General features: G+C 40.8%; 1 protein-coding gene across 1 annotated transcript; it reads left to right on the forward strand.

The window, feature by feature from the left end:
- The first annotated feature begins 211,675 nt into the window (after positions 1-211,675).
- Positions 211,676-211,801, forward strand: LOC122796844 (thymosin beta-11-like). The gene has a single exon (XM_044065587.1). It carries the CDS (start codon positions 211,676-211,678, stop codon positions 211,799-211,801), a length of 126 nt encoding a protein of 41 aa, XP_043921522.1.
- Positions 211,802-288,358: the final 76,557 nt, after the last annotated feature.

Here is a 288,358-nt window from a genome sequence, read left to right on the forward strand (position 1 = left end):
CATATATGTGTGTGAATGTGTGTGTGTATATACATATATACATACATATATATATATATATATATATATATATATATATATATATATATATATACACACACACACACACACACACACACACATATGTTTGTATACACATATATAAAATTAAATAGATACCTTTAATGCAGCACCATATAAGACATGAATTTGGCTTGGTCAACACAATAAAAACTGCATTATTTAGGACCAGTATTTGCATTTGGAGGAAGGTGTGAAGATTGTAGGAAGATGGGCGAAGGCTGCCAGCCTACTCAATTAGAATTGATACATAATTCTATCCACTGTATATATAAATGTAAAATACAGGCTTGTGTTTTTAAATGAAAGAAAACACTGTAAAATGTGAACTTCAAGATTGTTGCAACATTGCCATCTGCTGTAAGGAAAACCAAGCCAAGCATTTCAAATGTGTCTTTTGAAGCTGAAAAGATCTTATGAATCTCTTTGATGTTTACAAGTCAGCTCCAGAGGGTCTGGATAAAGGTTTCATGCCTATTGTTTTAAGGTTAAAGTTAAGGGCCAGAATGTACATGTGGAAGCTGCTTTGTTGTTCTAGTTTCAACTAGAGTGTATATGTGAAATGCCTTGTATTGTTGTAGTTTCCTGAGCAGGTGTTAGCTTGCTAAATAATGCAGTTTGTGGCCTGAGAAAACCTAAGTGTCAAAATGATGTAATTTGGGAGGGCCTCAGCAGAGCTGTAGGTTAGTGTTTCAAAATTATTGTTCAGTGAGAGACTGCAAGCATTTTTGATCTTGGACATCTAACCCAGCACTGCTTGCTCTTTATGTATGCAAGTAAGATAATAGCACTGTAATTTGTCTCAGGAATAGTTAAACTTAGAAGAAGGACAGACTAAGTATTTTTCTTGGACATCAGACCTGTCCTATTATATTATTTTAGGTTTCTGTGTGATCTCTGAACTTGTGTAGCATTGTACTGTAGTAATTTTGTCTTGTGTTTTAAATATGTATTATTAAATATTTTAAAACCTTTACCTGTGGCTGGTTTATGTAGAGATAATTTAACCTCTAAAGTGCATTACATATTTACAGATTTTGCTGTCTAAGTCACTCCAAATTAAGCCTAGACTGAACAGACACATTACCAACTGGATAATAATATTGCACAGTAGTAACTGGACACCCTTTTAAGGGCCTTTTAGTAGCTGATATTATTAGATGGGAGGTGGCAGGAATTACTACCATATGGTCTGGGTAATAGGAGCACAGCTGGAGAACCTGTACCAGCCTTTTTCCAGGAGGGTCTGTGTGGTTGTAGAACCTCTTCTCAAAGTGTGTGTGTGTGTGTTGTGTCAGCTACTTGGGCAGGGACATGAAGAACTGGTTGGACAGAGAGGGTACTGGAGGTTTTAGCTTGCCCAGCTGGGCTGAGACCTGGACCCTTTAGCTGTGCCAGTGGGGCATCTTATTGGGGACCTGGTGAGCAAGGGTGCAACCAGCCCCAGACTGACTGTGATCTCTGTGTGCACTTAAGAGAAATTGTACTTTACTGTGTGTATTAGTTATCCTTTCCTCTTCTAGGAGTTACCCTCTCTGGTGTCAGTGGGGAGGATTGAGCCTCTTGATTGCTGGGCCAGGGCATGAGCATCACAGAAGGCATTATCTAGTGCTTGCTTTTATTTACCTTACTTCCTGTCAACAAGACCATAGCAATTGTCACTTGGTGGGAACTAAAATTACTTTATCTGGAATCTATAGGATGTTGTCTACACAGTGGTGTACAAGTTGTCTTATATAATGATATAATACTTTTGAGACTATTTTTTAGTTGTGATAAGCAAAAAGGTTGTATAATGCTATAAATTTCATCAACAAATGATAGAACAGCAACATGAGCTGAAGTGTTTTCATAGGTTCAAAGGTAAGTACTAGGCTATCGGCCATGAGGCCTATATAAGCCTAGTCAAAAAAGTTTCCTGGCTTTCACCACCCAAGAAAATTATTTTCTTGCACATCTGTTGAGCAGAGCCACAGAAGTGATCCCTGGGCTGAATTTCCTATTTCCCATCCAATTGTCAGGATTCCTTTTAAAGAGGGCTGGTGAGGAGCCTTGCTTGACATGAATGGGCAGTCTGTTCCAGAGTATGGGAAGTCTCTGGGACAGGAATTTATCCCTCCAGCATGTTCTGTTAATATTGGTGACAAGGTTTAGATCCCTGGAGTGTGTGGCTCAGACAGATTGGGGTTTCTTTAAGTGTAGCATGTCCAACAGATCTGGGTTTGACATGGCTTTGTCTGATAGGCAGAGGTTGCCTCTGAGTAGGCAATAAGCGATGGCGTAGCGCTGGAGTTTTTTAAGACAGTCTGCGTATGGCATCTGTTTGAGGCTGGTAATCATCTTAGTGAGGTATTTCTGTGGCCTTTCTAGTTGTTGTAGATGTCTTGCAATGTACATGCCAAATGGGGCATTGTACTCTATGATGGATCTGATGAGGGATGAGTAGAGAGGAACTATGACCTCCTTTTTTCTGGAGGAGAATCCCTTTGTGATGAGGTGTGTCATGTAGAAGGATTTCCTGACTACCGTGGTGATGTGACTATCAAAGGTCCCAAGGTCTCTTATAACATTTTCAGTGTTTAGTAGGCTACCACCTATGTGGCAGCTCTTGAGTACAGTATTGTTTCCATAGGGGATGACAATGCACTTCTTGGCATTGAGCTTGAGGCCCTGACTTTGACACCAAGCATCAGTCTCAGTGAGGCCGCTTTGTAGAATGTCCACATCATTAGGGGATTCTATTATGGCTCCTAGTCTGCAGTCATCTGCGAACTTTGTTAGGCAAAGGCATGCAGCATTAGCCTAGACTTCTGAGAAATAGATACCAAACAGGAGAGGACCCAGGACAGAACCCTGTGGTACTCCACATGTCACTGGTCTGAAGTCAGATTTGGAGTCGGCTACTTTCACTGTGTCAGTTCTGTCAGTGAGCCAGTTGGCCACCCATCTTGTGACATAGGGATTGATGCCTAGTCTAGTGAGTTTATCTATAATTCCAGAGTGGGGGATGGTGTCGAAAGCCATAGTGAGGTCAAGGTAGGCTGTGTGCACCACCTTACCCTCATCCACAGCTCTGGTAACTGCTTCAAAGAAGTCAATCAGGTTTAGGAGACATGATCTACCTTTTACAAACCCAAACTGAGGGGGAGCCAGAGTCTGGAGGTTTCCTCTGTCTTTGTTTATAAGCCCCAAGATGATACATTCCATGGCTTTGCAGACCAGGCTCATCAGGCTAATGGGGCAGTAGTTCCCGGGGTCTGTGGTGGCACCCCCTTTGTGGAATGGGATAACCGTCGCTGTGTGCCATTCAGTGGGCACAAAGCCTGAAGCGAGGCTATGATTAAACATGGTACTTAGGTGGGGTGCCAGTTTATTCTGTAGTTCATGCAGAACACATCCTAGTATGTTGTCTGGTCCCAAGGATGCTATGTTCTTGGCTTTGGAGAGTGTGGTCTTAACTTGTGCATCAGTGATTACAGGGGCTTTGCATTCTTCCGGTATAGAGATGGGCCCTTTGGGGGTGGGGGGGGGTAAAGTTTGTACTGAACCCATCTGCCAGGATTTTGGCAATATCAGATGGTTCTGTGTATCTAGTGCCATTGTGATGTAGCTCAGAGCAGATCTGAGTATTGCCATTGAGATTCTTTACATAGGTAATTACCAGGTCCAGGATATTGTTGCACCTGGTGGGGGTGTGGACAAACTGATCCAGGGCACTGGAGTTTATGAATTCCAGAAAGCGTTGAGAAAATGAGTTAGTACATGAGTATTTTTCCCGGCTGATGGTGGGGTAGTTGATATTTCCCATTATTAGAGTACTGGAATGTACCTTAATATTATCCAGTGTATTAAGAAACATGGAGTGGGCATCCTGGGGCATGGTGGGGGATCTGTAACATGCAACAACCTGGATTGCAGTCTTGTCCAGTGTTAGTTGCACTTGGATAATTTCTGATACATTATGTTGAGCAACTAGCCTGGAGGTGTGTATATCATTAATGAATATGGACATGCCTCCTCCTTTAGTGTTTCGGTCCAGGTTAGGTGGCCAAAAGGTGTGGTATGAATAACAGCCTGGTAATGCAGGGGAGCCTTGAACCAGGTATGTTTGTGCGCAGATGTTGATGTTCTCCATTTTAAGGAGTGCCTCGAGTGAGTGCATTTTCAAGTTTAGACTTCTAGCATTGATTAGCAGTACCCTCTGAATTTAATTGCTTGTACCTGCTACAGTGGTGGGTTTGTAATTTGAACCTTGCCTAAAAAGGCACTATAGGGGTGGCAAGATGCTTAGCCAGTATCTGGAATCCCAGGGGCAACAGATGCAGGTCATCTCTGCCAAAGCATCGTAGTCTGTTGATCATGTCGTCCCAGGCAGATAGATACCGAATCCCCTTAGAATGACACCAGAAACATAGCCAGTTGTTGAAGTCAGTCATTTTCTCCTTGAACTATGGTATAATTCTGGGTAATGGGAGGGTGCTACTCAGGGCTAGGGTCATACCTGCCTGGGCTACATGATCCAAGAGCTCCTCCATGTCTCTTTTCATGTAGTCCAGGGAGGTACATCCCAGGTCATTCTCACCAACATGGACAATGACAGAGTCATATTTGTACTTGTTGTGGAGTGACCTGAGTGCTTGCATTATGTGGTGGATCCTGGCACCTGACAGGCAGCTGACAGTAACGTTCTCCTTGTTTAGCCTGGTGAGTGGGACATCAGTGTCTGACTCTAGAGTCACCTATGACTAGTGTGTTGGGTACGTTGTTTTGCCTTATGGGCTGAGGTTGAGTTTTAAGGGATTGCTGCCAGTTTTATGAAATAGTTAAGCCAAGGTCTACATTTAGGGGATCTGGGGAAAGCTGCAATAATTTGTATGCACAAATAATATAGTTTACACACAGACAGTAGGTCATATATGCACTTCTTTACTACATTTCAAAGTGAAGATCAGGCTTTACTCTCATCATGAGGCTGTAAATAAAAGAGTACACAGAGGAAACTGTTAGCATTTCCTGAAGTGTTAAATTACCCTTTCCCCAAGGTACTGAAGCCAGAGCCCTCAGACTAAAAGCTGCCTAAATGTAAACAATAGGATCACATGACCTACCAGTTTAATTAAAACAATGAGAGCTGCAAGGAATCTTGACATGCTCCTTTTAAGACTATTTACTAAGAAATTTTACCTGGCTCTAAAATATGGGAATCAAGCTGAGTGTCAGGCAAATTGCCTGACTAATTAAACCACAAAAAAAGAAGCCAAACATGTAGCAAACCACAAACTAGTGCCAAATATAGTGCAAAACAGCATTTATTGTTCATCTGACGTCTCGGCTTATGCCTTCACAGGAAAATACTAAATATCCATCACTCTCCATATTTATAATGCATTCATTAATCCTATTAACCAATATTCTCATTATTCAATTGCATACAAAAAAGTTAAAATCTACATTCATTCCTTGTGGTGCCAAAGTATCAAATTTTAAAATATAAATTGCTTCCTTATACAATAAAACATTTTTAATATTCTTATACAAATAATTATCTACCACGTTTTCTAAAATTGTACCTACTAATCCTCTTGACTGATTCTGATGTGCATAATAAAAATGCTCTGCCACTGAACTAGACATCTTGACATTTTCAATATCCCTAATGTGTTCCAATAATCTAACTTTAAAAGGTTTTTTTTGTTTCACCAATGTAAAATTTATTACAGGGGCATTTAAGTACATATGTAATGCCCTCTGTATCACATCTAAACGTTCATTTATTATCAAATTTTCTCCCATTTATATTACCAAAGCCTGTAACTCTATGCTTACAGGCTTTACATTTACCACAGACTTCAGTTCCATATTACTTAGATGTATCATAAAGTTTAGATTCTAATTTAACTAGCCTACCTTTAATTATAAAACTTTTAATACTTCTACCTACTTTATATGAATTTGTATTAATTTTTTGGTAGCCAATTTTTTTTCTTCCTTAGACTTTTTTTTAGGAAATTCTAACAATATTTAACAATTTCAGACACCTTTTCACTAAAAACACTATATAGCATGATAAAATAAATTTCTGAATTATTTATTATCATATTACTACCATAATTTCTCATTTCTCTATTTCCTTTATATACCCGTATATCAATTTGATTTATTTTATAAAGCTTTATCTATTACTTGCTGGCTATACCCTCTAGAGTAGAATATATTATACACTTTTTGTGCCTCATGTTGTAATTCTTGTATATCATTACATAATCTTCTGTAACCTTATAAACTCCCCAGCTGGAAGAACTTCTATACTATGAGGGGGTGGCAGCTAGTAGCCTTGAGATACTTGACGTGATCCTCAAATTTTCTATGTATCCTAGTATGTAAGTATCCTTTTGATAAATCTACTTCCACATCTAAAAATTATACCTTTTTACCAATTTGTATACCCTCAAATTTGAGATTAAATCTATTCATTTGCAACTCAGATATAAAGTCATCAATTTTTGTTTCCCCTCCTTCACACAGAAAAATTGTCATCTATAAATCTACTATAACGTTTAACATGTCGATGGAAAAATAAAGTTTTGTAAATATATTCTTGTTCAAACAAACCCATACTTAGATTTGCATATGAGGGGGCAAATGCCATCCCCATAGCTGTACCCTGTTTCTGTCTAAATAGTTCACCTCTAAATTCAAAAAAGTTCTTTATGAGACAAAAATGTAACATTTCTACTTTAGTTTCTGTTGCTTGACCTTGTGCCAAGAAAAACCTCACTACCTCCAAACCAAACTCATGGTAAATATTTGTGTACAGGCTTATTACATCAAGGGTAATCCAGTACATTTTGTCATTCCAGCCTATATTTTGTATTTTCTGCAAAAAGTTTGATACATCCTTCACATAAGCTGGCAACAACAATACCTTGAGTAACGTTAATTCATGTAAAAGACATCCCATATTATGCAGAATATAGCTGCTTCCAGAAACAATAGGGTGACCTGGTGGGTTAATAAGACTTTTATGAATTTTTGGTACACAATAAAATATGCCATACTAGCATTATTATGACTAAACTTTTTTTAACATCTTCATCAGTCAAATATCCTAACCTAATTCCTTTGTGTAAAAGTTGTTCACACTCAGAGATAGCCAGCTCATACATATCACCAGAAACCTTCTCATACAATGTCTCATCATTAAGATGATTATAACACATTTCCAAATATTGTGAAATATGTAAAATGACTAACTTATTATCTTTATCTGCAGGCTTAAAAATCAAATCTACATTTCTACCTAATGTCTACAATGCTTGTCATTCATTTTTAGTCAAATTATACTTGACATTCATATATTTTTTTAAATTAACAAATTCTTGTTCAATAGAATAGTTAAGCATGTCTTGAAACTGTATAATATCCATACAATTAAATGCAGGTATACATTTTATTTTACATCTATTTTACTGTTATCAAATAGATAGTATGCATTTATAACATCATCAGATTCACAAGAGAAAAAACTGTCATCACTGACTGTAGTCAAATTGCCTAAGACTGTCTAGGATATTCAACCCAGCCCTGCATCCACTTTTGAACATCTAAAAGAGAATGTTTCAACTTAGCCTAAGACATAGCCTGGGTTACAGAAGACAAAGAGGTCCCCATAACATCAAAGGGGAGGAGTTTCAGGCCATTAGGAGTCTAAAATCTCAAGACATCTGGTTCATGAAACCAGATAAAGGGGGAGAGGTAGTTTTGATGGGCGATGCTATTTACACCAGTAAAATGTATGACATCTTGTTCCAGGATTCATATTCTCAGGTGTCATAAAATGAGGTGCACATGGCCTATAGTAGAATTTACTCTACCCTGTTTGACATGTTTATGCAGAGTCAAATTTAGAAGAAAGGATATAAATATTTGTGTATAAAAGAGGCTGTTATCCCCACAATATTTGGAGTTCCTAAGCTCCACAAGGATATAGTTAATCCACCATTTCATCCAATTTTGGATGGCAGGAATTCCATCACATCAGCTATTGCAAAGTACTTGGACATTAAGGTGAAAGCATATATTCACGCAGTGAAGCCCTTGGTAAAAGACTCTTGGCAATTTTTACAGATGTGTAATGATGTGGGGACAGTTAATCATGGCCTGCTTTTTACCATTGATGTAAAAGATCTGTATTCAGTGATCCCACATGATGTGGGACTGGAATGGTTTGCAGAATTATTACATTTTCATTCAGATTTGGGTCAAGATAAAATTAATTTGCTTTACGATCTTATGGAATTGGTTTTGTATAATAACTATATATTTTCTGAAAACAATTTTTTTCTGCAAACAAAAGGTGTGGCCAAGGGTGCAACGTGTGAGGTCATCTATGCCAAAGCAGTTATGACTAATTGGGAGAAGAAGTTTTTGTTTAACAGTAGCTTCAAAGAATCCTGGACCACGTACACTGGGTACGAGGATGACATTTTTCTCATATGGACAGGGCACCAGTAGACAATTTCAAAGTTCAAGGAATACATTAACAGCTGTACTGGTTTTCTGAAATTTTCATTTGAGATGAATGACCAAGCCATAGCATATCTGAAGGTGAGACTTAGAAAGCACACCAATGGGTATTTGCTGTCTAAAATATATAGGAAGCTCACATATTCAAATATTTTTACATTGTGAAAGTTATTACCCTCTCCAGCCAAAAAGGGAAGTTTTAAAAGGACAGTTGATTTGGGTAGCATGAATGACATCATCATATGAAGACTTTGTGGAAGAATGTTTTTTCTTAAAATCCATGTTTTTTTGGGACGTGGATATCCTGAAGTCTTTAATGATCCATCCGTAGATGAAGTCATGACTAAAAGACAGAACAATGTATACGTGCCTATTTTAAAGCCACAGTTGAGACCCCCAAGTAGGCTGGGGAAGTCATCATTTAAAGGGGGACCTGAAATAATGACTTGAATAAGTGGAACTGTTTCGGCTCTGGTTGATAAGTACAAGAGTTCCTTTATCACCACTTTTTCTTTAGACCAAGCAGAGGTTAAAAGAATAATTATGAAAAATTGGGTAATTATTAGGGAAGATCATGAGTTGGCTAGCAAGTTAGGAGACAACCTAACAATAATTTTCAGGAGAGGTAAAAATGTAAAAGATTTCTTGGAAATGCCTGTTAATTTTTCCTCAGGCAGTCAAGATTTTACCATGAAAAGATGTGGGTTTTGTAGCGCTTGCCCCTATATAAAATATACCTAGGCATTTGTTATCAATGGAAAAATGTATCAAATGCAAGGTAATTATAACTGTAATACAGAAAGAGTGTTGTATGCAGCCCTATGTGAGTCTTGCTCAGTTTTTTATGAGGGCAGGATGGAAAGGGCATTAAAAGATAGGATAATGGAACATGTGTATGCCATTTCTAAAGCACAAAAAACAAATGCTTTGGCTAGGCATACCTAATTCCATCCCATGCATTGTTTTAAATTCATTGTTTTGGAGAAGTTGATTGAAAATCCAAGGGGTGGTCCTTTGGGGGTGCATTTGGACAAAATGAAACTGCTGTGGCAATTGAAATGTAATGCAATTGTGAGTCCAGGCTTAAATTAGTTGATATCTGTATATATATATATATATATATATATATATATATATATATATATATATTTGTTAATAATTATTTTAATAGCTGTTTAGTCATTTTTTATCTTATTTAAGCATGTTTTTAAGTGCTTTTGTTAGTATTATGTAATGTAATTTGCAATGCTTATAATTGTATGTGGGCTCCTGGAAGTGACATGATGATGGTTTGTGTTTTATTTATGGTAGACTATTCAAGTGAATCTCATCTGGTGAAGTTTGTTTATTACAGATGAAAGTGCTAGTCGTGGTTGTTTTAATGATTTAATGAATAAAGTTGGACTAGTTACCATTTCTGGGACCTGCTGCTTTTTATTGTGGATTTTACAGTTTGTTCATAGTGACACATTTGGCATGTGGAGGAGGTGGAGGAACTCAAACCTTGTACCTCAGCCCATGAGAAGTAGCTGACTAACTGCTCTGAGACATAATCATTTTTACTAACTACCAGAGTTCAAGAAAAACATCTTTTTTCATTGTGACTTGTGGTGACTTTTAAACTGAGGTTTGTGTTTTTGACATTGACATTTACATCCTGTCATTGTTTTACTTATGGTGAAGATATGCCATACACACACACACATACACACGCACACACACACACACAAACACACATGTGTGTGTGTGTGTGTGTGTGTGTGTGTGTGTGTGTGTGTGTGTGTATGTGTGTATGGCATATATATTTCAAAAAACTATGAAGTGAAGAAGTTTGAACAGATTGCTAAAATGGAGCTGTACAGAGAACATTTTGAAATATTTTAATTCAATAGCAGAATGAATCAATCAGAACAAGAGATTACATTACATTTGCTTAACTGAAAATGGATAAATAAGCTTGTCTATTAACCCTTTTAAGTGCCTCAACATTTTGTCTCCCTGTTTGACATTTTACCCATGCCATGTCCTCCTGAGTGTCTCTTGATTCATTCTCTACCATACATTCCTATAGTCTGTTCAGTGTGTTCATAACCCTTGCTGTGAAAAAATTTTCTGGGATGTTCATGGCACATACAGTCCCTATAATCTGCTGCCTTCACCCCTTTTGGCCTCTGTATCCTTCCTGCTTAAAATTACTCCTTGCCCCCTTCCTGATATGATCTTGTGCATCAATATCATGTTTCTTCTATCTCTTCTGGTTCTTTTTCTAGCCTCTGGTTGGATTCTCTCCTACCACCTTGTATAATTTAGATAGCTATCCTCTGCATTCCATCTAGTAGCTTGAAGTCTTTTTCTTTATTTGGTCATCAGAACAGCATGCACTACTTTTCACTTGTGTGCTTTAAACATCATTTTCCATTTTACTCCCATTAATTCAAACTTTCCTAATCCTTTGTTAGACTTTTACCTACATCCTTCAGTGTATTTCTTCAGCAGAGATTTTTTCCCTATTCTGTATTCCTTCAGATATGTCTACAACAACCACACTGAAATGTAGTATCCGCAAAACAGAACCCTGTAGCACTCCATACTCACTTTTCTAATTTTTGGTATTGTGCTTGTTCGCACATCCTTCATGCTACCATTCAAACATGCAGCTATCCGCTTCCACAGTCTTCATTTTACAGCCTATCCATTCACATTTTCTATTGGCCTTCTGTATGGGATTGAGTCAGAGATCTTGTTGAAGTTCAGGCAGACCTCCTGTAATTTTTATATATGATTTTCGATCATTGCCTGTTAAACTGCAGCTATCCTATTCCTTGACCCATCTATTCATTCTTCTTTGTGTGAGAGCTGGCCACAGGACTTGTCATCCATTAAACCATAAGACCTTTATATAATAACATCCTTATACATGTTCACATAAATCATGAAATAAATAAGAGTAAATGAACAGCAAATTGCTAAAAAGACAAATAGTTTTCACTAGTGTGGTCTCTTGCTTCAACAACAACTTGCCTTCAAGGACTTAAACTCCTCACCAAATGAACAAGCTTTTCCAGAACCAAAATTTAAATTAATAAGTGCACTCATTGGACATTATTTCAGAATTAAGCAATTAAAAATCTCTAAATTACATCATTCTTAACCACCAGAGACACATAGTTTGAAACTTAAGAAGTGATTTTGCCTCTTACCTAAGCAAAGCATTTTCTATAAAACATCCACTTCTACCCTCCTTGAATTTGTTCAAAAATACAATCTTTATTACATTCATATTGCCTTCATGTTTTTGTAGCTACTTATGTAGAATATGTTGTCTCACATCTCCTGTGTCTGATATCATTTACATTTTCTTGTATTATAAATTTAGTTTCCTTTTGTCTTCTGAATCAAATCTCATTCCTTTTATTAGCTGAGGCTTCTCAGGAATAAATTTTAAAATTTTACATGCTCCACAGGGGTAGGTTCACTGAGGAACAGATACATATTTTGTATTGGACCTATATAATGTAATGGCTGTACAAAATTCTTAATCATTTTCTTCTCATATAAGAATTAAACATCTTACTGCGTCATTATGCAATTTATGGTCCTCCAACTAAATATTCATTGACTATATCACTATATAATTTTTGGTTCTCCCACTAAAAGTTCAATTTTTTTAACTACAAAAACTGTAACATCAGTGAATGTATTATAGTCTATGTTAAAATAAAAATTTTTCTCATATAACCTGTATTACATTTTTATAGCCAATAGACTGGATTTTGTAAACTTCACAGAAGCTATTTGTGGAGAGGGCAGCACACCAAAGGTACACTTCAGCGTACCTATTGTGAACACGATTTCAGAAGACAAGCTGAAAGCAGTCTGAGTACTTAACTCTTCATTGTAGGATAAGTACATATTCCACTCACACCATCTGATTCCAAAAACACATTATGGACACACAATGCAAATTAAATGTGACAAACTGCCTTGATGACTTTGTAACATGTAACACTGCACTGTGCAGGCTACAGGCAGATTGGTTCAACACTGTCATACATCTCATATGGGGGAATGCACATGTACCTGCATATATAGCAGGCTCTACAGGCATGTCACAGCACAGGGTATGATACACCTGTGTGAATGTGCATAACCACAACCAATGTGAACACAGCCACAGTCACATATGGTAAGCTAGAATAATAGTACAGTATATGGGCTATCTGTTCTACACCATCCTCATATGTGCCACTCACAGAATGACCCTACATATACTGGGCTGCTACACAGTTTGGTATGATGGCTGTCTGTGGTATGGGACATGTGTGTTTATGGCCCTACAAACATGTATGGCAAAACGGTACCATACAGTGGGGCAGCATGTAACATCTGATAGAAGTGGAGCTAGAACAATGACATCTACCACAGTCTGTACACAGGCCGAAGTACATATTAATGATACACACACTGCCAACATTCACTATCTCTAAACAGACCTCAGTAGTGTACAGACCTCCACAGAATGTCCAGCTTATGTCATGAAATATAACCACTACTGTACATGATATGTGTAGCAATCTGATATATCACTGGCTTGTTATCAGATATGATGATAGTATTTATGGTGTACAGCACATATGCACCACTTCATGCACGCCATATGTACAAAGGTTGACACAGGTGTGGCTGACAGCACATACACAGGGCCAGTATAGACATGCTGCTGTGATAACCTCATATATTTTCTATTGTAACGGGATTTGTTGCAATGTATGTCCTATGAGGGATATGAAGTCAGTAACTGTCATGGCCTTCACCATCTACAAACTCCAATCCTCGCACTACCTTCTGCATTCCACAGATTGATGCCCTGTGGCTAACATATGAATCCATAGGCACAACACTGCCCAGTCTGCAGATGACACTGCAGATGGGGATTCCTCATATACATGGAACTGACATGGGAGGTATTGTGACATGTACGACAGGCATAGCCAGACAAACACTGTTAAACCAACATTACTCCAAATGCAGTATAGCAGCACTTACAGTCTGTAGTCAGGTCAGGCACATCCCCTCCTGTTTGTTGCCCTCTTTGCACAGTGTATGTTGTTAGAGGCAAATACCCAATCCATCTGGGATGCTGTTTGCCAAACATCAGATCCAGTTCCTGCTCACAGTGACTGCAAAGGCCCAACACCACCATGATGTTCCTAGGTATTGGAGTGTGTTTCCATGCAATTGGCTATGGGATTGTTACCACAGCTGTTCCACATGCAATCAGCTAGGGGAGGGCTGCAATTCATGCAGAGGCCATCAGCTGATCATGAGCATCACGTAGAATACACATGCTGATGCCTAAGCAAGGCAGGTGTGGGTCTCCACATCCAACAGAGAGGATGTGGGGGAGTCGACAGAGGCAGATACATGTCAGCAAGGGGTAGGAGAGTAAAACTGAAGCATGTTTGTGTCACACACCTACCAGCACAGGGTATCAAACCCCAACAACTATGTAGTGCTATCACAGTTTGATGCAGTTATTGGATGCACCACATGGGTTACCTGATGTGGAGCACTCAGAGCATATATGTGAGGGTGAGTGACATCTGCAACAGGGATACAGTAGATATACAGTAGGTGTCATACACGTGCCTGTCTGCATGAACGGGTGCCAGCACCAACACAGTCACACTCACACAGGGACACACACTCATTGACACACTTAGCAGGGCGAGGAGTGCAACTCATCACTAGTGGGATTGCCACAACACATGAATGTGCAGGTATCACATGCACCACACAGGTCATACGGAGTCCATATGGGCAAGGAGTATGAGGAGATGTCAGACATCAGACAGTATGCTTCAGTATGCCCTGGGGGTTGTAATTAATGTGGATGTGGACATACGCACCATACAACACACACACGTACACACAGGGTGCCAGTTCTGACATGCATGGGTACATATCTACACTGGTGTGTGATGGTCAACTGTGCCAACAGGCTGTACAGGGGTAGGCAATGAGTATACCTTGGCATCAGGCCACATGACAATGGTCTGCATTGTGGTTCAGGACTGTAGTTACCACATTTGCCCACACAGGTGGGTATTGCATCCCCCATCCAGTCAGCTGGGTGACTATTGTGTGTAGCCAATTCTGTACACCACATGCCATGTATGTGTTCCTTAGTCCATGACATGAATGGGGTCTGGGATGTGCACACCTCCCACATGCATATACAGTGAAATGTGAAACTGTACCTGGGGTGTCTGGCCCATGTTGTGAACACAGATTATCATCAGATGTTCCAGTCTTGTCCACCTGTGGCAGGAACTGGTAATGGGCAGCGGGTTTACCCTTCACCTACATTGATAGCATGCCAACAGCATTCCCTGATGTCAGTGTCATCTGTCTATACATGGCATGTTGTCAGGCATGGTATGTCCATTGTGAGTCACATGTGAAGGCACCACAGGTGGTGTAGGTGTCCATTGGGGAGCATGGTGGAGGTGCACTGTCTGCATGTACATGCATATTAGACAGATAGGCAGGGTGACATGCTCTCTGTAGCCCACTGCTATTACTACATAGTTATTATCAGTGGCCAATGTGCAGTGTACTACCCACATATTGGCTGTTGCATAAGCATGTGTGTGCATATGACACATGGGTTGAGTGTGTGCTCTGGGTAATAGTGGGGTTGCTAATGTTGATTGGCTGGTCTTGATGTCGCATGTATGGGCATGGCTTTGCACCTCAACCTCCCAGCTCATTTACATCTGTTATCCCTGTATGGTTGACATTGTGATATATAGTAGGGCCACCATAAAAGTAATCAGCAAAATGCCCTCCACAGTGGCCACACACACACACACACACACACACACACACACACACACACACACACACACACACACACACACACACACACACACACACACACCTGTTATGTCTGGGAGTTGAACCCCTACCTAAATAGTTTATTATACTACAACACTACGCAGTAATAGTACGCACCACGGATGTTACTGGAGTACTTCTTCCCCTTCTTCCCCAAAGGTGTATTTCACAGTGACTGGCATCGGCAGGGTTACCAGAGTAGGGCATTTCACCTGTACTGCGAGTGACTAGCCTAAAATACATTGCTCCCTACTCAGACAGTGAGACACGCACAAAACCCCTGACTAAGGCCTATATCTCACTACAGCATGGAGCAATTATAGGTCGCACCACAGGGATTAGAGGGAATGTTCTCCCTAAAGTTATATTTCACAATGAATGACATCAGCAGGATTGGCAAAGTAGGGAATTTGAAATGTATTGCGAGTGAGTAGCCTATTATACATTGCTCCATACACAGACATTGAAACACACGCAAAATATCCAGAACTGCCATAGGTGTATTTCTGTGTTTGTCTCTCTGTCTCTGACTGTGTGGAGAGAAATGCTTTTTATGCTACTCACACTCTGTACAGTTGATATACACAACTTTGGCAAGGCTGCTGATGTCACTCACCTAGAAATACACTGCTGTGGAGATCATAGCCTAGTAATCTCTGTAGCACATCCTGTAACTGTGTACTGCTGTAGTGTGATAAAGTAGTTAGGCACCCTACCACAGTTTTAAATCACACTACAGCAGTACACAGTTACAGGATGTGCTACAGACATTACTGGGCTATGACTTTTCCAGAGGTGTATTTGTAGGTGAGTGACATCAGTAGCCTTGCCAACATTGGGTATATGAATTCTATGGAGTGTGTGTGTGACCTAAAAAGCATTGCTCGTAACTCAGAGACAGACAGAGACACAAAGATTCACACAAACAGTTACCAAGTCCAGGGTTAGAGCACCTACCTAATTACTTTATCACACTACAGCAGTACGCAATTACAGGACATGCTACAGAGATTATTGGGCTATGCTTTCCCCAGAGGTGTATTTCTAGGTGAGTGACATCAGAAGCCTTGACAAAGTTGGTTTATGAATTGTATTGGGGTGTGAGTGGCCTAAAAAACATTGCTTTTTACTCAGTCAGACACACACAGATTCACACACAAGCCAGGTCTGGCATTAGAACACCTACCTAACTACTTTATCACACTACAGCAGTACACAGTTACAAGGCCTGCTACAGAGATTACTGGGATATGCTTTCCCCAGAGGTGTATTTCTAGGTGAGTGACATCAGCAGCCTTGCCAAAGTTGAGTATATGAATTGTACGGGGTGTGAGTGGCCTAAAAAGCATTGCTCTCTACTCAATCAGACATACACACAAATTCACACACAAGCCAGGTCTGGGGTTAGAACACCTACCTAACTACTTTTTCACACAGCAGTATGCAGTTAGAGGACATGCTACAAAAATTACTGGGCTATGATTTCCCCAGAGGTATATTTCTAGATGAGTGATATCAGCAGCCTTGCCAAAGCTGAGTATATGTATTGTACGGGGTGTAAGTGGCCTGAAAAGCATTGCTTTCTACTCAGTCAGACACACACACAGATTCAAACACAAACACACAGTTGCCAGGTCTGGGGTTAGAACACCTGCCTAACTACTTTATCACACTACAGCAGTACACAGTTACAGGATGTGCTACAGAGATTACTAGGCTATGATCTCCACAGCAGTGTATTTCTAGGTGAGTGACATCAGCAGCCTTGCCAAAGTTGTGTATATCAACTGTACGGAGTGTGAGTAGCATAAAAAGCATTTCTCTCCACACAGTCAGAGACAGAGAGACAAACACAGAAATACACACTCAACACAGTTGTCAAGTCTGGGGTTAGGACTACTACCTAACTAGTTTATCACTACAGCAGTACGCAATTATGGGAAGCGCCATGGGGATTACTGAGCTACAGCTCTCCCAAAGGTGTATTTCACATTGGATGACCTCAGCAGGCTTGTCATAATACTGCTATGGGGAGAGTGGTGTGTGCATGGGCCATAACCCATTCATGTAGGGGTTGACATGCCACATGCGGGCACACATGGGGTCATATGCCACAGGTACGTGCATACAGCTATTAGGTGACTATTTCCTTGTACAGTCATGTTGCACAGCTGGCATGTGCAACACGCCGTCATGCTGACAGATACTGGTGGCTAGTATCTGCAGTGAGTGACACCTGCACCTCATGTGTTTGGGGCCCTTTGGCTGTGTGCTGGGTGGGACAGGCCCAGATGACTCCTTGTCATGGTCACTCTCTTCCACACATCTATGTCTGTCTACCTTTGGCTTATTATAGTGTGTTGTCTTTACATATATGTCTGTATTCCTATCCACTGTGTGTGCAAAGCAGGAGTGGTGCATACTGGCATGTGTCTGCACTAAGAACTGCAACTGCCAGATATGTCTGGTCCACTGGTGTTTGCTGACATGGCCTTCATGTGTTTAAGTGTGTGAGCATGCCCAGTATGGCCATCTATATTGCATGTGTGGATCAAGTCCAGGTAGTTTGTACTGTGGTGCTGACCTTTGTGTTGTACACCCACAGGTAGCATGCTGTGTCTGCAGGGTATACATCGGTCATTTGGCATTGACTGTTGCTACATTTCTGCATAGCGGGGGGGACACCTGACTGTTTCTACATTTCTACACGGGGGGGCACACCTGACTGTTACTATAAGTGTCGTTAGAATGGTGGGGCACACCTTACACTTTTACACATTTGCTAGGACTGTAATGGTATGTCAGGTACACCATTTCAGTCTGTAGTCTTACCTATCGTGCTGGCTAGAGGCATACCAGTGTACTACAGATCTTAGCTTTAACTACCTACATATTAGTTTCTGACTTCCTAGCCTTCACAACTTACATCCAACTGGCTGGCCTGCTGTAGTCTGTCTGTGTAGGCCTGGGGGAGGGGTTACCCATACGGCCCATTCAGAGGCCATAGTACAGCATTTGTTTGTGTTTGTCTACACCTATCCTGCTGGCTGTGACTGTTGTTGGGTATGTGCCCCCCCTGCAACTGGCATGTGTGAGTCACTTACCTTGTGGTGGTCCCAGTACTGAGGGTGATGTTGCAGGGCTGCGTATGTCAGATGCACATAGTACACTCCCTATACAGGGTTGAGCACAGGTAGTGTCATGTTTGGCATACCTTTTACTGTATATGCGAGTCGGAGAGAGGTGTAATTTCCTGGGTCCCTACTGTGTCAGTGCATGTGGTATACGTTGCTTCTTTGCCAAGGCCAGGGCATACTGGGCACGCCTCCTTCTGCCTACTGGGGCAGGCTCAGGTTGTTCCTCCTCCGAGTCACTCTGCACCTGTGCTAGCCTTGGCACTGGTGGAGGGCTGTTTGACCCTGCCCCATGCTGTTCCTGCTGCAGCTGTTTCTGCAGGATCATATTGTGTAGCATGGCACATACAAGGACAATTTGGGTACAAGTAGTTGGTGAGTACTGCAAGGCTCCAACAGATGTGTCCAGGCACCGGAACCATGACTTGAGCATCCCAAACACACACTCTATTGTGATTTGTGTTTGTGCGTGTGCCTCATTATGGAGTTCTTGTTCGGGTGTGTGTGCATTTCTGATGGGTGTCATCAGCCATGGCTCCAGTGTATATCCAGAATCCCCTACTAGGTGACCGTGTGGGATGTCCTCATTGGCAAATGTCTGGTACAGCTGCGGCAGATGCCAGATGTGGGAATTGTGGTAGCTTCCAAGGCAGCCAGCACACACATTCATTATTATGCCCTGGGCATCGCACATGACATGGCAGTTGAAGGGGAAGCCCTTACAGTTGATGTAGACCCTACCCTGCTCACCTGGTGGTGCTTTCATGCATATGTGCGTGCAGTCTATTGCACCCACTATCTCAGGGTATTCTGCTATTTGGTGGAAGAGAGACACATATTGCTGGTCAATGCCTCACGAGTGATGGGAAGATATACGTGCTCACCAACATGTGCTGATATGGCATCCAGGAACTGGTGGAGTACCTGGATACTGATGCCTGTGAAATCCCCATCATATCCACATTTGGCCTTTGGAAGGTACCTGTAGTTAGTATTCTTAGGCCTACGCATACCTTGGTATCCACTGTGATGGGTTCCCCCTCTGTTAGTTCTGTGTGTCAGGCGTGGCCAGCACAGCTCAACAATTTGCTGTAGGAGGTCCCTGTCCACCCTATAGTGCTCCACTATCTCCAGCTCATGTAGCCCTTGGTAGGTTACCCTGGGTCTGTACACTCTTCTCCATCTCCTCACTGTGGGTTGCTCATCAACATTCACATCCTCACCACCCTCAGCCTCTTGCACATGCTGGTTTATTATAGCAAAAGCAGCCCCTAACATTTTTTCTCTTGCTTTCGTTTTGTAAAATTTCCCCATCTGTATATACCGGTGGTGCAGAGTTTTTGGGAAAAACAAGGAGGGAAGGTGTTTGCATAGTTTATAGTAGTGTGCTGGGCTGGGCTGGTCTGCTGCCTGTGCAATTGGCTGATTCTGATACATTTCACCTGTCAGCTAAGGTAGTTCTCCTTGATTACCTGCCTACTGCTGTTTTTCTTTCCCATTGCCTCCCTGTTTAAGCCCATGTGCGCGCTGCACAAATGGAGTTCTCAAATGTGCACAGAGCTACTTTTTCCTGGTTTAACTTCCTTTTTCTTCCTGTAAAACCTGGTGTATGGTGCGCACACCCACTTACACTTTGTAAAGATGGCTAGGCAGGTTTAGACACACCCCCTGAGCCACAGGTCTCCAATTCCCTTACAGTATGCCTGACACCCCCCACCATGATGTCACCTCTATCCTAGTCTTGCATTCAGCTATTTATACACTTACACTCTTGTGACCTGTCTCACACCCTGGGAATATCTGGGATTCACTAATCTTTCCCTCATTTGCATAGGATTGCCTGCTAATGCATAGTTACATGTCCCACACTGAGCCTCCCACCTTAGCAACCATTACTCACTGGCCAGGTTGTCTTCTGCCTGCCATTGACTTGCATGGCAGACTACTGATTTTAGTTAGAATGCATATTTTAGATTTATTTTATGATGTTCCCCCAATCCCGTTTGCTCGCTGCCGCCCTATGCTTAAACAGGCGAGATCGGCGAAAAAAAAAAAGTTGTTTATTTTATTTTTTAAACAGTTTGCAATGCCAATGGCCTTCTACTTGGCCATTGGCATGCTTCCTCAATGATATGCAGCCTTTATTTTGAGCTGTCATAGCTTCATTTTGTCATTTGCAGAAATGTACTCGGTTACTAACCGAGTACATATCTGCAGACTGCACTTGCCCTGCACTGACAGCTGCCAGCTTCCTGGATCACAAATTACACTCATTTACATGGTTTTCACCTGCAAATGAGGGTAATTTGCATACAGAGCACGTCCCAGGAGCTCGTTTCTGGATAGCAAGTTGGCCATATTGCTGAAAATAGCTCTTAGACTAATCCTGCCCACTATAAAGGGCTTCGTAAATCCGGGGGAATGTGAACTTGTAACTGTTTTATGTATTTTTAATTAATTCCAACTATTATTAATAGCCCTTGTACAGTGTAATATACATGTACTATGGCAGTAAATGTTTCTGTCTCTCACGATGATATTCCACACCAAGCCACTTAATAAAATGCAGTTCCCTCAATTAAGAAATAAGAATGTAAACATGACAATATGAATAACACATTACAATTAGTGATTAATATCTATACTTCAAGACATCCTAGAGTAAATATATTAGTACTGGGTTTGCTACTTACCGCATGCCCCTTCTTTTCTGCCTACTATTAATTATTTAGTCACTTAGTTAAGGAAGCCAATACCCAAAAATGTCAAGGCAGCACTTGAGCTATATGTGTTAAATGGAAGTATACAGAAAATGTGCTATATCCATGAATGACTTAAGGGATGGAGTTCTCTGAGCTGTATAAATGCTACTAGCCGATTGAATTATTAAGCATATAATAAATAAAACATAGTGTAGTAGTAAATAAGTATAGTTAGTGAATAATTAAGTATTATTAAGTATAAAAATGCATCAGACACATGGGGGAGTGGTTTCTGGCCTGGAAATTGTAGTTTATTGAACATTTGGGCAGTTTTTCCATCCTTTCAACTTTCTGGTTTAAAAGCTTGTGTTTGCACGAGTTTGCACTTGTTTAAGCTCTGCTACGTAGTGCCAAGCTGAGGTAAATTATTACTGGTGTCAGAAAGTCTGCTCTTCAGTATTTCCCTTAGATCTTGCTAGTTCTTTCTCTTTTACACTTCAAATAGTGTAATCACTTTGCACTTCAACAGGGTTTGTAGCAATTATTATAGCACACCTAAGTGCCATCAGCACTAGTCATTCTTCATGGAAATAGCTCCAGTACTTAGTAGTTATGACCACCCCTCCTGGCATGATTAAAGAGCAGTTCCCTATGCTTTTTCCTATTAACCTGGTGCAGTTGGGCATTCTGAGGCAGTGTAACAACTGCCTCATGTACACAGACAACCCTCTCCTCTTACCTCCCAACACTCAGACTTGTGAGAGATGCACTTATATCGCCAAAATGGACGCTATGCACTCTCCAGCCAAGACCGGACTAGCTGGTCAAGAGGAGAAGGTCAACACCTGCACCATACCACATGGAACACATAGCCCTCCAGAACACCCACTATCACAGCTGTCACATAAAATCATAAACCACACACCCACCTTCGTGGAACCACTCAATAGAAATTTACCCAGACAGCAGAGACCTCCAAGACAGAAATGCACTCCACCACCACAACACAGCACAAACCACAGGACACATAGCTCACCTCCACAGTGTGCCCCTCAACCTATGCCATTAAGGCTAAACACCTTGCCTAATACACTAATCAGTGGTGACTCAATAGTGAGGCACACAGATGTCGCAATCACTAGGCTGAATAAGAAGAAGGTAACAGTTAGCTGTCTATCTGGTGCCAGAAACAAACACATAACACATGCACTCAGGTCACTCCACAACAAGTACAAGTATGACTCTGTCATTGTCCATGTGGGTGTGAATGACCTGAGATACACCTCCCTGGACTACATGAAAAGAGACATGGTGGAGCTCTTGGATTATGTGGCCAAGGCAGGTATGACACTAGTCCTGAGCAGTATCTTACTGTCACCCAGAATGATACCACAGTACAAACAAAAAATGATTGACTTCAATGATTGGCTAGGTTTCTGGTGTCATTCTAAGGGGATCAAGTATCTGCTTGGGATGACATGATTGACAGACCTTGATGCTTTGCCAGAGATGGCCTGCATCTGTCACCCCTGGGTTTCTGGATACTAGCAAGGCTCTTGCCACCCCCTATTTTAGGCGGTGTTCCAAATACCAAATTACCACTGTAACAGCTATAAATAAATGCAATCTGAGGGTCATGCTGCTCAATGCTAAGAGTCTAAATCTCAAGATGCATTTATTCAAAGCATTCCTCAAAATGGAGAACATCGACATTTGTGCTGTAACGGAGACCTGGTTTAAAGAGGCAGAAAGCACACCTGCACTACCAGGCTATAACTCATTCCACACCTTTCAGCCCCGAAACATGGACCAAAGCTCCAAAGGTGATGGTGTCTCCATATTCATAAAGGACATGAATATCTCCAGACTAGCAGCCCAGCATAATGCATCCAAGATACTTCAGGTACAACTAACATTGGGTAAGACTGCCATCCAGGTCATAGCCTGCTATAGGTCCCCAACCATGTCCCTAGACTCTCACTCCATGTTCATAAGCACCCTGGAATCTATCAAGGTCCAACCCAACACTCTCATACTGGGAAACTTCAACTACCCCTCCAACTGGGAAAACTAATCAAGCACCTACACATGGGCCCAATGCTTCCTGGAATTCATCAATTCCAATACCCTGGACCAGCTCATTCTGACCCCCGCTAGAGGAAGCAACATCCTTGATCTGGCTATTACTAACATGGGTGACCATTGCTGTACACCAGTACTCAATCCCTCCCTGGTCAGATCCGACCATAAACTAATCTCCATTGAAATCCACATCTCATGCTCATCCCCCCCGCAAAGGTAACCACCTTGAAAAACTTCTACAAAGCTGATCTTGAACTCCTAAAAACAGAGGTGGCTAACTTTACAGCACCCATGCCAATAGAAAATAGCTGCATGACTGCTGAATCATACACAACTGCACTGTACAAGTATGTACATAAATGCATGGAACTAGTCATATTCAACAGAACCAAGACTCTCTCCTCCAAAAAAAGAAGCCAATTTGGTAATGCCCTACTATTAATAAACTCTACAAAGGAAGGAAGAAACTGTTGCAGAAAAAGGTGAAGTCCAAAGACTGGAAAAAACTCCCTTATTAGCCTAAACAAAAAGTTGAGATCCCTCATCAAATCTTCCAAAGCCAGCCATGAAGGCAGAATTGTGACAGACATTAAAAACAATCACAAAGCATTTTAGTTACATCAGGAACCTCCATGGCAATACCCAAATTTGTTCTGAGTTACTGCACAATGGTACCTCCTATACTGAGCCAACAGATATTGCCAACATACTGGCCAACAGGTTTAGTGCCAACTTTACCCATCTCTCCTCCCAAAGGACCAATCACAATATTGGAAGAATGCCAGGCACCCAGCATTACTGCAGCCCAGGTTAAAGCTGCATTGTCCAAGGCCAAGAATACAGCTTCCATGGTACCCAGTAATATCCCTGGCTGTGTTCTACAACTACAAAGTGAACTGGCACCACATCTGTGTGCCCTGTTCATTCACAGCCTCACTTCAGGCTTTGCCCCTACTGAATGACACACTGCTACAGTCATTCCTCTCCATAATGGGGGAACGACTACAGACCCTGGGAATTATCGCCCCATTAGCCTGATGAGTCTGATATGTAAAGCTATGGAGTGCATCATCATGGACCTGATTAACAAAGATAAAGGAAATCTCCAAAGTCTGGACCCCATGCAGTTTGGCTTCATGAAAAAGAGATCATGCCTGCTTAACCTGGTTGACTTCTTTGAGTCAGTCACCAGGGTTGTGGATGAAGGTAAGTCAGTGCATGCAGCCGACCTCGATCTGGCCAAGGCCTTTGATACCATTCCTTACTCAGTTATTATTGATAAACTCACCAAAGTAGGCATCAACCCCTATATCACTAGGTGGGTTGCAAACTGGCTCACAGACAGAACACAGTGTGAAAGTAAAAAACTCCAAGTCAGACTGCTGACCAGTCACGATTCGAGTCCCACAGGAATTGGTCCTGGGTCCTCTTCTTTTTGGCATCTACTTCTCAGAAGTCTAGGCCAACACAAAGGGACTCTGGCTGACCAAGTTTGCAGATGACTTCAAGCTGGGAGCCATTATTAACTCCCCACGTGATGCAGCCATCCTACAGAAAGGCCTCACTGAGACCAATGACTGGTGCTTGAAACCATGGCCTTAAGCTTAATGCCAAAAAATGCGTCATCATCCCCTTTGGTAAAAACTCAGTTCCCACTAACTACCACATTGATGGGAGTCCACTGAACACTGAAGGTGTTATAAGAGATCTGAGGACAAAGGTTAATAGCAACCTTTCCTTCAACCACCACATTGCCACTGTGGTCAGAAAGGCCTTCTAAGTGGCACATCTCATTACCAAGGGTTTTGCATCCAGGAAGAAAGAGGTCATCATCTCTCTCTCTACTCTTTCCTCATTAGGCCAGTCATAGAGTATAATGCCCCATTTGGCATGTACCTCACTAGACACCTCTGCAACAGCTGGAGAGGCCACAAAAGTACCTCAACAAGAGGATCCTGGACATTAAACGCATGTCCTATACGGACAGACTCAAAAGACTCCAGCTATTTTCTGTCTCATATTGCCTACTTAGAGGCAGTCTCTGCTTGACTTACAAAGCCATATCTGACCCAGCTCTGTTAGAAATGGTATATATAAAGAAATCCCAATTCCTCCGCACCACACACTCCAGAGATCTCACCTCATTATCACAATCAACAGAACATGCTGGAGGGACAGGTTCCTCACCCAGAGACTGCCCATGCTCTGGAATAGACTGCCCATACATGCCAAGCAGAGCACCTTGCTGTCCCTCTTCAAGAGAAATCTTGATGAGTGAATGGGTAATAGATAGTTCACCCCAGGGATCACTCCAGTGGCTCTACTTGTTAGAGGCACTGGGAACTAATGTCGGGCAGCACAATGCCAAGGCACTTCTATGGGCTAGGCTTGTAAAGGCTCCAGAGCAATTAGCCTAGTACACACCTATGAACCTCTGAACATATACATGGACATGTGTGCATTCATATATGCACAGTCATGAATCACATAGACCTGAAGAGGTTAAGGAACAAATTTAAGTCTATCAGAAACTCAAAATTCATATGGTCAAGACCGTATGATCAAGGTTTTGAAAACTTGAATCTTTTGAATGGAGATTGCGGTACAGTGCAGATTGGGAAATATACCCTTTTCCTCACTGTATAGCAATCTCAGAGTTGGTATGTATAATTTGCAGGGGGTATGAGGGAAGCAGGGAGAAACAAATGGAGACCATCTACAGTCATTCCCTGCATAATGAAGGACCTCCCACAGACCCTGACAATTACACACCCATAAGTCTGACCAGTCTCATACTGACAGAGTTATCATGGAGGTAATTAACTAGTACATAGTGAACCTCCAAACACTAGATTCATCTCAGTTTGGGTTTGTCAAGGGCAAGCCATCCTTACTCAACCTGGTGGATTTTTTTAAAAAGGTCATCAAAGCAATGGAAGACGGTAAAATGGTAGAGCCCCCATACCTTGACCTGGCTTAATTCCCCACTCAGGCATATTAAAATAAACTAAATAAACTGGGAATAAACTCCATATATCATTCAGGCATGAGTGTTTAAAAAGGCAGGAGAGTGATTTTGAATTGAGAGAGATGATGGCAGTGGACACGACACCCTGACCAAAAGCAGAAAATGGGAAACAGAGGATTGATGATGATGATGATTAGATCTATGGATGGGAAACAGAATTTACCACAAGACTGTCTCTGTACTACTAATGAACAGATGCAGTTCCTAAATGCTTTATACCATGCATGGTTCCCCTCAAATTATCTATGGGATGATCTCATTTCTTCTCATTAGGGGTAATATATAATTATCTGCTACAGGATGGGTAAGGCCATTCTTCAACCAAATGGGATAGGTTATTTCGAACACAAAAAAGGAAACTGGCTATGTTTGAAACAGCCCATAAAGGCATCTAGCATAATGCTTATTTATGAACCTTTGAACCTATGAACAATGCAAGTTTTAGACATTGAAAGCAATATATTTTAATTTTATTCACTATCAGCAAGTCGTTCTTCAAGTGAATTTATAAATTTTTGCTGTGTCATTAGAAGAGATTTATTTTTCTCTCCATGCCTCTTTCGTTGTTTACACCAAGGGGAATCATTCTTTTGGAGCAAGTCTAGAGCAAAATTTTCTAAAACAAAATATATTCATCCTGCAAAAGCATGATGTAGGCATCTATGTTTTGAGCTCACATATTTTTATATAAAGTGAATCTTCACCTGGTATTCAAAGCATTTATTAGTGATGTAGCATGTAGTGACCTTGGTTTTGACATCTAGAAAAGTGTAAAATATACCATTGTGAAAATGCATTATATAATAATTCTGTCAATAAAGCAGGGTAAAGGGAAGCTTCCCCACAAGCAGGGAAAAGGAGAAATTTCCTCACAAAAATGCTTACATTATCATGGAACAAGGTACCAGCTATTGCAAGGAAATCTCACCAAAAATTTAGAAAGCTGGATAGCTAGTTAAATATATATATATATATATATATATATATATATATATATATATATATATATATGTATATTCATATATGGATTCACTTCATAATCTCGAAATACTGAAATATCAAATTTCAGTATCTCGAGACCATGAAGTCAAAAATCCATAAACAAAACCAGGCAAACACGAAACCCAAAACCGCAAAATCACAAAACTATGAAAACATACAGCACAAACAACATAACATATACACACATACCTTCCAACACTTTCAAAAAAGCAATACAACACACACGCACACAACTAAACAAACACACACACCGACCCTTACTATATGTAGGGGGTCAGGCCCCCCTGCACCCCCCATGTGGTGGGCTGCACCACCCACACCCCCTACTTAAATATACTAACTCCAAGGTCTCACTACATGCACACACATGAAACACCACCACACAAGCAACATTCCCCTCGCACACACACATCACTGTAACAAAACACACTAACACACACCACAGCCCTTGCCCGAAACCATTAAACAAAAACACTTACCTCAATCCATGAACACAGTGCAACACCAGAACTGCTAATTCAACATCTCCTACAGGTGAGATTTTGCATTTCATGCTTCTGGTCTTTCGCGGTTTTCGGCTTTCCACTTTATGAGCTCGAGATTCTGAAGTTCGATATTTCAGTATTTCGAGTTTATAACATGAATCCATATATATATATATATATATATATATATATATATATATATATATACGCACACACACACACACATATATATATATATATATATATATATATATATATATATATATATATATATATATATATATATATATATATATACTCCAACAACTCTTGTAGTAGTACAGGACCACTCCAAACCCTCAGCTTCACAAAGAACTGCTCAAAATATATAATGTAATGTAATATAATGTATATATAATATAACAAACATGCACCTTGCAGGATCCCACTTTTATTGACTTCGCGGAAATGTGAGACAATATACCGCACAAAATTATATTAGGCATGTGGCAACACTAATTGAATGCAAGAAAGGCAAATTGCTTAGGGACATTAAACAATATGAGGAAGGAAAAGCGTACTCAATCAGGCCCACACGCTCCTTAGGCACAAGAAGAAGGCCAGACAGATATCCCACAACCAACCCGTTGTCCACAACTGACCTAAGGCCTACAATAGAATTACAAGAACCCACAAATGGACCCAACACACTCGAGGTGGTTAGACTCCTCATCACATCCAGCCAACTAGCAGGGAGTAGTTCCCAAATGAGGGTACATACTCCTCCTAGGTGACAGCCAAGACCACAAATGCCTCTCCAGAATCAGCCAACACAAGGAGATCCAGACACCAGTGAACGTGACCACCACAACAACAATGAGGACAACAACACAAACCACAGGACACCGGACAGTGTGATCAATCAAGGAGGGGTTTATCAGACCCCACCAATGAATGACCAGTCTTCCAACAACAACACAAGTGGCAACAACAATGCTTTTTATCTTAAGCAGGACTCACAACCAGAACCAGGACTTATACCAGGTTCAGACCTGGGGGTAATGAACAAAACTGGAACCACAACACCAACAATACTGAGTGAAGGAGGGGGAACAACAATTGCAGGGGAAGGAGGAGAGGGAACGGGATACAGTAGTAATATTACTGGGATGGACCACCCTGATCACCCTCTCCATTCACTGATACCAGCACCTGATAGCACCGACTTGAGGTATCCAGCAGGGGTAAGTGACATCTTTAACTTCACCACACGAGTTTTCTTGGAAAGCCATCATGAGGTACTGAAGAAAGGCTTTTCTTTCATCCCAGTGCAGAGAGCCAACACGGCATATGTTATCCTGGACCTCAAGTGCTACCTGAGAAAGTTACAACTAAAATTAGATATACAACATAAAGAGGAAGAAGATGAGGAAAGCTTGGAGGATAACGACAGACCCCTTACCATGAAGAGCCTGTACAGTCCTGCACTCTGCAACACACTGAGCTTCTTTGCAAGTACCTGCGAAAGGAATATCAGAAAACTCCTTTCTGATAAGCCCTCAGCAAAGTGGCACAACCTGAACAGGGAAGAAAGACAGGCTTGGAAGTACCTGAGTCTGGACAAATCCCTATGAATCATGAAGGCTGACAAGGGATCCGGGATAGTAGTGATGGAGCAGGAGAGATATATATCCAAACACTTGAAGCATCCCTCATGGATAACCAGTTCTACAAAAAGGCCAACATCAGCCAGGTACAACAAAACTTTAAACAAATTGGCAACCTACTATTGGAAATGTACCAAAGGGATGAGATCTCTCAAGACGAAAAAGACTTCATGCAGGAAAAATTTTTAGAATCCCCAAGGTTCACAAAAACCCTGAAAATCCACCTTTCTGCCATGTGGTATCGAACAGAAGGACAAAAACTGAAAGGATTTCTCAATACGTGGACCACATCCTCAACCCCATTCTACAGACGAAAGCGCTAAAGTAGTACAAGAGTTGTTGGTGTGATTTATTTTCTTTGAAGGCTGTTATTGCCACGAAGTTCATTTCTTAGTTAAAATTTCTTCTCTTCATTCATTTTTTGAGTGCGGTTAATTTATATATATATATATATATATATATATATATATATATATATATTTATATATGGTTTACTATTAAAATGTCGAGGTGACTTACCTCGACCATTCACATCCCTGACCCAGAACAATGAAAAAGGATCACGCTGATTGCTTAGAATGTCGATTCTTTCGACCACTCACCATCCTGAAAAAAAACATCCGCTATGAGGCAGAAAATGTTCTACTGTTTTGTAGGGGGCAAGCTCCCATGCACCCCTGCTAGTTATATATTCTAACTCCAAGATTGCGCTACAGTGAGGAAAAGGGGAATTTTCCCCATCCCCACTGTAGTGTGATGACTTTCAAAACACTAAGCCACCTCGACATTTTGATTGTAAGCCTATATATATATATATATATAGGTCTTTGTCAGATGATCGAGTTTTCAGAAACTCGAAAATTCATACTGCTAAGACCATATGATCAAGTTTCCGAAAACTCAAACATCAAAAAAAAAACCCCATAAAAATCTACCTTTTTTTTACATTTTTGCAGGAGGTCAAGCAGGACAGCTGCACCCTTGACACCTCCTGCAAATTATATATAACAACTCTGAGATCATACTACAGTGAGGAAAAGAGTAAATTTTTCCGATCTGCACTGTCGTGCAATCTTCGTTCAAAAGCTATCAGTTTTCAAAACTTCAGTGATATGTCTCAATCATATGAATTTCAAGTTTCTGATAACTCGATCAACTGGTAGAGATGCATATATATCTGTGTGTGTGTGTGTGTGTGTGTGTGTGTGTGTGTGTGTGTGTGTGTGTGTGTGTGTGTGTGTGTGTGTATGTATGTGAGTGTGTGTAAATAAATAAATTGGGAACTAATGAGCTTATGCATGCTCAAGATGGCAAATATATTCAAAGAGGTAAGTAAGATTGTCTTCTGAATCCACTTTCAGAAAAATAACAATTCCTATGTGGTATGAATGCTTTCATAGTTAAACAAAATATGTACATGTATTTTGTTTCCTGAGGTATTTGCTTATGCATCTAAAAGTAAGAGTAAACACTGAAAGAAAACAAGGAAGGCTTAAAGAAAAAGTTGTTTTTAATGCTGAGTTACTGCACTGAAAGCCACTTTAAATAGCCTTCTCTTACTTCTATGAGTAGTTAGTAAGAAACGTGCAGGAAAATAAAATAGGTATGATAGCCATATATGATAAGTGCCATGGAAGTGGTATAAAAGTTGTGAAGCCACCAGGATCCTATTTTGTAATTTCTGCATTGAGTTAAGAAAAATAAAAACTAAAACATCTGAGTTCCAATATTTCTACTTATTTTGTCATTATTAAGCCAGACTCCTGCCAATAGTATAAAAGGCACTATAATATTATGCAGACTCAGCTCAGTTACATCAGTTTTGTCCAATGCTCTAATACAGCATCTGTAAACAAGCTTGAACATGCCTTTAGGGATCAAGCTTATAATAATAATAATAACAATAATAATATCTTTTGGTAGTCAGGAAGATCTGAGCACATGTTTTGTTATAAAAGTTCTGGATCTGATAGTTGTTTCCACTAGATATTATTTTTCAGTTGTACTATTCAAAGCAAAGATTTAATTTATGACTTATTTCCCCTACCATGCATGCCTTTTTGTTGCACAGGTCTGTGTCTACTCTATGTGCATTTATGAGGGAAAACAAGTATTAAGCCTTGGTTTAAGTGCCAAGTTGTCCCATTTAGTGGTGTTTAAAAAGATTCACATTCTACTGCATACCGTTTTAATGCACAGCTGCTTGTTTTTCATATTGATGCTTTGTGCTTGGGTAGACTAGTCCTTGCTTCAAACCTGAGAACAACTTAACGTTAAGTATTGCGATCTAAAATGAGCCTATGCTTTTCAAATATTGTAGTCGTAGAAGCCTTTATAGTGATTATCTAAACTGGATGAATCAGTTTTGGTAGAGTTGAAGTTGAGAAAGAGCTAGCTTATACATATAGAAACTATTTTAGATTAGGCACATTTAAATAATGAAAGGATTTTGCCTATCAAATGCTTGACTTTTCCTTCTTTTTGCAAAAATGCACCTAATGCATTCTATCATAGTGCCAGCTGACTGTGTAATGCTGTTTTGGTTTTCATTCATCTAAAGTAAAACAAACAAACAAACAAACAAAAGCAAAATAAAACAAAACAAAACAATACCAGAGGAAATATTTAATAAACGTATCTCTTGAATTTAGGTATAACCTGGGTAAATTCTTAAAGTTACTAAAAACAGGTCAAGAACTACAATGCTTTGTTCTAAGTGTTTTTTGTACCCATTTAATGAGATATGCTAATGAACTACAGTTGTTAGATTCTGAGCAATTTTAATAGAACTGAATAATGGCTATAGTACAGGCACAAAATTTAACTTGTTTAAAGGTATTTAGACTTCTTAAAAAGTAATCCCTGAGGTTTTACTGTCCATACATTACACAATCCCCCAGATTCTGCAAGCCTTTCACTGCGTGCAGGATTAGTGCAGGAGCTCTAGCAGGCAATATGTCTGCCGTGTGATCCAGAAATAACCTGTAGGGCCGTGCACGAGTGCTCCTGCACTAGTCCTGCACAGACTCAGCCCCTGTATGCAAATTACCCCATTTGAAGGTGCAATCCATGCAATTGAGGTGAATTTGCAATCCAGAAAGCTGCAAAATGGCCGTGCAGGACTAGTGTAATCTGCAGTAATGTACTCCACCAGTAACGGAGTACATTTCTGCAAATTCCAAAACAGAGCCATGACAGCTCCAAATAAAGGGTGGATATCATTTAGAAAGCATGCAAATGGCCAAGTATAAAGCCATTGGCATGGAAGACAGTTGAATAAAAAAACAACTTTTATTTTTTTTTTAGCTGATCTCGGCTGTTTAAGTGTAGGGCAGTGGCGCGCAAACGGGATTGAGGAGAAAATAAGAAAATAAACCTAATATAAGCATTCTAACTAAAATCACTATTCTGCCATTGTAGTCAATGGCAGGCAGAAGACAACATGGCCAGTGAATAGTGGTTGCTAAGGGGGGAGGCTCAGTGTGAGACATGTAACTATGCATTAGTAGGCAATCCTATGCAAATGAGGGAAATGATAGTGAATCCCAGATTTCCCCTGCATGCTAGTCAGCTCCCAACAGTGTAAGAGCAAAAATAGCTTGGTGGAAGCCTAGGAGTTTGCTAACATCATGGGGGGGGTGGGTGTCAGGCATACTGTAAGCAGATTGGAGCCCTGTACCTCAGGTTTGCTCCTAGCTTAGCACCGCTAGGCAAGGGGGTGTGTCTGAGGCTGCCTAGCAATCTTTTCATTGCCTAAGCAGGTGTGCGCGCCACGCACCAGTTTAAAAAAAAAAAGTAAACCAGGAAATAGCAGCATTTGAGCAGTGTTTTTGCATGGTGTGCCCCCGGGCTTAAACGTGAAGGCAATGGGAAGGGAAAACAGCTGTGGGAAGGTAATCTAGGAGATCTAGCATAGCTGGCAGGTGAAATGTATAAGAATCAGCCAATTACACAGGCAGCAGACCAGCCCAGCCCAGAACACTACTATAAACTATGCAGACACCTTCACCTCTGGTTTCTCCCATACTCTACACCACCAGTGTATACAAGCAGGGAAGTTTTAACAAACAAAACAACAAAATGATAGGGGCTGCAATAGCTATCATACAAGAACTTGTGGAAGAGGCTGAGGGTGGTGATGATGTGAATGCTGTTGACCAACCCACAGTGAGGAGACAGAGAAGAATGTACAGACCCAGGGTAACCTACCAGGGGCTACATGAGATGGAGATAGTGGAGTGCTATAAGGTGGACAGGGACCTCTTACAGCAAATTGTTAAGCTGTGCCGGCCATGCCTGACACACAGAACGAACAGAGGAGAACCCATCCCAGTGGATACAAAGGTATGTATAGGCCTAAAAATACTAGCTACAGGTGACTTCCAAAGACCAACTGGGGATATGATGGGGATCTCACAGGCATCAGCATCCAGGGTACTCCACCAGTTCCTGGTTGTCATGTCAGCACATGCTGGTAAGCACATATATTTCTTCAACACCCATGAGGTGTTGGCCAGTAATATGCAACTGTTCCACCAAATAGCAGAATATCCTGAGGTAGTGGGTGCTATAGACTGCACGTACATATGCATCAAAGCAAGACCCAGTGAGTGGGGTAGGGTCTACATCAACCACAAAGGCTTCCCCTCCATCACCTGCCATGTCATGTGCGATGCCCAGGGCATAATAATGAATGTGAGTGCTGGCTGTGCTGGACTCTATCACTATTCCCACATCTGGCATCTGACACAGCTAGGGTCACATAGTGGGGGATGCTGGATATGCACTGGAGCCTTGGCTGATGACACCCATCAGAAATGCACACACACACGAACAAGAACTCCATAATGAGATGCATGCACAGACCAGAATTATAACAGAGTGTGTGTTTGGGATGCTCAAGTCATGGTTCGGTGCCTGGACACATCCAGTGGAACCTTGCAGTACTCACCAGCTGCATATACCCAAATTGTCATTGTATGTGCCATGCTACACAATATGATCCTGTGGAAACAGCTGTAGCAGGAACAGCACGGGGCAGACCCACACAGCCCCCCACCATTGCCAAGGCCTGCACAGGCACAGAGTGACTCAGAGGAGGAACAACCTGAGCCTGCCCCAGTAGGCAGAAGGAGGCATGCCCAGTATGCCCTGGCCTTGACAAAGAGGCAACACATAGCACACACACTGACACAGGAGGAATCCAGGGAATAACACCTCTCTCTGACTCTCACATGCAGTAAAAGGGATGACAAACATGACACTACCTGTGCTCAGCCATGTGTAGGGAGTGTACTATGTGCATCCGACATAGGCAGCCCTGCAGCACCACCCTCAATACTGGGACACCCACAAGGTAACTCACTCAACCTACCAATTGCCGAATGGAGTAGAATGTGCTGTTACCTGTATCTATGGTATGGATGTGAGCATGCAAGGGAATCAGGTGGCTGAATGGCAAGCCAACAGATAGTAGACACCTATAGTGGCAACATGAGATCTGTAACAAATACTGGTGTAACCACAATAGGCAGTACTACACAGGGTGACAAAACCCACTGCAGGAAATGTGCTGGGCCACATGTGTGTCCATATGACTCACACATGCCAGTCAGGGAGATTCACATACCCAACAACAGTCTCAACCAGCAGGACAGGTGCAGACAAACACAAACAAAGGTTGTGCTATAGCCTCTCAATGATGCCTATGGGTAACCTCCCTCCCCAGGCCTACACAGGCAGACTAGAGCAGGTCAGGCAGTGGGATTTTAGTTCTGATAGGTAGGAAGTCAGAAACTAATATACAGGTCAATCAAAGCTAAGACTTGTAGTACACTTATATGCCTCTAGTCAGCATGATAGGTTAGAATACACAATGAAATGGAGTACCTGACATACCAGTATAGTCATAGCAAATGTGTACAAGTGTCAGGTGTGCCCCCCCAATCCTATGTAGAAATTTAGAAACAGTCAGGTGTGCCCCCCAATCCTGTGTAGAAATGTAGAAACAGTCAGGTGTGCCCCCCACTCCTGTGAAGAAATGTAGAAATAATCAGGTGTGCTCCCCCCAACCCTACTTAGAAATGTAGTAACAGTCATGTGTGCCCCGCAAACCTATTTAGAAATATAGTAACAGCCTGTTGTGCCCCCCAATCCCATGTACACACATCGTAACAGTCAGGTGTGCCCCCCCTACAACCCTATGTAGAAATGTAGAAACATGTATGTGTAGGTATAATACCAGTGGAGCACAGATGCACAGAGGTGGCCAAAGTAGCAGGATAGGTTGTAGCACCTGCACAATATCCAGGTATGTGTGTGTTAAGTTGGTGCATGTTTCATATTGTGTGAGAGTGGTCAGTATGTATGCATGTTGAGGTTAGACCTGGTGGCCATTGCCCACTACTGCTGATGACAGGGACAAGTCCTCACAATTGCTGTATCAAAGACAATACCCACCAGTATAGCATATGCTAGCAGTAAGCCATTGTAAAAGCATTGTGGTAATATGTGTCACCATCTGAAAGACTGACATGGCATGGTTGTTGGGCTAGATATACAAGCAGTACACAGGGGAAAGTCCCACAGACATATAGTATATATTGTGTCACTGTAAAATGGACACACCCTTGGTATTGTACATACAGGTATGCATTACATTATCTGGTCCTGTAGTAGGGGATACCGGTGCTGTCTGCAAAAACACTCGCAGATCACAAAGGAGGTAGGACTGATGTATTGGGAAACAGCTGATGTACCTACACATGCAAGCATAACTGGAATGCCCAATGCATATCTGTATGTCAGATGCAACTAGTGTCCATAGCACACATACACCCAGCTCACACAAACACCACCCACAGATACCTCTCTGGTTGCACCCCTGCTGTGGGGAAATGGGTACAATATGACCCCACCTGTATATGACAATAACAAAAGACTGCAGCATGCAGTGCAGGTGTCCCATGCAGGTGTGTCGATAGCTGAAGGTAGCACCCGGCCAGTATCCATACCACCTGATCAAGGCTGATAGAAGGTAGTGGCAGAAACACCTAGCACACCTACCCTGTCATCCCAGGGGAATATACTGTATGGGGTTCTGAGACTGTAGGACTGACAGAATGCAACAGCCTGCCAGATCTGGCCTGCATCAACACCTAATGACACACAGGCCTCTGTCAAGTGCATGTGGCTCACACGTACTGTCAATGCATGTTATGTCATGGACAACAAAATAACACAACACACTCCACATAAGCCATATGCAAGGCCATGTGGACAAACCACAGTAACATGTCCACCATGTCCCACTGCGTGAACTGTTGACCAACACCAACACACAGCTGTGATGGAGTGATAACCTTAGGGAAAGCATCAGAGAATGTATGCACAATGCAAGGAGGAGGATATAATAACGGGGAGCATGGGCAGCATGGAATGTGCAATGTCCGACATAAATCTGTGAGCACACACTATCCCTGGATGTAAATACATAAATGGGTAGCTACATACCTGCCCATTCACCACAATAGGGGTAATGTCCTGACTCATGGCCTCTGCCTCTGGGTAACCTGTGCAAATCTGTACAGGTGTGAGGTATTGCCATAGCAATATAAGGCCATACTGTCATGTTGATGGATGCACAAGTATGGGATCCTCTGCCAGCACTGTACCATGATGCTGAACTGGATACACAGACCCAGCAGCAAGTGTCTGCAGCTCCCCCTCCAGGATGAAATAACCTACCATGAATATATAGGCTTCTGCCCAGAATACTGCACACAGATGCAGTCACCCCTGTCCCCCAAGACATCATTGTGAGCAGGAATTTACACCTGACAGTACATGAGGACAGAAAACATCACAGTGTATAACAGTACACATGTCTGAATATCTCTGTTAACAGCAGTACCATTTAGCTGATGCAGCACAGACACAATCACCTACAGTACACACTATCCCCTGCACACTTTGTCCCCATATTGCCAAATGATCGACGGATGCCCTGCAGAAATAGTTTGCTACGTGTAGATGTACACACATGTCTCCACTGGAGTACAAACTACCTGGAATCGATCCACACATTCAGTACAGAAGGGCATACTTGGCATGCTTACACACTTAGAGAAATGAAGACAATGTCAGACAACAACATACTGAAAGGTCATATTGGGCATGGTCACACACTTAAATGAAGCCCATGTCTGCAAACAACAGTAGACCAGACATATCTGGCAGTTGCAGATGTTATTGCAGACACTCCTCAGTATGCACCACTCATGCTTTGCACACACACTGGATAGGAATACATACATATATCCAAGGACAACACACTATAATAAGCCAAAAGTAGACATACATAGATGTGTGGAAGAGAGTTACTGTGACAAGAAGCCATCCATTATGAGGCCTTTCCCACCCAGCACACAGCCAAATGGCTACAACGACTCACTGTCGATATTAGTCACCAGTATCTGTCAGTATTACAGACTATGGTGTAAGTGCTAGCTGTGCAACATGACTGTACAAGGAAGTAGTCATCTAGCAGCTGTATACACGTACCAGTGGAATATAACCCTGTGTGTACCCGCATGTGGTGTGTCAGCCTCTACATGAATGGGTTATAGCCCATGCACACACTGCCCTCCCCATAGCCCTATTATGACAAGTCTGCGGAGGCCATCCACTTTGAAATAAACCTTTGGGAAAATTATAGCCCAGTAATCTCTGTGGTGTGTCCTATAACTGTGTACTGCTGAAGTGTGATAAACTAGTTAGGTAGGAGTTCTAATCCCAGACATGGCAACTGTGTGTGTGTGTGTGTGTGTGTGTGTGTGTGTGTGTGTGTGTGTGTGTGTGTGTGTGTGTGTGTGTGTGTGTGTCTGTGTGTCTCTGTCTGTGTAGAGAGCAATGCTTTTTACGCTAGTCACGTACTACAAATCCAATGCCCTACTTTGGCAAGGCTACTGATGTCATCCACATTGAGAAACACCTTTTGGAAAGCTGTAGCCCAGTAATCTCTGTAGTGCGTCCTATAACTGCATGCTGCTGTAGTATGCTAAAATAGTTAGGTGGGAGTTCTAGTTCCAGACATTGGCAACTGTGTGTGTCTGTGTAGAGAACAATGCATTTTAGGCTAGTCATACTCAGAACAATTCAAATGCCCTACTTTAGCAAGGCTGCTGATGTCATTCACTGTGAAGTATACCTTTTGGAAAACTGTAGCACAGTAATCTCCATGGTGCATCCAATAACTGTGTACTGTTGTAATATGATAAATAAGTTAGGTAGGATTTTTTATCCCAGACATGGCAACTGTGTGTGTGTGTGTGTGTGTGTGTGTGTGTGTGTGTGTGTGTCTTTGTCTGTGTAGAGAGCAATGCTTTTTAGGCTAGTCACAATCATTATAATTTAAATGTCCTACTTTGGCAAGGCTGCTGATGTCATTCACTGAGAAATATACCTTTCAGAAAGCAGGGATAACAGATGTGAAATTAGAGGCTGGGGTGCAAATCTATATTCCTACATGTAACATCAAGGCCAAGTGAACAAAGTGAGCAACCCTAGTATTACCCAGAGAACACTTTCAAACCATGTCTCATATACACACACACACACACACACACACACACACACACACACACACACACACACACACACACACACACACACACACACACACACTCACACACGCACACTTGCCTAGGCAACAGCCACTATGTTGGTAGTACCCTGCATATTGCCCACTGGTAGTAACCATGGTGTGATTGCATTGGGCTACAGAGGGCATGGCACCCCATCCATCAGTCCAATAGGCACGTACATGCTGACAGTGCACCTTCCCCATGTTCCCCACTAGCACCTGCAGCACCTGTGGTGCCATCACATCTGACCCACAAAGGACATACCATGCCTGACAAACATGCCCTGTATGGAGAGATGCCACTGACTCCAGAGAATACCAGTATTATGCTATCAATGTAGTTGCAGGCTCAACAGTTCCTGCCACATGAGACCAGGACTGGCACATCTGATGATAACAATCTGTGTATACACCATGGGCCAGACACCCCAGGTACAGTTCCACATGTCACTGTACATGCATGTGGGACATGTGCACATCCCAGACACTGTCCATGTCATGGACTAAAGAACACATACATGGCAAGCAATGCACAGCATTGGCCAGACGCAATAGTCACCCAAGTGACTGAATACAATACCTACCTGTGTGGGCAAATCCAGACACTACACCCCTGAGCCACAATGCAGACTGTTGTCATGTGGCCTGAAGCCAAAGTATAGCCATCACCTAGCCTTGTATACCCATCTGGCACAGTCAACCACTACACACCCATGAAGAAATGCACCCATGCATATCAGTACTAGCACCCTGTGTCTGTGTGTGTGTTGTATGATGTGTATGACCACATTCACACTCACTACAACCCCCATTGGCATACTGAAGCATCCTGTCTGATGTCAGACACCTCCACATATCCTTTGCCCATATAACCTCCGTATGACCCCTTTGGTGCATGTGATACTTGCACAGTAATGTGTTGTGTCAATGTGTGTGCGTCCTTGAGAGAGTGTGTCTGTGTTGACACTGGCACCTGTTCATGCGGACAGACACGTGTACTACACCTACTGTATAGCTAGCATATCCCTGTTGCAGATGTCATTCACCATCACATATACATTTTGAGGGCTCCTCAACATGTAACCTATGTGGTGCATCCAATAACTGCATAGACATGTGCTAGCACTACATAGTTGTCAGGGGTTTGATACCATATACTGGTAGGTGTGTGACACAAACGTGGTTAAGTTTTTCTCTCCCATCGCTCCTTGACTTTCTTTGCCTCTGTCTGCCTCTCTCACCCCCTCTCTGGTGGATGTGGAGACTTACACCTGCTTTGATTAGGCAGCAGCATGTGTATTTTAAGTGATGCTCATGATCAGCTGATGGCCTCTGCATGAATTGCAGCCTTCCTCTAGCTGACTGCATATGGAACAGCTATGGTAACATTCCCATAGCCAATTGCATGGAAACACACTCCAATATCTAGGAACATCATGTTGGTGTTGGGCTTTTCCATTCACTGTGAGCAGGAACTCGATCTGTTGTTTGGCAAACAGCATCTCAGATGGATTGGGGATTTACCTCTAACAACATACACTGTGGAAACAGGGCAACACACAGGAGGGTGACGTGCCTGACCTGACTACAGGCTGTAAGTGCTGCTATACTGCATTTGGAGTAATGGTGGTTTAACAGTGTGTGTGTGGCTAATGCTGTCCTACATGTTTTAATACCTACCATGTCAGTTCTATGTTAATGAGGAACGCTCATCTGTAGGGTCACCTGCAGACTGGACAGTGTGTGATGCCTTTTGTTTCATGTGTTACCCACAGAGCAGCTATCTGTGAACTGCAGAAGGTAGTGTGAGGACTGCAGTCTGCAGATGGTGACAGCTGTGAGAGTTATGGCTTCATATCCCTCATAGGATATGTGTTGCAACATACCCTGTTACAAAAGTAAATGTATGAGGTTCAAACAAAGTAAATCCACCAGGAAAGGAAACAATAAAATCCATACTCAAGACTGTTTTTAGCACTTTCACTCACTTTATTAAAACTGAGCTTCTTCAGAAAAAATACCTCACTCACTACAATCACTTAAATACTGTTATGTCACTGAGTCACATGACCCATAATTTAAATCAATTAAGCAAATAGAATAATTACTTAATATAAATAAATAAATAAATAATATAAATACATATCAATAGATGTGTCTATATAATATATTGTGATGTCTATACACATTTAAACATAATTAATATATATATATATATATATATATATATATATATATATATATATATATATATATATATATATATATATATATATATATACACACACACACATATATAACCAACTTTTTAAACCATTTTAAACTTGAAAACCATGGTAACTTTGTCTCAAAGGAAACTATCTAAGCCTTGCTAGTTGTAAAAAGCATTTGATATTGATAGTACCGTTGAGACCTACTATTTGGTCAGCAATTAAAGATATCTGCCATTAACTTTCACGGCATTCAAGCAAAGTCTTGTAATCACCAGTGAAAAGTTCAGAACTGACCTTTTCTAACACAGAAAAAGAAAACTTTTTAAAATAAGGGCAAGTGCAAGCATTAACAGCCAGAGCATTGGCAATGTCCTTCTTTTTTATGGCCAAACAGTGTTCATAAATCTTTTTATTGAGTGCTCTGATAGTCTTGCCATTATAAAAACTGTCACATGAATCACACTTGGTGCAATAAAAAGCATTAGTAGTATTACATGTGTAACGTTCTTTGGCTCAAAAAGTCCTACCAATGTGTTTAAATTCAATATTCAAGACATTACTTATAAACCTACAATGTTTGCAATGTCCACATGAAAAACTACCCAGAATAATGGAAGATCTTACAAATGGAACTACCTTCTTGTGTTTCTCTAATATAGACTTGATGTTAATATTCCTCTTTTAGGTAAAAAAAGGCCTGTCCCCTGCACATTTAACACATTCTATATTTCCCATCATAACCTTCCAATAGTCTAAAATAACGTTCCTAATACTTAGCATCTCATTGCAAATAGGAATAGGAAAGGCAAGAGAAAAATGGTTAGAGTTCATGTTGGAATCAACTAAAGAAATATCTCCATCTCTGTCTTTAATTTTCAAAACTGGACAAGCTGAGGTATCTCTTAGCTTTAAAACTTCTTTTAAATATTTGATCAAGCCAACTTAAATCATAACTCCTTTGTACAAAAAACTGCTTGAGTTTTTGAACCTCAACAATAAAGACAGACTGTTCACTGGTCAGCCTACTAAGGCATATAAATTGACCCTTAACAACCCCACTTTTCATGTGACAGGGATGTAAACTTTCTTTATGTAAATATTGATTTACAAATGTAGTCTTCCTAAATATTTGACTTATAAAACTTTTGGAAGAAACATCAAATGTTAGGTGTATATCCAAAAAATCTATGGAATTACCAAATCCACCAACTGTAAATCTGAGAAAGTCAGTAGTGTGATTTAAATGTTCAAGAAATGCTAAAAAGCTAACCCGGTCACCTTTCCAAAGAAGGATCAAGTCATTGATGTAATGCCTATAAAACAAAATTTTGTCTAAATAAGGGGGAATATAAAGATGTTCTAATTCCCACTGGGCAATGACCAAATTGGCAAAAGAAGGAGTTATTCTTGACCCCATTGCAACCCCAGATGTCTGTTGAAAAAAACAGTTACCAAACTCGAAAAATTGTTGGTTAAAATTAGTTCCATCAAAGTACAAACAGTGTTAATTTTGTTATTCTCAAAAACTGTGTGTTGCGCCAATTATTGCCTTAGATATTCTAGTCCAATTTCTTGATCAAAACTGGTGTACGATGAAGTAACATCAAGACTTGCAAATGCAAAATTACCAGATGTTTCAATATGACTTAACAGTTCTAATATTTGCCAAAATTTGGACTGTTGTACAATTGGATTTAACAAGCTATCTAGCTAAATGGAAATAGGTTCTGTCTTAGAATAAGCAGCAGACACAATAGGTCTAAAAGGGGGGTTGGTTCTGTTTTTATGTACCTTTGGTGTACCAAAAAGCACAGCCATCTTAGGATATTCAACTTGTAGATATTCATACGTATCAAAATCAAAACTTTCTTCACAAAATAAATCAAATAACGTATCAAGCTTCAAAAAACAATGTTTGATGTAGACATTATCAACCACCTTATAACATTTGTCTTTATCTAATAAAGCAAACATGGCTTGCTCATAGTCGACAGTTTTCATGACAACTATTGAACCCCCCTTGTCTGCTTTCATAACTCTAAGCTCCTTATTGTTACTCAAATCCCTTAAAGCTCTTCTCTCACCTTGAGAAAGGTTGGGAACATAAACTTCTGACCTCAAATTTCTAAATTGGTGTTCACAAAGGTTACCAAAAACTGTATAGTAGAGTTTAAAGTTGGATTATAAGTGCTTTTTTTCTTAAAATATGTTGATACATTACTGACTGCTGGAATATTATCAAAAATAAATTTTAAATTAAGTTTCCTCAAATACAACTTAAAATCTACAGTAGTAGTAGTAGTAGCAGTCTCTCCTTTGATAGTGACATTGCCACAGTAGTCAGAAAGTCCTTCTACGTGGCACACCTCATCATAAAAGGGTTCTCATCCTGGAAAAAAGAGGTCATTGTTCCCCTCTACTTGTCACTCATTAGACCCATTATAGAGTACAACGCCCCTTTTTGAATGTACCTCACAAGACATCTGCAGCAGCTGGAAAGGCCACAGAAGTACCTCACAAAGAGGATTACTGGCCTCAAACAAATGCCCTACACTGACCACCTAAAAAACTCCAGCTTTACTCCATAGCATATCGCCTACTCCGAGGTGATCTCTGCCTAACATATAAAGCTATATCAAACCCAGAGATGTTAGTCATGCTACACCTAAATAAATCCCAATCCCTCCAAGCTACACGCTCTAGGAACCTAAATCTTGTCACCACAATAAACAGGACACACTGGAGGGATAGATTCCTGTCCCAGAGGCTTCCTATACTCTGGAACAAGCTACCCATCTATGTCAAGCAAAGTTCTTCATTAGCACTCTTCAAGAAAAGTCTTGATGAGTGGATGGGAAATAGGAAATACACCCCGGGGATCATTTCTGTGTCTCTGCTGGACATTGGCACATGGAAATAACTTTTTTGGGTGGCATAAGCTTTGGTACTTTGCTAGCTAGGCTTATGTAGGCCCTTGGGCTGATAGCCTAGTACCTACCTATGAATCTATAATCTTGCAATATTAACAGTATTAGATGGAATAAAAGAAAAAACACATTTTAAAATGGAAACAGTGTCCTCATGTAAGTCATCACCACTAAAATTCAATACATTAATATTGAATGCTAATTCTTTTTCTGACTCTTCTCTTTCCCCATATTCTTGGTCTGTGCCTCTTGTGACCACTTTGGAGTCTTTTTGGTGCCAAAGGAATCCATCAGAAAAGGGCCTGCCATATTAGTTGTACCCAATGGACCAGCTACATTTTGACCTGGTTGACTCACAGTGTCGCCTTTGTCAATATCACATGGGCGAGAATTTGCCAAAGTTCCTGAACCACTAGGTGTGTTGTTGTTATTCACACTGTTCATGTTCACACCCAAACTGGTTACAGTAGCAGAAGACTGTTTTTTACCCTGACTCAAAGTTTTAAAGTTAAGTGGGTACGCTGAACCATTAGAATAAGACAATAAGTCTCTTTTAAGTTTGCCTCATTTTCTTACAATTGTAGATGCCCTGTGTTTACCCACTTTGGCTGTAATGCCAGAATATAATGTGTGGAAAGAAGAAAAACAAAGCGACTGCTTAATGCAACAGTCTAATGCTTCTAATTCACTTTTAATCAACTTGATGTCTTCCTTATAATGTGTAACCAAAGCTTTCATTAAAGAAATGCCAGTGCTGTTAAATAATTCAACAAGTTCTTTGTAAAACACATCACCATGTGTAACACAATTCGGGAATTTGAAAACTCTTAATCCCTGTGGAACACAATTGAGTCTAATATTTTCTTAAAAATACTGAATTTCCACTTGCAAAGACACTACTTTGATAACTAATTTCTCTAACTTGAAAATGTTGTCCTTTAAAAACTCAAAATCACAGTCAGCGTTGTTTACCCCTGCCACACTTACTTGTGTAGGGTTGGCATTGTCTTTAACATCAGAAAATGGATTATTATTCAGTTGGAAAATACTTCCAGTAAGATTTTCATTAAATGAGCGAGAAGAAACAGAGGAAACACCCTTGTCAACCACATTAGGGGTCAACCCACCTCCATTCCTCTGAGCATGCACACTGGAAGCCTCACTATTCACGCTACGTACTTCGCTGCCTTGATTGCAATTGCCACGGTAACTAGAAGAACCGGAAAGGTTCAAAAAGCCTTAATGAATGGCTCCCGTGATAATAGAAGTTAACTCGTCTGTAAAACCAGCTGAGTCTCTAGAAGTAGAGTGCATTGTGAGGTTTAAATTACTGTCTTGTGTCGATTCGCCTCCAGACATGGTGTAAACAGCAAGCACACCAAATAGTCAAATAAAACTCAAACAAAGTAAATCCACCAGGAAAGGAAGCAATAGAATCCAAACTCATCTGTTTTTAGCGCTTTCACTCCCTTTATTAAAACTGAGCTTCTTCAGAAAAAAATATCTCACTCTTTACAATCACTTAAATACTGTTATGTCACTGAGTCACATGACCCATAATTTAAATCAATTAAGCAAATAGAATAATTAGTTAATATAAATAAATAAATAAATAAATAATATAAATACATATCAATATATGTGTCTATATAATGTATTGTGATGTCTATACACATTTAAACATAATTAAAATGTGTATATATATATATATATATATATATATATATATATATATATATATATATACACACACACACACACACACACACACACACACACACACACACACACACACACACACACACACATATAACCAACTTTTTAAGCCATTTTAAACTTGAAAACCATGGCAACTTTGTCTCAAAGGAAACTATCTAAGCTTTGCTAGTTGTAAAAAGCATTTGATATTGACAGTACCATTGAGACCTGGTGTTTGGTCAGCAATTAAAGATATCTGCCATAAACTTTCGCAGCATTCAAGCAAAGTCTTGTAATCACCAGTGAAAAGTTCAGAATTGACCTTTTCTAACACAGAAAAAGAAAACTTTTTTTAAAATAAGGGCAAGTGCAAGCATGAACTGCCAGAGCATTGGAAATGTCCTTTTTTATGGCCAAACAGTGTTCATAAATCCTTTTATTGATTGCTCTGATTGTCTTACCAATATAAAAACTGTCACATGAATCATACTTGGCGCAATAAACAACATTAGTAGTATTACATGTGTAACGTTCTTTGGCCCCAAAAGTCCTACCAATGTGTTTAAATTTAATACTCGAGGCATTATTTATTGTATTTTATTTCACATTTGTTGACCGGATTAGTCTAACTGGATATATGTCCATTTTCAGTAGAGGCCCGGGGAGATAAGCTCCAAGACAGGATAAAATACAAATAGAATTGCAAACAACAAAAAGCAAAATTTGTAATAAAAAATAGCAAATATAATAAAAATATAATAAAAATAATCAAGCAATGGTAACGTGTTGTAAAGCATAGAGGTTAGCACAGGGTGTGTAAAGAGGACAAGAGTCATAAACAGTGCAAATTGAAAGGTACAGGGACATCGTACAGGTAAAGTCAATAGTAGAGAAAGGAGGTTAGTTGTGTAGTGATGTTACTAAGAATTTACTTGAAAAAAATTTATGTAAAGAGGAGCGAAATAGTGTAAATAGGGAGACATGAAAAAATATAATAAGAATGAAGATGTAACAGTGGACAGTAAGCACAGGATAGGCAAGGTCAAGTTTAACAAGATAGATGACTAGTCTGGTTTGGTACAGGGGCATAGCCAGTATGATTTGAGGTAAAGTTTAAGTCTGTTTTTGAAGAGTGATAAAGAAGTAAGTGAGGAGAGGTCATTAGGGAGAATATTCCGGTAGTTACCTGCAGTATTAGAGAAGAGAGAACCCCCAGCCCTGTTATTAGATTTAGAGGTGTGCACAAGAATTTGTGTGATGAGCATAAAGCCTTCAGATTATTATAGGGGGTGATAAGGCTAGATAAACTAGGAGTATTACAAGGTTTGTAAAGAATGTTGTGGGCAATGGCTAGTTGGTGAAATTTAATCAGGTGTTGTAATTCTAACCATCCTAGCTGATTTAGATTTATACAATGGTGGGTTCTAAATGGGTTTCCTGTTGCAAATCTTGCAATGTTATTATAGGACAATTCCAATTTGCTGAAGATAGTCTTGGATAGATTAGTAAAAAATGGAGAAGCATAAAGGAGTGTAGAGATCAAATGATTGTGAGCTATAGTAGTTTTGGCAGTAGGAGAAAGGAAGTGTTTAATCCTATAGAGAGTGCCAGTTTTTTGTTAACAGTCTTTATAGTATTGTTGATATGGATGTCGAAGTTCAGATTGTTGTCGATGGTGACACCTAGACGTTTGGTGGTAGAGTCTGGAAATATTATAGTACCATTGGTGGATGTCACAGAGAAATGAAGAGGAGAGGACTTTTGAGTAGGAGTGAAGAGGAGGAGTTTGGTTTTCTTTGGGTTCAAAGGAAGGCAATGCTGAGTGAACAAATGTTCATCTATGTTGAATACCTTCTGGGTGAGAGAGTGAAGGTCTTGGGAGGATGTAGCTGAACATAGTAGTGTGGAGTCATCAGCATATTGTATGCAAGTGGCTTGGGGTATAGCTAGATGAAGGTCATTTATAAATATGGAGAAGAGGAAAGGTCCTAGTATGGACCCCTGAGGGACACCTAAGGTAACAGGTAGATGGGTGGATAGAGTGTTATGCCATAGTACTGCTCGCTGTCATTTGTCAAGGTAGGATTGGAACCATTTTATAGAAAGTGGGTCTAATGACAGAGATTTTAGTATGCTTATGAGAATCTGGTGGTTTACCATGTCAAATGCTTTAGACAGGTTGATAAATAGAGCAGAAGAAAGATTATTTAGGTTTTGTTGTTTGTTAATGTAATCAGTAAAGGAAAGGAGGGCAGTGGTAGTGCTGTGTGAGGGTCTGAAACCATGTTGACAGTTGGAAAGTAAATTGTTTTCAATTAAGTGGTGGAGTAATTGCCTGTGGATACATTTTTCCATAATCTTAGCTAAAGGAGAGAGTAGGGCAATAGGGCGATAGTTTGATAGCTCAGTGGAGTGTCCCTCTTTATGCAGGGGGATAACATGGGAGAATTTCCATAAGGTAGCAATGTGACCTTCACTTATAGTTCTAGTGATCAGTATGGAAATAGGGTACGCAGTAGCCTTGGATGATAACTGTAGAAATTTAGAAGGTAGTTAGTCTGCAGGAGAGCATGATTTCAGTTTATTCAAAAGGTTTTGAATAAGTGTGGTTGGGGCAAGTTTGAACTGAAAAGGAGGGGGTGGGGTTGAGGTGTAAGAAGGTAGTGTGAAGGTATTAGGTGATAGTTGACTAGCTAGTGTTTGGATAGCATCTGTAAAGAAGGTATTGAAGGTATTAGCTGTATGGATGGGGTTTTTCTGGTCTGTATTTTGAGGGTTTGGTGTAGTGGATTGACCTGGGTGGAGTAACTGCTTAATGCTAGCCCAGAATGTTTGTGGGTTGTTGTGATTAGGTTGTTGAAATTGTAAGTAGTAGTTTTTTATCAGAAAGTATGGCCTTCTTAGTGTCATTTCTAAGTTGTCTAAAGGTTTGTTGGTCAACAGGGTTTTTAGTCATTCTCCATTTGGCCCAATATTTATTTCTGAGAATAATTTTGTGTTTGGTTTCATAGGAAAGCCATGGGGCAGAATTGGCCTTAATTCTAAAAGATCTGGTTGGAGCGTGGTGATTAAGATTGGCAAGGAAGGTAGAATTAAAGAAATTAATGGCTTCATCTAAGGGGAGGTGTTTTATGGGAACCCAATTGCATGCTCTTAGTTCCATTTGGAATAAATCAGGGTTAAATTTCTTTTTGCATCTAATACTTCTGATAGAGGTTAGAATGGGAGTGTTGGCTTTATGCCTGATGAAGTAGGTAAGTGTGTGGTCACTTATATCATCAGGGAGGGTTCCAGAATTATAGTAGTGAGTATGATTGTTTATAAGAATCCAGTCTAGTATGCTTGCTTTCTTGTTAGCATTACTTATAAACCTACACTGTTTGCAATGTCTACATTAAAAACTACCCAAAATAATGGAAGATCTTACAAATGGAACTACCTTCTTGTGGTTCTCTGTTATAGACTTGATGTTAATATTCCTCTTATAGGTAAAATAAGGCCTGTCCCCTATCCATTTATCAACTCAATATTGGCCATGTGTATGTGCCTCCAGCCACAACTCTTTCAACCTTTGTACATATGTCATGCAGTAAAAGGTGCATATGCGCTGTACACCATAATTAGTGACATCATATTTGATAACAAGCCAGTGAGATATCAGACTGCTACACATGTTATGTATAGTAGTGGTTATATTTTATGACATAACCTGGACATTCTGTGGTTGTGTGCACAGTACTGAGGTCTTTGTACTTATGGTGATTGTCAACAGTGTGTATATTGTTAATATGCACTTGTTTTTAGTCATTTTAAATTTAATTGCGTTTTTAAACTGTGTTTAGTCTAATATTGCTACATACTCAAGTGTGCTACCTTGCACTGCATTTGAATTGTTTTTACTGCTGTTTTAGCTACTGTTCTGTAAAAACCTTTCCTGTAACTAGTGTAGTCCAGATACAGGTTTGCTGTATCCAGGCTTGCATGTAAGCTTCTGAGCCCCCCCAAGCCTTTCTGTGTTGGGGGGAAGCCTTCTACCCTGTCAGTGGGAGTGGTAAGCACTAGGTAACCTGTCTACCACATAAGGAGTGGTTCTGACCCAGAAATTGTAGTTACTGGCCGTCTACGCAATCATTTCCATCTCTCTCAACTTTCTGATTTGAAAGCCTGCATTTGCACTTGTTTCTTTCTGTAACTAGTCTAGTGTAGATACAGATTCTTAGTTTTAGAACTTGAATTCTAAATGCTCAGCACTTGTTCAGATCTTGTAAGCACTAAATAAGCTACTAATTACTATAGCACTCAACATTCCTCGTTACCTAGAGGAAAACGGTGTTTGTACTTACTTTCCTCACTTGCTTAGATAAAAACAGCCCTTGTACTCACTTTTCTCACTAATTTAGAGGAAACTAGTTTTTTTTATTCAGGCATGTCCAAGGGTCAGCTCCCAGTGTTCTCTCCTGTCTATCTGATGAATCTGGGCATCTTGGGGCAATGTAGAAATTGCCTCATGTACACATACAACCCTCTCCTCCTACCACCCAACACTACAACCTGTGAGAGATGCACTTATCTAGCCAAACTGGAGGTAAAGCTCTCTCCAACCAAGACTGAACTTGACATTCAAGAGGAGAAGGTAAACACTTGCACCACACCACACTTATCACATAGTCTCATTAAATCTACACTACCAAAATCCACACATAGAAACACAAAAACATTCAAGGAGGCTCTCAATAATAATCTGCCCAAGCAACAGAGACCTCCTAAGCAGAAATGAAAGCAACTATCACCCCCCCCCGACACAACCCAAATGATGCATAGCCCACAGACTCAGTGTGCCACTCAACCACAGCCAATAAGGCAAAACAACGTATTCAACACACTAGTCATAGGTGACTCTATAGTCAGGCACACTGATGTCCCATTCATCAGGCTAAACAAGGAGAAGGTTACTGTCAGCTGCCTGTTGGGTGCTAGGATCCGCCACATAACCCACACACTCAGGTCACTCCACAACAAGTACAAATATGACTCTGTCATTGTCCATGTTGTGAACGACCTGAGATGTACCTCCCTGGACTACATGAAAAGAGACATGGAAGAGCTCTCTGATCTTGTAGCCCAGGGAGGTATGACTCTAGTCCTGAGTAGCATTCTTCCATCACCCAGAATGATACCGCAGTACAAGGACAAAATTATTGACTTCAACAATTGGCTAAGTTTCTGATGTCATTCTAAGGGGATCCAGCATCTGTTTGCTTGGGATGACATGGTTGACAGACCACGATGCTTTGCCAGAGATGGCTGCACCTGTCACCCTTGGAATTCTGGATACTGGCTAAGGATCTTGCCACCCCTATAGTGCCATTTTTAGGCAAGGTTAAATGGCAAATTCACCACCGTAACAGGAACAGGCAAGTAAAAACTGAGGCTAATGCTACTCAATGCTAGAAGTCTAAATCTCAAAATGCACTTGCTCGAGGCACTCCTTAAAATAGAGATCATTGATATCTGTGCAGTGAGAACGGCAAAACTGTCAGGATACACCACGAGAATGGTTCGTATAATCTTCTTTATTCAAACAAACAGATATCTGTGCAGTGACTGAGACCTGGTTCAAGGCTCCAGAGAGCACCCCTGCACTACCAGGCTATAACTCATACCACACTTTTCAGCCACATAACCTGGATTGGAACACCAAAGGTGGAGGTGTGTCCATATTCATTAAGGATATCCACACCTCCAGGCTAATTGCTCAGCATAATGCATCCGAGGTTACCAAGTGCAACTAACTCTGGGAAAAACTGCAATCCAAACTGTAGCTTACTACAGATCCCCCACCATGCCCCAGGATTCCCACTCCTCTTTTCTTGATGTACTGGAAAATATTAGGGTTCAACCAAACACCCTAATAATGGGCGATTTCAACTACCCCACCATTAACTGGGAAAACTACTTGTGTACCAACTCCTTCACACAACTCTTTCTGGAATTCATAAACTCCAATGCCCTGGATCAACTTATCCACACCCCACCAAGGGCACCAATATCCAAGACCTAGTAATTACCAACATGAGTGACTGGTGTTCCACACCTGAAGTCAACTCCTCATTGGTCTGATCTGACCATAAGCTAATCACCCTTGATATCCACATCCCGCCCCCATTAAGTAAACCACAGTAAAACATTTCTCCAAAGGCAACTTCATGCTTCTTAAGACAGAAGTGGTGAACTTCATGACACCCATGCAAATGGACAATACAGTTATGACTGCTGAATCCTACACAAATGCAAACTATAAGCACTTATGCGAGTGCATGGATCGTGCTATCCCAAACAGAACCAAGATGCTATCCTCCAAAAAAACGAAGCAAATCTGGTGGTCCCCTGCCATAAACCAACTGCACAACTGAAGGAAGAAATTGTTGCAAAAGAGAGTAAAATCCAATGAGTGGAGGACCTCCCTGGTCAGCCTCAGTAAGAAGCTGAGATCCGTTATAAGATCCTCCAAAGCTAGCTATGAAAACAAAATCACCACTGATTCTAAAGACAACCACAAAGAAGTATATAGTTATGTCAAGAATCTCAATGACAACACCCAGATCTGCTCTGAGTTACAGCAAAATGGCACAAAAATTACAGAACCAACTGATATTGCCAACATCCTGGCAGATAGGTTCAGTGCTAACTTTAGCCCCCCCACAACCCCAAAAGGGCCCATATCTATACAGGAAGAATGCAGAGTCTCTGCAATCACAACTATGCAGGTAAAAGCTGGAGTCTCTAAAGCCAAAAACACAGCATCTATGGGACTGGACAACATCCCAGGCTACATTTTACATGAACTTCAGAACGAACTGGCTCCCCACCTAAGCACTATGTTCAATCATAGCCTCACATCAGGCTTTGTGCCCACTGAATGGTGTACAGCAACAGTTATTCCACTCCAGAAAGGGGGAGCCACCACTGATCCTGGAAACTATTGCCCTATTAGCCTGACAAGCCTGGTCTGCAAGGCCATGGAATGTATCATCATGGAACTCAAAAACAAAGACATTGGTAACCTCCAAACTCTGGATCCCACCCAGTTCAGGTTTGTAAAATGCAGATAATGCCTCCTGAACCTAATCGACTTCTTTGAGGCAGTCACCAAAGCTGTAGATGAGGGTAAGGTGGTTCACACACCTATCTTGACCTTGCCAAAGCTTTCAACGCCATCCCCCATTCTGGAATTATAGCTATACTCATTAAACTAGGTATAAATCCCTACGTCACAAGATGGGTTGCCAACTGGTTCACTGACAGAACCCACACTGTAAAAGTTGCACACTCCAAATCTGACCTCAAACCAGTGACAAGCGGAGTACCACAGGGTTCACTCATGGGACCTCTCCTGTTTGGTATCTACTTTTCTAAAGTACAGGCTAACACAGAAGGCCTCTGACTAACAAAGTTCACAGATGACTGCAAACTAGGGGCCATAGTCGAGTCCCCAAATGATGTGGAAATCCTACAAAAGGGCCTCACTGAGACAGACGCCTGGTGTCAGAGCCATGGCCTCAAGCTCAATGCCAAAAAGTGCATTGTCATCCCCTTTGGTAAAAACTCTGTACCCATGAACTACCACATAGACAGCAGTCTACTTAACACCGAATGTGTAATAAGAGACTTTGGGACCCAGGTGGACAGTAGTCTCTCCTTTGATAGTCACATCGCCACAGTAGTCAGGAAGTCCTTCTACATGGCACACCTCATCATAAAAGGGTTCTCATCCAGGAAAATAGAGGTCATTGTTCCCCTCTACTTGACACTCATTAGACCCATTATAGAGTACAACGCCCCCTTTGGAATATACCTCGCAAGGCATCTGCAGCAGCTGGAAAGGCCACAGAAGTACCGCACAAAGAGGATTACTGGCCTCAAACAGATGCCTTACACTGACTGTCTCAAAAAACTACAGCTTTACTCCATAGCACATTGCCTACTCTGAGGTGATCTCTGCCTAACATATAAAGATATGTCAAACTCAGAGCTGTTGGACATGCTACACCTAAATAAATTCCAATCCCTCCTAGCTACATGCTCTAGGGACCTAAACCTTGTCACCACAATAAACAGGACATGCTGGAGGGATAGATTCTTGTCCCAGAGACTTCCCATACTATGGAACAGGCTACCCATCTATGTCAAGCAAAGTTCTTTATTAGCACTCTTCAAGAAAAATCTTAATGAGTGGATGGGAAATAGGAAATACACCCTGGGGATCACTTCTGTGTCTCTGCTTGACAGTGGCACATGAAAAAAACTTTCTTTGGTGGTGTAAGTCAGGCCGATAGCCTATTACCTACCTATGAAACTATGTACTTTGGCCTGTGTACAGACTGTGGTAGATGTCATTGTTCTGGGTCCTGTTTTATCTGATGTTACATGCTGCTCCACTGTATGTTACTCTATCGGCTTGCATGTTTGTAGGGCCATACACACACATGTCCCATACCACAGACAGCCATCAGACCACACTGTGTAGCGGCCCAGTATATGTAGGGTTAGTGTGTGAGTGGCATATATGAGAATGGTGTTGAACTGATAGTCCATATACTGTAATATTACGCTAGCTTACCATATGTGGCTGTGTTCACAATGGTTGTGGTTATGCACTTTCACACAGGTGTATCATACTCTGTGCTGTGACATGCCTGTAGAGCCTGCTATATATGCTGGTAAACATGCATTCCCTCATAGGAAATGTAGGCCAGTGTTTAGCCAGTCTGCCTGTAGCCTGCACAGTGCTTTGGTAAATGCCTAGCAGCTTAGTGTATTTGCCCAGTGAGATGTCATGTCCAGATACTTGCCAGATGTACTGCTGCTGGGCCACCATAACAGCCATGTATGTCAGACAGAGCAGTGGAATGTTGTACAGATGTATGTCAATATATAGTGGGTAGTACGTGGCCATGGCACCTCTGTACCAGTAGTTATTATGTGTTGGGACAGACAGGGGTGTGTGATTGCATAACCTATGTGGGAAAATGCATACCAGTAGTTACGTGTTATACCCATCTACATGGCTGTTAACATACACATTGTCAGGCTTGGTCCACATGTCTTGAACTAAGGGGTTCTGTGTATAGCCCTGGACTGTCCAGGGTGTGTCAGACTGTCCACATATATTGGGCAATATCTCTGCTGTAGTCTACAGGAGCATTACTGTGCTAGCAGTGGTACTGTACTATGATGTCCTTAGGATGTCTGTCAGTAGCCAATGGTGCACATGTTAAAAGCAGATGTGACCTCCCACACACACTATGTCTGTGAAGACAATCCCTATTACAGTAGCAATAGTCTACAAATATATCCGCAATACATACCTGACATCCCCTTGCACTATGAAGTTGGGACTATAGGGGCTGAGGTAGGGCTCCACTCCATGTTCAGGACATATGGTGAGCATATATGTATATATAATTCTCCAGATATCTATATAGTATATACACATATACATATTGACATACATAGATGGATATGTATATGTACATAGATATACATATAAACACTCAGATATATACATATACAGAGCAATATATGTCTTCACATATATAGATAGAGATACATATAAACATATATGCATGGATATCTACATATATATTGACAGTAGTAGGTATATCAGAATAGATATGTATACACATATATTTATAGATATCTACATATATACCAACATAACTAGGCATATTGTTCAATACTACTCAATATGTGTACTGACAGCTATATTTGTGAAACAACAGCTGTCTTCACAGTGGTCATGGCATAGTGGTTAAATGTCATGACTTCAATGCACAGAGTCCTTGGTTCAAGACCTGCAAGGGCTGTTCATTTTGTTGCTGGGCAGAACAAGGGCTGTCGGATACACAGTGGTTAAGGCAGTTTTGAGCAGCTTTAAGCACGTTTGCGCAGGTTTGCATGAAGCTAAGCAGTGCTGAGCTATGGGTAAATGTGCAGGTGCTTACACAGTGTAGGCCTCGCTTACTAGTGTGCAAATCAGCTCAGCTGTTATATTGCAACAATGTTGATACCTGCTAAGCATGGCTTAGCCCTGGTAACCAGGTCACACCACCCAGCCTGATAATCTGTAATAAGTGTTTGTAATGCCATGTACAATACATGCACCTATGTGCTGTCATTACAGTAGCAAGGGGTGTGAGTGTCATGTGTGGGACACAGACATTTATGAGGCCTGTACAGCACTGTTATCGATGTGAATGTGTTACATACAAGTGTAGTAGTCCAGGGTATGTGCTGTCTCACTGGCATGTAGTGTATCATGGCAGTACTACTTTTGACAGTGCTAACCCAGGCAAGAGCAGAGTGCTAAATGTAGGACTGACAGCAGGCACAGCTGCGAGCATAGCTGGACACTGAGGCCTCCCTGTTGCATCCCTGGTGTTTGAGCTGTGTCACAGTATATACCCCTTACTGGGTAATGATCCGTCATGTGGAATGTAACTGCAGACTACAGTCTGTACAGCACATGTTAGTGAGAGTGTCCGACATGTAGTTATGGCATACATATTGTTGTCAGACATCTATCTGTCAACACACTCATGCTACTGCATAGCTACTTGCCAAGCTGATGACTGTCAGTCCCTCTACAGATGTGCAGATGGCAGGTATCCAGCTGGGATATGTACAGGCAACCTAAGCTTGAGTGGACACTGACATTTCTGCCCAGCTGTGTAAGAACTGGCACATATAGGAGATGTCACCCTGTATGCACCACATGCCATGGGTACCTCCACTACACTAACACAGTCAACAGAACATGCTTGGGTACAGGTCTCCATCACAGACACTAACCATGTGTTGTAATGCATGTTGCATACATGTCAACTTGATCACCTCAGTGGCCATGTGCAGGAGGCACCTGGAGGATTGGCTGATGCATGTCATTCTCACCCTGAGGGTCACCACAGTAGTGTCAGTTGATACATTGCCTGCTGCCACCTGGCAGGTGGCAGGATACCACTGTACACCCCCCCTGCACAACCCATCTCCCCTTGGACAATAGCTAGGTATACAGCTATGACCACCTGCAGCGATGCACCCCTGTACTGACACATGTGTACATGTGCCTGACTGAGTATAGCAGTGTCTGTGTGTTAGCACACCTGTACTTGAGATAGATATTTATGTTTAAATTACCATTTAGTCCAGGGGGTGACTGAATGGTAAGTTAAACATAAAATGTTTACTTTTGAATTTCCACTCATTCATATTTGAATACTGAAAGATTTTTATGAAGTTCGATAGGTAAAGAATGAAAGATATAGGGATCTACTTCACAACACCAAAAACTTACAATACTGATATACATATTACCGAAAACAGCATGCCAAAAACCCAAAACACGGAAAAATCAAAATGTCGATGTTCAAAATCCCGTAACCAGCTGCACAAATGTTATGATAAAATCCCTTAGCCACACCATAACTGCAATGACATCTACACATTACACCTCCTAAACTAAACACTGTTCATAAAGAAGTAAACTACAAACTCTGCAAAGTAAACCACAACCACTAATCTAACAAATCATGTGCACATTACTATAGTACTATAGTACTCACTGCATAAAAACACATCCTATACAGTACACAAAATTAATAACTGTAAACTAACCTCTGATCTACAAACCATACTAAGTAAACCTCATCTAGGCAGGGGCTACCTACCATGTGCGGAGGGTTTGTGCCCCCCACACCCACTGAAACTAAATATATCAACTCTGGGATTGCACTACAGTCGGAAAACATGCCTTTTTGGGACCATATTGGAGTATAAATTTCCCAGTACTGCCTGGAGTGTTGTAAGGAATGTTCACCATTTTTTTTAACAGTAAAAAAATTTAAATACACATGCCTCTAATAAGACACACTTATATACTACTACCTGCATTATAGTCGGTATTCTAGATATCGCCATTTCCAGTTTCAGTAAAATTAAATTTGACATTTTCAACTTTTAGTGTTTTGAATTTTCAGCATTCTGTGGTAGATAATGTGGATTTTGGTATTGTAATTTTTTTGGTGTTTTGAAGTAGAGCCATAGATAGATAGATAGATATATAGATAGATAGATATAGATATATTGTACCTCTGAGACTGAAGAACAGTATATATTGTACCTCTGAGATTGAACAACAATGTGATAAGGCAAATTCCCTTAACCTGCTGCAATGCAATCCAGTGAAAAAGGCTGCTGACAGAAATTCCATTTAACAGAATGTTCCCTTACATCAGCATTCATTTTTTTTAAAGTAGTAAAAAGAGTTTGCTCGTGTGATCAGCCACCCTTGTCAAGTTCAACCATCTACACATACATATATATAAATATATACACACCAGCTCCATGGTTGCACCAATTTGAACAAGGGAAGTATTACCCCATAAAGGGCATCACTGAGAAAGTGATTTTCTAAGGAGGCACTCTGATCTTCAGCATCTTGAATCTTATGCAATTGAGGCCTGTAAAATCAGACTTCGGCCACCAGTTGGGTAGCCCTTAAAAACATAAGCAGTTCAATGAGGATCTTTTTATCAATAAAATTTTAAAAGTTTCTTCTTGAATTATGTTATTCCATAGTGGATTGTATTGTCTTGATAAGGAAAATGGAGAGGCTATATTGCAATAAGGAAACAATGAAGTAAATAAATAAATTAAATTAATAAATAAACAAAAGAAACACAGCCATCTGTCTCATGTGAATGCTTTACATTTTATATAATGAGTAAATGACAATAGGTGATACTCATAGTCATTGTCTGAATGCATTACGAGTATCTGCGCTGTCCTTGAATGAATGTAGATGGTGATCAATTCATAGTGGCCATTTACATTACACATGATGGTCTCGGATAAGTGTAAGCAAATTAACTACAATGAGATGTAAATGAGAAATTATGTAAAGTGGTATATGTTGATGAAATATTTTTTTACCCATTTGTAATTCATAGTCAAACCCCTGGATTTACTATTCTTCCGCAAAGGACTAGCTTAAGAGCAAAACGGCAGCGCTCCATGCATATTAAATAAGGCGCACTGCCTGAGCTCCTAATCTTACATGGAGCATGTAATAGTGCAGGGGACGTGTCTGAGAGTTGAGCTCTCAGAATATACATGCCCCCGCAATGAAGAACAGCAGAAAGGCTAAAGAAATTAGCGAGACCACTCATAGGTGTCCGCATAACCCCAGCAACATTCCTCCATGTGTACAACAGCAAAAAATACAAATACAATGAACAAACTTTTTTTTTTATTAAAAATCTGATTAAAGCTAACTGTAGGTGCATGGGTGTGCCCATCACTTAGCTACGGTTAATGGCTGAAGAGAATAACAAGGAAGATAGATGCAGTATAGCAATAGTGTAGTGGGCAGAGCATTTGCCTTATAAGCAGGCATTCCCGATTTGAGTCCCACTGCAGCACATTCCATTTTCCATGGCAACTAACATTATGACCAATATTTTTGTTGCATAACCCATTAAATAACATATATTTGTGAACTGGAGTACTGTATTAAATGCACATGTGAGGTGTCAGTGTCATAATGTTGCAAGGTCCCCAGATAAGCACATGTGCCCCATATAATATATGTACACAGGAATCATGGATACAAATGGAAGGTAAAATGTGTAATGAATGACAACTCCATACAGCTTCCAAACCCCCCACCTTCCCAAGAACCATGCGATATAACTGTCCAAATCAGTGTAATTGTAAGTGGGAGTAAGCACTAGTAAGCAAGTGTAAACACCAATAAGCAGTAATAAGCATATTTAAGCACTAGTAAGCGAGTTTAAGCCCATTTGCGCAGGGGTAAACAATGAACACACACACAGGTTAAACAATTTTGAAGCTAACTCTCTGTAAGCATATGCAGCCAGAGTTTAGCATTGCTTTCCCTTACGCAAACCCGTGCAAACCCACTTACAACTGCTCAAAAGTGCCTTAATCACTCTATATCCAATGGCCCTTGTTCTGCCCAGCAACAAAATACAAAGCCTTGAACCCAGGACCCTATACACTATAATCAAAGTAGTTAACTACCAAACCATCACAGCAGCACAGAAGAATGAGGTATCATCAAACAAGTCCTCACTATAGTAAAATCAAACTGAACCTGTGAAAGGAATCAGTATACAGTCATATGTTTCATAGCCCACTACATAACATAAATATGTGAACAGGAGTACAGCTGTAAGCCCAGAAGAAAGCTGTAATTGTAATAGGTTCATAGGTGCATAGGTTCATACTAGGCTATCTGCCCTAGGGCATTTATAAGCCTAGCCAGAGTGTGTTTGGCTTTCGCCACCCATTTTAAATGAATTTTGCTATGCCCTTTTTCGAGGTTAGTATACTGTGCCTCTGTCTAACAGTGACACAGAAGTGATACCCGGGGTAAACCTACGATCTCCCATCCACTCATCAAGATTCCTCTTGAAGAGAGTCAATGAGGGACTCTGCCTAACCTGGACTGGGATTTTATTCCAGAGTGAAGGGAGCCTCTGGGTTATGAATCTGTCCCTCCAGCATATCCTATTTATTTCAGTGCTGAGGTTCAAGTCTCTCGAGTGTGTAGCTTGATGGGATTTGGATTTTCTGAGGTGCAGCATGTCCATTAATTCTGGGTTGGACATGGCTTTATACGTCAGGCACAGATCGCCTCTGAGCAGTCGGTATGCCACTGAGTAGAGCTGGAGTTTCTTTAACCGGGCAGCATATGGCATCTGTTTGAGCCCTTTGATCCTCTTGGTGAGGTACTTTTGGGGTCTTTCCAGTTGCTGCAGGTGTCTGGTAAGGTACATCCCAAAAGGGGCATTGTACTCAATTATGGACCTGATGAAGGATGAGTAAAGAGGCACGATGACCTCCCCTGATCTAGATGTGAATCCCTTCATGATTAGGTGGGCTATATAAAATGTTTTTCTAACCACTTTGGCCACGTGGTTGTCAAATGAGAGATTGCTATCAACTTGGGTCCCCAGGTCCCTAATTACTTCTTCTGTACTTAATGGATTACCACCTATGTGGTAATTTGTGGGCACTTTGTTTTGCCAAAGGGGATGACTATACACTTTTGGCATTTAGCTTGAGGCCATGGCTCTGGCACCAGTTGTCTGTTTCTATGAGGCCCTTTTGGAGGATGCTTGTGTCAGCTGGAGAGTCGATTATGGTACCCAGTTTGCAGTCATCTATGAACTTGGTCAGCCACAGTCCTTCCTTGTTGGCCTGTACCTTCGAGAAATATATACCAAACAAGAGAGGTCCCAGGACTGAGCCTTGTGGGACGCCACTTGTAACTGGTTTGGAGTCTGACATGGCTCCAGCAATTCTAACCATGTGGGTTCTGTCCTTGAGCCAGTTTGCAACCCATCTAGTGACATAGGGGTATATATTTAAGCTGGTGAGCTTATCTATAATGCCTGAGTGGGGTATTGTATCAAAGGCTTTTGCGAGGTCCAGGTAGGCTGTGTGGACTACCTTCCCCTTGTCAATGGCCTTGGTGACTGTTTCAAAGAAATCAACCAGGATTAAGAGGCAGGATCTGCCCTTAACAAAGCCAAACTGGGTAGGATCCAGTGTCTGTAGGTCCCCAATATCTTTATTTATGAGGTCCATGATGATCCTTTCCATAGCTTTGCAGACCAAGCTAGTCAGGCTTATGGGCCGATAGTTTCCAGGATCTGTTGAGGCACCATCTTTGTGGAGAGGGACCACTGTTGCTGTACACCACTCTTTGGGTACATATCCTGTAGTAAGGCTGAGATTGAACAGTAGTTTAATGTTTGGGTTCTTGGAGTTCATGTAGGACACAGCCTGGGACACCGTCTGGTCCCATTGATGCTGTGTTTTTTGCTTTTGAGAGGGCAGCTCTTACCTGAGCATCAGAGATGTCAGAGGGGCAGCACTCTGCTGTGATAGATATTTGCTCTTTTGTTGAGGAGGGGGGGGGGTTTGTGCTGAACCTGTCAGCTAGGATGTTGGCAATGTCTGTGGGTTCGGTGTATTTTTTGTCATTTTGGACTAATTCTGAGAATATCTGTGAATTCCCACCCAGGTTCCTAACATAACTAAAGAAAGCCTTGTGATTATCCTTAGTGTCCTATGCAATTTTTCTCTCGAAGCTGGCCTTAGACGATTTTATGAGTGCCCGTAGTTTTTTGCTAATACTGATCAGAGATGCCTTCCCTTTTTGGGATTTTGCTCTATCATGTAGTAGCTTCCTCCTTCTATTGTATAGTTTGTTTATGGCTGGGGTCCACCAGACAGGATGTCTGCCTTTGGAGGATTGGGTCTTGGTTTTATTTGGGATCGCATGATCCATGCATTCCTGAAGGTGTTCATAGAATGCATTTATAAAGGATTCTGCGGTCTGGGCCGTATTTTCCACAGGCCAGGGGGCTTGGAAGGATTCCACCTCGGTTTTGAGAAGTGTGAAATTTTCTTTTGAGAAGTTTTTCACTGTGATTTTCAGGGCAGGGGATGGAGTCAGGATGTGAATATCCAGTGAGATTAGTTTATGGTCTGATCTTACCAGTGAGGGATATACTTTTGGTCTGGAGCATAGAGTCCCCATGTTGGTGATGATCAGGTCTAGTACGTTTTACCCTCTTGTGGGAGTGGTAACAAGTTGTTCCATAGCATTTGAGTTTATAAATTCTAGGAACCTTTGGGCTAGGGTGTTGGAGCTAGAGTAATGCTCCCAGTCTATGTTTGGGTAGTTGAAGTTGTGCAATATAATGGTGTTTGGAGAGACCTTCATATTTTCCAGTGTTCTCAGGAAGGCCGATTGGGGTTCCTGGGTTTGAGAGGGTGGTCTGTAGCAGGCTATAAACTGGAAGGCAGTTTTACCCACTGTTAGTTGCACATGGATAGTCTCTGATGCTTCGTGCTGTGCCACCAACCTGGAGGTGTGGGTATCTTTGACGAATATTGATACTCCCCCTCCTTTTGTGGTACTGTCCAAGTTTGGGGGCTGAAAAGCATGGTATGAGGTATAACCTGGTAGGGCTGTGGTTCTCTCAGGAGCATTGAACCAGGTTTCTGTTACTGCACAGATATCGATGTTCTCCATGCTAAGGAGAGTTTTGAGTGCGTGCATCTTGAGGTTTAGACTTCTGGCATTGAGTAGCATTACTCTTAGTTTCTTATCCCTTGTGATACCTATGGAGGTGGATTTGTCTTTTGAGCCTTGCCTAAAAAAAGCACTATGGGGGTAGTAAGTGCCTTTGCCAATATCCGAAAGCCCAGGGGTGACAGGTGCAAGCCGTCCCTAGTGAAGCATCATGGCTTGTCGAGCATGTCATCCCAGGCTGACAGGCTTTGGATCCCCTTTGAATGACACCAATACTTAAGCTAATTGTTAAAATTGATCATCCTGTCTTCATATTGTGGCATCATTCTTGGTGAGGGTAAGATGCTACTCAAGGTCAGGGTCATACCGGCCTGGGCTACATGCTCAGAGAGCTCCTCTATGTCTCTTTTCATGTAGTCCAGGGAGGTACGTCTCAGGTCATTTACACCAGCATGGACAATGGCTGAGTCATATTTGTACTTGCCTTGGAGTGACCTGAGTGCTTGTGTTATGTGGCGGATCCTAGCGCCCGACAGGCAGCTCACCATGACCTTCTGCTTGTTCAGCCTGGTGAGCAGGATGTCAATGTGCCTGACGATAGAGTCATCTATTACAAGTGTATCAGGTGTGTTGTTTAGCCTTAAGGGCTGTGACTGTACGGCACACTGGCTTTGTGAGCTATGTGTTGCATGTGTTTTGTTTTGGGGTAATAGTTGCTTGGGTGTCTGCTTTGAAGGTCTCTGCTGCTTAGGCAGATTTTTATTTAGAGCCTCTGATTATGTTTTTGTGTGTTTATGTGTTTGGTTTGCTGTCGTGGTAGGTCTATGTGAGACTGGAATTGTAGTTAGTGTGGTTTCCTTCTCCTCCTCACTGGTTTCGCCATTACTGAGTTGAGAGCGCTTAGCCTCCAGTATGGCTATATGGTTGCATCTCTCACATGTGTTGGAATTTGTTGGGAGGGGGAGAGGGTTGTCTGTGTACATGAGGCAGTTGTAACATTGCCTCAAGATTCCCAGATTCACCAGCTGGACCGGAGAGGAGATTGACAACTGACCTTTGGACATGCTAGAATAGTATTGGGAATTCCTTTATAATTGAAAAAAAAGGGCCAATGGGAAACGAGGTACTCAAGGGGAGTTTGTGAGGGTGTAGTGCTTTTAATATTTTAGTGCTGACTTATATAATTGCTTTAGTGAGCAAGTGCCAGGTAACTTAAATGCAATGTGTTACAGGTAACTTAAATGCAAAACAACAAACAGTAACTTTCTTTCAAGTGAAACAAGGAAATAAGTACAGTAAGCAATGCAGATATCACTAGGGATCCACAGAAGCACTGAAAAGCCACATTTTAGGTGGAATTAGCCTTTCAGGGAAATAACAAGCAAACAAACAACAAGCATACAAATAAAGCTAGATTCAGCAGGCCTGGATCTAGTCTATGCTACAGCAAACAAGGTGTACCAATTTCAGTAAGAAACAGTTCAAATATGCAGGCACTATAAGCCTTTAACCAGAAATTCCCAGCTTAGAAGGGCAGAGTCCAGCCTCTCCTCCCACAAGAGTGCAGACCACGAACCTTCTTAATGTAAAATAACTGGCCTGAAGCCCAAGTGCTTAAACCAGAACTAATACACTTTTAGAATAACAGACACTGAGCCCTCAATCAGTGGTTCACAACTTAGAAGGATGTAAGCTACCTGTCCTGCCACCACAGTGCAGGCCACAAACCTTCCTAATGTAAAACAACTGGTCTGAAGCCCAAGTGCTTAATCCAAAAGACTTAGAATGATAGCTACACGTTAATCAAGTTACTACCAAGCAGTAATAAATACAATTGAATACTTTAAAGAATGCCTGGATTAGTGCTCAAGTTATACAAACAAAGCTAGATTCAGCAGGCCTGGATCTAGTCTATGCTACAGCAAACAAGGTGTACCAATTTCAGTAAGAAGCAGTTCAAATATGCAGGCACTATAAGCCTTTAACCAGAAATTCCCAGCTCAGAAGGGCAGAGTCCAGCCTCTCCTCCCACAAGAGTGCAGACCACGAACCCTTTTAATGTAAAATAAATGGCCTGAAGCCCAAGTGCTTAAATCAGAATTAATACACTTTTAGAATAACAGACACTGAGCCCTCAATCAGCAGTTCCCAACTTAGAAGGATGTAAGCTACCTGTTCTGCCACTACAGTGCAGACCACAAACCTTCTTAATGTAAAACAACTGGTGTGAAGCCCAAGTGCTTAAACCAGAATTAATACACTTTTAGAATAACAGACACTGAGCACTCAATCAGCAGTTCCCAACTTAGAAGGATGTAAGCTACCTGTCCTGCCACCACAGTGCAGGCCACAAACCTTCCTAATGTAAAACAACTGGTCTGAAACCCAAGTGCTTAATCCAAAAGACTTAGAATGATAGCTACACTTTAATCAAGTTACTACCAAGCAGTAATAAATACAATTGAATACTTTAAAGAATTGCCCAAGTTATACAAACAAAGCTAGATTCAGCAGGCCTGGATCTAGTCTATGCTACAGCAAACAAGGTGTACCAATTTCAGTAAGAAGCAGTTTAGATATGCAGGCACTATAAGCCTTTAACCAGAAATTCCCAGCTAGAAGGGCAGAGTCCAGCTTCTCCTCCCACAAGAGTGCAGACCACGAACCCATTTAATGTAAAATAACTGGCCTGAAGCCCAAGTGCTTAAAACAGAATTAATACACTTTTAGAATAACAGACACTGAGCCCTCAATCAGCAGTTCCCAACTTAGAAGGATGTAAGCTACCTGTCCTGCCACCACAGTGCAGACCACAAACCTTCCTAATGTAAAACAACTGGTCTGAAGCCCAAGTGCTTAAACTAAAAGGCTTAGAATGAGTTACACCAAGCAGTAATAAATACAATTGAGTACTTTTAAGATGACACAAAAGCAAAACAAAGTAGGAAGAAACACAAATACAGTAAAAGCAGATATTTTTTTTTTTTTTGAGTGAGCAAATGAGATGGGCCCAGGAGTTACAGGACAGAAACAAGTGCAAATGCAGGCCTTCAAATCAGAAAGTTGAGAGAGATGGAAGACCGCCTAAACGGCCAATAACTACAAATTCTGGGCCAGAACCACTCCTTATGTGGTAGACAGGTTACATAGTGATTACCACTCCCACTGATAAGCTAGAAGGCTTCCCTCCAACACAAAAAGGCTTGGGGGCTCAGAAGCTTACAAATAGTCCAGGATACAGCAAATCTGTATCTGGAACATTAGAGTGTTGAAGTCCCCAATAAATCACAAGGACCCCATACAGTTTACGTACACATGAATCATGGATAACAGGCATACCTCCCAACTATACTGAATTACTCCGTTTTTACCGAGTTTTGGGGTCCAAATGAAGGGCTGCCAAGATTCCTGAGTGGCACCCCTTCAGTTCCGATTTTTTTTTTGCTTTTTTTTTTATTTTTTAAATTTTCACGCTGTCGGAGCTGACATCATCACATGTGAGATGACGTCAACTCCGTCAGGGCTACCAGCCAGTCGGAATTGAGCTCAAGAAGCTCACATCATCATTTCTGGCTGGCTGCAAGCAGGCAGGATTTGGAAATTAGTTTCTGTGCTTTGCTGCTGAGAAGGCTTTGCTTAAACACCAATCACAACCAAAGTGTCACATAGTTCACAACACTAGTGTGCCACCCAGCAACAGCCCCTAAGGCAAGACAATGTACCTAACACTTTAGTCATAGGTGACTCTATAGTCTGGCACACTGATGTCCCTCTCACCAGGTTGAACAAGGAGAAAATTACAGTCAGCTGCCTGTTGGGTGCCAGGATCCGCCACATAACGCATGCACTCAGGCCACTCCACAACAAGTACAGATATGACTCTGTCATTGTCAATGTTGGAGTGAATGACTTGAGATGTACCTCCCTGGACTACATGAAAAGAGACATGGAAGAGCTCTCGGATCATGTGGCCCAGGCAGGTATGACCCTAGCCCTGAGTAGCATCCTGCCTTCACCCAGAATGATACCACAATATAAGGACAAAATGACTGACTTCAACAATTGGCTAAGCTTCTGGTGTCATTCAAAGGGGATCCAGTATCTGTCTGCCTGGGATGACATGATTGACAGACCACAATGCTTTACCAGAGATGGTCTGCACCTGTCACCCCTGGGATTCAGGTTACTGGCTAAGACTCTTGCACCCCTATAGTGCCTTTTTTAGGCAAAGTTCAAAGGACAAAACCACCACCGTAACAAGTACAAGCACGCAAAACCTGAAGATAATGTTACTCAATGCTAGAAGTCTAAACCTGAAAATGCACTCTCTTGAGGCACTCCTAAAAATGGAGAACATCTCTATCTGTGCAGTAACTGAGACCTGGTTCAAGGCTCCAGAGAGCACCCCTGCAATACCAGGCTACAACTCTTACCACACTTTTCGGCCACCAAATCAGGACCAAAACACTAAAGGTGAAGGAGTGTCAATATTCACCAAGGATATTCACACCACCAGACTAGTTGCCCAACACAATGCGTCTGAAATTCTCCAGGTGCAACTAACACTAGGTAAGACTACAATCTAAATTGTAGCTTGCTAGAGATCCCCACCATACCCCAAGACTCTCACTACACCTTTCTAAACATACTGGAAAATATTAAAGATAGAACAAAACACCCTAATATTGGATGATTTTAACTACCCTGCTGGGAAAACTACTCATGTACCAACACCTTTGCCCAACAGTTCTTGAAATTAATAAATTCCAATGCCCTGGATCAACTAATCCATACTCCCACCAGGGGCTCCAATATCCTAGACCTGGTCATTACCAACATGGGAAATCGATGCTCCACACCTATGGTCACCCCCTCGTTAGTCAGGTCTGACCATAAGCTAATCACCCTTAACATCCACATCCCACAGTAAGGAAACCTCCATAAAAAACTTCTCCAAAGCCAACTTCATGCTACTCAAGTCATAAGTGACAAACTTCATGACACCCATGCAGACGGGAACTGAAAGTTCAACTGCTGACTCCTACACTAAGGCACTGTACGAGCACATCCACTCATGCATGAATCGTGCCATCCCAAATAGAACCAAGATGCTCTCATCCAAAAAAAGGAAGCAATCTGGTGGTCCCCTGCCATAAACAAACTTTACAACAAAAGGAAGAAACTGTTGCAGAAAAGAGGAAAATCCCAGGATGCAAAAAACTCCCTTACCAGCCTCAGTAAGAAACTAAGATCCCTCATAAAATCCTCCAAAGCTAGTTACAAAAATAAAATTGCCAAAGGTTCCAAAGACAATCATAAGGCATTCTATAACTATGACAAGAATCTAAATGGCAATACTCTGATCTTCTCTGTGCTAAAACAGAATGGCATTAAATATACTGATCCTAAGGATATTGCCAATATCCTGGCAGATCGATTCAGTGCCATTGTCACCCCCCCCTCACCCCCTAAATGGCCCATCTCAATACCAGAAGATTGCCAAATTCCGGTAATAACAGCCACACAGGTAAAAAAATGCACTCTCCAAAGCTAAGAATACAGCATCCATGGGACCAGATGACATCCTGGGCTGTGTACTACATGAACTACAATATGAACTGGCACCTCACCTAAGTGTCATGTTTAATCATAGCCTCACCTCAGGTTTCATGCCTACTGAGTGGCGCAGAGCTACAGTTATCCCACACCACAAGGGGGGATCCACCCTGGATCCCAGAAACTACCGTCCAATCAGTCTAACAAGCCTTATCTGCAAGGCCATGGAGCATATTATCATGAAACTTATAAACAAAGACATTGGCAAACTTCAAACACTGGACTGCACCCAGTTTGGGTTCGTGAAGGGCTGATCTTGTCTCCTGAACCTGATTGATTTCTTCAAATCAGTCTCCAGAGCCATGGACAGGGGTAAGGTGGTCCACACAGCCTATCTAGACCTTGTCAATGCCTTTGACACCATCCCCCACTCTTGAATCATAGATAAACTTACTAAGCTGGGCATTAATCCCTACGTCAGCCAATGGGTTGCTAACTGGCTTACTGATAGAACCCACGCTGTAAAAGTAGCCGGCTCCAAATCCAGCTCCAGACAAGTGACAAGTGGAGTACCTCAGGGTTCAATCCTGGGACCACTCTTGTTTGGTATCTACTTCTCTGAAGTACAGACCAACACTAAGGGACTCTGGCTAACAAAGTTCGCAGATGACTGCAAACTGGGAGCCATTATTGAGTCCCCAAATTATGTGGATACTCTACAAAAGGGCCTTACAGAAACAGATGCTTGGTGCCAGAGCCATGGGCTCAAGCTCAATGCAAAAAAATGTATAGTTATCCCCTTTGGGAAAAAACATGCATCCGTGAATTACCATATAGGTGGTAGCACACTTAACACCGAAAGTGTGATAAGAGACTTAGGGACACAAGTGGACAGTGGTCTCACCTTCGATAACCACATCACCACAACAGTCAGGAAATCCTTCTATGTGGCACACCTCATCACTAAGGGCTTTTCATCCAGAAAAAAGGAGGTCATTGTCCCACTGTACTCATCCCTCATTAGACCCATTATAGAACACAACGCACCATTTGGTATGTACCTCTCAAGACATCTGCAACAACTGGAAAGGCTGCAGAAATACCTCACTAAAAGAATCACAGGCCTAAAGCAGATGCCCTATGCTGACCGCCTTAAAAAACTCCAGCTATACTCTGTTGCATATCATCTACTCAGAGGCGATCTCTGCTTAACATATAAGGCCATGTCAAACCCAGAGCTGTTGGACATGCTACACTTAAAGAAATCTCAATCCCTCAGAGCCACATGCTCCAGGGATCTAAACCTTGTCATCACAATAAACAAAACATGCTGGAGGGATAGGTTCCTGACCCAGAGACTCTCCAGACTCTGGAATAGATTGCCCATACATGTCAAGCAGAGTGCCTCTTTGGCCCTCTTCAAAAGGGACCTTGACAAGTGGATGGGAGAAAGGAAATTCATCCCGGAGATCACGTCAGTTGCCCTGTTAGACAGGGGTCCAGGGAAGTAAATAGTGTGGGAAGAAATAGCCAGGGAATTGTTATGGCTAGGCTTGTATAGGCCCTAGGGCTGATAGCCTAGTACCAACCTATGAACCTATGAACTTATAAACATTTGAGAACTGCTGACAGGCTGGCTTTGCTTATATTGAATTAGTTTCTGTGCTTTGCCGAGAACAGGCTGGCTTTGCATATTTAAATGTCTTACTGCTGACGGTTGCTTTGCTTTGGACTTTGCTGGCTGAGATGAAGGCACTTGGGGACTTAAACGGACTGTCTTGGTTGCAGGATGGATGGTTGGGGAATTAGATAAGGAGCAAAGGGTGTGTGTGTGCAGGCTGGCTTTGCTTATATTGAATTAGTTTCTGATTCTGTGCTTTACTGAATTGGCTAGCATTGCATATTTAAACGTCTTGCTGCCGACGGTTGCTTTGCTTGAGATGAAGGCACTCAGGGAACTTGGTTGCAGGATGGATGGTTGGGGAACAAGTTTGTTAAAAGTGCTACTCTTTTGTTTGCTCTGGGTGCATTCTGTAACAGTAAACATAATTTCTCAGGGAGAAAGCATTGCTGTAGTGAAAGTGGCTTGTAGACATTTACAATTTAATTTGAAAAGAGTAAATGATTGCAATTGATCATGCAGTTGCTGTGAATTTGGATGCAAAGTGGCATAAATGATTAGGGATTAAGACATTGCAGGCACACTTGGCTGGCAGTAAAGTAGAAGGCTGACTGTGGAGAGCTTAACATTTTTTTCTGAATTTTGTTGAGAATTAATGTAAAAGGATTTTTATCCTCCAAGAAATCATTTTGCTTATGTATGAATAAAGTAAGTAAATATTACATAAATCATCCATAGTTATCAGTGAAAAAATAATGTTAAAGACTCAAGGGTATTGAGATGTGTATGTGTTAGTGTGTGTGTGTGTGTGTGTGTGTGTGTGTGTGTGTGTGTGTGTGTGTGTGTGTGTGTGTGTGTGTGTGTCAAAATGCCCCCACTGTAATACACCTGGTGGCTAGAGGTATTTAGACTCAAACCCTGTACCTTTGGTATAGGGTAAAAAAGAGCCTTAAGTCCCATTTTTCAGCTTTGCCCAGATTTTTTTGTGCTAAGAGTTGAGAGCTATGGTGACAACAGAATTTGTATTCCCCCATTATTGGCTTTGTTTTTTGTCCAGGTTTTTTGTGATGAGGTTGAGAGCTATGGTGAGAAGTGAGACTTGAATTGGTATTCCCAATTATTGGCTTTGTTTGTCCAGTTATTTTGTGCTAAGAGGTTGAGAGCTATGGTGAGAAGTGAGAACTGAATTCACTAAATGATAGCCATTAATTTTCAGGCTTCCTATTTTTCAAATTGCTAATTTAGCATAGTGGTATGTTGCGATGACTATAGTGTTCTGGGTTCAAGACTTGCCAGTAACATGCATGGTGGTAACACCACATTTTATTCTAGCCAGATAATGGGACATTGGAATGGCTGCAGAGGTACTTTGGTGCCATATTTTGGTTTTCTGTGTTCGGAAGTTGGTATCTCACAATTCCATTGGAGTGGGTGGGGGTTAAGTGATTATGTATGCAAATTAGATGTTAATCAGAGTACAGATTTGCACCTATTTTTCATGGGCCTTGTCCAGATTTTTGATGTTTCCAGGTTGAGAGGTATGATACCAGGCAGATATATAAGATGTAATGAATAAGAAAGCAATGCCAAAAAGAAAATATAATGCAAAGTCTAATGTAAGCAATGCTAAGCATTGCACAGGCCAGCTTAGGAGGTATAAGCAATGTGTAGGCCAGCTAACTCATTGTGCCCAGTGGTATACCCCTTTTAAACAATGCCATCCTTAGATAAGCAGGTTTGCCCACAGCCTAGCTTTTTCAAAAATGGCTAATCATGGTAAAGTGTGGGAAATTGGCCCTACTTAAACCCAACAGGCAGGAATATATCTCATAACTGGTTGTAGCTTCCTCTTGCAGGCACCATGTCAGGAAGGGAAGAGGGAGTGCGCTTTTGGGTGCAGCACTGTTGCATCCAGGAGTCCAGAGTCATGGCAGGACTCCTTGTCAAAGACCATGAGCAGAGACTGCTGCAGGGCCAGTACCAGGGCTCCCAATATAAGGCAGAAGCTTGGGACCATCTCACCCATGACCTCACCAGTGCCACTGGCATACCCCGAACTAGTGAGCAGGTCAGGCATCACTATGCTGAGCTGAAGTGGCATAAGGGGGACCTCTTGGAGCAGTGGATCCAAGAGGCTAGAATGGCAGGGGATTTCCCAGCTGTGTGCAAGTATCACTCCGGTATGTCTGTAATAATAGCCAGCTCATGTATATCATGGATAGGTATGGCTAAATATTCCTCTTATGTCCTCCACAGCTGCAAGTGAGCAGGCCATGAACCAGGAGGCCCATGGAAGTTGCATAGAGAGGCTGTGATGTGAGGCAGGTCAGTAATACTCTTGCATGTACTGTCATAGGAAATAAATCTAAAAGTATTAGTACATTAATTGCCTGTATAAAACCTGTATTGTTTAAGGCAAGTACTGCATACACCGGAGAATATGGCAGAAAGTGTCTCATATAGTTTGTATGTAAATAAATGTGTAATAGCCTGACAATAAAGGTCTAACTGCTGGACAGCATGTGTATACTCTGGTATCATATGGTAATGTAGATTTTCAATCATGTAATAGTACTGTTGTATTAACCACTGTTACTCACACTGTGCACCATAAATAGAATGTGTAGGAATGCCTGTATATGACTACTGTAATCCCCAGAGGCCATTTAGTACAACTGAGAGATACATAGATGGAAAACAGGGAAAAGACAGACAACAAAACCTGAATAGCACATGCAACTGAGACATGAACTGTTGTATTTTTAGCACACACAGCCATGGTTCAAATTCTGGCAGTGGTAGCAGTCTGCATACAGAATCATACCCCACAACTGTACAGATATGTCCAGAATGTCCAGTAAAGTGGACCATATCTGTTGCCTGTCAACCTGATCCCCTGGGAAATCAGTGGGATGATCCCAGATGTATAGGCAGCAAACAGGAAATACAACTGATTGACACACATCTATGAGAACAAAGCTAGCACACTAGCAACTCCCCAAAACCGTATGAGAGTAAAAAGCCATCTATGTGCCAGTTACACTCCCATGTCGCCAAACTGTGGCCAGAGTGTGTACAGTAACAGAGTGAGAGGTATGTGCATATACTAATGTGTAATCTGGAACTTTGTGTGGTAACATTCAGGTAGTGCTAACAAACATTGCTCCCACAGGTACGTCAGATATGAACACTCTGTACTGGTACTGTTTACTCTGGTATTGTATGGAATTGTGAGTGTTGCAATTGCTATGAATAATAAAGTATCACTGATCATTGTCACCCACACTGTGCTACAAAATATAACTGTTTAGGAAAGCATGTATATGTGAGTGGTAAGTCACTAAAGGTTGAAGAGGGCAATAGTTTTGATATGACCCGCTACACCTGCCTATGGTCAAGACATGGCCAGAGTCTGTGCAAAAAGAGTTGGATAGCTATGTGTACAACATCAATCTGGAATCTGGGAGTATGTGTAGAAACAGTTAGTGTTAACAAACATTCCCTCTACAGGTATATCAGGTAAGAGATGTATACTGCAGGTAAAACCAGTTCATGTATAATGATGATGACAGCCATATCACTGTTCAAACTAAGGCTATAGGGTAGTGTAGTAATACATGTAAGGTACAGATAACAGCACTGACTAGGAAAGTAATGTGGACTACAAGAATATACTAGTTGTTAATTGACATCTTTCTCCCCCCCACCTCCATATCTTCAACATTAAACTACATAACCGCCTCAACCAGTAAGTAATGACTCCACTCTTCTGATTATGTCCTATTGTTGATATATATTTAAATTTGTTTTCATGCATGTGCTATATTGAATTATTCCAACATTGGTGGCATGGTGCCATCAATGTATCTGCATGCTGTTGTTATTACCACTGTGGTCCCATATATGCATGTGTTCCATTTGCTATGCAACTGTTCCATATCTGGTGTCTGGGTAAATGGGAATATCTATGCATGCTGTTATACCTAACCCTGGAATGTGTTGACTATTACTAACCCACATATGATGATAAAATCTAAACACTATAACACGTTTAGGAAAGCCGGTCACAGCGGACCCACCTGTCCCACCTCAGCTGGCCATGGCACCGGGCACCAGCATTTCTGGGACCTCCGCGTCTGTTGGTCCAGCATCACCTTCGGTGGAATGACCTCAGAGGATGGGACTCATCCCCCTCCCCAGGAGTGGATGTAGACAGTAACCTGTTACCCATCGTCAATTCGGGTCATGGTACATAGCGAGCTTCCCAGGGAGGTTGGAGATCTGCTACACCAGCTCAAGGGCCGTCTGTCACAACTAGAGGGTCGGTCTGGCTCTGTGACTCAGCCCCCAGCACAGCCACCTTTGGGGCTGTGAAGGTGCAGTGGTGACTGCCTATGGGTGAGGATCTCAGTCACACTGTTTCCACTAGGGGGCTCATGGGCTTGCAATTTACCAACACCCCTCCCCATCAAGGTGCTTACCCCCCACATGTGTCATATACTGCCCCAGTATGTGTCTTGTTTGTCTTGTCTGTTAACCTACCCAACCTACCTTCCCAAATATATCTACTATCTCTCCCCAACATCCCACTCTCACCTGAAAACAAAAACGGGCAGTCTGTTCCGAAAAAACAATCTCGCCCCATACATAGCTGTCCATTTTGCACATGTGTCCATTGGACACATGTAATTTGGTCTAATTGGCATCACAACATATTATTGTTGTCCTTACCCCTCTCTCAGGGGTTTGAGTGTCCAAATCTACCTCCAAAGTCAGTGTATATGCACAGCTGTTGCTATAGAAGAAATGGGCAGCTATGGACCTTCCCTACACCCTTCCTGCACATCCCTAGCTATTCTCCCCTACTGTCTTTCCCTCTTTGTGCCCCTTTTTCACTACTTTCCTATCAACCCTTTTTTTCTTTTCTTTTAAAGAAATTAGAGCAGGGGTAAGCAGGAGTAAGTACTTTTAAGCAGCAGTAAGTGGTTTTAAGCCTGTTTGTGTGGGGGCAAGCAATGTCTTCACAGGTTAAGCAATTTAGAAGTTGAGTATAAGAAACTTTAACCGGAAGTTAGCAGTGCTTACCTCTGCGCAAACACGTGCAAACCCACATACAACTGCTTAAAAGTGCCTTAATCACTCTGTATCCAATGGCCCTTGTTCTGCCCAGCAACAAAATAAACAGCCTCTGCAAGGCATTGAACCATGGACCCTGCCCACAATAGCCAAAGTGATTCACCACTTAGCCATGTCAGATATACACAACCCTGATGATTATATATGTTGATATATATATATATATATATATATATATATATATATATATATATATATATATATATATATATATAAATATATATCCACATACATATATATATATATATAAATATAAACATATATACATACATATGCATACATCTATAGATATATATGTCTACATCTATATGTCTATTATATACAGCAATTTATATATATGCAAGCAGATATATATATATATATATATATATATATATATATATATAGCTATGTAGGTATATACGGACATACATCTGTAGATAAAAATGGAAACATAACAAAAACATATATATCCACATGCACCGTTAATGGGGTTGAGAGGCCCCAAACAACATACATCTTGTATGAATAGGTATTAACCCCCACAGCCAAACACGTCTGCCCTGCAATACACTACCAACTGTTGCAGATCCCATAACCAGGACCTGACACGACATAGGCACAGGATGTTAACAGTACTCCATCCCACCTGTATGATGTCAGGCTAGTATCAGTAAGATATCATGCAATACAGTCCAGCTCCCATTGGGAATGTACAATGTAGAAGCAATCAACACCCCTAGGGAGGTCACATCTGCTTTTAACATGTGCATCATTGGCTACTGACAGACATCTTAAGGACATCATAGTACAGTACCACTGCTTGCACGTAATGCTGCTGTGGACTACAACAGAGATATTGGCCAATATATGTGGAAAGTCTGACACACTCTGGACAGTCCAGAGGTACACACAGAACCCCTTAGTGTAAGACAGGCGGACCAAGCCTGACAATGTGGATGTTAACAGCCATGTAGATGGGTATAACACGTAACTACTGGTATGCATTTTCCCACATAGGTTATGCAATCACACACCCCTGTCTGTCCTGACACATGGTACAGAGGTGCCATGGCCATGTACTACCTGCTATATATTGACATACATCTGTGCAACATCCCACTGCTCTGTCTGACATACATGATTATTATGTTGTCCTAGCAGCAATACATCTGGCAAGTATCAGGACATGACATCTCACTAGGTAAGTACACTAAGCTGTTAGGCATGTAACAAAGCACTGTGCAGGCTACAGGCAGGCTGGATCAACACTGGCCTATATTTCCTATGGGGGAATGCACATGTATCAGCATATATAGCAGGCTCTACAGGCATGTTACAGCACAGAGTATGATACACCTGTGTGAAAGTTCATAACCACAACCAATGTGAACACAGCGACATATGGTAAGCTAGCATAATATTACAGGATATGGACTATCTGTTCAACACCATCCTTATATGTGCCACTCACACACTAACCCTATATATACTGGGCCACTACACAGTGTGGTCTGTTGGCTGTCTGTGGTATGGGACATGTGTGTGTATGGCCATACAAGCATGTAAGCCGATAGGGTAACATACAGTGGAGCAGCATGTAACATCAGATAGAACAGGACCAAGAACAATGATATCTACCACAGACTGAACACAGGCCAAAGTACATATTAACAATGCACACACTGTCAACAATCACCATAAGCGCACAGACCTCAGTGCTGTGCACACAACCACAGAATGCCCAGGTTATGTCATAAAATATAACCCCTACTATACATAACATGTGCAGCAGTCTGATATCTCACTGGCTTGTTATCAGATATGATGTCACTAATTGTGGTGTACAGCACATATGCACTCTTACTGCATGACATATGTACAAAGGCTGACAAAGTTGTGGCTGGAGGCACATACACAAAACTAATATTGACATGTTGCTGTGATGACCTCATACATTTACTGTTGTAACAGGGTTTTTTGCAGCATATGTCCTATGAGGGATATGACATCAGTAACTCTCAAGGCTGTTAGCATCTACAGGCTGCAATCCCCACATTACCTTCTGCAGTTCACAGATAGGTGCTCTGTGTGTAACACATGAAAAAAAAATGCACCAGACACTGCCCACTCTGAAGATGACCCTACAGATGGGGTTTTCCTCATAAACATAGCACTGACATGGCAGGTATTAAAACATGTAGGACAGTCATATCCACACACACCCTGTTAAACCAACATTACTCCAAATGCAGTATAGCAGCACTTACAGTCTGTAGTCAGGTCAGTCACATCTCCCTCCTGTGTGTTGCCCGGTTTCCACAGTGTATGTTGTTAGAGGTAAATCCCCAGTCCATCTGAGATGCTGTTTGCCAAACAAAAGATCGAGTTCCTGCTCACAGTGAATGTAAAGGCCCAACAGCAACATGATGTTTCTAGATATTGGAGTGTGTAGATATTGGAGTGTGTTTCCATGCAATTGGTTATGGGAATGTTACCACAGCTGTTCCGCATGCAATCAGCTAGAGGTGGGCTGCAATGCATGCAGAGGCCATCAGCTGATCATGAGCATCACTTAACATACACATGCTGCTGCCTAAGCAAAGCAGATGTAAGTCTCCACATCCACCAGAGAGGGAGTGAGAGAGGCAGACAGAGGCAAAGAAAAGTCAGATAGGGGTGGGAGAGCAAAACCTAAGTCTGTTTGTGTCACACACCTACCAGTACAGGGTATCAAACCCCTAATGATTATGTAGTGCTGTCACATGTCTATGCAGGTATTGGATGCACCACATAGGTAACATGTTGATGAGCCCTCAAAATGTATATGTGATGGTGAGTGATATCTGCAACAAGGATAAGGTAGCTATATGGTAGGTGTAGTACATGTGCCTGTCCGCATGAACAGGTGCTAGTGTCAACACAGCCACACTCTCACAGGGACGCACACACATTGACACACTTGGCAGGGCTACTGAGATTGCCACAACACATTACTGTGCAGGTATCACATGCACCACAGAGGTCATACAGAGGTTATATGGGCAAAGGGTATGTGGAAGCAGCATTCTTCAGTATGCCAATGGGGTTTGTAGTGAGTGTGAATGTGGTCATACGCATCATACAACACACACACAGACATAGGGTGCCAGTAATGACATGCATGGGCGCATTGCTTCATGAGTGTGTAGTGGTCGACTGTGCCAGATGGCTGTACAAGGCTATGTGATGGCTATACCTTGGCATCAGGTCACATGACAACTGCCTGCATTGTGACTCAGGGGTGTAGTGTCTGGATTTGCCCACCAAGGTGCATATTGTATTCACCATCCAGTCACTTGGGTGACTATTGCACCTGGCCGATGCTGTGCATTGCTTGCCATGTATGTGTTCCTTAGTCTGTGACATGGACAGGGTCTGGGATGTGCACACCTCCCACATGCATGTACAGTGACATGTGGAACTGTACCTGGGGTGTCTGGCCCATGTTGTGTACACAAATTGTTATCATCAGATGTGCCAGTCCTGGCCTTATGTGGCAGGAGCTGTTAATGGATGGCATGTTGACCCTGCACCTACATTGATAGCATGATGCTGGTATTCCCTGGTGTCAGTGACATCTGTCCATACAGGGCATGTTTTTCAGGCATGGTATGTCCTTTGTGGGTCACATTTGATGGCACAACAGGTGTTGCAGGTCTCCAGTGGGGAACATGAGGAAGGTGCACTGTTGGCATGTATGTGCCTATTGGAATGATGGATGGGGTGCCATGCCCTCTGTATCCCACTGCAATCACACCATGGTTACTATCAGTGGGCAATATGCAGGGTACTACCAACATAGAGGTTGTTGCCTAGGCAAGTGTGTGTGTGTGTGTGTGTGTGTGTGTGTGTGTGTGTGTGTGTGTGTGTGTGTGTGTGTGTGTGTGTGTGTGTGTGTGTGTGTGTGTGTGTGTGTGTGTGTGTGTGTGTTGTCCCAGTTGCTCTTTCTGGGATTTGAACTCCTACCTAACTATTTTATCACTCTACAGAGTATGCAGTTATAGGATGTGCCATGGAGATTACAGGGCTACAGTTTTCTGAAAAGTGTATTTCACAGTGAATGACATCAGCATCCTTGCCAAAGTAGGACATTTGAATTGTAGTGAGTGTGACTAGCCTAAAAAGCATTGCTCTCTACAAAGACACACACACACACACACACACGCACACACGCACACACACTCACACACACAGCTGCCATGTCTGGGAATAGAACTCCTACTTAATAATTTTATTACACTACAGCAGTACACAGTTATATGATGTGCCCCAGAGATTACTGGGCTACAGCTTTTCAAAAGATGTATTTCACAGTGAATGACATCAGCAGCCTTACCAAAGTAGGGCATTTTAATTGTAGTGAATGTGACTAGCCTAAAATTCACTGCTCTCTACACAGAGACAGGCACACACACTCACACACACACACACACACACACACACACACACACACACACACACACACACACGCACACAAGCACACACACACACACACACACACACACACACACACACACACACACACACACACACACACACACACACACACACACACACACACACACACACACACTTGCCATGTCTAGGATTAGAACTCCTACCTAACTATTTTATCACACTACAGCAGTACGCAGTTACAGGGTGCGCCACAGAGATTACTGGTGTACAGCTTTCCAAAAGGTGTTTTTCACAGTGAATGACATTAGCAGCCTTGCCAAAGTAGGGCATTTGAATTGCAGTGAGTGTGACTAAACTGAAAACTGGGCCTCCACTGAAAACAGGATCTGTGGAACCTAGTCGGACTTTCCCGGTCAACAAATGTTAAATAAATAAATAAAAATAAATAAAAAATAATAAATAAATAAATTTCTCTCTACACAGACAGAGACAAACACACAGGTGCCATGTTTGAGATTAGAACTCCTACCCAACTAGTTTATCACACTACAGGAGTACGAAGTTATTGCATGCACCACAGAGAGTACTGGGCTACAGTTGTCCAAAAGGTGTATTTCACAGTGAATGACATCAGCAGCCTTGGTAAAGTAGGGCATTTGAATTGTACTGAGTGTGACTGGCCTAAAATGTATTGCTCTCTACACCCCCCCCCACACACACACACACACACACACACACACACACACACACACACACACACACAACACACACACAGTTGCTGTGTCTGGGATTAGAATTCCTACCTGACTAGTTTATCACACTACAGTAGTGTGCAGTTATAGGACACGCCACAGAAATTACTGGGCTACAATTTTCTCAAAGGTGTATTTCAAAGTGGATGACATCAGCAGCCTTACCAAAGTAGGACATTTGTAGTGAGTGTGACTAGCTTAAAAAGCATTGCTCTCTTCACAGTCAGAGACACACACACACACACACACACACACACAGAGTTGTCATGTCTGGGAATAGGACTCCTACCTAACTATTGTATCACACTACAGCAGCACACAGTTATAGGACATGCCTTGGAGATTACTGGGTTACAGCTTTTCGAAAGGTGTATTCCACAGTGAATGACATCAGAGCCTTGCCAAAATAGGGCATTTGATTTTTTAGTGCATGTGACTAGCCTAAAGAGCATTGCTCTCTACACAGATACACACACACACACACACACACACACACACACACACACACACACACAGTTGCCATATCTGGGATTAGAACTCCTAACTTGCTAGTTTATCACACTACAACAGTACACAGTTATAGGATGCACCACGGAGATTGCTGGGCTACAACTTTCACAAAGTTATATTTCAAAGTGTATGACCTCAGCAGGCTTGTCATAGTAGGGCTATGGGGAGGGCAGTATGTGTGAATGGGCCATAACCCATGCATCTAGAGGTTGACACACCACATGTGGGCACACACAGGGTTAAATTCCACAGGTATGTGTATACAGCTGCTAGATGACTACTTCTTTGTAGAATCATGTTGCACAGCTAACACTTGCACTGTGGAATACACCTTTCAGAAAGCTATAGCCCAGTAATCTCCATGGCATGTCCTATAACTGTGAACTACTGTAGTGTGATAAAATAGTTAGGTAGGAGCTCTATTCCCAGACATGGCAACTGCGCGTGTGTATCTGTCTCTGTCTGTGTAGAGAGCAATGCTTTTTAGGCTAGTCACACTCACTACAATTCAAATGTCCTACTTTGGCAAGGCTGCTGATGTCATTCACTGTGAAATCTGTATCTGTAATGCTGACAGATACTAATGGCTAATATCTACAGTGAGTGACATCTGAACCTCATGTGGTTGTAGCCATTTGGCTGTGTGCTGGGTGGGACAGGCCTCATAATGGATGTATTTGGCTTATTATAGTGTGTTGTCCTTGGATATATGTCTATATTTCTATCCAGTGTGTGTGCAAAGCATGAGTGGTGCATACTGAGGAGTGTCTGCACGAAAATCTGCAAATGCCAGATATGTCTGGTCCACTATTGTTTGCAGACATGGGCTACATTTGTTTAAGTGTGTGAGCATGCCCAGAATGCCCTTCTGTATTGAATGTGTGGATCGATTCCAGGTAGTTTGTACTCCAGTGCAGACCTTTGTGTTGTACACCTACAGGTAGCAAACGGTTTCTGCAGGGTAGCCATCAATCATTTAGCAATATGGGGACAAAGTGTGCAGGGGATTGTGCGTACTGTAGGTGATTGTGTCTGTGCTGCTTCAGCTACATTGTACTGCTGTTAGCAGAAATATTCAGACATGTGTATTGTTATACACTGTGATGTTTTCTGTCCTCATGTACTGTCAGGTGGACATTCCTGCTCACAGTGATGTCTTGGGGGACAGGGGTGACTGGAGCTGTGTGCGGTATTGTGGGCAGATGCCTACATATTCATAATAGGTTATGCCATCCTGGAGGGGGAGCTGCAGACACTTGCTGCTGGGTCTGTGTATCCAGTTCAGCACCTTGGTACAGTACTGGCAGAGGATCCCATACTTGTACATCCATTAACATGACAGTATGGCCTTGTAATGCTATGGCAATACCTCACAGCTGTACAGATTCACACAGGTTACCCAGATACAGGGGCCATGAGTCAGGACATTACCCCTATTGCGGTTTACAGGCAGGTATGTAGCCACCCATTTATGTGTTTACATCCAGGAATAGTGTGTGCACACAACTATGTGTCGGACCTTGCACATTCCATACTGCCCACACTCCCACCCCCACCCCCGTTATTCTATCCTTTTCCTTACATTGTGCATACATTCTCTGATACTTTTCCTAAGGTTATCACCCCATCACAACTGTGTGTTGGTGTTGGTCCACAGTTTATGCAGTGGGACATGGTGGACATGTTACTGTGGTTTGTCCACATGGCCTTGCATATGGCTTATGTGGAGTCTGTTGTGTTGTTATTTGGGTGTCCATGCCATGCATGCATTGGCAGTACATGTGAGACACAGGCTATTGGCAGAGTTCTGTGGGCCATTAGGTGTTGATTCAGGCCACATGTGGCAGGCTGTTACATTCTGTCAGTCCTATATTCTCAGACTGCCATACAGTATATTCCCCTGTGGTGATAGAGTAGGTGTGCTAGGTGTTCATGCCAATACCTTTTATCAGTCTTGATCAGCTGGTGTGGATGCTGGCAGGGTGCTACCTTCAGCTAGCAACACACCTGCATGGGACACTTGCACTGCATGCTGCATTCTTTTGCTATTGCCATATACAGGTGGGGTCATATTGTACCCATTCCCCACAGGAGGAGTACAACCAGAGAGGTACCTGAGAATGGTGTTTGTGTGAGCTAGGTGCATGTGTGCTATGGACACTACATGCATCTGACACATAGATATGCATTGGGCATTCCAGTTATGCTTGCATGTGCAGGTACATCAGCTGTTTCCCAATACATTAGTCCTACCTCCTTTGTGATCTGCAAGTGTTTGGGCAGACAACACCAGTATTCCCTACTACAGGACCATATAATGTGATGCATATCTGTATGTACAATTCCAAGGGTGTGTCCATTTCACAGTGACACAATATATACTGTATGTCTGGGGTACTTTCCCCTATGTACTGCTTGTATATCTAGCCCAACAGCCATGCCATGTCAGTTTTTCAAATGGTGACACATATTACCACAAAACATTTACAATGGCTTACTGCTAGCATGTGTTATGTTTTTGGGTATTGTCTTTGGCACTGCAGTTGTGAAGACTTGTCCCTGTCATCAGCAGTAGTAGGCAAAGGCCACCAGGTCTTACCTCAACATGCATACATACTGACCACTCTCACACAATATGAAACACACACCAACCTAACACACACATACCTGCATATTGTGCAGATGGTACAACCTATCCTGCTACCTTGGCCACCTCTGTGCATCTGTGTTCCACTGGTATTATACCTACTACATTTCTACATAGTGTTGTGAGGGGGAACACCTGACTGTTATGATGTGTGCACATCGGATTGGGGGGCACAGCAGACCATTACTACATTTATAAGTAGGTTTGGGAGCACACCTGACTGCTACTATATTTCTAAGTAGGGTTGGGGGGAGCACATCTGACTGTTTCTACATTCTTACATAGGATTGTGGGAGGGGGGGCACACCTGACTATTACTACATTCCAACGCTGGGTTGTGGGAAGGGGCATACCTGACCGTTTCTACATTTCTACATAGGATTGTGGGGGGACAGACCTAACTGTTTCTACATTTCCACACAGGTTTGGTGGGACACACCTGACTATTTCTACATTTCTTCACAGGATTTGGGGGCACACCTGACTGTTTCTACATTTCTACACAGGATTGGGGGGGCACACCTGACACTTGTACACATTTGCTATGACTGTACTGGTATGTCAGGTACTCCATTTCATTCTGTATTCTAACCTATCATGCTGACTTGAGGCATATCAGTGTACTACAGGTCTTAGCTTTGATTGACCTACATATTAGTTTCTGACTTCCTGCCCTTCAGAACTAACATCTCACTGCCTGACCTGCTGTAGTCTGTTTGTGTAGGCCTGGGGGATTTACCCATAGGCATCATTCAGAGGCCATATCACAGCCTATGTTTGTGTTTGTCTAAACCTATCCTGCTGGCTGAAACTGTTCTTGGGTATGTGAACCTCCCTGACTGGCATGTGTGAGTCATATGGGCACACATGTGGCCCAACACATTTCCTGCAGTGGGTTTTGTCACCCTGTGCAGTACTGGCTACTATGGTGACACCAGTATTTGTTACAGATCTCATGGTGCCACTATAGGTGTCTACTATCTGCTGGCATACTATTCAGCCACCTGATTACCTTGCACGCTCACATGTATACCACAGATACAGGTAACAACACATTCTACTCCATTCAGCAATTGGTAGGTATAGTGACTTACCTTGTGGGTGTCCCAGTATTGAGGGTGGTGCTGCAGGGCTGCCTATGTCGGATGCACATAGTACACTCCATAAACATGGTTGAGCACAGGTAGTGTCATATTTGGCATCCCTTTTACTGTATGTGAGAGTCAGAGAGAGAGAGTGTTATTCCCTGGGTCCCTCCTGTGTCAGTGTATGTGCTATGTGTTGCCTCTTTGTCAAGGCCAGGGCATACTGGGCCATGCCTCCTTCTGCCTGCTGGGGCAGGCTCAGGTTCTTCCTCCTCTGAGTTACTCTGTGCCTGTGTAGGCCTTGGCAATGGTGGGGGGCTGTGTGGGCCTGCCCCATGCTGTTCCTGCTGCAGCTGTTTCCACAGGATCATATTGAGTAGCATGGCACATATGATGACAATTTGGGTACATGTAGCTGGTGAGTACTACAAGGCTCCACCAGATGTGTCCAGGTACTAGAACCATGACTTGAGTATGCCAAACACATGCTCTATTATAATTCAGGTCTGTGCGTGTGCCTCATTATGGAGTTCTTGTTCGGGTGTATTTGCATTTCTGATGGGTGTTATCAGCCACGGCTCCAGTGCGTATCCAGCATCCTCCACTAGATGACTGTAAGGGATGTCCCCAATAGCAAATCTGTGGTACAGCTGCATCATATGCCAGATGTGGGAATTGTGATAGTGTCCAGGGCAGCCAGCACTCGCATTCATTATTATCCCCTGGGTATTGCAAATGACCTGGCAGTTGATGGATGGGAAGCCCTTGCGGTTGATGTTCATAGGTTCATAGGTTCATAGGTTGGTACTAGGCTATCAGCCCTAGGGCCTATACAAACCATAAACAAACAACAATTCCCTCTTTTCTTCCTTATTATTACTTTCCTGGATGTAGATCCTACCCCACTCAACGGGTAGTGTTTTGATGCATATGTGTGTGCAGTCTATAGCACCCACTACCTCAGGGTATTCTGCTACTTGGTGGAACAGTTGCATATTGCTGGCGAACACCTCATGGGTGTTGGGGAAATATACGTGCTCACCGGCATGTGCTGACATGGTATCCAGGAACTGGTGGAATACCCTGGATGCTGATGCCTGTGAGATCCCCATCATATCCCCAGGTACCTGTAGCTAGTATTCTTAAGCCTACACATACCTTGGTATCCACTGGGGTGGGTTCTCCTCTGTTAGTTCTGTGTGTCAGGCATGGCCAGCACAGCTCAACAACTTGCTGAAGGAGGTCCGTGTCCTCCCTATAGTGCTTCACTATCTCCAGCTATGTAGCTCCTGGTAGATTACCCTGGGTCTGGGCACTCTTCTCCATCTCTTCACTGTGGGTTGGTCGACAGCATTCGCATTGTCACCACCCTCAGCCTCTTCCACAAGTTGTTGTATGATAGCTATTGCAGTGCCTATCATTTTGCTGTTTTGTTTGTTAAATCTTCCCCACTTGTATCCACCGGTGGTGTAGAGTATGGGAGAAACCAGAGGGGAAGGTGTCTGCTTAGTTTATAGTAGTGTTCTGGGCTGGGCTGGTCTGCTGCCTGTGTAAATGGCTGATTCATAGGTTCATAGGTTAATAGGTAGGTACTAGGCTATCGGCGTAAGGGCCTATGTATGCCTAGCCAACAAGGTTCCCTGGCTTATGCCACCCAAGAAAGTTATTTTCCTGTGCTGCTGTCTAGCAGAGACACAGAAGTGATCCCCAGGGTGTATTTTCTATTTCCCATCCACTCATCAAGATTTTTCTTGAAGAGTGCTAATGAAGAACTTTGCTTGACGTAGATGGGTAGCCTGTTCCAGATTATGGGAAGTCTCTGGGACAGGAATATATCCCTCCAGCATGTCCTGTTTATTGTGGTGAAAAGGTTTAGGTCCCTAGAGCATGTAGCTCAGAGGGATTGGGATTTCTTTAGGTGTAGCATGTCCAACAGCTCTGGGCTTGACATAGCTTTATATGTTAGGCAGAGATCATCTCGGAGTAGGCGATATGCTACAGAGTAAAGCTGGAGTTGTTTGAGACGGTCAGTGTAGGGCATTTGTTTGAGGCCAGTAATACTCTTTGTGAGGTACTTTTGTGGCCATTCCAGCTGCTGCAGATGTCTTGTGAGGTACATTCCAATAGCAGCGTTGTACTCTGTAATGGTTCTAATGAGTATTTAGTAGAGAGGAACAATTACCTCTTTTTTCCTGGATAAGCCATGGTCTCAAGCTAAATGCAAAAAATTGCATAGTAATCCCCTTTGGAAAAAACAGAGTCCCCGCAAACTACAACATAGGAGGTAATCCCCTGAAATCTGAAGAAGAAATAAGGGATCTAGGGACCCAAGTAGATAGTCAGCTTTTCTTTGATAACCATGTTGCCAAAGTGGTTAGAAAATCCTTCTATGTGACCCATCTGATCACGAAAGGGTTTGCATCAAGATCTAAGGATGTAATGGTGCTCCTCTACTCTTCCCTCATCAGACCCATTATTGAGTACAATGCACCAATTGGAATGCACCTGGCTAGACATCTCCAGCAGCTGGAGATACCACAAAGATACCTAACCAAGAGGATTACTGGCCTCAAACAGTTGCCCTATGCAGCATGATTAAAAAAGCTAAGACTGTTCTCTGTTGCATACCGCTTTCTCAGAGGCGATCTTTGTCTAACGTACAGAGCCATGTCAAACCCAGAATTGTTGAACATGCTCCATCTTAGCAAAACCAAATCTACTTGAGCTACACGCTCTAGGGATATAAACCTCAACACAACAATGAACAGAACATGCTGGAGGGATAGATTCCCTTCGCAGAGACTTCCCTTACTATGGAACAGGGTCCTGATCTACATAAGACAGAGCCCCTCACTATCACTCTTCAAGAGGAACCTTGATGAGTGGATGAGTAACAGAAAGTTCACACCGGGGATCACACCAACAGCACTACTAGATAGGAGCCAAGGGTACTAGCTGCTAGTACAAGGGTCTAGGGAACTGCTAAAGGGCCGGTGAATACTGCACAATGTGGCTGGCCTAATATATGCCTTCGGGCAGATAGCCCAGTACCAACCTATGAACCTATGAACCTATAAGAACCCTTTTATGATGAGGTGTGCCACGTAGAAGGACTTCCTGACTACTGTGGCAATGTGACTATCAAAGAAGAGACTACTGTCCACCTGGGTCCCAAGGTCTCTTATCACACATTCAGCGTTAATTAGATTGCTGTCTAAGTGGTAGTTCATGGGTACAGAGTTTTTACCCAAGAGTATGACACTGCACTTTTTGGCATTGAGCTTGAGGCCATGGCTCTGACACCAGGCATCTGTCTCAGCGAGGCCCTTCTGCAGGATGTCCACATCATTTGGGGACTTCACTATGGCTCCTAGTTTGCAGTCATCTGTAAACTTCGTTAGTCAGAGGCCTTCTGTGTTAGCCTGCAGTTCAGAGAAGTAGATACCAAACAGGAGAGGTCCCATGACGGAACCCTGTGGTACTCCACTTGTCACTGCTTTGAGGTCAGATTTGGAGTCTGCAACTTTTACAGCGTGGGTTCTGTCAGTTAACCAGTTGGCAACCCATCTTGTGACATACGGATTTATACCTAGTTTAGTGAGTTTAGCTATAATTCCAGAGTGGGGGATGGTGTCGAAAGCCTTGGCAAGGTCAAGATAGGCTGTGTGAACCACCTTACTCTCATCTACGGCTTTGGTGACTGCCTCAAAGAAGTCGATCAGGTTCAGGAAGCATGATCTGCCTTTCACAAACCCGAACTGGGTGGGATCCAGAGTTTGGAGGTTACCAATGTCTTTGTTTATGAGTTCCATGATGATACATTCCATGGCCTTGCATACCAGGCTCGTCATGCTAATTGGTCGATAGTTCCTGGGATCAGTGGTGGCTCCCCTTTTGTGGAGTGGGATAACTGTTGCTGTGTGCCATTCAGTGGGCACAAAGCCTGATGCAAGGCTATTTTGAACATGGTGCTTAAGTGGGGAGCCAGTTCTTTCTGAAGTTCATGTAAAATGCAGCCTGGGATGTTGTCCGGTCCAATGGATGTTGTGTTTTTAGCTTTAGAGAGTGCAGCTTTTACCTGCATAGTTGTGATTACAGGGACTCTGCATTCTTCCTGTATAGATATGGGCCCTTTAGGGGGTGGGGGGGTAAAGTTAGCACTGAACCTATCTGCCAGGATGTTGGCAATTTCAGTTGGTTCTGTAATTTCCGTGCTGTTGTGCTGTAACTCAGAACAGATCTGGGTGTTGCCATCGAGAGTCTTGACATATAGCTGGCTATAGAATGCTTTGTGGTTGTCCTTAGAATTAGTGGCGATTTTGCTTTTGTAGCTAGCTTTGGAGGAACTTATAAGCTTCTTACTGAGGCTGACCAGGGAGCTCCTCCACTCATAGGATTTTACTCTCTTTTGCAACAGCTTCTTCCTTTTGTTTATTTATGGCAGGGGACAATCAGACCAGCTTCCTTTTTTTGGAAGATAGCATCTTGGTTCTGTTTGGGATAGCACGATCCATGCACTAGTGTAAGTGCTTATAGAGTGCATTTGTGTAGGATTCAGCAGTTGTAACTGTATTGTCTTCATGGGTGTCATGAAGTTCACCACTTCTGTCTTAAGAAGCATGAAGTTGGCTTTGGAGAATTTTTTTACTGTGGTTTCCTTAATGGGGGTGGGGGTGGGATGTGGATATCAAGGGTGATTAGCTTATGGTCAGAACGGACCAACAAGGAGTTGACTTCAGGTGTGGATCACCGGTCACTCATGTTAGTAATTACTATGTCTCGGATATTGTTGCCCCTGGTGGAGGTGTGGATAAGTTGATCCAGGGCATTGGGGTTTATGAATTCCAGAAAGCGTTTGGCTAAGGAGTTGGTACACGAGTAGTTTTCCCAGTTAATGGTGAGGTAGTTGATGTCGCCCATTATTAGGGTGTTTGGTTGAACCCTAATATTTTCCAGTACATCAAGAAAAGAGGAGTAGGAATCCTGGGGCATGTTGGGGGATCTGTAGCAAGCTACAATTTGGATTGCAGTCTTGCCCGGAGTTAGTTGCACTTGGATAACCTTGGATGCATTATGTTGCGCAACTAGCCTGGAGGTGTGGATATCCTTAATGAATATGGACACACCTCCGCCTTTGGTGTTTCGGTCCAGGTTACATGGCCAAAAAGTGTGGTATGAGTTATAGCCTGGTAGTGCAGGAGTGCTGTCTGGAGCCTTGCACCAGGTCTCAGTCACTGCACAGATATCGATGTTCTCCATTTTAAGGAGTGCCTCGAGTGAGTGCATTTTGAGATTTAGACTTCTACCATTGAGTAGCATTACCCTCAGGTTTTGCTTGCCTGTTCCTGTTACGGTGGTGAATTTGTCATTTGAACCTTGCCTAAAAAAGGCACTATAGGGGCAGAAAGAGCCTTAGCCAGTATCCGGAATCCCAGAGGCGACAGTTGCAGGCCATCTGTGGGAAAGCATCATGGTCTGTCGACCATGTCATCCCAAGCAGACAGATACTGGATCCCCTTAGAATGACACCAGAAGCTTAGCCAATTGTTGAAGTCAATCATTTTGTCCTTGTACTGCGGTATCATTCTGGGTGATGGCAGAATGCTACTCAAAGCTAGGGTCATACCTGCCTGGGCTACAAGATTGGAGAGCTCTTCCATGTCTCTTTTCATGTAGTCCGGGGAGGTACATCTCCGGTCATTCACACCAACATGGACAAAGACAGAGTCATATTTGTTCTTGTTGTGGAGTGACCTGTATGTGTGGGTTAGAACCTCCATGGATGTTTTGTTTTACTATGTGGATTTTGGTAGTGTAGATTTAGTGAGACTATGTGATGTGTGTGGTGGTGCAATTGTCATATTGTCTGATACATTTCACTTGCCAGCTATGTTAGTTCTCCTAGATTACCTTCCTACTGCTGTTTTCCTTTCCCATTGCCTTTCTGCTTAAGCCCAGGGGCGTGCCCCGCAAACATGACTCTCAAATGTGCACAGAGCTGCTATTTCCTGGTTTACTTTTTTTTTCTTTAAAACCCGGTGTGGGGCACGCACTCGTGTAGGCAATGTAAAGAGTGCTAGCCAGCCTCAGACATACCCCCTAGCCTAGCTGTGCTAAGCTAGGAGCAAACCTGAGCCACATGGCTCCAATCCACTTACAGTATGCCTGACACACACCCCTATGATGTCAGCAATCTCCTAGGTATGCACCAAGCTATTCCTGCTCTTACACTGTTGGGAGCTGACTAGCATGCAGGGGAAATCTGGGATTCACTATCATTCCCCTCATTTGCATGGGATTGCCTGCTAATGCATAGTTTCATGTCTCACACTGAGCCTCCCACCTTAGCAAACACTATTCACTGACCATGTTGTCTTCTGCCTGCCACTGACTATAATAGCAGAATAGCAATTTTAGTAAGAATGCTTATTTTAGGTTTATTTTTTATCCCCCCCAATCCAGTTTGCATGCCGCTGCCCTACATTTAAACAGCTGAGATTGGCTTAAAAAAATAAAAGCTGATTTTTATTTCAATTGTTCTTCATGCAAATGGCCTTATACTTGGCTATTGGCATGCTTTCTAAATGATATCCACCCTTTATTTGGAGCGGTCATGGCTCCGTTTTGGAATTTGCAGAAATGTACTCCGTTACTGGTGGAGTACATCTCTGCAGATTACACTAGTCCTGCATGGCTGGTTTCCAGCTTGCTGGATTGTAAATTCACCTCATTTGTATGGATTTCTCCTGCAAATGGGATAATTTGCATATAGGGGTTGACTCCATGCAGGACTAGTGCAGGAGCACTCGTGCATGCCTCTTATTCCTGGATCGCATGGCAGACATATTGCCTACTGGAGCTCCTGCACTAATCCTGCACACCGTGCAAGGCTTGCAAAATCCAGGGGAAAGTGTTGCACCATACACACATTCATTGTAAAAATCATGTTGCACCTATTATACCAAATTTGCAGTCTGCGCATATACTTGCTGACCTTTTAAAAATCATTTAAGTTGTCCTTATCCTGCCTTGATCCCTTTTTTGTACCATCACTGCACAGGCATACATAAAAGTTTCACATATTTCTCAGCTATACAACACCTGACATCCTCAGAAAAAAAGTCATGCAACACAACCCCCATAATAATATACACAAGCAGAGTCCAGCCAAATCAAGTTGTGCTGAAGTAATACATTCACAATAGTAAAAAAAGTTTGTTAACACATCCATTTTTCCATTAGCCCCTGCCATATTCTTGTAATTATAGCACACACATATAGTGACACTTAGAAATCTCCCAGTAAAGGCACAAAACATCCTTGCCACTTCAGTACTTCAGTTTAAAATTATTGCATTTCTACTTTGCATGCACAATCACTAAAAGACACCAAAGTAATTTTTTCTCAGTGCTCACTAATCATTTCCACTGCTGCTGCTGTAATGATTTCCCATTTACAGATGACAACATATTCACTAAAGCCATTTGAATATGTCGATCATGTGAATAAAATAAACATTTATTGAAGTAAATTCAACAATCTTATCTCATTTTAAACTGCTTTATAATAATTTTTCATAGTTCTTTTATTTTTCTTAATTCACAAAGTCTGTGGTTTCATAAACAATTTGCTGAGTTAACTCCAGTTATCTCAAGCTGAGGTGGTACTGTTAGACCTAGCCATGTAAGTTCAAGGCCCTTTACATGTCTTGTATGCAAATGAGGTTCTTTTACATGCAGTAATATTCCAACTTCTATGGTGTCTTATCCACGTAATACATTTCCTCAACACTTATCCTCATATACTTTGCGCTTTTGCCTTAAGATGCTTTGTCTATCAACATACCGAAGCAATTATGTATAGATGTTACACCAAAATGTAGTAGGAATGCAATGCAGAAAGAAAGCCAGCATAAATGGCATCATAACATTATGGGCTCACCTCAATTTAACATGGATCAGGCCTTTATTAGGTCCATTGATAACTTGTTATGCAGTTGTAAAGTGCTGTAATTAATAGCACTATACCAATATAGCTGGGGTTTTGACGTGGCTTTTATAAGGGATAACTCATTTGTGATAGCTGAACTAGAGGCATGCTACAATTAGAAATAGCTGGGGACATCAAATTGTTGGATTACTCCCAATATGGTGATATTAAGGCATTTGTGTTTACCTTAATAAGTCAGACATGGTGCAAGTGGTTCTCGTTGTTAGTACTACAAAGCTTAAAGCTAAACCTTATCTTTTATAAGGAAATATGTACCTAGCATTCAAAAATTATATTGCTGACAATATGCAGCTTGAGATGATTCCTCTAATGTGGGCTTTAAGCAGACTATAAGGCAATAGAAGTCATGCTCAATATATGGGCATATGAGCATTTGGAGATGTGAAGCTACATGGTTAATTGAAACATAGTGGGCATTTAGCTTGTTGAAAAGCTACAATGATACTTACCATTTATTTTCTGTCTTCAAATGATAGACGGTAAAGATAGGTCAGTTCGGGTAGTGAGGCAAATTACATTGCTGGAGAACAACGAGGAGGTATGAGTGCTAAGCTCAGAATCTGTCTAAGGTGAGGGCAGAGTAAGGCTTGGGGACTAGGCTCCTGAATTAGCTTTGACTGTTTTATGAATATTGCCTTGTTTATGAGTCAAATGTTGAAATGCAAAATTACCGGGATGTAATGAAGTAACACTAATTATAATTTATGATTCCTGAAACAAATTTGTGTTGCAGCTCCAGCAGGACTTGTTATTTTGGTTCAACACTGGACTGATCTGGTATCCTGGAAACCACATGCCTATATTGCATCCTCTATGAACAGCATGTTTTAGGTTTGTCATCTTGCTATGTGTAGCTGTTTTGCAGCTGGTAGTGAAATTCATTGCTGTACAAGAGTCTGTATTCTTCATTTTGTTTTGTGAAGTTTTACAAGCTGGTATTCACTAAGGGCAAAGGTCTTCAGCTTCACATGATACAACCTTTAGCTACACAATTTCAGGAGGTGACCCATCTGATAAAGTGATGAAAATGAATGCATTCACTGCTGGGCAACCATATTAGAGATGAAGCCTTCAAACTCTGTCTCTTTCATCATCGAGCTGCATCTCCAGACAGCAAACTAAAATAGTAGTTTCACTCCAAAAGGATAGACGCACTGACACCAACAGACAGCCGCTGCAACAGGGAAGGGCTTTGATTCAACAGCACACTTTTAATAAAGTTGTAGCAGTTCTCTTTTAGTTTATGGGCAGAAGGGATGCCAACGTGACTTTGGTACCTTTCATTTTGTTTGCTTTTTAGCATATTGAGCAATTGAGAAGATGTTCACTGACTCACATTTGCAAATTTTAATAGTAAAAATAGAAATGAGCGCTACTGGTATGACCGTGACATCCCCTAATTACATATCACTAATTTCAAGTCTGTGAAATAGTGAATTAAGTACAGACTGGCAAAATACTTTTGCTGAATCATGCAGTTTAAGTCTGTTGAAATGACAGTTTCAAACAATGACACCTGGTTTCCCCTGGTAATGTTTGTACAGTTTGTAATGAAAAAATTGGCAAAAAACTCAGACCATACAAAAGCAATAAACTCAGAAAAAAGTAAATTGTCTGGGCACAATGGAACAGGCTATAAACTATTTAATTTTTAAAACAAAACAAAATACAAACACTTTCACCCTGCTGTAAGTCACTACAGCAGGGTGAAAGCGCTTGTATTTTGTTTTGTTTTAAAAATTAAATAGTTTATAGCCTGTTCCAGTGTGCCCAGACCATTTACTTTTTTCTTTGTACAGTTTGTGAAGACCAGAACATTTAACCTTTTGAATAGTCAAAAAAATAACAATATAGGGTAGCCTAAAATCTCAGTCAATAAGACTAATAGAAAGAGGACCACATGATACAGCATTCCCTCATCACATGAGATCATATAGTGATAGCAGCAGCTTAAGATCTGAAGGCAAAAGTTTGATGTAGCACAAACTTGTTAATATTCCAGCAATGATGGATGACCATGCCATTGGAATGCTATCATTTTACATGTTATCTAGTCCTTGAAAATGATAACTATGGCATGTGAAGTTTGAAAAAAAAACTTTAGCAGTCTCTAGATTGATAGCGTTATTTTTTATCAGAAATAAAAGTGAGAAGTCATAACACTTAAAATATAGCTTTAAAGCTTCGTCTTGCTTAACATGCAGAAACATGCCTCACTTCCATATATATCTCTTTTGTTACTGCCTCACATAAGTTAACCGAATACAAAGTTATGTATAAAAACATTAAAATGTTAACTTTTAAGTAAAGTATTAAGTAAAAACACTCATTTATTGGCCAGTAATTAAGGCAGTTGCAGCTGCATTTTTGTGAAAATGGAAAGTTGATAATATTTAAAACAGATGCATATTAACTCATGGATCTGCCAACCTGTATGGTCTTTGATGAGTTCCAACTGTCTTAACTTCAAAGAATGCCTCTGAAATGAATGCCAAGATAAATACTTTTTGTGAATATCTTCTATATGCACATAAAAAAGGGACATCTTTTATTTCCTGTTTAAAATTAAATCTATAAAATAAAAAGCGTGGAGTGCACTAATCTCTACTTTTTCTATTTTCATATTTATATGCTGCTCAGCAGTTGATTTCATAGTCAAAGAGAAAGAAAGTGCCATGGTGTTGGTTTAATTGTAAGATTCGTGATAGCTTTACGAAGGATGACTTTTTGCACTTAATTTCTGTTTAGCAGTCTCATATCCTGAAAAATCAATGCATTTCTTTGAAAAAGTCAGTTAATACTTCTTCACTTGTAGTTTGATTCACATTTTAAGCTGAGTAGAGAAAGTATCTGTGACCTTGTAACAATTCTTTCTGAACTTCCATTCCCCTGAGGTTATCCACATAAAGTTACTGTTAGTACAGGCTCAGGATGATGAAATCCATTTGTTGAGTCTTTGCAGAGCTAGAGCTCTTGGCAGCAGTCAAATGTAGCTGATAGCAGAACATTTTCAGCAATGTTCTGTTAGCTGGAATGCTACTTTGTTTGAAGTGTGACATAAGAAAAAGTCTTTACCTAGAAATAAAATATAGGAGGCTCGAAGAGCTCATTCTAATAAAGCAGCTAAAATGCAGCAAATGCTTATCTGAAGTTAATTTATTTTATGAATATTTCAAATAACATCCATGATAAGAAACAATTTATAACATTAATTTTCATGCCTTCTCATTAAAGTGTAATATGTTGCACTAGGAATCAAAGAATGAAGCAAGATTTTTTTGCTTTTATATAACTGTTGTGCACACACACACACACACACACACACACACACACACACACACACACACACACACACACACACACACACACACACACATTCAAGAGAATAGGCAGTGATGGTCTAATACCCTTATAGACCTACAGCTTATTGGGTCTGAGCACATTGTGCATGTTTTTGCAAACAAGATTTGAAACTTCTACAGACACTTTTAGTTGCAGATCATGTCCTGCTTTGTCACTGGTTAGCATTAATTTCTGCTCACTGTTTTGAGATCCAGCTATCCTTATCCGCTCTGCAGTTATATAAAGTCTCTTTGTTGGTCTTATTCTCAATCTCTCTCTCTCTTTCCCTTTACCTATGGTCTATTTTCTCTTCCTCATCTCTTTTATTGTGGCCTTTCACTTCCATGTTAATTTTTTCTAAGTACTTCATGAGAGTAACCAGTATTAGGTCAGCAATCAATCAAGCAATTAGAAATGCATTTATTTCATTTTGGTGACAGGGGTAAGCACACTAAGCTTTTTAACATATTACTGGAGAGATACAGAGTTATATTTAGTCTGATTAGGGGATATAAGACAAAATCATTAGAGGTAAGTTGCCTGCTCCACATAAATGCTATGGGTTATTTAACATCCTCATGAACTGCTACCATCTGTGGCAGATAAGACGTCAATTTAACATATTTTCCCAAGGATACCACTCAAGGAGTGTGGCCATCTTTATTGCACTGCAGTCTTACTAAATGCAAGTGTCTGGTGTGGAGCTAGAACACAGGTGGTTTTGACTATGCTAAAAGCAATTAACTATTTATTAATTATTTTATTTTGACATTTGTTAACCGGGTTAGTCCAACAGGGCTGCAGAGCCCTTTTTCAGCAGAGACCCAAGGAGAAAAGCTCCACACATAAACAAATGTAAAAACAAAACATCATACAATATTAGCATATAAGTGTATATACACAGGCTAAACAGAATACAACTTATAAATTAATATGTTAAATTACAAGAGTAATATGGATGGTTTAAACAGCCATTGTACATATTAAGTATATAAAATAGAATATACAAAGTTAGAGTCTATCTAACAGTTACTATCAGAGAGAAATCCAAGGTTGGTAGAATATTATAAAGGCCTCAAATGAGTAGTTGTGGTAAAGTGTGCATTTAACTATAAAAAAACATTCTTTGAATACTTCTTTTTCCATAACTAAAATGAGTACTAAACTAGTAGTTATCATAGAATCCATGAAGACATGCCACAATGACTGGACTTAGTACAGTGCCTTTTGTGCTCTAATCAATCCACTGATTTAAACTGTAAAAGCACAAAGTGCTAAATGATGCAGTGGTCTGGAAGTTTGCTTGATCCAAAGACTGTAAATATAGAAGTGTGGGACATTATACCCAATTTGTTTTGCCACTTGTCTTAAGCAATAATATTATCCTTTATCTGATTTGATTCTGAAACTGTTATGAGTCAATTCAGACACACTCAATAGGCTAAGCTATATTTATAGCATCAGTTTCATAATACACAATATGACATTTTGACTAGAATAAAAAAGTCATTAAATGCATCTTAAATTAAAAAAAGTCTTTAAATGTTTAAAATATCTCCAAGCAGTCTACACCTAAAGGGCATGGCCAGTACTTACATGTTATATTACTTAATATGTAATGTTACTTAATGTTACTATATTATGTTAAGTTGTTTGGGATTTGAGAACTTGTGTAGACAGTGACCTACTTTTTGACCAGCATGTGTCTGTTGTTGTAAGAAAGTCATTCTCTACTGCACAGATTATAAACAAATGTATTGTGTCTAGAGCTAGGGATTTCACTGTCCCCTTTTACTCAACCCCATTAGGCCAATCAATGAATATAATGCCCTATTTGGCATGTATCTTTCTATTCATATGCAACAAGTGGAATGGCCACAGAGGTACCTTACTAAAAGGATCCAAGACCTAAACAACGTATCCTACATGGACTGACTTAATGCCCTGTCACTATACTCACTATCCTACAGACTACTAAGAGGTGACCTGTGTCTGGCATACAAAGTATCTTTTAACCCATTACTGATGGATTTACTGCACATCTACAAGTCAAATGACATCAAAAATACTCGGTCTGGGTATCTAAACCTCTTCTGTAACATCAACAGAATGGTTTGGAGGGACAGGTATATTTCACAGAGAATACTGCTGCTCTGGAACAGACTCCCCATCCACATTAAACAAAGCTCATCCCTGTCTATTTTCAAGTGTATGTTAGATCTATGAATGAAAAACATAAAATTTACCCCAGGCCTGCCCCCTGTACTACTAATGGATATATACAGTTCCTAAATATTTTATCCTATCCATTGATCCCCTCAAATTATATGTGGTATTATCTCAATTATTCTCATTAGGGGAGATATATAATTATCGACCATGGTATGGGTAAATCCAATCTATAATCAAATGATATAGGTTATTTTTTTTTGTTCAAATAATTTTATTCAAAATTTTTATTTTAAAACAACAATTAATAACTTTTGCAAATCAAACAAGAAAAGGTAAATGAACTATTTACATAATGTACAATGGCCTCAAATCAAATAAAGATAAAAGGATTACAAGCATAGTTACACAGACAAAAAAATATAGTTTTAACAAAGATTAAGACAAACAATTAAGAGTTGACTTCTTGCTTTCTTTCTTTTTATGAAGGTAAAGTTGTGACCATTTTAAATGTCTCAGTTAGGGAGAGAACTTTCTCCCAAGGATTATTGGTCCATTTCCTAGGAAAGATTCTCATTTCCTTGACTTTGATTTCCAAAGGTGCTACTTCTTTCAATAGGGTTAGAAAATCTTCAAATGATGGGATATAGATTATTTTGATCTCAAAAATGGAAAATTGCTACTTTTAAAATGGCATGCAAGAGCAGCTAACCTAGTACTTACCTATGAACTTATGTGCAACTGCTAGGCTATTGCTGAGCATGTTGACACAGACAATGAAAGTAATTTCCCTGATTTTGATACTTTACATGTTTATATGTGCTGGTGCAAAGGAATGCTAGCTGACGTTAGTCACGAAACCATTGTTTCATTTACATTATGATCCATCATCATGCTTAAGTCAGATATTCTATCACTGTGATTTGAGCAGGATATGGCTAACTAGAGACACAGTTATTCACCACTGCTGCAGTTGCATTGCCATGATATGTCCATCTGCTGTAAAACATCCATTGACTGAGAGTGGAAGGGGCATTAATCACCAAATGGCAGCTGTCTTGTGTTGATTCTGTGATATATTGACTGTAGATGCTGTGCAGAGGTGTGCACAATGATGTCTGCCTCTTTGGTATATACACACACACACACACACACACACACACACACACACACACACACACACACACACACACACACACACACACACACACACACACACACACACACAGCAGGGATAATGCACTGTGTAATATGATATAGGTACATAATACCTGGAGTCAGGAGGTAAGTGGTCTGCACTGACATGGTGATTATTGATACTGGCATGACTGGTAGAGTATATCCAGTTACCTGACTATATGCAGTATGTGTGTCTACAGACAACTGCAATATCTGATACACATGAGAGATGGGGAACTGAACATCAGTACCTATAGGTTGATCCCCTGTGATTACCGGATACATGGAATTCCCTACAGTAATGAACAGAGAACATGCTAGAGAGCAGCATAAAGGCACTGGCTTAAGCACAGAGAACAGTAAGCACAGTGTGTCTATAACTACTTAAAGATGAATTACTTTGAATGATTGAATTTACCATGTATACTTGATATTGGCCACATGTATCATAAGAAGTATGTGCTAGTTAGCACACCTGCATGTCCTCCCTGACCAAATAACATGCAGTGTTTTGCCATCTAACAACTTCTATCTGCTTTTCCCGGTTAGGGGTCGTCACAGCAGATCACCTGTCTGCTCGTGATTGGCAGGGGAGTTTTGACTGTGTCGAGTTGCCAGCTCGGTGCCCAACCTTCCACAGAAGGCGTACACACCTAGGGCCAATTTAGAGTGTCCAATCCACCTACAGCATGTCTTTGGGATGTGGGAGGAAACCAGAGCACCCGGAGGAAACCCATACAACCACAGGGAGGACATCCAGACTCCATACAGAAGGCACCCAAGAAGAGGATTGAACCGGAGAACCTCTTGCTGTGAGGTGACAACACTAACCTCTGCACCACCATACCACCTGTTTTGCTATCTAACTAATGTAATCAAATTTTAGAAATTTGGTATACAATACACACCACTGATATAATTTCATCGGATACATAGCTATATATGCATTATAACTTCTCACAAGTGCACTCACGATGTGATGCTGTATTCTTATGTGAAACATCAGAATATGATAGCACTTAATATAGTACTAGATTAGTTTGACCAGCAGAAAAACTACATACATACATTCTTTGACTTGATTGCCTTGCTCAGTCACTGTAATTCAGTCTTCTGATCTCCCTCATTCCACTGTTGTTTTTAATATTTCTTAACAAACTACCCTCTGATCTCCCTAAGCTTCCTATCATTCTTTATGCAGATGACATGGTTATTCTTTGATCCAGTCTCTCACATTCAAGTACAAGCAGTCCCCATGTTATGTACATTAGGCATGCAGACAAACCATAGATACGAACGGCAATGTCAGAAATAACTCATAGGTGACCTGTGCCTGACATATAAGGCCATGTCAAACCCAGATTTGATGAATATGCTTCACCTCAAAAAATCTAGATCCCTCAGAACCACAAGGGCGGGAGACTTAAACCTTGACACAGTTGTAAATAGAACATGCTGGAGGGACAGATTCATCACCCAGAGACTCCCTATGCTGTGGAACAAAATCCCGGTACATGTGAGGCAGAGCACCTCGCTGGCCTTGTTCAAGAGGAATCTTGACCAATGGATGGGAGATCGCAGATATACCCCAGGGATTACTTCAGTGTCACTGCTTGACAGAGGCACAGAAAAATGATAGGCATAGTTTTTATTCAAACTAAAGGGGTGGCGAAAGCCACATAACTATGGGCTAGGCTTATAAATGCCCTTGGGCAGATAGCCTAGTATGAACCTATGAACCTATGAACCTAAAAGTGGGACAAAAGCCCAGAAATGGGGACAATTTTAATAAACGTTCTTACAAACTTAGAAAGTTGATAAAATAACAGGTTTTGCATTAGCATGAATTTACTGAAGGGTATGAATTCTGAAACTCATATGTCTGTCATTATTTTCTAACTTCAGTCTTTAATGATTTGTCACTTCTTTTGCTAGACAACCACAGTTTGATGAAAAATGGACCAAAAATATGAGGCAAAATCTGGACATTCTGCAAAAATCTGTACAGTTGAGAGATATTGTGTGTGTGTGTGTGTGTGTGTGTGTGTGTGTGTGTGTGTGTGTGTGTGTGTGTGTGTGTGTGTGTGTGTGTGTGTGTATGTGTGTGTGTGTGAAAAAGTCCTCATAAACACTGCATTTAATAACAAGATGCCTTAAACCAGCTATGATGACAGGAAGTAAGGAAGCATAGCTCATAAGAAGTAAGGAAGCACAGCTACTGTATACAGTATTATGTTTAAGATTTTTTTTATTTTGAAGTGTTTCTAAAGTGTTTTGTATGCAAATAAATGTAAAATAAATACTAGACTGAGGCAAACATTTGACTAAATGACATTTAATAAGAACCATATGTATGTGTTTCGACTTGCATACAAATCTGACTTAAGGACAGACTAAAAAATTAATCTGATCTCATCCTTAACCTGGGGACTGCCTGTATTCAAGCCCAACTTCAGCCTGACCTCCACTCCCTTAATTATTGGCTAAACAATCATAAACTACTCCTAAACCCCTACAAAACAAAAATTGTGATACTTGGAATGTCACAAAAGCTGAAACAAACTCCTAAAGATCTCAATATTGCAGATCTCAATGGTTCCCAAATAGAAAGAACTATGTTTAAATACTTAACTTCCAAAGCCACACTGAAAACACCAGCAAAAAGATCAGTTCTCTTTTATTTTGGTCCTTGTAAATATCTCCCTTTCTCTCCAAACCAGCCAAAACTGCAATAGGCAAAGATGTCCCCCTTATTTAACTGGAATGTGGACTCCTCATCATAGCCAAGACTTCTAAAAGAACTCATCCACTCTACAGTTTATTGAAAACAAGTTCCGCTGATCCATTTCCAACTGCATCCCCTCCCAAAGCCTGATGGCTACCAGTCTCTTATAGAGTTGAGCTAATCCTAGGCTCTTTTCTTTTCATACTTGAACCAGATGCCTTCAATCTCTTGCAGCCAAATTCCATAATAAAACCATCCCCTACAACCTCCGCACCCTATTCCAATTAACTTCCTCATCCCAGACACCCCAAACTAAACTACACTGTACCAACTATTCTTTTCTCCATTCTTGCACCCAGACTCTGCCAGTTCCTCCCCCTAACCTAAAAATAGTCGTGTCTTCCCACATTCAGAGATCAACTCAAAAGACACCTTAATCAAAACTCTGACTGTAAGTGCTTTTCAATGGACATATAACTTAGCTCCCTCCTCAGCTGCATCACTCCTACCTTGACACTCCTGTTCTTATCAGCTACTTCCCCCTCATATTTACTGCTAAAATTAATTCATATTGTTCTACTCTGGTAATAATATTTACATATTGTATTGACTGCCTATAGGATTATCTCTCTTCTGTGATTCTATTTGTGAATTTGTTCTTTTTTATTGTTTTGTGAATTTTTTTCTTAATCCAGGCTTTGCCTACAAATAGTCTATTGTACCCTGTTAAACAAACTATCTAAATAAAATAAATAATCAGAATATGATAGTGCTATATTTATCATTAGGTTACTTTGTCCAGCAGTAAAATTTTATAAGTTGTTTCATTTAGTTGTCTTGCAGAGTGACAGGAACAGCCATTATAGTTAGTCTACATGAAAGAAATTACTTCACTGGGCATTACCAACTAGCTCAGCTCCAAGGACTAGCCCAAATGTACCACTGCAGTCTGTCCTCTATCAATTTAGTAGTTATGCCTTTTGAGCCTAGTAAAAAAAAATGATCAAAGCAGTCCTTCCCTTGTGCTGCAGATCTGAAGGATCAGACTCTTCAGTACATCTTCTAATTCCAGCATAGCCCTTTCAAACCATTGGTGAAGTATCCACCTATCTCCCACATGTAATCAGTCCTGTGGTAGCATTCAACCTACTCCCCCTGGAAAGTTGGGCATCCCCTCACCTTGAATTATAATCTTCAGTCCCGATCACATTTGAAATTTGTCCATGCCCAAAAGAGAGTCAAAACTTGGAATGCATGTTTGAGGCATCTGATCCACTGCAGGTCCCAGGATATGCCAGCATCCTATGTAACAACCTTTCTACCCAACAGGTTGCATTCTACAAGAACTGTGGACTGCTTCCACCCATTCTTCCTTTCCCCCTCTACATTTTTAAAGGACTCCTTAGGTTCCGGCTACACCATTTATTTGCAGTTTTATGTATTTATTTAGTTTTTTTATTTTATTATTTGTTTACAGGATATATGGGCTGGTCCACAGATCCTTCACAGTCACAACCTAAGCATTAAGGGTAAGGTTAATACAGCAAGTAAATATGCAGACAATTTACTACAGTCAGTCAACATCTATGGAAAGTTTAATGCAGTCAATTAACAAAAAAATTTGAATGGGAATGGAAACTGGATCACCTGAAGAAAACCCAGACAAACAGTGAGAGAAAAAGCACATCACTAAAAGTTATACGACTTTTTATCAGGCAGAGATAACAACTGACACTAATGAATACTGGTAGCAGTTGATTTTCTAGTTGAAGAGTTGGACACTGATAACATATTGGCAGTATTAGGAGAAGAGGAAGTATCTTTTATTTCATGCCAAGCTGACGTTGAACAAACTCCAGAGTTGGCTGACTTCGGGAAAGCCACTTATATTTTAAAAAGGCATAGTGTACAGCCGACACCTTGAGCAGACCATGGAAGACATAACTAGAGTTGAGGGGGAAGAAACTGTGCAAAATGTTTTTACTTCTTTCCAGTACATTAAGTTTCAAAATGACTTGCTATGCAGAGCAAGTATACTAAGGAAGGAGTGTGCTAACTGTTGATATCCAAGCCTTTCATAAATCTAGTGTTGAAAGTAGTAAATAACCAGGAGTAATGACACAAATTAAGAATTTCAGTACTGGATTCCTTAAATATCAGCAGATGACCATCTATACAGATTTTAATCTTGGTATACACTGATTTTTATAAATCATTTGATAAGCATGAAGCATTTTCCTTTTTTTCTTGTCCAGCTAATAAAATACCTTTTGGGGCCAGTCAATCACCCCAAAACTGTAAGTTAGAACAGGAAGAGTAAATTAGTTAATAGTTTGGACTTTGTTCCTAGATGTCAGAGTTGTTTTCGCTATTAATTTTACTTTTCTAAAATATTCCTTTGTTAGTTTTATTTGCATTTGTTCATGTTTGAAGCTGCGGTGGTGCAGCGGTAGCATTGTCACCTCACAGCAAGAGGTTCTCCCGTTCTGTTCTCAGCTGAAGTGCCTTCTGGGTGGAGTCTGTATGTCCTCCCTGTGGTCAAGTGGGTTTCGAAAGACATGTGTGAACGGGCGTGCCTTCGTTGAAGGTTGGGTGTCGGACTGGCACCTTGGCACTGTAAAAATCTACTGCCAATTATTAGCAGACGGGAGTTCCGCTGTGGCAACCCCTAACCAGGAAAAGCCAAAAGAAGAACAAGTGCTAGACACAGTCATAGACTGTTACTTATTGCCAGAGAATTTTGGGGAATAAGTGGAAACTCCATTTAAAAGTGTCATAGAGCACCCTTCTTACTTATATGATAAGCTGAATGTGGTGATTCCCATAGAATGGGAACTTCTGGAAAGAGTTCAAGCTGCTCACCAAGCAATATATAATATAAATGTAAGACCGAGTATTTTAAACTAGAGACTTGGTATTAGTTTTGGTCTGCTCAACAGAAAACAACTTTGGTTAAATGGGAGGGTACATTTGAAAAGACAGAAAAATTAAATAAGTAAAATCCCGAGTTAGGAAGACTGACAAGATAAGGCCAGAGCAGGTATAACACATCAGTGTTGTGAAACCATGGAAGAAAGTATTATCCTCTATACGTAGTTACCATTAATGAGTAATTACTCTGCTGAAGAAAAAAATTTCTGAAGTCTATGCTTGTAGTTCATGTAGCTGATACATTAAGTAACCTACACAAGAAATAAAAGAGTTTCTGTTAAGAAGCAGGAAAGTGCTTTCAGATGCAACCCAGGGATTCAATAAACTCCATGTAGGCTTTGCGCAAAGCCTGCACAGAGCTTACATGTGTGAGCGGCGATGCATGGTAAGCGGCAGTGAGCAATGCATATTCATGCCATGCGGCGAGTCTAAGTGAGGTTTCACAGCTGGCAACTGTGTTGCCAGCCAGAAAACCATGTAAGCAAATGTGGATAGGATAGCAATTCTGTATAAGAAGAGCACCCATGGTCCGTGGTTTTGCATGGAATGCCACAGTGATAACCAGGGCTTCACAGATACCTCTCAATCTGTTAGTTCAACACATCTGCACAAAAGCCAACATAATGTGGGGACAATTAACCAGAAATAGGGACAAATTTGACATAGATGTTGCATACAAATGTGGTAGAATGAAACCCACACATACTTCTCGCCCACTCAGAGCAAGAAATCTGGGCAAAGCCATAAATAATGGGGGGACAAGGGCCCAAAAATAGGGAGAGATTCTAATGTTACTCTTATTAACCTAGACAGCTGATAGAATAATAGGTTTAACAGTAGCATGCATTTTCTGAAGAGCATGAAGTTTGAAGCTGAAATAAAGATGAGCCAGAGCAACTTCAGTTAGAGGAGGTTTTCTTTGTCTCTTTATAAACACTGAAGTGTGTGTGTGTGTGTGTGTGTGTGTGTGTGTGTGTGTGTGTGTGTGTGTGTGTGTGTGTGTGTGTATGAAATATGTACAGATAGATACATAAATAGGTAAACAGCTATACATACATACACAAGTACACATGCACAAATATATAGATAAATATGTAGATCTATCAATTTCTCTCTCTCTCTCTCTCTCTCTCTATATATATATATATATATATATATATATATATATTTATATATATGGTTTCCTATCAAAAGGACGAAAATCACATCCACGAACGGTGATTTCCACGACAAATAACGTCGACTCATTAATATGAAGTAGATTGCATGATCGATGCAGCAACATCAACAAATTCTGCCGACCTTAAGATGGAATTTTCCCATTGAAATACATGCTGAAGCTCCCTGCCCGCGTACGTCCTTTTAAACGGATGTACAAATGAACGTCGACATTCGCTCCTGCCATGGTCGAGGAGGTGGCTGTCGAGCAAGTTACTGTCGACCATTTGATGAAACATATATATATATATATATATATGTATATATATATATATATATATATATATATATATATATATATGAGTGTGTGTGTGTGTGTGTGTGTGTGTATATATATATATATATATATATATATATATATATATATATATATATATAGAGAGAGAGAGAGAAAGTTAGATATAAATATAACACGAAAAACCAAGAACCAATAAAACCAAATCCAAACAATGTAGCTAAGAACTGTGTGCCTTCTGTTTATCCCACCTTCGTTGTATAGTTATGGATATAGATGTAGATTCGTTATATACATAATGTGTGCATATGTAATCATAATGTAAACAAAACCAACTTGCATTGCATTCGTGCATTATCTATAAATCTACATAGTCACATTTACAGTTTACATGCATATTATACATGAACTATGTTACACTGTCCCTTTAATTCCACCAAAACAATACACTGCTGCCTTAATGACTCTGAAAAACAAGTAGCATGATGTAATATTTTTTGGTATCCCACACTAAGTGTCTCTCATCTAGGGTATGTGTTGAAGATGTAGTGAGATTTCCTTCTTAATTGTCTCAGTTCTTTTCACGAGTTTGGGATGTTTATCACATGAGTAGAACAAATTATATCAATGTCATTTTTGAGAATAGCAAGATAAGAATGTCACAACCACAAACTTTAAATGAGTTTCAAATGCTTTGTTTAAAAAAAATAAATAAATAATAATTAGAAAGAATAGCTCATTGTACAAATCATCACAACTGTACCTGACTGCCTGGAAGGACATGATTGACAGACCACGAAGCTTCTAGCAAAGGCTCTTGCCTTTTTTAGGCAAAGTCATGAGGGTAAAATTACTAGGAAATTATTTAAAAAAAATGTAAAGGTTATGCTGTTAAATGCTAGGACTATTAACATTTAACTGTACTCGTTGCAAGCATTCCTCACCCAGGAAGATGCTGATAATTGTGCAGTCACTGAAACCTGGTTCAAACCTGCAGAGAGCACTCCAACCTTACTAGGTTACTCATCCGGGTCTGTATTATCTAATCGACTGCTTAGCTTGTTGAACGCCTAAACGTCGACAGCTAAGGGTCAAAAACTAACAATCTGGAACAGACATGAAAGCGAATTCTTTCATCGGGAAAGAATTTGCTTGGCCATTATTGGGAATTTGCTCTTTCCCCAGTGTAGAACAATCTCAGAGTTGGTATATTTAGTTAGGGGGGTGGGGTGTGCCAGGGGTGAAGCCCCCCCCAGTTTTTTACAGCTTGAAATTTTATGTTAGTATGGCATGGTCAAGCACATTCTTTCCAGATGAAAGAATTCACTTACCTGGTCGTTCACGATTGTAAGTTTTCGACTCTTAGCTGTCGACATTTAGTAGTTCGACAAGCTAAGCGGTTGATTAGATAATATAGATCCACTGATCTTACCATACTTTCAGACCCCAAATGGAAGTCTACAAAGCCAAAGGAGGTGGAGTTTCAATATTTATCAAATACATACACACCTCCAGCCTGGTTAAGCAGTATGACACACAGGAGACATTCCAGGCACAGTTAACCATTGACAAAACACCTATTCAAATCATAGCTAGCTACAGGCCCCCAGCCATGACTTGGGATGCCCACTCCATCTATCTGGACTTACTTGAATCCATCAAGATTCAACCCTCTACCCTGATCCTGGCCCAAACACAAACACCCAGAGATTCCGCAACTCTGTTAGTGCCAGTGCATTTGATTAGCTGTACAACACCCCTAGAAGAGGTGAAAATATCCTGGACGTGGTACTAACCAACATGAGTGGCCACTGTAGCACCCCTACAGTGTCATCCTCCTTGGTATGATCTGACCATAAAGAGATCACTTTCAAAGTTACCATCTACACTGCCCCCCCCCTCCCCTCACCAGGGCCAAACAAAAAAAAAACTTTTCCAAAGCTGACTACAACCACCTGAGAACAGGTATAAACAGCTTCACAGTCACCATCCCCTCAGTTGGAACTAGCATTAATGTCCAAGCCTACACCAAAAAACTATATGAGCACCTACATAGCTGCATGGACTCAGCAATACCTGTCAGAACCAAATCATCTTCCTCAAGGACGACTAAATCTGTCTGGTGGACAGCAGAAATAAACAAACTCTATAATAAAAGGAAAACATTGCTGTCCAGGACCAAGAAGGAGCAGGCACCAAGTTGGAAGCAATCTCTCCTTTGTCTGAATAAGCAAATAAGGTCACTGGTGAAATCTTTTAAGGCTAACTTAGAGTCCAATTTGGCCACACCCACTAAGAACAATCACAAGGCCTTCTTCACATACATCCCCAATCTCAGAGGTAACACCCAAATCTGCTCTGAACTGGTGGTCAAGAACACCACATACACAAATGCCATAGATATAGCTAACCTGCTGGCATACAGGTTCAGTGAAAACCTCAACCCCCTGTCCCCCCCATCAGTAAACCAGGACAACCCCAGCACCTGTCTCCTCTCCTCATTACCAGGTAGGAGGTCTCTGATGCCCTTTCAAAGGCAAAAAATACAGCCTCCATGGGACTCGACAACATCCCTGGCTGCTTCCTACATGAACTCAGGCAAGACCTCTCAGCACCATTAGGCACTCCATTCAACCAAAGCCTGAGCACCAGCTTTGTCCCAGTCAAATGGAGGACAGCCACTGCCATCCCTCTACACAAAGGTGGAGCATCCACCAACACAGGCAATTATAGGCCCATCAGCCTAACTAGCCTGATCTGCAAGGCCATAGAATGCATTATCATGGACCTTAAAAACAAGGACATTGACAACTTCCAAATGCTTGACCCCACACAATTTGGTTTTGTCAAAGAGAGATCATGCCTGTTAAACTTGGTCAATGTCTCTGAAACATTGACCTAGCCAAAGCTTTTGACACTATTCCCCACTCGGAAACAATAGATAAACTCTCCCAGCTAGGCATCAACCCATATGTTACCAGATGGGTAACTAATTGGCTCACTGATAGAGAACTCACACAGTCAAAATAGGGGAAAGCACCTCTAGTAGTAGACCTGTAATGAGCGGCATACCCAAAGGATCAATCTCAGGGCCTCTACTGTTTGGGATATACTTTTTTGAGGTGCAAGCCAAAACCAGTGGTCTGTGGCTGACCTAGTTTGCAGAGGACTGCAAATTGGGCACTGTCTTAAATTATCCTAGTGATGTGAACATCCTCCAAGAGAGCCTTACACAAACTAATGACTAGTGTCAGAAGAATGGCCTCAAACTGAATGCTAAGAAATTCATCATTATCCCCTTTGGGGAAAATAGAGACCCACTAATTATCACATTAATAACAATGTACTAAGCATGCAATCAGTTGTGAGGGAACTGGGCAACCTGACGTTTGACCACCACGTTGCCTCCATTGTACGGAAGGCTTTCTACATGGCCCATATCATAAGTAAGGGTATTTCATTCAGGAACAAGGAGGTCATAGCATCCTTGTACTCCTCCCTTATCAGACCCATTATTGAGTACAATGACCCATTCGCAATGTAACTTGCCAAGCACATGCAGCAGCTGGAAAGACCACAGAGGTTCCTCACCAGGAAAACCCAGGGTCTCAAACACCTATCCTATACTGATAGGCTAAAATCCCTGTCCCTCTTCTCAGTCTCATACAGACTGCTCAGAGGTGACCTGTGTGTGGCATACAAGGCTGTCTCAGACCCAGCCTTGATGGAGTTACTGCATATCCGTAAGTCAAACTCCACTCATGCAACCCATATGCAAGGCCTCAACTCCATCTCTGACATTAATGGAACTTCTTGATGGGATAGATTTGTGACCCAAAGACTCCCCCATCTGTAGAATAGACTCCCTCCCCATGTCTGGAAGAGTACCTCACTAGCCATTTTTAAGAAGAACCTGGACAACTGGATGGGAAACAGAAAATACACCTCTGCGATCCCATGTGTTCCTGCTGCAAAAGGAAAACAGGTACTGACTTTGTGGGAACATGGGCAAATTCTTGGCAAGGCTTATAAGGGCCTCCAGGCCAGTAACCTAGTATTGTCCTATGAACCTATGTCCTTGGTTAACTAAAACCTAGAATTTTAAGATGGCAATTAACTACATAGTTTAACTCGGCTCATACTTAGCAATGCACTGGTAATAATAATCTAGTCTGCATTGTATCTTTGATAAAAAAAGTCACTGCCTTTGCCTATTGTTAAGTTTCTATCATTAAGACTGCCTTTACACTTCTTTCAGCTGAGGAGATCCACTTGTTCTATTCTGAATCAGTCAAGTGTAGGCACAAGCACCAAGCTCTAAGCAATTATTTTATTTTATTTCAAATTTGCTAACTATGGTTGTACACTGATGCTATTGCACTTTTTCAGCCTTAGCTTGTGGGAAAAGACAAAGGACAGATGACATTAAATACAGAGTGAAAGACAAAATGCAATGTGTGTGTGTGTGTGTGTGTGTGTGTGTGTGTGTGTGTGTGTGTGTGTGTGTGTGTGTGTGTGTGTGTGTGTCTGTCTGTCCATTATATACATAGTGAATATCTGAGCTAGCCCAGGGTATAAAGACAATAGATACATTATGCTATATACACAGTGAAATACAAAATGCAATATATATGTGAATTGTATTAGAGTGAATTATCAGAGCTGGCTTGGGGTGTAAAGGCAATAGATGAATAGCTGTGTATACCTAGAGACTGACAAAAAGAGAATATAGACATGCATTATACATAAAGTGGAAAGCAGAGGTGGCACGTTGAAAGAATCACCATGGAAATTAGAGTCAGAGCAATCTATGTAAAAGGAAATAGGGTATGAAGACAAGCAATTTAATTATATGACCAATAAGAGAGCAGTTGCATTTTCCTTGAGGCTTGTAATGTGTTTTGAATTCTGAAGAGAAATTGGGATAAACTAAATGATATTCATGAAGAGAAGGGAGAAATTCCCACAGTTTCAAACCAAGGAATGAGACAACATAGTTTGTACAATGAAACCTAATTTGGCAGGGTGGAAGGAGAGAACCTGAATGGTTAAGAAATCTAATGTTTTAACATTTGCAGAAAAATATAGAAAACACCAGACCACAGCAGATAGTATCAAATAAAGCTCCAAAGTTTAATCCACAGTACAAAAATAGTGAATGCTTTTGTAGCCAGAGCTACTTCATCAGACAACTCAATAAACTCCACAGGGAATTTTAAAAACAGCAACAGCCTATCAGTGTCAGCTCCCAATAAACAATTATCTTAATAGCCACTGATTTAAAGGAGAAGCACTAGACAGAGACATATCAACTAATAAAACATTAAAATGAATAAAAATATATAAAAGTGCATATATAGAGACTTTATCTGCGTATTGGCTTATTAACCAAAACCGGTTTAATACAAACTTTATCATTCAGGCCTTTGCCAATGTTGGCACGCATCCTAATAATCCATTCAATCTCTTTAGTCTCTACCAGATTCCTAATTGCACCACCTCTGCATCCTGGCTGAACCTTCCCAATTACCATGAATTGAAAGTTGTGTGTTGTCCCTGATACTCGAACATGCTTAGCCAGGGCATTAGTTCCTGCCCCTCTGTTTATGTCATAATATGTGTTCCCTAATCCTGTCACAAAACCTTCTTGTGGTCATGCCCACATAGAAAGAAAAACATGTAGTACAGAAAGCTAGGTACACAATGTTAGTGGTATTACAATCAGCTGTAAGTCTGAAATAGGTAGTTTTTCCAGTGTCAGGACGTCTAAAATGCCCTCTCTTGTCAATATATTGACAATAGTTAAAGGAGTTATAGGGTTTTGTCCCATATATGGGAGTGGTAGGTTGAACATCTATTACTTGCTTATACCTGGGGTGACATAAGAGTCTTTTAAGGGATTTCTTGTTCTTATAGGCATATTGAGGGGTGGTCCCTACCAGAGTCTTAACTCAGTCATCAGAACATAGTATATTCCAGTTTCTATGGTAGATATGCTGCAGCAATCTAATATTACTAGCATACGTAATGGGAATTCTTAGCAGGTTATCCTTCCTGCTCTTTTCCTCATAAGCTTGACCTTGATTGGAAAAGTATGGTTTCCCCTCCTTTCTCCATTGAGAACCCATACTCGAGGTAATGGAAAGAACCTCTCTCCTCCCATACCCCCTCTCTATAAATCTGTCTTCTAGCTGATGTAATTATTTCACAAACTTGTCATCCTCTGCTGTTAGTCTTGAAGTCCTTAATGCTTGTCCTTTTATTACATTAGTGAACACATGTTGGGGATGCATGCTTTATCTATGGACATAGGTGTTCCTATAGCATTCCTTACGGAAGATTTCAGTACAAAATTCCCCTGTATTCCTCCTAGTTATACTAACGTCTAAAAATTCAGCATTCTTATTCGAACTGTGGGCTGTGAATTTCAGAAAGTGTGTACTACTACTGATGTCACTCAAGAACTGCTGTAGATTTGTAGCACCTCCTTCCCAAAACAGGAAGAGGTCATCTACAAATCTCCGATAAAATACCACTTTCTCTGACCATGTTCCTTCAATAATATGCAGTTTTTCCCATTTTGCCATATCAAGGTTGGCATAGATATTGGCACATGAAGTGCCCATAGCCACTCCATCCAACTGTTTATATATTAATTAGTTTATTATGAAGCTCGTATCTTTGCTGGAAGGAGATATATGTCCATTTAGATATGTAATACTGTAGTATTCTATGCAATCGGTCAATTTAGTGACGGACATATGTTAAAGTAGCAGCATTTATTAGGTAGATGGATAGCGGATTAGTCTTTTGAAATTCACGGCATGAAGTTTTTATAAGAAGCGTGTGTTTTTAAAAGTTGATTGAATAATTATTTTTGCATCATGTGCTTGCTATTTAAGCAACTGTTTGTACGTTTAAAAGTTTTTAAGGTCTGATGAAGCGGTTAGTGAAAGCGCTTACCTAGTGCACGAATTAAAATACTTTTATATATTTATACAATGAGACTGGATTATTGGAAGCCTGGTGGTTGCCTCTCTCGGCTTCTTGTTTTTGGATTTTATATATATTTTATTACAGTCAGCGGAGAGGCATTTGCTCTGGTGGGTGTGCTTATTTTTGTCATTTTCATTATATATATCTTTTAATTATTCTTTGTGAAACTAGTAGGTTGTCCCTGATTGAGCTTTTTAAATGAATAGGCATTCTTGAGTAACCTCCCTGCAATAATCCCACAGTTTTTTTCCTGCCAGTAGCGATGTAAGTCTGGATTTTATGTAGTGGTATTCTATTTATTTATTTGCTGTAATTGTTTATTAAAGGGCAGCAGTGTTGGAGAACTTTGGTCCATCATGCACTACAGTCACCTCTACTGGTGCAGATTTCAAGCTATTCGTTGCTATGAATGATTAAATGAATTTTGTTATAATGAAGTTTTATTTCTGCTTCTGCTGGGATTGTCAGTGCTTCTTTGACTTCTGCTGAATCTTTCTTGTCTTTTCTGCATCACATTTCTTTATCAGCTCTGCATTTGTGTAAAGCACAGCCACACAGAAGTCTACAGTCAGGCATTAAAATGTTGTTTTTGTCTTTTTATTGATATTGCAATTTTTGCCTTTTGTGGGCAGTGGGCTCCTTTTCTGAATACAATGATATTGATTCAGGTTACTGTTAACTCACAATCTATGCCAATTAAACAAACAAGCATAAAAGTTGGAGTTATTCCACTACATTACTCTTTTCAAATAACTGAGTAAAACATGGTCTGCACTAGGGCTGCAATTGCCTTTGCAGTCCATGAACATTTAAGCAGCACCACGATGCAGTTGCCTGATCAGACTAAAAAGACCTACTCTATGAAGGAAGATTGTATCACAGAATATGGCATTACAAGACTCATCCCACTACTAATTCATTTTGCATGGTATTAGTTAAACTGAATTTGATGTTCACTATGGTTTACAACAGACATCAGGGTAGGATTCTCCTGCATGCATATCAGCTACACATTCATATAATGATGGCATATACTCTACATCTTATTACTATGTAATCTGTCATACATTTGTTATGCTGGGACATTATCTTTAAACCTTACACTATCTTGGGAATCAAATGGTTTCTGTCAAGCATTGCTGACTGTATTGGAAATTGACATCCTTTCGTCCTTTACAGAACACAGAATCGTGTTAGCAAGAGTCATTATATCATCAACAAAATTGTCTTACTGTGCTCCAGCTTTTATGACCATAATATTTAAAGTCAGAAAACACAAGGGAGAAATCCTTGTTAGGCAGAAATGATGCGTCTGCCAGCAGTACCTTTATTTCACATTTAGTCCATAGATACAGCACTGTCTTTCCAGGGAACATAAAGTGCTTCAGAAACATTTACCTGTACTAAGCATAATGCATTAGACTTAATTGGCAATGTAGAAACCTGGGCCTGCATATCTCACACTCAAGACTTCTAAACATAGTAGAAACTGCTCCCTGATTTATAGTGATGTGAACATCATGTGTAGATCTAGTTTGCATTCCACTAGTAACACTCTCATGTGACTTCACAGTTTCTACTCACTGTTGATGTTCCTCGTACTTTTAATTCCCCTCCCTTCATATGCCATTGTGAAATAGTGTCCTCACATCTCCTGAACAGGATCCTCAAACATATCCAAAATAGATAAATCCAATGACTGGACCCTGCAAGCTCCATTAATCTTGATCAACTCCAAACATCAGCCACAAATGTCAACTAGACAAGTTAAGACCACCCAACCCTATGGTTGAGATTACATCTTCCATGTATGGAATGGGCCACTAATGCAGGCATGACTGCAAGATAAATATACATCACAAATGAGAAAATGATATGAAATGTACTCTCTTCTAAATCCATAAAGTAGTATCTGGGAAGCATATTAAAGTTAAACATTCATTATAAACTTCAAAAGAAAATTGGCATTACCTTTCAGTCTATGCTATATGCAATCATTTTTGAGGCAACTATTCCCAAAATAATGTGAGTGACTTGGTAGGATGCCATGGCTTACTTTGTAGGATCGCTCAGTTTGGATAATATATTTAAGGCAGGTGAACCATTATGCACATTGATTATTCCCTAAATTGACGTTATCAAGGAGATTTAATGAAAAAAAACACAGAAATATAGTAACACATCATAGACTACTACTAAAACAAATTCAAGTCAATTTGCACTGGGAAAGACTGACCTTAAATTTATTTCCAAAGAATATTTGCAAGACAGCTGATCATTCCTTTAGGATAACACAGTGTTGTGGTTAATGGAGGAAAATCTAAAGGAAGAAATGGGCCACGTCATCAGCATACCATATGCAGAAAAAAATTCTATGCTACCATAAATAAGCATGTCAAACAAGAAAAAAAATGAGATGTGCCCCAGGCTTGCAAATACTTATGCTAATCATATTGTTTTTGGCTTTCTGATGCAGTTAAATGTTGACTTCTGTGGAAAAGATCCTGTAAAATTTTCATGTAACTCAGTTGCTTTGCAGGGTACAAATAACTGTTTTAATGCATGACCTCTACTGCTTTGAAAAGCAGAACATAAGAACCACATATATGGCACACCATTATAATACTAAACATTACAAGTACAGCCTATTGTTCATGCAGCAGTCTCTAGTATGTACCTGACTGCCCCTTGGGCAAGTAATTATTTTCTGTTTAATAGGCAAATTCTGTGTTTTTTGTACTTCAGACATGATTAACATATTCTGCTGTTTTACTGCTTCAGTTATTAACTAAAATAAAACAAAACAGATGCATTTTCATAACATGATATCCTATGCTCAAGAATCCGAGTGTACCAGGTCACACACGTCTGAGTTTACTATGTTTTAAGCACATGCTGGGATAATCTGAAAACTGCATCCTTCAGTAACTCATATACCATCTTGCAGGAAAAGGCTTTACAGTTAAGTTAATGCTGCAACATGTGTGTGTGTGTGTGTGTGTGTGTGTGTGTGTGTGTGTGTGTGTGTGTGTGTGTGTGTGTGTAAATGTGTTATATTGAAATCCTGCTTTCAAAGAATAGTCAGCCCTGATCTGGATAGTTGAATTATAAGGAAATAAAACATTAAAGTGGTAAATGTCTTGGTAGTTGAGAAAAAATATTCTACATTTTTCTGTTGTGTAAAAGATAATATTTATTTTCGGTAAGAAACTGAGTATTACTCCCTTCTCTTCCATTGATTGTAAGAAATATTTGATTTGATGTCCCTGAAAAGGTGATAAACACAGTAGGTTACTCAACACTGTAGTCCTTGTAGCTTAATGCACAGTCTGAGTGCAGAGAAGCACTAGTGATGACAGAGAATAAAGACATAGCCATTGCTTTCTATTATAATTTTCAGTATTTGTAACTATAAATAACAAGTTGTATCCTGAAATTTGCTCACTTTCAAATTCATCATCTTTTATTTTCAGAACATATAATAGCACACTGGAACAAAGTGAGATCTGAAGGCATATAGCAATAAGTCCCTGACTATAACCCAGACAACCTGAATTCAGTTAGTGGCTAGGGCACTTACTTGATCTGGTAAGGGTGAGGGAGGAGCAATGAAGGTAAACCTGTTCGAATTACTCAGGGAAATGGTCAAGGTGATATGCATGTATGGGGCTAAGCTGCTCCTTTCTGCTTTTATGAAGACTCATGCAGAAAGCTAAATTAAAAAGATGGGCCTAGTGTGCTTCATAGTTCTAGCCCAAAAAAACTGAAATATTTGGGAAAAGGTAGTGACACAAAATGGGTTATTTCTTTACCCTGTACAGCTACAGCTGCGCCTACAAATCCATCAATAAAGGGGTAAGTGTGGGAATGTTCTGGAAGGAATATAATTAATACAGTGATTTCTCATTGTAGGGAGCTCGGATTCTTGTCAAGACACAACACTAACACAGACAGTTGCAAGATGACTAACCCAAAAATTCTGGAATGGTGAAAAGAGCTCTGGGAAAAGCTAAAGGTACCAGTATTTTAAAAATATACATATGCACATTTTGCAATTTCATACATAAATTGCATATTCATTCCCTGACAGTGTGACATTTCATTGAGCAAAGAGAAGTCCTGACATTTCACACATACAGCAATTTTCTTTGTGGCTTCTATGGGGCATAGTAAGAATTTCTCTATGTAATACAAGGGTTTCAAACTCACAGGCCATGGAAAGATGCACATGGTGTAACCTGTAAAGAATTCCCTAGTTATTTTCTTGAATTACATTAAAAAGTATTATTTAATACTGAAATCACACTGGCTCTTGCCTCTTGTAGTTAGTAGTACCAGCAGGTTCTGTTTAAACTTGTAGGCTACTAGTTTTTCTGTAGAATTGTTGTTGCTATCACTTCTGCTTTTTTGTGATTTGCCAGGTGTCATCCTCCTACATCTGGATTTCTTCAAATCCAGACAGGACTGACACTCCATTTTGGAACTGTATGTGCTTTCAGACTCAAGTACAGTCATATATATATATATATATATATATATATATATATATATATATATATATATATATATATTTATTTATTTATTTATTTATTTAAAAAAAAACAACATAAAAGTATAATTAGGATTGTTAGTTTCAAAGTCTATTACTGTGCAAACTGAATTGCTTTTAGACTGAAAGAGATGGTCTTACTAATAGAGTATGAATTGGTCAGGTAAGTAACAAAGTTGATATTAGCATTTTTTTATCAAATAGCAGCAATTAAGTATTATTATTACTGAAAAGGGCTTTGTGATTTTTTCTCAACATATATTCATATATTTTTATAATGCCTGACTGAAGTTAAGAAAGGGAAACGTTGTTTTGTAGTAGTGACAGGTAAGTTAAAATCCCATTTGAAATATGCTAATAAAGTTATGATAATAATGTTATTTTAAGTTCTGTACTTAAAAAAATTGTCCTTCAAAAAGTTTTGAACTTTATCCTCTGCCACTGAATTTACAGAACTTGAATCTTTTGGGAGTAATAAGAATAACAATATGAAAGGAAACCAAAGTCAGTATGTTCTGTTAGTCGAGGGGGTTGGCTGAGGGATTTGCATCACTTAAAATTATTGATTCTTGGAGCAGTGTTGTTTTGCTGCCAGATATACAGATATAGGACTTTTGTGCATAGCTGATAGATCTAAAACATATGGCTGTTATATGTTGGGGGAGGTTGCATGGAAGATTTGTACTTTGTAGAACCGAAAATTGCTTTGTATATTTTATTTTCTCCAAACTCTCTATTTATTAAGTGTAATGTTTTAAGCATGTATTTGTTAAATGGATGTTGTTGAATACTGACACTATAAAGATGCATTTGTAACAATATGGTTTATTTTTCTGTTTTTTATATAGCAATGCACCGCCTGTGCAGGGTTTTGCAGTGCACTTGTTGTCCTGTGTTTGAGTTAACATTGTTAATTTAAAAAAATGAGAAACAAAATAGAGTGTTAAATGAGAAATAGGAGGTTTTGTTTTTTTTTTCACAGAGGTGAAAGCTAAAATACAGTGTCTCACTTCTAAGTAGACCAATGCCATGCCAAAAGATACACCGTGTGGAGGCACAATGAAGTGATGTATCTTGATTAATAGAAAGGATAATGATGACAAATTAGAGGAGAATGTATGTTATGCCTTATAGCAGAATCTGTAAAATGAAGTAGTTTTGTTCATACTGATTAAAAAAATAGTGATTTAATAACAGACAGTTATGAGGTTAGTGAAATGATATTCAAAGCATCAAAACCATTTATTATAGGACTGTTTGGAAAATAGTGTCTTTTGGAAGCAAGTGAAATTTTATATCCTGATAAGAATAATATTTTGAAGAGATAATCTTGTTTGCTAAAACAGTCACCCCCAGACTCACAAAATTAGAATGGGGAAAAAAAGGTTAAAAGAAAAACAAACTTCAGCTTTGCTCCTTATCAGAGTACAGATGCATCAGACACTGTATAGTGTGTGGTATTCATCACATAATATATACATATATATATATATATATATATATATATATATATATATATATATATATATATACTATTATATTACATATAATATATTTAATTGCTTCTGTTAACTTGATTAGACCTACTAGGTCTGTTTGTATGGGAGCCCCATGGTGGTATTCCAAGTGATTATGGGAAGTCTTGCAAGTGCACCTGGGAAATTCCCAAGAGTTTGTTGCAATAAGTGGTGGCCTGGTGAAGGTGGTGGTGGTGGGGTGTGAATTTTCTGGCATAATGGTGATTTTAAATGAAAAAGATATAGTTTTTGATATAACTGTCATGCGGCCAGGAAGAGGTGTGGTATTGAATGCCATTCATAGGGGTCTAGTTGAGAGGTTAGAGGGAATGTTTGCTTTTATAGCACATATGTCAAGAAAGGATGGAATGGCTAGCGAAATTGAAGCTATTTTTTTCTAAACATGACTATAATATAGATATAGGATTTTGATATGTGTTTGAGTAAAACAGCAAAGGAATCAAGCAGATATGAAGGAATATCATGGCAAAGCCGAAAAGACAAACAAACAAAACCTAAATTAAGAAGCATATGTTTAGGTGAAGAAACAAGGAAAATTCCATCTCAAGACAACAACAGTAAAAGGTTTATTACATGCTAGCTAGGCTTTCACAAAACAGTGTTTCATCAGGCATAAAAACAGAACAGCATCAAAAACAACTTTAAAAACTTTCTGAGATCAGTCATGTGTTGGCTATTAGTCAGTCATTACATTTTATATTGCCTCAACTTTAATCCATGTTTAAAGAGACAATCCCAATTTAATCATGGGAATTTATCAGCTCAAAAATTAGATATTCAAATATATTCATTAAATTCTGTCCTTCAGGTCACCTCCTCCCTTATTAAAATAAACAATTTGTAAAAATAGCAAACTTGACAGAATCTGTGTCATCGGTTTCTCTAATATGTTTAAATATTGTATTTGTATCTACGATTCTTCTAATATCTGATAAATGTTCACAAATTCTTTCTTTCAGTTTTCTGTCTTTCCTATAGAGAACACTTTACATTTATCACAAATAGGTTCATAGGTTCATAGGTATGTACTAGGCTAATGGCCCTGGAGACTATATAAGCCTAGCCCAAGAAGATTCCCTGGCATCATGGTGCCCAAGGTTAGTTCCCAGTGCCCTTGTCAAGCAAGGCCGCTGAAGTGATCCCCGGGGTGAACTTCCTATTGCCCACCCACTTGTCAAGATTTCTCTTAAAGAGGACCAGTGAAGTGCTCTGCTTGATGTGAATGGGAAGTTTGTTCCAGAGTATGGGAAGTTTCTGGGTTAGGAACCTGTCCCTCCAGCATGTTCTGTTTATTGTGGTAATGAGGTTAAGGTCCCTGGAGCGTGTGGCATGGAGGGATTGGGATTTCTTTAGATGTAGCATATCTAGCAGCTCTGGGTCAGACATGGCTTTGTAGGTCAAGCAAAGACCGCCTCTAAAGATAAAAGACAGAGTATAGCTGGAGTTTTTTGAGTCTGTCCATATAGGGCATGTGTCTATGGCCTAAGATCCTCTTAGTGAGGTATTTTTGTGGCCGTTCCAGTTGGTGTAGGTCTCTAGTGAGGTACTTATGAAATTGGGGCATTGTATTCTTTTATAGGTCGAATGAGGGACGAGTAGAAAGAGATTATGAACGCTTTCTTCCTGGATGAGAAATCTTTTGTAATGAGATGTGTCACATAAAAGGACTTTCTGACTACAGTGGCAATGTGGTTATCAAAGAAGAGGTTGCAATATAAACAATGTTTTCAGAATCATGATTAGCAAATGCTGTAAATAAAAGTTCTTTTGAATAATAGAGTAGACCAAGCTCTTAGATGAGTAAATATATTTACAGAAGGTACATTTTAAACTCTTAAAAGTTCCAGCTTTCTGGCAGTAACTGTTATTAACCATATTCTTCTCTTCATTATAACAGAGAATTTGTTTTGATTTCTTTTCTTTATATATACCCAAATTTGGAAGCATTTATACAGCCCAGCCAAGGTCCTCTTAAACTTCCAAGAATATGCCAATGTTTCTATTACTTTTTTGTACTTCTCTCATCTAATTATTATAATTTAAAATGCATCCAATACTATCTTTACTATTGCCCCTACTAGCAGCTGTGTGTTTATTGCCTGAAAATATAGGGGCATTAACAGCCCTGCCCTTCATTCCCATATTCCTTATATCCCTAATTTTGCCATTATGGTATCCATATTCTAAAAGTTGTTCAGTAAGTATGTCTAGCTGTGAATTTCAAACCTTTTCATTGCTATTCAATATCATTGTATTTAACATTTGTTCTTTTAAAATATTTTCAATTGTAAGGAGGGGTGCATACTTCTTTGATGCATGTATGCGTTCCTGCTTCTTTTCTGCAGAATATTGTATCTATAATTGCAGCATGTATTTACATAGCTGAATATCTGAAAATTTAATTATGTAGTCTAATGAGCACATTTTAATGCTTGTAAAAATATGTAATCTGCATAAAGTAATCAGTAAAACAGTTCAAGTGTGATAGTATACCACACCACAACATAAACACATTATCAGCAAATCTTTTATAAAATAAAATAAAATATCTTCATAAAAGATATTTTTACTATTAAAAATAAATACTTTTTCCCACATACTCATAACTATATTAGCATATGTGTTCGCCTCAGGGGTGTACATGGCAACCACTTGCTCCTGGAGGCAGTAGTTATCATGATTAACAAATACATTATTTTCTAAAACAATAGTTAATAGTTCACATAAAATCTTTAGACAAACATTGCTTTTATTAGTGTAGATCATGGTGTACATGTCCTGCCTACATTCTATGTGTTTCTAGAGAGGTCTCCAGGTTTCTGACATATCCTTCTAAACCAGCTGTAAGTATGTATGCCTTATGTGTATGAATGTGTGTGCATCTTGTTATAGAACTGCATCCAAACGTGGACTGGTTATTTGCCTCATACTATTTTTTTTTTACATGAGAGACTTCAGTGCATCCCTCAGATGCATTAATTAATTAATGAAAACAAATGAATGATGCTAACAGCACACTCCATAATATAAATGAAGAAGCTGTGTTGTGATGTAATTTACATAGACTTATCTTCAATGTTTCATAAGGTCATAAGCAAAATATTGATTACTAAATTAAAACAATGAGGTATTGATGTAGTCTTGATAAGATGGATATCTGCATGGAGTACAAATAGCAATACTCTTCATAGGATGGGTATCTGCATGGCTTACAAATGGGATATGGCAAGTATCATACAGCAGTTGGACTGGTGATATTCTAAGTTACAGTCACAGGGCTCTGTCCTAGGCTTATTCCTGTTTAGACTGTATCTTTCAGATCTATCCTTTGTACCTGAGATGTTCTATAATATGTATGCAGGTGACATGAAAATGGATAAGAAGAACAGTATGTTAATAAATAAGCATATGACATTCGGGAGACATAGACTGAAGGCTGACTATTTAATATACAGTGATTTAAACTGCAGATTCATTTAGAGACCCTGGTATATGGGTAGATCCAAGTTTAAGTTTTGCTGATTGTAACAACCAGTTGGTTAATGGTAGTTATAAAACCATAGGCTATATAAAATGATTTGTAAAGTCAAAGAAATCAGAAATCATGAAACAATTATTTATAGATCTGGGAACACAGGTTGACAGCAACCTTTCTTTTGATCACCACATTGTCACTGTGGTCAGAAAGTCCTTCTGTGTGGCACATCTCATTACTAAGGGTTTTGCATCCAGGAAGAAAGAGGTCATTGTCTCCCTCTACTCTTCTCTCATTAGGCCAATCATCGAGTACAATGCCCCATTTGGCATGTACCTCACTAGACACCTGCAACAACTGGAGAGGCCGCAAAGGTACCTCACAAAGAGGATCCTAGGCCTTAAACACTTGTCCTATAAGGACAGACTCAAGAAAACTCCAACTATTCTCTGTCTCATCCTATATGGACAGACTCAAAAAACTCCAACTATTCTCTGTCTCATATCGCCTACTTAGAGGCTATCTCTGCTTGACTTACAAAGCCATGTCTGACCCAGCTCTGTTAGAAATGCTACATCTATAGAAATCCCAATCCCACTGCACCACATGCTCCAGAGACCTCAACCTCATTACCACAATTAACAGAACATGTGGAAGGGACAGGTTCATAACCCAGAGGCTGCCCATGCTATGGAAAGGACTTCCCATACATGTCAAGCAGAGCACCTCACTGACCCTCTTCAAGAAAAATCTTGATGAGTGTATGGGAAACAGAAAATTCACCCTGGAGATAACTCCAGTGGCTCTACTCGACAGAGGCACTGGAAACTAAAGTCAGGTGGCACTATGCCAGGGTAATCGTATGGCTAGGCTTGTAAAGGCCTCAGGGCTATTAGCCTAGTACACATCTATGAACCTACAAGTTACATCAGACACAGACTAGGGTATGGAAACCTTATAAGTAGACTAGCATGAGTGAATTATGAGTGAATTGGAAAGAGTACAGCAGAAATATACCAAGGGCATCCACGGATGTGAAAATTTAAGTTATTATGAACAATTAAAATATCTGAACTTGTACAGTGTTTCATACAGATATTTAAGTAGAAACCTTATTCAGGTATATAGAGCATTTAAGGGCAGCTGCATCTGGGAATGTTTAGGGTTATCAAAGAGACGGAGAGAATCATCAGACAGCCTGTGTATGAGATTATCTAGGAATGAGAAATTTGCTAATTGGTTCTCCAAGAGAGTAACTGATGCATGAAATGGACTACTAAATTATATTAAAGCAAGCAGTAGATTATATATTTTAAAAACAACTTGGACAGTTATTATTGTAATGATTGTTCTGGTATATCGGCAGTCTAGAAGGGTGTTATTGGCTGTGTCTGAAATATGTGCATACATACTATATATGTATAGTCTGTTTGATGGATAACATTTAAAACCTTTATACATTTCTGTTAAGTATATTAAGCTCATTATTCATTTATGCTCTGTATCTTTAGTGGATAATTGTGCGTTAACAGCGTCATTGCAGGTTGTTTTATGGTTTCATTTTCTACTCAAAGCACTATGGAAATTACGCTACACTATAAGGCTTTTGACCTTACTGTTTCAAAAAGAAAACCTATTTTACAGTTAGAACCAAATGTTTTTGATGAGACTCAAATAAGTGATTTTTTTACAGCTTTGTTGTTGTGTATGATATCTGAAAGATTTTGGATCAAAAAAAGAAATGAATGTGTGACTGTGAGCTTCTGAAAAAAACCTGCAGACAATTCCCCACCAAGTTAGTTATTTGGAGAGTTTAATATATTTTTTTTCTTTTTTTGCTGCCATTGTACTTTACATTATGTTTCATGGCCTAAGATATGTTCATCTATCTGTTAATTTTGTGGCGGTATAAGAGTCGACTTATCCAATGTTGTCTTAAACATCACTATATATAGTGTATTCAGAAAATACCTAGTAGGTTTAATTGCCTTTGCGGTGCTGCGGTAGCATTGTCACCTCACAGTAAGATACTGTCCGGTTTGATTCTCAGCTAGAGCGTCTTCTACATGGAGACATGCGTGAATGGGCATACCTTCGTTGAAGGTTGTGCGTCAGAGCTGGCAACTCGGTATGTTACTAGCAAGAGCAAATTGAACCTGTGTCTCCTTTTCAAGATGTTGTCACTTTAATTGAGCTCTCTAATAATTACCTTGAAGCTTATTTTTTTCACCTGCTTCAGTTTGCATTATCTGCATCGTCAAGTTCTGTAGGGAATTTTGTTGTTGGGGGTCTACTTTCATTCATTGAAAATACACCTCTTTGAAACTGAAAAAGCCGAACTTACTTAGGCGAAAGTGCAGTTTAATGAAACTGCACTTTCGCGAAATACAAATAACCAAATATCTGTTGGCCGTTCCGGGATGTGCTACAGTGAGGTAGGTAAATGTACCCTTTTCCCTACTGTAGTGTGATCTCAAAGATCCTGGAAAATCCCTTGCACTTATTTTAGGACAACTAAAGAATTTTATTTTATTTTATGGATGCAGATTACTTGGTTTGGCGACTTTAATATATAACCTCAGGCACTTTGAAGGAAACTTAGTATGGATATCAGTACTGGTTAACTACTCTACATGTAGATTATTTTTAGAAGGACAGGGTTGCCCCTTTACTTTATATCAGGGTTTTAGATGGTTAGAAATTGATTATTTTTGTGTTTTATGGATCACTAATAGAAATTCAAAGCAGTACTTGGCCTATTTCTTTTGCTGATCAAGTTAGTATTTTTACCAACTTTGGTGATCACAATTCAAATTTTTTTTCCACTACCCAATATTTTTCTGCTTCAATGGCTTTGTCTAAATCTCCTGCTGTTTTGGGCAAGTTAACTTACCGGAGGGTACACATATTGATTTCTGGAGATATCATTGTATTTGGAGCCATTATTGGTTGGAACTGAAGTTCATATATAGTATTTTTAAACTCTGCCCCTGCTGATCATCTTTTACTAGATGCTATGTTGAAAATGGGGAGAAACTTCTTACTTTGGTTAAGATTTCTGATCTTTTTTTCTCGATGGAAATACAATAATAAGGAAGAAATTCATCTTGCCATTCATAGTGAATGCATGTTAAGGGGTGCTAAGAGCATTCAAAGGATGGTTTTGAAAGACTTAATGAATATTGTGCTGGACAATTTACATTCAGATATGGTACAGATATGGTTTAGTCAGCTTCTTGTTTTTAGATGGCACCTATTTATCATTTTGTAAGATATTGATAAAAATACTACGGATGAGATGAATTAGTCTTTAGTTATTGTTAATAACACCTAACTTCAAATTATAATGGTTTAGATTACACCTATTACTGGAAGTTACCAGAGCAACAGCAGGTAATGATTTTTCATGTGATAATGAATGCTATTCTTTTGTGTCTGTTTCTGGTAATGCTGCTAAAATTATTATTTGTTTCATATGGAAAAAAGAGTAATAACAATAATTTACATAATTGGAAGCCTATTACTTTATATCCTAAGCTCTATAGATCACTAGTTACTATGTTACGACTTAAACTTTCTAGATATCCCTTTTAGCATCATCACAAAACGTATGACGTAAAATGTTAGTATATTGTGGAATTACTGATGCTTACTTTTTGGTCTGCTTCTGGTATATTACTTAGCTACAGCATTCAAGAAGCATTTTATTATGTCTTGTAGTCTGTTATAGGAAATTCTAACTGCATTTGTTTTGAAGATCTGTTTTTAAGTAAGTCTCTCTGTGTTTACACATCACTTTGGTTAATAGCTATTCACTATGCGTCAACCAGTATAATGTGGAGTTATGCAGGGCTGTCCATTCATTGGCTCATTGTTTTCATTAGTTATACATGCCATCCTTTCTTCAGTAGTTCATGACCTTGCGTTTAGTAGAATGTATCCTAATCCTTTGTTTTTGTTACCTTCTAACTTTTGTTATGTGGAGAATGTTAATCTAGTGATGAAATATGGTGTATGGATGTTATGAAGCATTAAAAACAGGCTATACTGAAATTGGTAGAACTGTAGATTATTTTCATGAAGAGAGTTCCTCTGTGTCAGTTTTATACCATTCAGTGTATTTTTTTCTTTAAATTAATTGTGGCTCCCTGGTATCCAGTTTGGATCATGGATAGCTATGAAACTGTAAACTGGGTTATTTAACAAACAATATTTTTGTCACAGTGCTAACAGATTATATTACTTATTTAATTGGTGTAGTTTATCTACATGCCTTTTTAGAAAAATAAGTTTCTATTATTATTATTTCCCTTATTCTGTGGTCTTGCTTCAAAGCAATAAAAGGGATATTATGTATAATTCAGTCTGGAAGGGGAGGGGTTGGGTCTTTGAATCCTTATTCCTAGTTTGCTTATTTGCGTAGATTTATGTTCATAGTACTATTTACCATAACACCACTTCTTTACAGGACAGATTTTTGATGTTTAACTGTCCATCTGTTTAGGGCTCCTGCACATCTTCACTGTTTAAAGGGAACAGTGGACTTAGTCCTATTTCTGATTAAATTAGGTTGCTGAGCTTTAGGAAACAGATGCCACACTCACTAGGATGAATGGGGTGGGGGGTGGGGGCTAGTATAATTCCGTAATGAATATCAGCATTTTGTGATTCTCAAGTAAACCTGGCTCTTTAGTTTCATCTGAGCCTTTACAGATGGCAGACCAAATGTAAAGCATTCCATGTATGGCATAATTTTATCAGGCTACTTATGTTGGGAGAAGTTTCTTGTCAAGGGAGGCATGCATTATAAACAACAGCCTGAATGTGCTTATTCAGATATAGGTTGTAATGTTGCAAGACCTTAATTTTCAGAATCTAGTAAAATTTCTCATATTTCATAATCCCTTCTTTTATTACAAAATTATATGTGCTGTTGCATGTGTACTATGCTGCTGTTCTACGTGCTACTGACGATCGTGTTAATAAATGTATGCTTGTGCCTATAGATAGTTTGGAATGGGCATTATGCAAATCTTTCTGTAATCAAAAATATGATAATGTAGAAGTGAAGAAATTATTCCGATTTATTTACACAAATGTAGGGAGAGTAATACTGATTTTCATTGCTTCTATGTTTGTATATCATTTTTGCTGTATATGTGCTTTTAATATTTATGATTTTTATATTTTCTAACAAGTACTGATGTTCCCCTTCTGTTTTCAATACATGCCATGGAATTTTTTATGTCCATCTGAATGACCACCAGCTCAGGTAGATGGGTCCTCAGTTTAACATCTCATCCAGATAATGGCACACTTAACTCTTTATACTGCACTGCAGTGTCAGCACCAGAAAGGGAATTTAAACACCTGGCATGTAAATAGTAGTCATGGATGTTTCATCTTCCAGCATGAAATCCTCTTGTGTTACCTGCTGAGTCTTCTGACACTGTTCAGATAGATGATCCTTTGAGAATACCCCAAGAACTGCTGGAGTTAACACCACTCAAAGGTATTACAGCAGGGTGTGATAAATTCAAATAACTGGACTAGAGCCTTGAGAAAGATAAACTTCTGTCATACAGACTTTTGTCTCTGGCTACACACACACACACACACACACACACACACACACACACACACACACACACACACACACACACACACACACACACACACACACACACACACACACACACACACACACACACACACACACACACACACACACACACACACACACACACACACACACACACACACACACACACACACACACACACACACACACACACACACACACACACACACACACACACACACACACATGCACTCTCTCTCTCTCTCCCTCTGCTACATCCATTTGTCTAGAAAAAAGTTGGTGGGGTTGAATTACCTAAATCTGAGATGTCTCAATATACAAGGAAGAACATTTTATTTTATTTATTTATTTTATTTATTTTACATTTGTTGACAGGATAGTCCGACTGGATGCATGTCCATTTTCAGCAGAGGCCCAGGGAGAAAAGCTCCAAGGGTAAGCAGATACAGCATTACATAATACCAGCATTACATATTACAAACAGACTATTTACAGAGATTACATAAGTAAGCAAGTTAAACAAGTTCCACAGGTTAGAGTTAATCCCGAGCATAAGTCAGGATTAAATTAAATTACACAGTAAACTGATAAACAGATTTTTACACATTCTAGAGAGAGTTAGCCAGGCTGGATACATTGACATAGCCAGTTAAGTGCCAAATGTTGTTTGAGTCTAGTTTTAAATTGACCTAAGGTAGAAAGTAAGGTAATATCAGCTGGAAGAGATCTCCAGGGTCTACTTACAGAGTTTGCAAAGAGAGAGCCACCGGCTGTGTTATTAATTTTGCTAATCTGAATTAGTAGTTTGTTAGAGGATCGAAGCGGTCTAGGATTTTTATAGGGGTGATAATATTTTTAAGTGCAGGAGTATTGTCTGGATTATAGAGGATTTTATAGGCCATAATCAGTTGGTTATACTGGATTAGGCTGGGTAGTTCAAGCCACCCAAGCTGATTTAGACTGATGCAATGATGTGTCCTAAAAGGTTGTAGCAACTTGAGAGTTTGTTAAGGACAGTCTTGTTTAAATTTGAGAGTAGAGGGGATGCATACAGAAGGGTTGAAAGAAGGTGAGAGCGAGCTATGGCAATTTTAGCTGGAGGGGTTAGGAAGGCTTTTATTCTGTAAAGTGAACCTAGTTTTTTATTGATGGTTTTGATAGTTTGGTTAACATGTAGGTCGAATTTTAGATTATTATCTATGATGACACCTAATAATTTTGTAGAGGGGTCAGGGGAGATTATTATGCCATCATTTGAATTTATGGTAAAGGTGAAAGCGGTAGACCTACATGTTGGTGAATATAACAGCATTTTAGTTTTTTTTGGGATTTAAGATCAGACAACGTTCAGAAAGCCAGTTTTCTATTGTATTAAAGGTGGTCAGGGTAGCTGACCCTCTATTGGAGATGTGGCCGAGCAAATTAGAGTAGAGTCATCAGCATATTGGATACAGCTGACTTTTGGGATGACAGTATAAAGGTCATTAATGAAGGTGGAGAACAGCAAGGGCCCTAGTATAGAGCCTTGTGGTACTCAAAGGGTGTTAGGTAGAAGATTACAGAGTTGGTTCTGCCAGAGGACAGCCTGCTGTCGACCATTCAGGTAGGATTGAAACCATTGAAGGGCTTTAGTATCTAGACAGAATGTTTGCAGGGTGTGGATTAAAAAATGGTGATCAACCATATTGAATGCCTTGGAAAGATCCAAGAAGAGGGCTGAGGATATATAATTATTGTTGCAATTATGGTTTATGGTGTTGGTAAAGGTTAGGAGGGCTGAAGTAGTGCTGTGATGAGGATGGAAGCCATGCTGAGTTTCTGCCATAAGGTGATTCTGGATTAGGTGGTGCATGAGTTGTCTATGAATACATTTTTCCATAATCTTTGCAAGTGGAGAGAGTATAGCTATTGGCCTATAACTGGAGAATTCAGTAGAGCTGCCTCCTTTGTGAAATGGAATTACATAGGATATTTTCCAGATGTTGGGAATTTTAGCTTCTACTATGGTTCGATTGATTAGTATTGAGACGGGGGTAAGCAACAGCATCAGCTGATTTTTGTAGGTACTTGGCAGGGAGTTGATCAGCAGAAAATGTAGTGGGTTTTAATTTTTTGATCAAGGTACAGATAAGTGAAGTGGCGACTGGTTGGAAGCTGAACGTGAGTAGGTATCTAGGGGTGATACTTTCAGGACCAGGGGAGCTAGGAGGTGGATGGCTAGCTAGGGCTTGAATTGTCTCAGTAAAGAATCAGTTAAAACTGTCAGAAACATCTTCAGGGGTTTTATCAATAGTAGCAGCAGGGATTGGGGTTGAAGTTTGTCAAGGATGTAGTAGATTATTTAAACCTGCCCAAAACTTCTGAGGGTTATTTTGATTTACTGTCTGTAAATTACAGTAGTATTGTTTTTTTGTCTTGTAAAATGGATTTTTTAGTTTCGTTCCTGGATTGCCTGTATTTAATGTGATCTTGGGGTTCTTTAGAAGAATGCCATAAAGTCCATGCTTTGTTTCTAAGGGTAATTTTGAGTTTAGACTCTTTAGAAAGCCATGGCGCAGTTTTTGCCTTTGTTCTCTTTGAACGAACAGGTGCATGCAAATAAAGGATCTCAAGGAATTTGTTGTTAAAGTATGCTACTGCTTCCTCTAAGGGGAGGTGTTTTAGAATAGACCAATTACATGAGTTTAGTTCTTGGTGGTGCTGCGGTAGCATTGTCGTCTCACAGTAAGACGTTGTCCTGTTCGATTCTCAGTTAGAGCACCTTCTGTGTGGAGACATGCGTGAATGAGCGTACCTTCGTTGAAGGTTGTGCGTATGGGCCGGCAACTGGGCACGTAAAAATCTACTGCCAATCAATTAGCGGACCGGAGTTCCGCTGTGGCGACCCCTAACCAGGAAAAGCCGAAAGACACAACAACATGAGTTTAGTTCTTGTTGGAATTTGGCAGGGTCAAAATTTTTATTGTTTCTAACCTTTCTGAGTAAGGGTTGTTGGGAATTAATGGCTTTGTGCTTAATTACATATGTGAGAATGTGATCGCTTAGGCCATCAGGAAGGGTACCAGAGGTGTACAGTTGGGGGTGACTATTTATGAGTACCCAGTCAAGTATGCTTTCTTTTTGGTTGGGTTTACCTATCCTGGTAGGGGTGTATATGATTTGTGTAAATGCATGCAGGTTAATATGGGTGGTTGGGGATTCTGAGGAACAGGTGCCCCAGTCTATGTTAAAGTCTCCAAGTAGTAGGGTTTCTTGGGGGTAGTGACATGATAGCCATTGCAGGATATCTTCAAGTGTAGATATATTGTTACCTGGGGGAATGTACATACAGATGATATTAATGCATTTATTTTTATTAAGTTGCAATTTGGTGGCAAGAATCTCTGAGTTATTAATCTGAGGTAGTTGTATTACATCTATGGTGACATTCAACTCAGATTTATAGAGTACAGCTACCCCAACCCCCCTTCCTGGAAGCACGATCCAGCCTGTGTATGTTGTACCCAGGTGGTAACACTTCATTGTCTGTAGTGTTAGGTTTTAACCAGGTTACAGATAAACAGAGAATCACAGGGGAGTGGACATCCAGAAGTGCATGCAATTCATGTACCTTGTTATTAATGCTTCTAATATTGAGATGACAGGCTAGGAGAGAGTTAGTTGGCCTATTAATTGTAGGTTTGTAGCTTAGATTGCAAGTAGAGGGGGTATGTGTATCTGAAGTGGGTGGGCCAGGGTTGGGGTGAATATCACCACCAAGTATTAGGTTAAGTCTATACTTGGTGATGAACTTCAGGAATTTGTTTATTAGTTTGTGGTAGTGTTTGGCTCTAGAGTTAATGTGCCTGGGGTTGAGATGTTGATAGACTGAACAAGATGTTGGATAGGACCTGGTACTGTAAGTATGGATGGAGGTGGGAGGATTTACAGTTGTGGTGATAGTATGGCCTTTTGGGACCTGAAATCCAGTGAGAAACTGGTTTTCATACAAGGTAAGGAGGTATGGTGCGAACAAGATGGGTAGTAAAGAGGAGTATATCATTATTTGTGATTCAGCTAGTGAGTTAAGGAACTGTTTTGCCTGGTGATGCAACACCAGAAGATAGAGTGGTGAGGTAACAGTACTGGAAGGGGGATGGGAGAATGCCAGATGAAAGCTAATAGGTGCCATTAAAATGTAGGTAGAAGAATGGGGGTGGGAGGAATTATCCCAGATGAAAGTAGATAGGATCTAGAAAGTGGGGGAGTGAATATAGTACTTTAAATTTAGAGGTACTGGGGGTGGGAAGGAATTGGGGGCAGGGAGGGGAGCGAAGCGAGCCCGAGCGTAGCGGGGCTATTGCAGTTTACAAGGTTTCCTAAGGTGTCCTAAAGCTATAAGGTAAGTATTATAGCTGTTAATGTAAGAGTCAGTTTACTTAAGTTACAGGGGAAGGAGGCAAACACTCAAGTAGAAAAAAGAGCCCTATGGCTGACCAAAATGGTGACCTGCTTAATTACACAGCACTGTAAGTGAAAGCTTAACAAATGCTTTTTGTGTGCAACCTACTCTGCTTAAATGCTGAGAGAAACTGATTTTGTTATGGTGACCAATTGCAGTCCTGTAGACTCCGTTTTGTAGGTAAATGTAGAGTTCAATCTGCTTAAATGCTGAGAGAAATTGATTTTGTTATGGTGACCAATTGCAGTCCTGTAGACTCCGTTTTGTAGGTAAATGTAGAGTTCAAACTAAGTCACACCAGGTCAGCCAAGGGGGGGAAACACTGTATGCTGCACCAGGAGGTCTTGTGTAGGAAAAGGGCAGAAATGAAGGAAGGAATAGATGCAGCTGCTAAAACTGTTAATTATATATGCATGGATCAGAGATCAGAGACAATGCACTTCTAGAGGGATGATTTTCCAAAGCCACTCTGTATCAATGAGTTAACAAATATAAACTAATGTCATGGGTCAGTGATGAACATATATCTTCAAACAATATTTAGATTGCTTTCATCTCAGCATGTCAGGACTAATAGTGATTAATTCAATATCAAATGATTCCAGCTAAGTAACTAACATGATGGGCAGTGACACTGAAATATTTTAAAGATATGAAAAAAGAAACTTAATTTTCATTTTCATGAATAAAACACTGATAACTAAAACTTTTTCACTATATATATGTGGTTAGTAAATGAGCTAACACTTTGAAAGACTTCTTTTTCAAATTCATTGTTTTGAAATGATGTTATGTTTTTTTTTTTCATAATCTTTGGAGTTTACTGTTCCATGCTTTTACTTAGTCTGGAAGTATATGTGTCAAGTCCAACATAATTTGCAGTCCTTCCCAGCTGTATGTGGTTTGGTTATAATTTTGATTCTCTGTTTAAAAAAGATGCATGTCCTCCCTGCGGTTGGTTAGCGTTCGAAAGACATGCGTGCGTAAATGGGCATGCCTTCGTTGAAGGTTGAGCGTCGTTTCGTAAAAATCTACTGCCAATCATTAGCAGACCGGGGTTCTGCTGTGGTGACCCCTTACCGGGAAAAGCCGAAAGACAAACAGCAACTAAACACAAAGTAAAGAACACAATAGCAGTGATAGTTTCATAAATAACAAATATATAGAACAAATATGAAATACAAGTCATGAATTAACTCTGGGTGGAATGCCATAATGATAAAAGTAGAAATCATATTTGGTAAGTACTGCTTCTTAATGCACTGATGAAATGTGTGGTAAATGGTTGCTGCAACCTAAAGTGATAAATGATCTCTTGTATTTGCAGTATCTCCTGTGATGATATTTCTGCAAGTTATTAATATTTAATACATTGAAGTTATTAAAACTCTATCTAGTAGCAATTTCATTCTGAGTATGTCAGTAGCTTTGTAGCTATTTATTTATTTATACTTTTTATTTGTATGCATTATTATTATTATTATTATTATTATTATTATTATTATTATTATTATTATTATTATTTTACTTATTTTGGGGGCTGTTTGACTTATATATTTTTTCCACTGGCCTGCACAGCCTCATGCAGCCCTCAAAATAATTTAAGTTTAAGACCCTTTCTGTAATCCATAATTTGTCTGTGGCTGAACCTGAGATGCCCATTTTTGAGAAAAAGAAAACTAAAGCCATTTTGAAAGAGGTCTTCCTAACTGGTGTTTGTTAAACCAAAGAAACAATTGAAAAAATGCAATTCCTGTAAGTTGTTATTGTTCCTGTATATTCAACAATGATTAGTCCAGTTATTGAAAACCATGCCCCCATGTGATATACATGACTCCACATATTTAACAGCTAGAAAAGCCCCAAAGGTCCCAAACTAAGAAGACCCCTAAACTACCATAAAAGACTAGAGGCATTGTCTCTTTAGTCAGCATCTTATAGACTTCTGAGAGGAAGATCTATTCCTTGTCTTCCTTTACATTAGAGACCCAGTGTTCCTGAATCTCTTGTTATCTGTAAAAATCAAATATGTCTACAAATACCACTTCACTATTTCAAATGCAGCTCACTGCATCCAACACAATTTCCCTCAGGAGCACACAGGGAGCATGCACCACTGGGACTGGACTCTCTGTCTCTCCAAATCTCAAAAAAGACCCACCTCGGAGCATTGTGTCCCATTTCCAAGGATGTGGCCCACACACTTAAATATCTGAGTTTTCACATGCACACACATATACAAACCTGGGAAAGGGTGACATAAATTCACCAGCTGTGCCTCTCTCTTCAGACCATATGGCAGATTGCTGTCACCAGGCCAACCAAATACTGTAAGGCTCTTACAAAGGGGTAACCAATTATACTGCATCAAATTAATACTGATAAAAATAGTAGACTGTGACAGAAGCAGTAAGGCTTTTCAGAGTGGCCACAGTGCACAGGTACTCTCAAGATATTAAAAATATTCACCAAAAGACAGCCACAATGAAAAGGTATACAAATATTTAATAATGGATAGTAAAAATAGAAAACAGGTAAATGCTTAATATTTAGTTATAATAAACATCAGAGTTTTCAGTCACAGGAAATATAAAATAACACAGTTGGATAGAATCTTACATGCAGAAAAAGAAATAATACAAAATTAATCTCACGGTACTTTTCCTAACTAAACTAAACTGTCCCTAGTTAACTCACTTGATATTGCAAGGCAAGATGTACTGCTGAGATGCTCACTTCCACAAGGCAATATGAGTTACTCTACATACTGAACTGTACAACTAACTACTACTGAACAACTGTTACTGAACTGTGATAACTGACATGGTTCTTTTATATCAGATTCCAAAGAAAAACAAAAACAAACAAACGTCTGCTGCCAGAGTTCCGTCCTTCAGTTGGTTATAGAATTACATCACATCCAATTACCTGACTCTAGCACAGTCCTTATTCAAAACTCTGTTAAGATTCTGTTGCAGCATTTTGAAACATAAGCAACCCCCACAAATATACCTTCAACACAGGCATCTATAGAAAACAATGTGACAGTCAAATAACACAATATTATCCATAAAACTTCAACCATTCATGCTGGCATATGCCACACATGCACTGTCTCACTTCTCCTGATACAGCTGGTAATATTTCACAATGTCACAACCAGAAAGGGATTAAACAACTGCAAACAATGCTATAAAATATGCAGTTCTTCTGACAGGTGTAATAATAATTGATATCCAGTTTTTATTCCATTCATTCTAACTTTATTAGTGCTATGAACATATTTACACATATTATACACCATTCCTTCTAAACCTCCTTTGGATGTACTAAACATTTGAATCTGGATTTTATATGACAGCATTTCTCTTATATTTAATTCCCTGTAATGTGGAAAACAGAACACCTAGGCAAAATTTGACTTAGGTTCATAGGTGTGTACTAGACAAATGATCACTAGGACCCTTATAAGCCTAGCCATGCAACCCAAGTATGACCCGCAAATTTAATTTATATATGGGTTGATCATCAAGCTCAGTGAATGTGGCACCATTACTCACCAATACAGCACCTTACTGTGGGCTGCCCTTGAGGTTTCTGACATAGCTAAAGAAGGCCTTATGGTTATCCTTCACCTGGGAGGCTAATGTAACATCAAAAACAGCTTTGCTTGACCTAATTAGCCCTCTTAATTGCCTATTAAGTTTGATGATAGAGTTTTTATCTTTTTGGGAATTATGTTTTGCGATTTTTGCCATATTTTTTTTTCCTTTTGCTGTATATGGTGTTTAATTTTGGATGCCACCAGGGTGGTTTGTTTCTGTTGCTAGTCTTGGACTTAGTTCTAATATAACCAATCCAAATCAATAAAAATCAATAAAAAGCATAACTGTCACTAAAACGGACTGCCCAACAGTAAAATAAATAATTTTATTAAGCGTTTTCATCCACTGCTCATCAGAACAGTATCCAAACAAACCTTATCAGATTTTATAGTTACAGAAAACAATCAATCAAGCCAGTAAGCAATTAAGTAATTAAATAATTAATGAAATAAAATAAAATAAAATAAACAGACCTTACTATTAAAGCACAATGGGATGTAAAAATATATAAATGATTCTATTATTTCTTAAATAGTAAAACACTGCAATGAACAATATATATTAATACCTTTAAATCCAAATATGCACTCTATAGCATTCAAACTAAAATGCCATTCACTAAAAATATGTAAATATTCAATTCAAATATTAAAAACTGGTAAAAACTTAAACTGATACCCCTTAATTATTTAAAAGAGACCTATGTTTTAAAATTGGCATTAGTAAAATATAGTTATTTATTCCATGTGACCAAGAAGCATTTAGTCTTAACTGCCACTTTGTCTCCTTTTCTTCCAACAATATTCTCTCGTCACCTCCCCTTGGGTTGATGTCAACCTGATCTAATATAGCAAAATGAAATTCATTAATGTAGGGCTGGATGTCAAATGTTTGTTTAATGCATTATTTTCACAGTTTTTATTAATGCTATATAAATGTTCATAAATACAAAATATTAAAGCTAATTAAAAGTAAGGTTTATTGTAAAGGCGGGAACTGTTTGTCTAAAAGGATTGTCTATATGTCCAAGTGCCATGATTATCCAGCATTCTATGTCAGCAAGACAGATAGGGCTTTAAGATGTCATATTTATGAAAATGGGGAGGTGAAGCATTCACCCATATTTTTGAGCATGAGGTCCAGTATGTTGGAGCTTGTAATTAGATTATTCACTATTTGGTCAAAGGTGTTTGTATTTACAAAGTCCAGGAATCTGATATTAGGCAATGTAGGATTCCCAGACTATAAAGGGATAATTAAACTCTCCCATGAGTAGGGTTTTAGGTTGGATGGCAAGTGTCTCCAGTATGTCCAAATATGCATTGTGAGCTTCTTGGAACATGTGGGGTGACCTATAGCTGGCTAGAATATGGTAGTGGATTTTGTTTATGGTGATGGGCACATGCAAAAGCTCCAGCACAGCATCCTGTTTGACCACTTTAGAGGTATGCTTGTTACTGATGTATTTTGAGACACCTCCACCTTTAGCCCTTGTCTGTGCAACTACTGGTCTAAAAGTGTGGAAGACACTGAAACCTTGCACTGCTGGGTTACTCTCTCCATCTTTGAATCATGTCTCAGCAACTGTACAGATGTCTATATTCTCTAGTTTGAATAATGCTTGGAAGGAGTATAGTTTTTTTTTGTATTTAGGCTGCTAACATTGAGCAGCAACATCTTGAGGTTCAGTTGAGTTGATTTTGCTGTGTTGATAGGTTTGTCATTTTGGCATTGCATAAAAAAATACTATAGCGATAGATGAAGTTTTAGCCTGTATTTGAAAGCCTAGAAGGGAAAGGTGCCAACTATCCCCGACAAAGCAACTTGATCTGATAACCATGCCCCCCCCAAGCTGAAAAATATTGTATCCCCTTCAAATGACACCAGAAAGACAGTCACTTGTTGCAATCAATCATCTTTGCTCATACTCTGGCATCATCCTTGGTGATGGTAATATGCTGCTCAGTGCTAGGCACATACCAGACAGAGACAATAGTCTGAAAGCTGCACAGTGCCTCTCTTTGTATAGTCCAGGATGGTACATCTAGGTCATTTACACCTATATGGACTATGATGGAATCATACTGGTACCTGCGGCGTAATGACTTGAACGCATGCATGATTTGGTGGATCCTGGCTCCAGATAAGCAACTAACATTTATCTTCTCTTTGTTTAGCCTGGTTAGAGGGGTATCAGTATATCATACAGTGAAGTCCCCTATAATGAGAGTCCTGGGAGGTGTGTTTACTTGCTGTAGGGGCTTAATCTTTGAGGTTCCACTGACAGTGTCAGTATGTGCGGTGTTGGGTGTTAATTTTTCTGGGTGATTTTGTGGTTGCTGGGACATAGTTTTGACAACAGGCAAGCTAGGCAATCTTTGTTTAGGAAGATTGCTTTTATGGATGGCGCAATGGTGCAGTGGTTGCATTGTCGCCTCACAGCAAGAGGTTCTCTGCTTCAATTCTCTGCTGGGGTTCCTTCTCTGTGGAGTCTGTGTGTCCTTCCTGCATTTGTTTGGGTTTCCTCCGGGTGCTCCAGTTTCCTCCCACATTACAAAGACATGTGCCTGGAGTGTTTCTCCCCAGCCTCTGCTGAAAATTGGCTTTGTTCCGAGTCAGACTTTCCCAATAAACAAATGTTAAATAAAAAAAAAAAATACTTGCCTTAGCATATGTTAATCTATGTGTGTGTTGTGCGCTATATGAAGTGGGTGCAATATGCATTTTTTCAACAACCTGATGTGCGCTTGTATGAGAGAGTTTAGCCTCCAGTGTCATTGTGTCAGTACATCTGTCACATACTGTGTCTGTTTCTTTAAGGATTATGAGGTTGTCGGTAAGCATGAGACGATTGCTACATTCTCAGTAATCAGACGGTACAATATCAAAGTACTTGAAAATAATTTATAGTGCAAAAAAATCAGGAGATAAAGCAGTTAAAGTACACAGTATTTATTCAAGACCCTCTCAGATTATGGTAAGGATGCTAAGCAGATGGGAGCTCTGTGAAAATGATTATTTCTAACAGGGGGGTTAACTCAAGAGCACTACTTGCTTGCTGAGTGCTCACTCAGTATTCTGCAACTATGTAAACCAGTGGGTGGGGAAAGTACTTAGTTTAATTAACTGACAATAGCAATCAACGAGGGAGGGAGGGCCTTAGGTAATCAGATTACCACAGTGTGGGGAAGGCAGAGACACTGGCTTTTAAAACCACAAAAAAAGGGTGGGAGGGGTAAGAGAAAAAAATTCAAACTGCAAACCAGACAAATCAGATACAGAAACTTCTTGTTGAAAGTGTCAGCACGTGAGCCAAAATGGCTAAGAAAATGTTTTGATCCAGTGCAATATAGAGAGTTAGTTAAACAAAGACCAGGGCAGCAATCCAATCCATAAAACAGATAAGTACAAACCATATAAACCAGATCTAATAGCTTTTGAAACACAGCCAAGCTCTCACCAAGGCTAATTGCAAGTGCTTTTAATTTGCTTTTTAACAATGGTATCTCAGCTAACAGTGCTATTTCAGCTAAAGAACAGACCAGTTTACTTACAGACAAATTCAACCTGCTAGTAAAAGGCCAGACAAATCAGATAAAGAAACTTGCTTTCATCAGGTAAAATAATGTCCTAGTCTAATTTCACTACATCTATAAATATACAAGAAAAAGTCATTATACTTTTGGGCTCAGGCACCTCCCCCTGCACATACATATGCATACAGACATTCATGCACACAAGCATACAGTCCTAAATATTCCCAGTCAGACGTATGGACGCATATTTTATCATAAAAAATATTTTTCTTCAACTTATTTTAACCATTCTGTAGTGTAACCAATATCCAACAATTTATTTCACACCTCACTTGCCCAACATTTTCAGAATATAATTATTCCTTAATTTCATTTAACACATTTCTCGAGTAAGCTGTTTCTGACAATATTAAATCATTGACTAAAGTAGAAATTTTATCAGAATTAGTTGTATTTTGTTTTAGTCTAATAGAGTCACTTAATTGTTGAAATCTTATCAAATGGTATATAACAGCTCCCAGCATGAATAAAGATAGTAGTGGATGTCTTTTTTTTTAAAACCTGTCTTAATAAACTCAATATTTTTGCATTCCAAATTTATGATCAAAAAAATCTCAAAAGAAAATTAATCACCCACTCATTGGTATTCAGTCTTTCAACAAAATCAACATCGAGACTGCTGTCACCATGGCATGCAAAGAATAAATAATCAGTATATCATTCAAAACTGACAACCCGATTTTTCATACAATAATTATTCTATCCAAAATGTAACATACATACATTTGCATATGCCAATGCAAAGTAAGACCCTATGTTCATCCTATTTTTTTTTAATTTTAATTATTATAAGTCAATGTATTTGTTTAACAAAAAGGCAAAAGTACAAGAACAAAAGATACATAGGCCCCACACCCAAAAAATGTGCTACGGCTGATGACACTAAAACATGCGGATTAGACATATAAAGACTATTTACATTCAAACTAACCCAGTACTATTGCCTATCCCAAACAACATTCTTAAACCTATTAACTGCTTCACCTATAGTACTTACAAATGAGGAAGATTGTCAAATGGAGTCTTTTAAACAAACTATCTAATAGTAGGCCAACATTCTGTTTAAAATAATTCTCATCTGAAATAATCAGGATTAGGAAGGGAATTATGAATTTTGGGAATATTTTAAAATATTGAAACTTTTGAAGGTCTAATAGATAATCAGTTTACATCCTGTCCATTCATAAAATGCAGTTCCTTCCCATCCATCCACAACCTCTTTTCCCCATTTTTCCACATGGGGTTAGGGTGTCACTTCAACAGTGACAATCATCTAGACCCAAGGTTTACACCACTGGGTGGCTAGCCCTGTCATGGAGGTTCTTCCACACCACACACTTGCATGTGCACTCACACCTATGGTCAATTTAGAGTATTCAATCCACCTACCGCATGCCTTTGCAATGTGGGAGGAAACCAGAGCACCCAGAAAAAACTAAACATGCAAATACAGAGAGGACACGCAGACTTCACAGAGATAGTATCCCAGCCAGGAATCAAAGCAGGGAGCCTCTCGTTATGAGGTAACAATGGTATCGCCTGTGCCACCCAAATTTTCCACAACTCTAAAAATTCCATGTTATGGTATATTGGCCAAACAAAGAGAAAAGTGAATGTAAGGATGCAAGAACACATTTTATATAGTAAAAAGAAGAATTTTGATAACATATTTGTGTTATATGCATAAAAAACACATAGTGGGAATGTAAATTGTTATACATTTTGTGTGTTGGTGACAATAAAGTTAGTTTGTGGGGAGATAAATTAACTGATCTCAATCAACTGAATTGAAGGATGATATTAACATTTAATGTGTTGAGACCTAGAAGACTTAATACTGACATGAACTGGCAATGTTTGATTTAAATGTGACATAATGTGTTACCCTGTTTTATGTCATGGTTTCTTTTAATTTTTAAATTATTAACTAGAATACATTTTATGACTATATGAGCATTTAAGTGCTTTATGGTAATATGTTCAGGTTACTCCCTAAAAGGCATTTTGTCAAGGTTCTAGAGATAATTATGTTTACTCAAATATCTTTCTGCCTAGTCCATTTGTGTTTCAATGTAGTATTTTAAGAGTAGTTTTATTCACAGATTCATGCCTAGATTGCCAGAATTAACCCTCCTTGAAAAAGTCTAAGGGTGGATATTGGAAAGGTGTAAGTGGTCACAGGGCTCACTTGCTTTATATCTCCTAAAATCCCTATGTAAAAATAAAGATATTTGCCCCCCCCCCAAAAAAAATGTACATTTTAATGATGGTATTGCCTCAGAGTCCTTGTTTATTGGATAATATTGGTTTTAAATGTTGTGATACAACTCTCAATGTTGTCTTTGAAAATTGCCTCACAACATGACAGTATGATCAGCTTAAAAGTAAAAGTACCTTATCCAAAATAAACTGGAAAACAATGCAATTGTGCTTACTACATACATATCTTTTCAGTATAACCAAAACGTAGTTTGCAATATTTTCCATTTTCACTCTGAAGCTTAAATATCTATTCATCAAGTATATATAAGATTACATACATCTTGTTCGGACTAGAAAATACTTTTTGTTGTTTTCTGGTAATAAAATTAATAGGAAAATGGTTATTAATGTCTGTTGGCTATCTGCTTCTATTCAGGAAAATATTCTAAGATACAAATATTAGCTGCAGTAACATTCAGTGTTAAACCAGCTCTACAGCTCAAGGATTCTTCCAAAGTCATTCAGTCTTTTCAGACTGTAAAACTCTTATGAACATAGGCTGGCAGCTATGTAAGCTATAACCCATGAAAGGATATAAAATGTGCAAGCCTGGTTTGCTCGATTAGTTGCTGCTTAGTACATTAATTTCCAAGAAACTATTCCCAAGTAAGTTGCTTTGTCTAGAAAACCATACTAAACTAGCTTGCAGATAATAAAGAAGCAACTGTTTAATAGCTGTCTAACACTTCACCACAAACAGTTAAAAGAGCTAACTTCAGGGCATAAATATGCAGAACAAATTGATAACCAGTTTGCATTCAATTTGTTGTTTATTTAAAATGTGTGTGTGTGTGTGTGTGTGTGTGTGTGTGTGTGTGTGTGTGTGTGTGTGTGTGTGTGTGTGTGTGCGTGTCTGTGTGTGGGCACATGTCTGTGAGTTACTAACAAGTGGAAGAAAATTGAAACTTAATTTCCATTTGTTAATCACTAATTGAATGCAGGTAATTTGCATGGATTGCAGTCTATTGAGGTGCAGTGGAATGCTAAATATTACAAAAGCAGAGCTTCATGTTAGTGCAGTTTGAATATCTGTTTCAGAACATGTTATTGTTGTGAACAACTATTCTGGATATTTCAGTGCTGTCAGACTCAAAATTACTAGTGTGATTCCCTGTAGTTAACACATGTATGTTCTATATAACAGCCATATACAAGTGTTTGTGATTCCTTTCCCCACAGATTGTGTTTGGTTACATCTATGTTTTAAACATGTAGCCTAAAAGTAACTGTAATAATACAACAACACTCTGTTGGACAGTACTAAACATCTTCTGTTCTTTTCTCTCATGCCTTAGTCAATACTGAAGGTCCTGCTGAATGGCTGCTGCCTTTCCCAGATGACAGGTATTTTATGGCCTAGTCATCTTAATATTAAGGTTGGTTCTTCTTCATGTAATGCTGTTCATAGGTTCTTCAGTCTTCCATCTGATTACTTCTCTGTTTTATGACTTCTACATGCAAGGTCTTATTAACTTTAGAATATATATGCTTTAAATAACAAAGCTACTCTGATTTATTGGAGGAGAGGTACTTTGGTGGATCCTCTCATACGGTGCTTCAAACAAGAAGTCCATCTTATGATTATGGTTACCAAGAGTGTTACAAAGGTGAAGAGTGTAAATCCATGTTACTGGTTTCAAAAGCTCTTTTCTGTATACTTTGTAAAATGAGTAACTAGAAAACTTGTGCTATAGTTTTTTTTTTCATTTATGTCTTTCAGTGTGTGTTTAGAAAATAGTTGTTTAGCATCTGTCAACAAGTGTGACAACTTCTCACTTGGTGTGATCTGATTAGAGGTCTTAGCTGCCATTCTCATTTATAGAATTCATTTTAATATTGAATTATTCATTTGTCACTGACAGATAAGTACTATTTTCTAATACAGTTAAATTCACTGTATAGTAGTAATTACAATGGGCAGCCACGGTGGTGCAGTGGTTAGCGTTGCCACCTCACAGCAAGAGGTTCTCCTGTTCAATCCTCAGCTGGGGTGCCTTCTGTGCAGAGTCTGCATGTCCTTTCCTTGGTCGCATGGGTTTCCTCCGGGTGCTCTGGTTTCCTCCCACATCACAAAGACATGCTGTAGGTGGATTGGACACTCTAAATTGGCCCTAGGAGTGAGTGTGTGTGTGTGCCTTCTGTGGAAGTTTGGGCGCCAGGCTGGCAACTCAACACTGTCAAACTCCACTGCCAGTCATGAGCGGACAGGTGATCCACTGTGGTGACCCCTAACTGGGAAAAGCCAAAAGAAGAAGAAAAGAAGTAGTAATTACAATATCTGACAATTAATAAACATGCCTGACTTTAACTTCATAGTAGTTGCGTTATAAAAAAAATCTGTTCACAATGCTGTCTAAAAAGCAGGCTGTATGCACATTACAGATGTTTATTCCCCAAGAATGACACTGCATAACCACTGTCCTTTTAAAATATAATTTTTTTTGTAATACTTCATTACTTTTACCCTTTTATTAATATTTTCCTTATGAAAATATATAGACATTTCCCTGTTTAGCAATTCAAACAACCTAGATAAAGCTAAGATGGGGAATTTAATAAAGCCTACATGGATTGATTTTCCATGTAGACATAGTGGCATGGCGCTTACACAAAAGTAAGCAGATGTGAGATCCAGTAAACAGAACTGATGGCGTGCACAAGCATGCCAACACAGAAATGTCCGTGGCATGCAAATCACCACATAAGCAAGTGAACTGCATGCAAAGACGATGTAGACTGATCCAGCAAGCAGATAGGTAGTCAGGCAGATCTAGTGTTGGTGTCAGGAAGTGTACATGAAAAATGCCCAATTAAAAAGTGAACAGGGGCTGTAAAAGCCCAGTTAAAAGGTCAGAAACAGCTTAGTAGACACATATATGTGGAAAACTATGCACTGTGTTTACCAAAATGTAACAGGAAATAATTTAAAATTATTATTTTTTTTAATATCCATATTATGTTTGTGGGGTGAGCAGCAGCGTGCAAACATGCCGTTATGCAAAAAAAAATATTTAATAGTTTAAAAATGAAAAAGAATAAATATGTAATAATAATGCATTATAGTGCCTTTCATGGTGTATGTACAATGGTAGATGTCTGTGGTTGCTAAGGAGTCAGGCCCTAGAACAGTGTAGTATCCAGGATGTGTGCATAGATCTGTAAGTAAATGAGCTGGGGTTACTGAACAGGAAAAATGGGTTACTATGCCTGCAGATAAAATCTGTGTAGTCCCAAAAATGTGTTGGTGTCCACAGGAGAGGTAAGTGACATCAAAAGGGGGTGTGTCACTATATGTTTAAGCAAATTGGAACTGAGCAGTGCCTGTTTGTGTGGCACGCTGCTCAGCTAAGCAGAGACATGTGTCCAGTGCTGGTAAGCTTTGTTTAGCTTCAGGGCACATGTTTTAGCTTGTTTGAGTGTGTTTGTGCGCAACACCGCAGTGCTTAGCAGGGAAGGCAGTTATAAAAAATAAATGAATAAATTGCCTGTGAAAGCCAATCATGTATAAATTACTGCTAGCCCCTGTTCCACTTACACTGGGCCATTCAAACCTCTTAATCATGTACCTGGCAAATGGAATGCATCATAGTTAGCCAATCACACAGGCTGCATCTACAGCAGAGCACTATAAATTATGCATATAACCTATGATCTGATTTTCCCCCACACTCTGCACCATTGGAGTACAGACTTGTGAATTTTAACTGACAGAATGCTAGGGGCTGCTGCTGCTCTGCTACATCTGTATGTGTTAGACGCTGAGGTCAGTGCTGATGCTGCCACTGACAATAGGCCTAGACTGAGAAGGAGAAGAGTGTTCAGGTGCTACAAGGTGGACAGGGGCATACTACAAGAACTCACCAAGCTCTGCCGCCCTCAACTCAGGCCCAGAGCCAACAGAGGGGAATCCATCCCAGTGGAAACAAAGGTATGTGTAGCCCTTAGAATACTAGCTACAGGTACTTTTCAAAGACCAACTGTGGACATGATGGGGGTCTCACAGACATCAGTATTCAGGGTACTCCACCAGTTCCTAGCTGCCATGAAAACACATGTGAATGAGCACATTTATTTACCCTGCATGCCTGAGGAGAGGGCCAGCAGTATGTGTCTCTTCTACCATGTAGCACACTATTCAGAGGTACTGGATGCCATAGACTCACTCATGTACACATCAAAGCACTGCCCAGTTAAGAGTGTAGAGTCTATGTCAACCACAAGGGGTATCACTCCCTCTGCCAGGTCATGTGCAATGCACGGGACATTATCATGAATGTGAGTGCTGGTAGCCCTGGCAGTTATCATAACTCTCATATCTGGCATGCATCACAGCTGTACCAAGTGTTTTCCAGGGGGACATCCCATATGGCCATCTACTGGGGGAATGCTGGTTGTGTACTGGAACAGTGGATGATGACAGCCATCAGAAATGCACAGACACCTACCAAAGAATGCCATAATGAGGCACATGCACAAACTAGGAACAAGATAGAGTGCCTTGATATATCTGGTGGAGCCCTGCAGTACTCTCCAGCCACATGTGCACAGATGTTCAAAGTATGTGCCATGCTACACAATATGATCCTGCAGAAATAGCTGCGGCAAGATCAGCACAAGAAAGGGACACACAGCCCCCCACCAGTTACAAGGTCCCCACAGCCACACCCACAGGGATACTCTGAGGTGGAACCCCCCTGAGGCTGTCCCTGTAGGCAGATATAGGCATGCCCAGTATGCCCTGGCCTTGGCAATGTGGCAACACATAGCACATGCATTGACAACCTAGGGTCCTAGGGACAGAGACCTTACTCCAACTCACATGCATAGTGAAAAGGATGCCAGCCACACCATACAACCTGTATCTTACCATGTATTGGTTGTGTATTGCATGCATCAGGCAGAGTCAGCCCTGCAACATAGGTATCTCAACTGCTGCATTCACAAGTTAAGTCACTCTCCTTTACAACAAATGTAGGGGGTACTAGACTATGGTAGCATATGTACGGACCTGCTGCATGTATGCAAGGTACAGAGTGGGCAACTGGGCTACTTGCAGAGAAGTAACAGCTATGTTGGACAACAGGTACTCTGTCCAATACTCACTGTACCATAATATGCATTAGGCCACAAGGCAGCAAAATCCACTGCAGTATGCAAGGGAAATACCAAACAGCAGGGTCATAGGACAGACACACAACTGTCAATGCTAGAGTCCCCTACTCTCAACGCATTAGAATTCTAAAACAACTGCAGTAACAATATGTTTGCAAGGATATATCAGCAGACCACACAATCACAGGGCTGTCCCAAATAACCTGGCTTCATGTTCTATTTTCAACAACATGCAGGGGTCAAATGCATGTCTGTCTGCTGTTGATACTGTGAAAAATTAAACCTCACTTTATGGTGGCTGGTGTGGCTCAGCGGGCTAAGTACATTAGCATGGTTGATGGTGTTCATGGCTCGAAGCTGGCTGCAACTACAACTTTTGCATATGAGGTACACCTATGAGGAGTCCCACAGACTGTCAATATGCCACAATCTGTTACTGCAAGAAAGCTAGAAAAAGCCAGACAGTGGAGTGACAGAGAGCCAAACCTACAAACATTATACATGCTCTGAGTAACCTAGAAGGTGGCTAGTATAACAGCAGGTTGCAAAAGGTCAGAGTAGCAGCAGGATGTAAAGGCCATCACTTAACTGTGTCAGTACTTACGACAATTCAGTGGGCTCCATGTAGTAGTATATTACTGGAAAAACACAACTGTATGAGGAACAGAACAGACATATGGGATGGAATGCTGGACATCCTGCAAAAAACATGTACAGTGAGTGGTGTTACATCATGTACCCCAGTCACATCATACCTACAACCACTGAGAGCAGAAAATCTGGACAAAGCCATAAACAGTAGTGGGACAAAGGCCCAAATATAAGGGGAAGGATTAACTACTGGCCAGACAAATGTAGAAAGTTCAGAGAATAACAGGTCATGCAGTAGCATGGGTTTCCTGGTGTGTATGGAGTCAGTAACTCAAATGTCTGTCATCATTTTCTAATGTCAATCTGCAAATGCAAAACTCTGTTATTACAGTCTGTACAGTTGATAGGTATGAGTCATATAGTATGTTCAGCACACAGCCGTGGAATCCCTGGGTCAAAATATCAGGGAGGTGCTTGACTGTTCAATCAGGTAAATCAGCCAATTGGTTGCAGCACAAAAAATCCCAGACTGGAGAACAGGTAGGTCTGGCCTGGAGTCCCTTTGTAAGTACTGACAGTCACACTGGGCATGCTCATACTGTTAACCAGCTTGAGCCCATATCTGATGCCTCATCTGCCTAAAGAACTGATATGTGAAAATATGTCTGTGCATACTGATATGTGAAAATATGTCTGTGCATACAGACAGCTATGTATACATATCTGTCTCACGCTATCCCCCTCACACATGATTACCCTATCCATTTGTGGCACACACACACACATATATATATATATATATATATATATATATATATATATATATATGTAAAGCTACATAAATGTGTAGAGTGATGTAGACCTTCCACATTTATGTATATAACTCAGTTACATAACACACATACACACACACAGCTACACCTAAGCTGACATCCCTGTTACATATATATATATATATATATATATATATATATATATATATATATATATATATATATACACACACACACACATATATATATATATATATATATATATATATATATATATATACGTGTGTGTGTGTGTGTGTGTTTGTTTGTATACATATGTATAAATGTATGTGGGGATGTATGAATGTCCACACCTACATGCAGAATGCTGGTTATCAGCACCAACATACACAAAGGTTGTCTGGTAGTAACAGACCAAGACTGCATAATGACATAATCCACCCAATGACCGAGCCCTGTGCCTGTGGAATGTCACCCTGTAGACAGACAATGGTGAGCAGGTAGTGTAATGTGCAATGGCATCAATGCAGGACTTAGGCCATATTGTCACTGGCCAATTGTCCACCTAGCAAACTGCAACCGGCCAAAAGTGTCAGTAAAAGTAACTGTACACACATAGCAGGGGTATTAATAGGTACATCACTGCTAGAACACTAGATACAATAATATCATTAAACAGGTTCACTCTGCTGGCCACACATGCTTGGTAATACAAGGCCACTTTGCATAGTCCACAAATACTGTAGCTTCAGTCACATGTACACCAGCTGTAACCAGTGGAACATGCAATAAGTACTGCGAGTTATAGTGTGTAATAGTAGGTAGGTAGGGTCTAATTTCACATCAACCACCATGTATGTGTGTTTGTGTGTGTGTGTGTGTGTGTGTGTGTGTGTGTGTGTGTGTGTGTAGGTATTTCCCTTATAACAGTACAGACATGCCCATCTGACCTATGTCTGTGCAATGGTCAATCATTTTGTGGCCTTGTGACTAGCGCCTCCTCAACATTGGCCTCCCTGTCAACACCTGCTGATGTCATCCACCTTAACAGCACTGGCTGATAATCTCAAGATGGATCATTTTTGTGGTGCATGCAATAAGTACTTAGTGCTTTAGTGTATACTAATAGATAATTAGAGGTTTTAATCTTGCAAGAGGCAAGTATGTGTAAATCTATCCCTTGCAGCAGTGTTCACATGCCTATCTTTGTGCAATGGTTATACATTTTAAGGCCCTGTGACTACCTGCCAGCCTCCCCACTGGCCTCCTTTACAATGCCTGCTGATGTCATCTAACTTAACAGCACTGGCTGACAATCTCAAAGCAAATAAGCTCTGTGGTGCATGTGATAAATACTTATACTATAGTGTATACTAAGAGATAGGTAGGGGTTCTGATCTCAATAAAGGCAGCTCTGTGTGTGTGGGTATACAAATATATTCTCATGCAGCAATACACATATGGGTGTGCAATTGTCATGCATTTTACTGCCCTTTCACTAGCTGCTGGCCCTAAATAGCCCACATCTACCTAGGCATAAATGATTTCTGCCACCACCGACATTTGTATGTACAGAACTCCTAGGTGACACGTATCAAGGGTAGCAGGCCTTGTCACAGGGCATGCATGCATGATTACTCTGACAGCCCCCATTGTCTCTGACATACTGTTCTACACATAGACACCTAGGTACCACACACACACATATATATAGCTGTACCTTGCTGATGTCATATTTCTGCTGTGCTACCATGCCATCCTGGAGTCTATATTAGATGATCAAACTTTCAAAAGTTCAACCATCAAATGGTCGCCACCATATGATCAAACTTTTAAAAGTTCGAACATCTAATGAAAAAAAAACATACAAATAACCTACCTGAAAGTTTTAAGCAGGAGGGCAAGCCCCCCTGCACCCCCCACATGGGTGTGTATGCCCCCACACCCCCCGCTCTTTAAATATACCAACACCAAGATCGCACTACAGTGCAGAAAAATGAAATCTTTCCATTCTGTGCTGTACAGAGATCTCCATTAAAACATTCTAATTTTCAAAAAATTGATCATATGGTGTCGACCATATGACAGTAGAACTTTTGAAAGTTCGCTCATCTAGTATAAACCCACCATCCTGTACCTCTGTATTGCCACCAAGTCTCCATAGCTTAGCCACTCAGACCCCTGGAACAGAAACATGCACAGTTCTGTGAGACACCTGTCATTCTGCAAAACTACTGCCAGTCTAACATCATGCAACAAAGGTACACAGACTTTGATGTGTATTCATGACACATGCCAACATACAGCACCTGTCATGGCATAACATTACTGCACTACAAAACTACATGTAATATAATGTTGTCACCCTGTACATCAAACACATATTTGCATGTCCCTGCATTGATGGTGTAGATGGCAGGGATGTGGCACAAGTATCATCACATGCACAGGGTGTGGTGTGGGAGTGCCAGAGGCCTGCACTGTGCCAAACAGTTGACAGCATGTGTGTGAGTCAGGAAGGGGTGCTGGTTAACTGGGCCATGGAGAGGTACTGTGTTTGTCTGTTGGTGACCTGCATGTGACATTGATGTTTGAGTGTGTGGGTGTACGCAGTCAAGCCCAGCGCTAACCCTACATGTGTGTATGTTGGACAGTTGTGGATAGTATATGGCAGAGTGAACAGTTCACCCTCTCTGGCTATGAACATGGGAACTGGCTCTGCCAGGAGTGGCACTGACACCAGCATGCCCAGAGTCAGATGCAGTGCTAGCAGCTGACAGTGACTGGTGTCTTCTGGGCCCCTGTCCCCCATGAGACCACCTAGGACCACATGCCCATAGCCTGCTACATCATGGTGTGGACAGCACACACCTTTCTGTAGTGCTGGAGGTATACCAATATGGGAGCGTGAGTGTTCATGGCCATGTGGACTCTCAGCAGATGGTATTGCTGACCTACATCCACCTGTCCTATGCCCTACTCCAACCAGCTGTTCCAGCACAGATAATGTGCAGACAAGGACTGACAATGTCTCACTACACTGTCTGTCCACTACATCAGTGAAATGATCCATGGTGTCTCCAATTTGGTGGAGGGAGTCACAGATGTCAGACTGTGCTACATCTATAGTCCTAAGCATCCATCTGGTGTTGTGTTCAGAACATGTCTGTGCCTCCATGATGGATCAGAACATGGGTTGAGTGACCCATGATGTGACACCTATGACAGGTGGTGGATAGGCAGCAGGCCTCCTTTGAGCACCCCTGTCAATCTTCCTGCGTGGACCTCACCATCTCTCTGGCTATGGCCAATGTCTACACTCACTGATGCCATAGTTGCCACACTCTCCTGTTTGATGTTGTCACACTCTGACTGATATCTGTGGCCTCAGGGGACTGGGTATGAGTAGGCATGCTGACTGTGTGTGGGGACAATGGGGGAGGGAGTGGGATGTCAACCTATGGGACAGATTCAGCCCCCAACAACCCCATCTGCACCTCACTATGGCCACTATGATCATCAGAGTTCGATGAGACACTGATATCAAGTTGTGAGGGGGACACACTCCAACCCCCATGTTCACCTGTGAGGAGGAAGACAAAATAAGTACATTACTACCTGCACTATTATGTATGGTGATCCACACACACACACACACACACACACACACACACACACACACACACACACACATACAGGTGAGGAGCTACAACTGCATTACACATACCATGTCTTATTTCTGATCCCATTCACAACACAGACTACAACATACACACACAAGACAGGCCCTTTATAACATGCACTGCAGCTATGTCCGGTTAATATTGCCAGTACTATACACTAGGGTGTTTCATGTATATATGCAAAAATGTTTTTTTTTTTAATTTTCTGTTCGCATACCCCCTGATTTTATGAGGACTGGTAGGACAAAGAACCATGTAAAATTTAAAGCCTTACACACTAAATTGTGACAGCTCGGTGCACTTTAATTCTGAGGTTTTCCATTTTTTTCTTTCAGATTGCACCAATAGAAATTAAATATATTCACAAATCAGTACACAAATGGCAAATATCAGTTTCATGCTGCATCTGAAATGCCTGTTTGTAATTCTGAGCAACACAAATGACAAACAGTTTAGGAAAAAATAAGCCTAGTAAAAATGAACAACATTCATAGGTAGTAAGCTCAAGTTTATATCAGTTAATTTATAGTGCTATAGTGTCTTTTTAGTGGTTCTTTGACTTTCTGTCAATGGTGTTCAATGATATGATATACCACCTTTCGCTGTTCCTCGTTGTGAGTCAGCACTTGACAGAAGTCAGTTGCTAATTTGACTGCACATTCGGCACAGTCGTTAACAACTCACAACGCTGTAACAATTTGTTTTGTAATGATAAAGTCAGGCATGTCACTTCATGCTGCATGATCAGCTGTTAAGAAAGATGGGTTTATGTTGACAGCAGTGAACAGATTTATTGATCATTCTGTTGTGAAGTCAGATAAGGTCATGCCCTGGAAACTGGCAACAGCTTTTGCATTGACTCATCTTAGGTCTTCCTTACTGGGTGACATTTTCAAGGCTTCAATAATGTGCTGTTTCTCTTTATTCCACACTCAATCTGAGAACAAGGACAGTGCTATGAGATCTTTGTTCAAATACCAAAGGTGTCCCTTGAGCTTTCGCAAAGCAACTTGAGCCATCTGGTTGTCTATGGCTGTAAACAACTCCAATGTCTGCAGCAGGCAAAGATCATTGAGTGGAACATCGCAAGTGACAGTAGCTGAAAACCATGCCTTAACATACACTGTCACTGTGACGAGGCAGATTCAGTGAAAAGCCTGTATTTTATGTGCAGTTAATCTAAACTGCTCCCAGGAGTAGATTTTAAGGCAGTATATGTCTTTTGCACCTTTTGCCATCCACCTGGCAAGATGGTATGCACTAGGTGGACTGAATGCAAATGCTTCACCTTGTGGTTTGTCATGAGCAGTGACAGCTTAAGAAATTCAAGGTTGTCATCATGAGGCTGTGTTTCACACATCAGCTTGTCTCACAGTAGTGCAACAACCTCACTTCACGTCTCAGCTAGCCAGTGTTTTTCACAGTCTAACAGGCATCCATTACCTCCAGTTTCCTTAACCAGCACTGCATATGCATTCAAGTTAATAAGTTTCCAGTATTCTTTAAATCTTCTAAAAACTGCTATTTGTGGTCCTGAAGATGGGAAGAACATGTCAAACACTGCCATAGAAATAATTTCTAAAATGTGATGTCTGCATGGTAAAAACAAGAGTTGTTTCTCAAATGTTCACTGAATCACTGTGATGGCAACTGTGTGCACACCAATATTGACACTGGTATTATCAAAGCACAAACCGGCTAGCCATTCGGGAACACCTGGCCAGCTATGCAGTGTCTGTACCACTGCTTGTCCCATCAGCTCACCAGTGCTTGATGGAAGTTGGGGTATGTTCAACAGATTTTTCAGTATTTTGACCTGTAACAACAATTGGCTTGTAATCAGCAAATACTCCATCACCTTGAGGTAACAGCTTCCCATCAAAATGTGCTACAAGGGGTGTTGATGGTTGAAAACTGCTTCTTTACTTTCTCAGCAATGGATTGTTGTGCAACTTGCCTTGCTCTGTGTATTGAACTTGTGGAAATGACCAGATCATTTACATCAATGCCAGCCGCTTGCAGCAAAGATACAACAATATGCATCGCTTGGCGAGAAGTTATTCTTGTGTGGTCCAAGCTGGCAACAAAAAGAGAATCATCCACCAGTCATCGTTTTTTGGATACTGGTTCAGGCGATCTTGTATCTACTGTGCTCACTTCTTTGACAGGCTGTCTAACAATTACTGAATTCTGGTGGTATTTTGACATGTTTGCTGCTGCATCATCTTCATCGTCATTTTCATGTTCACCACTGTCTTCTGACTCTGTCAGCTCTCCAGCTTCTCTGACTGTTCCTTTCAGCTGTTCTTTATCTTTGCATTTCATTTCTTCCTGTAGTAATTTTTCCTTTCTGTCCATTCATTTTTTGAATTCAATGTCCTCTCCACCAATTATCATTTTTCTGTCTGTACATTGATCTTATAGAAAATCCTAGTCTTCTTGAGTCTTTATCAATAATTCTGCATCAGAATGCCCCACATCAAAAAGCTTCAAAAGTGCATTGCTAAAATCTGTTTTTAACTGAGACTGTGTATCTGACTGTTGCTTCTTATTCTTCCTGATTCTAGAATGCTTCTCATGTAGACTTTGCAGTTTTGCCACTGCATTCAGCTTCTGCATTAGAGGTATTCTAGCTAACTGCCGTAACTGCAGAACTTCATCAACAGCATTTGAATAACTCGCTAAAAGAGTTAACTTGTTGGTTTTAAAATCAAAGAACAGTCTGCATAAAACATGACTGTTGGTTGGAAGCTGATATGAGCGAGTTGAGATATTAAGGGCAGGTAACTGCTGGCCAACAAGCCAGACATCAGTAGCAGCTCTGGTTGACTTTCTCACTGAGCTCATGGTTCACCATTAGGGGGACTGAGCTCTATCAATTAACATTAGCATTCCCAACCACACGTGCAGAAACTATATGAACTGATAAATCATCAAAAAGTAATTAAATACAATGATTCACTGCACAGTGTAAACAGGAAACAGCAGAAAATTTTGAACAATGAAAATAGAATTAAATAGTGCACAAGGCTTTAAATAAGTAAAGTAGGTTGCAGGAGGTTATGGAAGCACAAGTAAAACTGATAGATAAATACAACACTGGAATGCAATTAGCGGTACTGGAAAGAGTGTGATTTTTTGCATGCTGTGAGCTGTCACTTAATGAAGTCAGACAATTCTATTTTTTTGCATACATGCACAACTCACAAAACCTCACATTTTAGAAACCTATGCAAAATGACTAAGGAAAAACAATTTTTTTGAAACACCCTACTATACACCTATGAGATAAATAATATGTCAGTGTATGTGATAGACCTACACCTAAACTACCGGTCTTGAGCATACTATGCCAGTTATAGTATCACTGCCTCAGGTATGTACCATCTACATACTGTGTGTGAAGAGGCATCTGTGAGTGATTGCCTCCTGTATAGCAGACTGTATAGACCTTCATGAAGCTCAGCGCAAGGCTGACGTTAGGCTTGCGCTGACTGTGCGGCGTGAAGATGGCGCAGTAGTGCCAAATGCATATTAATGAAGGTGCGCTGCCGCCATAGCCACATGCATAGGAAAGGAGCGCGAGTGCATAGGGAGTGTCAAAGTGCCAAACGGAGGCGTGGAAATGTCAGCTGTCGACGTGCAACCTAAAAGGCTTGCATATAACAATTTGCAAGCAATAGTAATCACATTTGTCAGTTCCGTGGATACTGAAACGTATGCAAAGCATGCAAGACAGTTCCTGCGAACACAAAATGAAGAAGCAAACACAAATGCTCAGTAGGGAATAACGGGTCCCTATCCCATGAACAAATGACATTGAAAACTGTATGCCCATAGTCCAATGCAGTGTAGATAGTTATACCAAGTGGAAGTGAAATGCATTATATGTTAGCGCTGCCAATAGGTACGTCCAGCCCAATGGTCAGGGTCACCAACTGACCCATATTGTGAGGGAGGGTACACAGCTCGGCAGATGTGTCCATAACAAAAAACACAATAAATGTAAATATCTAGTGACCGTATGACCGAATTATATCCCACAACGCATGTAATAGTCACATACAATAGGTATGTCCGTATTTCACACACCAAATGTGACAGGAAATAGAATAAGCATGTAAACAAAACTGAAGGAGCATATAAACTGCTACAAAAATAAGGCAACATGTAGGCTGAAAGGAACAGTATTATCCATAGCGTTGACTGTGGGTACGTGTTGTCCAGTACATTCGGATATGTATCCGGAATATATCCCATCTTGGACATAGGAAAAGGTGGCATCCTACCAATGATTAGAACAGTCAGCCAAAATCCGCACATCAGCGGTCCAAGCTGAACTTGTCAGGATGTGTCACAGTTGAACGGGTATTACCCGGGTATACCAACCATGTCATGAAAGTTAAGTATGGGCGTGTACCTATGTGCGTGAGGTATAGCATGTGGAAAGTCAAACATGGCAGGGTTGTCCACACAACCATACAGGTACCTGACATATGTAGGGTATGCAATGTGTTACCTTGACCGTGTCATGGGCCATCGACCAAAGCACTGATGGATGGAGTGTCAGGAATATGTGTGTGGGGGGGATGGGTAATGGTATAATCCTCCAAGGCGACACTGTGTCGTATGCAGAATAGGTGAACCAGAGGTGTATGAGGGAGCAGCGGGTGAAGCAGAAAGAAACACAACAACATGTATACACATCTGCAATACAACCAGACAGGCCATACTGTAGAACACAATCCCACAAACATATGAATATTAAAATGTGCGATACAAATGTGCAGACATGTCACCGGCACATACCCACAGATTGGTCCTGATGGAACTGGCCATATCAAATACAACACACCTGGATGTATAATGGACTACCCGGCTTCCCCTCCACAGCATCACAACCCGCCCCCATACCTGAACGTTCACCAAATCCAGCCATACTTGGCCTACTAGTTTGGTGCAGCCACATCTACACATAGTGACCACTACGCATATATAGTAGGTAGTGTCACCCTAGGCAGTTTCAGGATTGCAAACTATGTATCCCTTGCATGTAAAACCCCCAGCACATTTTCGTAACGCCAGAAGAATGTTCGTTATTGGTCTTGTTTTTGTCTTGTTAATTTTTGGGATATCCCTCATGGGATAAGTAACCTGTGTAAACATTAGAATGGGTATGAAGACACAATGTCCAGTCCTGTAGATATCTGGATACAAGTTGGAATGTGCAGTAGTGGTGCACGAGACTGTCCAGCCCTAGATGGTCTTGCAGAACCTACAACCCGGGATCAAACACCTGCCCGTGACGCACGTGTTCCAACACGAATAAGTGAGAGAATATATTGCACACATTCGCATAGTGGCACATGGTATATGGGTGATGAAGGCACTGACATAAACAGGATACCCCCTGATCCACTGTGTAAAGGACAAGTAATGTGTGTGTAGGTGTGACCTGACCAACAATGATAGAATGCCAAATGTCCATTGATTGTAGGAAATAACTATGTACCATACTGCATGTAACAGTTGCCTAAAGTGGTCACGTCAGGATAGAATAAACGTAATTCATACAAGAAACAGGCAAACAACAAAAATGCCAAAGGTATATGCTCACAGCTAGGAAACAAATGAATGTTCTAAACCTGCACAGTGACCATGGCTATGTGTTGGCCCAAACAATCTGGTTTCCCCAGTAGGGTTACCATCTGTCCCACTTTGTGAGGGACAGTCCCTCTGTGGACAGATGTGTCCTGACAAAATACATTAAAAATGGCAACTGTCCTGAGATTGTGGGGCATAATTATGTCCCATATGTTTTGTAATATTGCATAAAATAATTATTTCTGTATCTAAAATACCTAAATGTTACAAGAAACAGAATAAGCAACTAAATCGCTACAACAATATGTTTTTATGCAGGCAAATAAGTAAAGTTCTATCCTTTGTACTAACTGTGGGTATGTGTCGGCCTGTAAAATCTGATGTGTTTTCCAAAAATGTCCCATCCTGGCCATTTGAAAAGGTGGCAACCCAGTCCCCAGAATACATCCCAACCCATACATATGACAATGTCAACGCTACCAATGGTCAGAGCATTTGCACAATAACTGGCCAGCCTCTTAACCACTCACAAAGGCAGTGACCTTTGGAAGAAAGGTATTGAATGAGAATGACTACTTACAACAATGAAGAGTAATAGACTCATTTAACTGCAGAAAAGTAGTAGTATTACGAATCTGTCAACACGTTCCAAGTTAATAGTACTAATATGGTAGAATTGTCCATGATTGTCCCTGAGTTGTCATAGCCTTGTGCCTGTCACTGTAGAAATGAGTCCCCTAGTATCACAGAGGTCCGTACACATAAGTACACCAACCAACTGTCACATCTGTTGACAGGACTATTGCATACCTGTAGTGAATTTATAACTGATGTCCAGAATAATATTCATTGTATCTATAAATGAATGAAATAGTCAAATGGGAAGGGAAACACATGGCAGTACAAAATATGTGTAGGGCCCCAATGCTCATGAGAGGGCAAAGTGTAAAGGTGTGTCATGGCTGCAATATCAGGTGTATAATGGCTGTTATGCATGGAAACTCAACACGGGTGTGCAGGAGAAACTATGGATATGCAATTATGGACACAGGAGTGCTAGGGTATGTTGCACCGGGTGCAATGGAGCGGCCCTTGGAGGTCAGCTAGTACGTAGGTGCAATTCCCAGATAGAGCATAGTTTGCATGGAGTCATGCGTGAATCGGTGTATCGTTGTCGGACGTTGTGCGTCAGGGCTGGCAGCCCGGCACGTAAAACCTATATGCCACCCATGAGCAGAACGGAGTTCTGCTGTGACAACCCCTAACCGGGAAAAGCAGAAAGACACAACTACATGAAGACAATAATATGTTGACGTACAGTCATAGTAACACAAACACTCATCCTATCAACAGTAATAATATGAATGTGCACAGAAACAAACACAGTAGCAGGAATAATAGGCTGCGCATATGAGTAATAGGTCGAATGACACTGTATCACATTCAAGTTAGCAGCGTCACTCAGTCCCCAGAATACATCCCAACCCGTACATATGACAATGTCAACGCTACCAATGGTCAGAGCATTCGCACAATAACTGGCCAGCCTCTTAACCACTCACAAAGGCAGTGACCTTTGGAGGAAAGGTATTGAATGAGAATGACTACTTACAACAATGAAGAGTAATAGACTCATTTAACTGCAGAAAAGTAGTAGTATTACGAAGCTGTCAACATGTTCCAAGGTAATAGTACTAATATGGTAGAAGTGTCCATGATTGTCCCTGAGTTGTCATAGCCTTGTGCCTGTCACTGTAGAAATGAGTCCCCTAGTATCACAGAGGTCCGTACGCATAAGTACACCAACCAACTGTCACATCTGTTGACAGGACTATTGCATACCTGTAGTGAATTTATAACTGATGTCCAGAATAATATTCATTGTATCTTTAAATGAATGAAATAGTCAAATGGGAAGGGTCACTCCAAATATGAAAAACGTGCGACATCTGTCTGCTGTATAACGTGCAATATACTGATTACAAGTTTACCGGAGTGAAGTGTCGGTGTCATAATGACTCAGGCAATAGTATGCTGTTGAAGGAAAGATAAAACCCAATATGCATGTGTAAGTGTCCATGTCCAGGAAATGTATAGGTTAACGGACACACAGATGTATATATATATAGATAAAAACGTATATATACATATATCTATATTAATTTACATACACATATATATTCATACAGATATATATATATATATATATATATATATATATATATATATATATATATATATATATATATACACACACACACACACAAGGATGTACTACGGATATATATAGATAGATATATATACACAAACAGGTATTGATATATACACATACACACAAAACAAAATATATATGTCAGTGTAGATATACACATGTACATAAATAGGTTACTTCACAGCAATTGGGGGTAACATATTAACAGCCCAGGCATATGTGACAGGGAGGTCCAATAAATAAATGTTGTACCCCCCCACATTGCCCAGCTAGGCCGGACAGACATACAGACAGGCAATACAGATCACTACACTGCCGCTGTCCAAAACACCGGTAGGAAAGTACCAGTGGGAGAGATCTGCAATGTCTACACTTTAAACATGGATAACGGTGTCCCTTGCGGGACCCCAAAAATTCAGGATACGTGTGAATCTGCTGACATTGATATGAGCAGGATGTAGGTGTACATGGAACAGTAGGTTGTGCAATTGTGATAATACATGGGTTGACAAAACGTACGACATGTGTCCCGAGATGGGGAGAGTGGGCAATGTGTATGGGTGTGCTCATACCCCAGCTGCACTCGCAGTAAGTATTTGTCATGACTGCTGTAGAGGGGTGCCAGGTAGGTGGATCATGGGTATGCAATAATGGGCTTAAGTGTGCAGGTGCTGGTTGGCAGAGATGTAGTAGGCCTGCCCAGTGGAAGTCATTAATATTCCTATGTGGGCATAGCATATGCCTACACCTCCCAAACCTGAAGAGCACATCTACTGGATAGTCTGTAAACCATTGGGGGAATACAGAGACCAAATCAGTGCCGTGCACCCAATTAGCATGAACGTCCATAGTTATGTATCAGAATGTAACAAAGTCCAACTAAACACTTCCAGAACTAGTGATATTAGGTGAACAGGTGGTGGAATACATGTAATGACAGATAACAACATGTATGAGTCAGAAACAGCATGTACCTCGACAAACGTGAATGAATACATATGCTCTGTGTCTGTAAATGTGTCTGGTTAATAGAACCAATCATCTAAGTGTGTCCCACAGGGTCTTATGCATTGTTCCTGATACAGTGTTCATTCACACCCATTGGTATGTGAGCTCTGCTACTGACGGAAAGTGCATAATTTGCTGACCACCTTAGGTAGATGATAGCATAACAGAAGTGGTTCAACACCCGTACGCTTGCAATGGACACACCTGTCTGGGAAGCTGTGTCCTGCAAAATGACAGTTATGGCACATGGCCTGTGAGTTTGGGAATGGAGGCTCTATAGTGTGTGTAGTGGTGTCAGACATTAATTTGTTGTATCAGAAACAGCTACATGTAATAGGAAACAGTATTATCAATTAAAATGCTACATGAATAACCTTAACGTATGCAAACCATGGAAGTCGTCCGTTTACTACTGGCTGTGGGTATGTGTTGCCTTGACACATGTGATAGCTCTACATATAGGGTCTATAGGGCTGCCACCATTCTGAATGGCCAAACTGGAACCTGCTCTGTAGAAATGTCAGACGTACTAGGGCAGAACATACCTACAGCCATGCATAGTACAGAAATATACCTATCGGTACAAATCAAAGCGTAGTCTAGCAGCAGTAAAGTTGCTTATGCTACTACATATGACATATCGACGTGTCAGGTATACAAGACCTGTAACTAGCAAACAGTACAGACACGTACAACATGAAAATGTCCCCTAATCAGGACAGTTGCAATGGCTAGAGTATTGTCCATACCTCTCAACTGTCCCTGCATTTCAGGTACGTCCCTGAGTTTGACTGAAAGTTTTACTCTGTCCCTCTTAATCCCTCCTGAAATTAGTGACTGTTGAAGGAAAGGTGGTGAATCACACTTACTGATTAATGACAATAAGTAAGAGTTATAAACTATTTTTACTTCAGAATATGTGTATTGAGTCATATGCTCTGATTCTGTCAATGTTTCAAGTTAATAACACTACTTTTGTAAAAGTGTCCCTGATGTTTTCTTGACCTGTCCCTGATTCTGTAGAAATGTGTCCCCGATTGGTGGACAGGTCTGGTACTGTCACATGAGATATGCCTAATGAGGGACTGTCCCATGCAAAGTGGGAAAGGTGTCACTTCTACAATCTCCCGTCGTGCAATCTGAAAGGTGGACAACGTGCAGTAGGTATGCCGTAGCATGATTCGGCGGACAGCTGCGTTAACAAACTCAAGTCACATGTCAGCATTGCAGAGTATTGGTTCCCATGTATCAGGCAGATCATATGAGAAACACGCATATAATATGATTACGTCACTGGACAGGCCACCGAGTCTGTACAGTCGAATGCCTGCTGTCGCAAAATGGTTACACATACCTGATACTGTAGTCATGTAGTCCGATGTAATACGCAATCACAAGGGATCGCACACACCCAGTGTGAGTGACAAATGTAAGTGGAAATGTCCGTGAGCAAGTGGCTGTAAGCGTGTTTGTCTACCAGTATGCCAGTAGTGCACTGTCAAAGAAATGTGGAGTCTAAAAGTGTATAAGGTGCTGTGACCAGAGGTCAGCAGTGCTTAACACTGTGCAAACTCACGCACAACTGCTCCCACCTGCTAGAATGTGCCTTACCCAGTCTGTATCCAAAGGCGTCGGTCTGTCTGCAAACAAAGAACCGCCCTATTCATGTGTCGGTAGCAGTACCCTGTGCACATAGCTCATGTGAATTAACAATAGACCATGGCATATGTACAGACAATAGACCACACACACACCATACAGCGCAGTCATCCAACAGTATAGCAATGTACTGGCACATATGTCCGGACCACTGGTGTATGCATGCCTGGCCATCCTGTGTTTTAGTGTGTGAGCATGCCCAGTATGACTGTTACGCATGTTGTCAACTGACATTACCGTCATACCGTCATGTGTGTGAGCATGCCAAGTATGGTCAAATGTATCGCATGTGTCACATGTCCAGACAGTTAGTACTGTGTTGCTGACCCCTCCGTTCTACACAGACAGGTGTCATGCTGTGTCTGCAGGGTAACTAATGGTCATGTGGCACTGACAGTTGTTACATGTCTGCATAGCGTGGGGGAACATTCAACCTCAACCACAGTCATACACAGCACTGTGGGTGGCACACATGACTCTCACATGTGTAGGTTTGACGGGGGGCACAGCCAACAGTTGTACACATCTGCCGCTACTGTACTGGTATGCCGGGTACTCCATGTCAGTGTGTGGACCTTCCTAAACTGCTGGCTGGCGGGATGCCAGTGCACGTCAGTTCCCAGCTTTAAATACCAGCACAGTGGTGATGGACGTCCTAGCTTACACAACCTACATCAAACTGCCTGGCCTGCTGTCGTCTGTGTGTGTCTTAGGGGGTTGGGGTAATTCAATGTGCATATCCATAGGCCATCGTATATCATTTGTCTGTACTGGTCCACATCTGTCCAGCTGCATGGAATGTGTGTGGGCTGTACGGACACACATAATGGTCAGCCCATAATCTGCAGTGGGTTAGGACACCCTGTGTACTACAGGCTACCATTGTGACCCCGTATGTGCTACAAAGGTCATGTTGCCACTATGGATGTGTACTGTCTGCTGCCCTAACATTTGGCCACCACAGTCACTTGTATGCTCACATACATACCATAGCAATGGGTAAATACACATTCTAATACAACTGCCACTTGTTAGGTAAATAGACATACCCTGGGTGTGTTCTGGACTTGAGGATGGTGCTGGAGGGCTGCCTATGTCAGATGCACACAGGTGCACCTCCTATACATGGCCGAGCACAGGTAGTGTCATGTTTGGCATCCATTTTACTGTGTGCGGGTCAGAGAGGGGGAAATCCGTGGGTACCTACTGTGTCAGTGCATATGCCTTGTGTTGCCTCTTTGCCAAGGGCAGGTCATACTGTGCATGGACTTTTGCCGACTGCGCCCTGCTCAGGTAGCTCCTTCACCAAGTCACACTGTGCCTGTACAGGCCTTGGCAGTTGTATTGGGCTGTGTGGCCCTGCCCCATGCTGTTCCTGCTGCAACTGTTACAGGAGGATAAGATTGTGTAGCATAGCGAATACCATAACAACTTGTATGCATGTAGCTTGTGAATACTGCAGAGCTCCAACGGATGTGTCCGGATACCAGAATTGTGAACTGAGCATCCCAAGCACATGCACAAGTATATGTCTTGCCTGTGCATCCACCTCAGTATGGTGTGAGTGTTCATGTGTGTGTGCATTGCTGATGGGTGTCATCAGCTACGACACCAGTGTTTACCCAGCATCCCCCACTAGGAGACTGTATTGGCATTGGTGTGCTACAGCTGTGTCAGAAGCCATATATTGGAATCATCATAGCTTCCAGGGCAGACAGCACACACATGCAATCTCATGCCCTGGCCATCGCATATGGCCTAGCTGTTGGAGGGTATGCCCCTGCAGTGACTGTAGGCCCTACCCCGCTCACTGGGTGGTGCTACAGTGTATATGTGTGTGCAGGCTATAGCACCCAGTACCCCAGGGTAGTCATCCATGTGGTTGAACAGATGCATATTGCTGGTCTACTAATCACGTGTGTTGAGGACATGTATGTGCTCACTAGCATGTGTTGACATGTTGTCTGTGAACTGGTGCAATACTCTGGATGCAGATGCCTGTGAGATATCCCCAGTTGTCCTGTGTGAGGTACTTGTGGCTAGTACACCTAGGCCAACACATACCATGGTATCCACTGTGATGTGTTTCCCTCGGCCTGTTTGATGTGTCAGGTGTGGCAGGCACGGGTCAACAAGCTGCTGTAGGAGGTCTCTGTCCACCCTATAGTGTTCCACCATCCCAAGGCCATGTAGCCCCTGGCAAGTCACCCTGGGTCTAGAAAGTCTTATGTCACCCCAGTAAGGGTTGTTCGGCAGCATACACATCCTCACTGCCCCAGCCTCCTGCACATGTTGGTATATGTTGCCTGCTGCAGCCCGTCTCATTTGGTTGGACTGTGTCGTGAAATGTCCCCGCAGGTATACACCGGTGGTGTAGAGTGCGGACGAAACCTGTATGTATGCTGCTTACTCGCATTACCATACTGTTCAGGTGTGGGCTGGCCATGTCATCTGCTGATTGTGCTGATCAACACCTGTTTGTGCAGCCTGTACACCTTGACTACCCCACCACTGCTGTCATCCCTCCCAATGTCACCAGACAGGTATAGACACACTCCTACCTTAGGTGTGCTAAGGCAGGAGCACTCCAGAGGCACAGTTCTGCAATGTACTTAAAGTATGACTGAGCCCCCTCCCATGCTGTCATCTATATTCGAGACCTGCACCCGGCTGACTACACACATACACTCCAAGGACCAGCATCACACCCTGGTGATAAATGGGATACACTATTGTCAACCTCATCTGCATAGTATAGTCTTCTAATGAACAGTTATATGACCCATACCGAACCTCCAAATTAATAACCAGTGCTCGGTGTCACTCAGATCCATACACAACTGGCAACAGGTGCCTTACTATCACCATATTCGATTTCACATGGTCTTCCCAGCAACAAAATAACCGGTGTCTACACGACTACAACCTGTGACCCTGCACACTACAGACGATGTGCATTACCACCACGCCATGGCAGATATACATAGATCCCAGGTTATCATGGGCAGATCATCCAGCACAAACATTCAATAGTGCTGATGTTCCCAGACATATATGTTCACATCTATGTCCACCTCTATATTTACATATATCATATATATTATTTGAATACATATATACATGGACATATATATATATATATATATATATATATATATATATATATATATATATATATATATATATATATATATATATATAAATATATATTTATATATACATACGCACATATACATGTACACACATATGTAGATATCGCATTTATATCACAACAGTGGACCACATGACAGCAATGCATTAGAAAGGAATGAAAAGAAAACTACATGTGCCACCTGCATCATGTTACTATCAAGGCACGTGTGTTTTGTTGCGTCACACGGGTCAGACCGTATCAAGGGTAAAAGTAGGGCTGCTGACTGTTACTCACCAGACCTATTGGCATATGTATGTGTTGACAACCCAGTGTCTTGGCAGAATATGTGGGCTGTGGACACTATATAGGTCAGCAACAAAACACACTGAACACATCCCGCAGCTAGCCACCCACAGATACCAACACATACGGTATAATTGCCAAACACACACACCTGCCATGCCTTGGAATTGAGCACCTACCTGTCTAGTCTACCACACTACAGCATTATGCAGTTACAGAATGTGCTACTGAGTTCCAGCATCACCGCACTCCCACAGGCATACATCTAGGTGGATGACATCATCCGCAAAGGCAAGATGCCGATAGGGAATGTATGGTGAGTGATCCATCTAAAAGCATCACTCTGTCCCCAGGCAGCTGGAAACACACACACACACACACACACACACACACACACACACACACACTTGGCAGGGCTGGGAGTTGAACATACACCTAACTACCTTATCACGCTACAGCATTATGCAGTTACAGAACGTGCTACCGAGATTACTGGAACACAGCACTCCCAGAGGCATACTTCTGGGTGGATGACATCATCCACAAAGGCAAAGACGCCGATAGGGAATGTATTGTGAGTGACACGGCAGGGCTGGGAGTCAAACATACACCTAACTACCTTATCACACTACAGCATTATGCAGTTACAGAACGCGCTACCGAGATTACTGGAACAAAGCACACCCAGAAGCATACTTCTAGGTGGATGACATCATCCGCAAAGGCAAAGATGCCGATAGGAAATGTATGGGGAGTGAGCCATCTAGAAGCATTACTTTGTCCCCAGGCAGCTGGAAACACACACACTTGGCAGGGCTGGGAGTTGAACATACACCTAACTACCTTCTCACACTACAGCATTACGCAGTTACAGAACGCGCTACCAAGATTACTGGAGCACAGCACTCCCAGAGGCATACTTCTAGGTGGATGACATCATCCGCAAAGGCAAAGACGCCGATAGGGAATGTATAGAGAGTGAGCAGTCTAAAAGCATATTACTGTCCCAAGGTAGACGTACACAAACACACGGCAGTGGTGTGAGTGGGACAACTGCCTATCTATGGAGCACTTTTACAACACTACATAAATACGAGACATGCCACAGCCAGTACACCCTTCAAGACAGTCAACCAGTGTGTTCAATGTAGGAATCCATCCTTACGTGGGGTATGGACATCTGTTGCCTGGATGACCACCATCGCTATACAGGATGTCAATGGCCATGCCCATACACAGAGGGACATCACCAACACAATGTGTCACTGGGCATGCTCACACGCTTAGTATCACACGTCAATTTGGAATGTACTGTGTGTTCATCTATACAAAGGCATACTGGGCATGCTCACACACTTAGTAGAAGCGAAGGGCTGCCTTGCATGCACACGGATTCTAAACACGGAAGGGCACAGTTTGAAATGTACTGTGTGCACAGTTTGAAATGTACTGTGTGTCTATCTACACAACGGCGTACTGGGCATGCTCACACACTTAGTAGTAGCAAAGGGCTGTCTTGCATGCACACGGATTCTAAACATGGAAGGACACAGTTTGAAATATACTGTGTGTCCATCTACACAACTTCGTACTGGGCAAGCTCACACACTTAGTAGTAGTGAAGGGCTGTTTTGCATGCACACGGATTCTAAACACGGAAGGGCACAGTTTGTAATGTACTGTGTGTCCATCTACATAACGGCATACTGGGCATGCTCACACACTTAGTAGTAGCAAAGGGCTGTCTTGCATGCACACATATTCTAAATGCGAAAGGGCACAGTATGGTGTTACTGTCCCCACGTACATGAAGGCCACTCACATGTACTGACCAGTACACACTCAAGAGCCATCATAGATGTCTCAGGTGCAGATCACAGAGGTAAATGTCGCATTCTACTATGTAGCCCTCAGACATCACCATGTCCTTGGACCTGCAACACACATCCATACATTACCACAACACCATGTGAAGTCAAAATAAGCTGTAGAAGTCACCATGAAAAAGAAATGTCCTCGTAATAATATCCAGATAGAGCTTTATTTAACCATGGAACAAAAGATAAGCCCTTTCACGTGCCTACTGCACGCTTCTTCAATCGTAATAATATCCAGATAGAGCTTTATTTAACCATGGAACAAAAGATAAGCGCTTTCACGTGCCTACTGCACGCTTCTTCAGATCTGAAGAAGCGTGCAGTAGGCACGTGAAAGGGCTTATCTTTTGTTCCATGGTTAAATAAAGCTCTATCTGGATATTATTACGAGGACGCTTCTTTTTCATGGTGACTTCTACAGCTTATTTTGACTTTGCTTGTTTTCTTATTTTGGCTGTTGAGTGCTTTGGGAGGTTAGTGGTATTATCCATACCACAACACCATGTGACTTATAACCAGTGGACTGTACATATGTCTACAGCAACTGTGCAGACTACACATGTACTGACAGGTTCCATCATGTGTTATGCAATGCAATGATACCACTGTTCATAACCAGGTGGGCTCTACACATAACAGGGGCCCTGGGTCTTACACAGCTGTAACAGATGACCGTTGCTGTACACCAAAGAACACACATGTTTGGATATGACATACATGTAATCGCAGTGGATATGTACATGGACCACACACACACACACACACACACACACACACACACACACACACACACACACACACAACACATATGTACATAGCATAGCTTTTGCTGTCCTCCGTGCAGACAAGTGGCTACAGCAATCACACATGCACATGGAAGGTAGGTCCATGGCTGTTGAATGCTAACAGTACATAAGGTAGCAATGTTGACCGAGGTAACATTCCCTCTGTACTAGTTACCCATGACAGCCATCATATCATACAACAGTCCATGTGTTATGTATGTCATCACACATCTCCACCAATTGCAATGCATACAAACATGGCTACATGACAGGCATGTAGGACCAACACACATGTACATGTAGTGGTGTGCATGCAGCTACCATGCATGTGCAGTAGCTGATGTATGTAATTCATCTGTGCCTAACTACAACATGCAGTTGCAATGCAGCCCCATCATTGACACCTGTATATGGTGAAATACTGACAGTACGGTAGGATGTACATCAGGTATGGATGGATGTGTGTGCATAAAGTGGTGATCCACCTTTGCAGATGGATGTTTGCCGAAGGCGGCTCACAGGTGTGTCACAAGCCATCCTACCACTACATGTGCAAACAGTACGCTATGTTACTGTTACTTGACGGTGAAGACATACAACCTACACAGTGGTCAGGGTGTTACTGACTGTAAGTCACTTGACACCTGTAACACTTACATCCTTCCATGTGCATATAGCAGCACAATTGCTGAAGGTAGCATTGGTACACATAATGCGGCCAATACTGCTGCATGTCTGTCAGACGTATCATCATATAGCAGGTGTATCATTCACAGTACTGCTATGTGTGCTTGCTTGTGTGACCATGTATGCCACATATGGTGGGGAATACATCCCAATTGTTACACATCCCTGTACACTGTTGTAGAGATCTGTACATACTGCAGAGTGGAAAGCATGACGTAGGCAGGGGTGGTGTGTGTATCACACACATGTAAGCTATCTGTATGTGAATGACATTTGTGGACTCCACAGTGTGTGTGTGTGTGTGTGTGTGTGTGTGTGTGTGTGTATGTATGGCTGTCTGGTGCATGGAGTGAGGGTGTATGCTACCATACAGAACAGACAGGATCCTTAACCCTTCATGGTGATGCAGTCTACTACCCTGTTGATGCCATCAGTCTCAGCCTTACTGGCTACCTGTACATGTTCATTCTCTGTGTCGTGTCATGTGGGTGCACAGTACTGTGAGGGTGATTACCACATAGGCAGGGGTCCTCACCTCAACATTATCGAGTGTATGTTATAGTGTTGTTGACGCCGTGAGTGTGGCCATGTTACTGTGTGTTTCAGTGTATGTCTGTGTGTGTTCTCATCCTGTAATGTAACAGGGTATTACAGCTACACAGTGAGGCCTCATGCTATCAAGTGGCCTCTAACGTTATCATCGGCCAGACCGCTGTATAAACCCCCCACACCATGTCAACATACCTGTGATTTGACCTGGTAAGGATGTCACATCTCTAGCCACTGTAGCCTATTAAACAGCCCACATGCTTCTGGATCAGTAGATGTGTGGACATCTGTGGAATGGTAGCCTTACAGTGAGGTTGAGGCTACGTATAGCATGCTGGTATTGCCATACATGCCTGTGAGTACTCCACAGTTACACATGTGAAACTGCAAACACTGCTACTTATTGGCACATGCAAGTAGACCTTAAGGAGGTAAGCAGGGCATCATTGCCAACATGCTATTACTGTTGTTACCAAGACACATACTGTGAACATACAACAATGCACTCCAACTGCAAACACTGTAACGTAATGGCACATGCAATTGGACCTTAAGGAGGGAAGCAGGGAATAATTACCAACATGCTGTTACCATTGTTACCGAGACACATACTGTGAACATATACCAATGCATTATAAACCTTACTACATGGTATGTCTGGTGCATGTCAACAGTACACAACTAATGTCATATACACTTATCTCACTATTCTATTCACCCTGTGCATCAGACCATATGAGCATGTCCCTGCACCAATGGTGTGGATGACAGGGATGCGGCACAGGCATCATCCTATGCACAGGGTGATAATGTTTGCCAGGGGCATAGGCTGCACCAGTGGATGACATCATGTGTGTGGGTAAGGTCCGGTGATCTGACTGGACATGTGTGGTCGATATGCATGTGGGTGTTGTGGTGCCCTACAGATGTTTCTGCTGTGTGTGTGTGTATGTGTGCACACAGTTCTGCCTTTTGTCAGGCCTACATAGGGGTATTATTGACAGTTCCAGATTATACAGACCAGGATGTACAGCTCACTGTGTCCAGCCACGGCCATGTGACCTGTGCCTGCCAGGAGTTGCATGGGCACTACCAGGCGGAGGTACAGATTGGCTACTGTCCAATGACACTTGTCCACTGGAACCTTGTCCCCGCTGGGAATGTCCAGGGCCATGTCCCCGTGGCCTGCTGTGTCCTGGTGTGGACAGTGCAGCACCAGCTGCACTGCTACTTCTACCGGCACTATGGGAGCGGGCATGTGAGGTGGCTCATTCACGTTGACCTGCACTAGGTGGTGTAGCTGGCCTACGTCCACGTGGCCTACGCCTCACTCCTACCAGATGTTCCAGCACAGACAGCTCATGCTCACGGATTGCCATGCCATGGTCAAGGATTGCAACCATGTCACCCAATTGCCCAATTGTCCAGAACATCAGCAATCTGCTGTTGAGCATTTGCCAATACCTGGATGTTGTTGTTTAGAGTACGGATAGCAGCCCTCTGAAGCCTCTGCCCTTCTCTATTCTGCCGTTCCGCACATGCCACCATTACAGTTTGGAACATGCGTCTGGTGACACCAGCTGCCGCACTCTGTCCTGCAGGTGCATGTCTGCCAGAGGTCCTCCTACAAGCAGCACTGGCCACATGCCTGTGTGGCACATCTGCAGTCATTACACTGACACCATGGTGTGGAGACACACCTCCAGTAGCCACCACACATTCCTGTTCTGAGCTAACACACGCTGACTGTCCTTCCTCTATGGCCACTGGTGATGGTTTATGTGTTGGCATGAGAACTGTGTGCGGGGAAGTGGGGGACATAGCTAGGATTGCAACCACTGGCACAGATTCAGCCCCTGACAACCCTGCCTGTACCTCATGCATATGTTCATCACTGCTAGTATCTGTAAGGACACTAACATCAGATGGATCGCAGAAGGGTAATGCACCTACATCACCTGTGAATGCAAAGAAGGACTCTACATTACAATAGACACACAGACACACAGACACACCATGCATGTGATTTGACAGATGGCATGCATCATGCATGTGATACAGCAGATGGCATGCAGCTCAGACATTAATAGTGGTAGTTAGCATACCTCCCAGGGTTGCACACAACAGCAAGCAGGTGTCATATCAGTAGCAGACAGCATGCAGCATGCATGTGATACAGCAGATGGCATGCAGCTCAGACATTAATAGTGGTAGTTAGCATACCTCCCTGGGTTGCACACAACAGCAAGCAGGTGTCATATCAGTAGCAGACAGCATGCAGCATGCATGTGATACAGCAGACGGCATGCAGCTCAGACAATAATAGTGGTAGTTAGCATACCTCCCTGGGTTGCACACAACAGCAAGCAGGTGTCATATCAGTAGCCATGCAGTTCACACAATCATGGTAGTAAGCATGCAACCCTGTAATACACCATGTGGACCAGCACAGGTTAACAGTACACATGGCTGAAGTGACCTTGACATGTAATCTGCTGGTGTGTGCATTGACATGCATACATGTCTGACACAATGGTGTCCTGACACATGTACAGAGTTGTAATGGGTATCACATTGCAGTGTTGTCTGTATGCCCTACAGATAGAATGCACTTTTAGCAAATGTGCATGAGCATTGTAGGGTAGTGTGAGGCGTCTACATTGCTATACAGTGTGAAGTACAGACACTGTGCCATTGCATGGCATCATGAGGCATCTATAGTGCTATACCATGTGTAATACGCACACAGTGCATAGCCATAACTGCGTGCATACACATTACATAACTGTGGACTGTGACCCATGTCACTGAGGTGTATATACACCAAACCATGCTGTCATGTGACAGGTCAATGGAAGACCTACGGATGACACCCCTGCACAACTACTACAAAGTCTTAGCTGCCTGGCAACCATGTCCACACATGGCAGACTTGTCAATACACCATGTCCCACATGACATTAATGTACCATACACACGAGGTGCACGACTGACAGTGATGTCCTACAGCAGCAAGGGAAATGTATGGTATCTGTGGCCTGATGTGGTGTTAATGTCTGTGGAAGCTGTACAGGTGACTACTGTCATGCTATGACACAGTCGTGATGTTCAACACATCTTATATGGTCAAATTAAGTGACACCTCCACTAGCTGTGCACAGGCGTTCCACATCAACTATATAATCAGTCAACTAAGGCTATAGTTGGACCATGTGTGGACAATGTGCAACAGGGTGTATACACATCACAATTACTGTGTGGCTACATGTTTCTGGCCATCCTCCATGGCCATGTGTGAACATGTGTTGGCCAAATGTTTGTGATGGCCATCTATCTCACATGACGGTGTTATCCCATATGACATACACACATAGATGTCAGATATGTCACTGTCCATAGGGCTATGCAGACAACAGGTTGTATGTTTGGTATGTGGGGTATGTACTATGGGATAGTGAGACAATATTGCAGCCAGAACACTACATGTTTGGGACATGTCAGATGGCACACCACGATGTGTGCACCCATTGCAGGGGCATATTACACAATGGTGACTCCTGTGAGCTGCTCATATCCCAGCTAACTATGTGGTACTGTTTGCGTATCACACGTGTTGTTCCAATGTATAGTACATATGCCTACATTAAACACCTCCACCATTGCATGCACAGCTGTCGTCACATCTAGCAATGACAGGTACTGTGGTTTCATGTCGGTGTTTCATTTAGTTTGTATATCTTGCACATGGGTAGCCAGTGTGAATGATGACAGATGCGACCTGTATATCATGACTGGACCATACATTATGTGTACATGTGTTAACTGGCCACATGGTGTATAGATATATGCATTAACATGCCTGATACTGATAACTGTCTCACCTGCAACGGACTGATGTCTGTGCGGCACACCAGAGGTAACTGTATAGGGGTGACACAGCAGTTTGAACATTATCCATGACTGTATGACAGCCACAGGGTGCACTGTGCATGTTAACACATTCGCATGTACAATAGCATATAGTATGCACATGTGTGCATAGACAGGGTAGCATACTGTAGTATGCGGCATGTGTGTAAACATACCTTGCATATGATGTTACATTACATATTGTACAGTGACACATGTAACTAAATGGGATATAATAGTCATATGTGCAGTAGTGACTTACCAGGCAACTCCGGGCTCATTGCTTGGGAGACACTCACCTCCACGATGGCAGCTAGTGTTTGTGGATGCTTTTCTGAGGGTGTCCCCAGGCTGGCCAGTAGCTCCTCGGTGTATGTGAGTGGGGGCTGGGTTGGTGGGTCACCACCTATTCCACCTTGTTCCCTGGTGATTGCATTGGCATGCTGTTTTGCATGTCATATCAGGTCCATGCAGTGTCTGTGCACCTGCTGGTAGGTGCGGTTATGGCCACCCACATCATTAACCTTCCTGTGAAGGTCCTGCCACAGGTCGTCACGCTGCTGGGCAAGCTGTGGCACATGGCTGAACAACACCTTGTAGTTCTCATGGAGGTACGGGATGAGGGCATCATCCTCCTGGTGGCTATACGCTGGCAGGCGTATCTGGAAGATATAATGATGGAGACAGGTCACAGTATCACAGAGATGTACAGATATACAGCTGCACATACATTAGTATTAAATATAGTACATCTGAACAGTTATCTTTGCAAATCGTCATGACACTGACCCGACTGCCATGTTTGTGTCACACACATGTAACACCTGTTATGCATTGGATATCATCACCATATATGTGTGTGTCACCTCATTACATTGTTTATACTCCATATGAATGCTGTCTTGATGTGGGCATGTCTGTTTGCCTGTACTGGTGTTCTTACCTATCAGCACATGCCTGGATGTGTCCACAGTAATGCTGTTGACCTTGATGCTGTGTATATGTCACATATCAGCACATACACTGCCTTAATGGACATGAGCAGTGACAATGCACACATACACACGGAGACCTTTACATGCATGTGTTTTGCCATATACATCTACACGGCACTGCACAGCAGTTCAACATCCTGCCATGTATCGCCTGTGTTGCACATGTGATAGAAATGGGACAATGGCTAGCCGGACGTCATTCGCTGGGATGGTTATCAACTATGGCATGTACGGGCAAGGTTTTCTAGCTGTATCTGACATCCATTTTGCCACCGCGAGGTGCATCAGTGCCACATTACTGATCCAGACAGTTAATAATACATCTACCAAGCGGTCATCGCACCATGTATGACAGAGATGACATGTGCAGCTTTAATGGACAGGGTTGCATGGTATGGCAAGAGTATGTAGCATGTATGGCACAGGGATCTGTCCAGCATGTGGCAATCCTTGTAGTAGGACGGTGGCTGTCCATGACATATGTCTTTCAGATCAGTATATGTATGTGTAGCATGTCCAACATCACAGTGTAGCACATGTCTTTATGCTGCATAATGGAAGTGAGGTTTGTGAAGGCTGGTATCGCCCATCCATGCATGGCCAATACCCCTTAAAGGTGCTATGTGATCCAATATTGGTCACCCGAGTGCTGAGTTTGCCTGTGCAATGATCTCCATGCTCATGGATGGCACCCTGTCATGACATGGGTGTTTTGTATGACTACCTAATAGGCCTGGAGACATCACCAACTCAGGGAGGTGAACTGCACAGCACCATCCCTTACACAGTGTCCATAATGTTGACCACTGCCTAGGTAGTAGTTGATGGGTACAGGGTTATTCACCTAGCGGTGACAATGCTATTATCAGGTGTCAGATTGTCCACATATGTCACACACCTCACCCACAAAGCCCATTCTGTATGTTGTCCACAACACTGAGACAGCTATTGCTCCTAGGTCATGGATATTCACATCCTTACATACACAGATGCCTCCCATTTGTCTGTGTGGTATGGGCTACACTGAGGGGGGGAGTACACAACATTAACCCTGTTGTATGGTAACTGCTACTGGTGTGATATGCACATGTCACTCAGACACCTTTTGTAGTGCTGCTTCTGTCAACAGGCCACTGGTAGAACACTCCTGTGACAAACAAAGGTACATCTAGTATACTCAGTGTAACTGGAACACGGTATGAGTGATGATGCCCTATGACCAGTCACAGGTATGCTATGCAGTGTGAAATCATCCGTACTGTCATCTACTTTTGTACTGCTAACATCTACGTTGATAGAGGTTCATAGACTTGCAGACCATACTCAGCAGGGTAATAGTGCAGTGCCTCCAATTATGACTGTCGTCTCCACTTGTGGGTTGCAGTGGGTTGATATTATCCAACACCCTATCTGTATTGCATATTCATGCTCAGCACTTGTTCAGAACATGTGAGCACTTCATGAGCTACTGATTACTATAGCACCCATTCCAACTCATGTCTTACAAGTACACTGTCTGTCCTTACATTTCCAGCTTGCTTACAGTACAACAGCTGTTGTACACACATAACTCACATATCTTGTGAGACATGGTTGAATATACAGGCATGTCCAAGTGTCACGTACCAGTGCTATTGCCTGTCTATATGATGAATATGGCAAACATGTGGCAATAGAGCAATTGTCTCATGTACACAGTCAATGCTCACCTCCCAACATACGACACTACAGCCTGTGGGAGATGCATATATGTGACCATGCTGGGGGTAATGCTCTCACCAACCCAGACTGGACCTGACATTCATGTGGGGATGTTTAACATTTGCAACACACCCCACTCATCACAGTCTCACTAGATCTCCACCACCACAGGCCACACATAGTATGAGTACGACATTTGCAGAACCTCTCCATACTCTGTGTAGGCACCAGAGGCAGCCCCCATTACTAAACACAACAACAATTACTTATAGCCCATAGACTCATGTGTGCCCATCAACTACAGCCAATAGGGTGTTATAACATACTCAACACACCGGTTATAGGTGACTCTGTAGGCGGTCACACTGATACACCAGGGATCACTGCAGTGGCTGTACTGTACAGAAGTGCAGGTAACACATAGCTCTACTGTTCAGAGACAGGACACTACCCTAGAGAGGTGCCACTGGTGTAAACACTGTAGTTTGGCTTACACATAGACTTGCCAGACAGCATAGACCTCACTATGTACCTGTGAAGCTATTACATGTCCTTTGTGCATGGTTAATTGAGTTGCTCTTCCATTTCGATTAGCTATCATGCTGTTACAGTGTTCCATGACTACAAGCTATATGTATCCTGTTATTGTGTATCGTACATGCCAATTGATGACACCTTTTGTTTGCATGATATAACAGTTGTGCTGTGTAGAATATCTGACATATCTGCCTACAATACCGTACATTACACATATTTTACACATTATCCCATAATGCAAAGCATACTTGCATAGCAGGACCACCTTAGGCATGTTATTGTCGTTATATGCCCATACACATGCCTACTGTGACGGTATATCAACATATACTATCCCCTGCTATGGCACTTACTTGTTCGACATACCCTACCACTGATGGCGGGTGGTGTGGAATTGCTATGTTTAAAGCCCTCATGTAACATCCCTTGTGGTGTATGTGATGTTTACCTTGTGTCCCACAGCAGGACACACAATTTCTACAAGCGTTGCTATGCTCAACAAGACATCACTACAGGATACCTTTTCCCACTTTATGCATTGCGTACACTTTTAATTAATACAAAACAGGCTCTACATACACTAACATACTGAGTGTTCTAACTACCTTGTTAGCATTCCGAATCTTCGTAAATATTTCTCTTACACCTTTACTGTTTAAACGGTTCTATGGTATGAGCATACGGTTTGAATGTATGGCAAGTCATCCTTATATACGTCGATACCTGTAACATGTGGTTTCCTGCCGCCAGTTGGTGTTCCTGAGTAAATTATTTCATGCACATCAGCTGTGCAGCTACTCCATTCGCCAATTACATGGCAACAGTGGGGTATAATTTAATTCTCCAGTTGGGCATTGCCCTTTTGCCCTACCTTCGGGGAGATGGCCTGTATGTGTTTTGTTGTGAGGAATTGCAACTGATATTTGTAGAGACATGGATATTTTGAATTCATGTCCCCCATGGATTGCGTGTGATGGCTAGAGTATGTGGTTCTACATATGAGTGTACCTGTCATCTCAACCATCTGATAAGGGACTATTGCAAACAAATCCTGTAACATCGCCGTCTGTTCCATTATACAACAGCTACGATTTCATGTGGCGCCTTTACAAATGTGTCTCTCACATGGTATGTTAACGGTTCTGCAGATGTAATTGAGTGAGTGGATGTTTGTGATGTTATTACAGTCTGTATTGCAATTGTTTTGGGTGTGGCGGAGATGTTGGTGGGTGTACATAGCATATACAGGTTTGTGGGGACTACATTCCTACATATTCCATATATGTGTGTGGGCTTCTTCCCTAATTGAAGACCTATCACTTAGTAGACTGAACTATGGTTGTTACGGGCTTCTACATTGAGCCATTGTTAATTGGTTTCTATATAGTACGCAGGTGAGGTTGATACTTCCATACCTCCAGAAATACAGCGATATGTAAAGGAATGTTACTAAATGACAGCTGTTTCGTGTATTTCTGTCATAGATATTTGCATTCATTGCAGTAGTGTTGGTGACTGAGCCTCTTTGGCATGGGTTGCCACCTTTTCAAATGGCCATAGTGGAACATTTGCAGGACACACATCGGTGTTTACAGGCCAACACATACCCACGGTCAGTACACAGTGTAGAACATACTTTTATCCTGAATACATACTTATTCTTTTAGCACTTTAGCTACTTATCATGTTTTATGTAACGTTTACGTTTTGTAGATACAGGCATAACTATTTAATGTAACTGTTACATAATATATGGGACATAATTATGTCCTAATATATGGGACATAATTATGTCCTACAATCTCGGACATTTGCCCTTTTTAATATTTTTTGTCAGGACACAACTGCCTAAGGAGGGGCTGTCCCTCTTAAAGTGGGACAGGTGGTACCGTATGCCTACGGCCAACTATGACCACACCTACCATACTGCTCTACCTCTGAGTTAGCACTAACAGACACACGATGAAAACACACACACACACACACACACACACACACATTACAGTCCCACGGAAATGTACACAGCACCCTCAACACACACATACACAGACTACTGCAATCACAAACACAGTTGAACACAGTACCTACGTGGACCGCAACACCGGCAGCGATAACTAAATGTCCCTTAATATCGTGATAATATTACACATGGTTCCAGTGTTCTGGTACTGTGTTCTTTCGGTCTTTAAGCCTCAGGATTATGCGTGTCGGTATGTGACACATTCCATAGTTGGCAGTATCCTATTTATTTCTACCTCCATGGTTGTGTACATGTCATTGACCTATCTATATATTTGCAAATATAGGTGAATCCGTATATATCAACATATATCTCTCTATCTCCCTTTCTATCTCTATTATATATATATATATATATATATATATATATATATATATATATAAGAGAGAGAGAGTGAGAGGGAGAATACACCTTTCATTGTGTACATGTTGGTGTATACTGTTTCCTGGACTCCACACATTTGTGTTTGAACCTGTCACATTACACACTTGCCGTTGGTACATCTTGGGTAGCTTAGTGTTAGGTGCTTGTGTACATGGTTGCATGTTCTTCTCCTGGCAGTGGTCGTTTTACCCTTTGAAGCAGGCACTATTAGTACAGGGGTGAGTAATGCTAGTTTCACCTGTTCTGGACATCATTGACCGTGATCTGTGCGATATTCAGAGAAGCTTAGCCCTGTTTCGCGCATATCCGTATGGTCATGTTTAAACTACTCTTACCAGCACTGGGCAATGCATATTACTGTTAACATGTGCTAAACCTGATCTGATGACCTGCATCCATCATCCATTATTTGTGCCTTCGGGATTACGTAACGTCCCTTGCAGGACGTGGTACCAGGAACATGCACGACAGTCAGTGCATTTACCACTTGGGCATCTGGGATTTGTACACGTGTTATGGCATTTTGTATGTGGACTGTACTATGGCTGTTACTCCATACTGCAATCAAATGGGTAACTCAGTTAGTTTACATATGGATGAGACCTATTAATGGTATGTCCATGTGATGTTTAATGGATGTGCCCCAGCATTGGGAATGTATGTCACAGTGAGCCACACACTATAATGTGCTACACCTTCACACAACCATAGGTGGAGCATGTTGGGGTGACAGATACCTGTCATGGGTACACCCCATGCTTTGCCACTACATCCATGATTACATTGTATGGAGCCCCTCATTTACACACCAGGGAATACATGCAGAGTGTGTGGGGAACAGTGATTACAGACATGGATCCAGCAATTGGCTCTGCTCCACTGAGGGTCAGTTGGTTACTCGATGTGGTGGCGACAGCAGACACTGTTTGTCTCGATTGATGAATGGCCTCTGACAATTGGGCATGTACCTACCGATGTTCCTAGGAACCTATACATACAGTACCAACATATGCTGATAGGTGCATGTACTGTTCAGAAGTTGACATTCCTTGTTCCAATAGCTGTTGTGTGTGCAATGGTTGAGGGCTGCCTATGTAGGATTCGCACAGTAGGCCACCTATACATTACAATTTACAGGTGGTCGTGTGTGTGTGCCATCCATTTTACTGTGTTTGCAGGTGGAGAGGTGTGTCAGTCCATAGGGGCCTACACTGTCAGAGTATGTGCTATACGTTCCCTCTTTGCCAAGGCTTGGGCATATTGAGCATGCCTCTGTCTGCCTACTGGGGCTGGCACAGGGTGTTCATGGTCTGAATTCCTCTGTGCCTGTGATGGCCTTGGCAATTGCGGTGGGCTGTGAGGACCTTCACCATTATGTCCCTGCTGCAGCTGTTTCCACAGGATCATATTATGTAGCATGGCACATACTATGAAGATGTGGGCACATGTGCCTGGAGAGTACTGCAACACTCCACCAGATATGTCCAAGCAACAGAACCATGATTTCAGCATCCCGAACACACACTCTATGATGATTCTGGTTTGTGCGTGTGCCTCATTATGGTGTTCTTGCATGGGTGTGTGTGCATTTCTGATGGGAGTCATCATCCATGGCTCCAGTGCATAGCCAGCATCTCCCACAAGGTGGCCATGTGGGATGTCCCCCCTGACAAATACCTGATACAGCTGTGAGGCATGCCAGATGTGGGAGTCATGGTAGCTTCCAGGGCTGCCAGCACACACATCCATGATAATGCCCTGGGCATTGCACATGACCTGGCAGTTGATGGAGTGGTATCCCTTGTGGTTTATGTAGCGCCTACCATGCTCACTGGGTGGTGACTTGATATGTATGTACGTGCAGTCTATCCCACCCAGTACCTCCAGGAAGTGTGCCACATGGTGGAAGAGACGCATATTGCTGGCCAACTCCCCCTGTGTTCAGGGGAAGTATATATGCTCACTCGCATGTGGTAACATGGCATCCAGGAACTGGTGTAGTATGCTGGATGCTGATGCCTGTGAGATCCCCATTATATCTCCGGTTGGCCTTTGAAAGGTACCTGTGGCTAGTATTCGCAAGCTTACACATACCTTTGTGTCCACTGGGATGGGTTCCCCTCTGTTGTTTCTGGATCTCAGGCATGGCTGGCACAGCTCAACTATTTGCTGTAAGATGCCCCTGTCCACCCTGTAACGCTCTACTATCTCCAGATCATGTAGCCCCTGGTAGGTTACCCTTGGTCTGAACACTCTTCTCCTCCTCCGGGGCCTGGGGTGGTTGTCAGCATCATCCTCCACAACACCTTCAGTCACTAACACATGGTGATGAATCACAGCTATGGCAGCTCCCAACATGTGCATTGTAAGAGTTCCCCATATGTTTACACCTATGGTGCAGTGTTTGGTAATACACAGGTGTGTATGAGGTGCTTTCACACTTTATACTATTGTGCTGTGAACACTGATGATGTCATAGTGTGTGTATGTACGATCGTAGCTACAGGGTATCTTATGTGTTTTACGACAGGAACTACTATTGTGGTGCCTTTGGTGTTGAATTACATTTGGCTGCCATGGATTACCTCTTGCTCTTCTCTTTACATTTCTTCATGTTTCACCTCCCATTTTCTGGCATGCATCCAGCAGCCTGCTTTCATTTGTACTTTCCTAAACCTCCCTGATCTGGCGTAATGTGTTCTATGGCTGGTCTACTGCAGGTTTGCTTTGCTCTTCTATGACAGTTCTCTTTTCTTTGCAATCTGACACCTCCCCTATCCTGTTTTGCAGGTTTCTGCGAGCAGACTTGTCAGCTGCCGTCGATTGCCCACTGTGAGTTAATAGGTGTTAATTGCTCAGTTGTTCTCCAATTACCCTACTGCGGTATTTCCTTATTTTCTTCCCCTGACCTTCCTGTTTGAGCTATTGTGTGTGGCGCGTGCGTCCACTTACCGGGTTTCGGGCACGTTTTCATCCCCGTACACATGCGCTTTCGGGCACCATATGTGCTCTCAGCTAAACGATGCTCCTCCCCACCCCTGTCCTGCAGCTTTGCTTAGCAATGGCCAGGCCGGATTTGCATTGCTCCAATGTGCTTACAGCTATGGTGGCACCCCCCACTGCTGATGTCATATATACCTCTAAACCACTCCTCGGTGTTGTAGCGCTGCACCATATGGTACAACCTTAGTCCGGTGGGACGTTTGCGATTCACTATTACCTGCCTCATTTGCATGTCATTGACTACTAATTCCTAGTTACCAAGCCGAACACTGTCACAGACCCTTAGCAACCCTTGAGGCTTGGCTGTGGTGTACCATGCATACCATTGAGTATTATGGTGAAATCATGATTTGTATTACATTGCGATTTTATGACATTTGTATATATTTTTTGTGTTCCCGTTTGCGCACACATGCCCTGCGGTTGTACTTTGCGTTACTGTGGACATGACATTAAATGTTGTTTTTTAGGTGTTGTGCATCTTTTCTTATGCCATTGGCTGTATATTTAGCCCTTGGCATATGTTAACTTTGTAATACATGAGTCTGGTCCGCTTTCATAGCTCCGATGTTCTGTTTGGAAAAATGTAAACCATGTTTTTTTGGTTTACATTTCTGTGGGCTTATGCTACGCCTGCACCACTTTATGAATCGCTATGTACCTTTATTTGCATGGTGCGGCACTGCACATGGGGTGATTAGCATACCTAAGCTGAGGACTGCGCAGATCTGGCGTACGTCGGTAGTGCACGTGAAATTGGATTATACCTGAATCGCTCGGCGGCCATATTTGGTATTATACCGCCTACACTACGCCTGCACCTGGCGCAAGCTTCATGAATCCCGGGGCTTCTCAAATATAAGTGCAAATGTGTTACTGCTCCTGCAAATACACAACTGTGATTATCCACTCAATGCATGTTGGTTAACCCCTCCAAAAATTATCATACACGTATTGTACTCTGGCTAAGCATTGAATAAAAAAAGGCAAAAAATTCACTCCTGAAAACCAAAACTTTTTCTACAAAAACAGGAAGAACTGGTTTGGTGAGCCCAAAAGTCTAAAAATCCAAAGACGTATTGTTCTCAGTTTTTTTGGATTTTTGGACTTTTGGGCTCACCAAACCAGTTCTTCCTGTTTTTTGAAAAAAACTCTGGCTAATCGTAACAGTTGTGCCTAGGACAAAATGTCAGCTGTTGACATTCCTAGGGTTTATATGATCAGTACTGCAAAAGTAGCACACTTACCAGGTACAAAACCTTGGACTCCGGCTACACCTGATGTACCTATGGAAATGTGAAGGAGAGGTATTGTCAGAAATACCAAATGTGGCATTGTTACAGGGTAAAATGTGATTATATCAACATGTACAGTAGCTAATGTGATACTGCCTACATTGCTGACATTCTGAGTATGTGTGCACAACTCTGCATTAAATCCAAACACCCCCCAATGCAGATAGACCTGACACCCATGTACTGATATCCAGAGGCTGTCACAATAACTGATAGAGTATTACAGTGATGAACACAGGAAGCTTACCTGGACGCTCCTCTGATGTGGATGCTGTGGTACTCACCTCCACGATGTATGGGTTGATGGATGGCTGGGAGTTGGTGGTTGATCACAGCTTTGCCAGGAATTCATCTGTGGCTGAGAGTGATTGTTCTGCTGTAGGCCCTCCACCAGTGGCAGCACGGTCCCTGGTCACAGTGGCAGCCCTTTGTCATGCAGCATTGACCATATCTGTTTCCTGGTGTCTGACCTGCTCATAGTTTCTGTCCTGTAGCCCTATTTGGTTGACTGCTGTGATGAGGTCAACCCACAGTGCTGCATGTTGTTCACAATGATGGCGACCCCTGGAGAGCAGAATGTTATGATGCAGTCTGACGCCATGCAGGATAACATTATTTTCAGCATCTGAAAATGGTGAGTGCCTCCTTCGATACATCCTTCCTGATAGACAACAAGAGGGGAACACATCACAGGGCCAGATACATGGATATCCACTATGTACAGATCCTGCACAACCAAAATGGCCTGCACTATTCACTTCTACCTCCAACGTCATACCCCACAGTCTATCAACACACTATGTATGCTATCACCAAAATAAGTAGTAGCAATTCCAGTTATGTCTCTGTGTGCCATGACAGAGTGTGCAGTATGTCTCCACACCCATCATTTCCATCTACTGTGGTGTGCCCCGTATGGGCAAAATCCCACTACTATGTCATACAGCCCTGTCAGACAAATAGGTGTGTGTTCTTTTACAAGTATATGGGGACAGTCCAGCAACACCAGTGTGCCACAATGACAGCAGTGTAAACCTGCTGTAGTATATCGTCCCTGTAAGTATCATACCTTTCCAGTACACTGATGTTTGTGGAATGTATAAGTGTGCCTGATATATGCGGTCCTTTTGGCACAAACGTGTGGATGTCTGGCAAATGGTTGGCCAAACATTGGTGGTTGTTGTCAGAATATAGAGAATCTGGCTGTCACACACCAGAACCCTCAGAAAAAAAACGTATGCTACAGTAATATATGCTACACTATTCATACTCTTATTTTGTATGACCGATATGTACACTCTGTCACTGAGGTTGGGCCTGTATCCCCTCACTAAAAATGGCTATGACCTGAATTCCTGCAGTAGGCGTTTGCCAGGTATGTTGGTCATAGCTCTCAAGCCATGAGATATGAATGTCGACAAAACAGTGACCTAGCCAGAGTACATCAGGGGCAGTCAGGGACACCTTTACAATATCTGAACTATTCCTGAGTGACATTCACAGACTGAGAGGAGCTGAATGACAGTACATCATGTGATTTTACAGCTGTGTCTACCCTTACTTACTGTCAATATTTCTAACTCATAATCCAGTAGCGTTCGTACAGGAGTCAACCATTTTAGGAGGGAGTGAGAGGGCCACAGCTGTGATTTCATTCACAACAGAAACAGTTGAGAAGTATGCCTTTAGCTGTTGGACAACAGAGTATCACCAACATATCATTCCCAGAGATGTAATACAGGCCTACTGTTGTAATCCCTATTCCCCATAATTGCATCCTCCCATCTGCATTCCATTATATGGGGACTTGTATTACATACCTTGTAGAGTAACGTAATCCTTTTGTGAAAAATCCTCAAGAAAAAAGCTTGCTAAATCATAGTCTGTCTTTGTAAAGCAACGTACATACCTGTTTTCCATAGGCAGCTGCTTGCCTTTTATAGGTAATGTGCATTAACAGGTAATTGCCTGTGCACCAATCCATGGCTCAGACTTGTTAATTGCATCCAAAACAGCAGGGTTGCACTTTCATTAGCCAATGACATGGCACCCCAGTTCAGTATTTAAGGCCTTCATGTAGACCTTGGCCCCTTTCGTAGTCTTTGAGATGGACATTATTGAGGTGTAGAGACTACATTGCTGAGGGTAGGTACAAATACTGTCCACTGTTAAGATTTATGAGGTATGTCCACAGTTTTGCATGCTATGTTTGGGTATTGTCAAATTACATTGTGATTATCTGGCAGTTCAGTGTTAAACATTGTGGGTTGAGGTCAATAAGGGGGGGGGAGATGTGAGTGTCAGGTGTCATACCCATCAGAATATACATGATGCTGCAATAGCTGTTAGTCTATCAGCTCACTATGTTTGTAGGGGAAAACTGTGAAAATGTCCCTGTCACTCAACCTTTGCCCTCCATCCCTTTATATATGGGTTTTGACTGGATCTCTTGTTCTAGGGAGTTATGAGGTATGGTAGGGCTGTAGCAGGTAGCTTAACAGACATCAGCATTTGTTGCAGCCTAGGACACATAGGGGGAGTGTGAATACTTTGGAGGACAGCAAGCTGTATGTGTAACTGAGGGAGAAGTGTCAGCTCTGTCATTACAGCAGAGCCAGGGTGAGGGTGAGGGTACCCATAACAATCCACGCATGTGCTTAAGGTACATGTGTTATGTAACATTGTTAGTCACAGAGTAGTAGGCAACATATAGTTAGGCTATACAAATATGTGCAGTGTGTCCCTACCTACAGGCCTTTGACTTGCAAACATGGGTAGCAGTTAATTCAGTAGCAGCAACCTGTTGGAGTTAACATTGCATAACTCATTCATTATTTGGTGTATTCACAAGAATGTAATTGAAGTGCAACACACTGGATTAAAATCCAGGACTGTGGGTAGCAAAATATAATGCATGCATGGCATTTAACAGACTGAGCTACTGTGTCAGTGCTGCAGCAGGTATATTTGCAAGATATATGTGCATGCATGCAGTCTGTGACACACGTTGTCTGCATTCATCAGTATGTGCATGGCTTTCAAAGGCAGCTGCTATGCAGCGGTGTCCCAGTTGTACATATGTACTTTGCCATTGCTGCCTTAGCAGGTGTGTTTAAAGATGTTGTTGATGGAAGGGGACAGTTACCTGCTATCATACTTCTCAACCTGTTAGAGCAAGACTTTCAGACAAAGCCATCTATACAAGAGGGACAAAGGCCCAAAACTAGGGACACTCTTTACATATTGCTCTTACAAATGTATAATGTTGATAGAATAACGGGATTTGCATTAGCGTGTGTTTTCTGAAGGGTATGAAGTGTGACACTCAAATGTCTGTCATGATTTTCTAACCTCAATCTTTAATGACTTGCCAAAACTAAGAGGCAAAACTCTGGACATTCTGCAAAAGTCTGTACAGTCAGCAGCTATACCTGTCATCCCAGGCCTCAAATACATCCACTATTATGCATTTGGCTGTGTACTGGTGTAGTGTTTGCTTCACAGTCCTAAGTACACTGCCACTTTTCCCATTATATGTACTTGTAGTGTGTGTCAGTGGCAATCAGTATATGCTGCTGTAAACACCTGTTTTACTTCAGAGCTGAATGGCCTAGTGGGCTAATGCACTGTGCTGCTGTTGACAGGGGCCTGGATTTGAGATGTGGCAGGGAATATTCTTTTGCAGATGTGCCTAGCTCTCTGTGAAACATAGAAGATGATTAAGGCACTTTTAATTAGTTTTAGGTGGGTTTGTGTGGGTTTGCACGCATGGTGAAATGGGGGCAAGTAGGGGTTAAAACATACTGAAAGGCAGGTAGGGATGTGCAAGATGGGTGTAGGAAAGGACCATAGCTCTCCTTTTCTTGTACAGCAGGAGCTGTGCATTATTAGAGTTTGTAGATGAATTTGGGCCCTCATAGGTTCATAGGTTAATAGGTTTGTACTAGGCTATCTGCCCTAGGGCATTTATAAGCCTAGCCAGAGTGTGTGTGGCTTTTGCCACCCCTTGGGATGAGAATACTACACCCATTTAGGGTTTAGTTTACTGTGCCTCTGTCTAGTAGTGACACAGAGATGACCCCAGGGGTAAACCTACGATCTCCCATCCACTCGTCAAGATTTCTCTTGAAGAGAGTTAGTGAGGGGCTCTGCCTAACATGGGCTGGGATTCTGTTCCACAGTGTAGGGAGCCTCTGGGTTATGAATCTGTCCCTCCAGCACGTCCTATTTATTTTTGTGTTGATGTTCAAATCTCTTGCTCTCGTGGCTCTGATGGATTTGGATTTTCTGAGGTGGAGCATGTCCATTAATTCCGGATTGGACATGGCCTTGTACGTCAGTCATAGATCACCTCTGAGTAGGCGGTATGCGACTGAATAGAGCTGGAGTTTCTTCAGCCGGGCAGCATATGACACATGTTTGAGACCCTTTATCCTCTTGGTGAGGAACTTTTGGGGTCTTTCCAACTGCTGCAGGTGTCGGGTAAGATACATCCCAAATGGGGCATTGTACTCAATCATGGGCCTGATAAGAGAAGAGTATAGGGGCACAATGACCTCTCTTGATCTAGATGTGAATCCCTTCATGATAAGGTGGGCAATATAGAAGGTCTTCCTAACCACCTTGGCAATGTGAGTGTCAAATGAGAGGTTACTGTCAACTTGGGTCCCTAGGTCCCTGATTACCTCTTCCGTACTTAATGGATTACCACCTATGTGGTAATTTGTGGGTACCTTGTTTTTCCCAAAGGGTATGACTATACATGTTTTGGCATTCAGTTTAAGGCCATGGCTCTGGCACCAATTATCCATTTCTATGAGGCCTCTCTGAAGGATGCTTGTGTCCGCTGGAGTATCAGTTATGGCACCCAGTTTGCAGTCATCTGCGAACTTTGTCAGCCACAATCCTCCTATATTTGCTTGCACCTCGGAAAAATAAATGCCGAACAAGAGGGGTCCCAGGACTGAGCCCTGTGGGACACCACTTGTGACTGGCTTAGAGTCTGACATGGCTCCAGCAATTCTGACCTTGTGGGTTCTGTCCTTGAGCCAGTTTGCAACCCATCTTGTGACATATGGGTTTACATTTAAGCTGGTGAGTTTGTCTATGATGACCAAGTGGGGTATTGTGTTGAAGGCTTTTGCAAGGTCAAGGTAGGCTGTGTGAACTGCCTTACCCTCATCAATGGCCTTAGTGACTGTTTCAAAAAAGTCGACCAAGTTCAAAAGGCAGGATCTGCCCTTGACAAAGCCAAATTGGGTAGGATCCAATGTCTGTAGGTCCCCAATGTCTTTGTTTATGAGTTCCATAATGATCCTTTCCATAGCTTTGCAGACCAGGCTCGTCAAGCTTATGGGGAGGTAATTTCCAGGGTCCGTAGAAGCACCGCCTTTGTGGAGTGGGACCACTGTTGCTGTACACCACTCTTTGGGTACGTATCCTGTAGTAAGGCTAAGATTAAACAGCAGCCTTATGTGCGGGTTTAGTTACTCTTGGAGTTCATGTAGCACGAAGCCCGGGACACCGTACGGTCCCATTGATGCTGTGTTTTTAGCTTTAGAGAGGGCAGCTCTCACCTGGGCATCTGAGATGTTAGAGAGGCTATACTCTGCTGGGATAGATAGTTCTCCTTTTGGGGGGGGGGGGGCGGAGAAATTTGCACTGAACCTGTCTGCCAGAATGTTGGCAATGTCTGTGGGTTCAATGTATTTTGTGTCATTTTGGACTAACTCTGAGCATATCTGGGAGTTTTCACCCAGGTTTCTAACATAGCTAAAGAAGGCCTTGTGATTGTCTTTTGTGTCTTTTGCGATTTTTCTCTCAAAGTTGGCCTTGGATGATTTTATGAGTGATCGTAGTTTTTTGCTAGTACTGATCAGAGATGCCTTCCCTTTTAGGGATTTTGCTCTGTCATGTAGTAGCTTCCTCCTCCTGTTGTAAAGTTTGTTAATGGCTGGGGTCCACCAGACAGGGTGCCTGCCTTTGGGGGAATGGGTCATGGTTTTATTAGGGATTGCATGATCCATGCATTCTTGAAGGTGCCCGTAGAAGGCATTTATAAAGGATTCAGCGGTGTGGGTTGTGGTTTCCACTGCCCAGGGACCTTGAAGGATACCACTTCAGTCTTAAGAAGTGTGAAGTCGGCTTTTGAGAAGTTCTTCACTGTGGTCTTTTGTGCAGGAGGTGGGGGCGGGATGTGGATTTCCAGTGAGATTAATTTATGGTCTGATCTCACCAATGAGGGTTATACTTCCGGTGTGGAGCATTTTGTCCCCATGTTGGTGATGATCAGGTCTAGTATGTTATCTCCTCTTGTGGGAGTGGTGACTAGTTGTTCCATCACATTTGAGTTTATGAATACTAGGAACCTTTCGGCTAGGGTGTTGGGGCTTGAGTAATGTTCCCAGTCTATGTTTGGGTAGTTGAAGTCTCCCAATATGATGGTATTTGGAGAGCCATTCATACTCTCCAGTGTCTTCAGGAAGGCTGAGTGGGGTTCCTGAGTTTGAGAGGGTGGTCTGTAGCATGCTACAACCTGTAGGGCAGTTTTGCCTATGGTTAGTTGGATCTGAATGGTCTCCAATGCTTCGTGCGTTGCCACTAACCTGGAGGTGTGGGTATCTTTAATGAATATGGATACTCCCCCTCCTTTTGTGGTTCGGTCCAAGTTTTGGGGCCGGAAAGCATGATATGAGGTAAAACCTGGTAGTGCTGGGGTGCTCTCAGGAGCCTTGAACCAGGTTTCAGTCACTGCACAGACATTGATGCTCTCCATACTGAGGAGGACTTCGAGAGCATGCATCTTGAGGTTTAGACTTCTGGCATTGAGCAGCATTACCCTTAGTTTTTTTTCACTTGTGTTTTCTAGGGAGGTGGGTTTGTCTTTTGAGCCTTGCCTAAAAAAGGCACTATGGGGGTGGCAAGAGCCTTGGCCAATATCAGGAAGCCCAGGGGTGACAGGTGCAAGCCATCCCTTGCGAAGCAGCATGGCTTGTCAAGCATGTCATCCCAAGCAGACAGACATTGGATCCCCTTAGAATGACACCAGTAATTAAGCCAATTGTTAAAGCTGATCATTTTGTCTTTGTACTGTGGCATCATTCTTGGTGAGGGTAAGATGCTGCTCAGGGTCAGGGTCATACCGGCCTGGGCCACATAATCAGAGAGCTCCTCTATGTCTCTTTTCATGTAGTCCAGGGAGGTACGTCTCAGGTCATTCACACCAGCATGGACAATGACTGAGTCATATTTGTACTTGCTTTGGAGTGACCTGAGTGCTTGTGTTATGTGGCGGATTCTAGCGCCCGACAGGCAGCTTACTGTAACCTTTTCCTTGTTCAGTCTGGTGAGCAGGACGTCAGTTTGTCTGACTATGGAGTCACCTATTGCAAGTGTATCTGGCATGTTGTTTGGCCTTAAGGGCTGTGACTGTTTAGCACACTGACTTTGTGAACTATGTGTTGCATGTGCTATGTCTTGAGGTAGTGGACGCTTGGGTGTCTGCTTTGGAGGCCTCTGTTGTTTTGTTAGATTTTTAATCAGAGCCTCCGAGTATGTTTTTGTGTGTTTATGTGTTTGGTTTGCAATTGTGATAGGTCTATGTGAGACTGGGTTTGTGGTGTACGTGGTTACCTTCTCCTCCTGACTGGTTTTGCCAGTACTGAGTTCAGAGAGCTCAGTCTCCAGTTTGGCTATATACTTGCATCTCTCACATATATTTGTATTTGTTGGGATGAGGAGAGGGTTGTCTGTGTACATGAGGCAATTGTAACATTGCCTCAAGATTCCCAGATTCACCAGATGAACAGGAGAGGACGCCAGCAACTGACCCTTCGACATGCTAGAATAGTGTAAAGGATTGCTGTGTAACTGAGTCAGAAAGGCCCTATAGGGAAATGGGTACTCAAGGGGATTTAGGTGAATGAAGTACTTTCTTTGTTTAAGAGTGCTTTACCTGTATAAAAATGCTTTAGGAGCAAGTGCTGGGCTTTTCAGATAGACAATAGACTGTTTAGATTGAAAGTAGAGCAGTTCTAAGGGGAAAAAAAGAAGAGCACACTTTGCGGAGCCAGAAATAGTTTAAACTTGATTAACCGGCGCTGCCCAATGCTGCTCTATGAGCAACTTCGCGCAAATTCGTGCAAAAGCGCGCTAAAGTGGGCTTTATAGCAGGGGGTTGAAAAGAGCTAGGAAATGGCCCAAAATGGCCAATAAACTACAAGTTGCTGGGCTGGAACCACTCCTTTAGGGACAAATAGGCTGCTCAGTGCTCCCCACTCCCACTGGTGAACAAAGAAGCTTCCCCTTATCCAAATAAGGATATGGACAACACAGGAACTATGACACAGCCCAGGGATCAGCAAAATCTGAAGACTGGACTATTCTAGTTCAGTAAAGGTGGGAAAACAAGGATTTTTTTGTTTTTTTGTTTCAAACAGACAAAAAGATACAGTAACAAATAATAAATGCTTTAAATCGGCTAGCGCACTTGAGTGTGTTAGCCTAACAGTTAAATTAAGCAAAAAACAAACTTTTTAAAGTGCAAACAGTTCAGAAGCAAACACAAATACAGTAGATCAACTTGCAGAGCTAGTTTAGTAATATGAAAATGCTTTTAGGCGAAATACAGTCGAAATACAGCAGTCAAAAAAGAAAGCCAGAAAAATACTTATAAATCAAAGGAAAGTCACTCTTTCACTCTCTGCTGCTTGTAGAACTCTGCAGGACACCACAAGGAGCTGTGCTGAGTCGTATACAAGCACAAAAGCGTGCTAAAGCGGGCTTTATAGCAAGGGGTTGAAAAGAGCTAGGAAATGGCCCAAAATGGCCAATAAACTACAAGTTGCTGGGCTGGAACCACTCCTTTAGGGACAAATAGGCTGCTCAGTGCTCCCCACTCCCACTGGTGAACAAAGAAGCTTCCCCTTATCCAAATAAGGATATGGACAACACAGGAACTATGACACAGCCCAGGGATCAGCAAAATCTAAAGACTGGACTATTCTAGTTCAGTAAAGGTGGGAAAACAAGGATTTTTTTTTGTTTTTTTTGTTTCAAACAGACAAAAAGATGCAGTAACAAACAGTAAATGCTTTAAATCGGCTAGTGCACTTGAGTATGTTAGCCTAACAGTTAAATTAAGCAAAAAACAAACTTTTTAAAGTGCAAACAGTTCAGAAGCAAACAAAAATACAGTAGATCAACAGGGGTAAGGATGGGTGCTGGGGCCCTCAAGCCCCACCAGATTGTCCATTCTGCCCCCAATCCAGCACAGGCATTGTTCATAACTCCTATGTACAATCCTGGGCACCATCACTGGTAAATGATCCTGGGTGACAACCCCCCCTCCACCACCACTCCCAGGGGGCAGGTCCTGTCCCTTGAGGTGGTGCCACCCGAAAGTGGTGCAGACCCAGCACAGGGGGCACCACAGGTTTGGGTCCCAGATGATCTGGTACACTGTGCCCAGCCAGCTGAGGTAGGGTAGGCAGATCAGCAAGAACCAGCCTACCCAGACTTGCTGTGGCTATGGAGGTAAAGCAATACATATAGGTGAGTTGTGAACAAAACAATTTTTAGTAATAACATCATGCCAGAACATTGGAAATAACACCATTACAGTTACATGTATATTATGTGAAACACAACAATAAATAACAGAACAGTCAGTATATTAACACCATGCCAGTAACAGTTACGGCATAAGGCCAACAAAATAGGTAATTCAACATGATATGTTAATATGCATCTATAGTAATACATAACAGTAATAAAACATATGCCCAACATAAAGTTTATGGAGCAACATATGTTAATAGAAAACCATAACCAATTTATAACAACAAATATATGAAAATAAGGGGTGGGAGGAGAGAGAAATATAGTCCGTTAATACCATCATGACCTATATAGTTGACAACATACAGGGCACACCACATCTACTGTGGTGCGCCCCATATGGGCAAAATCCCACTACTATGTCATACAGCCACTATCAGACAAATAGGTGTGTGTTCTTTTACAAGTGTATGGGGACAGTCCAGCAACACCAGTGTGCCACAATGACAGACAGCAGTGTAAACCTGCTGTAGTATATCTTCCCTGTAAGTATCATACCTTTCCAGTACACTGATGTTTGTGGAATGTGTAAGTGTGCCTGATATATGCAGTCCTTTTGGCACAAATGTGTGGATGTCTGGCAGATGGTTGGCCAAAAATTGATGGTTGTTGTCAGAATATAGAGAATCTGGCTGTCACACACCAGAACCCTCAGAAAAAAAATGTATGCTACAGTAATATCTGCTACTCTATTCATACTCTTACTTTGTATGACTGATATGTACACTCTGTCACTGAGGTTAGGCCTGTATCCCCTCACTAAAAATGGCTATGGCCTGAATTCCTGCTGTAGGCGTTTGCCAGGTATGTTGGTCATAGCTCTCAAGCCATGAGATATGAATGTCAACAAAATAGTGACCTAGCCAGAGTACATCAGGGGCAGTCAGGGACACCTTTACAATATCTGAACTATTCCTGAGTGACATTCACAGACTGAGAGGAGCTGAATGACAGTACATCATGTGATTTTACAGCTGTGTCTACCCTTACTTACTGTCAATATTTCTAACTCATAATCCAGTAGCGTTCGTACAGGAGTCAACCATTTTAGGAGGGAGTGAGAGGGCCACAGCTGTGATTTCATTCACAACAGAAACAGTTGAGAAGTATGCCTTTAGCTGTTGGACAACAGAGTATCACCAACATGTCATTCCCAGAGATGTAATACAGGCCTACTGTTGTAATCCCTATTCCCCATAACTGCATCCTCCCATCTGCATCCCATTATATGGGGACTTGTATTACATACCTTGTAGAGTAACGTAATGCTTTTGTGAAAAATCCTCAAGAAAAAAGCTTGCTAAATCATAGTCTGTCTTGGTAAAGCAATGTGCAGACCTGTTTCCCATAGGCAGTTGCTTGCCCTTTATAGGTAATGCGCATTAACAGGTAATTGTCTGTGCACCAATCCATGGCTCAGACTTGTTAATTGCATCCAAAACAGCTGGGTTGCACTTTCATTAGCCAATGACATGGCACCCCAGTTCAGTATTTAAGGCCTTCATGTAGAACTTGGCCCCTTTCTTAGTCTTTGAGATGGACATTAGTGAGGTGTAGAGACTAAAACATTGCTGAGGGTAGGTACAAATACTGTCCACTGTTAAGATTTATGAGGTATGTCCACAGTTTCGCATGCTATGTTTGGGTATTGTCAAATTACATTGTGATTATCTGGCAGTTCAGTGTTAAACATTGTGGGTTGAGGTCAGTAAGGGGGAAGAGATGTGAGTGTCAGATGTCATACCCATCAAAATATACATGCTGCTGCAATAGCTGCTAGTCTATCAGCTCACTATGTTTGTAGGGGCAAACTGTGAAAATGTCCCTGTCACTCAAACTTTGCCCTTCACCCCTTTATATATGGGTTTTGTCTGGATCCCTTGTTCTAAGGAGTTGTGAGGTATGGTGGGGCTGTAGCAGGTAGCTTAACAGACATCAGCATTTGTTGCAGCCTAGGGCACATAGGGGGAGTGTGAATACTTTGGAGGACAGCAAGCTGTATGTGTAACTGAGGGAGAAGTGTCAGCTCTGTCATTACAGCAGAGCCAGGGTGAGGGTGAGGGTACCCATAACAATCCACTCAAGGTATGTGCTTAAGGTACATGTGTTATGTAACATTGTCAGTCACAGAGTAGTAGGCAACATATAGTTAGGCTATACAAATATGTGCAGTGTGTCCCTACCTACAGGCCTTTGACTTGCAAACATGGGTAGCAGTTAATTCAGTAGCAGCAACCTGTTGGAGTTAACATTGCATAACTCAGTCATTATTTGGTATACTCACACGAATGTAATTGAAGTGCAACACACTGGATTAAAATCCAGGAATGTGGGTAGCAAAATATAATGCATGCATGGCATTTAACAGACTGAGCTACTGTGTCAGTGCTGCAGCAGGTATATTTGCAAGATATATGTGCATGCATACAGTCTGTGACACACGTCTGCATTCATCAGTATGTGCATGGCTTTCAAAGGCAGTTGCTATGCAGCAGTGTCCCAGTTGTACATATGTACTTTGCCATTGCTGCCTTAGCAGGTGTGTTTAAATATGTTGTTGATGAAAGGGGACAGTTACCTGCTATCATACTTCTCAACCTGTTAGAGCAAGACATTCGGACAAAGCCATCTATACAAGAGGGACAAAGGCCCAAAACTAGAGACAATCTTTACATATTGCTCTTACAAATGTATAATGTTGATATAATAACAGGATTTGCATTAACGTGTGTTTTCTGAAGAGTATGAAGTGTGACACTCAAATGCCTGTCATGATTTTGTAACCTCAATCTTTAATGACTTGCCACTACTTTACCAAAAACATATGTTTTTGTGAAAACCAAGCCAAAACTAAGAGGCAAAACTCTGGACATTCTGCAAAAGGCTGTACAGTCAGAAGCTATACCTGCCATCCCAGGCCTCACATACATCCACTATTATGCATTTGGCTGTGTACTGGTGTAGTGTTTGCTTTACAGTCCTAAGTACACTGCCACTTTTCCCATTATATGTACTTGCAGTGTGTCAGTGGCAATCAGTATATGCTGCTGTAAACACCTGTTTTACTTCAGAGCTGAATGACCTAGTGGGCTAATGCACTGTGCTGCTGTTGACAGGTACCTGGGTTTGAAATGTGGCAGTGAATATTATTTTGCAGATGTGCCTAGCTCTCTGTGAAACATAGAAGATGATTAAGGCACTTTTAATTAGTTTTAGGTGGGTTTGTGTGGGTTTGCACGCATGGTGAAATGGGGGCAAGTAGGGGGAAAAACATACTGAAAGGCAGGTAGGGATGTGCAAGATGGGTGTAGGAAAGGACCATAGCTCTCCTTTTCTTGTACAGCAAGAGCTGTGCATTATTACAGAGTTTGTACATGAATTTGGGCCCTCAAACCCCAGAGACAGGGGTAAGGCTGGGTGCTGGGGCCCTCAGGTCCTACCAGATTGTCCATTCTGCCACCAATCCAGCACAGGTATTGTTCATAACTCCTATGTACAATCCTGGGCACCATCACTGGTAAATTATCCTGGGTGACAACCCCCCCCTCCACCACCTCCCCCAGGGGGCAGGTCCCATCCCCTGAGGTGGTGCCACCCAAAAGTGGTGCAGACCCAGCACAGGGGGCACCACAGGTTTGGGTCCCAGATGATCTGGTACCCTGTGCCCAGCCAGCTGAGGTAGGGTAGGCAGATCAGGAAGAACCAGCCTACCCAGACTTGCTGTGGCTATGGAGGTAAAGCAGTACATATAGGTGAGTTGTGAACAAAACAATTTTTAGTAATAACATCATGCCAGAACATTGGAAATAACACCATTACAGTTACATGCATCTTATGTGAAACACAACAATAAATAACAGAACAGTCAGTATATTAACACCATGCCAGTAACAGTTACAGCATAAGGCCAACAAAATAGGTAATTCAACATGATATGTTAATATGCATCTATAGTAATACATAACAGTAATAGAACATATGCCCAACATAAAGTTTATGGAGTAACATATGTTAATAGAAAACCATAACCAATTTATAACAACAAATATATGAAAATAAGGGGTGGGAGGAGAGAGAAATATAGTCCGTTAATACCATCATGGCCTGTATAGTTGACAACAATAATGCTAGCTACTCTACAGGTCTGTCATTTCTTTATGTGTAAATGTGCCCTATAGCTGCTGTAGCACATTACATACCTTTCAAGCTATCTGCACAGGACACTATGGGCCAAGCAGTAACACCTGCATGCACACAACTACAAAGAACACTTGCGCACCAGGTGAACCTATATAACTACAAATGATTACTGTGGGTTAATGTACAGTTAATTTTGACAGTGACATATAATCATGTTGATCATACATCTGTGACAGAGGAATTACACAACAGTAATTACATTCTGTGACAGAGGGTGGTCGCGGTGGTGCAGCAGTTAGTGTTGCCGCCTCACGGCAAGAGGTTCCCCAGTTTGATCCTCAGCTGGGGTGCCTTCTGTGCTGAGTCTGCATGCCCTCCCTGTGGTCGCATGGGTTTCCTCCGGGTGATCTGGTTTCCTCCCACATCCCAAAGACATGCTGTAGTTGGATTGGACACTCTAAATTGGCCCTAGGTGTGAGTGTGTGTGTGTGTGTGTGTGTGTGTGTGTGTGTGTGTGTGTGTGTGTGTGTGTGTGTGTGTGTGTGTGTGTGTGTGTGTGTGTGTGTGTGTGTGTGTATGTGCCTTCTGTGGAAGGCTGGGTGCCGGGCTGGCAACTCAACACTGTAAAGCTCTACTGCCAGTCATGAGCAGACAGTTGATCCACTGTGGTGACTCCTAACCTGAAAAAGCTGAAAGAAGAAGAAGAATTACATTCTGTGACAGCATGACTTCTGAAGAGACATACATGTGTACAGTACAGAGAGTACACAACTATTGTGCTGTGCTTGGCAAGCACGTAGATCATACCTAATATCTCTGGCTGCAGGGGACATATGCATCACATGCAGTAATTGACTGCATCAACCTTTACAAGACACTCCAGGAGTACAGCCATACCTTGATTACACATTTTGTTTCTTTTATCTTATTATAGTTTGTTATTATTGAACCTTTTTCCTTTACTTTTTAGATAAATAGCACATTTGTGAGAATGATTTTAACAGTTTGTAACATCTGAACAAACAATTATTTACACATACTATTGGCTATCTCACCCATTTACCAGTAGTCTCTGTGGAGAGAATGTCTGTCATCATAACATATGTGATTCATTAATAGTTATTAGTACATGGAACTGGATTTGGACCCTGATATGTGTCTAGCAAAATGTACAGTGCACACAACATTTAGCAAACTAAGCTACTGAGTCACTACTGATATCTGACTGACTGACTTTGTCCTAGAGCTCCATTGGAAACAAAATATGACCTGCTACTAATACTACAGTGTTATAATACAATGCAGTGACAGTTGGACACATCAGCATGAAATGCAATCATGGCAGAGAGACTAGGTAACCTATACATTACTAAATAAACTGCAGGTGTACGCAATATATTGTTACTGGGTTGAAATATCAGCTCTCATTTCACAAGTATTGCACAACAGTTTATTAGATACCTTCATGCATTTACTGGTGTAGTTTTGAATTTTTATTGACCAACAGTTAATGTAATGTAGGTGTTGCAATAAAGCTGTAATTCCACAATTATTGCAATATAAACTTTATTTCATTTACTTAATCAAGGTTAATGCTTTACTCTTTCCTGCTTATTGCAGTACATTTGGCAGTAGTCACTTATTGCAGTCCAGGTCTATGACCACATTCATTGCAATACAATCAAAACTGTTTATATACTTAACGGTAGTTAATGCTTTACTCTTTCTTGCTTATATGACAATAGATTGAAAGATACATCTGTACTCACCACACTTACCGCACAACCTGGCTAGGTGCTCTGCATGCACCTCGACATGGTGAGCTCTCACCTCTGTAGCTGTTGGGAGAGAAGCACACCATTATGCATACCAGTTTAGCAGACATTCAAGGTTAAATATTGGTGAAACACAGGTAAACATACTTACACACTTGTGGAACATACCAATTGCACTGGTGTGGTCCCTTGCCAGCTGGTTCCTGGCCTCTGTTTTGCACACTGAGCCCTGATAACCACCCTGCATGAGCTGGTCTTCATGGTTTTTCACTAGAAGTCTGACCATGACCCTGGATTCCTCAATGCCCTACTGCTGCACCCAAAAGTGAGAACTCTCTCCAACACCTGCCATAGTGTCCTCATAGGTTTAACTCCAACAGATTCTGCAGTATTCCCACCTTTTGCACTTAATATAGGCTTTTTTTCTGACCTGTTAACTCCATTGGGCAAGTTTTAAAAATGTGGCACGTCGCTTAGTACCCTGCAAACCCGCTCACCTCAGCTGAGCAGTGCTTAGACTAGCAGTGCTTAGAAGTGCGAGAACCAGCTAAGCAGAGCTGTGTGGTACCAAGCAGTGCTAAAACAGATCTTGTTTAAGCAGTGCTTGGCATGGCTTAGCAAGGCTTGGCGGAGCTTAGCTGAGTGTAGCACATCAGGATTTAAAAATACTTGACATCATTTTTATTTGGAAAATAAATTCTTAATAACCCTTCTGTCTACTCGAACCCTGCACTTACTGCACATAAGGCTTTCACTATAACAATTTGGCTACATGCTGCTATACTTTTAGATATACCTCCCAACTATGTTTAAGAACTGCCCGAGCGCCACACTGTGCAAACCTACTCAGCACTGCTTAGACTTGACCTTTGCATTCATAATTAAATGTATCCAGTTTCTATTTTTAGATGTCTGCCACATGTCAATTGCTGCCTGCCTTGCCGCACCACGCAAGCTTAAAAAAATAATAATAATAACTTTGACTACATTGCTATACTGCACTTTGATAGTGCAGAGGGTGTGTTACTCATCTGCAGACACAGTTAGTAACACACTCCCTACACTGATTCAATAACCGTGTTACACGGCTCAACCTGAGCAACATGCCATCATTAATATGCATGGCATGCTACTGAGGGGGAATTGTGTACACGGACATGGTACCTTTCATATAGGCTCTACACTACACCTACACAGATTTTATTAAATCTGAGGGGAAGATCTCCAACTGATTGATTATTTAATATATGCCTGCAAGACTGGACCAGCTGCCTGTGAGTGTTTTTTAATGCATATATTACTGTTGTAACATCTGAATGTTTATTTTCCTGTTGTAAGTAGATTTACTTCACAACCACACACACATGTATATACACACACACACACACACATATATATATATATATATATATATATATAGAGAGAGAGAGAGAGAGAGATGTATCCCTAATTTAGTTAACTCTTGTTAACATTGCCATCCGTTTAATTGACATGATTTGGTTGACTGAACAGATGGTCGACAGGTGCGAGATACTGACAGTTCCTGTGTTTGGGGAATTTGCCCCCCTCCCCAGGGATTATGCAGTCTTAGATCTGGTATATATATATATATATATATATATATATATATATATATATATATATATATATATATATATATATATATATATATATATATGCATTTATGTAGATATAGATATATATTAGATTATGTATATATCAGAAAGAGAGAGATTTATATACATTGTCATTTTAACAACATTCCACTATTTTGTAACTTCAAGGCAATTCCTGTAACCCCTAAAAGTGTATGGTTTGGTAAATGTGAATATTCTATTCAGCAAACATAAATAATTCTATCAATAAATACATGCAATAAAAGCAAGCAAAATCATTTTCAAGGTATATGAATAATGTCTTGAAGGGGGTTGAGAAGAAAAACAAAATTAAGGCAATAATTCATACCACTGCATGGAAACAAAATCCAAAAGTATAGTTTGGAACTGAGAGAAAGGTGCAGTTAATGACTCGAAACTGAAAATCAAGATGGGCCATAACAAGTAAGAGTCGGTATTCAGTGGGTGTTCCAGGGGGATTATACAGGAATGTATAAACAGCTGAACACATTTTGTCTAAAATTTCAAAAATTGAGAATACTAAATTAAAGCTAAAAGTTTAAATTACAGGATAACCTAACAACATGGGTTACTCTCCAAGGACGACATCAACAAGGATGGGGATAACAGCATAACTCACAACACAATAGAAAGGCAATTGTAAATGGCTAGTCATGTGACTGCATTTTAGTAACAATGCAAACTGCTATGGTAGAGAGGGTAGTCACAGGTTAGATATTATATCCACTCATAAAATGTCATGGGTATTGAGTTTAAAAAATATTCCAAATATGAAAAACTTATTGGAGTCAAAACAGGGGTGGATAACTGGAGTGACTGTATTCACTGCTCAGCCAGTATAGTCAGTAGATAGTTTTGTGGATACATGAATGAGATTATTCATCACCATAGTTTTGCCTTTTTTGTGTGTTAGTTGGATGTCTTTAAATAAATAATGGCAGTAAAGAAGTAATTATTAGTCATATTGCCATTGATACAGGATGGTAATTGGGTACATCATCAACAATACATCATTTTAAGTGGGGCTGCCATGAATGAATGTGGAAGGGGTAATGAATATTTTTGAGATAAAGGTATCTTTGAAACTATTACATATTAATAGAAAGCAGAGAATCCATGTTTAACTATCTTTGTGTCTTATTTCATAAGGAATATTCGTAAGATATAAGTTTATCTTTGAGACTTATCAGTGGTTCATTACACAATAATAAAAAAGTAGTGAATGTATGTTTAGCTACCTTAGATATTGTATGTTAAGATGCAAGCAAACACTCAAAAGGTCCAAACAAAATACAGCGGAACCACAAAAGGAAATCCACCAGTCTTCAAACAGGAAAAAGTTTAGAGAGAGAGAGAGAGAGAGAGAGAGAAGTGAATAAACTTTTTCCTGTTTGAAGACTGGTGACCTTCCTTTTGTGGTTCTACAGTATTTTCTGTTCAGATGCCTTTAGGAAGCAATGCATGATAAACACTGTACCAAGTGAGTGAAGTGGCAAAATAAAAGCTGTCAATAAGTTGTCAGGAATGTGATCCAAAGTTGCATTTAAACTTCCTAGTACTGTCAGATTCTTCAAGTACTGCAGCTTAGATAGCTGTTAGGGAGACTATGCAGTACATTGATGAGTTTAAGGGTTAGTGGCTAGTGGTTAATATCAAAAAGAACAGAAGAAAATGAAGAAGTAAATCAAATACATTGTCACATATTGGGTCGTGCCTCTCAAACCCATCAAGCCTGCATATCCTACTGGCTCATCGGTTAACTTACTCCCTGGCATTTTCTTATGCTGGGAGATGAAGGAAAAGCTGTGGATCGCAACATAACTTACTTAGGTTATATACTTCTATCTTCTTTCACTGTCAAGTCACCACAGTGCAATGCTCATTATGCTGAACCTGTAAGAGTGTGTACATCTGTACAGTCAGACATCTCAGCTAAAGTACTGCACACTCCTTATAAGGCATGGTTTCTCTAAGAGGGTTCTACTATGAAACGACAACTTCCTGAAAGCCAAAGAGCAGGAAGGATGCAAACAAAGGCCTGAAACTCAGAAGGGGTTGGAGCCTGGTATAATATTAGGGTGCTTACCTCACAAATAGACTATACAGGGCTTGATTCTTACCCTTAAAGGTAAATTGATAAGGTTCAAAATGGTCTGTAAGGGCAGTTAGCCTAGTACTTATCTTTGAATCTAAAATTAATTTTAACTAATATTTCCTCCCCTTTACCTCCTGAACTTATATATACAAATATAGAAGAAGGGAGAAACCTACTGTCTTGAAAGGAGATACTGGCAGCCAACTATCTGGAATTTTGTAAATAATTATATGTCATTTGTGAATATCAACATGATTCATATACTTATGTTACAAATGTATTAGAACTGTATGTCATATAAGATGGTTTGTACAGACGTGTGCTGAAGAGGTATTTTACAAACTGATGTTTAAAGATGTAACCACAGTGTACCCTACTGGAAAAGAAATTACTATTGTAACTGTTTAGATGTGTATGTTTTAGCAATGGACACTGGAACACAAGAGGTTAACTTCAGAAAAATAACTGAAATGAAATTACTTTATGGCCACATAATATAAGGATGTTATCTTTCAGCTTCAGTGCAGTAACAGACACAATGTCTAGAAGCTTTCTGTATAGTCTTGGAAGTGTTTTATTGTTTTATGACTTCCACTGTTTGCCAAAGATATCAGATCTATGTATTTTCACAGGTAAATGCTAAATGCTACCAATTGCATCTAGGGTACCGTAATTCTCATAGATACAGTCAGGAATATAGCAAAATTTAGCTTAGATGTTTTTCTTTATTTATTTGAGACTGTCCTGCAATGTTGTTTTAAAGATTTCCTGTGATTTTGAACTCTGATGCCACTGTAATTATATATTATTTTCTTTTTCTTTTATTATTTATTATTACATATATTTAAACCTATCATTGTGGCTGATCTTTGTGAGACATATTTAAGTTCTGAGAGTACTTGCAGATTTATTTATTGACACTGTATACACCACTCCTAAGAGTCTTGCTCTTGGTCAAACTACCATTTGTATTAATAGTAACATTACACAGTAACACTGAATACCCTTTGTTAAGGGTATTAAAGTAGCTAACAAGGAGCTGGCTGGTGGCAGTGAAAACTACATTATAGTCTGGGCAGAAGGTGGCATAGCTAATAAACCTATGCAAGCCTTTCCCAGGTGTTTGTGTGTGTAAAACAAACCTTAAAGACTGTGTGTGTCAGCTACTTGGACAGGGACACAAAGCACTGGTTAGACAGAGATGGTGCTGGAGGTCTTGGCTTGGCCCCTCAGCTGAGTTCTCAACTCTATAGCTGTGCTAGTGGGAAGTCTAATTGGGGATCTGGAGAAAGAGGGAGAAGCCAGCCCTGGATTGACTGTGGTCTCTGTGTGCTCTTAAGGGAAATTGTACTTGATGCAGAGAACTGCATCAAGAAGTACTGTGTGTGTTTACTTGTCATCCTCCCGATATATGTCCCCCACTGCTGCTAGTGGTGAGGATTGAGGCGCCTTGATTACTGGTCCAGTGGTGGGGTGTCACACCTACCACAAGTGAAACATTTCCAGTGCATACCTACAAACCATAACAGCAATGATTTCCTATAAAAGTACCATTTGGTGTTATGCTGTTATTTTTCTGTGTGCTAGTGACACTCAAGCAATTTCAACTCAAGCATGTGCAGAGGAGCCCTCCAAGAGTCCTGATTATAGTAGCTGCAACTGTAGGTCTTTGTCCAGTTGGTGCTCTGAGGTAAGACATTACAAGCTCCCCATACCTGGGAGTCTGGTCAGTCTGATGTCAGACGCTTATTCTCCTCCCTAAAATGGGCTTACATGAGTAGAAGAAAGAAATATAAATAAATAAAAACAATTGAATTTAATAAAGGTAATGCTTCTGTGAAATGGATTTCATTTCAGTGTAACAGGCATTCTGAAAGCATATCATAATTAGCTTTGAAAGCATGCTTGGCATACTGACCTGTGTATGGTTGGGAGATCTGTCCTCATTTCAAGACCACACACTTTGAAGTATGAAATGTAATGTGTGATGGAATCATTTATTGTCTTTATTACACTAACAGCTGAGGCGGCAGTTAATAACTGTACTAAAAAAGGACAGAAGAAATTCCCAAAGCATATCATTCTTGTCATGGAGCTCAGGTCAGGCAGAGGATGTGTATGACTTCACTTGGATGAAATGGGTTACATGCGGTCATTACTATGTAAAGCAATACATAAAAAGGATTAGAGTTGGCAGAAAAAGGTATGGAGGAGACAGATTCAAAAAAGAGTGGAGAAGATGGAAAACAGATGAATAGACAAAGGATGTAAAGTAGTCATCAATATACAATATGAATGCTAAGCTTTTCTAAGTAAAGCAAGCTTAAATGTATCATAACCAAACACAGAATGAAATAATACTGCAGTACTGTCAACTGTTACATTTTATGTACGTGTGTGTGTGTGTGTGTGTGTGTGTGTGTGTGTGTGTATGTATATATATATATATATATATATATATATATATATATATATATATATATTCACTACTCATGCACAAAGTGCTATATCCAGATATGATATGATGCTTTAAACAAACAATTGAATACAAATGCAAACACACCACTGAGCACGCATCAATCAAAATATTTTTTAAAAGATGCACAAATGACCTCTGTTACCCTCTTTCTTATGTAGTGTCAGTGTAAGGTAATTAAAACTCAGAGAAAGAGTAATTTTTCGTAGAATATTTTATTTAAGTATTTATAAATCCTTTTTTGACGAGGTTAGTCCGACTAAACTAGTAGACTCTTTTCAGTGGATACCTGAGTAAAATAATTATCACATTCCTCTAGTACTTGTTGATCTTGGAGAACTATTAAAAATGAATGGTTCAGACATAAACACAATCCCACAATATGAAAATGTGCAATAACATTATAAAGAGAGAGACTTTGATCTGAAAGTGCTTGAGCAAACAGATATCAAGCATAGATATCTCAGGTAAGTTACTATAAACTGCTGAAAACACATGCCCTGAAATTTAAACAAGAATCTCACCTCTGGTATAAGGTGTTTACAGTACGTAGATCAATTTATGTGATCTTTGGGAAGTACAGTTCAGCAATATCAATGGCCACAATGTGGAAAATCCCTGGTTAAGATGTTTACCTCATATCGAAAAGGTACAAGGCTAAAATAGCCAACAAGGGCAGATAGTCTGTTATTTGTCTATGAAGTAGTGTAGCCTAGATTTCAGTTTGGGAACTGGCATAATGGTTACAATGTCTGTCTCACAAACACAAGGTTGAAAGTTTGATTCTTGCCATTGAATGGAAATTGGTTAAGCTAAAAATGGTCTCTAAGGGCAGCTAGCCTAGTACCGATATATGAATTATCTCATTAGAATGTCCTTGAATCCCATTTTTCCACTAATACTGACAGACTTCTGAAAGTGGTAGTATTTACACTGGCAGCCCATGCATCACATTGCCACAGGCACCACCCTACACTCCTGCACATGCTTACACACGCACACACACACACACACACACACACACACACACACACACACACACACACACACACACACATCTGTCTAACTCCTTTCATACTCCAACAGATATGCAGACACACACACACACACACACACACACACACACACACACACACACACACACACACACACACTAACCCTATGTCTTCACTGAACTTTGATGAACTTACTGCCAAACTGACTTCTTCCATTGATGTCAGTAGGTAACAGTGGTCATTTGAAAGTGTAAAATGTTTCCACCAACCATGGTAATTTACACAGCCAAGTGAGTGAATCACTTAGCAGTGTAAATTGATAGCCAGAGACAATTCTTGGAAAGAGCACATAGATAATTAGCATTTGCCACTCCCCTTATTACCTCATTAGTATCAATCATGGCTAGTGGGACCAATCTGTGAGCTGATGCTGCCACTGACAGGAAACCACAATGTTAAGGCAGCCTCTCCATCACAAAGGGGAAGCCACTGGTGACAAACCTTCTCAGCTATTGTAAACCTTTCTGAATCCCAGAGATAGCTATTACATGTCTATGCTACAAGACTTTTGGAAGAAAAAGAAGAAGAGATTTATACTTAGGGACTGAGGTGTAGGAGACAGGTAACTTAAATATTACTGCAATGTCTATACACCAATAGACAGTTCATCTCATTTTAAGGTATAACAAGTGGACAGCCTGCATTGAATATATAAATGAATGGCATTTACTTCATACGAGCCTATTTGTTTCCAAATGTTTTTTGATTACTGGTATGGTTAAGACTCATTTCCAAAAGAGATCTAGAGAAGGCATTCCATAAACATGCTAGAAAAACAAGCAGAAGATGTAGTATTTAGAAATACAGTGCTGCAAAATAAATTTGTTCAGTGCTTAATCAAAATCACAAAATGTTATAAAATACTCAGTTCAGAAAGCAAAATGTTCAGAAATTTAGCATGTAAGATAAAGCACACCTCCATTAAGGAAGAGCCATCTTAACCAACAACAGTGAGACCAATTGATCTGTGTCCCAGCTCCCAAAAAGAATTAACCAATAAGTGTTAATGGTGTCCTAAGACACTATCCTTGGGATTTAGAAATATTTACTGCATTCCTGTAGGTAGCTGTGAGGGACAAGTGGCCATGTGCAGGGAGTATGTGATTCAGAGATGCAATCATTGCAGACAGTGGAGGCCGAGCAGTAGAGCTGCTTACTATATATGCTAATTGTTGCATAAGCAGATGAAAATGAATAACAGTATTAAAATGTGTGTCTCCATTTATGAAAATGAGGTAATCCAACCTGGCAGAGTCATTCAGACAACGTATGAAGAGTGTGGCATGGTGCTCTAATCTTAGTGGCAATGACTACAAACAAATCCTTATGTTTATGTGAGGGAATCATGGAAATATGATAGCGGTTGCTGCAGCATTACTGAATGTGTCAATGCAACAGGCTGTTATTGCTGCTCTGACCCCTGTGTTGTGTGTATTCTCACTCAGGGGCACAATGTCATCTAACCTCTCTTAAAATTTCATGGACTCCATGCCACAGACATTCCAAACCAGCATACTGTGGAGAGAAACACCAGATATCCTCTGGAAGACATGTCAGCCTCATCTATAGGCTTGTGGGAGCTGTGGATATTTATCTCAGTTGGTACAAAAGTATGCGTGGCTTTATATATACTTGTTTCATGTATACTTCTCAACTGTGCAGATTTTTGCAGAATGTCTATATTTTTGTCTCATATTTTCAGTCTGATCCTTATAAAACTTGTACTTTGATGGCAAACCATTGAGTATTAAAGACTATAAATAATGGCATATAGTTGAGTTTCAGACTTTATATCCTTCAGAAATGCATGGCAATCTAAAACCTGTTATTCTAGCAATTTTCAAAGTTTATAACAGCAATATTAAAAATGTGTCCCTGATTTTGGGCTTTTGTTCCCCCATTATTTTGGCTTTGTCCAGATTTCTTGCTGTTAGAGGTTGAAGTGTATGACTACATGGACTTTTCAGTGACCAACAGGGGGCGCAGTGAGGCTATCTCAGGCATTGTTTCTCAATGCCATACTGCAGCATGTGGTGCAGCATATGTGGTTTGCACATACCACAGAGAAGAACAGGCTGCATCATGCATAACTTTTATGATATAGCCCATTTCCTTTAAGCACTAGGGGCTATAGGCTGAATGCACAAAAGGTCCCAAGTTGGTAAGAAAGTATGTGAACCAAAAGGAGTTTCATTTCATTAATTGCCAGATGGTCTGTAATGTTTAAGGTATCATCTACAGTGTGTGTGCATGCCACCTAGATAGTTATCGTCACACTTGTGACCTTTACTAGTGGTTCATGAGGGGTGACATCTGCAGGGGCATCTTAGTATTTGCAATAACCTGGGTGGTGTGTTCCTTTGGTGTCCACAGGTGCAGAGGTTGTGTGAATGGCTCTTATGACCTCGGGTATATGGTGGATAACTGGCATAGTCTCTCTAGGGTGTTTATTAAGGCCACTGACATCCCCAGAATTACTGAGTGGTGCAGGTGCCAGTATAGTGACCTGAAGAGGCTTCATCCAGTCCATCTTCACAGATGGGAAGACGAGCTCAGAGTGAGAGCTCCTAGGATGTACTGCTAGTGGATTTTAAACCTTTATATAGTAATTTTTGGCAATATGGAGTGTACTGTACTCATATCTGTCTTTTTCCCCCATAGCTCCCTTCACCATTGTGGAGAATTTCCAGCAGTAACAGGAGAGATTATCCTGACTTTCCAGGTCCTAGGTGAGTTCACCTGTTTTACTGTGTATCTTATGAAGATGTTCTGCTGTCAGAGCTGTGGTCTAATTATAAGATGCAAAGCAAAATGATTCAACTTCTTAGACAGATTCATTGTGGGGAAAGTGCAGATATCTGTTGCATGTTACATATTATCGTTTGCCTGTTGGCTACCTTTAGCAGTTAGCCTTTTAAGTGTCTTGTTTGTATATGTGACTGTTAGCTGCTGCAGGTTTGGCATTAATTCTTCTGCCTTAGTGGCTCTACAGGTAATGCAGTTGCCTTTCATAATTCACAATAGAAGCACTTACATAAGAATGGCTAAAATTTGTAGGCCTTGGTGCCACAGGATACCCGGCTGCCTATGATCACCTGCCAATCATGCAAAACTACACCCAAGCTTCATCAGAACCACATTTAAGGCCATCAAGATATAAAACCCATTTACAGCACACCTTGTCCTGGAAAGAGCTGTTTGTTGCAGAGACACATTCCTCTGATTTCGTATACAAAAAAGTAGTTTCTTTATGCAAAAAAAATCAGTCTCTTTATCCATGACACCTCCTCTCTCTAGCTATATAAGCTCTAAAAAACACAGAATGTTGTAAACTTCAAGACTGCTGTACACCGCTTTTTGACTCCACGCCATGCAATAAACCTGCAGAAAGCACTGCTTCAGAACACATTTATTTAAGTGTGTTTCTTACAAACTCTATAGCTTCTCTACAAACTCTACAAAGCCTCTATAAATAGACAGAACTGTTTTTATAAACAAATGGAATGGTTTTAATACTCTTAATGTCAAATGGCACCACCTAAGAACTTATATGAGACTTAACTATCTCTGTATAGGGGTGCGTGCAAGTTTGATATAATCTAAATGCACTCAGCCACTTTCAGGACACACTCGCCTCCACTCATATCAAAGAGTTTATAGTCTTCTAAAAGGGGGAAATGCTGCCTCAAAATGCACTTTGAACTGACAGATCTGAGGATCATATATCTCAACCTTAAGTACTTCCAAAAAGAGTTTGAGGGCAGCACCCTTCTAACGCAAAGAGAGTTGAAGCTGCCTAGAGTTTTTTGAACATCAACATTAGAAATAAATTTGACAGCCATCTCATCCCAGAACATTCACAACCAGGATGTCATAGGGTTACACCATCACCTTTGAGGAATGGAGCTCGCCATAATTGTATAGTGGATACAAAGATATGTTCCCAGCATATAGTTTTATATAGTAGTATAAGGGGCCCAACACTTAGCATACTTACCTTTGGTGCTGGTAGGCCAGAAGGCTGTGGGTTCTATTTCCACTCCAGGTAAACGGATTGCTGACACTGCAGTGCAGCATTGGGTGGTGCTGTTCTTCTGAGTGCGCCATCCTTGAGATGAGATGTTGAAACAAGGTCTCTCTGCCTGAGATGTTTACAGCTCAGGTGGGTATAAAAGATCCCATGGCACCTATCAAAAAGCATAAGGGAAGTTTCCCAGTGATCATAAGTTGCAGTATACAAGAAATAGTTATTAGTTTTTTGTAGTCCAACTGATCAAGCTAACAAAATGTCTGACAAGACTAACCTCGCTGAAGTTAAAACATTTGACAAGAGACAGCTGAAGAAAATGGAAACAGAAGAGAAAAATCCTCTTCCCACAAAAGAAATGACTGAACAGGAAAAAGGCTGCTAAAGGAAGAGGAAAGCTGAACTTTTTCAGACATGCACTGTGCACTTACCAATCATTACCTTTTTGTTTTTACATCATTTTCTATTGTAATAACACAAAAATGTGATAGATAAATTAAATTGACTGCTACCCCTAAAACTACAAAACTGAAGGAAGGCATTGCTTATTTTATTTTATTTATTTATTTTACATTTGTTTACCGGGATAGTCCGAATGGACCAGGTCCATTTATAGCGGTGGCCCGGGGAGAAAAGCTCCACATTTGCATAACAATCAGACAAAATAAGACAGAAATATAAAAATATAAAAGGAAGTAAGGGTATGATAGATGTTTTTTCTGAAGAAGTTCACCAAATAAATAGTGAATGAAAGCGCTAAATTACTTGTTTCCAAGTGGTTTTTGGATTTACATCTACATTTTAGTCGTCTAGTTTTTGGTTTCTTGTGTTGGTTTTACAGAAATATAAGACAGACAACAAACATATCAACAATAACTGAAGTAAAGAAAAACAACATGGTTACCAAGAAAAATGTCATGCTGGAGATAACATATTAGAGTTGTAGTACTGTAGCATATTTACAGTAAGTATACTAGGAAGGAAGGTATATGAAGAAGAAAAATAAATGTTACATAATACATAGACATAGCCAGGTGTTCATAAGATGTGATTTAAGTGAATTTTTGAACAGTCTGGTAGTGGGTGCAGAAGGCAGAGAAGAGGGGAGGCTATTCCAGGTTCTAGATATGGTGTGGGAGAATAGGGCTTTCCCAGCATTATTGTTAGCCCTTGAGATACAGAGTGGTGATTTGTCAACTGAACGGAGAGGGCAGTTAGCTTTATAGTGAGTGAGAAGCTGACTTAGTGCTGGGGTTTTATCAGGATGTTTCAGGATGTTATAGGCAATTATTAGTTGGTGGTAACTGAGTAGCTGAGGAAGTTCTAGCCATTGTAGGCCCCTTAGATCCTGACAGTGGTGGGTTCTGAAAGAGGAGTTGTTAGCAAACTTGGTAATTTTATTGTAGCATGACTCAAGTTTCTCAAGATCAAGTTTTCCGGTCAGGGTAAGAATTGGTGCTGTATACATTAGTGTGGACAATAGGTGAGTTTGGGCTAGGGTGATTCGTGCCTGATCTGAGAGGAAACTTTTGTGTCTATATAGTGTTCCCATTTTTTTATGTACTTTTTGATGGTTTGGGAAACATGGACATCAAAGAGGAGGTTTTTGCCAATTTCTACACCAAGGAGTTTCGTATGGGTAGAAGGAGAAATGGTAGTGCCATTTTTGGAAGTGATAGTAAAGGAAAGAGGGGTAGTTTTCGATTTATTGGGGGTGAATAGCAGCAATTTAGTCTTGTTGGGGTTTAGGATGTGTTGGATATCAATAATCCATCTCTCCACAGAGCTAAAGGATTCCAGAGTGAGTTGTTGTAGAGTAGTAAGAGATGGGTCTGAGCAGATTAGAGTTGAATCATCTGTATACTGGATAGGTGCAGCATGTTGGGTGAAGGTATGCAGATTGTTAGTGAAAATAGAAAAGAAAAGTAGGCCCAGTATTGAGCCTTGTGCCACGCCACTGGTAGTAGGAATTAAAGGAGATAGTATGCCTTGCCATTAGATGGACTGATACCTGTCAGATAGATAGTTCTTGAACCAGGCCACAGTAGAGGGGGCAAAGTATAGGGAGGCTAGAATATCTAGTAGTAAGGAGATTGTGACCATATCAAACTTTGGTGAGATCTAAGAATATAGTGGTTACAAAGTTATTGTCATTTCTGTGTTGGTTGACCAAATTAGTAAAAGAGAGAAGGACAGTAGTTGTACTATGGTATGGCTGGAATCCATGTTATGTGGTGGAAAGGAGTTTGTGTGTTCAGGAATTGCATAACTTGAGAATGAATAAATTTCTCAAGTAGCTTAGATAAGGGAGATAGTATGGCAATGGGACTGTAATTTTAGAAGTCATAAGAGTTGCCAACTTTATGAAGAGGAATGATATATGAAACTTTCCATGGATGAGGGATATAGGATTCCTGTATGGAGTGGTTGATCAGCATAGAGACAGGATAAGATAAGGATTCAGAAGCTATTTTTAGGAAGTTGGCAGGTAAACTATCAGTTGTAAGGATGGTAGGCTTCAATTTTAGGGGGAGTTTTGTAGAGGTGGGAACAGGTGAGACAATGTTATCTGGACATTTGGTTGCGGTATGCTTATGGTTGTTTTTGGATGATTGGGTGGATAATGTCAGAACAGACTCAGTGAAATGGTGATTAAATTGGGAGGCTGCACTCTTGCTATTATTGGTGGAGATAGAAGCTGGAGTGGTAGTTTTGCTTGGTTTTAGTAGGGAGTTGATAGTTTGTCAGAATTTTTGAGGATTTTTTGAATATTTGCTTTGGGTACCAAGGAAATAGTTTTGTTTATCAAGTTTGATTTGTTTCTTGGCTTGATTTCTAAGTTGTTGGTAGTTTTGTTTGGCTAGGGTAGTGTTGTCTCTCTTCCAGATTTTCCAAGCCTTGTGTCTGGACTTTAGTAGGGCGCTTGTGTCCCTTCTTAGCCAGGGTGCATAGTTGGTTTTAACTCTTACCTATGTGATGGGTGCAACTCTATTGAGGATATTGGTGAAGGTACTATTCCCTTGTCCTTTTATGGTCACTGAAAGGCTCCTACAGTTATGGAATAACACGATAGAACTAAGAAGTGCAACAACATATGGGTTTGTGATGCTGTAAAATCATTCTAGGGGGTTACAATATCTGTCAGCATGGAAATAGATGGTCAACAGACCATGGCTCTTTGCCATGGATGATCTGCACGTCTCCCCCTACATTGTTGAATATTAGGTAAACCACTGTCCTCCCCATACTACATTTCTTGGCAATGTACAACTAAAAATACTTCCAACATAGAAAATCAAAATCAAGAAAATCTAAAGGTGCTACCGCTCAATGTTAGGTGTCCAAACAAGAAACTCCAGTCCTTACAAGTGCTCCTTACCCTAGAGAATGCTGATATCTTTGCAGTCACTGAGATACAGTTTAAAGCCACAGAGAGCCCCCTGGCACTGCAAGGCTATAATGCCTTCCACCCATTTAGACCACTACACAGGTTGGGACTAAAGGCTGAAGTGCCTCAATTTAAATCCAAAATAAATATACCTCAGGGCTGGTCATACAGGAAAATGCACTTGAGCTTTTGCACATCCAAATGACCACAGGCAAAAATCCCATACCACTTCCTTGCAAGCTATACCCCCCCCCCCATGACCCAGGAAACCCATAGCAAATATTTAAGCTTACTGGAAACACTTAGAAACCAACCAATTACCATATTTATGGGTGATTTTAATTGCCCCAGTATTAACTGGGAATCAAATATGACACCAAACATGTTGGCACACAGATTGCTGGATTTTGTAAAGACAAACTCCTTGAAACAGATTGCCAACATGTCCACCAGAGGCACAAACATTCTTGATCTGGTCTTCACTACTATGGGGGAGCATTACACACAGTCTAGTCTAATGTCCTCTCTGGTGTGGTCAGACCACAAAACAATCTCCTTTCAAGTAAAAATAAAATGAGGGCCCCACCCCAGCTAACCCTGGAATGTTCAGGAACTACTCTAAGGCTACCTTCCTACTATTAAGTAATAACCTGGAAAACATTCAAGCCCCCCCCCCAACCTGAGAACACTGCTACCTATGTAGAACTGTTCACAGAAACCCTATACAAGCATGTTAATAGCTGCACAGAAGCAGTTGTACCAACTATGACTAAGTACAGAACTAAACCACATAACAAGCCACCCCGGTGGAATCGCAACATCAACAGGTTGTATAACAGAAGGAAGAAATCATCATAAAAATTAGGAGGTGTAGCACCCAGCAGGATGAAAGTGCTCTCATCAAACTTAACAAACAACTCAAAGGACAAATAAAGTCTAGCAAAACCAAATTTGAGGTAAATTTGGCCTCCCAGGCCAAGGGCAACCACAATGCATTTTTAGCTATGTCAGCATCCTCAAAGGCAATACACCATTGTGTGCAAAGCTCATTGTTAAAAGAGCCACCTATACTGAGCCAGAAAAGATAGCAAACCAGCTGGCAGACAAATTCAGCTATAATGGTGTAGAAAGAGAACCCACAGCCTTATGCACCAAAATCAACTATGCCACTCCCTGGAATCTCTTCAGTCATGGCTTTGTTAGTGTGCAGATGCAATATAATATTTAAATCTCCTACAGTTTTGCATTAATGAAGTCCGTCCTGGATGTGAGGTTTCTGGGGCTTGCTGTGTGATGGAAGTCTCCTGCAAAGTCTTAATGCTGGTGCTGTAAATGACAGAAGTGGAAGTTTCCTGCAAGGTTTTACCTTTTTATTTACTTATGGGAATTTTTTTTAGTGAAGTTGGGCCCCCCAGCCAACACCAGACTTTTTCAGCTGCCTAGGTTGACTAGTGCTGTATCCAGCTCTGCATCCACATATGTTCTTCACTAAACAAATACAGGCCATAAATAACATGTCCTATGCAGGTCACTTCAAAGCCCTATCCTTGTATTCTGTTTCCTAAAGGCTGTTGATGGGAAATCTATGCTTAGCATACAAGACATCATCAGAACCCACTCTGATGGACCTCCTGCATATCCACAAAATAAACAATACCAGGATTACCCATATTAAAGACTTAAACCTTCCCTGAGATATAAATAGGACCTGACGGAAAGACAGGCATATAGCCCAGAGACTGCCCCTTCTCTGGAACAGGCTATCCATCTATGTGAAACAAAATTTTTCACTAAACCAAGTCAAGTGGAACTTGGACAATTGGGTGAAGAAGAGGAAATTCATTCCTGGTGTGCCACATATGTCTCAAAAAGACAAAGGTGGCATGTAAATTGTTCATCTCCTAGGCCCCTGCTTGTAAATATTTAATCTCCCAAGTCCCTCCTTACACTTACCACTGGTACAAGAACTTCAGAGATTTGGGATGCATGGCATAGATTTAACAAGTCCCCAGTGGCCATTAGCCTAGTACACACCTATGAATCTATGAACATGATGCCCTGGCCAAATTTACCCTAGTAGTATAAATTTCACCTGCGTCTCCCCTGAAAAGTGATCCCAAGCCTAGTGGGGCAAAGTTAGTGAAAGAAGGATAGATAGATAGAAAGATGGATATATATATAGATAGATATATAGATAGATAGACAGACAGACAGATAATGCAGATTTAGGAGGGCTGAATATGCCTGACACAGAGAGTGCCATACTTACAGATGTCAGGGAGGTGACCTTTTAAGCCAGTCAAGTTCCCAAGGAGAAAAAGTGCCTAGCATCTTCCCTTCTAGCACAGCCCAAATCTGGAGATTCTTTTGATCAACATTAAATAGCACAGAAAGTGAGCATTTTTTCCTATTTTATCCCAACCTGAAATGAGTCCAGATCCATTAACAGGACCTACTACAGCCTTTTCTGTAACTCTGTGCCTATTACCACTTAACATGAATTAACCTAGTAAGCAAGTAATCTTCTTAAGACTTGGCTGACTAGTATGGACCTGCAAAACACTTTGGCTGCATCTACTCAACCCAACAAAGACAAACCTGGTTTCTCAATGAATTAACTCAAATATGTATCTTGCACCAATTAAGTCTACGGTTAAAATTTAACATGTCACTTGGTTCCAGATGCAACATGTCACCGAGATATCTGGGAATGGGTGCTCCACAAACAATGTGATAAAATTTATATTTGACATTAAGGGACCACACATCAAATGGACAGTCATATGAATGTTTGCTGTTTTGCTAGTGACTTCCTAAGTCATTCTTCTTTCTCCTTAATTTTAAGTGAACCTTTACTGTTAGATATTCCCTTAGAAAGACACAATCACCACACTCATTGTTCAACTTCCCATATACTTAAATTACTTACTTCTTTTTTTTTTGCAGTGTTTAGTTTACTACTGTTATTCTAACTCATATACTGTATGTTATTTGCCTTTGTTTTATTAATATCATGCTATTTTTATATTATGAGAAATTTCTATGTGCTTGAATGTTGCTATGTGCATTCTGTATGCCACTGTGCTGAGAATAACATTGGTCAGTATTGTTTAGTAATACCCAGTTTAACAAATGTAAATAAAATCAATCAATAAATAAATTGAGTTTTCTCACCCCTCATGTAGAGAAAATAATATCATCAAAACCTCAGTCTCTATTCTAAGTTGTCCATACTGTACAGAGTTCGTTGTCTATCAAAGAAAAAAAAATAAAGTGGCAGTACTTCAACAGACAGAGATAAATATATTGATAATAAATAAATAATAAGAATGGTAAATGACAAAACAAATATTACATAGGAAGGAACATAAAAAAACCTCTGGATGGTATTATTAAAATTACTTGGATATTATCGTGCATTTTCATTTGTCTTTATCCATAGGAGTACATTATAATGGAAAGGTAAGGTGGCACATTATATTTCATACAATAATAGCTGTGCATGTTGAGTATTTAGCCAGTAAGAATGGTTATGCTAGTTGATCTAGGTAAATATAAAAGGCTGAACCTAATATGTAATACAACATTCCTAGGTTAATACTCTGTTTCTCAAGTGATATATACATACATACATAAAAATATTTCAAGCATGGGCATTAATGCTCTTCTAACTAGCCAATATACCAGCACAATTGTTCCCATATTAAGTGTCCCAGCTGTTCTTAAAAATATCTAAATTAGTGCTTGCTTTAATGTAATTTGGTAGTCTGTTGCATGCATCAGCTGTTCTCTCAGAGAATCACAAAAAAATGGCCAGAGTGTAAGCAAAACTCTTATTTAATGAAATACAGTGAAGCGCTTTTCGTTTGTAAAATAACAAACTTAATCAGACTAAGTTTACAAACAAAAAGCGCTTCACTGTATTTCATTAAATAAGAGTTTTGTTTGCACTCTGGCCATTTTATTTTTTAGTGATTTCTACAGTTTGTTTTTTGTTTTATCATTTTTCTCAGAGAATCAATTAGTACACTTCTAATTCCTATAGAATCATCTACATAGATTGTCTGATGAGTCTCTACTACTTTTTGATAGCCCCAAACATTCTCAGATGTAGTTATCTCTAAATGTCATACAAACCTGAATAAGATCTCTTAAATATCTATAAGAAACACTGTACAAGTTCAGATATTTTAGTCTTTTATAATAACTTAAATTTTCACATCCATGGATGCCCTTGGTATAATTCCACTGTACTCTTTCCATTCTACTCATGCTTGTTTTTTTATAAGGTTTCTACATTGTTATTCATCATTTCTGATATCCTAGACTTTATAAATCTTTTCATACTACCTATAGTTCTATAACTATCATTAACCAGTTAGATGATATGATTAGAAAAACTCAAAAACTGGAACTACCCATATATGCAGGTCATTAAATAAATCTACAGTTTCAATCACTGTGTGCTGTATTTAACATTCACCTTTCAATTTATGTCTCCCAAATCTAATATGCTTAGTTTTTGATATGTTTGTCAGCATACAATTCTCCTGTGCCCAAATGGTCAATTCAGTCAAGTTCTTTTGCAGGCATGCCCTATCTGTAACACATGTAATCAGTTAAACCAATTTCAGGTGACTGTGGAACACCTCAGATGAAAAAGATAGGTCTGAAAAATACAATCTAAACAAGTAAGGGCCTTGGACAGAGTCCTGTTGGAACAGCCTCACTGTAACTGAAAATTTTACCTGTCCAATTTCTGTATGATAATTCCCATTTCCTATTTCTAAGCCATACAGCTATCCATCTTATCAGGAGTATATCAATATCTATTTGCTATAATTTATTGATCAGTGTTTTGTGTATGACCCTGTCAAATGCTGAGATTATATCACATCACAATTTTTCATTTAAAGCTGTTTTTATATTATTATAGAACATCATGTTACATGTCGTACTAGATCTGTTTTCAACATATGCATGCTGTTATACTGTTTCAAGTCCCAACCCTTCCATTTCTGACAATAGCTTATCCAATATTACCTTCTCCATTATTTTTCCACAACATGGAGGTAGACTTAAGTGTCTACATGACTCTGGGCTTGTCCTGCTCTTGTTTCCCTTAAAGTCAGGTTTAATAAGTACATGTCTCCAATCCTAAGGCATCTCCCCATATTTATGCAACCTAGTAAGTAACAGGCATAATGGTACTATAAGCTCTTGCTGATATATTCTCAGGCCATTATTACTAATCCCATCTCCTTCCTGTGCATAGTCTGGATCCTGTTTGGATATTTTTTTTCAATATAATCTAATTTGACTTCAGTATCTGAGGTTATCTGGATGTCACTTGGACAACCTATCGCCCCCTTTGTTGAGCCAAACTGTTTTGCATAAGATTTTGTAACTGAGAATAAAATTTAGAATCTCCAGACACAGTTTTATCAGTTTGTATGCCTGTACTCCTTCTACAGCTTATGTCTCTATAAAATGGTTTCCTATTATGCTTAATATCTTTATATAAATCACCTTGACATTTTCATGATCTTGTCTCACACTATGCTTAATTTGTTTGTCCAGCTTGATTATTTCAGTTTTCAAACTCGTACCTTGTCCTCTTTTACATTTCTTATATTTTTTTCTCTCACCTTAATCATGTATCTTGTTCTCATAAAATATATCCCCCTAACACTGTATGTTTAGATCTTGATGTTAAACATCTTTTTTAATTTTTTGTATCAAATTAATTTCTCTTTCAAAACTTTCCACATTCCTTTTGCAGTTTTTCCACTGAACACATCACTCCCAATTAGTTTTTTTTTTCATAATGACTGTTTTGCTCCCATATAATCTGTAATTAATCTTCTGTGCATTTGGTTCAGATTTCAGTTTGGCAGAATTATCTAGCAATAAATTACCTTTATAACCCCATGATCACTGCACATCAATGGTAAAACTTGACATGGAGTAACAGTAATTTCTTTGGGAACACAATGTCTAGAATGTTCCATTCTCTAGTAGTTTTTTTTTAGAATCTGAACCAATTGTTGTCCATGAATATACATTGTGAATACTTTTACTAATGTTGTAGAATATTATTCCAGTCTGTTTATGGTAAATTTAAGTCTCCAGCCACTATTATTCTTCTGTTCTGTGTTTAATGCAAGAAATATATGAATTCCTCTAGGTCATGAGCAGTTGGCTTTGGTGGTCTATACACTCCAACAACTGTTCTATGTTCCAGGGTTGTCTTTATTGTAGCAGTTACACAATCTATAGTATTGGTGTTATCACTGAACATGTAATAATCATAGGTCTTGTCTTTAATCCCTATCAACAAACCTCCACCTGTTTTTTTGTTAAAATGTCTGTTATTGTAAAAACACTTATACCCTGATCAAACTGTTTTCCAGTTGTTGTTCTTTAACTATGTTTCACAAACAATAACAACATCAATCTTGTGTGAATGTAGCAAATATTACTATAAAAAAAACTTTATTGTTAATGTTCCTAGCATTAACAACCATCAGAGATGCATCAAGTGCTGCTAACTGTGAACTGCTAAATTTTTGAGCTGGCAAAAATCCTGCTTTGTGTTATCAAATTTTGCAAAATATCTGCTGCAAATATTCTCTTCCCTGCTCTTGACAAATGCACACCATCCTGTCTGAACATGTATGCCCAAAATTAGGCTCAACAAGGGACATTTTTTTCATGTAGGTATTTACCCAAAAAAACTTTTCATTCATGGTGGCCTGACTCTCCTTTGTTTATGTGATTTGTAAAATATGTCCTAACAGCATTACACGCTATACTATCTAAGAGGACTGTAAATTCTTTACTAACAGTCAGAGAATCCTTGCAGATGAGATAATTTGACTGCCATAAATAAAAAAACAGATCCTTACTTCCATGCATTAAAGCATTCTAAGGCTTGTCTCACATCCTCTATTTTTGCTTGTAAGTATCAGTCCTTCTAGTAATTGAATCTCCAATTACAAGAATATCTTTTCTGAGCAGAGATGAAGAATGTTCAGCTTCTAATTCAATAATGTCTGCTCTATCAATTGTTACAAAGGAATGATCTTCATCACCATTGGTGTTATTAATCCCACTGTTTTCATTGTGTATTACATTTGCAAGCACACAATTTTATCCATCTGGCTTTGTACATCCACGGCTTGAGCCATGCTGTCATTGTCTGTCTTTCTCAACTTTTTTCTTACAGTAATGTTCTTCAGTCCTTCCACATTCAATTTTGATTTCTTCCTTTTCACCTGCTCCTCACCTCTTTTACTACCTTCTCTTTCAAAAAATGATGCCTTGTTGTGTAGACTGAAGGTTTTCTGATAGAAAAAAAATGATCATCCCCTGTAATCTGTACATTATATAAGAAAGCAGTGTCATTTTTAGTATGTATTCTCTTTACTTTGCAAATATTCGCAGTGTTTTCCTTGTTATAGTTGTGAACTTCTTCCTTTCTTTATTTCCTTCTGCATACTATGACTCCTCAGATTGCTGAATACTTGTATCCAGAATCCCAAAGTTGTCAGGGAAATCATCTAGTTTTGTAGGAGTTGAGGGATCTAAACAGACAACAAACACATCCTTTCCTAAATGTGTTCTATTTGCTCTTTGCCTAACACTGTTTATCTCACCAGTCCAGTCATTAATAAATGCAACAACAGTTCTCCAAGCTTTGACAATTGCACAAGTGGTATTGTTATCAGAAATTCCAGATTTACTACTAATGGTAAGCAAATCATCCAACTTTTTACACGACGAACGCAGATTACCAGTGTTATCAGGTGTTACCTTTAAATATGCACAGCATTTATTACACTCTATAAGATATTTGTGACTTAGCAAATTATTAATGGCATAATCATTGAAGGAATCCATATTCAGCTTCAAATGAATAAAAAATATAAAACAAGAATAACCAAATTCAGTTGCCCTCAGAATTCAAAGAGAACTTAAATCAACTTCTGTGAGAAAAATCACACAAACCATATGCAACTAAATACTAAAACAAGTAGATGGCATGGGCACAAGTACCACAGAGTGAGGGAGGAGGACCCCCCCCCACACTTTTGCAGATCGAGCAACTTACATATACAAATGAACCCGCACCCGGTCACAATCGCAAACCATATACAAACTCTCTGACCAAGATTGCACTACAGTGAAGAAAGATTAAGAAAAGGTAAATTTCCTGATCCCCACTATACTGTGACGTGCGAATGTACAATCTCTGAGATTCTCTGTTCAGCTGCAGTGAGCTGACAGCAAGCCCCTCCCACCTTTCAGCAAAGCTTAGCTAAACTCTTGAGTGCACTAAAGGTAACACAATCACTTCCCTAACAGGTTGTCAATTGTTATTAATGAAGAGTTCAGAAAACATGCATACTTGCAGTGAGGACAAATAACACAAAATGGGGTGAAAGAACACACTGACAGATTTTACTATAATAGTTAGCTAAATTCTTTACAATGAGCATCATTACTAGCAGAAAAATATTAATATTACTATCTGACAAAATGTGTCAAAGTCTTGCTGTAATCTGACCATGAACATTCAGCCTCCTTAGCACTCCCGCAGATTTTACTTGTGATGATTACCCAAGGTGGACAACTTATTTGTCATCCTAGTGCCTTCTGATCAGTACAAATGTGGCACAAGTTACAAGGGAGATGAAACCCTTACCTGGGATACCAAGCACAGTACCAGTGGAGTACATCAGTCATACAAAGACTGTCTCAAGGGTCATTGTTACTTTTCTAGATCTTACAAGGACTGTGCACTCAGCGCCGGTGGGTCATCTTTCACTTCGGATTTCAATGACTTACCTGGAATTCGTGGATCCTGCTAAAACCATCTCGCCAGAAAAAATTAATCAAGTTGGTTAAGGTACAAGGCCCAGGCATTTCCTTCAGTGTCTTCACCTCCCCATGATGGACATGAGGTGCATGCAGCAGGACTTCGGCCAGATCGTCCTTCTCATCCCCGTCATCCTGCGCATCCATGCTCTGGTTACTGGCAACTTTGGAGGAGTTATGAAACAAAGCTGCTGAAGGGAAAGAGACCAAGCACTGAATCTTGAGAGATACCTATGGTAGTATGGAGAAATGGTGAATAAGTTATTCCATTAGTATGTTGAAAGAAACCATATCAAAAACTTTATACTGATCCAGGAAAATGTGATATATATATATATATATATATATATATATATATATATATATATATATATATATGTATAGATATATAGCATGTACTAAAGGAAGTGTAAACATAGGCACCAGAACTACTGAGCAAGGGGGAGGGAGTGTATCCCCCACTTTTACAAGACAAGATGGTCTTATCTAGTCCCCGTGGCAGTGAAAAAACAAAGCGTCTTGTCTTTAATGAGGACCAGAAGATCCATGCATGCGTCGTCTGCATCCGTGGATTACTTAGGTGTGAGATTTTAAACAGTCTGTGTTGCAGATTACTTAGGTGCAAAATTTTAAACTGCCTACCTGAAAGGTAGTGGTGTGTGCTTGGTTAGGAGAATATGCTGCTGCTTCAGGGATCGTGTTTCAGGTGCTTCAGGGAGTTTCTGGTTAGGAGAGTATGCTGCTTCAGGGATCGTGTTTATGAAAAGATGTTTAAGATATATGCTGCTACAGGGATTGTGTGTGTAGATGTTTCAGATATATGCTGCTATAGGGATTGTGTGTAGATGTTTCAGATATATGCTGCTATAGGAATTGTGTGTGTAGATGTTTCAGATATATGCTGCTATAGGGATTGTGTGTGTGTGTGTGTGTGTGTGTGTGTAGATGTTTCAGATATATACTGCTATAGGGATTGTGTGTGTGTGTGTGTGTGTGTGTGTGTGTGTGTGTGTGTGTGTGTGTGTGTGTGTGTGTGTGCTTGCTTTTGCTACAGAAAGCTGTCGGTTCTACTCCCAAAGGATTTAGATGGATGACTGATACTGTACTGTGTTGTACTTTAAATGGAGTGGATGCTGCAGCCCTGTGAATGCCCTTCTTTGGAGGAGTTACCTAGTAACTATGAACCTGTTATCAGTTTGCCATCAATTTCTTATTGCAATATTTTTAATGTAACATAAGCAATTTATCAAGAATAACAGGCACTGTAGATGAAGCAATGAAATATAAAGTTGCCTGCTATTAGCCACCTCTTCATTAGTTACAGATCCCTTTATTGTAGAATTATTTAGATGACTTTACTCAGAGATTTTGCATATTTACTGATATTGGTGGATTGTACCCATGGCGGTGTTGCTGCAGTAGCGTTATTGCCTCACAGTAAGACGCTGTCCGGTTCGATTCTCAGCTAGAGCTTCTTTTGCGTGGAGACATGCATGAATGGGCATACCTTTATTGAAGGTTATGTGTCAGGGCTGCTTACTCAGCACGTAAAAATCAACTACCAATCATTAGTGGACCGGAGTTCCGCTGTGGCGACCTCTAACTGGGAAAAGCCAAAAGACACATTCATACATTCATACTGATATTGGTGGATTGTAATGACAGAAGTTTGAATGGCTTTTTATGGTTGAACTTTTCTGAAATTGGTAGTTTTATCATTATCGGTTTATGCATTTTGTTTCATTGCTTACTATAAGGCTGTTCAAAACTACAAATTTAAAACACATTCTAACAACTGGTGCTGTACTATACAAGGAATATAATTTAATACAACAATGCGTGGGTGCCAACTCTATAAGAATAATGTGTAAAGTTAAGAGAGTTAATTGATTTAATATGATAGGTATCTCTCAAATGTTGAGAATTAATAATGTGTTTAGCTACTGAGGATAGCTTAAGAAAAGTATCAGTAGCTGTGTCTTTACTAGAAAGAATTCAGTTAAAATCCCCTGCAATAATCAATTCGGCTTTTGTATATAAGGTTATAATATCCAAATATTTCTTAGCAACTTTGGCTCCAAATACAGGTATCCAGTAGGAATTCATAAAAGTATAAGTTTTTTGTCAATTCCTACTACTGCTAAACCCAATATGCCATTTTTTATCTGAATAGGTATTTAATATTTTAGGCATAGGTAATGAATTTCTCCAAAGAATACGAGTGTCTCTCCTTTTTGATTTAAAATGAGAGCTCAAAAGAGTTGAATAATCTTAATGTCAATCTATCTACATCTTCAGATAACAAATGTGTTTCTTGTAAGAAAATTCTGTGAGCTTCATGCAGTTTTAAATATTTGCTTAAATTACTCCTCTTCAATGGATTATTAAGTCCATTGAGGTTTAATGAGAGACAATTATATGTCGACATTCACAAGAAGATGAAAATGCACTGATTTAAGATGACTTAGCTTAAAATATAATAACCAAGTACTAATAATTGTTGTTATGAACAGATATAAAAAGCCAAAAGCAAAATTTAAAACTTATAGATTCAAACCTCCCATCATGGAACAAAACTTCCACGATTTGATTATATAATCATGCAAATCATATACCAACCAACCCATCCAAATGTCAGCAAGCTAAACAGTTGCTATGGCTTCTTAATTTAAAACAATATTATTAATTATAACTATTTAGAGCGCACTCAAGTCATGTTAAAAGGGAAAAAATGTGAAGTATTAATTTGAGAAATATTAATATTTAAGATCATAGAAATATAAAGTTGGAAATGTTAATAATAAAGAATGATATTATGTATTTCGGAATACATCAAAAATATTCCAGAAATAATGCAGTTCAAATTTCTGTATTTGATCATGACATTTTATATAGACATTTCTTCTAATTAATCCTACTATAGAAAATACTATCAATAGCCTATTATTTAAGAATTTATATGGAGGAAATAAATAAAACTGACAACACCTATAACAGATAAACCTATAGACATCATAACACCAATACATACCAAGATCACATATCAGAAAACATTTAAAACTCATTTAATAACATGGGTGAAAAGGTGAAAGTATCAGAATATGGAAGTATAATTAAAAGGTGCTAAAATTTAAAATTACATATTTGTATATATTGTATGTGCTTATATATGTATAATATATTTACATGGATGTGCATACATATAACTATGTGTATGTGTTTGTAAATTATGAGTAGGTGCTTGATTATGTATAACAGTTGAGAGTGAATATGTTCTATGCATGAGAGTAACTATACAAATGACTGAGTGTTTAAAGTGAATGTATTCTGTATGTATGCATGTATGTTGCTAACAATATGTGTAATAGTAGGAATATACATTTAACATCTAACTTCTGTACAGAAAGTATTCTTCTGTGATTATTTTTTAAGTATTGTGTACTTACAGATTTGCTTATAGTATTTTTCGTTGTCATATTCTGAAATGCGTGTATCGAGTTTCTGTATTTATCATACCAAAAGGAGAAGAAAAATGCTTGAAATGATTTAAAAGTCAGTTTAATATAAAATAATATTACATATTTCACTAGCAAATGCAGAATATTTTGAAGAGTTAAATCTGCTCATTAATATTATTTTCCAATAATTAGCAAACTAACTCTGAGTAATTAAAGCAACAGATGTTGAACAGATTGAGGTGTTTAAACATCTTCTCCTCTAAACTGTTTCATATAGCACAGAAGACAACAGCTTATATTAAAATCTATGTACAGTAATGTATATAAATGCTGTTATATGCAAAGTGATATCTAGATAGATGTCAAAAAATATATTTCACGCAGAGCAAGTTTATAATCACTGTTAATACTTTCTAGTCAAATGTCTGTAAAAATCATTTTGTATAAAAAAAAGCAATTTTATAGCAACCAGTGTTCGGAGGTGTCTAGATAGATGTCAAAAAATATATTTCACTCAGAGCAAGTTTATAATCACTGTTAATACATTCTAGTCAAATGTCTGTAAAAATCATTTTGTATAAAAAAGCAGTTTTATAGCAACCAGTGTGCAGAGGTGTGAACCATATGTTATCCCATAAAAGATATGCTAGCTTCCTGCATTCTTGTTTTAATTTGCATTTTAGTAATGAAGTATTGTCTGTGTTTAACCTTCCAGTTTTGTTGCATTGCACAGGTCTTTTGGGCATCTCATTAGGTGTTAGATTTCACAAATGCATTAAAAAGAAAGCATTGGGCAACTGCAAACTAAAGTAATATGAACAGTTTATGGAGTTATTTAGTTTTTGTACACAGTTGGTAATACCTTGTGTAAATACATTTGTAGACCCCATACTTATGAATAGATAAGTGTGGCCTGTGTAAATATGTATTTCATTGAGTGTGTTTTTGCATGTGGATGTCCTTATGTATATAGAATTGCAATGTAGCCTCATTTACTTAAGTACAGGTGCTTAATCTGTATCTTACCAACTTTCAGATGATTAATAGCTCTCTATAATAATATTTTAACACACTGCCAAATGTTATGTATGGCACATGCCGTTCTCTATTTACTATCCTATCAGCTTCATTCTTGCTAGGCATTTGTAAGTATTCTGTATTCCACCAACAGTCTTAATGCTTATCTACCTCATTGTATTATACCTCAGGTCTTCCATTATCTTGAATCACCCATGGTCTATGTATTTGTTATATTTTTTTTTAGATTAAACCTTTAAGTGTCCCACTGTCTGTTGCAAGAAGCAGATCAGTTATTCTACTTATTGGATATTATTTAATGAAACTATCTATTCTTGTGAAGAATCTGTATTCCAAGGGAGCCCAGGTAGAAAATAACAGATAACCCTTGAACAATACAAAAGTTAAAAAGTGTCACAAATATAAGAAATAGCTTGCAAAGAAGTTAATTGTTTGTATTTGCATAAATGAAATGTGGATATGAAACTATTTATTAAGTCAGTGACAATAATGATTCAGTTAAGGAAAATAACATTTTAAAATATCAGGACTCACAATGCCAAGTCCTGAAATGCTTAGACTGAATAATGAAAAATACAGTCTGAGAGTGTGTAAATATTTGTGTGTACAATGCAATAGGCAGCATGTTACAGAACCAAAGAAACTGTAGAGGAAATTCCATTACTGTAATAGGTACTTCTTTGTTTATCATAAGTATTCTGCATAGTAGTAACTGTCTAATTCATTGTTATTAAAGTTATATTATTTTTTTCAGCTTTTTCATGACCCACTAAAACCAGCAATATTGTTTTAAACAAGCATTTTCATCACTATAAATGACATATTTCTCTGTATTGTGATGATCTGCTGTATTAGTATATAACATTTACACTGCACTTATATAAAAGATACAACTTTCACAAAACTATAAATAGGATGATCGCAAGATATCACTAAACAGAGAATAGAACTAGGTGTCTTTAAGTCTGCAGATGTCTTCTTTTTCTTCTTCCCACGGCATTCTTCTTTGCTTTTCTTGTTTTCATTCTTCCACTTTTTAAAAGATAATTAGAATAAGTGCTACATGGATATATTTTAAAATTAAATGTTTGTGTTTCTTCTGCTCGTTTTAACATTCTTAAAGTTCACTGCCTGTAAATGAGGGTTAAAGTTCAAAATGCATTTACTGTAGCACAGGCAGCTTGAACATGGCATCTAGGCTGTTACAAGTTTAAAAACAGCTCAAGGTATGTGAAAAAAACATTCTAAAGTAATTTAATTAACACCAGGTAGGAAAAGGGACTGAAAAGAAGTTACTATAAAAAGCAGTCAAAAACATCTGTAGTTCATTGAATAAGGGCCTAAGTAATAAACAACCACCACACAATTTAAACCTATTAAAAGAAAGGAAAGTAATGTATAAAATGATTTTCTTGTAGGTAAAACCACTCAACACAACACCCACTGCACATACATTAAGCTTATCACATGTAACCACATTCACCAGATAGACTAAGCAAAAATAAAAAATATTACTTGAAATTATATATAGAAAGTGTATATAAATTAAGTGGATTGTTTAACATGTTAATATACACCCCCACATACACACTTTTTTATGTTAGAAAATAATGCTTGAGAGTATCTAAATAAAATAATAAAGAGACATAAGTAATAGTAATATATATCCACACTATCTCAGGTAATGTCAATACACACACACACACCAGATACACACTACTTTCTATGTTTGAAAATAATGTTAGAGAGAATTAAAATAAAATAATAAAGGGACTTAACTAACTGTAATAATAAGATATATACACTATTTCAAATACTATAGAAAAGGTATTTTGATGGTATTTTGATAAAGTATATATATTTGTTGTTTGCTTGTTTTACCTTGTATTTGATGATGAACTGTAATAGGTGACAAAATTGAATACCTGTAAGAAAGATATTTAAGCAAAATAGAAAATAAGAACAACATTATGTTTCTTTAATTTTTTAGTATTTTTGTACTTCAAAGACCAGTCATTTCTTGTTGCTTGTCTCTTTAAGATGATAAGAGTCCAATCCATATTTTCTGAGTAATTAAAAAAAATATTTTTCTGAGGAAAAGACCACCACATCATTTACAGAATTAAACATTTTCTGACCTTTTGTAAAAGATCTTAATTCTGTTTGGAAAAATTAGTTGAGTTTTAATGTTTAGCTTCTTTAAGTCTTTTATGAATGGAATATGTGCTTTCCTTTAGGTCATAACAGATCTAGTATAGTCATTGTCAAACCTGATAGTGTTGTTATTTTTTTTTTGGAGAATAAGCCCAAGCAGTCTTCAGTACCAGGTCCTTTTCTTGGCCAGAGAGAAATTTTACAATAATAGATCTGGGGACTAGAGGAATTTTCTTCAACAAATAAGTCGAAAGAGATCTATGGGCTAGTTGATACCAAAAGAGAGAGCTTCTGGTAGATTTAAAATTCTAAACATCCAGTTAGAAACTGCAAATTATTGTCTCTTTCTTCCTTTTGTGGTACTCCATATATCCTAATGTTATTTCTTCTAGATCTTCCTTCTAGGTTATCTAGTTTTTCCATAAGCAAAGTATTTTGTTTAACAGGAATTCTGTGTGATTCTCATTCTCTGCCATTCTGCTATCCAGGTCATTTGATGTGTCTTCTTTTGCTGAGATTCGAACAGATTGTTGTTTATGATATCTTTTAACATTTCTGTTTGTGTCTTGGAATCTTCTTTTATATTGTTCATCTTGATCTCAAGTTTATCAAATTTAATATAAAGCTCCTGGATACTGCCCAATATAGACTCTAGTTCCTTTTTCACTGAGTTGTCTTGAGAGTTCACTTTTGAGTTGCTCTTTCTGTCACAAGGGTTAATAAGACTTCTGACAGGAAAAAAAAATCAAAGAAAAAACATAAAAACTTGATTTTTCATCCAAACAGTTGTCTAAGTTTGTTTAAAAGACTCAAAATGTATAAGAAAATATGTTTTTGTTAAGTTGGTATAATAAAATCCTGTCAAAAAAGAAAATAAAGCAGAGCTAAGACTTTGTGCATTAACAGTTTACAATTTTTGGCCACCCCCCCATCACTAATATTTTCACAGTATGAAAAGGGATCAGCAAAATGAAACAAAAAACTCTAAGACAAAGTCTATGGCAGCAGATACAGGACAGCAACCAAATCTTTTAACTCAAAGAGCACGTTATTTTCTGGAAAATAATAAAATAAGTTGAATAGCAGCAATAAATCAAGTGCTTTCATCTCTGTTCATTCAGAGACTTTTACAAGATAAAGCACACAGTCAACAGTCCCTTTTTAAAATAGTAAAAGACAACCTCCTAATTACTCGACACCAATCAGTTACATTCATCAATTAGACTCATAAATTATTCAACAGCTAGATAATTCTTTTTTTTAAAGTATAGAAACTGTATAAAAGATAAATAACACTCTCATTGTAAACCAAAAAATGCATAATATTTTGCAATGAAAACATTCATCATCCAAACATTTAAAATAAACTGTATGTATATGTATATACACATATACACTTCTCTTTTTTATGTATTTATCCATTAACGTCATCCATCCCTATAAGTAAATGTGGTTCATTTATATCCTGGTTAAGGATGGCTTTAAAGTGTCCTCTTTCTCTTTTATTTACTACTTCGATAAGTAACTAATTCACTAAAATAGTAGGATAACCCCTTTTAACAAACATTTATTTCAATAATTCACATTCTCCAAGGAATGTTTCAAAACAAGTAATCATGTGGGCAGGTCTTACAAATTGCCCCTTTATGATGGCCTTTTTCTGTTTGTAGGGGTGAGCACAGTTAAAATGCAGGAAGCTGTTAGAATACATTTCCTTACGGAAATTTTCAGATTGGAACACACCTAAAGAGCTATTCTTTACCAATCTTACATCCAAGTATGCAATTTTGCTTACTCCTACAGTGTAGGTGAAACTTAAAAATTTGGTAGAATTGTTAATATACACTAAGAATTCATTAATTATCCCTTGTGGGCCAACCCAAAACACAAAAATGTCGTCCAAAACATGAATATAAAGTCTACAATATTTATAAAAGACTGGTTCTGTTAAGAACTTTGTGTCCCATTAGACCATGACTATGTTTGCATACAGGCCCCCACAAGGTGAACCTATAGCAACCCCCTTTGTCTGAAGAAAGTATTCTTTATTGAAAAATATAAAATTATTCCTTAGTACCAGGTTTAAAAGTTGTTCATAAACATTTATTTTTGGTTGAGGAATTCCTCTCTCATGTAAGTACTCACAAAACCATTCCATACCTAGATCATGTGGTATCATTGTATATAGGTCTTTCACATCCAGTGTTAGAAAAATCCCTGCTTCATTGAATTCCAACCAGTTAATCCTCTCCAAAAAATCCCATGAGTCTTTACATAAGGAATTTTCATTAGCTAACAAAGGTTTTAGTTTGATGTCTAAAAATTTTGTTAATGGGTAAGTTATAAAACCTCACACATCAACAATGGGTCTCATAGGGGGTCCTGTAATGATGTATGTATTTTTGGACTGGTGCCTTTGGGTACAATACTGTTCAGAAGTTTAGTTCATCTATGGAAATGGATACTTCAATAAATGAATAATTGAGCTTATTACGAATTTGATTATATGCTCCACTTGGTTGAGTGAGCTGTTCTCATATGTTCCACTCATCAATACATTTCTCATTCTGTGATTCTAATCCAAAATATCCATAAATACAGCTCCTCCCCCTTTATCTGGTTTAATAATTCTGAGACCAGAGTTACATTTCAATTCCTGTAAACATTCTAATTCATAAACATTTAAGTTATTGCCCCTTCCATTTCTTTTCAGATTCCTTAAATCAAATTCACATAACTTCATAAACATTTGCAATGTGGGATGCAGTGGGGGGTTGTATGTGCTAGGAATATGCAAAGGATTACTGATATAATCTACAGCTTTAAATAAAACATTCAGGTTCAGCTTTCTTACAAAGTATTTTAAATCTATTATAGTATTAGCAAGATCACATTCAGTCTCTGGTACAAACGTCATGCCCCTGGATAGCAGATCATAGGCAAGTTCGTCGACAGAGAAAAATGCCCATGAAAAAAAAATGTTTTCTTTCATACCTGCCAAATATTCTAACTTATCACAGATAATAAAACAATCCAAAACACAATGTCAAATCTCTCGTCTAAAATTAGCCAGGAAACAAAAGACCACAGCAGAAGATGTCAAACAGTTCTCATGAAAATGTAATTTTAGATATTTATCGACTGACGATGCAGGGAAATGATGTCTTCATGCACATTTTCATCTCAAAAAGCTAAGTATTTTTAGTCCTACATTTTCTCAGGCTTTCAGTATTGTTGAAGACATTGTGAGAGATATTTCAGACTTTTAGTAAGCAATCATAATACTAATTGATGCAAATTTGATTAAACCTGATATGCAAGCTTTAAGTAAAATAAAGAACAAAAAAAAATATGTGCATGATGAAATGGATGTAATGGGACTTTCTTTGTTGTCAGACTCAGACTACATTTTATAAAAGGTTATTACAGAGATATTAACTTGATGCTTCCAGATTTATTGCTCAACAACTGAGATGATATTAGCACCTAAACATTTTTGCAAGTCATACATTCTTCAGTATTCAGAAAAAGCATAAGTACTCTGAAAGTCCCTCTTTTATTCTAACTGTGTAAGCTAGAGGATCCAGTACTGAGCTCATCTCATTATGTTTAGATTTAAAACTAAATTCCATCTCAAATGACAATAGGGCATGTACCCATTTATACCTGTTGCACTTTACCAATTCTTTCTTCAGTCAAAAAAAGGTGCTGTATCCTCCCAAAACATCTTACCTACCCTACCAAACCTCCAACCAACCCTCCCTTATTTGTTCTATTTGTTTGCTTCCCTCTGATTCTGATCATCCTTTCCTGATGTCCTCTACACCCTCTTTTTTACAAGTTTTTACATTAATAATAGTCACCATGAGACTTCAGTCCTTTCATGTTTATATTTCTCACTTCACAGAAATGCTGCACTTTGTAGTTCTTAGTGGCATGAAAGACTGAAGCCTGTCCTGAACTTTAATGAGTTTTCTACATCTGTTATCTTATGGCGAAGAGACCAAGGTTCCTTACCTGTATTAAATATGATGTCTCCTTGCAATATCATGTCATTTCAGGACCAATTATGCTACTATTATGTAGGGTTACTTTGTTTTGCCACATTGCTCTGCTTTGCTATATGCCATGAGAGAAGCACTGTTAGCTACACCTACACATGATCCATTGAATAAGGTTGAATGCTTTAATGTCTTAGGAGCTAAATATTCACATATAATGTAGCAATAACCTACCACTGGGTGTAGGTTTCACATGAGTTATCCGTGGTCACAAGTGAGCAGAATAGTGATTAAATAAGCCATCCATGGGTAAATCCTGTGAAACCCTTAACCAGTCATGAGTTATTGTTATTATACAAGGGCATTATTTATGAAAGAAATTGCTTACCATTGTATAAATGGACTTTAGTGCTCTTCTGCCAACTCTTGCTAGTGTGGGGCATATATGATGTTTAATACCCATGCGTTAAGTCTGTAAGTGCTTTTTCAGTTTTTTTTTTCTTTTTCTTTTTCAGAAGTTTGTGCTTTCTGTGTAGAGTCTGACATTGTGGGGTTTGGGAAATGTGATGCTTTCCGTGTACCGTCTGTAGGTAGCTGCCGACAGAGATAAGCACCCTAAGATGTTTTTCTGTTTTTTTTTTTTTTGTATATGTAATACTATTTTGGGGCAATTACATCAACATATTAACATCATTAAGAGCCACTTTTTTGTCAGGATACTAAACCATTTCTTCAGACTAATAAACATCTTAGAGTTAATGAACTAAACAACCATCTTGCAAAATCCTGACAAAACATTAAATGTACTGAGATTGTTTACAGACAATGAAAAAAATATTTAAGTAGTAATGAACAAAAACATAAGCATAGTAATTAATAATACAAGTATAACATATCAGTTGATGGCATAATGTATGAAAATGCTGTAAAAAATTCTTGACTGTCAAGAGTACCAGTTCTAATTAGAATGAATATCACCTCTGGTCTTCCCTGAAAAGAGCCTACTAGCCTAATGGGTCTAACCCAGTTAACAAAGGATAAATGAAAATAGATAAGAGGTGTGTGTACTACATTGGGGAGGAAGACAGGAAAACTCCCCAACCAGAGGCATAGATGACACAGCTGAAAGAGCCCCATCCATAAGTGTAACCTTGAACAATGCATGGGAAATAGGAAATTCACCTTGAGCCTGGTTTCCACATCTCTGATAGACAGAAGCAGACAGTAATGCTCAAACTAACACACCCCCCATAACATCTAGAAGTTTCCTGACTATCAAACCCCATCTTAATAAATGCTCATGATACATAGGGACACAATAAGGTTGGATTGCATGGCTAGTCTTATAAAGGCCCTGGTGGTTGTTAGTCTAGCGTATACCTATGAACCTGTATGAAATGACATAAATGTACATACAAAATACTTAAACATTCTTTTCTGGGATATTTTACATATGCCCCCATAGTCTGATCTGTTGCATGCATTTTCTTCACAATTATTTTCATTTCTACAGGAACATACACATTTTCCATGATATATTAACAAGTCTGAGGATATTTTATGTTACTTTTCGGAGGAAAATTGAGGGCCTATTTGAGTTTAGCATGATGCAAGTTTCTTGTGTTTATTCATAGAATTTTACAGAACAAAAAATTGACTGACCATGTTACAATGAACTAGCCATTTATTATCAAGAAAGTACTGGAATCTGTTTGATTGAGAAAGAGCATAAAACACATTGAATGGAAGCCCAGTAGTGAGTCAATGTTAAACAGCAAGCCAAGATATTTGACTAGTATACATTTACTGCAAGTTATAGTTTAAATAAACTATGATGTTTGTTTTTATTGATTTGCTATTATTACACATTTACTCATTTAATTCAATCTGATACATATCCATCTATTAAATATATTTATTTCCCCTTGTAGTCAGATATTTTTCATTCTAGTGAAATAATACATTGTTTTGCATAAGAATCTTTTGTTGTCTGTCAAATGTGTTCCGACATTTGCTTACATTTTTGTTGTCTTTTAATTTGTGCAAGTTTTATCTTGCAGTCTTGTGTACATAAAGCAACATTTGACTTTCTTGTCATTCTTCTGGATCTATCCTGTAAAAAATTACAATTAAGAAACATTTCTAAGACATTGCAGGAAGTAATTAGATATCCCACAAGACATTAGAAGAAAAATAAAAGGAAGGATATTAGAATGGAAGATCAAATCAGTTGTTAAATTGCTCACAGAATGTAATTAAAGATTACAGTGTCAACCATATACAACTAGTTAGCCATTGTCTGTTTTTTTCATTAACTTTAGTACACATTCTTATGAAGGTGTCAAGCTTCGGGAGAAAATGACTGCAATTCTATGAGGATAATATATAAATAAATACATTTTAAGCATTTAGAGCATCAAAATGTTTCTCCACTGGTATCAAGGTACATGCACTAAAAAGGACCTGTCAGAATGGCAGCTTCTCAAATTTGGCTATTCAAAAATTCTACTAAAATGTTGACTTTGTTGACATTCTTTTAGATCTATCCTGTTGAAATACAATTAGCAATGCTTCCTAACATTTTAAGGAAGTAATTAGGCATCCCACAAATCACTGAAACTAGAAAAAGGAGGAAGGATGTAAGAGCGCCAGATAATCAGTTATTAAATGACTCGCATAATATTTTCTAAAAATCTATAGCCTAACAAGTACAGCCATTTTGTAATTGCTTGTTTATTGGCATGAACTTTAGTGTGCATCATTGTGGTGGTGCAAAGCTTAAGGAAAAAAAGTAAGAACAATTCTATGGTGACAAGATATAAGTAAATATATCTGGTGTATTTAGCCAGTTGTTATTCAGCTGTTATGTGTCCAGCTGTTTTTCCATTCACTGCAATCTTCTGTTGCAGAACATCTCCAATTTTGCCTCATATTCTTTCTTGTTTCTAGTAATTTTTTGACTTTCTGACAACTCACCAAGGATTACAGTCAGTCGATAGTGCCAGACATTAAAGGTCCATACCTCTTATAGTTCAAAATGCAATACCTGATGCTCTTTTAACTTTTAAAAAAATTAAATGTAGACTTGATGTACTAACTATAGAGTTAGTCTGACCTCCCATGTGTGCGTTCTAGCAGCCTACCGCAGACCGTTTGTCCTCTCCCCTCCTGTTATCACTACCCTAGAATATATTTCAACCTAAGACTGTTCCAACTGTCCCTGCTGTTTATCTCCTTCTACCATTAGGTGGCAGCATCTACCAATATAAGTCCTAGATATTCTTTATAATCTCAACAAGTTTTATTTTTTCACAAACAGTTGGTTGTGAGTTAATATCCTTAGACTGTAAATATTTTCTCCCCCTGCTAAACCACTCACTGTAAAGGCAGCCTTCATTTTCTGGCTGGAAATATTTAGCTTATACCTTCCAGCTACAGCCTTTAAACTGTTCTTTGCTTATACTTTTTCTGCCATACTCACCTCTAGTGTTGTTTCCTGCTCTGTTCGCCCTACGGGCACATTACTCACCCCTACCCTGCCCCCAATTCCCACCCCCAATACTCCTAGCTTTACTCCTATCTTACCCCACCATCTTAGCCTAATTATCCAATACCAATTCCCCCCTCATTACTCTTCCCACCTATAGCCATCCTTCTTAAACTCTGTAATCTGTACTCCACCCAATAATTATAGTCTCCTCCTCTTTCCTTAAATCTCTACAATGCCTCCATCACTTTTTAAACCCTTGCTTCATCATAGTCTTCTCTATTTTCCTAACCAGTCTTACCACTCTCTCTTTGCTCCAACATGCTCTCCTCACGTTATCACACCCTCCAGTCCCCCAGCCTCCTCTTTCTGTTCCTGCTTCCCTTATAATATGCAACCTCATATTCTACCTATGCTTGTCTAATACAAACTACAAAGACAACTACCATACAAGCCCACCTTCTTCCTCACTCTTACTCCCATTTCCACTCTATCTCCTCTTCTCTCATTCAGCACAACCCTCTGCACCTATTCCACCATAAACTCTTCTCCTCTAAAGTCAAGACACTGTCACCTGCTCCAATCTACCAAAATTCATGCCTGGCAGACCAATATGGCTAAAGGATAGCTCCTTCAACAACCTAGTCCAAGCTGGTGACATTCATCCTAACCCTGGTCCTACATTCTTTATTAACAACACTCATTCCTTACCCTCTACCTCCTATCTCAATACCCTAAAGATTTTTACAATTAATGCACAAAGTCTAAACTACAAAGTACTCCAATTTCAAGCTTGGTTAAGTCATAATCAACCAGATATCTTAGCCATCTCTGAAACCTGAATCAAGCCCTTTATCTCTGACTCAGAGATTCTGCCCCCAGGATATCATTGTCTCAGAAATGACCAACTAAATAAAAAAGGTGGAAGCACTGCCCTAGTCTTCTCCAACCATTTTACCTTAATTCCCCTCCAAATTCCAATTCCTGAATTCCAGAACACTGAACTAACTGCTGGAAGTCTAAAACTAAATAAACATAAAAATATCTGCATCATTGCCCTATATATCTCACCTGGTTACAATATCTCTACACTCAAAAATATTCACCTATGAGCCTCTATGGAAATTAACTATGAAACTTATATCCTTGGGGATGTGAATATTGACTGGAATAAAATCAATTGCTCCTGTCCTTCCCTATCCATTAACCTCTATAACTTCACTCAAATAATCCTCTCCATCACTCGACCTAACAAAATAAACCCTCCCAGATCCACTATAGATTGGATCCTAGTCTCAGATACAAATAAAATAAATTTTGGCACAATTCTTGATACCTTTAGCGACCACCTCCCAGCCTTCATGCATCGCTCAGCTAGTTCCTCCCCACACCAGCATCAATACATTCAAACTCATAACCTCAGTAGCTTCAACCCAACTACTTTCTCAAATACTTTTAATCAAATGAACTGGCACATTCTAAACATCCTTCCTCTTGACAAGGCTATAGAATACTTCAACTCTGTCTTCCTTGATACTTAAAACTCACTAGCACCACTAAGAAACAAAAGGATAAAAACTAAAACTGCTCCTTGGCTATCCAAAGAGACAAAACAGATTATGCACCAGAGAGACAAACTATGGAAGCTTTACCAAAACAATAAACTGGCCCATACCTTGCTCCAATATAAACAGCTCTGCAACCATGCAAAACGACTAATCACCAAATACAAAAAATCCTACTATATCAAACTTCAGTCCAATAACAATAAAACCCCCCAAAAATTCTGGACCTCAATAAACTCACTCCTCAATCCAGGCTCCAAAAATAATCCCTGTCCTGACCTAAGTAAATCTGACCTCGAAGTAGGCTCTGAATTTAACTAATTGTTCATAGAAACTATTACTACCCTCACCAAGACATTTCCCAATAATAACCCAAGTGCTCTGCACTCTCCCCCTTCTAACTCACCTCATCTGTTTGAACTCAAACCCATCTCCACTAATTTTATAAAAAAAACATTTGTCCAAACTTAAACATTGCTCTAACGCTCCCGACAATATTCCCTCTTCCTTCCTAAAATGTGCTGCTGATGGCATTCCTCTCCCAATCAGCATCATTATCAACCAATCCATAAAAGAATCATATGTCCCCAAACTTTGGCACTCAGCTTATAATCTTCCTCTTCATAAAGGAGGCAAAAATACCAGCATCTCAAACTTTCGCCCCATTGCTTTTCTCACCAATCTCCAAAATTCTAGAAAAATGCATCCACCTCCAACTTATGCCTTTCCTGATCCAAAACAATCTTCTCACTCCTACCCAGCATGGCTTCCATCCAGGCCATAGCACAATAACCGCTCTACTCTGTCCTAGAAACTGTCAATCAAGCCCACGATTTAGGACACTTAGTTTCTACTGTTTTACTCGATCTGTCTAAAGCCTTTGATACTGTTTCCCACAAGCACCTTCTCTGCCATCTCTCAAACCTTAATCTCTCACATAATGCTTTATCCTGGTTCTCCAGCTATCTTTCAGACAGATCACAGGGAGTCAAATGGAAGAACTACATCTCTTCCTTTCTACCTACCCCAACTGATGTACCACAGGGATCCATCCTTGGGCCAATGCTTTTTAACATTTTCATCAATAACATTTGCACTGTTATTCCTGATGCTAAAATCATTCAATACGCAGATGATTCAACCTTAGGCTGCTCTGTCTCAAACCTCTCTGAATTGCTGACTAAAACCCAAACTACCTTGTCAACAACTGAAAACCGGATGCGCCAAAACCACCTTTCTCTCAATGCAAATAAATCAAAGATTCTACTATTCCCTCCCACAAAGACCTTCTCTGATGATAAAAACAACTTCAAAGTCTATAGTCAAACCATCTCACCTATAGAAGTGGTCCCCTATGCAAAACTGCTTGGCATTACTGTAGATGAACACCTCAAGTTTGATATTCATATTCAACAAAATATTAAGAAAACCCACCAAAAGCTAGGTATGCTGTATAGGAATAACCGCTTTCTCTCCAACTCTACCAGGCAAACTCTGGCCTCAACTTATCTTCTTTCTTCCTTATTATACGTAGCCCCTCTCCTAACCAACCTGTCCTCCTCTATCACCTCTAAACTGGAAAACTGCTACAAGAAAATCTCTAAATTTGCCTCTAAATCTAAAAATATCACCCATCACTGCCTAACCCTACAATCCCTGAATTGGCTTGAACTCCCAAACTACCTAGACTATCTCCAACTCACTACTGCACATAGACTCATATTTCACTCAACAAAATGTCCCGCTCTAACTAACATCCTTTCCCCTTATATCCCAACAGACTCTCAGATCTGAAAATCAGAACTTAATTATTATCCATAAACCTAAACGTCCTGCTGGCCAACTTCTCCTATCTTTCTCACTAGGCAAAAAATAGAATTCCGTTACCTCCACACTAAGAACCATACCAAAAACCTTCAAACCCCAACTATTCAAACACCTTTCCACTAAATGGAAATGTACCTGCCTTCATCCAACCTACTCCAAGGGGGTTCTCTCTCTGGTTCCCAAGCTCTACAACTCTCATAGTTATCTTCCTATGAGCCTATCTAACCTCTCAACAATTTCTATAGCTTCTCTCTAAGCTCTCAACAACTCCTATAGCTACTCTCACACAACCCAACCTTGTAAATATTGTAAATAGCATTCTACTGTTGATGTGTGTATGTAAAGTGTATTTACATTTTCTTAAAAGGTTTGTATGTAAACTGTTTCCACACCTAACACATATCTGTTTTCCACAAATGAAACTGTATGATCCCTACCTGCAAGTTTAATGAATTTGTTAACTATGCATGATATTGAATGCATTTATGAGTAACTATTCTACATAATATTATCTTTAATATTAACTATCAGTTCTATCTAAATTGTATAATGCATCTTGGAGCTTTTCTCCCCGGGTCTCCACTGAAAATGGGATAATTCGGCCCAGTGGACTTCCCCTGTAATCAAACTGCAAATAAATAAATAAACAAACTAGAATAATATTTTAAATTGTCCATAATTGTGGGCCATTGTTTTCTCATTCTTTTGTCTATACCAAGAAGGTTTGAGCAAAGAATTTGAGAGGTATGATGTTAACTATCTGAAAATGCACCTGTAAGAATCCTAGCTCCTGAAACGTGAATATTCAAAAACTAAAATGCTTTTTGTATTACTGAAGTCTCAGCCACACTCTCAAGTGAGTCTGCTTTTCATTATACCCTAACTTAGAGAACCTACAGCAGAGTTAATTATTTCCTTTGAAGTAAATAAAAAAACTGCATTTTAGGTGGAAATAAGCTATCGTAAAAATAATTTTGGGGGGAAATGACATGGTTACATATTATTTTTAACATGGCATTCCTAATATCTAAGTGCAAACTCCTCAAGACATGACTCTTTCAATTTCAGTGAAAAAGACTAGATTCTCAAAACTATTATTCTGTATTATTAAATATATGTAAAGGACCAGTTTTGTTATTTTTCAATATATGTAAAGTATCAGTTTTGAGCCCCTATTATGTTTGTTAAGCAGTAAGTAAAAAACTTTTAACTTCACCAGAACAGATTACATAGAGCAGCTTTCCATACATCCCCCAAATTTAGTTCATGTGATACAAAGGATTTTATGGAATGATTTAGAATATGTTATGAACATCATTATGTTACTGCTGCTACTGCTGGTTTGAATGCCCCAGGTGCCACATGGGAGAAAGTGACATCAAGCAGAACATATCAGTATAATAAATAGTTAAAACCAGATTGTGGAAGTCACAGCTAGAGCAACACAACATACATGATGTGCTGTGGGTGAGCTCAGATTATTCTGTTAGTTATTGTTCCGTAGATCTTGAACTTAGAAAATTATTATCTAATCATTTTGCCAAATCATACATGCAGACAAAAGTACACATATACATACCGGGTCGGTCGAGGCCCGGGCTAACAACGACCACCACCAGTACTGTTGGCCAACAGGATACTGGCGGAAATTGGGCTACTGTTGGCTGAAGGAGGAGAAGAGGTGGAATGCATGGCTGAAAGCAGGTAAAGGCTAGGACTGTGATAGTGAGGGTCAGAACTTTGAATGTTGGCAGTTTGACTGGTATAGGGAGAGAGCTAGCTGATATGATGGACCGAATGAAGGTTGGTATATTGTGTGTGCAAGAGACCAGATGGAAGGGGAGCAAGGCTAGGTGTATCGAAGGTGGGTTCAAATTGTTTTATCATGGTGTGGATGGGAGGAGAAATGGAGTAGGCATTATCCTGAAGGAACAGTATGCTAAGAGTATTTTGGAGGTGAAAAGAGTGTCAGATAGAGTGATGTTTATGAAGCTGTAAACGGATGGTGTAATGATGAATGTTGTTAGTGCATATGCTCCACAAGTTGGGTGTGTGATGGATGAGAAAGAAAAATTTTGGAGTGAGTTGGATGAAGTGGTGATGACTGTACTCAAGGGTGAGAGACTGGTGATTGGAGCAGATTTCAATGGGCATGCTGGTGAAGGGAACAGAGGGGATGAGGAAGTGATGGGTAGGTATGGTGTTAAGCAAAGGAATGCAGAAGGTCAGATGGTAGTGGATTTTGCGAAAAGGATGGACATGGCTGTGTTGAATATGTATTTTAACAAGAGGGAGGAGCATAGGGTGACATACAAGAGTGGAAGAAGATGCACACAGGCGTATTATATCCTATGTAGGAGGGCCAGTCTGAAGGAGATTGGAGACTGTAAAGTGGTGGCAGGGGAAAGTGTAGTTAAGCAGCATAGAATGGTGGTCTGTAGGATGACGTTGGTGATCAAGAAGAGGAGGAGGAGTGTGAAAGCAGTGCCAAGGATTAAATGGTGGAAATTAAAAAATGGTAATTGTGAGGTGATGTTCAGGGAAGAGTTAAGACAGGCACTGGGTGGCAGTGAAGATTTACCAAATAGCTGGGTAACTACAGCAGAGCTAGTAAGAGAGATGGCTAGAAAGGTGCTTGGTGTGACATCTGGAAAGAGGAAGACGGACAAGGAGACCTGGTGGTGGAATGAAGAATTACAGGAGAGTATACAGAAAAACAGGTTGGCGAAGAAGAAGTGGGATTGTCAGAGAGATGAAAGTAGACAAGAGTATAAGGAGATGAGGTGCATGGCAAAGAGAGAGGTGGCGAAGGCTAAGGATAAGGCGTATAATGAGTTGTATAAAAGGTTGGACACTAAGGAGGGAGAAAAGGACCTGTGCCGATTGGCTAGACAGAGGGACCGAGCTAGTAAAGATGTGCAGCAGGTAAGGGTGATAAAGGATAATGAGGGAAACGTACTCACAAGCGAGGAGAGTGTGTTAAGCAGATGGAAAGAGTACCTTGAGGGGCTGATGAATGAAGAGAATGAGAGGGAGAGAAGGTTGGATGATGTGCGGATAGTGAATCATGAAGTGCAGTGGATTAGCAAGGAGGAAGTAAGGACAGCTATGAAGAGGATGAAAAATGAAAAGGCTGTTGGTCCAGATGACATACCTGTGGAAGCATGGAGGTGTTTAGGTGAAATGGTAGTGGAGTTTTTAACTAGATTGTTTAATGAAATCTTAGAAAGTGAGGGGATGCCTGAGGAATGGAGAAAAAGTGTTTTGGTACCGATTTTTAAGAATAAGGGTGATGTGCAGAGCTGTAGTAACTACAGAGGGATTAAATTGATCAGTCACAGCATGAAGTTATGGGAAAGAGTAGTGGAAGCTAGGTTAAGAAGGGAAGTGATGATTAGTGATCAGCAGTATGGTTTCATGCCAGGAAAGAGCACTACAGATACGATGTTTCCTTTGAGAGTGTTGATGGAGAAGTAAAGACAATGTCAAAAGGAGTTGCATTGTGTCTTTGTGGATATAGAGAAAGCATATGACAGGGTGCCTAGAGAGGAGTTGTGGTATTGTATGAGGAAGTCGGGAGTGTCAGAGAAGTATGTAAGAGTGGTACAGAATATGTATGAGGGTAGTGTGACAGCAGTGAGGTCTGCGGTGGGAGTGATGGATGCATTTAAGATGTAGGTGGGATTACATCAAGGTTCAGCTCTGAGCCCTTTTTTATTTGTAATGGTGATGGACAGGTTGACAGACGAGATCAGACAGGAGTTCCCGTGGACTATGATGTTTGCAGATGACATTGTGATCTGTAGTGAGAGTAGGGAACAGGTGGAGGAGACCCTGGTGAGGTGGAGATATGCTCTAGAGAGAAGAGGAATGAAGGTCAGCAGGACTAAGGCAGAATATATGTGTGTGAATGACAGGGAGGATAGAGGAATGGTGAGGATGCAGGGAGTAGAGGTGGCGAAGGTAGATGAGTTTAAATACTTGGGATCAACAGTTCAGAGTAATGGTGAGTGTGGAAGAGAGGTGAATAAGAGAGTACAGGCAGGATGGAGTGGGTGGAGAAGAGTGTCAGGAGTGATTTGTGACAGACGAGTACCAGTAAGAGTGAAATGGAAGGTCTACAAGAGGGTAGTGAGACCAGCTATATTATATGGGTTGGAGACATTGGCACTGACAAAAAGGCAGGAATCAGAGCTTGATGTGGCAGAGCTGAAGATGTTAAGATTTGCACTGGGTGTGACGAGGATGGACAGGATTAGGAATAAGTATATTAGAGGGTCAGCCCAGGTTGGATGGTTTGGAGACAAAGCCAGAGAGGCAAGATTATGTTGGTTTGGACATGTGCTGAGGAGGGATGCAGAGTATATTGGGAAAAAGATGCTAAGGATGAAGCTGCCAGGTAACAGGAAAAGAGGAAGGCCTAAGATAAGGTTTATGGATGTGGTGAGAGAGGACATGCAGGTGGTTGGTGTGACAGAGCAAGATGCAGAGGACAGGAAGAAATGGAAACAGTTGATCTGCTGTGGTGACTCCTGACGGGAGCAGCTGAAAGAAGATTAACCTGAAAAGTAGCACCCAGTATAAGTCCCAGTAAGAAATGTTATCAATCTGATTAAAGGAACTGAAATACTGGAAATAGGATTGTACCATACTTAAAAGAAATATTAACAAGAGTTAGAAGGCATTTTATAGGAAGGTGGACATTACCCCTGAGCAACATGTTACATACGGCACCACAGTACAAGATATTAATCAAGCACCATAGGTTCATAGGTTGGTACTAGGCTATCAGCCCTAGGGCCTATACAAGCCTAGCCATAACAATTCCCTGGATATTTCTTCCCACAATATTTACTTCCCTGGACCCCTGTCTAGCAGGGAGACTGACAAGATCCCCGGGGTGAATTTCTTATCTCCCATCCAAACGTCAAGGTTCCTTTTGAAGAGGGCCCAGCAAGCACTCTGCTTGACATGTATGGGCAGTCTATTCCAGAGAATGGGGAGACTCTTGGTCAGGAACCTATCCCTCCAGCATGTTTTGTTCATTGTGATGACAAGGTTTAGATCCCTGGAGTGTGTGTCTCTGAGAGACTGGGATTTCTTTAAGTGGAGCATGTCCAACAGCTTAGGGTTTGACATGGTCTTGTATGTTAAGCAGAGATCGCCTCTGAGTAGACGATATGCCACAGAGTATAGCTGGAGTTTTTTTAGATGGTCAGCATAGCGCATCTGCTTTAGGCCTGTGATTCTTTTAGTGAGGTATTTCTGCGGCCTTTCCAGCTGTTGCAGATGTCTTGTAAGGTACATACCAAACAGGGTGTTGTACTCTATAATGGGTCTAATGAGGGATGAGTATAGTGGGACAATGACCTCCTTTTTTCTGGATGAAAAGCCCTTAGTGATGAGGTGTGCCACATAGAAGGATTTCCTGACTGTTGTGGCAATGTGGTTATCGAAGGTGAGACCACTGTCCACCTGTGTCCCTAAGGCTGTCATCACACTTTCATGTTTAGTGTACTGCCACCTATGTGGTAATTCATGGGTACATGTTTTTTCCCAAAGGGGATAACTATACATTTCTTGGCATTAAGCTTGAGCCCATGGCTCTGGCACCAAGCATCTGTTTCTGTAAGGCCCTTTTGTCGAATATCCACATCATTTGGGGATTCAATAATGGCTCCCAGTTTGCAGTCATCTTCAAACTTTGTTAACCAGTGTCCCTTAGTGTTGGCCTGCACTTCAGAGAAGTAGATGTCAAACAAGAGCGGTCCCAGGACTGAACCCTGAGGTATTCCACTTGTCACTTCTCTGGAGCTAGATTTGGAGTCGGCTACTTTTACAGTAGTGGAACAAATCCATGAAATGAATTAGTGGGCAGGAAAAAAATTCAGATGGTCAGTATACAAACATTATCAACTAGTCATAAACTGTAAAGATACACTAAAGCCAAGACAGCTATAAAGAAAAAAGGTAAATCCAGTTATTAAAGGAAGCTTGCCAACCATACAAAATATATTTTTATAAATGCCCAATATCAAATTTATGCAATTCCTTGGGTAATTTAACATATTTTACTAATTTGACAATCTATTTAAAATTTTTGTAAACATTTTAATGAAAAGGAAAGGGGTTATTGTTGCACCCCAGGTATTTAATATTTCAAATGGTAACATACCTCCTGCAGATATGATTACAAGTGCATTAAGCCTCTTTAGCCACATGAGGTATCAGGTTACAGTAGACTTAAGATCTTCTTTCTACATAATATCAGAGACGGTCCTGTATCATGTATAACTTGTTAAATTTATTAAAGACAGGAAAGAACATACATCCCAGATTAGTGGAACCAAGCCACTGTTGTAGCAGTTCCTAAAAGTGGTGATCTAAATAAAGTTAAGAATTTTAGGCCCATCAGCTTTACTAACATTATTAGTAAATATTTTGAAAATGTTTCGCTAAGCCTATTTTGATTATTGTTTAAGCAACTGGTTGCTGTTACTCAGCAAAGGATCTTCAGTGGATGTCTGTGTCGCACCAGTCTAGTGAATTACTGCAAATATTTGATTATTGTTATAAATGCTGTGTATCCTGATTTGGCAAGGGCATATAATACTGTCCCTCATGGACAGGTCTACTCTAGAAGTGATTCTAACTTTATCCGCTGGAAAGCTAATTGGCTTGCAATTCACAAAGGCGATTAAAGGTGTATAGAGATTTTTTGTCTGTGAGGGCAATCAAACAAGCATTCCCACAAGGATGTGTATTTGCAGACACTTCTTTTTAATATATTTATGGCAGCATCTGCAATTAATGAAGTAATACAGTCTTCTAGTTTCAGATGACAATAAAATAGGAAGTATAAGTTCCTATAATAACCAGCTTGAGAAACCAGTGTGGATTGCACAGAAACTTTAATTTGCTATGTACTTGGTCACAGAGTAGCAGAATTTCTTTTAATACAATAAATGATCATTCAACAGGCAATATCCTTAACAATCAATGATCAGATTCTGCCAGCTTGTGATTGGGTAAAGATCTGCATGCTACTACAGACAGTATTGAAGTTCATGATCAGTTTCAGTGTTATAACCATGTGGTACTGTGTTCTAATGAGAGACACCCTTTGAACCATAACCACTCGACAAGCTGATGTACTATTGATATCAGTTAAGTAATTTATTAGACCACTTATGAAATGCTTTGGGTCAATTATCTAGCTACAGTGTGAACTTTTAAGAACCACTGAGACTACAAAAACCATAAACTGGAAATATTTGGTCCATTGTGAACCTTATTTATAAGTAGTGCTTGGTTAATCTGCAGTTGAATTCAGTCTTGGCTTACTTAGAGGAGATTAACTTTTAACTTAAAAACAATTTTAATTTCTACAGTGTACATTGAAGTTAGAAACCATGATCTGACAGTAAGAAACAGTGACTTATTAATGCAGGGGAACTGAGGGTTAAGTTTGTTTCGAAATATGCATTGCAATATTGGCATTTATCTTTCATACTTGTCCTAAAGAAAATCTATATTGAATTCGGTGTCAGCATTTTTATAGAACTGATCTGACTTTCTTATCAACAGGCCTTGTTCCTTTGAGCAAGAAAGGTGTTATGTGTCTCTACTGATGCATAGGCAATCATATGTTTATTCATGAAAGATTTGAAGCAGTGCAGATTACCACTACTTGAATTTACTGCAAAGCAGTACAACTCATTTCATTGATTGATGATTGCCATGCTTGTATGAGATAGCAGAGATGAGATATAGAAGGAGATTCTAGGAAATTAAGGTTAGAGTAGGTAGCCATCCATTGATGTGCAATCAGTGACTAGAATTGTCTGTTGTGAACAAAGGAGAAAGTGGGAGGAGTTCCAGCATCACCTCATGGAATGTATTCAGTGAGCACTCTCCTGCAAAAACACAGCACTATCAATGAAGGATAATGTAATTCTGAAATATGTTGCAAAAATTAATTGCTTTACTTATTAATATGATGTCCAACACTTTCTCACATTATCCATGATAAGGGCTCAGTATGCTCCACCCATGTTCAACCACAGACGCTGCTCCCATATCTCTGATCGCTAAATACTGTAACTTCAAGTTAATACCACCTCTATGTAAAGGGAAAATTGTATTCCCTTTCTTCTAGCTTAGCACAGATTCAGAGTTACAGTTGTGCAGACTACAGGGATGGGGGTATAGACCTTCAAGAGAAGATCCATGGGAGTGAAGTACCATGGAAAAATGTTTTGCAGCGCTATGTTCTTATATAACTATAGATGGGGCAGCAGGGCAATGTGGTCAGTATACCAAACTTCAGTAAGCTCAGCAACAACAGCTTCAAATTAGTTCCAATGTACGACCCATGGCAAATGAGAATCAATATAATAGGTCTTGCTTTGCAATTTGTATAGCATCCAAACTGATGTCCTTTATTATAATCCTGTATGGCACCATAATCTATAACTAGCACAGGTCTTCGCTATAAACTCAGCTCTACATACATACATAAATATTTCAAGCATGGGCATTAATGCCGTTCTAGCTTGCCAATATACCAAAACACTTTTTCCCACAATAAGTGTCCACGCTGTTCTTAAAAATATCTAAACTAGCACTTGCTTTAATGTAATTTGGTAGTCTGTTCCATGCATCAGCTACTCTGTCAGAGAGCCAGTTAGTACACTTCTCGTTCCTATAGAATCTTTTCCATAGGTTATCTGATGATTCTCTAGTACTTTTTGATAACCCCAAACATTCTCAGAGGTAGTTGTCACTAAATGCCCTATATACCTGAATAAGATCTCCTCTTAGATATCTGTAAGAGACACTGTACAAGTTCAGATATTTTAGTTTTTCAAAGTAAATTAAATTTTCATATCCATGGATATTCTTGGTATATTTCTGCTGTACTCTTTCCAGTTTATTCATGCATGTTTTTATAAGGTTTTCATATTGTTATTCCATACTCAAGTTTGGGTCTAATGTAACTAACAAACAATGACTTCATAATTTTTGATTACCTAGATTTTATAAATCTTTTTATACAACCTATAGTTCTATAATTATTATTAACCAATTGGTTGATATGATTTGAAAAACTCATAGCTGAATCTACCCATATACCCAGGTCCTTAAATGAGTCTACAGTTTCAATTACTGTGTGATGAATTAAATATTCACGTTTCAATTTATGTCTCCCAAATCTCATATGCTTAGTTTTTGATGCATTTATCATCATATTATTCTCTTGTGTCAAATGGTCAATTTATTCATGTGTTTTTGCAGACATGCCTTATCTGTAACACATGTAATCAGTTTTCCCAATTTAAGGTCATCTGCATATAGACTGTAGAACACCTCAGATGAAAAAGTTAGGTCTGAAAGATACAATCTAAAAATGTAAGGGCCTAGGACAGATCCCTGTGGGACACCCTGATTGCAACCCAGGATTTCGCCTGTCCTAGGCTTCACCAGTGTTAAGATGTAGATTAATGTCAATGTCAGTGATGCTGACATGAGAATAAGAAGTACTGGACAGATGGCATTGCAAATGAGACTAAAATGAAATTTAATATGTTCTGTGAATGGACGCGTAAATGCACACAAAAATGAACCCAAAGAAAAGCACATTACGTTACAGTTAATGTTGTCCTCTCTAAATTAACTGTGAAAGTGATATGATCCAACAATGGTCAAGAATGACTGCAAGCTAGGAGCTGTCATAGAATCCCCAAATGACTTAGCCATCCTGCAGGAAGGTTTATCTCAAATAAATTACTAGTGTCAATGTCACGATCTGCGGGTCTATATTAAAATCTCGAAGTCTGACAATATCGAATACGATATTGTCGACATGAGAATACTGAAAGCACACTACATCAAACGTTTAAATGGAAAATCTCCGTAGGGGGATATTTCCATTTACTTCAATGTAGTGCATTCTTGCAGTTGGTATATTTAAGTAGGGGGGTGTGCAGTGAGGCTTGCCCCCCTGCCTACACACTATTTAGTTTATTTTTTTTGATTTTGATGGTTTAAGACTTCGATCACTAAAGTTCGATCTTTAGTGATTCAAAGTTTTAAACCTTTGAGATTATAATATAGACTCATGATCTGAAACTAAATGCCAAAAAATGCATTAATGTATCCTTTGGGGTCATCTACCCTCGGAAACTACCACATTGACAATACACCCCTAAGAGCTGGCCCATTTGTTTAGGATTTGGGAACTTATGTGGGCAGTGATAACTTTTGACCAACATGTGTCTATTGTTGTAAGAAAGTCCTTTTAATGGCACAGCTTATAAACAACGGGATTGTGCCTAGATCTAGGGATGTCATGGTCCTCTTTACTCAGCCCTCATTAGGCCAGTCATTAAATATAATGCCCCCTTTGGCATTTATCTCTCTAGATACATGCAACAACTGAAATACCCACAGAGATACCTTACTAAAAAGATATATGTCCTAAGCAACATGTCGTGCATTGGCCAACACAAAGTCTTGTTACTGAATTCAGTATCCTACAGACTACTAAGAGGTGAACTGTGTCTGGTATACAAAGCATCCTCTGACCCATTACTGACGGATTTACTGCACATAACCAAGTCAAATGGCATCAGAAATATTCAATCAAGGGATCTAAATCTTTTCTGCAACATCAACAGAATGGTTTAGCGGGATAAATATATTTCATAGAGGATACCACTGCTGTGGAACAAACTCCCCATTCCCATAAAATAAAGTTTATCCCTGTCCATTTTCAAATGCAAGTTAGATCTATGGATGGGAAACAGAAAATTTACCCCAGGACTGCCCCCTGTACTACTAATGGGCAGACATGCAGCTACTAAATGCTTTATCCCAAGCATAGGTTCCCTCAAATTATCTATGTTATGATCCCAGTTATTTCATCAGGGGTGCTATGTAATAATCGACCATAGGCTGAGTAAGATCATTCTATAACCAAATGGGATAAGTTATGTCGAGTACAAAAAGGGAAACTGGCTAGGCGTAAAATGGCTACCTACCTATGAACCTGTAAGGAAGTGTTTCAAACTTGAAGATATGTGTTATTAGACCATTAGAAACAAATAATCTATCAGTTATTTAGTGGGTGGCAAATGCAATGTCAGTAAAGTATATATTCTAGAGAATGTTTACTTCTAACACTGTATAAATCTATACGCTCAATAGATTAAATGTAATTGATTTATCCAGTTTTCTAGTGCTTTTACAGCTATTCTTAGGTCTTTAATGCACCTGTAAGAGTACAGTTTCCAGATATGTTTTGCTTGTTTAGCACCTAGTCAAGGTATCCAATACATATTAGTAAGAGTATATGTTCTATTTTTGCATTCAACTGTAATCTTACTTAACACGCCATATGTAGCACTATAAATAAATGTGATTTTTGGCAATATTTTATTTTGTTTCCAAAGCATGGCTTCTCCTCTTATTTTATACTTGAATGAACATTGTCTTAATATTTCATTTTTCAAAAACGTAAAACGCTTTACTTTATGTAATAATAAATGTGTTTCGTGGAGAAATATACCATGGATTATTTAACCTTATCTATATAGTGTACCAGTTTTGCTGCTTTTGTTTAGACAATTAAAATTCAACAAATAAAGCTTAAATGTGACATGGTATGTTTTAATGTGAGTGTTTTGTTACAATACAATACAGTATATTTTAACTCCTTCCCTTCCTTCTTATATCTGACAGCTGCAAACTTACCATGAGCACTGAATAATAGATAGCTTCTAGAATTAGCAAAACTGGACTTATTCTGGAAAATGTTAAAACCAAAAATTATATTATATTCTAATGATTACCTAAAAAAAACAAAGATCCACTGGACCTTAGTTTAATTAGCTTATGCCAATTAAAATATCCCCCATATTATTACCTTATCAATCCAATACAAGATGAAACTAACTGCAACCTTTGTAAGTATGTTCACACTCAAGGAGATTATTTGATCATCTTCTCTCCTTTTTTTCTTTGTCTTAAGTTTCTTGAAATATCAAATTGTTCATCTAATCTCACACGACAGATACCTGACTCATTTCAACAAACTACTGTAACACTTTTTAAATGTGATTGCTACCACATTTCTTGTTATACTCAGTTTAAATGTATAATATAAACAACTAGCTGTGGTTTCATTAAAATATCATAATGTTAAATTCTATTAAAGAAAAATTGAAACTTGAAGGAAATTATTGTCTTCAGTAGACATAGCAGGGTAACATATATCTTTTCTTCATAGAATAAGTAATTGCTTTTATTTACCATTTTATTAGGTTCATTAGTTCTATTACGTATAGTTCACATTACAGATATCGATCTGTACATGTATATAGATAGACAATACAGTAAGTGATGCAAATGTTGTTGTTGTTGTGTCTTTCAGCTTTTCCCGGTTAGGGGTCGCCACGGCGGAACTACGGACCGCTAATGATTGGCAGTAGATTTTTACGTGCCGAGTTGCCAGCCCTGACGCACAGCCTTCAACGAAGGTACGCCCATTCACGCATGTCTCCATGCAGAAGATGCTCTAGCTGAGAATCTAACTGGACAGCATCTTACTGTGAGGTGACAACGCTACCACAGCACCACCACCGTGGGTACAGTAAGTGATGCAAATACGAAAATAAAAATAATCATATATCTCTCAATTTCTGTTTAAACAATTCTGGGTCAATGGGAATAAACAATAAAATTAATTATGATGTGCAGTCTGAAACATATGTTAAAATGTGGAATTTCAGTGTCAGTGTCCTATGTCATTAGTCTATTGCACCTATTAGGTTCATCATTTCTTAAAACATCAGGATTAAAGTTGAGCAAAGTGTGACTCTAAAAGTTTCAAAATTATGACAGCATACCCTAGGGAAACACTATAGCACTTCAACAATTAATTATCATAGGTACTCTTGTAAGTTCTAAATATTTCCATTTGAAAGTCCCTTTAACAACAAACAAGATGACTGCTATGATGGATTGTGCTAACCAACTTGCTCTGTATTTCTGAATAATTATTTATATATGAACTCATCAATTATTCTTTTACTTCAAAGTATTTCATTGCATTTTGTATGCCAAGTCATAGAAACATATAAGTAAGCATTTTTCAGAAAAATATATATTTTGTAATTCTGCTTTTACAATTAAGATGGAGACTACTGTGGTTCTCAAATTTGGCAGATGAATTACTGTGTTAATGTAATTTCTCTCTTATTTCTTATATCTAGCTGTTTATCTCTCTCTGCTGCTCACTCTTGGATCAATTAGTATTTAACCACTCCACAAATAATTATAATAATTCTTGTATATTTCTACAATGGTATTCTGACATTAGGGAAAGCCAAATGAAAATATTATACAATTTTGCTGTAGAGAAGATGCCATCAACTACAATTTACTATATAATCCCTTTTTAATGACTACTAATACTAGATAAGCATAACTTTAACTATGAAACAAATCACATAAAAGCTAATATTGTACTTTTCCGACCATGGTCCACTTAGTCCAGGGCAACCAAATCCACAGTGGATTCAATAAATATAAAATTAGTTTTTGCATTCAGCTAGCATGCATCCATGTGTAAATAAATAGGAAAAAAGCAAGCTTGTGTCATAGAAATCCTCTATAGATTATCATATGTAAGGAAGAAGTAAAGGACAACAAGTTATCTCTCAATATTTTATATTCTCATTTTGTCTTTTGTTATCTCAACCCTCCTCCACAAAATCATGTACCCTTTCTGTAAGCCAAAAATTTCAACTAGGTTACAGTAATCTTTAGTTATATATTCCAACTTATAACTGGGAATGAAGTTTAAACATAAATGAAGTTTGGCAACAAACTAAGTTGTCCCGGGATATCTTCATGGGCGGGTTAGGTTAATATTAAAGGGATTTAAGTGGGTTGGGGAGGTGAAAGGGTTAAGTGGAGGCAGGGATGGTTGGGAGGAAATGAGATAACGATGGGGAGGGGCTTAAGAGGTTTAGTCTAGGTAGTTGGGTTAAGCAATCACATTTTGGTGTGAACTTGCTAAGGCAAGTTGTTCATCTGAGATGCCCATTGGGTGTTTCAGAGAACAGGTAGACCATGTGTCAAGAGTAGTGGGACAGTCATAACAGGTGGGTGGTCTATTTATATATATAAAAAAAGGTTACCTGTGATGAAGAAAGGTGGTTCTATGGGCTTGTTGGTCCTGGGGAGAGCAAGTGGTGGTTGATGGGGTAAGGTTATTGGTATGGATGGTATTTGGGGCAAAGGGTTGAACTGACATTGTGATGCACGTTGTTTGTGAGGGATTGTGCTTTATTGTTGGTTGGTGGCTTGGCACTCTTCATCTGGGGCTGGTCTTGCAGTCTAATGCATCGGGGACTGTTCATTTGGTGAGGTGCGTGGCTTTCTGGTGGTTTCTGTCATCCCTGCTGTGTTTTTTTTTTTCTTCAGGCCTCGTTGTCAGTGGGGCAAAACTGGTGATTTGGTAGGTGAGTAAATTATTTGCACCGGAGCTGAAAGGGGTATTCGTCTTGCTGGGCGTTTTGCCGCTGTGGCCATTTCCTGAGGTATTTTCCTCTAGGGAAACTATGCGTGGCTTTTCACTGCCTCAAGTGAGTTAAAATAGTGGCTCTGACTGTGCATGAGTGGTGTTGGGGTGGCCGCCGGTGGAGAGTGGCAGTGGTGGTAATGTCAGTAACTCAGCAGGCAGCAAGCTCATCTTTGATGCTAAAAGGTTCAAAAGGTTGCGAGTTCTAGCATCACACCAGGTAACTGGATTTATCTACAAGTATGGGCAACATGATATAACATAAGTGGTGCTGCACTCGTGATGAGATGTCCTTTCGATGAAATATTTATTTATTTATTTGTAGTGTGTTAACCAGATAGACAAGCTGGTCTACTGATCCTTTTCAGCTGTGACTCCAGCTCGTATAGGAACATGATTAGCACACATTGTACAATAGTTGAAGCTGTACATACATGAAGGAAAAGATTCTGGGCCAGATTCACGAAGGCTTGCATGGAGTCTAAGAGTAGAATAAGACTCCATGCAGCCAACATGTCCGCCGAGCGATCCAGGAACAGCTGGTAGGGGTGTGCAACAGAGCTCTCAAAACTAGTCCTACACGGACAGGGCTTGGATATGCAAATTACCTCAATTGCAGGCAAAAGCTATGCAAATGAGGTAATTTTGCGATCCAGGAAACCCGAACCTGTCCGAGTAGGAGTAGTGTTATTTGCAGAAATGTACTCAGTTGACAACTGAGTACGGTTCTGCAAATAGCAAAACGGAGCCGTGACAGCTCCAAAAAAAGGATGCATTGACAGGAGGAAGCATGCCAATGGCCAAAAATATGGCCATTGGCAATGTTAAGTGATGCAAAATAAAAATAAAATAACTTTTTTTTTTCATCCCGATCTCCGGGGTTTAAGCGTAGCGCAGCGCAAACGCGCTGCGCCCTAAAAAGCAGAAAATCAATAATTAAGATCCACAAATGTGGATTTAATTGGTAATATGAATTTACAATGCAAGTGAATGGCAGGCTGAAGACAACATGGCCACTGAGTAGAGGTTGCTAAGGGGGAAGCTCAGTCTAAGAGATGTAACCAAGCATTAGTAGGCAATCCTATGCAAAGGAGGGTTAGGATAGTGAATCGCAAGTTTACATAGCAAATGAGCACAGTCAGTGGAGTGTAGGAAAAGGATAAGGGGAGTAACAGAGTAGAAGATAGGTGACATCACAAGTGGGATATGTATGAAATAAGTGAAGCTCATTGGAGCAGAGTGGCATGTGTCAGCTGTCATTTACACATCATTGAAAAAGCTGTGTCAACAAGTAGGCTAGGTAAAGTCAAGAAATTGAAGGTGTATGCCGTGGATAACACTAAAGTTTCTTGCTGAGTGGGTATGTGCACGTGTGCGCGCCTGTAAACCTGAGTAATACAGTGTGTGCACGTGTAAGCGTGAATGCGCGCGTGTAAGCTGGAGTAAGCATGTATAAGGCTGTTTAAAGAGTTGTAAGCGCGTTTGCGCTGGTTTGCACGCTTTTTAACAAGAATAAGCAAGTTTTAGTCCGTGTAAGCATGTGTGCATGCATGTGAGCTGCTGTGAGCATGTTTGCGCTTGAGTAAGCGGCGCTGCCCCCTGAGGAAACAGAAAGGAAAAAGGAAGCACAACAAATAGTAGGAAGCTACCAGGGAGTACTAGCAGATCTAGCAGGTGAAAACAAACAGAATCAGGCAATTACACAGGCAGTACACTAGCCCAGCCCAGTACAACACTTAAAACTCTGCAAACAACAGTCCATTATGTTTCTCACAAGAGACACTGCAACACTACAGTAAGCTAATAGAAGTGAAAACTGAAAAATCTTTACTGAGACAAAGAAATGTTAGGGGCTGCCATTGCTGTTATAAGGCGACATATGCAACATGCTGAGGGTGGTGACAATGCGAATGCTGCTGGACAACCCACAGTGAGGAGACGGAGAAGAGTGTACAGGCCCAAGGTAACCTACCAGGGGCTACATGAGCTGGAGATAGTGGAGCGCTATAGAGTGGACAGAGACCTCTTGCAGCAAATTGTTGAGCTGTGCAGGCCACGCCTCACACCCAGAACCAACAGAGGGGAACCCTTCCCAATGGAAACCAAGGTATGTGTTGGCCTAAGAATATTAGCAACAGGTACCTTCCAGAGACCAACTGGTGATATGATGGGGATATCACAGGCATCAGCATCCAGGGTACTGCACCAGCTCCTGGATGCCATGTCAGCACATGTCTGTGATCATGTATATTTCCCCAATTCCCATGAGGTATTGGCTAGCAATATGCGTCTCTTCCAGCAAATAGCGGAATACCCTGAGGTAGTGGGTGCAATAGACTGCACGCACATATGCATCAAAGCACCAGCCGGTGAGCGGGGTAGGGTCTACTTCAACTGCAAGGGCTTCCCCTCCATCAACTGCCAGGTCGTGTGTGATGCCCAGGGCATAATACTGAATGTGTGTGCTGGCTGCCCTGGAAGCTACCATGATTCCCATATCTGGCATCTAACGTAGCTGTACCAGACATTTGCCAATGGGGACAACCCACATGGTCACCTAGTGGGGGATGCTGGCTATGCACTGGAGCCATGGTTGATGACACCCATCAGAAACGCACACACACCTGAACAGGAGCGCCATAATGAGGCACACGCACAAACACGAAATTTAATCGAGCGTGTGTTTGGGCTGCTCAAGTCACGGTTCCGGTGCCTGGACACATCTGGTGGAGCCTTGCAGTACTCACCAACTATATGTACCCAAATTGTCATGGTATATGCTATGCTACATAATATGATCCTGCAGAAACAGCTGCAGCAGGGCCAGCATAGGCCTGGGCCAAATAGCCCCCCACCATTGCCAAGGCCATCACAGGCAGAGCGTGACTTGGAGGAGGAACAACCTGAGCCTGCCCCAGTAGACAGAAGGAGGCATGCCCAGTATGCTTTGGCCTTGGCAAAGAGGCAATGCATAGCACATACACTCGCTCATTAGGAACTCTGGAAATGATACCTCTCTCTGACTCACACATATAGTAAAAGGGATGCCTAAGTTGACACTACCTGCTTTCAAATATGTATAGGGAGTGTAGTATGTGCATCCGACATAGGCAGCCTTGCAGCACCACCTGAGGCATGATTGCCATGTGTTAAGCAATATAAAGCAGTGCTAAACAGGATTTACCACCATGTAGTATATGCAAACAAAATCGCACACACCAACTAGCACAACTGTGGTCAATGTTGAGTAATATTGGGCAACGTCCAGCAATGTTGTTGAATATTGAGCAATGTCGGACAAGCCTGGTCTAAGTAGGGCATAGCTGAACAAAAGCCAACATGCTCATATTTGCTCTACTGGCCCTTAAGCAGTCTGGTCTGCTCAGTATGAAAATATAAAGCAGTGATGGGCCTCGAACCCAGGCTACTGTGCACTATAGTTATAGTACTGAACCACTAAACCATGACAGTATTGCAGTGGTCAGCTTGTATGAAGAAATGTTGATAAGTCTATGCAAAGTATCTCATGGAAACCATGCAGGCACAGCATAATCCCTGTCGAGTTATGACACAAAGGTGAGTCCTGCAGTAAGAATAGAACCAGACTTCCAACACACACAGTATAAATGTTAATATTGGTCATGTTTACACACATCAACAAATGTAGTGGACTTCAGATAGCAACATACTGAAAGGTCACACTGGGCATGCTCACACACTTGAATAAATGAGACAAATGTCAGGCAACAAAACACGGAAAGCCTGAACTGGGCATGCTTACACACTTATGCCATGTCTGAGTACAGCAGTGGGCCACACATATCTGGCAGTTGCATGTGTTAACCCAGGAACCTCTCACTATCCAGCAATCCACCCTGTGCACACAGTTATATGACAACAGACACATATACAATATAGTGGAACCCTGTCATAATCAAATATGTTCTGCAGATACCTAAGTTGTTCATAGAAACTGGGAAAGCAAAGACGATAAAAACCTGCAAACAGTATCAGCAATAAATATTGTGCATCCCGAACATTATCATAGGTTCAGAGGTCGATACTAGGCTATCTGCCCTAGGGCATGTACAAGCCTAGCCAGAGTGTGTTTGGCTTTCGCAACCCTGTCAGATTACTACACTGTGCCTGTGAATAGTAGGTCACACAAGATAGCCCATGTACGTTTGGGCTAGTGTGCCTCTGTATAGCAGGGACCCAGAAGATATCCCAGGGGTAAACATACGATCACCCATCCAGTTGTCAAGATGTCTCCTGTAGGTGGTCATTGGGTGGCTCTGCCTATGCGAAACCGGGATTACAATCCGGAGTGAGTGGAGCCTCTGGGATAAGAATCTGTCCCTCCAGCATGTCCTATTAACATCTGTGCTGAGGTATATGTCCCTGGAGTGTGTAGCTCCAAGGGAGTTGGATATCCTGAGGTGGAGCATGTCCAGTAATTCTGGGTTGGGTATTTCTGTAAACAACAGGCACAAATCATATCTAAGTAGGCGGTAAGCGACTGAGTAGAGCTGGGGTTACTGTATCCGAACTGTGCAGGGCATCCATGTGAGTCCCTAGATCTGCTTGGTGAGGAACTTTTGTGGCCATTACACTTGCTGCAGGTGTCGGGTAAGGTACATCCCAAATGTGGCATTGTAACCAAGCATGGTTGTGATGAGTATAGGGGCACAATGACCTCACTTGATCTAGATGTGAAACGATATGGGATAAGGTGGGCTATGTAGAAGGTCTGTCCAACCACTTTGGCAATGTGATTGTCAAAGGCGACAGTACGAACAAGTCGTGTCCCCAAATCCTTAAAAACTCCTACCATACGTAATGGATTACTACCTATGTGGTAATGTGTGGGCATGTTGTTATTCCCAAAGGGGATGACTATGCAACTAATGGCATTTAGTTGTAGGCCATGGCTCAGGCACCAGTCATCCATCTCTGTGAGACCCTGTTTGAGTATGCATGTGCCAGCTGGAGAGTTGATTATGGCACCCAGTTTGCAGTCATCTGCGAACATGGTCAGCCATATTTCCCCTGTGTTAGCCTGTATGTCAGACAAATATATACTGAACAAGAGAGATCCCAGGACTGAGCCTTGTGGGATGCCATGTGTAACTGGTGTATAGTCAGACATGGCACCTGCAATTCTGACCATGTGGGTGCTATCCCTGATCCAGGTAGCAATCCATCATGTGAGATATGTGTCCATATCAATGCTGTTGAGTCTATGCATAATGGCTGAGTGGGGTATTGTGTTAAAGGGGTTTGCAAGGTCCAGGTAGACTGTGTGGACAACCGTCCCTACGTCGATGGACCTGGTAAACATTTAAAGAATACAAACAGGTTCAAGAGGCAAGATCTGCCCACAACAACACTGAAATGTGTAGGACACAGTGTATATAGGATTCTGATGTCTATGTGTATGAGTCCCATGACAACACACTCCATAGCTTTGCAGAACAGGCTAGTTAGGCTTATAGGGCGATATTATCTGTGGTCCATTGTGGCACCAACTCTGTGGAGAGGGACCACTGTCACTGTACGCCATTCCTTGGGTACATATCCTGTAGTAACTCTGATATTGAACAGTGAAGTAATGTGAGGGATACGTCTGTCATAAAGCTCATGAAAGATGCAGGCCGGGACACCGTCTGGTCCCATTGATGCTGTGTTGTCCACTTTGGGAAGGGTAGCACTCACCTGTTAAGTTGTGATGTCAGGGAGGTTACACTCTGTTGGGATGTATAGTTGCTCCTTAGGGGGGATAGGGGGAGACATCTGCACTGAACCTGTTTGCCAGGATGTTGGCAATGTCAGTGGGTTCAGGGTATGTTTAGTCAGTATGCAGTAACTCACAGCATATCAGTGAGTGTCCACCCAGGTTCCTGACATAACTGAAGAAGGCCTTGTGATTGTCCTACGTGTCTGGTGCAATTGTCCATTAGAATCGGCCCTTAGATAAATTCATGAGTGATCGTAGCTGTCTGCTAGTACAGATCACAAATGCCTTCCTTATCTGGGATTGTGCTCTATCATGTAGTAGCTTCCTCCTGTCATTGTATAGCTTATTAATGGCTAGGGTCTACCAGACAGGTCCCCTGCCATTGGAGGAGTGAGTCCTGTTGTTATTTGGGATAGCACAATCCATGCAGTCCACTAGGTATCCATAGAATGTGTATGTAAAGGATTCAGCAGTCTGAGCCATATTTACCACTGTCCCAGGGTCTCTGAAGGATACCACCTTGCTTTGGTGAAGTGAGACATTGGCTTATGAGGAGTTCATCAAGATTACCCAGGATGGCTGTGGGGACGGGATATGGATGTCCAGTGAGATCAATGTATGTTCTGACCTTACCAATGAGGGGTATATCGCTGGTGTGGAACATATAGTCCCCATGTTGGTGATGATCAGGTCCAATATGTTTTCCCCTCTTGTGGGTGTGGTGACCGGTTGTGCCATAGCATATGAGTTTACAAATAGTAGCGACTGTTGGATGAGGGTGTTGGGGCTTGAGTAGTATCCCCAGTCAATGTTTGGGTATTTGACGTCACCCAATATAATTGTTTGGCGAGACCTTCATATTCTCCATTGTTCCCAGGAAAGCCGAGTGTGGTTCCTGAGTTTGGGAGGGTGGTCTGTAGCAGGCAACAAACTGAAAGGCAGTTTTGCACAATGTTAGTTGCATATGTATGGTCTGTGATGCTTCGTGCAGTGCTACTAACCCAGAGGTGTGTGTATCTGTGATGTATATGGATACTACCCCTATTTGTGTTGTCCGTTCCGAGTCTTGTGGTCAAAAAGCATGGTATGAAACATAACCTGGTAGTGCTGTTGTGCATTTGTGAGCCTGAACCATGCATCTGTTCGTGCACAGATATTGCTATTCTCCATACTGAGGAGAGTCCTGAGTGGGCGCAATTTGAGGGTAACACATCTGGTGTTGAGCAGCATTACCCTTAGTTTCATTTACTCTGTAATGTCTATTGAGGTGAGTTTGTCTTTTGAGCCCTGCTTAAAAAAGGCACTATGGTGGTAGCAAGAGCCTTAGCCAGTATTTGAAAGCCCAAGGGTGACAGGTGCAAGCTGTCCATAGTGAAGCTACGTGGACACTGGATCCCCTTTGAGTGACACCAATATGTTAGCCAAAAAAAATTTTTGCTTTTTTCCCACTTTCTGAAAGTTAAGAAAGTTCAGTTACAGATTTGCTGTTCTGAACTGTTTGGAAGTTTCTAGAAGGCCAGTGCTTGCTTGGGCTAAAGGGAAGTCTCTGTGTTCAGCAGTGGCAGTGGTTAACACTGAACAGCCTGCCTGTCCCTGGAGGAGTGGTTACTGCCTAGAAGCTGTAGTTTTATTGGCCATTTTGGGTCAGTTCTAAACTCCTTGATCCCTTTCTCTTAAAACCTGGCTGCCTCGTGGGTTTAGCATCTTTCCAGGCTTGCTAGTTGTTGCTGAAGCACCTACCAAGGGGAGAAAATGCTGAGAGAAGAAAAGGAGCCACTTTTGTGATTTTAAGTATTTTATTCTGACTTTTTTTTTAAGTTTTACTGCTTTGCCGCCTACTTTTTAGCATTTTCCGGCTTGCTAAAGTTTATATCTGTAACAGTAACAGTACTTGGAACACATTTAGAGTCTGTTTACTGCATTTCCTGTGTTGCACTTAATTTAAAATCGTTTTTTTCTCTAAAACTGCATTTTACCTGATTTTGGCCTAGCACTGAAGTGTGGGGTCATTTATTGCACTGTTGTGAATATTTTGCTGCTTGTGTATCTCTGCTACCTTTAAACTACAACAAAAAAGAAAAAAAATCTTGCTTTTTTCCCACTTTCTGAAAGTTAAGAAAGTTCAGTTACAGATTTGCTGTTCTGAACTGTTTGGAAGTTTCTAGAAGGCCAGTGCTTGCTTGGGCTAATGGGAAGTCTCTGTGTTCACCAGTGGCAGTGGTTAACACTGAACAGCCTGCCTGTCCCTGGAGGAGTGGTTACTGCCTAGAATCTGTAGTTTTATTGGCCATTTTGGGTCAATTCTAAACTCCTTGATCCCTCTCTCTTAAAACCCTACAACTCTCTTTTTGCGCGGTTTTGCGCACTGAGCAGCGTCGGGCAGCGCCGCCTAAAGTTTAAACTATTCCAGGCTCCACAAAGTCTGCTCTTCACTTTTTCCCTTAGAACTGTTCAAACTCTCAAATTAATCACTCTATTCTCTTTCTAAAGCCCTGCACTTGCTCAGCTCTTATAAGGAAACACTAACTAACTAAAGCATTACATCCTCCTTGACTTCTCATAAGTATTAGGCTCCCGATTGGTCCTTCCTGATCTAGTGAAAAATCAGTTCCCTTCCCTAATCTGATCAGTAAAAAAACAGTTCCCTATACTAATCTGGTATGTCCAAGGGTCAGTTTCAGGGTTACTCTCCAGTCCAGCTGGTGAATCTGGGAATTTTGAGGCAATGTTACAATTGCCTTATGTACACAGACAACCCTCTCCTCCTTCCAACAAACTCTAATACATGTGGGAGATGCAGTTACACAGCCAAACTGGAGGCAGAGCTCTCTCAACCCAAGACTGGCACAGTCAGTCAGGAGGAAAAGGTAACCACCCGCACCACAAATCCAGTCTCATACAGACCTATTGCATCTGCATACCCAACACATAAACACACAAAAACATACTCGGATGCTCTAAATAAAAATCTGCCTCAACAGCAAAGACCTCCTAAGCAGATATCCAAGCAACAGCCACCCCTCAACAATACCCATGAATCACATATCTCACAAAATCAGTGTGCCTCACAGTCATAGCCCTTAAGGCCAAACAACACACCAAATACATTTGTTATAGGGGACTCTATTGTCCGGCACACTGACGTCCCGCTCACCAGACTGAACAAGGAGAAGGTCACTGCAAGCTGCCTGTCGGGTGCCAGGATCCGCCACATAACGCAGGCACTCAGTTCACTCCAAAGCAAGTACAAGTATGACTCCATCATTGTCCATGCTGGTGTGAATAACCTGAGACGTACCTCCCTGGACTACATGAAAAGAGACATAGACGAGCTCTCTGATCATGTAGCCCAGGCTGGTATGACCCTGACCTTGAGTAGCATCTTGCCCTCACCAAGAATGATGCCACAATATAAAGACAAAATGATCAGTTTCAACAATTGGCTAAAGTATTGGTGTCATTCAAAGGGGATCCAGTGTCTGTCAGCCTGGGATGACATGCTCGACAAGCCACGTTGTTTCGCTAGGGACGGCTTGCAACTGTTACCCTTAGGCTTTCATATACTGGCCAAGGCTCTTGCCACCCCCATAGTGCCTTTTTTAGGCAAGGCTCAAAGGACAAACCCACCTCCATAGACAACCCAAGGATAAAAAAAACTAAAGGTAATGCTACTCAATGCCAGAAGTCTAAACCTCAAGATGCACACACTCGAGGCTCTCCTCAGTATGGAGAAAATTGATGTCTGTGCAGTAACAGAAACCTGGTTCAAGGCTCCTGAGAGCACCCCAGCACTACCAGGTTATAACTCATACCATGCGTTTCGGCCCCAAAACTCGGACCGAAGAACAGAAGGAGGGGGAGTATCAATATTCATCAAAGATACCTACACCTCCAGGTTAGTGGCACTGCACAAAGCATCAGAAACCATCCATGTGCAACTAACAGCGGGCAAAACTGCCTTTCAGTTTGTAGCCTGCTATAGAACACCCTCCCTATTACAGGAACCCCACTTGGCAGTCCTGAGAACACTGGAGAATATGAAGGTCTCTCCAAACACTATGTTATTGGGTGACTTCAACTACCCAAACATTGACTGGGAAAACTACTCAAGCCCAAACACCCTCGCCCAACGGTTCCTTGAATTTATAAACTCTAACGCAAAGGAACAACTGGTCACCACTCCCACAAGAGGAAACAACATATTGGACCTGGTAATCACCAACATGGGGACTCTATGTTCCACACCAGAGGTAAACCCCTCATTGGTAAGATCAGACCATAAACAAATTTCCCTGGACATCCATATCCTGTCCCCACCCCCAGCCAAGGAAATCATGGTAAAGAATTTCTCAAAAGCCAACTTTGCACTTCTCAAGACTGAGGTGGAATCCTTCAAAGCCCCTGGGCCAGAGGATAATACAGCCCAATCCACAGAATCCTTTAAAAATGCATTCTATGAGCACCTGCAGGAATGCATGGATCGTGCTATCCCAAATAAAACCAAAAACAGGAGACCTGTCTGGTGGACCCCGGCCATAAATAAGCTATACAACAGAAGGAGGAAGCTACTACATGACAGAGCAAAATCCAAAAAGGGAAGGCATCTCTGATCAGTATTAGCAAGAAACTTCGATCCCTCATAAAATTATCAAAGGCCAGTTTCAAAAGAAAAATTGCCCTAGACACTAAAGATAATCACAAGGCCTTCTTTAGTTATGTCAGGAATATGGGTGGAAACTCCCAGATATGCTCTGAATTGTTGCATAATGGTACAAAATATACTGAACCTACAGACATAGCCAACATCCTGGCTGACAGATTCAGCGCAAACTTCTCCTCCCCTTCCCCCTGAAAGGAGCAAATGCCTATCCCAACTGAATGTAACCTCCCTGACATCACAGATGCACAGGTGAAAGCTGCCCTCTCCAAAGCAAAAAACACAGCATCTATGGGACCAGACGGTATCCCAGGCTATGTCTTACACGAGCTCCAAGAAGAACTGAACCCTCACATTAAGTCACTGTTCAAACTTAGCCTTACTACAGGATATGTACCCAAAGAATAGCGTACAGCTACAGTGGTCCCACTCCACAAAGGTGGTGCCACAACGGACCCCGGGAACTATCGCCCCATAAGCCTGACTAGTCTGGTCTGTAAAGCTATGGAGCATATTATCATGGAACTCATAAACAAAGACATTGGGAGCCTCCAGACACTGGACCCTACCCAATTCGGCTTTGTTAAGGGCAGATCTTGCCTCTTAAACCTAGTTGATTTCTTTGAAACAGTTACCAAAGCTATAGATGAGGGCAAGGTAGTCCACACAGCCTACCTGGACCTCACAAAAGCCTTTGACACAATACCCCACTTGTGCATCATAAATAAGCTTACCAGCTTAAATATCAATCCCTATATCACAAGATGGATTGCAAACTGGCTCAGGGATAGAACCCACATGGTCAGAATCGCAGGTGCAGTGTCCGAATCCAAACCAGTTACAAGTGGCATCCCACAGGGCTCAGTTCTGGGACCTCTTTTGTTCGGTATATACTTCTCTGAGGTTCAGGCTAACACAGAGGTATTATGGCTGACAAAGTTCGCAGATGACTGCAAACTGGGGGCCATAATCGAATCTCCAGCTGACACAAGCATCCTCCAAAAGGGTTTCACAGAGACGGATGCTTGGTGCTAGAGCCACGGCCTCAAGCTAAATGCTAAAAAGTGCATAGTCATCCCCTTTGGGAAAAACAAGGTGCCCACAAATTACCACATAGGTGGTAATCCATTAAGTACAGAAGAAGTAATTAGAGATTTGGGGACCAACGTAGATAGTAATCTCTCCTTTGATAATCACGTTGCCAAAGTGGTTAGAAAGACCTTCTATATAACCCACCTTATCACGAAAGGGTTCGCATCTAGATCAAGAGAGGTCATTGTGCCCCTCTACTCGTCACTCATTAGGTCCATAATTGAATACAATTCCCCTTTTGGGATGTACCTTACCCGACACCTGCAACAACTGGAGAGACCCCAAAAGTACCTCACCAAGAGGATCATGGGCTACAAACAGATGTCTTATGCAGCTCGACTAAAGAAACTCCAGCTCTACTCAGTTGCTTACCGCCTATTCAGAGGTGATCTATGCCTGACGTACAAAGCCATGTCAAACCTAGAATTAATGGACATGCTCCACCTCAAAAAATCCAAGTCCCTTAGAGCTACACACTCCAGGGACTTAAACCTCAGCACAAAAATAAATAGGACATGCTGAAGGGACAGATTCATTTCCCAAAGGCTCCCCTCACTCTGGAATAGAATCCCAATTCATGTTAGACATAGCCCCTCGCTGACCCTCTTCAAGTGAAATCTGGACGTGTGGATGGGAAATCGCAAATTCACCCCTGGGATCTCTACTGTGTCCCTGCTAGACAGAGGCACAGTAAACTAATCTTAAAGTGTACCTTCTGTTACCTACTTTACAGAGGCACAGTAGGCTAATCTAATAGGGAGGTGGAAGCCAAATACACTCTGGCTAGGCTTATAAATGCCCTAGGGCAGATAGCCTAGTATCTACCTATGAACCTATACTGTGACATCATACTTAGTGAGTGTAACATGCTAGACAAGGTCAGGGTCATACTGGCTTGGGCTACATGATCAGAGAGTTCCTCTATGTATCATGTCATGTGGTCCAGGGAGGAACGTCTGAGGTTTTACGCACCAGCATGGACAATGATGAAGCCAGTCCTGTACTTGCTTTGGAGTGACCTGAGTGCATGTGTTATGTGGCAGATCCTGGCACCCGACAGACAGCTCAAAGTGACTATTCCCTTGTTTGGCCTGGTGAGTGGGACGTCAGTGTGCCTGACAATAACTGTCACCTATTACAAGTGTATTCGGTGTGTTGTTTAGCCCGAAGGGCAGTGACTGTGTGGCACACTGACATTGTGAACTATGTGATATGTGGGTATTGTAGTGGGGTAGTAGTTGTTTGTGTGTCTGCTTTGGAGGTCTCTGCTGCTTAGGCAGAGTTTATTTAGAGCCTCCGAGTATGTTTATGTATGATAATGTGGTTTGATTGCTGCCACTATAGGTTTATGTGAGACTGATATGTGGTGTGTGTGGTTACCTTCACCACCTGATAAACTGTGCCAGTCATCAAGAGAGCTCAGCCTCCTGTATCTCTATATAGGTGCAGCTCTCACATATATCTGAGTTTGTTGGAAGGAGGAGAGGGTTGTCTGTGTACATGAGGCAGATGTGACATTGTGTCAGAATCACAATATTCACCAGCTGGACTGGAGAGTACACACAAACCGACCCCTGGACATGCCAGGATATTATGATGACATACTCTGTAGCCTGATCACAAAGGATCAGCAGGGTGTTGAGTGTGTAAAAGAGTATAACAGGGATTAGTGCTTAGGTTTGTTGGTGCTTTGTAAAGAGTAGTTGAGAAAGAGTCCAGACTGAATCATGACACCTCCTTCAGCTATGTCATAAATAGCAATGTACACTCATATATGTTCTGAGTCAGGGCCAACTGTACCTGACTGACAATGCCGACATCCTGTCAGACAGGCCCATATATACATACCCACCTCCCACTGACGATAGTCCCTATCATCATACCAGGAGATATCACATGTAGAATGGCTGAACAGCTCCCCCCAAAGCCAAAAGCATAGCAGCAATTGGATTACATTGTTTCCCAATATGTGTCATGCATGAACTACAGAACAAACAGACCCTGAACCTGAACAGTCAGTTGAGCCTCACCCTCTCCACAGGATCTGGAACCATTGAATGTGTTACAGTAACATATGGCACTCCCCACAGATGTTGGTGCACAACACATAATGGGAAGTATAGTCCAGTAAGCCTATGAAGTCTGATCTGCAAGGCCATGGAGTCCATCATGGTTGAAGTCATAAACAGATCTATTGGAAGCTGACAAACACACAACCCTACCAACTGTGGTATGTTCATGTGCAGATAATGGTTCCCAAACATGCTAGACTGATTGCAAGGCAGCCACCCAAGACATACATCCCTGAACAGAGCTACACATGTCCCACATAGACTTTGAATAGCCCTTTATGAACATCCCAGACACATGTCTTAGCCACAAAACCAACAATGTGTGCATAAATATGTGTTGACATATGAAGGAATGTCAGTGTGTCCACAGATAGATTACACAAGGTAAGAATTATGGGGTCCTGTTCAAGCTGTTGACACCTGCTGACCCGCATGGCTCATTCCTGGAATTGCATAAAACAAAGTGTACACACATTACCATGTCCAGTCTGATGATGTCAGCATCCTACAAATATAACAGGAGAAGAGAAACCACCCAGTAAAGCATACAGTGTGCCGTGTTGATGCGTATCTCTCTAGTATCATAACATAGTTAAGTAGGGATTTGAATCCTGCAAACGCTGACAGTGTGTGTTTGGGTGTGTGTGTGTGGGGGTGTGTGTGTGCATGTGTGTAATTTCCTTTGAGAGGAGTGCCCTTTTTGGAGACTGGGAAAACACATTAAAAGAGGTACATTCCTCTTTGGAAAGTCTGATGATGTCAGCATCCTACAAATATAGCAGGAAAAGAGAAACCACCCGGTAAAACATATAGTGTGCTGTGTTAATGTATATCTCTCCAGTATCATAACATGGTTAGGTAGGGGTTTGAATCCTGCAAATGCTGACATGGTGTGTGTGTGTGTGTGTGTGTGTGTGTGTGTGTGTGTGTGTGTGTGTGTGTGTTCGATTTTATTTGAGAGGAGTGCCTTCTTTGGAGACTGAGAAAACACATTAAAAGAGGTACATTCCTCTTTGGAAAGTCTGATGATGTCAGCATCCTACAAATATAGTAGAAGAAGAGAAACCACCCAGTAAAGTATGTAGCATGCTGTGTTAATGTGTATTTCTCCAGTATCATAATATAGTGAAGTAGGGGTTTGAAACCTGCTGACAGTGTGTGTATGTGTGTGATTTCTGTTGAGAGGAGTGCCCTTTTTGGAGACTGGGAAAACACATTAAAAGAGGTACATTCCTCTTTGGAAAGTCTGATGATGTCAGCATCCTACAAATATAACAGGAGAAGAGAAACCACCCAACAAAGCATGTAGCACACCGTGTCGATACGTATCTCTCCAGTATCATAACATAGTTTGGTAGGGGTTTGAATTCTACAAACGCTGACCATGTGTATGATTTCCTTTGAGAGGAGTGCCCTTTTTGGAGTCTGGGAAAACACATTAAAAGAGGTACATTCCTCTTTGGAAAGTCTGATGATGTCAGCATCCTGCAAATATAGCAGGAGAAGAAACCCCACCCAGTAAAGTATATAGCACACCATGTTAATGCGTATCTCTGTAGTATCATAAGGTAAGTAGGGGTTTGAATCCTGCAAACGCTGACAGTGTGTGTTTGGGTGTATGTGTGTGATTTCCTTTGAGACAAGTGCACTGTTTGGAGACTGGGAAAAACCATTAAAAGAGGTACATTCCTCTTTGGAAAGTCTGATGATGTCAGCAACCTACAAATATAGCAGGAGAAGAAAAAACACCCCATAAAGCATATAGCGTGCTGTGTTAATGTGTATTTCCCTAGTATCATAACATAGTTAGGTAGGGGTTTGAATCCTGCAACTGCTGAGTGTGTGTGTGTGAGACACAGTTGGTCAATGTGGTGTGGGTTTTGCTTTTACAATGGTATGACATATCATGATTAAAAAAGTATGTGCATTGCACACATCAGGTATCTGCGTGGCAAATAAATATGTGTACATGTGACCTCAATCAGTACATATGTGTGAAGCCTGCATACTACATGAATACATTTACCTTTGACAGATTGTGCCGCTGCTTCTCAGATCGTAGGTCACATATGTATGTATGTGACAAGGCCGGCCACTGTAGTGATCTGTGGCCAAGGTCATCTGTGCCACACACACCCATGACAGTTACTATAGAGTAGTGTGAGTGAGGGTATATGCCTGAGGTATATGTCAGACATGTTCATACACAACAACGACTGGCAATAATGGACAGTCATTATAGGTGAACAACAGCCTTGTAGATATTCATTCAGGCCCCTAATGTCTTATGTGATACACAGAGGGACTCCACAATACCTATATATATGTGGATACCAAGGGACAGATGACATAACACATGGCTGTATGTACACATTGGTACCCAACATACATGTTGAGGGCTACCACCTATGTGGTACTATCGGGATAGTATGTATAGTAAATGTGGATGACTATGCATGTATCGGACAACAGGTATCTGTCTGTATGATACCCTTGTGTAGGATATGTGTCCCATCCAGGGAATGCATTGTAGGCCAATGCATGCATTTCCAGATGTGGATGGACATATCCCTAGTGTGTTTGCATGTACCTAAGAGGGCTATATGCCAAACAGGTGTGGTCCCAGGAATGGGTGGCAGTCAATACCACTGGTTACTGTTATAGTATAGTACCGGAAGGATCCAACTGTTACTGAGTTCCCTACAACTGTGTGCCATTTGTCAGGACATCATCTAATGATTGGTTATAGTCATGCTGTTGAGGTTGTGTATACTACCAGACTGCAAATCATTGACAGATATTAACAGTATCACCCACAGCGTAGTGTCAACCCATGTCATACACACATGTGTACCCATGTTAGTACATATCTGTAGTAGAATGCATACTGGCCATCGAAAGATACTATGAGATGTTAACAATGTGTACAACTGGGTATGTCACATGTCCCATGTGTCCACTATGCATGTACATGCAGACAGTGTGCACCCACCATGTTCACAGATGTACACCTGCTAATCTGTACTGTACGCATCACACACGTACTGTGCACTCACTAACACATGCTGGCAACACTTTACACTTCAGCCAAGTGGCACATTGGAGGACAATACATACTCAGACCTAACACTGGTGTAAACAATGCTACATTGACAATCAGAGCTTTGATGCATAATGCCTGCTCTGATATACCTACAAGGATATCATTACATTTTCCTGTTGCCAACTTGCTAATATTGCTACACTGCTATAATGTCACCCTGTGCATCAGCACCATGTTAGCCTGTTCCTGCATCAATGTTACAGATGACAGGAGGTGGCACAGGTGTCATCATATGCACAGGGTGTGTTGTTGGTTTGCCAGAGCTCGACAATGACCCATCCAATCGACATGTCTGTGTGTGTGTGTGTGTGTGTGTGTGTGTGTGTGTGTGTGTGTGTGTGTGTGTGAGGACAACAGTACAGCATGGGCCAATGTTGATGTAATGTGTGTGTGTGTGTGTGTGTGTGTGTGTGTGTGTGTGTGTGTGTGTGTGTGTATGTGTGAGCCCTAGTTGTTTGGTTAATGTGTGTGTGTGTGTGTCTGCATGCACACAGCTCCACCATGTGGCTGCCATATATGGGAGGTTGTGGGACAGCCACAGACTGTACCTGCTAGGCTGTACAGATCACTGTCTCTGACCACAGACACGGTACCTGTGCCTGGCAGGGATGCTACGGACAGTATCGGGTACGAACTCTGACTGGGTACTATCATCAGAGGCAGAGGTTTGATGACTGGACCCATGTCCATGCTGGGACTGGCCAGAGCCACGTGCATGTGATCTACTTGGACGGTCAATGGACAGGCCAGCTCCAGCATTGCTGGGGCTGGTACTGCCACTTCAGGAACGGCTGTGATCTGTGGGCCATCTGCAACCACTGCCAGCTGTTGCTGTTGCTGGCATGCGTCCGCTACGACGTCTCAACCGTCCTGCATGGTCCTGGCTCATGGAAGACACATTGTGGAGGGAAACTATTGTCTTCACCCAACGCCTATCAATGACCTCAGTGAAATTCCAGATGGCACCGGCAAGGTCATGGATGCTGTCATTGATAGCGGTGTAATGGGCCCTCTGCACCCTTAGTCCCTGTCTGGTGTGCCGTTCCATACGTGCCTGAGCCTGCATTATAGCCCAGAACATACTGGAGGTTGTAAGATCTTTGAGGGCACATCTGCCAGGGGCAATACGACCAGCGGTGCTCCCCCGAGAACCTCTGGACATCCGCCTATGTGGTACCATTCCAGGAATCCGGCTATGGCTGCTGTGAGGGGATGCAAGTGCCATGGGTACCACACTGTCCTGGTCAATGCCAACTGTATGCTGTCCCTCGGCTAAGGCCATTGGTAATGAGGGATGTATTGGCAGTATGAGTGTGTGCATAGATGGAGTTGAACGCTGTGTACTGTCGATTGGCGGACCAATGACAGATCCTGTCAAACCTTCCTGTGCCAGAATACATGTCTCTTCATCTCCACTATTTGTGGCAGTGACTTCAGGTTCCTTGCTGCTGTCATCCACCCCAAACTCAGCACCTGTGAGAGGAAGACAGGAAACACACTTTACAATCTGTACATGATGTTAGCACACATGCACACATGTACACATGCACACAAATACACTCCTCACTACAGCACACACACACACACACACACACCAGCAATCCAACACATACTCAATAGTGGGTGAAGGTGGGTGACAGTATCACAAGGCAAACAGTCACCTCACACGTGTCAGCATGCAGAATATGTATTGCTCAAGACCATGCAGTGCAAGTGTAGATGGCTCTATTTAATGACAGTATACATGGCTTTGATGTATGTGTGTAGTAATTCAGTGATTGGCTACACCCTGGAACACAATGTGTACATGGACACAACATTGCTGTGCAAGTATTATCAGCTCTGCAATGTCCTGTGCACCATCACTCACAGGTATACATATCATGGCTGCAAGTGTTATCTGTGTGACACATAGATTTCCATGTCTGATTACAGTGTCTGTGTCCATAGCAGATAATAGTGGGCACAGGTGTAGCACATGCATTGCTATGTACACACACGGGATGAGTGGTGCATGTAAACATGAAGGAATCCCAATGCTTGACATGGCCATTGTACAGTGGTTATGATGAGTGTGGGACATATTGCAGATATGTCGGTGCCAGCCATGACATGGCATGCTACACAACTGCAACATTAAACACCACACATACCCAATGTGTGTCATGTGACCTATACACCCAATAGCATTCCAGGACATATATGTGACACTTTGTACAGATGGCGACTGCTGTGCATATTGTGTATACTGGCATATGTAAGCACACACACAACATGCTATACATATTGTGTATAGGTGCATATGTTTGCACACACACAACTTTGAGGTGCAAAGCAATGACTGCTATGTGTAGTACTGTGGTCACTGTAACTGGATGGGGTGTAGTACCATGTGCCATTATCATCATGCATCTTGTGGTCACTCACAGCTACTAATGTGTGACAGACCACTGGCTAGCATGCTGTACCTGAACTGCAGTGCCGTGGCTACGTTCACAATTACACAGCTACTTTGTACATGGGGTGTGTGAGGTGCCCAATAGGGAGCATTGCCTAACATGACTGTGTTATGTGTTGAAGAGTGTTGCACAGCCCCATGATAGGCCTCTACCCCTGAGGTACGTCATGTGTATGTGGATGACATGTTGGATACTGAAGTGTGACCTTACAGCGGGTGTGTGGTAACGCTATATGTAGCATGTTTTTGTGTACTGCGTATCATAAACATGTTATGTTGTGTACAGCTGTAGCAACTATGCCTATCCAATGTGCAGTACAGTGTTGCCACAACTGTGTCTGATGCTCTGTGTATTGCATGTCATTGAGGCAGCTACTGACATTACTGAGCTGTGCAACGTCTTACAGCAAACATGCATGGCATGCATTATGCGTAGGTGTGTTACGTGTACATGGCCTACACCTCACCTATGACATGCACATTTCATTACCAACATTGCAGTTATAACACACTCACCAGCATGGATCGTCTGCCCTGCTGTCACACCAGAGGGATCTACGAGACTATGAGAGAGTTCGTCAGTGGCCACAACTGTGGCATTGCTACTGTGGGTATGCTAAACTACAGTAGAACAACAGTCAACAGTCACAGGTGTCACCCCTGGGCTTTCGGATATTGGCAAAGGCTCTTGCTACCCCCATAGTGCCTTTTTTAGGCAAGGCTCAAAAGACAAACCCACCTCCATAGGTATCACAAGGGATAAGAAACTAAGAGTAATGCTACTCAACGCCAGAAGTCTAAACCTCAAGATGCATGCACTTGAAACTCTCCTTAGCATGGAGAACATCGATATCTGTGCAGTAACAGAAACCTAGTTCAAGGCTCCCGAGAGCACCCCAGCACTACCAGGTTATACCTCATACCATGCTTTTCGGCCCCAAAACTTGGACCGAACCACAAAAGGAGGGGAGTATCAATATTCATCAAAGATACCCACACCTCCAGGTTGGTGGCACAACCAAGCATCAGAGACTATCCATGTGCAACTAACAGTGGGTAAAACTGCCTTCCAGTTTATAGCCTGCTACAGACCACCCTCCCAAACCCAGGAACCCCACTCAGCCTTCCTGAGAACACTGGAAAATATGAATGTCTCTCCAAACACCATTATATTGGGTGACTTCAACTACCCAAACATAGACTGGGAGCATTACTCTAGCTCCAACACACTAGCCCAAAGGTTCCTAGAATTTATAAACTCAAATGCTATGGAACAACTTGTTACCACTCCTACAAGAGGGGAAAACATACTGGACCTGATCATCACCAACATGGGGACTCTATGCTCCAGACCAAAAGTGTATCCCTCACTGGTAAGATCAGACCATAAACTAATCTCAATGGATATTCACATCCCGACCCCACCCCCTGCCCAGAAAACCACAGTGAAAAACTTCTCTAAAGCAAATTTCACACTCCTCAAAACCGAGGTGGAATCCTTCAAAGCCCCCGGGCCTGTGGAAAATATGGCCCAGACTGCAGAATCCTTTATAAATGCATTCTATGAACACCTTCAGGAATGCATGGATCATGCAATCCCAAATAAAACCAAGACCCAATCCTCCAAAGGCAGACGTCCTGTCTGGTGGACCCCAGCCATAAACAAACTATACAATAGAAGGAGGAAGCTACTACATGATAGAGCAAAATCCCAAAAGGGAAGGCATCTCTGATCAGTATTAGCAAAAAACTACGGGCACTCATAAAATCGTCTAAGGCCAGCTTTGAGAGAAAAATTGCACAGGACACTAAGGATAATCACAAGGCTTTCTTTATTTATGTTAGGAACCTGGGTGGGAATTCCCAGATATGCTCAGAATTAGTCCAAAATGACAAAAAATACACTGAACCCACAGACATTGCCAACATCCTAGCTGACAGGTTCAGCGCAAATGTCTCCCCCCCTCCCCATCAAAAGGGCAAATATCTATCCCAGCAGAGTGCTGCCCTCCTGACATCTCAGATGCCCAGGTAAGAGCTGCCCTCTCCAAAGCAAAAAACACAGCATCAATGGGACCAGACAGTGTCCCGGGCTGCGTCCTACATGAACTCCAAGAAGAGCTAAACCCAAACATAAAACTACTGTTCAATCTCAGCCTTACTACAGAATATGTACCCAAAGAGTGGCATACAGCAACAGTGGTCCCTCTCCACAAAGGTGGTGCCTCAACGGATCCTGGAAACTATCGCCCCATAAGCCTGACTAGCTTGGTCTGCAAAGCTATGGAAAGGATCATCATGGACCTCATAAATAAAGATATTGGGGACCTACAGACACTGGATCCTACCCAGTTCGGCTTTGTTAAGGGCAGATCCTGCCTCTTAAACATGGTTGATTTCTTTGAAACAGCCACAAAGGCCATTGATGAGGAGAAGGTGGTCCACACAGCCTACCTGGACCTCGCAAAAGCCTTCGATACAATACCCCACTTGGGCATTATAGATAAGCTCACCAGCTTAAATATAAACCCCTATGTCACTATATGGGTTGCAAACTGGCTCAAGGACAGAACCCACATGGTTAGAATTGCTGGAGCCATGTCAGACTCCAAACCAGTTACAAGTGGCGTCCCACAAGGCTCAGTCCTGGGACCTCTCTTGTTCGGTATATATTTCTCGGAGGTACAGGCCAACACGGAAGGACTGTGGCTGAGCAAGTTCGCAGATGACTGCAAACTGGGTGCCATAATAGACTCTCCAGCCGACACAAGCATCCTACAAAAGGGCCTCCTAGAAACAGACAACTGGTGCCAGAGCCATGGCCTCAAGCTAAACGCCAAAAAGTGTATAGTCATCCCCTTTGGCAAAAACAAAGTGCCCACAAATTACCACATAGGTGGCAATCCATTAAGTACAGAAGAAGTAATTAGGGACCCGGGGACCCAAGTTGATAGCAATCCCTCATTTGACAACCACGTGGCCAAAGTGGTTAGAAAAACATTTTATATAGCCCACCTAATCATGAAGGGATTCACATCTAGATCAAAGGAGGTCATCTTGCCTCTTTACTCATCCCTCATCAGGCCCATAATTGAGTACAATGCCCCTTTTGGGATGTACCTTACCAGACACCTGCAGCAACTGGAAAGACCCCAAAAGTACCTCACCAAGAGGATCAAAGGGCTCAAACAGATGCCATATGCTGCCCGGTTAAAGAAACTCCAGCTCTACTCAGTGGCATACCACCTGCTCAGAGGCGATCTGTGCCTGACGTATAAAGCCATGTCCAACCTCGAATTAATGGACATGCTGCACCTCAGAAAATCCAAATCCCATCGAGCTACGTGCTTGAGAGACTTGAACCTCAGCACTGAAATAAATAGGACATGCTGGAGGGACAGATTCATAACCCAGAGGGTGGCTTCACTCTGGAATAAAATCCCAGTCCAGGTTAGGCAGAGTCCCTCATTGACTCTCTTCAAGAGGAATCTTGATGAGTGGATGGGAGATCGAGGTATACCTGGTATCACTTCTGTGTCACTGTTAGACAGAGGCACAGTATACTAACCTCGAAAAAGGGCATAGGAAAATTAATTTAAAATGGGTGGCGAAAGCCAAACACACTCTGGCTAGGCTTATAAATGCCCTAGGGCAGATAGCCTAGTATGAACCTATGAACCTATGAACCTATGAGGTGTACAGATAATATTCCACATATCAGTATTGCACAACACTAGGCAACACAACTGCTAAACACACAGTACACATCTCACATAGACATAATCTAACTATACAGTTAACTGTAGTCTACAGATAGGGGCATGTTACCTGCTCGCTCCATGTGAACATGCTGGGTGGCTCCGGCCTCCACAACACATGCCAGTGGGAGTTGCTGCTGTTGTCCAGGAGCCACCACGCTTAGGAGCAGTTCGTCCACTCTGGTGAGGGGGGGATGAATGGCCACCCCACCACCTGTGGCAAGCTGTTTTCTTCGGATATCAGACGCACGCCGCCGGACATGTCTAATTAAATTACTGCAGTGATGGCGTACCTGCTCATATTTCCAGTTATGCATGCCTATGTCATTTACCCGATGAACAAGATCCTGCCAAAGTGCAGTCCGCTCCTGCTGGTGCTGGCTGCTTATGGAAAACAGCATTGTGTGGTGCTGCACCAGGATTTTCTGTATCTCCTCTTCCTCCGCTGCTGTGTAAGACAGGTTACGTTGGTGGGCCATCTGGCTGAAAGAGATATGAACAATATGTGTGAGCGAGTCCTGTGGCACACTTTACACCTTTAACCACAGATATCACTTTACTGACATATATACCATCCATTTGTCTGTCAGAGGATACACATGTTCAATACCACTTATTGGTTCTCAGGCCACAACTGACTAACAGTGCCTGGCACACTCTATATATCAAACCACTATGCAACAGTACCCAGCACACTGTTTGTGACACAATGCACAACCTCGCCACAGGGGTATATATCACGCCAATGCACGAACAGAGATGTCATCCATTGCAATGAATGTGAAGTACAGTTACAGTAGTACCATTCAACCACCTTAGTCGTTGATGCCATAGCCCTGCCTAACATATGTGCACAGTTGTTACTATAGGAGGCATACTGCTGTAACAAAGTATATATGTTGCTAGATACACACATATACCCTGTAACACACATATGATTGGGGCCATGGTACAGGCATAATTACACACACATCAGACAAACATACAACACACAACTATATGCCAACACAGATGAGCTTTACCTGTGTACCATACAGTACTGTGTGCCACTACTTACAAACCCTTATGCCTGAGTTATGTCCTCTGTGCAGACTACGGGAAACACACAAGACAGTGTTTCCAAGCAATGTGAACAGACATCATACTGTGCTGTTTAGGCCTACAGCTTCAGGTAGTACTACAGTTCATATGGGAGTTGGATTCACCAGCAGTACCACTCAGTAAGCATACATGTATTGCTTTAGCCTACAATGAGACACCATGGTCATCAACAAGGAACTACGTCACATCATATGCCATACTACTATGTCTGCCTAACAGTACAATACACATCTTTTGCTGGCCTCACAGCTAGGATAGACACTACCATGTCAGATACAACTTCACACTAACCTATCACACCTTTACAGACCTTTCACACATTCAGCGTTACACTTATTCAACCTGACATAGCAGGTATTGCATTGAGTACATGTGTGAGTGCATAGTGTCATAGGTAGGTAATATGCTATTGGCCCTAGGGCCTACAGCAGCCTAGCCATATGCTACCCTGGCCTTTGACACACATGTACTTTGATTTCACTTGCCCCTGTCAACCAGAACCACAGAAGGGATTCCTTGGATGTATTACCAATCTCCCAAACAATCATCAGGGGTATTTATGACAATTGCTAATGAGGAGCCTTGTTTGCTATTGCTAGGTGGTCTATTCCAGTGTATGGCATATCTCTGAGATAGGAACCTATCCCTCCAGCATGTGCTGTTTAGTGAGCTGACAAGGTTTAGGGCTCTAGTGCGTGAATCCCGGAGGGATTGTGATATGTTGCCATGGTGGTTGTCACCCAGCTATGGGTCTGACATACCTCTGTATGTCCGGCAGAGGTCACCTCTGTGTGGCTGGTATGCAATACAGTCTAGACGTGGTTTTGTGAGTCAGTCTGCATAGGGCATCTGTTTGCGGCCAGTATTACCCTTTGTGAGGTATGTTTGTGGCCTTTCCACCTGCTGTAGTTGTCATGTGAGGTACATAACACACATGGCATTGTGATGAGTAGAGGGGAACACTGACCTATATTTCCCTAGATGACACACCTGTTGCCATGACACATACCACACAGACAGATTACAGGTTTAGTGTGGCACTGTCTTTATCAAAGAGGAGGCTACTGTCCACCTGTGTCCCATGTTCCCTTATCACACCTTCAGTGTTAGGTAGATCTCTCCCTATGTGATAGTTAATGGGTACAGTGTTTTGGAAAGGTGGAATGGCACTGCAGTATCGACACTTGGCTACAGTCCATGCCTTGGTCACCACACACCTGTTGCAGTACATATGACCCCATGTCTCTCTCTCTCTATATATGTATATATATGTATATATATATATATATATATATATATATATGTATATCTATATCTATATATATTATATATACATATCTACACATACATGTACACATCCATTGCTGTACACGTAGATGTATATATAGGCACATGTACAGTCCACCTTTCATGGTGGGGATATCACTTATGCGACAGTTGTCGGATGTACAGTTATGTGATTATATTGCACAGTGTTGTGCAGAATACATTTTGGTGTCCTCAGCCCATGTAGCTTTCACAGGCCTCACTGGCTGTAACACAGCAGATCTGACAAATCAGTCCCACAGCTTTTAACCACCACATGACATATATCAGCACTGCATGCTGTTTTCTATGCCACACACTACGACCTACATAGATATATGCACATAACAACCTTCAACAACAGATATCTGTTCACCCTTCACTAACAGTTGCAGTATGTCCCTTGCCCTATGCACATGTGCAGATACAGATAGATACGTACTCTTGCCACACATGGATGATTTGCAGTGTGTAGAGTACTCTTCAGGAACATCCACTACATGCAAGCACATACATATGAGTTACATACCTTACCTTTGTATTTCCTGCTCCGTCTGTTTTTACAGTTTTGTCGTTTTTTTTTTTTTTTTGGTTGTTTGTTTTGCGTTTTCTCCCTCTGTTTCTGTTTCTGTCTCTGTTTCTGTCTCTGTTCTCTGTTGTCTGTGTCTCTGTCTCTCTCTCGCTCTCTATCTTCCTGTACCTGCAATTATATTATTGCATGTGTGGACAGCAGGTACAGCCTACTTTTCTAGGTATCTGCACATGTGCACGTGACAGCCTCTGCATCAATTTCTGCCCACCATTCAGTAACTGCATGCAGCCTGCTGTGTGGTGATTGCAGTACTCACTGTGATTGCAGCACTCTGCTATATAATGCTAGGTTAGGTAGGTGTAGCCCTTTCAGCTTTTCAAGATGGGGCCCATGCTTGTTTGCTCTGGACACCGTTGTGTCAGTCAGAAGGTTGGTATATGTCTCTTATCTGAAGCTAGGGTTGTAGCCAGTGATATGCGTGTTGTACTCAAACCTGAATGTTGCTGCTTCCAGTACACACTTCTCAGTGTAGACATGTACTCACCCCTCCAAATGCTAACACAGGATACATGGGAGTATGTACTTTCTTTCTGAATTAGACAATTAACTGCCATACAAATGTGGTTATTGCACTGTATTCCTGTGGGACATGCAGTGTTTGTGAACTGCTATACTGTAATTATTACGTTACTCGCTTCTGAACAGTTTGTGGTTTGTTTGTGTTGACATTAGCACAGGTTGCTCAAGACAACTGGACATATTTCAGTACTGAGTATGTCTACCTACACCCTTGTTTTTGCTTGAATACACAGGTGTGTTGTACCTTTGGGTAGGGGTGCAGAACTGCAAAGAGTATTTTTTATTATCATGTGAGGTTTATCTTGCTGAACATACAGGGTTGCTGTGTACCTGTTAGTCTATCAAGGCAAGTAGTCTGTCTGAGTAGCTCCCACCTGTGGACATATCCAGATGGTAGCTAGAGGTTAGCCTATTATACTTTGTCTGTGCACCACACCAGTCTTTTCAGCACTGGCACATTGGCATTGTCACAGTTGGTTGCTAGCAGTACATGACTACATCCTGTGATATTTCTGTGGTGTACTCCTACATAAGGGCATGCTTGTGGAACTCCTTCCAAAGCTATTTGCAGAGTGTGTAACAGCAGTAATGCTGATATGCCTGTGTGTTTCTGCCACTGCCAGGCCTCAGATACTCTCAGGTATATATTTGAATAGGTTTGTGTGTTTGATATATTTGAATGGCCTCAGTGAAAGGTACATATAAGTGAGACACACCTGCAATATATTACAGACATATTGCAGTTGAGACTTTCTTGGGAATCAGAGCATATGTATAACTACACCTTTTCTGACGTGCAAGCAGTGTCTACTCTCACCTATTGACATTATTCATTATGTGTGATTCCACACTACTCTGCCTAAAGTTAGTACTTTTCAGAGTGATTCAGTGGGGCACAGCTAACATTTGTTTACAAATCAGGGACATCCCTGTAAAGCAGTCACGGTTGGGGAGTCTGGCCTCTGCCCTATTCAACTTTGCCAGTGTTTATCCTGGTCTGATACTGTGTGGTGTTTGTAAGATGCTACTGTAACATTATTCCCTGCTAGGATGGCTGATTCTCTTTTCACAGTCATGTCATGCAATTCCACAACAACTGACAGAGAAAAAGTTCAGAAGACTGGATTAACGCCCAGTTTACACCTCAAAGCGACAATAACAAAAAATAGATAAACAGGTTGACCATGGCTGAAAAATCCAAATATACATTCACTTTCAGCAGAAAATCCAAATATACGTTCACTTTCAGCAGAGTATTCTTTAATAAAAGACAAGAGTAAGCGCTTTCACGATCTAAAACAGCTGATCGCTTCTTCAGACTCATTAAAGACAGTTAAAGCATTGGTTTATAAACCAAATACATCCAATCAAATGATACTTTTCTGTGACATCATCTAATTAATTAACTAATTCAAATATAACAAATATACAACTAACTACCTTAAACCCTATTAAAAACAGTTTAAATATCCTATAATACACATAACATATATAAAAAATAAAATAATATAAAAAATTCCACAACAACTGCTGGTAAAGACCCACAGAACAGGATTTGTGTTATGCCATTCCTAATTTCCATTTACATTCCCTCATTGTAATGCATGATATATTTATTTCCGCACCAAGTCATTTGTATATCTGCTGTGGCTTAGTGGTAATTCATGCAGTCTATTGTGTCAATGGTCTGGGGTTCGAGACTGGCAGAGGTTTTTTGTTTTGCTGCTGAGCAGAACAAGGGCCCTGACATAGAGTGACTAAGGCACTTTTAAGCAGTTGTAAGCAGGTTTGTGTGAGTTTGCACGATGCTTAGCGATGCTTAGCTAAGCACACACATGCGCACACTCACTTAAACCTGCTTACTACCGCTTAAAAGTGCTTACTCCCACTAACCCCTGCACTAGTTTCTTTTATAGAAAAGAAAATAGGGAGATAATAAAGTGGTGAAAAAGGGGGCACAAAGAGGGACAGACAGTAGGTAAACAAGCTCAGGATGTGCAGGGCAGGTGTAGGGAAGGTCCATAGCTGCCCATTTCTTTACCAGCAACAGCTGTGCATATGCAATAAATTTCGAGTGAAATTTGAAACCTTCCACCTCTGGGAGAGGGGTGAGGACAGCAAAGTATATTGTACTGCCAATTATAATTATCAGTTGACATGTCCAGTGGACATGTGTGCGAAATGGGCAGCTATGTATGGGGCGTAATTTGTTTGTGGGTACAGATTGCCCTTTTTTTTTTTTTTTCAGGTGAGAGTGGAAAGTGAGGTAGAGGAAGTAGGTATGTTCGGGGAGGTAGGTTGGGGAGGTAAACAGACAAGACAGACAAGACGCATACAGGTGCAGTATATGACACATGGGGTGGGTGAACACAATTGAGGGGGACGGATGTTTGGAAATCGCAAGCCCATGAGCCCACAGATGGTAACAGTGGAACTGAGATCCCCACCAATGGGCAGTCACCACCGCACCTTCACAGCCCCGAGGGTGGCTGTGCTGGGGGCTGCGTTGGATGGTCAGGCTCACCCGTGAGATGCGCCACTCTCGCCTCGAGCTGGCGTATGGGATCAACGACTGAACGCTGGATCTCCCTACGCACCACAGGGTGACAGGTGGCCCTTCTCCGCCCACGCTTGCACGGGGAGGATGAGCCCCATCCCCTGCAACGCTTCCACCCAAAGGTGGCACAGGACCAATGGAGGAGGGGAGCCTGGGCTGGGCACCGGACCTGCTGGTGCCATGTGCACTCGTCAGCTGAAGAGGGACAGGTGGGTCCGCTGGGACTGGCCTTCCCATACGTTCTGTGATTAGGTGTGTTTAATTACAACATAAACAACAGCATTCCGGATTACTTGTAAGAGCATGCGGTAATATTCCCATTAACCCAACACACCAAGGTTCCAACAGTTGAACAGCAAGCATAACATATGCATATATTAAACGACAGTGGATATTCCAACAGCATGCAGGGATGATTGGTAGCAACAGGCCACCATGATTATGGTGTTTGAACAGGGCACATGCATCAACGTGAATGCAAATATTTATAGAACAATAGGACATATGTCCCAACAAATATTTAAGATTACACATACCCATTGAGGTGTGGAATTGCATGGTTTATGCACATACAGTAGGGTGTAGAAAAAAAACCTCAATTAACATCTTTTATAATTACATTTAGTCTGCACTACATTCCTAGTGACTGCAAGTGTATATCCCCTAGATGTATTATTACACTTGCCACCATGCATTAGGTTGTGTAATGGGTTTGGCTAGCTCAATATATACCTGACCTATATCTGACATACTAACTGTCCAAGATGCAGATGTTACTGCTACATATTTCCTGATTGCATTTATATTTCTTTATCTACATATCTGGATGTTTTCACATGACATTTTCACTTCAATTTGTACAGAACCCTGCATTTCTTGAAGCACACTCACATTTCTGGGGAACAAATTAACATGCTACTCGTGTGCCAGATTTACTTATGCATGCCAGCCAGTAACTGACTGTTGAGGACTATATATATGTTTCACAGCTACTAGCACTTCCATCACCCACTTTAGATGGGACTGCACAACTCTGGGTTGCCAGCACTTTTCAAAACAGTACTATTTGTATAATGCAAGGGTACAACAACATTTTAAGTGACACAGACACACTCCGAGTTTTAGACCTTTATTACTGACATTACACACTTTTCCACAAGCTCACTCTTTTATTTGTTATAACAGTGCATATGGAAGACATATTCAAGACATATTATACCTTTATTAATAGGTTAGAACACTCGCTTTTTCAGGCTCACTCACTTATTTTATATGACAGTACCTGCAGAGATATTATTCTGGACATATTTTACCTTTCTTAATGGGTTACTACACTCTTTTTCTGGCTCTCTGACTTTTTTATCTGACAGTACATGCAGAGGACTTATTCAGGCCATTTTATGGCTGTATTATTGGACTACAACACTTTATTTCATGCTCTCTCCCCTATTTTATATAACAAAACATGCAGAATAATCACTAACCTGCCTGGTGGCACAGCCTTAGCAGCCTATCTGTCAGTCACCTGCAGCTGTAAAGTAAATGAAGGGATATTGAGACATACCTATCCGTTATACAGAATCAATTATCAATTCTTACATATTGCATTCCATGGCTACCTACTCAGTTGTGGGGCATCTTGTATCCCATGGGCCTCCTGTATCCATTGGTTCAGGCGGTCCTGCTTTCGTCTCTTCAGGTCTGCATGGTGGTGACGGACCTGATCACCAGTCTGAGGAACACCTGTGACACTGGTGAGGTCATGAGCTAACCGGTTCCAAGCCTCTGCCTTGTACTCCGTCCCTTGAAACTGGCCCTGCAGGAGTCTTGACTCATGACGGTGGACAAGGAGCCAAACCATGTATTTCGACTCCTCGATGCCCCAACATTGCACTCGGGAGCGTGTACCCTCTCCAGCACCAGCCATTCTAACTGCAGATGTGAACTACAATCAGTTATGGCAAGTATTCTTGCCTATGGGGCTTAAATATGCCGCATTTCCCGCACTTTTTTGTGATTGTCCGTTTTTGAAAATTCTCGGCTGACTGCAGACCTGCTTAGTAATGGTTAATCTACCATTTCTAAGTATATGTATGTTAACAGTGGCTGTTTCTCCTGAGCTGTCATGGCTTAGTGGTTCTGTACTTTGATTATGATGCACAGTGTCGTGGGTTCGAACCTCGTCATTCATTTTATTTTAATACTGTCCAGACAGGCTAGGGGATGTGGCTGCGTTTAAGCAACTTTGCTCTATGTTGCTCCACGGTGCCCTGGTTGGCGTGGCACGCACGTCCGCGCAAACACACTGCGCTGGTTAAAGCACTATTAAACTATGGGCACCTCTATTGCGCTGGGTAAAGCGCTCTTAAACTTTGGGCAACTCTATTGCTCTGGGTAAAGCGCTCTTAAACTTTGGGCAACTCTATTGCGCTGGGTAAAGCGCTCTTAAACTTTGGGCAACTCTATTGCGCTGGGTAAAGCGCTGCTTAACTGGGGGTAATTATATATCAGGATCCTTTAAAAATATATATTTTGTTCACTGATACATTGGCCATTTCACTGCTTTTTACTAATATTTTAATCATATATGCCAGGTATTATTTCATATACTGATTTAAAAAATGAATACGAAGGGGAGTGGTGGGACTCAAACCGTGAATGCCTCCTCTTTGTGCGAGCGCTCTACCATTACGCTATTGCTATTTGATGTGATTTGCATAAACATTCTTTCTTATGCTCTTCCATGTTGGAATTGCAAACTGCAGCTAAGCAATGGGCACACCCGTGCACACACACGCAAATACGGGCAGCTATTTCGGGAATTTAAAAAAAAAATAAAATTAATGTTTTACTTTTTATAACTTTGATGGGGGTTTACAATGTCAGGGAGTGTGGTGTTGGGTGCAAGGACATTTGAGCGGACTCGCTCTTGTGTGTTTTCATTTTACTTTTCCAACCCTTGCAGGGGTGTGGACATTTAGACTGCTCGGCAGTTGGACACAACCTTGCTTTCCTACACGGTCCATGTAAGACTTGGGTTGAGTCAGCGTGCCCTCATGAATATTCCATTCAACTGCAGCCTCCGAGTAAGACTTATTAAGTCTTACACGGAGGATTCGTGAATCCAGGGGTAAATAATAGTACAGCTTACTTAAGCATGGATGAAATCATAGCACAAGTGATTATCTTGACTGATTTGATATCTTCTCTGTGCAAAGGTGTTGAGATGAAATGTCTGTCTAGTACGAATCATCCAATACCTGCAATTCCAGAAACAGAAATCGGGTCTGTTGTTGGCAGGCAAGGGAAAATGATCTGTTGTAACTTTGTTTGTTTTGTGTCTAAATTGCAGTGTACTTGTTGTTGCCAGGCTGAGGATAATGGCAAAGGCTGCACAGTCCAAATACAGTAATAGTGTGCATGTTGGTTCAAGTGATTCATTTGCATTTTGAATTGTTTTATTTTACAAGTTTTTGGGTATGGTTGCATGAATTTGCGGGCTCTGGACTAGTTGGTGTGTCCGTTGCCACGCATGCGTGTCATGACCTGCAGATTCCTCAGCAGTGCTATGTCTATAGTGTGTGAAACAGAAATCTGGACATGAAA

The sequence above is a fragment of the Protopterus annectens genome, chromosome 3.part0 (genome assembly GCF_019279795.1).
Source record: "Protopterus annectens isolate FY-2018-M chromosome 3.part0, PAN1.0, whole genome shotgun sequence".
NCBI lineage: Eukaryota > Metazoa > Chordata > Ceratodontiformes > Protopteridae > Protopterus > Protopterus annectens.

Bases quoted from the DNA above. Each gene is read 5' to 3' on its own strand.
- LOC122796844 (XM_044065587.1), top strand. From the start codon at position 211,676: ATGTCTGACAAGACTAACCTCGCTGAAGTTAAAACATTTGACAAGAGA.